This window comes from Neolamprologus brichardi, chromosome 7 (genome assembly GCF_056152115.1).
Source record: "Neolamprologus brichardi isolate AB-2024 chromosome 7, ASM5615211v1, whole genome shotgun sequence".
Classification (NCBI taxonomy): domain Eukaryota; kingdom Metazoa; phylum Chordata; class Actinopteri; order Cichliformes; family Cichlidae; genus Neolamprologus; species Neolamprologus brichardi.
The window spans coordinates 58,892,922-59,140,106 of NC_142110.1; the positions used below are offsets into that span (position 1 = coordinate 58,892,922).

General features: G+C 38.9%; 11 protein-coding genes and 1 pseudogene across 18 annotated transcripts; 10 read left to right on the forward strand and 2 right to left on the reverse strand.

Moving 5' to 3' along the window:
• Positions 1 to 784: 784 nt before the first annotated feature.
• Positions 785 to 7,914, forward strand: cenpa (histone H3-like centromeric protein A). Its single transcript, XM_087843962.1, has 5 exons — positions 785 to 887; positions 4,581 to 4,697; positions 4,899 to 5,020; positions 6,480 to 6,554; positions 7,463 to 7,914. Exons 2-5 carry the CDS (start codon positions 4,583 to 4,585, stop codon positions 7,589 to 7,591), a joined length of 441 nt encoding a protein of 146 aa, XP_087700088.1. The 5' UTR covers positions 785 to 887; positions 4,581 to 4,582; the 3' UTR covers positions 7,592 to 7,914.
• Positions 7,915 to 9,445: 1,531 nt separating this feature from the next.
• dcp2 (decapping mRNA 2) lies at positions 9,446 to 20,212 on the forward strand. Of its 2 annotated transcripts, none has more exons than XM_006797306.3 (11): positions 9,446 to 9,924; positions 10,711 to 10,862; positions 11,073 to 11,200; positions 13,934 to 14,032; positions 14,129 to 14,281; positions 15,665 to 15,777; positions 16,506 to 16,586; positions 17,963 to 18,062; positions 18,416 to 18,520; positions 18,793 to 18,844; positions 19,483 to 20,212. In XM_006797306.3, the coding sequence occupies exons 1-11, from the start codon at positions 9,857 to 9,859 to the stop codon at positions 19,605 to 19,607; spliced, it is 1,176 nt and encodes a 391-aa protein (XP_006797369.2). In that variant the 5' UTR covers positions 9,446 to 9,856; the 3' UTR covers positions 19,608 to 20,212. The 2 variants fall into 2 exon arrangements, with proteins under 2 accessions (XP_006797369.2, XP_006797370.2); XM_006797307.3 differs by having other exon boundaries at positions 18,416 to 18,505.
• Positions 20,213 to 23,001: 2,789 nt separating this feature from the next.
• On the forward strand, positions 23,002 to 65,215 carry ythdc2 (YTH domain containing 2). The gene is given in 32 exon segments (XM_087843963.1): positions 23,002 to 23,208; positions 24,994 to 25,159; positions 25,337 to 25,427; positions 26,896 to 27,092; positions 27,560 to 27,762; positions 28,226 to 28,392; positions 30,161 to 30,263; positions 30,983 to 31,139; positions 31,926 to 32,033; positions 32,119 to 32,249; positions 37,823 to 37,958; positions 39,122 to 39,248; positions 39,553 to 39,618; positions 42,371 to 42,546; positions 43,597 to 43,693; positions 44,080 to 44,167; positions 46,061 to 46,141; positions 46,223 to 46,305; positions 46,442 to 46,547; positions 47,980 to 48,099; positions 48,180 to 48,452; positions 48,784 to 48,910; positions 50,741 to 50,928; positions 52,043 to 52,232; positions 53,153 to 53,244; positions 54,731 to 54,850; positions 54,943 to 55,097; positions 57,275 to 57,443; positions 60,016 to 60,231; positions 60,353 to 60,538; positions 64,618 to 64,665; positions 64,667 to 65,215. Coding segments are annotated over 31 exon segments (4,185 nt in total). The 5' UTR covers positions 23,002 to 23,208; positions 24,994 to 24,999; the 3' UTR covers positions 64,691 to 65,215.
• Positions 65,216 to 66,731: 1,516 nt separating this feature from the next.
• On the forward strand, positions 66,732 to 76,818 carry hmgcs1 (3-hydroxy-3-methylglutaryl-CoA synthase 1 (soluble)). 2 transcript variants are annotated; one of them, XM_006797311.3, is made up of 10 exons: positions 66,732 to 66,872; positions 68,604 to 69,052; positions 69,887 to 70,012; positions 70,310 to 70,474; positions 71,241 to 71,409; positions 71,579 to 71,749; positions 72,478 to 72,584; positions 72,700 to 72,825; positions 73,350 to 73,507; positions 75,963 to 76,818. In XM_006797311.3, the coding sequence occupies exons 2-10, from the start codon at positions 68,605 to 68,607 to the stop codon at positions 76,038 to 76,040; spliced, it is 1,548 nt and encodes a 515-aa protein (XP_006797374.1). In that variant the 5' UTR covers positions 66,732 to 66,872; position 68,604; the 3' UTR covers positions 76,041 to 76,818. The 2 variants fall into 2 exon arrangements, with proteins under 2 accessions (XP_006797374.1, XP_006797375.1); XM_006797312.3 differs by lacking the exon at positions 66,732 to 66,872 and adding an exon at positions 67,309 to 67,465.
• A 2,929-nt stretch (positions 76,819 to 79,747) lies between these two features.
• On the forward strand, positions 79,748 to 140,402 carry tln1 (talin 1). Of its 2 annotated transcripts, none has more exons than XM_006797313.3 (57): positions 79,748 to 80,162; positions 96,575 to 96,638; positions 98,356 to 98,518; positions 98,870 to 98,967; positions 99,222 to 99,351; positions 99,514 to 99,666; positions 100,405 to 100,547; positions 101,881 to 102,008; positions 102,108 to 102,168; positions 102,352 to 102,456; positions 102,911 to 103,066; positions 105,982 to 106,083; positions 106,856 to 106,932; positions 107,202 to 107,382; positions 107,755 to 107,868; positions 107,975 to 108,083; positions 110,180 to 110,388; positions 110,477 to 110,575; positions 110,806 to 110,973; positions 111,127 to 111,421; positions 113,393 to 113,559; positions 113,667 to 113,795; positions 114,335 to 114,448; positions 115,325 to 115,438; positions 116,199 to 116,333; positions 116,696 to 116,824; positions 116,978 to 117,080; positions 118,437 to 118,645; positions 118,770 to 118,889; positions 119,302 to 119,499; positions 119,740 to 119,879; positions 119,983 to 120,076; positions 120,295 to 120,384; positions 121,006 to 121,128; positions 122,051 to 122,194; positions 122,293 to 122,454; positions 122,988 to 123,128; positions 123,264 to 123,445; positions 124,099 to 124,231; positions 124,728 to 124,829; positions 124,978 to 125,148; positions 125,274 to 125,522; positions 126,515 to 126,634; positions 126,727 to 126,873; positions 127,054 to 127,220; positions 127,590 to 127,773; positions 128,292 to 128,417; positions 130,229 to 130,345; positions 130,714 to 130,899; positions 131,162 to 131,269; positions 133,146 to 133,251; positions 133,656 to 133,780; positions 134,204 to 134,329; positions 134,486 to 134,548; positions 134,630 to 134,812; positions 138,130 to 138,255; positions 138,664 to 140,402. In XM_006797313.3, the coding sequence occupies exons 3-57, from the start codon at positions 98,389 to 98,391 to the stop codon at positions 138,796 to 138,798; spliced, it is 7,626 nt and encodes a 2,541-aa protein (XP_006797376.1). In that variant the 5' UTR covers positions 79,748 to 80,162; positions 96,575 to 96,638; positions 98,356 to 98,388; the 3' UTR covers positions 138,799 to 140,402. The 2 variants fall into 2 exon arrangements, with proteins under 2 accessions (XP_006797376.1, XP_006797377.1); XM_006797314.3 differs by having other exon boundaries at positions 96,579 to 96,638.
• Positions 140,403 to 141,300: 898 nt separating this feature from the next.
• tpm2 (tropomyosin 2 (beta)) lies at positions 141,301 to 164,845 on the forward strand. Of its 2 annotated transcripts, none has more exons than XM_006797316.3 (9): positions 141,301 to 141,565; positions 146,220 to 146,345; positions 148,898 to 149,031; positions 149,672 to 149,789; positions 150,936 to 151,006; positions 152,720 to 152,795; positions 153,415 to 153,477; positions 153,583 to 153,652; positions 164,246 to 164,845. In XM_006797316.3, the coding sequence occupies exons 1-9, from the start codon at positions 141,452 to 141,454 to the stop codon at positions 164,326 to 164,328; spliced, it is 855 nt and encodes a 284-aa protein (XP_006797379.1). In that variant the 5' UTR covers positions 141,301 to 141,451; the 3' UTR covers positions 164,329 to 164,845. The 2 variants fall into 2 exon arrangements, with proteins under 2 accessions (XP_006797379.1, XP_006797378.1); XM_006797315.2 differs by lacking the exon at positions 164,246 to 164,845 and adding an exon at positions 155,317 to 155,637 and having other exon boundaries at positions 141,302 to 141,565.
• A 2,942-nt stretch (positions 164,846 to 167,787) lies between these two features.
• On the reverse strand, positions 167,788 to 190,974 carry LOC102799143 (carnitine O-acetyltransferase-like). 3 transcript variants are annotated; one of them, XM_087843975.1, is made up of 15 exons: positions 190,803 to 190,974; positions 190,370 to 190,496; positions 186,101 to 186,397; positions 184,033 to 184,151; positions 183,820 to 183,873; positions 182,932 to 183,097; positions 181,599 to 181,773; positions 179,896 to 180,074; positions 178,029 to 178,129; positions 174,217 to 174,333; positions 172,392 to 172,514; positions 171,590 to 171,725; positions 171,151 to 171,213; positions 168,594 to 168,731; positions 167,788 to 168,227 (listed from the first exon to the last, which is right to left on the reverse strand). In XM_087843975.1, the coding sequence occupies exons 2-15, from the start codon at positions 190,397 to 190,399 to the stop codon at positions 168,036 to 168,038; spliced, it is 1,890 nt and encodes a 629-aa protein (XP_087700101.1). In that variant the 5' UTR covers positions 190,400 to 190,496; positions 190,803 to 190,974; the 3' UTR covers positions 167,788 to 168,035. The 3 variants fall into 3 exon arrangements, with proteins under 3 accessions (XP_087700101.1, XP_087700099.1, XP_087700100.1); XM_087843973.1 differs by having other exon boundaries at positions 174,217 to 174,336; XM_087843974.1 differs by lacking the exon at positions 190,803 to 190,974 and adding an exon at positions 190,640 to 190,714 and having other exon boundaries at positions 174,217 to 174,336.
• Positions 190,975 to 193,290: 2,316 nt separating this feature from the next.
• Positions 193,291 to 211,947, forward strand: LOC102791718 (carnitine O-acetyltransferase-like). The gene is made up of 14 exons (XM_006797317.3): positions 193,291 to 193,387; positions 193,556 to 193,852; positions 196,413 to 196,528; positions 197,680 to 197,733; positions 197,995 to 198,163; positions 199,117 to 199,291; positions 202,522 to 202,697; positions 203,125 to 203,225; positions 203,437 to 203,556; positions 208,777 to 208,899; positions 209,067 to 209,202; positions 210,775 to 210,837; positions 211,309 to 211,446; positions 211,607 to 211,947. Exons 1-14 carry the CDS (start codon positions 193,361 to 193,363, stop codon positions 211,829 to 211,831), a joined length of 1,920 nt encoding a protein of 639 aa, XP_006797380.2. The 5' UTR covers positions 193,291 to 193,360; the 3' UTR covers positions 211,832 to 211,947.
• Positions 209,288 to 210,581, reverse strand: LOC148102259 (E3 SUMO-protein ligase ZBED1-like; annotated as a pseudogene).
• Positions 211,948 to 216,385: 4,438 nt separating the features above from the next.
• derl2 (derlin 2) lies at positions 216,386 to 221,446 on the forward strand. Its single transcript, XM_006797318.2, has 7 exons — positions 216,386 to 216,531; positions 218,580 to 218,645; positions 219,085 to 219,158; positions 219,389 to 219,482; positions 219,667 to 219,862; positions 220,001 to 220,091; positions 220,895 to 221,446. The coding sequence occupies exons 1-7, from the start codon at positions 216,439 to 216,441 to the stop codon at positions 220,998 to 221,000; spliced, it is 720 nt and encodes a 239-aa protein (XP_006797381.1). The 5' UTR covers positions 216,386 to 216,438; the 3' UTR covers positions 221,001 to 221,446.
• A 1,218-nt stretch (positions 221,447 to 222,664) lies between these two features.
• On the forward strand, positions 222,665 to 234,578 carry LOC102792281 (SWI/SNF-related matrix-associated actin-dependent regulator of chromatin subfamily B member 1-like). The gene is made up of 9 exons (XM_006797319.3): positions 222,665 to 223,029; positions 224,839 to 224,950; positions 225,721 to 225,829; positions 226,051 to 226,188; positions 228,772 to 228,899; positions 228,981 to 229,147; positions 229,879 to 230,069; positions 230,165 to 230,296; positions 231,469 to 234,578. The coding sequence occupies exons 1-9, from the start codon at positions 222,940 to 222,942 to the stop codon at positions 231,506 to 231,508; spliced, it is 1,107 nt and encodes a 368-aa protein (XP_006797382.1). The 5' UTR covers positions 222,665 to 222,939; the 3' UTR covers positions 231,509 to 234,578.
• A 3,792-nt stretch (positions 234,579 to 238,370) lies between these two features.
• On the forward strand, positions 238,371 to 244,679 carry psmb7 (proteasome 20S subunit beta 7). Of its 2 annotated transcripts, XM_087843976.1 has the most exons (9): positions 238,371 to 238,489; positions 239,906 to 239,999; positions 240,501 to 240,598; positions 240,785 to 240,925; positions 241,070 to 241,185; positions 241,801 to 241,859; positions 242,557 to 242,708; positions 244,090 to 244,116; positions 244,412 to 244,679. In XM_087843976.1, exons 1-9 carry the CDS (start codon positions 238,428 to 238,430, stop codon positions 244,521 to 244,523), a joined length of 861 nt encoding a protein of 286 aa, XP_087700102.1. In that variant the 5' UTR covers positions 238,371 to 238,427; the 3' UTR covers positions 244,524 to 244,679. The 2 variants fall into 2 exon arrangements, with proteins under 2 accessions (XP_087700102.1, XP_087700103.1); XM_087843977.1 differs by lacking the exon at positions 244,090 to 244,116.
• The last annotated feature ends 2,506 nt before the right edge of the window (positions 244,680 to 247,185 follow it).

Below are 247,185 nucleotides of genomic sequence, written 5' to 3' on the forward strand. Positions count from 1 at the left end.
ATCACACAGATATTACTAAGCAGGTTGTGAGATGGCTTTTTTATGCATCACCACATGCAGTTTACAGGAAAACAAGTTTGTAGATCACTTGGCAACAAATGCTGTTTTATGAGAAAAGAATACAAATTGCCCAACAACACCCACTTTCAGATTACACTTCTGTAATGAATAATTTAGGTAAAGAAACTGAGCAGAATACTTGGAAAATTGGAATTTTCCAAGTATTGGAACAAAATCTAAATGCAGAAACTGTGTACATACTTTCGGATACTAAGAGCATAGTTCATAAAAGAAGAATATAGGTTTTCTTTAATTTTTGAGTATCAAAGAGTTAAGACAGGGCTTGTCCTGTATGGAAAACATCTGGTAGGCAAGTATAAGAGGGACAGCTCAAAACCAGTATGACGACTCAATCTTTACCACTGCAAGAATTTTATTTTATTTTATTTTTACCTTTATTTTAATAAAAAATATACATCTCTTTTACTGGTATTATGCACACCAGAAGAGTTTAGAGACTGATTAAAGACTTGTGAGCGGCTGGACAACAATTTCAAAACCTCGCTCATCTTGGATTAACTAGCCTAAAATGGCAATGATCAAAAATTACCGAATAGCTTTATAGTGGTAACATTTCAGTAAGTTTCAAACGGAACTTGGATATAAACAGTAGAGGCCAGCAGGCGTGTGTCGCAAGTTGTGAGCCATACGTGAAACGGAAAAAGACGAAGAAGAATCTGGCCCGCAAGCTGGATCAAAGCTGATTGGCTGAGCCAGCGGGGGGCGTTGTTTGAATTTCAGTCAGGAGTGTGTGGCGTTTGTAGCTTTTCGGGCAGTTATATCGGCTTCGAGTATTTCAAGTTGAGAAGTGGTGTTGAACCCAACAGGTACGTGTACTATTATGTTACTTTTCTAATGAAACATTTTCAAGGGTGAATGTGTTGTTGTTCACGTGTAATAGCTCCTAGAACATATCATTTAGATAAACAATCTGCAAAACAAGGACCTTCTGTTCCATTTGGCCGTACGAGTCGTGCATAAAACCTTTATTTTGTGGGGAAATAATAATAATAATAATAATAAAAACTAAACTAAACACGTTATTATTTTTAAGCTTCATGTGTGACCTTAGCAGACGTCTCTGTGGAAACCGTGTAATGTTGCTCTAAATATTGTACAAGGCATTCATACTTTTTCCTCGTGCAATTTCTTGTGGATAATTTGATGTCAGTTAGTCACACATTTGAAATTGTTAATCCTCACTACCTTTTTATTGCCATTTCCGAACGAGTTTTTGCTACAGGACCCAATGGTTCGATCGAATAGATCAAATATTTTATATCAGACGTTCCCAAAGTGTGGGGCCCGCCCCCTGGGGGGGCGCAGAGCCATTGCAGGGGGGGCGCGGCATGAAAAGGGAAAAAAAACAAAAAAAACCAACGCTTGGACACTGCTAGCACGGGGCGCCCACACAAACGCAAAGCAGGAGATGAAGCATAGCTGAATATGTTTCCAAACCAACTTCATTCTAAGCCAAAGACTAGAAAATATGGTGAAGCAAATCTTCCCTTTGGTTTCACCTGCACAAGTGCCGAGGTAGGTCGCCCTGCAGGATTGGTTTTCCCTTTGTCGGGAGCAGCGCTGGGCTGTTTAAATCACGGACAAACATTCTTGATTTGTAGTTCACAAACACTTGTTGTAATGACTAACTACTCCTGACATTTTGGAGATGCTAGCTCTTTATACAGTAAAGTTACAGTGGGATACAAATAATATCAGGCTGATCCTGCCACGATTTGTTCCCCCGGTTCAAATCACGGACAAACAGCATCCAACAGTTGTTTATGTTTTTGAACCCATTTTGCAGAGGGATTTTTTGAAAAATGTATTGATAGCAATGTTGAATATTATTACACAGGAAAAAAAACAACTACATGTAAAATAATTACACCGTGATGCCTCTGCCTTTGTAAATGGAGGGACAGTAACTGCATGTATATGTAAGCGTGTAAAACCTGCAGATAGTCAGATTAACAGTATTTCGTCTCTACCTGCCATTCTGCAATTCATCTCATGTAAACAATAACTTGGCGCACAGCGTGAGGTGAAAAAAGGCACATACCTTTGATGTTGTGTGAAGAACTCTGTATTCCTCGTCCACACATAAACGCAAAAAAGGAGTTTTAAAAAATCTCCATTCTCGGTGATTCGAAACGCCGTTTATGTGTGGACGAAACAGCTGCGTTTTCAAAAATACCCGTGTAGGTGCCGACGTAGCATAAAAGACTTTATTAGTTTATTTTCTTGCTACCTGCATATTACTTGTATTTGCTTAATTGTTTACTAAATGTTTGAGGTGTGAAATAAACCGCAATGGAGCAAAATATGGGTGTGTGTGGTTGGAGGATGTGTTCTTGCGCGCGCGCACGCGCGAGGGGGGGCGCGAACATTTTTCTTGTAAAACAAGGGGGGCCCAGCAAAAAAAGTTTGGGAACCACTGTTTTATATCAAGGTGGTCTTATCTCTAGCTTTCTCTATATTTTAATAATATTTGTTTGCTCATATTATAGCAACACTATGTATTAGCTATATAGCGTAGCTTGTATTTTAGCGACTGCAACTTGTCAATTTCCTTGTATACAGTAGTTTTAAAACGCTGTGATTCTTCGCAGGAATATGACATAGCATCCCAACATAGTTATATTAGGCTTTCTTTATAATGCCCGTGTCATAATTTTCTGCTTTTCTAAAATGTAATTTGAAACAGTTACTTGAATGAAGGTACCAGAGAAGACCTCAGAATTGCATGTTGTAGACTGTATAAGAAACAAAAAATTGTGTCAGATTAGAAAAGGGACACAGTGCAGAGCATGACAACAATGCCACTTAAAACTACAACTTTGTCCTCATTTTATGGTATTACAGCTTTTTCTCCAAAATGGATTATATCCATTTTTCAAAATTTTGTTTGTGATGCATTCTAGGGATATTCTTTGTGACTAATTTGTTAGGGTACTTTCACAGATGGGTTATTTAGTCCATTTAAATGGAACTCTGTTTTGTTTTCCCAATTGTTGCAGTTCATTTGTGCAAGTGTGAACACAGTAATCCCACAGAGACCCTTTGGAGAAGGTGGTCTCTGTACGTTTCCAAATGAACTCCTGGTTTGTTTATGGTGTGAAAGTGATTTGACCCCGATTCAAGCCAACTGCCAGGTGTGCAGTACATGTTTAAGCTATAAGATGTCCTTTAGCTATGTATGCTTTGGATTCCCAATGTAGGAAGGAACCACTGATGTGCAAAGGTCTGTATGGGCTAGCAACTAGCTGTGAAGTGAACATTACCAAGGCTTTTAATTTTGAGTACAAGATCCATAGAGGCAGGGGTCTGTCACACCAGGCAAGAACCCATGTTTAGGCTGTGTAAAGATACCCCTGAGACAATTCAGCACATAACAGCAGGGTGCGAGATGCTAGCAGGCACCCATATTATACAGGAACATCTTTTAACCTCAAGCCCCGAGGTTAAAATGACCACCCTAGGGTGGTCGAGAATGACCAAGCTAAGATCCTGTGGGATTTCCAGATACAGATGGACAAACTAGTGATGGCTAACCAACTGTACATAGCAGAGGAAGACAGCCATAGTGATAGATGTAGCTATACTGAATGACAGCAACATCAGGAAGAAGGAACTTGCTGGAGAGGTACCGAGGGCTGAGAGAAGAACTCGAGAAGATGTGGAGGATGAGGGTAACAGTGGTAATCTGAGCAGTGAACTCCAGGCTAGGCTAGGCAAATGGGTCCAGCAGATCCTAGGAACAATATAGTCCTAAGAACAGCAAAGATACTGCACAGAACCACTCATATATATATTTGCTGAACACCAAAGACAGATCTGAAGAAGTTAGCTTGGACTTTATTTTTTTCCATAAATTTTTCTAGTAGAATGTAGGAAGGAGTAAAAAATAAAGAAAAAACATTAAATGACTTTTGATTGTTGGTGTATTCTTGAGAAAGTAATTTTTGAAGATGGAGCTGAAGTAGTTAGTGTCTGGGAAAAAAAGGCTTCACACACTTGGATGAGATTGGCACATGTCCTGCTTTCCCTTCTCATTCAAGCAGTTATAAAATGACGTATTCCACTGGCATGAGTACCTTTGCAAACAAGAGCTGCTTCTCATGTGTCAAGGTAGCTTGATGTTTCTAATGATCTGTGATTTGAAGTAAGCCACACTTCCCCTTTTACTTTGAATACATTTGAGACAAAATCAATCTGCTGAGCATTTTCTTCTGTAATCTGATGATCTTTTCTAGACCTTTTAAGCTGTTTTATCAGAAGAGAGGGTGAATCTATACCTCCCTCTATACCTTTATTTACCTGGATAAATAAAGTTTCAATAAAATGAAAACAAAATAACTGCTTACCTTATCTAATAAAATAATAAGTACAGTTACTGACTGAAAAGGAAACTTGAAAGTTTGTTCCTTGTTTTTTTTTGTGCTTCTAGTAATGTCCCTAATCTGACATAGTTAAATTGTGACCTTGGTGTTATTCCCTTTGTAATTGTACATTTGTAGCAATGCGTCATAATATATCTGCCGGCCGTCGGAAGGGTAAAACCCCTCAACGGCGTCCCCAAGTGCCAGCCCAAAGCACCTCCAGTGTAACATCCCCAAGACGCAGTGGAGTTCCAGGTTAGAGTAACTTTTAATGTATTGTGTGTGCGTGTGTGCGTGTGTGCGTGTGTGCGTGTGTGTGTGTGTGTGTGTGTGTGTGCGAGCAAGACCGCTCCCCCCTCTCCACACACACTTTTCAGCACTTAAAATCAAAGGCTTATTTGACTATCAAAGATTTTACTTAATTGTCTTGCTAACAAACTGTATTTGTGCATTTAGGACTGCCTCCTGTTTCCCCCAAGAAGAGGAAATTTCGACCAGGAACCAGAGCTTTGATGGAGATCCGCAAGTACCAGAAAAGCACAGATCTCCTCCTTAGAAAGGCGCCCTTTGCCCGTTTGGTGAGTCTGACAACAGCAGACCAGACACAGATAAAGTCACTTTTTACCCACTGGGAGTCTTTATTTATTTTTTTATTTTTTAAACTGTATTTTCATTTACAGCATTTCTTTTTTTTTTTTTTTGTTTTTTTAGTTGAATCAATAGAAGTGTTCTTTTTTTCAATGCTTTTTAATTGTCGGAAGTACAAGAAAGAGAAACTACAGTAATTACAAATATGCTCATATATTCTGTCTCTTAACTCGGGTCTTAATGTTAATAACCATTATAGATATCTACTTGTCCGGTACAAAGTCTATGTCTCCATCCTCACGATGATAGCATGTAAATAATCTTTACTGTGTTCACAGAATTGAGGCTGGAACTGGCAGCAAAAAGAACCAAGATAAAAGGAGCTGATTCTGTTGTACAATTCAATGTCTATAATCTCTTTGAAGGACACGAGGGAATTTTAGTTTTGTCCTCTTTGGGGCTGATCTAGGACTAGGATTCGGGCATTTGGTGCCATCAGAGTCGACTCTCTCAATGACCTGCAGGCACAAAAAACAGTTATTAAATAAAACATAAATTAACTGCATAATACATACAGTCAAATGAAGGACTGTACATATGATGCAGGACTGCATAGAGTCCTGCGAAAAAACTGTGGAAGAAGTAATGGTGAACTTACTTTCCCTGTTAAGGCAATCCACATTACACCAGGGCCTGTGGTGCTGGCCAATACCATCCACATTTCACCAGGGCCAGTATTGCTGGCCTATGCACAAAGTAACAGCCAGGTGTTACTAATCAAATGCACTTGATTTAATGATCAGCAGGAAGTGTGACCGCCTCTATGAAAGCAGAGGTTTTGGGCTGCCCTGTAAGAATACTTTATCTGGGAGGCGCTTGCGTCAGCTGGCTTCTTTCGTCGTGGAGGATCAGCGGCTCTACTCTGAACCCCTCCCAAATTACTGAACTCTAAAGCCTGAAAACCCAGCCACATTTTGAAAAAAGATCATATTTGCCGCTTGTGTCTGCAATCTAATTTTTCACCTTTAAAGAGCTAGCAATAATAGTGTTAACACAAAGATCAGGCAGGAAACTTCTCTCACACCCAAGTTTTTGCTTTAGCTACTGCCAGAGCTGCACTCTGCTTGGGATGTCAGGACCTGTCAGCTGTCTCTGGAGTCCGGCAGGCAAACCAAGTCCGCACAGTGCTCCTTCTTCAGCTTGACAGCTGTAATCACCTCTGGTGGCCACCATCTCATTCAGGGGTTACTGCTACGGCAGATATGTGCCAACATTTCTGAGTTCATGTGGAGTTTTTTTTTTTTAAACAAATCAGTTACATACTCATATAGTTGGTGTTGAAAAAGCATCACTGTCTAGAGGGTTTTTTGTGTGTTTGCTGTGGGGGGGGGTCTATGTGACTGAATCCTCTGTTTCTTAAAAAGATGTTGGTTCTTCCTTTTGATTTAGGTTCATGAGGTGTGCGAAAGCTTTTCTAGAGAAAGGCTCCGATGGCAGGTTTATGCTCTTCTGGCCCTCCAAGAGGTAAGACGCCATCTCCATTAGCCTTTTGATGAATTGTGGACACTTGTAATGTTCACTTGTCTATTTGATACATTTACCTAGAATTACAAGTGTGATGGTGTGCAGTGGTTTGGTTTTTTTTGCCTTAAATAAGGCCATTTAGATCGCCATACTGCCATTAGGTGGGGATCAGGTGATAGCTTATGTACCCTTTTCACACAGGTGACTGTGACAGAAAAGTATTCACAGTGCTTCACTTGTTACAGTTTTATCATGTTTGAGCCTGATTCCAAAATGGATTGAATTCATTTTTTACCTCAAAATATTATACACAACACCTCCATAATGAAAAAGTGAACAATTTTTGCTTAGAATTCTTGCAAATTTATTAAAAATAAAAACCAAAACATGTACATAAGTATTCACAGCCTTTGCTCAATACTTTTGGCAAAAAGTTACATGTTATACTTTTGTTTGGTATAAGGTGTTTGTCCTGATATGCTGTGGTTGGTTGTCCAGTCTTTTTCAAACGTAACGTGCTAACTGTAACTGAGAATTTTAGGAGCTTTTTTAAGAGTCTGAAATGTAGCTCTTGGGGTTTTTTTATAGTTTCTCAAAGCATTACATAGTCTGACCTTGGGTTAAATTTCCTGGTAAGACTGCCTTGAATGTTTCCCATTTCTGAATAATATTTTTCACTGTACATTGATGGACTTGTTTTAGAAATGGCCTTACAACTCTTTTTATAAACCCACTTCTGAACAGCAACAATTGCAGTTCAGAACAATTGTCGCTGGTGTTGTTTGGCTTGCTTTTTGTTAACTAAATAATGTAATTATTTATTGTGTATATAGTGTAATTATTACATATTCCTATTAAGCCATAGTAAAGCTTGCCAATCAAACTTTTCTACATTCTTGTCCTCCCAGGCTGCAGAGGCTTTTCTCGTCTTGATATTTTCAGATGCCAACCTGTGTGCCATACACGCCAAGAGAGTCACTGTATTCCCTCGTGACATTCAGCTAGCCCGGAGGATCCGTGGGGTGGATAATATGTAATTCTTAATCATATAACAGAAATACATTTGTTTCATTTTTATTTAGTTTAAATTACAACTGTTATATTAAAGGTTTTCTAATTGTATGCTACAATGTGGAGAGTTGAGGTTTGGTTCCTTTTCACACGTTGACTTAAAACAAATGGCAACCAATGAAACCAGAAGCTTTTTCATTCCCCCCGCTTTTTTTGTAAACATTGGTGAGGGGTTTTACTTTGCAGAATATATTTAATGTGTTCGTGTGATCACTGTTCTTTTTGTAATATTTGATATGCTGTTAATGTGTATATATTGTTGCACGTTGTATTAAACTTATATTCTTTTTTTTCTACTGCATGTGCCTCATCTATTTGATTTGGACAAAATGTATTATTTTATTTTAACATACGATGGAAACAAAAACCCACGAGGTTTTCTCAGTTGTACTTTCACCTCTCAAAGCAATCTGGCTTGTCTTCTTTGATCTTGGATATAAGCAAGGATCACTTATTGAATATTTTCTCTTTTCATTTTCTGTTACCCCTAGAGTTATTGGACAGTCATTGGTCTAAAAGAAAGACACATGTTATAAAGTAATTATATAATTATTATTGAGGACTGTTCTAAACCGTGGTCTGTGATCCTGAATTATGTTGCTGTCATTCCCAAAGTGGTAGGCCACATAACATCACAGAGTGGGGTCAGTGGATGCTGACCCCAGTGTATTTTCAGCCTGTCTGAAGCAGGACAAGATCCTGGTGTTATGGTAAACAACCTCAGAGCTTAACAACTATCTACACAGTTGGCCTCCCATCATATGTGAAGAAGGTGCAGGGAAGACTAGTCTTGGTCTCTCTAAGACCATGAGTGAGAAAGCCAATTTAATCCAATCAGATATGAAATAAAATATCAATTTTTCAGGGTTGCTCCTCATGTCATTACCCCTCAGTCAGTGAGTGAGACGGTGCAAGTGCATCGCAAAAACTCAGGACTGACAACCGTAAATGAAGCAGCATCTGGCTGCAGTTTAAAGAAGAAGCAGATACTAACTAAGAGGACAAACCGAATCAGCCCATCCAAGCTGAGGCATTTGATTTTTCTGAATGCCAACCTGCATTAAGGACATACTGTTTGGCTACTGAGTTTGGTTCTGTTTCTGTTCTTTGTATTTGCAGTGTTTTAATTTTGTGTTGAATTAAAATGAAAAGTTTGATTAAAATATTAAACAGAAGTAACAATGCCTGCTTTTGTAACAGAACAAATACATAAAAGTTGGCAATTATAAGGCTTCTCATAAAAACACTAAATGCAAAAGGGTTTATCAAAACACAAAGCATTCATATTTGCCAATTAAAGGTAAAATATGAGGCTACAGATGTTTGTTTTTTGGGGGGTTTTTTAGAGCCATTTGGGACCCAAAAGAGCCAGCTCTTCTTTTGGAGTTGCGCCACAAGAACCCCATCACTAACTAACCCATGCTGCAGAATTTTGGAGTAAGTCGCTGAAACTTGTAAATGACAAAAAAGCCTGTAAAGTTGTTGTATTATTCAATAAGTTCAGTTTATGTTAAAAAGAGGCCTCCCTATCTGAGATGTTGATCATGATTTCCCTTTTTGTTAGCACTTTTTGTACCTATGCTCTCAAATTCTACATTGCCCTTTTTTGTCTTGTTTCTTTCTTTTGTTTTTTCTCTCTTTTTTTGGTGTTTCTTTTTCTCTTATTGTAATGCTCAACCGAATAGATGCATTAATAACGGTGCCTTATATGTTTATATTGTTGTTGACAAATAAAGTTCATTGAAAGAAAAAAAATGCTTCAGACTGAGCTCATCATGTGACCGAAAGGGAAGCCAAATGACGAACTTCCGGTTGTGAACTAACGTGGCGTTCATTTTATTTCAAGATGTTGTAATAATAAACTTCTAATTTGTACATGTCGTTCGTGTTGGCATCACGGGAGAGTCCGAGTTTCCTGTGAGAGTCAAATTTTTTATATAACATTCGAAATACCACAAATTAGGAAAGGTCCACTATTCTGTGTAAATAAACTCACATTCAGCGGGCATTGTTTTGGTGTATTATATTATATCTATCCTACATTTCTTGAACGCAACCTCAACATCATATTCCGGAGGAGCACGGCGAATTCGTAGTTAGTGAAAGCCGCTCGTTCCTAGTTTGTTTGAAGCTGGAGATTTATCGCGCTAGAAATAGAACGTAAACTAAAAACCATGGACTAGTGTGCAACTCTAATGGCTTTTGTACTTGGATGGTGAGAAGGAATCGGGATGTCGGGCACCAACATGGAAACAAAAAGAGTGGAGATACCCTCCAGCGTATTGGACGATCTCTGCAGGTAACTTGGTGTTTCCTGGGGACATCTAACACTGTTATTTACTTTAATTTAATTGTTATCACAAAAACCGATTCAGTGGTATCACGATGAACAGAAGTCCAAGATCAAGAGCAGTGGCGTCTATGGCGCATGGTATTATCTTTGTAGCTCTCCGTAGCTCAGTATGTGTACTGTGAACACAGTAAAGAGTGCACTGAATATTATTTATCTGTAGGATGACCACTACATCAAACCGAAATCCACCCTTTTAGAAGGAGCGTGGGCGAAGCACTGTATCACGAGTTAATCCAGTGGCTGGTAACATCAGTTTCAACCTATCGTCGTAGGGTAATGGATTCAAACAATAAAGGCTTGAATACAATAACTTTGACTTTGTGGTAATAATGTCATTTGCTCAATTACAATACCAATTGGCACGTCTCCCATAAGTTTTGATTTGCTACCTATATCTAAGGCACTACACCCTTTCCCGCTGTGAGTGGGAAAGCTTGAAAAGATGAACGAGTATTGACTAATATGTTATTACGGTAACTGAAAAACATCTGACGACTTGGATTCGTATCTCACACATCTATAGGACACTAGTAAATGAGCAGCAAAGCTGCTAAGTATATTTGGTTGATTATACAGCCGAATATGGATACATATGTCTTAAGATGGACTCCAGTCATATCACACATGAATGCCTAACTCCCTAAATATAACCAGATGCTCAACAAACAAAAACAGCATCTACATACAGTTTCTGGTCCTAATCCCATTTCTTTATTGTTTGTGCTTCCCCAGCCGGTTCATCCTGCACATCCCCAGTGAGGAAAGGGACAATGCTATCCGAGTTTGCTTCCAGATTGAGCTAGCCCACTGGTTCTACCTGGACTTCTGCATGCAAAACACTCCAGGAATTCCTCACTGCGGGATAAGAGACTTTGCCAAAGCTGATATCCTTACATGTTACAGAGATTTTAAATAACTTGTGATTTTAAAAAAAAAATCTGTTTTTTATAATGTGTATTACTTTTGAAGGCATTTTTTATAATGACAATAGGCAGTGTAGTTGTCCAGCACCTCTTCAGATGATCAAATGAGGTGTAGTTGCTGTTTATGTTATTTCATTTTAGCAGAGATAATTTTTCTTGACTGCTGCAAACTGTTCCATCACTGTCCATTTCTGTTGCCTCACGGAGAGGATGTGCAGAAAGTTCTTGAGCAGTGGAAGGAGTACAAAATGGGTGTACCCACTTATGGTGCAATCATTCTAGATGAATCCCTTGAAAATGTGAGTTGTTGTATACTCATGCACTGCAATGGCTGTGAATTCTTTTCCTCTGTTTTAGCCACCGTGTTAATTAGTGACAGTATTGTATTTGTATGTTGAGATCTGGTAGCACTTAGAGAAAACAACTCCTCAATATGGCAAAAAATCTCAGCAAGTGGTGTGGTAATTAGTGTGGAAGTGGAATATTGTTATTCTGTGGACCCTATCGTTTTGGTACTTGATTCTTAAGGAAATCTGGATAGTAGATTCTAGGATGGGTCTTAGTTTATTTGAAAACGTTTTCTAAACTTCCAGAATAACAAATGGTATTGACTGCAACAGATTCTTATAATTTAAATGGTAAATAATGTTCCTGGGTTTGTAGTGGGCAGAAAAATGTATTGAATATTTGGCAGGTGCTTTTTGTTTGAGGAATTAAAATCCTCTTTTTAGGTTAGCATGCATCACACAATGACTATGGATGCGTAGTAATGTGGTTTGGCTTCTACATCAAAATTGCTACAGGCCTGCTGTACTCGTGGGGGCTATGTTTTTCATACAAAACCTAGAAGCCATGCTATAACAATATGTAGTATAAAAATGTTGTTGCATTACTGTGTCTGCAGTAATGCAACGCACATGCAACACTGCTATGATGTCTGAGATGTTGCGATGAGGTAGGTTCATGGCTGGTAGTTGGATAGGACCAGTCCATTCTGGGAATCCTTGAGTGTCGGGACTTTCCGGCCTTCAGTTAGCCATTCTGTTTGTGTCTCATCCATTAGCAGCTGGTTCATTTATGCTGCCAGGCACTCGTGAAGCACAGTTAGCTTCTTAAGCCTGTAGGTGTGGATCATGTCTGCGCCTGGTGCTATCCAACTCTTCATGCTTGACTCTTTCTTGGATGTCTCCCACTGTGATATGGATAATGGACCCTGTTCAGGGATATGTATCAATTCATTTCAAAGCCTTTATTGTCACTGCATTTGAAAACACAATGACATTTCAATCACATCACCCGGTTGGCAACCAAACGCACCCAGATATGTGTCTCACATGTAAGCAGTGTGAACAAATAAATAAACAAAAAGTAGGAAAAAGATTAATTTAAATGTGGATTGTAATAAATACTAAAAACGAATATTTAAAAAATCTCCACTTTATTCATATTGAGAACAGATTTGACACAGTAAAGTAATTACACTGACTGTAGTTATTGCACTTGAACTGTTTTTGTGTAGTTGTTTTTGTTCAGGGTTATTGCCTGTGGGAATAAACTTTTGAGCCTACTGGTTCTCGTCTTCAGAGACCTGAAGTGCTTGCCTGAGGGCAACATTTGGAACAGGTTATGGCCTGGATGTGAAGAGCCAGTGACGATTTTTATGCCCCTGCTGATGTAGTGTTTAACTGCAATTTGCCGAAAGGATGAGAGGTGGCAGCCAGTGACTTTTTTTGTGTGCTGTGTTTATGATGTGCTGTAGTCTTTTTTTTGTCTGTGGATGAGGAGCTTGCATACCACACTGTGATGCAGTATGATAGCAGGCTCTCACCAGGAGCTCCGGCTGCAACCTGTTTCTCTTCAGGACTCTAGGGAAGTGCCAGCACTGCTGAACTTTCTTCACTGTGGCGGTGGTGTGAGCAGTCCAGGAGATGTTCTCTGCTAGGTGGGTTCCTAGGAGTCGGAAATCCTGGACCCTTTCTACAGTCTCCGTTGATGTATAAAGGGAGATGGTCTGCTTTGTACTCCCTGAAATCATTGATGACTGACTTCTTTTTCTTTGTGTTGAAGGTGAGGCTGTTCACAGAGCACCAGGTGGAAAGCCTTTGGATGAGTCCAACTATGTTGGTGTAATCTGTGAAATCTATTATGAAGTTAGTGGCGTGGATTGGTGTGAATCATGAGTGTATAGTGAGTATAGAACCGGGCTCAGGGCGCAGCCTGTGGGGAGCTGGTGATAGGTGTGAGTGTAACACACACAGATTAGTTGAGAGTGAAGGAGAGGTGGGGGCCGAGCTTTACTGTTTGTTGGCAATCTGGGGGGAATTTTTTTTAATCCAGATGCAGGTATGAAGGGGGAGATCAAAGGCAGACAGTTTGTTTATGAGTATGTCTGTGATTAGTATATTAAAGAGCATTCGCACATGGTTTCTCCATTTGATTTTGCCTGTGAGTGAACTGGTGTGGGTCGCAGGATAAGGCTTTGGCTGGCTTTTGGCTTTAATGTGTTTTAATACCAGCCTCTCAAAACACTTCATAGCAACAGTGCAACCTGTTTGTAGTCAGTCAGGCTGTCAGGGGTGGATTTTTTGGGCAGAGGGAGGATGATTGCAGACTTCAGGAAGGGTGGGATGTTGGCTTGTGCTAAGAATGTGTTGAAGATCTTTGTGTAGACTTCTGTAAGTTGGTCAGAACATGCCTTGAGTAGCCTACCCGGCACACCATCAAGGCCGGCAGCTTTCCTCTGGTTCACTGCACTAAGCACCTGTCTCACCTTGTGCTGTTATACAGCGAGGGGTTTCATGCTGTTGTCAGATGGAATCAGTGTGTTCCGACTGGGTCTTTTTTCCTCACACCTGGCAAAGAACTGATTTAGGTCTTCTGCCAGGGAGACACTGATATTTTGGGGAGAGGGGCTGCCTCTTTTGTAAATTATCAAGTGTATGAGGCCTGTGAACACTCGTGCATGTGTTTGGTGAATGAAAAGAATTCTATGTGCTTCAACTAACTGGTCTTTTGTTTTACTTCAATTTCAGGTACTGCTTGTTCAGGGCTACCTTGCAAAATCTGGTTGGGGCTTTCCAAAGGGGAAGGTTAATGAGGATGAAGCGCCAAATGACTGTGCAGTTCGTGAAGTAAGTCAGGCAGTTCTTATATCAATTTAAAGAAATAAAAGTCACATATCTTAAAATGGCTTTAGTTCTTATTTGATAATGATGGTTGCTTTCCAGGTGTTGGAGGAGACGGGTTTTGACATCAAGAACCGTATCTGCAAAGATGTTTACATAGAGCAGAAAATCACTGACCAACTAGTGCGGCTCTACATCATACCAGGAGTGTCCAAGGATACAAAATTCAACCCCAAAACTAGAAAAGAGATAAGGGTAAAAAACAACAACAGTTTTTCTACCTTTCGGTCCAGATTTATTAATGTCTTGAGCCTCTTTTGTCACTTTCTGGATGAAAATGAATTAAAATGCATTGAATAAAAAGGAGGGAACAGAGAAGCCCAGAGCTCTCTCCTTATCCACCTCCTCCAGCTCTTAGCTGACACCTTTTTAGGCCAGCTAAGAGGTGTAATCTCTCCAGTATGTCCTGGGTCTTTTTCTAGTAGGACACACTCAGAACACCTTAACAGGGATGTTCATATAAGGTGGTTTAGGGATCATAGTCCTGGCCTCAAACCACCTCAGCTAGTTCTTTTTGATGAGGACGAGTAGTGGCTCTACTTTGACTTCTTTCTGGATGACTGAATTCCTCACTTTATCAATAAAGGTGGGGAGAGGAATCGAGCACCCATTCTTCTAGAAAACTGGGTCCCAGTTGTCCAGTTCCTTGGAATTGCTAGTCTGCCTGCATATCGATTCTGCTTATCGTTTCTTGCACTTGCACTACAATCAGCAGATATCAGTTTGTGTGTCAGAGGAGGAAAATAAAGAGACATGTGGATATTTATTTTTATTACACAAAAGGACAAGATAAATGGTAAAGTGGAAAACTGCATCCAGGACAGAAACAACTGCATTATGCTGCTAACACAATTCTGGTTCTTTGCAAGCATCTGCCAAGACAGCATGCTAAAGCTAAGCTAGGTGTGAAGCGGCAGGAATGAGAATTAGCACCTCCATGTCTGAGGCATGGTTCTCAGCCAGAAAAATGGTAGTGTGCCATCTCCAGGTAAGTGACAAGTCACTGCCCCAAGTGGAGGAGTTTAAGTATCTTGGAGTCTTGTTCACGAGTGAGGGAAGAGGGGAGCAGGGAAATGGCAGAGAAAATTGGCCCGCATGTGCAGTTACAAATACACTGAAATGGTTTGTTGTGATGAAAATAGAGCTGAGCGAGAAATTGTCCATTTACCAGTTGATATATCTACAACCCTCACCTATGGTCACAAGCTGTGGATAGTGAACAAAAGAGGCTGTATTGTTTTTGTCCACTGCTCCTGCAAACACCCTTATCATGTCTGTCACACTATATGCACTAGTCTTAACAGATTGCAATGATCATGACTGTGTTTATTGAAAAATTGAAAAAAACTTACTCTCAATGGCTTAGACTATTGGCATTTGTGGCATTTTGCTAATTCACCCTACTGTCAACTCGCTTCAGCTGTAGTCAGTCATCTGTTAATGTTTGTGAAGATTATTCGGTGTTGCAGTGAAGCAGAAGTTTTCTGGTCCTTGATCTGTACTGTCTGTAGCTGACAGAAATGTTTACACTTTCACTTTGTTTTTGCTTTTTGTTTTGTTTTTTTGCTTTTCTTGTAGAACATTGAATGGTTTCCTATTGAGAAGCTTCCCTGTCACAGGAATGACATGACACCAAAGTCTAAACTTGGACTTGCCCCAAACAGGTTTTTCATGGCCATTCCATTTATAAGGTGTGTTTCTAGAAAACAACATCTAATCATTTTTATTGTCCATTGATAGTTTTCAGTTATAGCAAGGTATACGTTTGTTTTCTTTCTGGTAATAAGATGAGCAAATAAATATCACTCTTGTGTCTGTCTGAAATTCAGGTGAAATGTGTTGAGCCCAGCTTATCGTAAAGACTTTAAAAAAAAGGTTGCACTGACACTGGGCCGATTTTAGTACTTATACCATATAATACCTCTACTTCTACCAACACTTCCTAGAAGTTGCGTGCTAATGTGCTCTCTTTAGTCTCACCATGGAATTGTGAAGAGAAGAAATGTCAATTTCTTTGTCACACTAAGATGATCACCATTACTCTTTGTAATACAGTTATTATTGTAGCAAAGTAATTTCAAATATAAATATATGATGGACGAATAAAGTATTTCTCATCTCAGCTCATCTCCTTTAACACATCCATGGGTTTGGGTACTCCCCAGGTAAATCAGTATGGATGTCAGAGACGATCTGCTCTTCAGCGCCATCAGATCTGAAAATAGAACTAATGATCCTTACCCATATAAGTTAGCCTTCTTTTTGTAATTTGGTCCAGTTAATGCATATTGATCAACCAGTTGTGCATCCATGAAGTCTGTCAAACCTCTGAACTGTCTAAATAAAATTTTGCATCTTGTTTGTTTGTCATGTTTTTGATTTTATGTCTAATGGCAGATCTTCTGCTTTACTTGTGTAGACCACTGCGAGACTGGATTAGCCGGAGGAAAGGCGAGTCAACAGACAGTGATGAGGACTTTGCAAACATCAGCAACATTCGGTAAAAAAAACAATTCTGCAACAGAAATCCCACACGGTAGTCAGTTCAAGTCAATTGTATTTATATAAGGCCTAATCACAAAAACGTTTACCTTAAGGCACATTATTTTATAGGATAAAGACCCTGCAATATTAAGCAGGTTTTATAATTTTTAAATCTAGGAGTCTGGTAGGGTCTGCTTGGGTCCCTGTTATGTTAATTTTGTCATGCGATAGTGACAGCAAGGGTCAACTACTTGGTTTTTTGATTGCACAGACTCATCTGTAGAAAATTTACATCACAATCCCCCAGCTACAAACACGCCCAGGCAGTGGACTTCAAAGAAGTATGACAGGAATGACTACTCAGCTGTCAGATCTCCACCCCTCTGTGTTCATGCCTCAGTCCTAGCAGCAGGCTTTTCTAGTTTTACCATTTACCATTCAAAGCATGTAAGACTAAAAGGGATTTTGACCCATTTATGCAGAACATTATTCCGTTTCTTAAATAATGTTTGGGGTTTTTTGTCCCTAGGTAGCTTTGTCTACAGGTTCTTTGGTGTCCTTAAAAAATCTAGAGACATGCATCCACAAGCCCCCTTATGAAATTGAAAGTTTTCATCTAAAGTGCTTTTTTAACAGAGCAGGTTTATTCTTTATTCTTTGCTCTACTGTGCAATGATGTGCTTTAGCCTTGTGATGCTCAAACCTTGTGAAGTCAAGTAAAAACAACTGTTGATGCTCACAAAGAAGGACATGGATTTTGTAACAGGCTTTGTGTAGTCTTAGCCCCAAACAGACTCACAGACTATTTGGGCTCACAGTGCAGATTTCACTTTATTTACAATGCAACAGTTCACAGACCAGCCAGCTCTGACGTCCTTGAATCTCCAACTCTCTGGCGTGCAACTGGAATAGCCTTCCCTGGCACTGCCCCTGGAACCCACTGCACACCCCTTCCTGAGTCACAGAACAACCCCATAAAAGATGTGCAGAGTTATCACAGGACTTAGAGTAAAAAAAGCTGGAGTGAGAAACATCATCAAGAAATTCACGGAAAGCCACACAGTCAAAGTAGACAATCACTAGAACTCTGCATAGGTATGGACTGTGAGGTTGCATAATAACGATAATGTTGACACTCTTAGTTTTTGGAAATATTTGGGAATTTTTCTGTCTCTCTGAGATGGGCAGACTAAGCAATTTACCATCATGTGCACATAGAGCACTGAGAGTACTCCATGTGGGCTCTCAATGCTTTTAAAAGCATCGTTTTGTTTATGTATAAACATAAGCAAATCAAAACATGAAATGAAATTCAGTAAAATTACCACACTTTCATAGATTGCAGCAATTTCAAAAATCCAATTTCTTTTTGTTCTTCCTTCTGTCTCATAGGTCAAAATCTCGTCACCTCACAGGTAGCGATGCCTTTCCAGGAGAGAGCTGGACAAAACACAAGCAGCAGAAAACTTTGGGCCAGTTTGAACTGAACCAGGTTAGAAAAAGACTACAGTCAGTCACCATGTGATAACAGCAGGCAGATAATTAAAAATGAGGGAAAAAATCTATCAGAAGTGTAATGATTCATTCAGCCTATGTCCTGATAGAAAATGTATGTCTCAGCAAGTCCAAATGAGAAAGATAAACATGTATGAACAGGCATTTGTTATGTTCTAGTTGCATGTGGAGTACTCAATGTGATTCAGGTCCAGACTTTGCCAAGGCTTTATTAAATACTTCTGATTTAACTATATTATTAATTACTATATAGGTATAAGATGGAAGTAGAATCTGTCATTTGTTATTATAACCACAGTCATCTCATAAAATCTGTTCTTTACTCTGTAGAAACCAAATGTGAAAGGCAATGGGAAAAAATTTCAAGACTTGCCTTATATGAAGAAAGGCTCTTGTGACAATGGAGCCAGCAACCAGCAGGTGAAAACCATATTAGTAAGTGCCAAAACATTTTTGGTCCAGATAGCGGTTTTTAGTAACCAGAGAAGCCTCAGACATTATGCTGACATGTAAACCAGAAAAAGCCTCAAAATCATCAGTCAAAAACAGCACATGCACTTTCTGCTGGTGCAACTTAGCTAATATTAAGGGTTTCAGATGCTGTTTTTATTGAATATATAATATTAGTAAGCATTAAGCATTTAAATTTGGCATCATGTAAATAGTTAATGAATTACCAGCATCACACTCTTTAACCAATTCTACAGAAGGAAGATAAAAGACTTCAACCGCGAAGACTACAAGACAGTTTTGAAAGAGGTATGATTTTTCAGCACTCTGACATTCTATTTGCTCGAAAGCCTTTACATAGATCAAGGGTTTATTTCTACTCATTTGACCAAAGGAGCACTTAAAAAGACAAGATATTCCTTTCACTGCAATTTATCTAAGAGCCTTCTGGACAGTCAGCAATGGCAAATGCTCCTTGCTCCCTTCATATCACATGTTATTAACACTGTTAATAAAATGCATGTAATATATCATTATCTAATGGAGTAATGCTCACAATAGGAGTGTATGCAATAAATCTAACTGCTTATAAGTAAATTTCATCTGAATCTATTGAAATAATGGTGATGTGGTTCTCAAAGGCAAAGAGTAGTTATGTAGTCATCCCTTTGACCTGAATGGTTGACCATTCACTCTAATGCATCAAGTTACGTATGGAGCAATAATTTTATTTGGTGTGACAAATGAGTTTTAATTTCTGTGCTTTCCATTTTATGCATATAAAGATTAATTTAATTTAATTTAATTTAATTTAATTTAATTTAATTTAATTTAATTTAATTTAATTTAATTTAATTTAATTTAATTTAATTTAATTTAATTTATGATGACCACTGATAGCCTCCAATTGCCACATCACAGAGTTAAACAGGTTTTTCTTTTCACAGATGCAGCTCCAAGCAGCTCCTGCGGTCATCAAGAGAGTAGAGACTATGAGCCAATGCTGTCCTCTAAGGCTTTCCTACATTTCAGATTTGACAGAGACGCCATCATGAAGAGTTTCGATTACTGATATCGTTGATGCTGATCCGTGCCTCCTCTGTAATGTCAAACCTTGAACTCAAGAGACATTCTAAATTAAGGATATGAGTAAACAAGGGATATTAAGGATGTAACTAAACCATCTCCTTCTCATCTTGACTTGCTTTTTATGCGCATGTGTGTTGCCTTTCTCACTTCAGAGTAAGTTTTTGCTGAAAGAGGTAAAACATCGTAGAGGACTACACAGGTAAATCAGTAACTTTTTACAGGTAAATGATGTTTTGAAAACATTTACTTTGAACTTTTAAGTACATTTATGATGACAGTAAAAAGTGGGAAATTAATCCTTAGTGCATTTGGCCAGTGAATCATTTTTGAATTTGTCATGTTATATTTTGGTTTTAAGCTATAATATATTTAGATAATAGCTTCCTCCAGTCATTCAGTTAAGTAGCAAACATTTTCTGCACGGTGTCTTTTAACAGTGAAACTGGCTTAATGATATTACAGTGTTCTTCTTTTTTTTTCCTCTCAAGAAACTTTAGATTTTATGCAGAAATATAGAACTTTGTATAACATCTTTGAATAATGACTTGGGAAAGAAATAAAGTTGTCTTTTGATTGAATGTCATTAAATTCATGTTACTCTGTCACTGTATCACTCTATGACTGCCAATACTAAAATCACTATATAAAGCTGATGATTGCAGATCCAAGAAGTGAAAAGGTCTGCCATTATGAGAATGACCATGAAGCAAGATATCTCTTTTATTTTTGATTAGAGTTAGCTGAATCGAAGACGATTCAAATGAAAAACGTGGAGGACTGCACAAATATCTCCCAGTTTAAATACGAAATTATAAGTGAATTTCACATTCAGTTTAATTAGCATCATGGTAGTGCAGCACTTATACACAATAGTTTTAATTCTAATTTTGGTGTCATGTTTGCATTTTCACCATCAAATATGTACAAATGTACAAAGATGATTTTATCATATATCATTAAAGCTCAATCTGACTGATTTGCGATCTGCTTTAGACCTGTGTTTCTCAGTCTGTTTCAAACAGTCTTAATTATAGCCTTTTACCACATCTACCATGTTTTACCATGTTTCCTGTGATATTTCTTAACTGTAAAAGTTCTCAGTCATAGCAACACTATCTGACTGCTATGGTATTCTGTTGGCATGAAAACGGGAAAAGTTTGGGTTATTTACTTTGATGGAGGATGGCACCATCGAGCCACTAGATCAGAAAACAAAAGCAAGGGCAGTTTTATAGATTATAGTTTCACTGAGAGTAACTGTTTTCAAACCACATGTCAAGCAGTTCTCATTTTCCTTGGAGGGTTTATGCACTTGCAGATGATTTCATTGCATTTTAGAGTATTTTCTAGTAAAGTGAATCCCTGGGACTTACTTTTACCATTGACTGTAATTCATTTTGGGGTGTTTTGACTTTAAATGAGAATGTTAATTAAAACTTTTTTTCAGTCTCAGAATTTAACTTACTTAAAATAAAATCATACATCAAGAAATACTCTTCAATGTGGTCCAAAGGTCCACTGCCCTCTCTCCTAAATATCTCCATACCTCCTGTACCTCCCATGCTGTATGTCATCTGGGCCAACTGCCTTTTATCATTGTCTTCATAGCTGCTCCTTAAAAATTTTTCTGCATTTTCCAATTCGTCATCTGTCCTCCATCTGTCCTCGCTCTCTCATCTTTTCAACACTCTCTTCACTTAGCACACTTAGCACATTTCCATCTCTGTTCTAAACCACCTAACCTGCTACATCTCCTTTCTAGCTCAGTCTCTCTGCTCAGCCAATCAATACAAGTCATTTTTCTGTTCCTCAGTGTCCACCCTTACATGCAACTCAGTGAAAGCCTTGTACTTTACATCTGTCACCCCTCCTTTTGCCACGCATATAGCATCCCAGTAGTCCTTTCTACTGTATTAGGGGTTTTCCCTAAGTAGTACAGCTGTACTTCCCATCAATCTGAAAAATCTTGCCTACCACTACTACTATCTACTCCATTTAATCCTCCGGGTTTGATATGTGTGTGATCCACAAGTTTGGGTCCTCGACCCAGAGGCCTGGGGGTTTGAACAGTCTGTACAGTATCTTAGCTGCTCTTAAAACTACACTCTTCTGCACAGAGACCTCTAATGTTGTGCCTGCAATCTGCTGGAACCACTCTTCCAGATTTGGAGTTTTAACTTCTAATGCTGCTGTTACCACTCTTGAGTGGTAACAGCACTCACTTCCTACTTTTTCCAGGCTTGTTCTGTGTGGCTTTGAATTTGAATATTTCTGACAGCTCAAACCTTTACTGTGTGTGAATTGGAATATAACTTTTAACTTGATTTGAGTTGTGAAAAATGGCATCCCCAAAAATCCCAACTTCAACCCTATTAAAAATTTGACTTTAAAGCTGGGTCTGTGCTGGGGAAACCAACCAATTAAAATCAGTTCTGCCAAGAACCACCAGAGAAATCTTTTGATGTCTACCAAAAGCATCTGGTTGAGGTGCAACTACTGTACCTAAGAGACATTTAAATTAAAAAAAATCATGGGGGTGTTATATTTGAACCTGTGTATATACTTTTGACCCTGTGAGATGGCTCAGTCTGATGTGGTGGTTAGTAATACTGGGGAACCACAAGGAATGGTCCTATTGCCATTCTTGTTTACCTTGTACACCTCAGATTTCCATTACAACAGTTAAACATGACACTGCAGTAGTTGGGTGTATTAAGGGTGGACAAGAGTGAGAGTACAGGAAGCTGTTAAGGAACTTTGTTGAGTTCAAAGAAATCACCTCCTTCTGAGTGTCAGCAAGACAAAGGAGATGGTGGTTGACTTCAGGAGGAAATAGCTTGCTGCTGGCGTGGAGGGAAGGGGACAGCATCAGTGCCAGAGATGCCAGCAGGATCAACAAACTCATCTGCAACCCTGCATCATTGGTCAGAATTTGGAGGTGTTTGAGTCAGTGATGGACAGGAGGTCACTGAACAAACTGCTCTACATCATGGACATCACTCCCACTCAACTCCTTCTCCCTCAGACCGATTCGCTGCCATGAAGAACGCTTCAGGAAATCATTCTTGCCGTTCTCTATAAAGCTCTGTAGTAATTCTTCATTCTGTGACTGGTGAATACACATGTTAGACATAGGATTCTAAACATAATTTGTATTATACCTTCGTGCAGCTATGTTTCTTTGATTTATAGATTCATTAAGCAATTTGCACTTCTTTCATACATTTATCTATCTATAAAGCACGCAAGAGAAATAAGTTGAAGGTAACATCAGAAAAATTTCTTGGTGAAAAATGCACATCTATGTAACATATACATAACACCTATATTCTTGAAACAAACGGTTTACTTGAATTTTCAGCCTTCGGAGCCATGCTCCAGTCCAGTAGGCGGCGGTAATGCTAATAAACTCAAAAGAAGAAGAAGAAGACACAAAAACACGGGTTTAAATGGATCAGATTAGTGGTGGTCTAAGGTTTACATAAAAAGGAAACTCAGTTCAGCTTTGGCTTCTTGCGTATTCATGTGAATCATCCTACTATGTGAATTGTTGAGAGTACAGTCGAACGTCTTCACTAATCAAGGTACGATATAATTTCTAAATTCGTTTTCTGTCAGGTTTGGACCTACAGTCAGCTACATTTTATGGCGATATTCCTTTCCTCTTAGCTAAATTATTTCTGTTTGGCCACCAGAACAATGAAACACTTAAGCCACTTGTTAAGAGGGCTCTTTAAAGCAAACGTAGCTAACCGAAAGACTGCTTTGTCTAAAGTTGTAAGATGCTTCTCGCCGAGTACTGCACCTGTTTCGTAGTTATATAGCATGCAAGTAATGTAGTGGTAACCTTTATGCTAGAAGTTATTAAACGGCTTACACAAGTTGCACTCTTAACTTTTCAAAAATAAATCACAAGTAGATTAGTATTGATGTCCCAACTTCACAGTTTTTATGCTTTTTGGTGATGTTTTGGCAGCATGTCAACGTGTCCAAAGGTTTCAAGTCGCAGCTATGATATAAGTAGAAAGCAAGAGTAAAAGTCGTCTAAAATGTATTCCAACTTCTGGTCAAAATAGGTATAATCTTAGCCTACCAACACTGTGAGCCACAAGCACTACCCTATGTCGAGAACTGTAGTTCTGTAGTTCTCTCGGTTATAATTGAAAATGTTCAAACTCATTAGTTGTGGATGCTACCTTTACGGTTTTGTAATTGGCGGGAAAGAAAATTGTTCGAAAACGACATGTTCTATCTCCAAAGAAGAGTTTCTCGAAGCATTCTATGACTGTGAGTGGCTGAAACAGACCAAACCATAGGTAGGGCTGGCGCCACTCGGGAAACACAAGGGGTCATGTATCTGGTTAAAGTTTGAAGGTTCATCTACGCCAAAGTACAGATCAGGATGAATTATTTCCATAAGGTCCAATACAATCGTACTGCAGTTCCACTCACCACAAAAATCATCTGTTGGTTATATTGCCATTTGACTTTTTTCGGATACTGATACTCACAAAACTTAAGAAATCCAGCAGCATAACTGAACCGATGAAAAATGAATCGTGTCTTTATTTTGAACAAAATAATAGTATGATGGTGCATTATGTTGAGTAGGCACCTGACTTTGTAAAGCTGTGACGATCACCAGTTAACATGGGTGTGTTTCATAAATCAGTAACAGGTATTATACAGCTCACAGAGGGAGCAAGATGTGGCTGACCTGTGGACTCGTGGGAAACACGCGTGCTTGCGATTTATGTCACATAAATGCATATATATGAAACTTCGGACTCTATTGATTTTTATTTCATTCATTTTAGTCACGTTTTGTATTTGTTAGTAAATTAACAGCTAGCTTAATGCACTTAACACCTTATCTTTTCTGATATCTTTCCTTTTTGAAGCACCCAATAACAATACCACCTCACACAGCTAGATGGAAATACAATAAACAAATGAATCAGTAACATAGTGGTGAGTTGACATTGATTGATTTAAGTGGCTTAACAGACAGTAGAACATTTTGAATCACACATTTAAAAAAATTAACTACAATATTTGATTTTTAAAAATTCTTTCTAGCTAGAGCATCGCTAGTGCATTCAGACATTTATCTACCATTGAATTAGGTAAGATTGTCTGAAGTTTCTCGTTTACTTAGCTTCAGCTGTTGTCATGCCAGTGGTTGTGGGGATGCTGAACAGAGTCCCCACAACCCCACAGTCTCAGGGGAAAAAAAACATTCAGGAGATATGCAAGTCTATAGATTCTCTTTTTATGTTGGTTTTTTAAGAGGTTAACAACAAATAAACTGCAGGAAATGATGAATGCATGTATGTTTTCACAACACTTTTTCTGTTGTTTTCTTGCAGTGCAATATGTCAAAAATTGGTGCAGCTACACAAAAACCATCCATGAACCATAATGCACCACAACATGGTTCCAGTGCCAGCAACTTTAAAGAAATTCATATTGATGAAGAAGTCAAGATAGCAGTGACCTTGGCTTTTGAGAGGTTTCAGTACAGTGACCAGAAAGGTATAAGCTGTTTTTATTGGTCTATATAAGAAAATGAAAAACATTCCTTCTTATAGTATCTGATATCATTTTGCCAGTGTCATATTCATTACATCTCCCAGAATGAGCAGAAAGTAATTTTGGTTGTCACTCAATAATTTGCTACTATTTATTAGTTTTCTTTCCCTGACTAAACAGAGACAGAATTTCCTTCCTCCTTGACCAGTACAGAGAGGGCTTTCATTCATCGAATGGCCCAATCTCTGGGTTACATTTCTAAGAGCAAAGGGTAAGTTCTTCCTCCAGGATTGTTGCCCATCAGTATCTCAGTCATTACACCTTGTGCTAAATGTAAGTAATTAGCACTGAAAATGAGTTGAGTAATTTAAAAATGAATGTACCCTCTTTCTTAAAAGGGAGACAGAGCATTAATCTGCAGTAAAGTTGGTTTGTAGTTTTGATTTAAGTGATTTTATTGGTGACTTTGCAATTGCATATAATTTCTATAGCCATACCGTATTGCTGATCTGGACTTCCTTAATAAAAAGAAATATAATAATTAGGAATTGTTAGGGTGAATACATATATGCCAGTGGTCATTACAAATTGTGCCATTTGTGTTTTCTCCTGCAACTTTGCACTTGGCATCTCTGAGGTCAATTTACCTCAGAGATGCCAAAAGTTGTCAAAAGCCTTCTTTTCAGAAACACCTATGCATGCTTGAATAACTGCTCTGCTTCCTATTCAGCACTTACACAAGGATTAATTAAAGTTATCTAATTTAATTCCAGTTACAGGAGTACAGACATAGTCCATTGTAATTATATCAGTAAATAGCTTTTGATCACACCTTGTAGATTTTGCATTTGTAGAGACACTGAATTATAATCAATTTGCAAATTTGTGTTTAAGTATAATCACAATGTGATATGAACAGGGTTTGAATATTTAAAAAGAACATTTCATCAAAGATTTCAATTAATCCTTGAAACCTTTTTATGTGATTTACTGCGAGACTAGTAAAGTTGTATTGGTTAATTTTTAATAAATGTTAATTATTCTAGATTATTTTAGGAACTATAAAATTCTCTGAGGTGATTGAGACGCTAGCATTTAATGATTGTACATTTTATCTAAAATTAATTAAGCCACATTCATTAGAGGTAACTAAACAGGTATGTGCAACTAAGTTACACATATCACCACCATACCTCTCGTCAGACTTGTCAGATCTTACTGTCAGCTGATAAACTGGTGGGTAATTAAAAGAAGAAATTTAATTATATTGAATAACCAATTTGGATTCACAAAAAACAAAACTTGACAGCAGTGTAACAAGAAATACAAGACGTTTCTGTCTGTGAGTCCCCCTTAATACAAGGAACAGTGTCTTGTTTTTCACAGTCCTGCAATTCAGTTTTTGCAGCATGACCAGTTCCTGGCACACATTTATTAAATGATGCTTTTTATGTCATTTCTGTGCTTAACAGCTCTCTTTCCAGTTCCTTCAAAATCCTCTTTTATCACCCATGCCTCACTTTACTGCTACACGCAAAGGGAAGGTCATTAGTGAACCTAACAACAGGGGTTTCAAATACATCACTTCTTCACTGAAGACCAACCACACATCCCCACAAGCTAGACTGGGACTGAGGAGCTGTCAAGCCTAACTTACAATTACAGAAACCCCCAGAGCAATAGACCAAAACAAGTTTTAATAAGTATGGTAATGGAAGAACATTTTCCTTGTCTTTCAGAAAGGGACCAAATCGCTTTGTCACCATCAGGAAGAAGAATGAAACGGATAATCCTCAGCCAACCATACCCATGACACTCTCCCAGAATACCTTATATTTCATCCGCAGTCTGCTACAGAGGTTTCCCGTCAGCAAGAAGGAACGCATAGATATACAACCCAATGAAAAAAGTGGCATATCTGTGCCTGCAGAACCTGGTGACTGTCATTGTGTGTGCATAAAATACAGCTGTGTTTTACTGATGACTGCTAATATTCTCTATGAACTGGAGAGAAAACAACAAAAAAGGACCAAACTGATGTTAAAGCAAAATGTTGACTTTTAGCTTACTGGGCTGCACGGGGAGAACATTGGTAGATATACATTGGCTGTAACTTTATGTCTTAAAATATAAAGTTACAAAGTCACAGACAGAAATAAAGTCAACTTTGCTTATTATTCCAGTTTGGACATTTCAAAACTTGAAACGCAGGGGCTAACCCAAGCGTATTTTTTTTGATGTGGACCAAATCTCCCATATTGTGCTTCTGTAACAGTAATTGTAAAATAATAACAAACACACACACAAAGTGAAACAGAAATATCTTTTGACACCTTTCGTCTTTGGATATAGCTCAGTCAGCAGCTGCATTGTTCTTAGCCTGTCTTTGTTGTGTCCTTTCAGACAACAGTTATGACAAGAACAGAGCGAGCGGACGTTTAAACAATGGGATTCCTATGGTTCCTCGGAGGAGAAGTCCATCAGAGTTGGACAGTTTTCGATGCTCCCTGCCTGTACATGAACACCAGGAGGAGATCATCCAAATTATAAAAAAAAACAGGGTTGTGCTCGTGTTGGGAGAGACTGGCTCTGGAAAAACGACACAGGTGTGTCTGTGGACAAATAGATATTCCAACACTCGGTTCTGACATCTTAGTCATGTTTGCTTTCTACATTTTTTATTTATTAAAATGTTTATCCTAAGATACAAACTGAAAACGTAGACAACGCTCCAGTAGCCTCTGGCTGTAATTGCTCTTAGGATGTGGAGGTTACTTGGTAACCTTACCTCCGGTACCTCTGCTTATAACAAGTAAAATATTTAGATACTCAACCTGTACCTATATATTATGTTAATATTATAATATGTTAATAATATCAAAAGAATATCTTTTATAAAATGGGTTTCTTTTCAAAAGTATAGTTGATAAAATGTTTAATGCATGTTTTAAAAAAATAAAGTTATAATTAAATTATATATTATGTCTGGGGAAAAATAGATCTTAAAATTTACTGTGTTGGGGTTTTCCATTTTCAATGTGGTGATACATATTGATATATTTTATCCAGATCCCACAGTTCCTTCTGGATGACTGCAGCAAGAAAGGAGAGTCCTGCAGGATCTTCTGCACTCAGCCCAGACGCCTGGCTGCCATTGCTGTGGCTGATAGAGTGGCAGCTGAGAGGGGGGAAGGTGTGGGCCAGACTGTCGGCTATCACATCAGACTTGAGAGCAGGTAGATAAGACCAAAGCGAAAAATGACCAAATTATATTTAGGTTTCAGTTAAGAAAAGGACTTCTAACATGTTCACAGTACACATGCAACTGTAAATAATTTTTAAACTGATAAAATAATCAGAGTTAGAGAGTAAAAAAAATTCATATCCAAAAAAACCATTAGAGGCAAAACCGAAATATAAAAGCAGACCTGTCCCTTTGTAAATAATGTGCCGTGGATATAAAGCAACAGTATATAAATGGCCTGTATTTGTATAGTGCTTTTACTAGTCCCGCCTAGGGACCCCAAAGCGCTTTTACACGTCCAGTCATCCACCCATTCACACACACATTCACACACTGGTGGAGGCAGCTACAGTTGTAGCCACAGCTGCCCTGGGGCAGACTGACAGTATAGTTGAATTAAATTTTATTTATATAGAGCCAGTTCACAACAGCAGTCACCTCAAGGCACTTTATATTGTAAGGTAAAGATCCTACAATGTTAGAAAGAACATCCAACAATTAGATAATCCCATAGAAAAAAGCACTCTGTGACAGAACCAGGCTCAGGGAGGAGCAGCCATTTGCTGTGATGGTGAGGGGAATGGGAAGAGAGCAGAGAAAGACAGGAGAAAAGGCAAATGATAAGAGAAAGAGCCAGAGTATAATGCTAGTGATTAAATACAGTAGTGGTGTATAAACATACAGATAGTTTAAAAAAAAAAAAAAAAAAAAAAAAAAAAAAAAAAAAGATGAGCGAAGAAGAAACGCTCAGTGCATCATGGGAAGCCTTCCAGCAGCCTAACACTATGGCAGCCATAACTATAACCTTTATCAAAAGCTAGCTAAAGGCTCTGCCTTTCATTCTGCTTTTGAAAACCCTTGCATCAGGGTTGTCCTCCTCATCCCTGTGTTATTGTGGAACAGTGAGGCTTGGCTCTTGGAAAATTTGAGCATTGTGCTCATAGTGTTGAGACATCCTGTTGTGCCAGTTACGCACGTCTTCTGATATCTTCCCCTGTCATTGTAAATAAATGCACACTCCAGTTAGCTACTGTCATGCACAGACACAAAATAAGTCATGCTTACTGGTGTTAAAATTAGCTTAATTTACAGTAAATGGCCTGGCACCACACTGAAACACAAAAACCTTAGTAACTCAGGTTTGTTTGTTTCAGTGCGGAATAGACGAGATGAGCTTACTGAGAGATTTCTAACCTGTTGTAATCAGTTGACTAAACTAGCAAAAAAGAACATTTGACTGAACAGTCTAAAACTAAGAAACACTCAGATGTCACGTTAAATTTGAACTGTTTAATGGACAATGCCAACAATGTCAATGTTATGAACACAGCCCTACTCTAAACTGATTGACTGAACTCCTCATCCTGTCACTAGGGGATCCGCGATCTCATTCTTTTGCCTTTTAAAGATCTCAAATTAACAGTGTTTTTATTCCCAAATAAAACCAATCTGGCTTCAATGCAAGTCTAATAGCAAACATTTTCATCCTGACAATGCAGTCGCCTGCATTGAGGTCCTCTCAGCTTGTTTTACAAGTGTGAACTTTCAGCTGAAGCATTGACAGTACCCACATGTAAGTGATGTCAGAAGAATGACAGAGCCAATGAAAAACCTGAGCTTTTTAAATACAAAATTCATTTTAAAATGCATGCTTCGCACTTTTTGAGGAGTGATTTATGTTTAACTTGTCCTCCATGCTTACTGGAAGTTACATGTTTCTTAAAATGGAATTATAAATATGAATACTTTGCATTTCTCAGGGTATCTCCCAAGACATTGCTGACTTTTTGCACCAGTGGAGTACTCCTCAGAACACTGATGACTGGAGATGCAAGCCTGACAACTGTCACACACGTCATTGTGGTGGGTATCAGGATTATACAAGCAGACAGCATATAGTCTTAAAAAATTTTTCATCTACATTATATTGCCCAAAGTATTCACACATTATTCACTCATACAAATAATCGAGGTCAGCTTTTCCACTCACTTCCAGGGCCACTTGTGTAAATCAAGGTAACATCAAGCACCTAGGTACGCAGACTGCTTCTGCAAATGTGTGAAAGAATGGGTCTCTCTCAGGAGCTCAGTGATAATAGCATAATACCGTGATAGGAAGCCATCTATTAAACTGTTAGTGATATTAAAACAAAGTGAAAGCAATTAGGAGTTTAGGATGCCATGTAAAATCACAGAGCCGTGTACCTAGTGAGGTTCTATTGCAGTCCATAGCTACAGACCTCCAAATTTCACATAACCTTCAGATTAGCTCAAGAATAGGACGTAGAGAGGTTCATGGAATGGGTTTCCATGGCCAAGCAGCGGCATCCAAGTTGGTGCTGACAGTTACAGTCCAATTGATTTTGATTTTTGGCTATACTTGGTTATGTTTCTGGTATATAAAATAAATAGTAAATAAATGAAAACTGTCCTAGTGGAATGTAGTGTTTTTGCTGCCTTCTTTGCTTTTTCAAGAAGTTACCTCTTCTCACATAGTAGGCAAGATGTAGTACAACATGTCACAGAAAGCAACATTAAACCAATGGAGATTGTTAAAAGAAAATAAAACTGACTCTCAACAGGATGAGGTGCATGAGCGTGATGGTCTGACTGACTTCCTCCTCACGAAGATGCGGGATGTGCTTCAGAAGATTCCCACAATAAAACTGATCCTCTCTAGTGCAGCTCTGGATATAGACCTGTTCCGTCAATACTTTGGCTCCTGCCCAGTTATTCACCGTAAGTCTACAAACCTGTCTACAAAGTGTTAGTGAAATCACAATTAATACCAGCTGGTGATGCTTTAGCACTTTGCTTACTTTATTAGTTAGCTTTGTTTTTACTACAATGAGAGGAAATGCTTTACAATAAGAGTAAAATCTGGGATGATGGCGACAAGTAGAGGTTAAAAAAATAACCCTGTTAAAAAAAAAAATAAAAATCTTGTAATCATGAGATAAGTCATAATAATGATTTAAAGTCATAAGTATAGCAAGCTTGCTCATTATGACAGCTCCTTTCTTTTTTTTGTACTAGTGGAAACAAGGTTGCATAGTCTGAGTCACAGCTGAACAACTGAGATAATAGATTAAAGATCGCGGTTTAGAGCAAGGTCCTGAAACACTTACAAATAATGAAATGACCACTATTTTCACCAATGGAGCAACATTTATATATACTTGATATAGTATAAATATTTTCGTTATATAAACAAAGAAACATATAGGAAAAGCTTCAAGCTTCATCAATTTATTCATGTCGATGTTGAACATAAATCTGTACAGCAGCTACAGATCACATTAAGGCATTTATTTTTAATACAGATAAGATAAAGGGACATGCTTTCATGGATTCCCTTCAGGAACAGTTCATTTCCATATTGAAAAATAAGTTCATATGTTTGGGAAATAAAAAATGAGTGCGCTTCTCCAAGGTTTGTGGATTGTCTATATGTGTTGAAAAGTCATGTTTTCATTTTATTTGATATAACTTGAGTGGTTCAAAAATGTTCCTTTTTTCCCGTAGTCAAAGGAAGACACTTTGAGGTGAAGGAGTTCTTTCTAGAGGATATTCTGAGGCTGACAGGTTTCACCAGAAAGGACATGAGGAAATACAAGGAAGAGACAGAAAAAAGTATGACTGCGCACACACACATATATACAGCGTTTGTTTGGTCTTGTCTTAATCTCTTTTGTGTATCACACATTCTGGTTCTCAGAGGACAGAGAACAGAAATATTTAACAGAGTGGTGTCAAGCAGTACAGACCAGTTCTGTTGGGCAGAAACAGAGCACCCATGCCACAGGCTTCCTCCCTGACAGTGACTGTGGGACTAGCGGCTTTAAGCAGGTAAACCACCACCACCAAAATACACCATGTTCTCTGTTACACCTAGAATAATAAAAAAATATTATTTTTGTGTTTTCTGCAGAGAAAAGTTACATGTACAAACTAAGAAGAGGGATAGGACTGTTAGACAGGGGTGTCTAATGTTTTCAGATGTTTTCAATTACCCTTGCCAATGTTGGAGCCCTTTACTGACCATTTAGACTGATATCTGAAGTTGACTTTCGTTTTGATTTCTGCTTACTTCTTGAAGTTTTCTAACAGCATCTTAAACTATTGTAATTCTAGTGCATTAACAAAAGACACAGATGGACTGAAACCCAATGTTCGTTGTGTAGAAGTTTCATGCATTTCACTGATTCAACAGTTTTGAAAAGTGTTACAATAAATTTATAATAAGCATATATTCAAGAAAGATTGTATTAAATTAATATTGGCAGGTTGTAACATTAGATGTTGTTTTCAGTTAAATATAGGGTTTAGGTGTTTTGTAAATTATATTATGTTATGTTAAGCATGTATGTCCCATCATGCTTTAAACAAGCTATAGTTCAGCCTCTTCTTAAAAAACATAACCTGGACCCAACTTTTCTGTCCAATTACAGGCCAATCTCAAAGCTTCCTTTTCTCTCTAAAGTTTTGGAGAAAGTGGCCTACTTACAGTTGCAGGCCCACCTAGATTTTAACAAGATCTCTGAAAAATTTAAATCTGGTTTTAAATCACTACATATCACTGACACAGCACTTTTAAGGATTTTTAATGATATTCTTTTAACTCTGGACTCTGGCAGCCCTGCTGCCTTTTATTGTTGGACCTGTCAGCAGCTTTTGACACGGTCAACCATGACATCCTGTTATCACGACTAGAATTTCATACTGGCCTAAAACGATGACAACATCAAACAGTGGATGTCGTTAAATTTTCTAAAGATAAATGAAAATAAAACTGCAGTTGTCATTTTCGGCAACTTTGTCAATAATCACATCAATAGCACTCTGGGCCCCCTTTCCTCCTACTGTAAAACACATGTAAAAAACCTCTGTGTCTACCTGGGTGGTTCTTTTAAATTGAATACGCAGGTGAGTGCAGTAGTCCAGTCCTGCTTCTTTCAGTTAAGACAGCTAGCCAAGGTAAAGTCATACCTTCCGACTAACGTCTTTGAACGTGTCATTCACCTTTTCCTTACTTGTAGATTGGACTACTGCAATTCAATGTATTTTGGCCTCGACTAGGCCTCCATTCATCGTCTTCAGATGATCCAAAATGCAGCTACTCGCCTGCTAACTGTTACCAAACAGAGAGAGCATATAACCCCAGTTTTATCTTCTTTACACTGGCTTCCTGTCTCCTAGAGGATCCAATTTAAACTTTTACTTTTTGTTTTTAAGTCACTTAACACCCAAGCCCCTTCTTCCCTGTCTGAGCTCCTTTCTGTTTATGCTCCAGGAAAAACCATGAGGTCTAGCTCAAAATTAATGATGTCCATCCCATGGACTAATCTCAAATCTTGTGGCGATAGAGCCTTCTCTGTGGCAGGTCCCAGACTTTGGAATAGTCTAAATATTAGATATGCACAAACACTTGATCAATTTAAATCACTACTAAAGACACATTTTTATGCCCTGGCTTTTAACACACTATGACCCGAGCATTTTGGTCTCATTTTAGTAGTCTTAGTTATTGTTTTAATTCTCTTATTGTCCTATCATTGTTTTATATCATTATTATTGTTTTACATTGTTTCTTTTTAATAGCATTTTTTATTGTTAAGCACTTTGTGCAGCATGGTCTGTCTGGAAATGTGCTATATAAATAAATTTGACCTTGACCTTATATGGGTTGTTAGTATAGACCAGGGGTAGGCAACCTTTTTAATGATGAGTGCCATCTAAAATTTCCTCAAAAGTCAATGTGCCATATAATTGCATTAGCAATAAATTTAATAACGCTCTATATTAACAGTTACACACTGTATAGAACAACTTTATAGAATTATATTTGTTCGCAGATGTTGGCAGCTATCAGCGAATAGTTATCATCTATTTTGAAACCAAAAAAAAGACACTTTTTATCCATAACAAGCACTCCATAACAGCAAATGAACTGTACAACAGAAAATGCAAATGCTATTTATGGTCTTATTAACCCCGATTCTTTTGTCCTCGTGATAGAACAGAGAAAACCAACTCATAGTGTGTTAAAACATTTATATTTCTTTTTATTCAATCATCTTCCGGAAGAGAGAGAGACCCCTGCACAGCCCAAACTCCAGTTGCAGGATCTCTAACATTTTTAGCTCAACATGTGTCTTATATGGTGTTATTTCTGTACTTCAGACGTCACACACAGTTTCATTACAAGCAAAACTCTTTATTAATATGCCTGTGCACTAAAACTTCCTGTGCAGCTTGCAATAGCTTCCCCTTTCTAAGGTCTGTTGCCAGAGCAACCTGTCTGAACTTAGTTTCACTGTGTGTTGCTCATAGTTCTGCAAAAACCTGCAGCCAGCCTGTGACCTTGTCTCAAAGCTGGCCTTCTTTTATACATAAAACAATCTAATGAGCAGATACGCATTAAAAATATCTCTCTATTTCTTAACAGTCTCCTCACAACAATGATAAGAAAAATAAACTGGCCAATATGGCATGTTTGTTAATACAGAGATACAATACATGTTAATGTGATCTCTGATCTCCCACTCAGAGACACAGGTCTCCGAGTGTCCAGCGTTCAGAAGGCTACCTGAGGACACTCTTCATGTGAGAGAAAACTGCTCACACAGATATGTAGAGCCAAATGCTGTCAATAAGCCTCTGCAATGTTCTGAAGACAGTTAAACTTGTCAGGTAGTGATGTCCAGCAGGTGAAAATGCAAGCTCCATGAACACGCACAGCTGTGGATTCCAGCTGCGTCTGTAGTTGCGTCTGCAAACTTTGACCCCCATAGAGTCGAGCTTTTCAGTTCAATCAGCTGCATTTCGATGTCCTCTGTGTCCAGGCAGTTAATGCGAGACAAACCCAGCTGCTCATTAAACCTGGTTTGATTAGAAAAGAAAACATTGGTCCATACACCTGAAAGTCCCGAAAACACATAGTGAATTCTGTCTCGAGTCTACGGATGTATCCGAGTATTTACGTGGTGCTGATGCTCCTGAAGCATTTGAAGTGTTGGAATGTGGAAATTTCAACATTGCTTGAAAAAACTGCCAGCTAGCAACGTCCCTCTCACTGGTAGGCTAAGTTATTTTTAGCCAATAATAAGTTGAATCTGGTTGTTGGGGTTGTTAGCTAAGATACTGTCATTAAGAAGCAGCACAACTAATGTGTCTATGTGAGCTAATTTGCGATGTCCACCGCTGGCACAGGCATTTTTAATGCACCTTCTCAGATTAATTCACTGCGTGTCGTGCCCAGGGCTGGACTGGGACAAAAAAATCGGCCCGGGCATTTTGACTAGAGACCGGCCCACCAGGTATAGGAAAAACCATAAAGCCTTTGAATGAAAACAAACACTGTTGTGACAGTGATGTACACTGTCTTGATGGTATATGTATAATTTCTATACATTTTACATCAGATAAAAACTTTGGTCGTAAGATTCAGATAATTATTTAATAAAAGCTAGACATTTTAAAAGAGAATAAGAAAGAAAAGTATTTCTTTGTGCCCGCCTTTCCCTGTTAATGCCCTACCTGCCCCCTGGCAAAACTTTGCTAGACCCGCCCCTGCACAGTTACCAGCTGTCAGCTACTTAGAAAAGGATCCTGGTGTCATTTGTCTCTCAGAAACAGTTCATAACTTCCCTTCAACTCATTCATGTCGCCTAAAAGGTCAACCTGTTTCTCCATCACCTGTTCAGCTCTGATGATTCAGTGAGGACATCTCCTGGTTTCATCTTCATGTTTCCCTCTCACCACATATTCAAACCGACATCATGACCAGCAGCTTTTACAGCTGTGCCTCCAGCAAACATCAGCTGATACTAGAAATTAATATTAAATAAATTCTAACAACAGCTGATCAAGCTTAAGCATGCTGCTGTTGTTTAGAGCGACATCTGCTGGTTTTCTCTTTCTGGCGCAAAGTGGGAGATGAACAAACAAGAGAGACAGGACTTGCGACAGAAAAGCTGATCATTGATCAGTTTCATGATTGAAGTAGCAACAGGAGAGGGAGGGGGGAGAATGAGAGAAGAAGAGGCAGCTGTGCAGCAAACGCAAAATAACTCTAGTTTTGTGTCTTTTTCCATTCTAGCTGAAGTATGGGACAAACTGCGTTCCTTCTCAGCTCAACACGAAACGCGTAATATTTTCTCTGAATGAGGGACGATTCCATTTTTTACGGGACGGTTGGCAACTCTACTAACTAACCTTATGAATTAAAGTTCACTATCATCATAGCACCCACCCAGCTGTATAGAAACTCCGTCGTGCTAGCTAGTACGCAGTACAAGTTATTGTAACTGACTGTGAAAAGTCAGCACAATGAAAATAAATGATACCTAAACTTGGTTTATATCTGACCCAGATAGACTGCAGGTCATAACTTCTTACCTGGAAAAAAAATTAAAAATCATCGGCCCATAAAAACAAAAAATCACCATCGGCCATCGGGCACATGCCCGGTATGCCCGATGGCTAGTCTAGCTATGGTCGTGCCATTAGTTAATCCTTTGCATGCCAGCTGTGGCACGCTTGCCCAGGGTTGCCGACCCCTGGTATAGACACACATCAGAACAATATTATAGTTCTATATTCACATTGCTCGCGCATTGGTTTGCTACTATGAGAAAGTAGCTTTTAATTAATACTGACCGCCAAGAGTGCATTTTGACATTTGTAAAACTGTTAAATAAAATCCCATCATCTCATACTTTACGACTCTACCTAAAATGAGCTTATAAAGATGAATAATTACTGCTGTGGTGAGGATGATATTTTGAGTTGGAGCTGAGCAGATCAGAGTGAGGGAGTATGTGACCAAACCCATAGGGAAGTGGGTGGTTGCTGGCTGTTCTGAGGAGCAGTGCTGAACTGAGCTGAGAGTCCAGAGTGTGGAGAACTAATCCAAGCCAATAAAAATCCAGAGCAGGAGAGCCTAGGAGATGAAGCTGCAGAGCGGTGGCTGAATGAGAGGCTGCAGGTTTAGTGATTGGACGCAGATGTGACTTGGAAAAGCATGTGGAGAGACTTGACATTTGTACCAGTAAACAAGAGCACACAGGCTTGTGTTCCGTGGACTTTCTTTTAAAACGATATTAACATGTTTATTATCCTGAATGAATCCAATACGTGCCCGTTTCTTAGCAGAGCTGGAGCATGAGTTAATTCTATAGAGCAAGTTACAGTTTGGATGCCTTTATACTTATTTCCATAGCAATTTGAAGAATTATGAAGCATTTTATGGTTACATTTTGTCATATAGAAATCTTGACACCCTTGAACCAGATAATGGAAATGGGTGTAAACACAAAAACACAAACTTTGATTTTTGGCAACATATAAACAGACGTCTGTTTATATGTCAGCAAATTGTTTTATCCAGACAAGCTATGCTTTATATTGTTTTGTTACAGAATGAGAAGGACACTGAACAGATGGAACCATGGCTGAGGAGGGAGATGGACTCATGCATTTCTAGCATTTTCCTAAATGAGGACCAAGATTCTTTTATTCAGCTCTTCAATCTGATCCTCAGTGAAAGTGTTAATGGTATGAATCTGATGGGTTATCTTAAGTGTTGTTGTTAACAAAATAACATTTAACACTAACAGTGTTAAGTTGATGTAAAGCTGGAGATACTATCATAAATCTCTAAAATTAGAAATATCCTGTCTCAGAGTGACGCTGAAAAACTAGTCCATGCATTTATTACTTCCAGGCTGGACTACTGCAATTCATTATTATCAGGATGTCCAAAAAACTCACTGAAAAGCCTTCAGTTAATCCAAAATGCTGCAGCAAGAGTACTGACAGGGACTAGAAAGAGAGAGCATATTTCTCCTGTTTTGGCTTCCCTTCATTGGCTTCCTGTTAAATCCAGAATTGAATTCAAAATCCTGCTCCTCACATACAAGGTCTTAAATAATCAGGCCCCATCTTATCTTAATGACCTTGTAGTACCATATCACCCTATTAGAGCACTTCGCTCCCGCTCTGCAGGCCTACTTGTTGTTCCTAGAGTATTTAAAAGTAGAATGGGAGGGAGAGCCTTCAGTTTTCAGGCCCCTCTTCTGTGGAACCAGCTTCCAGTTTGGATTCGGGAGACAGACACTATCTCTACTTTTAAGATTAGGCTTCAAACTTTCCTTTTTGCTAAAGCATATAGTTAGGGCTGGACCAGGTGACCCTGAATCCTCCCTTAGTTATGCTGCAATAGATGTAGGCTGCCGGGGGATTCCCATGATGCATTGAGTTTTTCCTTTCCAGTCACCTTTCTCACTCACTATGTGTTAACAGACCTCTCTGTATTGAATCATGTCTGTTATTAATCTCTGTCTCTCTTCCACAGCATGTCTTTTATCCTGTCTTCCTTCTCTCACCCCAACCGGTCGCAGCAGATGGCCGCCCCTCCCTGAGCCTGGTTCTGCCGGAGGTTTCTTCCTGTTAAAAGGGAGTTTTTCCTTCCCACTGTCGCCAAAGTGCTTGCTCATAGGGGGTCATATGATTGTTGGGCTTTTCTCTTTATCTATGAAGCGCCTTGAGGCGACATTTGTTGTGATTTGGCGCTATATAAATAAAATTGAATTGAATTGAATTGAATTGAATTGAAATAAAACTACAAAAAAAATAATGATGAGAAATAGTTTTATTTACATTACATGATATTCCAGTTCAGTTTGATTTGGATTGATTCCCCAAATCTTTTTATGTAGTGGACTACATGCACAGTGAAACAGGGACCACACCACTGATGGCAGCAGCAGGTCGAGGATTTATTACACAGCTGGAGCAACTCCTCAGTCTGGGTGCTGACATTAACATCAAGGCATCCAATGGATGGTAAGAAAACACACAGTCACAATCCGGTTTATTAATTGAAAGTGACCATTCTGTGATTCACACCCCTGTTGTTTAGTTTTCTTTCATCATCCATAGAATTAGACAAGGCATATCTTATAATTTATTAAAGTATGTAGTAGTAGTTATTAAGTAATGTAATCTTTAACAGTAACTACAGTTTACTACAGTCTTCCTGTAAAAAAATAAATAAAGAAATCAAAATAAATAAAATAATCAAAAATGTAGTTGCATAAACTGCAAAATTTCATACACGTGACTCTGTTTTTTATTATTCTGTTTTCAGGACTGCCTTAGACTTTGCCGAGCACTTCCAGCAGACTGATACTGTGGATCTATTGAAATCATCCATGTGAGTGTTTTTTGAAATGCGCGTCCTTTGGAAAGTATTCAGACATGTACACATTTTAATGTCTTATAGTTGTAATTCTAAATGAGTTTTTCCCTTTTACATATGGCATCTGTTGGTCATAGCTATGTACAGTTATGGTCTAAAGTTTACATACACTTGTAAAGAACATAATATTATGGCTCTCTTGAGTTTCCCATTATTTAGAATAGAATAGAATAGAATAGAATTCAACTTTATTGTCATTGCACATGCACAGGTACAGGGCAACGAAATGCAGTTTGCATCCATCCCGAAGTGCTTTAGCAATGATACAATATGATGATTACAATATATATATTAGCAATAATATAGATATGTAAGTATATTACAGAAATGGGTCTATTATGGTATGTTATAATGTACACGGTATGAAGGTATGTTATGAATATTCTATAACTATAAGTATGTACAGGCTGTAGTGAGTACAGGCTATGAACAGGATATAAATATGAAATAAAAAAACTATACAGAAATCTGAGATATACAGTTATACTGAAATGTGAACTATACAAGTTATAAACAGTTGAAGGATTAAAAATTATCGTATGTACAGAATGATTATTTACACAGAACTATACAGTAGTGCAGTTAAGATAAGTGAGATATGTGGATAATTTCTACAGAGGCTATATAAAGTGCTGGTGGTTGTGAGTGGTGGTTCATTCCATGTTATTATTGTGTGTTTGAGGGTACAGTTGTCCATTGCGTGTGTGTGTGTGTGTGTGTAGGTGGTTGTGGGTGTGTGTATGTTCAGTCCATGAGTTTAACGTGGGTCAGATGTCAGGAGGCAGAGTTCAGGAGTCTGACAGCTGTGGGAAAGAAGCTGTTCCGGTACCTGGTGGTCTTAGTCCGGAGGCTCTTGTAGCGCCTCCCAGAAGGCAGGAGGGTGAAGAGTCCATGTGATGGGTGACTGGGGTCTTTGATGATTTTCCCAGCCCTTTTCAGACACCGCTTCCTGTAGATGTCCTTTATGGCAGGAAGTGGTGCTCCGGCGATGCGCTGGGCAGTTTTCACGACCCTCTGCAACGCCTTCCGGTCCGAGGCAGAGCAGTTCCCGTACCAGACAGTTATACAGTTGGTCAGGATGCTCTCGATGGTGCAGCGATAGAAGTTCACCAGGATGTCTGAGGACAGGTGGTTCTTCCTCAGAGTCCTCAAGAAGAAGAGGCGCTGGTGAGCCTTCTTGACCAGCTTGGAGCAGTTGGTCGTCCAGATGAGATCCTTGGAGATGTGGACTCCCAGGAACTTGAAGCTGCTCACACGCTCCACAGCCGTCCCCTTAATGTGGATGGGTGGATGTGGGTCAGCATTCCTCCTGTAGTCCACGATGAGCTCCTTGGTCTTCTCTGTGTTAAGCAGCAGGTTGTTTCTGTCACACCACTCAGCCAGACGATCCACCTCCTCCCTGTAGGCGCCCTCATCATTGTCACTGATGAGGCCAATCACCGTGGTGTCATCTGCAAACTTAATGATGGTGTTGGAACCATCAGCAGGTCTGCAGTCGTGGGTGAAGAGGGAGTAGAGGAAAGGGTGCAGTTCAGTTAAATTTGATGGCTTTCTGACATGGACTTGTTTCTTCAGCACTGTCCACATGTTTTCAATGGGGTTTAAGTCAGGACTTTGGGAAGGCCATTCTAAAACTCTTATTCTAGCTTGATTTAGCCATTCCTTTACCACTTTTGATGTGTGTTTGGGTCATTGTCCTGTTTATTTATTTCTAGTTTTTGGATCGGAATAAACAGATTTGACCAATCAAAGCACTGCATTTTGCAATAAGTGCACTCGTAACTCAAAACACACACTGGTACTGAATATATATAATTATATGGAAATAGTAAAATAATAGACACACAGATAGACACTACTCCAGGTAAATCTCTACCTCCTCAGATGTGGTCCCCACTCTGGCAACACAAACTCAAACTCCCCCATTGAAGTGTGGGAATTCCAAAAAGTTGATTCTGTTCATCTGGACGTAGCGTGATTCTTGATCAGTAATATGCAAATGGTCATGACAATTTGCGTATTAATGAAAGAAACTGACCTCACAGCCCATTTTTCATTAGTGGTGCCAGTGCGGGGGCTGTAGCTCAGGAGGTAGAGCAGGTCATCTACTGATTGTAAGGTTTGTGGTTCAATCCCTGGCTCCCCCTAGTCTGCAAGCGAAGTATCCTTGGGCAAGATATTAACCCCAAGTTCCTCTCCAATCCATCAGAGCATGAATGTGTCTGAAGTGCTAACTACAATTCACTACAATTCAAAGCATAGAAACAGTGCTTTGAGTACTCCAGGAGAGTAGAAAAGCATTATATAAGAATCAGTCCATTTACCATTTAGTGTCAGTCATTATGCAAATGTACTATTTATGAGGTTAGGGGAAACCTGCAGTCAGCTGAGACTGAGTAAGTCACTTGGATGGGTCACTTAATGTTTCTCCCACTGAAAACTTTATGTCCAGATGAACAGAATCAACATTTTGGGATTTTCTTACGTGGCTGATTGAGCATGCATCATGAAGTGTGGGAAGTGTCAGTTTCTGATTATAATTTTTTGAAATTTAATAAATACCAGATACATAAATTAAAAGCTTTTTAGTTGTTCAGATGTTAATTTTATTCATTGTAATTTATGTTTACAACACTTGAGTCTTGTGAAAAACTTTAAGGTTTATGAATTCTTTGTGAAGCAACTGAATATTTTTGTTACTGTGCAGTCCTTTGGGAGAGGTGAGCAACCTCAATGAGTCAGCTCTGGTGCAGTGTGACCCTGAGATGAGCTTAGAAGACCAAGAACTTCTCAGGCTGTACCATCATAGCTTTGACGATCAGTGGGTAGACCTGGAGCTCATCATGAATCTGCTGCACAACATCTGCTCCAATACCAGTGATGGTAAGTATCAGGACGATAAAGCCACCCCTTATATATTTACTTTGGGAGACAGACTCTATTTTGTCCTTTTAAAGGGGTTTTGAGCAATAATTCTCCAGACTTTCTGAAGGTCTTTTTTTCTGTGGACATTGTCTGCTTTTACATTGATTTTAAGTTCACTCATGGCACCTGATGATTTTCAAAGGAAGGTTTTTTTGTTTGTCAAGCCATTTAATACTGAACTGTGAACCATTTAATCATAAAAAGGCACATAACACATACTGCACATAACATAAAATTTGGCAAAGAACCAATTTTAAATTCTATCCTTGGGTGCTATGTTACTGGAAGCCATGATTTGTTTCCATTTCTTGATATGAGGAAAATGTCAAATGTAAGACACAAAAATAGCATTTTTTTGAATCAACAAAATTATTCCCAAAGCGCTATTAGCCAAAAATATGGCACATCTCTGCTTAGTGTGCAGGCTGTTCTTAAGGAAAACTAGAAGTGGCACTAAGTGGCAGGCCTAGCAAAACTGTCTGCAGCAGATGAATAGTATCTGAAAGAGATGTCCTTAAGAAATAGGAAAACATTTAGCAAAGACCTGACACAGGAGCTGAGAGATGCATCTGGCTCTTGAATTCATGTACTGTTCACTGACACCTCATCAAAAAGGGTCTTAATGAAAGGGTGGCTGCCAAGACGTCATCCTTAAGGAAGGAAAACTGGGAGAAAAGCCTGAGGTAACCAGCATATAGATGGAAACGTAAATGACAGCCACATGGACCTGAAGAGTACCCCTTGTACAAAGTAAACAAATTTTGGGTGCTAGCCAGTGCAATACTCTTAAGTCTGGTTACAACAGGCTCTGCTGTAACATGAAACAGCATAGAAAGCAATGGGAAATCTGGTAGCACATGAATATCAACATAAAATGCTGATTGGTGTGAACCTGTGATTTATAGCAGTGTCTTAATCTTTTCTAATTCACAATGCCCTTACTTATTTTAGTATATCTAACAGATATCACCACCTGTGCTAGAAAGTGAGCCTTTTTTTGGTCTTTAGGTGCCATCCTAATTTTTCTTCCTGGATATGATGAAATAGTGGAACTCAGGGACCGCATCCTCCATGATGATAAGAGATTCTCTGGCCAAAGTGAAAGGTAAAATGGTTTCTGTTGGGATACAGTTCAAAATGTCAATAAAAATACAATCCAATGATTCTGGTATTATGTTAAGCCCAAAGTTGAAATGAGTTTTTTTGTCTTTGTTTCATATAATAATATATTCGCTATACCAGTAAAACATTTCAGAAAAGTTGGGGCATGTATCAGGTCACGTTGGAGCACCTTTTTCTAAAAGTCTGTAAGCATTTGGGAATGTAACCACATGGTCAATTTAGTTGCTGATAGGAAATTATGTAATGTAATGTAATGTAAATATGTCCTTAATTTTCATTGCTTAGCTTGTTTCATTATTAAGTTGTGCTGAGAAGACAAAAGCTTGCAGCAAAGTGCATGCTTTCTGATAGAGGTGTGTTGTTTCTTAGGTACCATGTGTTTACTCTACATTCAGACATGCAGACTCAGGATCAGAAAAAAGCCTTAAAGACCTCTCCTCCTGGTGTCAGGAAGATAGTGAGTCACTGGTGTTTCAGATGATGTATAATGGTGTATTGTGTGTTTGTGTGTGCATGTGTATGCGTATCTTTGTGGGGACCAAAAATTGGAGGTTTGCTATACTTGTGGGGACCAGGATTTTGGTCCACACAGGTTTGAAGGCATTTTTGAGACTCAAAATTTGGTTTTAGTGACAGGGCTACAAGTGGGTTATGGTTAGGGGCTAGGAAAACATTATATCAGTTAGATGTCCCCACAAGATATGAATACTCAACGTATGTGTGTGAAATTTTTTTTTTTTTCCGCCTCTATTTATAAGCAATGGATTTGAAACAAAGCTATAAGATGTGAATGAGGTACAGACTTAATTTGGAGTTAATTCAAATGGTTTAGCAGAACTGAACTACCGTATTTTCCAGACTACAAAGCACACCTGAATATTAGCCGCACAAGCTAAAATCAGGGGAAAATCCTGTTTTGTACATACATTAGCCGCACCTGACTAAAAGCCGCAGGTGTTTCAATGTTGACTTATCATATGTAAGAGAATATGCACAAAGGGAATTGTCAGGAAAGAGATGGCTGTTTGGAGACACACCCCTTTTATTAATATTTTGAAAAACAAGTTATGGGTACATATTTGCATAACTTTTTAGGGTATATGTACAAGTACCGGTAATTACAAGTACAAAACATGTACTGATGCTTCTTAAATGAGTAACAAATGTAGTACATAACAATAACCTACAGCACACCAGAAAAATAGATTCGGACTACCTTTTAGGCTCAGGTGCAGTGACACGGCTTTAACAAGAAGAAAAGTCAGTCATTCACCACCATCTTTCTCTTCTTCCTGCGCACTAAAACCACCAAAGTCCTCTTCTCCAGTGTCAGAAACGAACAGGCTCAGGATGGCTTCATCATCCACTCTCAGCTTCTTTCCTTTGTTGTCACTTTCAAAACCAAAGAAATCCTCGTTGTCAGTGTCAGAGTTGAACACCCTCTGAAGGGCCGTGGCGGTGTCCTCCTCTCCATCATGCAGCAGTCCAGCCCTTCGAAATCTGTTGGTGATCGTGGATGTTTTCACACTTTTCCACGCTGTCAGAATCCACTGGTGGAGTTGGGCATAACTTGCTTTTCGCAAGTTTATCGCCGCTCATCATCCACGCCTCCCGCTGAACGCGTAGCACTACTTTGAATTTTGTTTTTCGCGCTACTTCGTATGGCACTACATTGCCTGGCGGATGGACATGTGACCAACATACCACTTTTGAACCCCGATACTGTGTGTCTGATCACATGCCCTTCTGCCAGGCAACGTAGTGCCGTACAACAGCGGAACAAACAAAACAAATCGTCTTACGATATCACAAAAATCATGGACAATCCATAGAAAAGCCGCACCTGACTAAAATCCGCATGGTTCAAAGCTTGTGCAAAAAGTAGCGGCTTATAGCCCAACAATTACGGTATTTAGGGATTATTACCATTACTGAGCCATTTTGTTGACTGTTTAATTGCATAGGCTGTATTCATACTAACTTTATACAGTGCAGTGTAGCCTTCAGATCTGAATGTTTGGATTAGAACTTTATTCCACAGTAGTACAAAACCCCCAAAACTAACATGAGACATGTTTGACCTATAATAATGAACAAGAAGAATAGGATACTTGAAACAACCAACCTGTGAAGTGTATATATAAAAAAAAACACCTCATTCTCCTACCCAGAAGAATGTATCCTAAAGGAAAATGGTATATCTGACATTAATTTAATTCAGTATTGTCTGCTTTCTTTTATGAAGTTTGCTCAGGAGTATTTTTTTTTTTCATTTAATATAACCCAAAATGATATTTGAAGGAAATGTGCTTATGAAACTAGATTGTAACTGGTCAGTTTTTCATTTCAGATTCTTTCTACTAACATAGCTGAGACGAGCATCACCATCAATGATGTTGTTTTCGTCATTGATTCTGGAAAGGTCAAAGAGGTACACTAACACTTCAGAAAGTTAGATTTAAATTATGACTATGAAGGTGTTAGTATTTAACTGAATCGTCGCCTGTTGCAGAAGTCTTTTGATGCTCTCAGCAATGTGTCCATGCTAAAGACTGTGTGGATCTCAAAAGCCAGTGCTCTGCAAAGGAAAGGAAGGTATTGTAGTGTTCATATTTTTATTATAAGTATCAAAAAAAAAAACTATGCTAAAACTTACATTGTTGGCTTATGGGTTTTTACTCTTACAACCAAATACTACTCCATTGCTGTTAAACAAATGACATGTCTACAGAGCTGGGCGCTGCAGGCCGGGGATTTGCTTCCATCTCTTTAGTCGACTCAGGTTCAACAATATGCTGGAATTCCAAGTTCCACAGCTCCTCCGGATGCCTCTACAGGTAGAAACATACTACATGTTCATGTTTCAAGTCTAAATCTATTCCTGCAGTTGTGCAGGAGTTGGTTGCTGTTCTGCACCTGCAGAATGATATGTAAAATATATATTCCTTTATCAAAGCCTATAGCTATGCTTACAACTTCTGGCTATAGTGCAAAAACATTACTATTAGTTTTATAGCGAACGTGCAGAGTCATAACACTTATGTTGAACTGATGGTTATCTACAGAACTGGTAAAAGTACAGACTTTCTGTATTTAAGTAGAGGTACAGATACTTGAGTTAAAAAATACTCTGTTAAAAGTTAAAGTACTGAAGAAACTTCTTTACTCAAGTAAAAGTAAGAAAAGTACAGGTTTTGAAATGTACTCAAAGTAAAAAAGCAAAAAGTAGCTCCTTGAGGGACAATTCTATTGTCCATTTTTGTACAGAGGTAACTGAACCTTGTGCTATATTAATATAATGATAAAATAATATTAGTACATAAGAATACAAATTTTATTTGAATCTAAATTCAAATTCTAAGGAATGTACTCAGCTTGAATCTCTTATGTAGGCCACAAGCAGTGAAAGATAATTCTCTATTTTCTCCACACCTGAGCAGTAAAATGAGTACATTCAGGGATTACAGTGGAATTCAACAGGTGGTGAAACTCTAAGATCTGTGTAGTGGCTCAGCATAGTGAAAGAATCTTTCAATAACTTTCAATAATTTCTAATGTGAGCTCCAGTTGGTTTTCTTAGTTTATGTGCTGTGATCAGCTGACTTGTTGCTCTTTGTGGATTTACACAACTGAATTCAACAAGATATCAGCAGATGTTTCACAGCTATCCTGGCTGATTTCCATCCCCTACACTGACACTGTACTATTTATACCATCTTTAAACTAGACAGGATACAGTTGGTTTGAAGTTGGAATTCGGTGAATGACTCTAAGCATCATCAGTTTAGATGCAAATTCATCTCTGCTACACTTGTGTAACCTAACATTAACCATGAGCACCACTGCCATTGTGCACCAGTTCAACACAGAGCTTTACTGTCAACTCATCACTGCAAACTAACCTATTTATCCTGAATTAAACTACCATTACTAAATGAAAATGCATCTGTATGTGATGTGTTTTTGACATACAAATTCAATATGTGATTAAAATGATGCCATTACACATAAACTTTAAATCTGCAGTTTATCAAGTGTCACTGAGCAAAAAATGCTAATGTGCAATAATAAAATATTTGCACTATTAAAACTTGTATCATGATGGCTACATGATATAAATTTGACTATGGCTTACTTAAAGAGCAGGATGCTTTATTTCACCTTTTAAAATGCATCCACATGTAACATAGATGTGTGTTACCTGTGTTACAGTACAGTAGGTTGTTTATCCCAATAATTATAAACACTAGATCATGTTGTGTGTGTAAGGAACTGTGTCTGCAGACCAAACTGCTGGCTCCCTCCTCCTGTCCAGTCGCTGAATTCTTGGCCAAGGCTCCCCAGCCACCTCCCACACATGCTGTCCGGAACGCTGTGCAAATGCTGAAGGTAATATTTGAAACAATCTGGCAATAAGCCTTTGTGTCCATATTGACTCTCACCACTCTTCTCTTTCTATTCACTTTTAGAAAATAGATGCTATGAACCAGTTTGAAGACCTGACTGATCTGGGCTACCACCTGGCTGATCTACCTGTGGAGCCCCATCTGGGGAAGATGGTGCTGTGTGCTGTTGTTCTTAAGTGTCTGGACCCCATTCTAACCATTGCCTGTACTCTGGCATATCGTGACCCTTTCATTCTTCCCACCCAAAGCTCACAGAAGAGAGCCGCTCTAAGCTGCAGAAAACGCTTCACTTCCAACACCTTTAGTGATCACATGGCCTTACTTAGAGCTTTCCAGGTAGGCAGAAACCCATCCAAAGAGTGTTTTAGGTTGAGTGCTTGATTTAACGATGTTGTAATGATGGGTTTTACGACGCTTGCGTTGATTTATTCCCATCTTCCTTTCAAAAGTAAATCTCACAATTTCTTAACGACACTAAGAAGACAACTTTTAACAGATATCTACCAAAAATGCATGATCAGTGATTTAAAAAATATTGACTCATTAATTGGGATGATCTATAAAATGTATTTTTATATATTTTGGAATACAAATTTGAGGTCAGTCCCTTGTGATTAAAAGTTATTGTTAAACATTTCTCTGACATCTTTGTCTTCTGTGGTGCCAGGCATGGCAAAAGGCTCGCAGTGAAGGTTGGGAGAGAGCCTTCTGTGAGAAGAACTTCCTGTCCCAGGCTACCATGGACATGATACTTGGCATGAGGACACAACTGCTAGGACAACTCCGTGCAATTGGTCAGTTCTACTTTTTTTCTGTGATATTCCATACATAACTCACTAAAGGTTAGATTCGCTGACCCCAAACCCTGCTGCTGGCATTATTGGATAAGTCTTAAATGGCCATTTTAAATTCTGCTTTTGCTTTTTGGGTTTTGAAATCATTTGTTATGTTATAAATATATTTTATTTAAACCTATTCTTCTTTGCTTAATTTTATCAAGTCTGATATCAAATTTCTTTAAATTCCTTTTTACCTTATATTGATTTTATTATGTTACATTCTGTTGAAGCATGTTTTAGCTCATTTGCATTTAACATGGTTACTTTTTATTGGAACAATAACATGATCACTGTGTGGTGATAGCTCACACCACTGATTGTAGTGCCAATGATTTGAGTCAGTCCTTCAGGTTGCTCTCTAGAAACTGGCTCTCAGTGTTTAGGGCAAAGCCCTAGGTATTTCCTGTCCCTGAGAGCATTGAGCAGGGAAATTCTCAATGTTTCTTTTATTTAATCCTCCTCAGTTTATCATGAAAATCAGATATTTAACGTAATTGGGTTGGACAGCATTGTGTAGATTGTAAAACAATTATCATTTAAAGTTGTATATCAGTTCACTTAATAGGGCCTCTAATTTACTTGCACGTTGTGTGCCCCCCCCTTTTTTTTTTCTCTCAATGTGTTTTTCTTGAGTTCAATTCCAACATCAGGCCGGGGTCTTTCTGTGTGGAGTTTGCATGTTCTCCCCGTGTTTGCGTGGGTTCCCTCCGGGTACTCCGGCTTCCTCCCACCGTCCAAAGACATGCAGCTTGTGGGGATATGTTAATTGGATAATCCAAATTGTCACTAGGTGTGAATGTGCGAATGAATGTGAGTGTGAATGGTTGTCTGTCCCTGTGTGTTGGCCCTGCGACAGACTGGCGACCTGTCCAGGGTGTACCCCGCCTCTCGCCCTATGACAGCTGGGATAGGCTCCAGCGCCCCCCGCGACCCTGAAAAGGATAAGCGGAAGCGAATGGATGGATGGATGGTGTTTTTCTGTACTGTCCTCTATTTGATATGCTACTAGAAGTGGCTAGAGTCTTACAATAGGAATTCTGGTGTGTCAGTGCCAGATTAATCAATGTAAAGTACCAGCATGTAAACACAAAGTCAATGAAAATGCTTGAATTTGACAGAATATCTGTGAACACTGTAATTTACATAAAGTATTAGATATATCTTATGACCGTTACAGGGATTATTACTACCCAACTCAAAAAATTAAAACAATGCTTTTTAAACAAGAGTATAGCATCAAGTCAGTTAAACTTATGGAAAATTGATCTGCTCAGTCAAGTAGCACAGGGGGTTAATGAGTGCATGCATACATGCAAGTTGGGGACATAGAAACTATTTGGTGCCAGTTTCGATGCTGTAGGTGTATTTCCTAAAAATCTTGGATAAATTCTAATGTTAGTGACCTCGACTAGGTCAGAGGTAAAGTTTTCTGAAAATGTTGTGAAACCAATAACTAAAGAAAAATTTGAAAAATCCAAGTGACCTAGGATTTTCAAATCAAATCTCGGATGAGTTTGAATCCTGGTGACCTTGACCTCAAGGTCAGAGGTCAGGTTTTTGGGAAATCGTGTAACTGCGATAACTTGAGTAAACGGTGGTGTAAAATTTTTAAATTGATACTATAGGTGTATTTACTAGGAAGCTGAGGGGTGGCAGCCGCCAGTGTTTTTAAACATTCCTGTGGTTTTTGGCCACGGTTAAAACTGAAATAGACCTTACTATGAAATTTGAATAACAAGGAAGGGTTAGGGATTAGTTAAGGTAAGCAGTCTGTTTGTCCCCCAGGTTTTGTGCGAGCCCGTGGGGGCTGTGACATCCGTGATGTGAATCTAAACTCGGAAAACTGGGCCATGGTGAAGGCAGCCTTGGTAGCTGGCATGTACCCAAATATGGTTAATTTCAACAAAGAGTCTTCCCTGAAGAAGCTTCACTTTCATCCCACATCTGTCCTAAGCCAGTTTCAGTTTAAGGAGGTAGGAGATGCACACGCGCACACACACAGTCTTATGCATGCATGCAGTTAGCTTTATGAGTATTTGGAGAATGACCTAGGTTTTGTCATTTTTCCTATGTATACCACTAAAGTGGGTTTTATATAGCAAAGCCAAAATGTTATTCAAGGTGTAAACTTTCAGCCTTAATTCAAGCAGTTTCACAAAAGTATTCTATTAATTGTGAAGTACTTATTCCCATTTTCTCGATTTCCTTTTGATTCTCTTATCGCTTCTTGTTGCCTCAACTTTGAGAGTCACAACCATCTCTAAGCAGCATATTAAAGACATTACATTCATGCATGTTGTTGCATGTTAGACATATGTCTCCTCTATTTTGTGATCAGTGTTGGGGTCATTACTCAACAAAGTAATTAGCAGACGTATTACATAAAACACTTTTCTTAAAAGTAATGCAGTACATCACTTAATTACACTCAGTGTGTACACTCAGTCAGATCATCTATAAACACTAGTGACCTGATGTTATTGGATGTCCTACATGCCCATGCTAAAACATTCCCTCCACTATGTTTGACAGATGTGATATTCGAAATATGAGCTGTTTCTTACTTTCTCTCCACTTTTCTAATTCTTCTCCTACAAGATAATTTCAAATCTGATGAAAGCCCAGTAGTTAATCTAAAAAGGGATTGCACTCGTTTGGACAGAAACCTCTTGAGGTTTCACCTAGAATATGCTGGAGCTGCTCTGCTATTTGTACAATTATTGCTCTTAATGCTCCTTTTACCTCTCTGATCACTTTGGATTGTATTTTGCACATTTGCTATAGATGTTCGATCAAGCCCTGTTACTTCTCAGTTTTCTAGCACTCATTTTTTTAATATTACTTAGTCTCAGCTTTGAGTGCGTGCAGTTGTTCCCTTCCACCTGGGGTACCTAGAACATGTTATTTATTCTCAGCTCATTGGATCCATGTGTCATTGCAGGTGCTTGGGTATCATCTAATTCTTCTTTTACCACACTTGGCTCATTTTTTCCATACTGTTTTCCCTCTTACATAACATTTAAAAATGTTTTAAATCAGTGCAAGGAAAGGGTTTTAGTCGTGTGAATGTGTGTTTCTCCTGTTTAGAAGACCCAAACCAGAATGGCCCAGGCCCTTCCCACAGATTGGATGATCTATGATGAGATGAGCCGAGGCCACAGGATGGTCACTGTCCGTTGTTGCACCCTTGTGACTTCTATCACTGTTGCCATATTTGGAGGTTGTGCCAGATTACACAGCTCTGCCCTCCATGAACCTGCTGTACAGAAAACTAATGGTAAGCAAGTCATAATACTACATGGCTCAGCTTGGTAATGTTAATACAAGTTTTGTGTACAATACATGCATAATATGAACAAAAATACTCTGGCCTCAGCACTTAGTTGCACCACTCTTTAACTTTATGTGGTCTGCCACTCTGTGGCTGAATTTCTGAATGCTTCCCACTTTGCAATAATACTTACAGTGCATTGTAGTATATCTAGGTACTTTATTTTATACCTTTGACAATGAGACTAAAAGCACCTGAATTCAAAGATTAAGATTGTCCACAACGTGCATGTGATTATTGTGTTGACATGCAACATGGGAAAAATATGGCAATGCCTGCTTGTTAGACCTCACTGTTTACTGACAACAATATATCTTAATTGTTGGCTAAACTAATCACTTAGAACAGAAACACAACAGAAAAGCTGACCAATAAACGCAACAACAAATAAACACAAGAAAGGAAATTATGAGTTATTCTTATATGAGCAGAGTCAAAAGCAAAGTATTTAAAGAAAAATTATTTTGAGTCAGGCCATAAAGTTACGGACAAGAAGACTTAAGAAGCCAATAAGCACACATAACTTTTAATGAAATTGATGATTCAAAAACAAACCAGCCCATAACGAACCAAAAAAAATTCCATACATCTTCAGAGACTATTACAAGGAACTATACTCTCAATCATTCATTTTAAGCGCTTTAGTTTCACTTTGAGATAGGTCATGGTTCAGGTTCTTGGGTTATTCTTTCACGACCTGACTCCTGAGTTGAATTTCCTAGAGACATGGTCTTCTTGACCATTGTTAATTTAAAAAAAAACAAAAAACCTAAAATGTAGACACATTCAATCTTTTAAATGCCAAATTTTATAAGCCCACACTGTGCAGAATCACAGAGTCAATGTCTTAATTTTTTTTCTTTTAGAAAATCCACTGGATGACATCAGTGACAGTGAGACAGAGGATCTATCCGAGATAAGGATAGATGACTGGCTCGTCTTTGAAATGGACAGAGAGGTGGGAACAAAGGGAACATTGCTTCCAATACCAACTTTTTACCTTTTGGAGTCCTTTGTTATTTTCCCTATATGAAAACATCTGGGCTGTTGTCTGCCAGTGATTAAAAATCCTCTTGTTTAATCTCATAAATCATAATAAGGAGGAGGATTTTAATTGCTTTGCATTTCTCAGTCACTTTGTAAATAATTGAATTCCAAAATCTACTCAAGTTAAACCCTTTGTGAAGATGGTTCTCAGTGTCCTGAGTCATTTAGTTCTTTTTGGCCAATTACACTTAATGACTAAATTAAAGTAATAGTCTAGAGAAGACCCTCATCATGCCTTGTTAGAGATATTACCTCCTTCCATCCTATTTGAGACTCCAACTAGCATTGGTCTATGGTTGCCATCTATGATTAACAGTTCTCTGAGGCAAGGCCGTGGTTTACACATTAAGTTGGTAAATGGTAAATGGACTGGTTCTTATATAGCGCTTTTCTACTCTTCTGAGCACTCAAAGCGCTTTACACAACTTGTGCATTCACCCATTCACACCCATTCGCACAAGCACATCTCTCTAAGTGCTTTCTAGATAACATTCACACACATTCATACTCCGATGGATGCATCGGAGAGCAATTTGGGGTTAGTATCTTGCCCAAGGATATTTGGCATGCAGACTAGGGGAAGCCAGGAATCGAACCACCAACCTTCCGATCAGTAGATGACCTGCTCTACCACCTGAGCTACAGCCACCCCACAAGTTGGCAAGCTAATAAATTATTCCCTCCAAGACACAAATCCCTTTGGAGATTGCATTAGGAAACCTATCTGGCGTAAAACTGCCAACTCTGCTTCTTTTTGTTCAGCTGCCAAGTCCAGTGTTTGAAATGGCGGTGTGGTGTTTTATTCCTCTCTGGGCCTTTACATGTAAAATCTATTTCTTATTCCTGTTTCTTTCATTTAATGAACAGTTCTAAGCTGTGACATGTGGTCTCCGTGGCTGTATTTGTTTACATGCATACAAAGACAGTTGCCAGACTATTTATCCCAGCTTCTTACTAAACATACTGCTGCTTGCAGTCTTTGATCAAAGGCTCAGAATGTAGTTTAGCAGACGGAGCATTTCAGTTGGTGGCACAAAGACTTTAGAACAGCCTTCCACTCTACCTACTTATAAATGACTCTGTGGGTTATTTTAACAAGCAGTTAAAAACTTTTTTGTTTAACCAGATTTTTTATTGATGAAACTGTTTTTAAATTACCAGCTAACTTTATTCTGTCTTAAATTATTTTTGTATTTCTGTTGTGGCACTTTATATTCTTATTTTATCCTGTTTTGTTCCCAAGCACTGACTGCTTGTCTATAAAAGAGCTTTATACATTTTATTTACTTTGTAATTATGTTTTCTATATTCTCTGGTGTTGTTTGAATTTTGTCATATTAATATTTTGGTATAAACTATTGCATACATTTCTGAATAAAGTTGTATCTTGTGGTCAGGCTGCAGGATTGCTGTCTGAACTGAGGCAGAAGTGGCAAAGCCTATTTATCAAGAGGATCCGTTGTCCTTCAAAGCCCTGGTCACAACAGGATGAGGCTGTCATTCAGACTCTGGTTTCTGTATGTCTATTCTTCTGCTTTCCATTTACGTTTCACTTATTTGGATACACTATATATATATATATACACCATTTTTAACTAACTTTCCTCAGGTGCTTGGAGCAGAGGAGCAGGCAGCAGGCCTGCAGCAGCCCACTGGCATTGGTCAGCGGCCTAGGCCCATGCCATTAGAAGAAGGAACAAGGACCTCTGTGAAAAACCCCAAAAATACTCCCCGACTTCCCACCACCTCCACCACCAATGAAAGGTTAGAGTTCAATAGCTTTTACACTGCAGTGTAATTAATGCTATTGTTGTTATTATTTTTATACTTTCTGACTGTCCTGTCAATCCGAAATCAATCAAAAGGACAAAAGAGTAGATATCGACAGTAGATATGTTATTATTTTGCCATCTCGATAACAGCTGATATATTAAGAAACTAAATATTTTATTCAAGAATTCAAGGGGAAATGTTTTTTACTTTCTAGTTAAAAAGGAATAAATCAAATGGTAAAAATTTCCACAATTTAGACTTTTTGAAAGCAGGATATTTTATTAAAGCGATTTGGCAGGAGCAAAGGAAAAACTGAATCAAATAATAATAAAAACAAAACACCTAAATGTTCCACATTCAACCACTAGATTACAGAGTGGATCAGCGGATGCTGAGGTGCATAGTATCTCAGCAGCCGCTTTTTATATACAAAGCTTATAGTGTTCCCAAGTACTCAGTGAGTCCCCTTCTGGGTGCATGGCATATGTCTGTACAATAGTTTATACTCCTTCAATACTTTTGCAAGCGTGTCTGCGATCCATGCAACCACTGCGTTGTTAAACTACTCCCCAGCAACCATGTGAAACTCACCAATCCCCTCTTTCTAATTGTACGTGTTTCAATTGTTACCAGTGAAATGATGCAGACTGTAAGAAATTTGAAATCATAGGCTACGTTCACACTGCAGGTCTTAATGCTCAATTCCAATTTTTTGATCAAATCCGATTTTTTTTTGTTTGCTTGTTCACACTACAAATAAATGTTGGAGTCAAATTGTTAAATGTTGTCATTGTGTTTCTTAAATTTGTAAGTCTTAGTTCAAACTGTAAGATCAAAGACATTCCTTTGTCTCTGACCACCTCCCCAGCTACTCAGGTGCTGAGGGAGGCTTTATTAGGCACATCCTATCTGAAAGATCTGTTTCTTGTGTGGTAAGCTTCCTGCTTTTATGACCCTTTTGGTGAGCAGGAGGTCACACAAACGCACCCCCATACTCACACTCACACACAAACACATTCTCATACACACACACATTCTCACACACACACACATTCTCTCACACACACACACACACACACACACATTCTTGCACATGCATACACATGCATACACATGCTTATATACGTGCACACACATACACACATAGTGCCTTGTCTTTTAGAACCATAGGGGGGTTTTACGAGGGGAGGTGCTTGTGTAAACTGTAACTGTCATGGAAATAAATAGCTGCTTGATGAACAAGTTGGGTTGGAGACAGGTGAGGAGCGTTGAGCTCCAAGAGTCTGGTTCCGACCAAGCCTTCCCTTGCTAGCAAGTAAAAGATGTTTGTCTTGTTTTTGTCATTAACAAGATAGCTCTACCCCTGTTGTATGTAACGAGAAGGTTCTAAACTAGCGTGGCCTGTGGAAGTGCAGACCCAACATAAAATGTGACCGCAAACGCGCTCTAGTGTGAACCCTCAAAGCGGCCCGCATGCGCAAAAGCACGTTGTGTCACACACAACGTGCTCTGTTTAGACCCAGTCCAAACAGTATTGTTTGACTGATGGCCCTTAATATAAAGCAAAATTGGGAAACGTAAAGTCCAAAACAAGTCTTTAAGTTATAAAGTTATTTTGTTATTTACATATGGCCTAATAATGATCCTTATTGCTGTTTTAGAGAGGAGCAGTGCTTCAAAGATAGTTGGAAATTTCTGTCAGAATCTGCAGATTATACAGTACAAATAAAATGTTCACGTTTCTCCAACGTTGTCTTCCCAACAGTTTCGCTAACATCTACACGGGATGGCCAGGAAGCTTTCACGATGTCTTCGAGCGCTTCTCCAGCGCTGATAATTGGCGTCCGTCTTGTGTCAGTGACATAAAAGACAGATTTAATGCGACATGACCATTCAAACAGCAGTCACTTTCTAAAACATTAGATATGTGTTGGATTTAGTACCACATACGAAAGTGACCCAGGTCGAATTTGAAAATGTCGGATTTGTGCTGTTCACACTGTCATACCATGATCGGATATGGGTCTCATAGGGTCAAAAAAAGTCGGATTTGATGCGCTTTCGCCTGCAGTGTAGCCAAATTATTCTTTTCGATACACCTTTTATGTTAGTCACAGTGAGTAACATAGTTGGTCATACTGTTCCACCATTTAATCATTTTCTTTTAGGTTTTGTCTAACAACAGCTTCAGACCTACATCAAATTCAAGCCCATGGCCAGGATGAGCCCTCCCTGTCCAGATATCAGTTCTCTGATCATCCGTCTTCCAGTATTTCTTCCTGCTCTGCGACTTTGGACTGTCAGTCAGATACCGTTGATCATTTCTCCTCAAAAAAGGTATTAACAGTCTGCCAAGCAGTGTTTATTTCTACACATCATGTTTTCCTAACACCTTTCAAACTCTACTGATGGATACCCAATGCATATCCTAGACCAGGGGTGTCAAACTCATTTTACATGGATCTTAAGCTGCCTAGACCAGTGAAACTTCCCTACTACTATTTAACTGTTCGTGATGAAGTGAAAAAATAGGTCAGCACAACTCTTTGGACTTAAATTGTAAGAAATAAATGTGTAAAATTACAGAAAAAGTTTTGTAATAAGTGTGTCAAGAACTGTAGTTCTAACACGCAAGCTGGACCCAGAAGCAAACACAATATGCGGCAGTGCACGCAAATTAACTTTATTTCTTAACTAACGGTGACCCGGAATAACCAAAGGGAACACGCTGTTTTAATGTTAGAACAGAAGAGACCGGGAGATAAACAATTTGGGGATGCCGTGATCAGGACCGTGGGAGGCTGCAACAGTAAGGGGAGAGAGTTACTGGAGAGCAGGGAGATAACAGCACACAACAGGGGTAGAACTATTTATCTTAGAATCAGGGCCGGACCGTGGGAACCGGAGGGAGGGGTGAGTGTCCGCGGGAGAGGATTCCAGGAAGACGGAGAGGATGATAGGCGGTTTTTCTAAACTCCAGGCGGGCAGGAGGACAGGCAGGTGAAGGCTTGAACACGGCGGACAATAACCTGAGCAAACAGTGACAGGATTAACACAGTTCATAGAAACCAGAAATTCCACATCAACCGTAGTTACCACTGAATGGTGACTGATGGACTGGCGTGGAGCAGCCGGCCGTGCGGGGTTAAATAGTCCTCCTCATGATCACCTGGAATGGGATGCAGGTGTGAAGACGACAGCCACAACCGAAGGCGTGGCCACCTGGGCATCCTCAGACACCGAGTCGCGGACCATGACAAAGTGAAAAACAGCTACTCTTCTGTTTTTCACAAAGTCACAGAGTATTTATTAGAGACATAGCTAAGCGTTTTGCAATTTGGCATAATTTGTGAAAACTGAAATTTCTTCGGTATTAAGTAGCAAAAATTAGGCTTTTTTGTTAGAAGTCATTTTTGGGCTAAAGAAAAAGTGGCTGACCAAAATTTATTGAACCAGCAGCAAAAAGAAGTTTTGTGTACAGTGCTGTCAGAGTGACGAAACCTGCAGAATCTGCGAGATTTCTGCTTTCAGCTCCTGACAGTATGTCCATATCTATTTGTGGAATCTATGTACCTTCTTGTTAATTATTTGCTGTTTTAGCTGTTTGGTGGTTGTTGAAATGACTCTTTGAGCATCTGGCGGTACATCTTGCTAAACCAGATGTTCTGCCCCTGTACCGGAGGTGTTGGGGTTCAATAGTTTAATTGTTTATTGCTTTATTACTTTGTGTAGTATGAATGGCCACAAGGGAGGTTTTTATCTGTTGGAAAACCTGGTAAACTTGTGAAAATACAGCTAAAAGTCCAACATTTCTGCTTGTGCTTCTTTGTAATGAGCAGCAGATCAAACAAGTTAAGAGGTATAAATGGCTTGAACCACATTTAAGCCTGTGAGACTCATTTAGACACTCACGACACCGAGCCATGGCTCTGTGTGACATGCACACATTTCTGTGCCTTATATGCCTTATATGCATCTGCTACTACTAGACAAAACACACAAGTTTTAAGGTACAAGTTTGAAACTTTTCATCCTCCACAATTCTACACTCAGCTTTCCAGTCTAATATCATTGAAATGCAGCCAGATGGTGTTTATTTACATTTTTGCTCCTTCCTTCACTTTTTTCCAACGCGCTTGATTAAAATCCGTGCTTTTTAAAATCAGTGCTTGTGTACTTTTTTATCTTGAATTCACAAACTGACAAGTTTTGGGTTTTTTTTGTTTTGTTATTTCTTTGCAGTCATTTCTGTTTGTCAGTCATGTTCTATTCTATTCTTCAGTTTTCCAAGATTTACATATTACTACAAGATACTCTGTAATAAACTGACAGAAACCTTTAAGGTTGGGTGATATGTAAAAATTTTCCAACCAACAATTGTCAGTCCAATAAGCATCAATAGACTTTTCCATGGGCTGATCAATGTAATCATGCATGGACTGATTTGCTCATTTAGAATCTGTATGTTTTGTTTGGAGGGAATATTTTACCTTCTTGTTTGTTTCAGTATTAATATAGCTACTTTTTGGATTATTTATGTATGTATGTATTTATTTTTTTTATTTGAGATGCATTTGAGACTCCTATGTTTTCGTTTTTCATCTTATTTAACATCTTAGACAATCTTAGTCCGGTTCTTTTGTGTTGCCAGTAACAAATATTTCAACTCAGTTCAGTATGTTAACAACTTTAAAATAATTTTTCAGTACAGTGCATCTGATATGATTTGGAAACACACACAGAGCACAAACAAAATGAACTAATGAGTCTCTAAGTGTCTGCTTCCTTTTGTTTTTTTTTAAACACAAACAGGTGAGCTTGGCGCACGTTACAGACATACTAACTAAATGATGGGTTATTGAGGTTGGATGGTAATGCTTGCTAATGTTTCTCTCTCCACTTTTTGCAGCAGGTTGTGAAGCCTGTGTGCACTCAGCTGGCCTGCCATCAGACATTAGTCCGATATTTTATTATGAAAAGCAGCAACATCAGGAACCTGGAAATTTCTCAGCAAAAAGGCATCTGGTCTACTACACCAAGTAATGAGACCAAACTCACCAAGGCCTTTTTGGAGAATAGCGCCGTCATCCTTATCTTCTCTGTTCAGGGCTCTGGACACTTCCAGGTGACACTCTGTATGCATGATCATGTGTGCCAGAGTCATGATGCTGACTGTGAAATTGCAACAGTAAAAAGAAAATCGGTTTTGAAAGACCAAACGTGTGTTTTTGTTTTCTTTTTCACAGGGCTATGCTCGCATGACGTCTGTCGTCAGTCAGGAGGAGAGCTGTCATGACTGGGGCCTCATGGAACTAGGAGGGGTTTTCAGTGTAGAATGGATACACAAAGAAAATATTCCCTTCCAGTGCACCCAGCATATCCTCAACCCATGGAATGACAACAAGAAGGTCCAGATTAGCAGGGATGGGCAGGTACATATACAGGGTGCATCACAGCATAGAAGCTCTTTCCCATATTGTTACTAGCAGTTAATGTGACTGCCAGCACGAATGGTAGTGGCATACTGCTCCAGCAGAATGCAGTGAACAGTTAATAAACGGATCATTTGCAAACACTAAATTAGAACTAAACACAAACTCCAAAAAGTTTTAATGTTGTCTAAAATGTGAATAAAATCAGATCTCATTAAACCATTTTTGTATCCACAAAAAACACAGAAAGCATACCGAATGCTTAAACTGAGCAAATATCGCCTTTAAAGATGAAAAAGGTGATGGTAGAAACACTTCTCAGAAATCTTGGGACACAGCCATGTTTCCTACTGTGTGCTATCCCCTCTTTTTACACCCATTAAAACTTGCTGACCTTTTGGGAGAGAACTCTTGTCCCCTTCTTGTCTAATAGAGGATCTTAGCTTTTCAGCAGTTGTGGTCCTTTCTATATACAGTTTTATGATGCACCAAATATTTTACGATGGTTAAAAGAGACGGTGGTGGTGTTTTTGTATCATATTTACATATAGCCTCCGGCTTCTTCTTTGTATCAGAGAACTTGAACTTGATTTGTGGATGGCATGGTGAAATGCATTTATAGACGGTGATTTGTGGTAGTGTTTCTGATCCCATGCAGTTATTTCCATGACAGAATCATGCCAGTTTTCAACACAGTGCCTAGAGATGGGAATCGAGAAGCCAGTAGTTCAGTTCAGTTGCACGTGTGCTACAATCAGCTGATTTCAGTTCATTGTGTCAGAAATAATGGCTCAGTCATGCCACACGGAGATCAACATTACTTTTATTTTTATGCTGCTAACATAACTTCAGCTATTTGCAAGCACCTGCATGGACAGCATGCTAAAACTAAGCTGTCCAAGAACTCTGAGTGACACTAAAGCTGAGTGAACTTCAGCAGGTAACAAACTAATTGAGCAGTCAGGCTGCAGCCTCAATTCAATTCAATTTTATTTATTTAGCGCTAAATCACAACAACAGTCGCCTCAAGGCGCTTTATATTGTACAGTAGATTGTACAATAATAGATACAGAGGAAAAACCCAACAATCATATGACCCCCTATGAACAAGCACTTTGGCGACAGGGGGAAGAAAAAACTACCTTTTAACAGGAAGAAACCTCCGGCAGAACCAGGCTTAAGGAGGGGCGGCCATCTGCTGCGACCAATTGGGGTGAGAGAAGGAAACGGGATAAAGACATTCTGTGGAAGAGAGAAAGAGATTAATAGCAGATATGATTCAATGCAGAGAGGTCTATTAACACATAGTGAGTGAGAAAGGTGACTGGAAAGGAAAAACCTCAATGCATCATGGGAATCCCCCGGCAGCCTACGTCTATAGCAGCATCGCAGCGTCTATAGTCCCCGGGATCGAACCGGCGACCTTCCGGTTACAGATGCACTTCCCAACCCCCTGAGCCACGGTCGCCCGCTTTAGCAAAAAGGAAAGTTTTAAGCCTAATCTCAAAAGTAGAGATAGTGTCTGTCTCCTGAATCCAAACTGGAAGCTGGTTCCACAGGAGAGGGGCCTGAAAACTGAAGGCTCTCCCTCCCATTCTACTTTTAAATACTCTAGGAACAACAAGTAAGCCTTTAGTGCAAGAGTGAAGTGCTCTAATAGGGTGATATGGTACTACAAGGTCATTAAGATAAGATGGGGCCTGATTATTTCTCTGTATCTATGAAGCGCCTTGAGGCGACATTTGTTGTGATTTGGCGCTATATAAATAAAATTGAATTGAATTGAATTGAATTATTTAAGACCTTGTATGTGAGGAGCAGGATTTTGAATTCAATTCTGGATTTAACAGGAAGCCAATGAAGGGAAGCCAAAACAGGAGAAATATGCTCCCTCTTTCTAGTCCTTGCTGCAGCATTTTGGATAAGCTGAAGGCTTTTCATGGAGTTTTTAGGACATCCTGATAATAATGAATTACAGTAGTCCAGTATGAAAGTAATAAATGCATGAACTAGTTTTTCAGCGTCACTCTGAGACAGGATTTTTCTAATTTTAGAGATGTTGCGCAAATGGAAGAACGCAGTCTTACATATTTGTTTAAATTCTCATAGACGCCCAACTGCTTTAAATTCTCATAGCAGCCCAACTGCTTTAAATTCTCTTAGCAGCCCAACTGCTTTTTCTTTACTCAGTACTGTCACTTTCAAACTTCATGAAGCTTCCACCAAAATCAAAACCGACTTTCACCAGTGATTTAGTGAGTAGACTTTAATTTTCAATGTCCAATTTGGCACACTTTGGAAATAATTCAACAGGTATGTGCCTCACCTTTTAAATAGGCCGGCCTTTGTCCACTCAGTTCGATCACCGGATCGTGTCTGCGCGTCTGACCGCCCTCTGGACCCCAGATTTCTCCGTCCAAACCTCCAAACTCACTCCCCCTCAATTCACAGGACGAGCCCCCAAAATGTTACAGGTTCAGATATTGAGGGTGAGCACAAAAACAATAATGGTCCAGAAGAGCTTCGGTCAAACAATGATTTTAATGAACACACGTGTGGGGAGATGAACACCGCACACAGACAGCATCGATCTCCAAATGGTGGAGCATTACTCAAACTCTTATAGCCACTGTTGACCCCCGCCTAGTCGTAAAAGCCTAAACATTCACATTTTCCTAACTCCTAACGAGCCTGACTTATGGCCTTTGCTCCCTATTTTGTCTGCCTTTAACAACGGCGGGAGTGAAGCTCCCGTGGAATGTGCTCTGTCTCCTCTACTATCAGAAAAAGCAAGGTCCTGACTCTCTGAAAACAGTGTTTCTTATAACTCAGCAGTATAATGCATCATAAAACAATATCATTCATTCACAATAAATCAGCAGTCCAATGTAATACAAATCAGTTTAACAAATGTAATCGTTATCAGGAGAATAATGCAAACTAAAACTACATAATAGCTTCACAATCCTTAATTAGGGGCATAACATGGCATAAGATAATATTATAATCTCACACTCTCCACAAAACAGCATGTCTTCTGCTGTCCCAGCGATAACAAACTGAAACCAGCAATAATGCACCATTCGTGACATCAGTGAATTACTTTTTATTCTTTCGAGAAGCTGATGCTGTATGTCTAAGGCCATGTCCATGATATGCTGGCTTACAGTGTCGTTTGAGAGTAGGATGGTCAGTACCTTTTTTGCAGCAGCCTCTCCGATCATTTCATGAAACATATGTACAGGGGCAGGCAAAATCAACTCTTCTGCCATAGTGAAAGACTTTTTACTCTGTGACACAAGTCTGGATACGAGGTAGCTAGATTTTAAAGCACATTTAGAGTTACCAGTCAGTGACACAACAGACAGTTCCTGCATCTGCTGTCCATTTTCTTTTCTCTTGAAATATTCCGCTGGTTTTCTTGCGAGTGTGGGATGTTTGGTTTCGAGATGCCCTTTTAATTTCAAAGGCTTTAGTGCTTCGTTGGATAGCATTAGTCCACACTCCACACATTGGGCTCCTGAACCCATACTTCAGGAAGTCAGGGTTGTACTTGCACAAATTTTTTGCGAGGGGGGGGGGGTTGTCACTTTTATCTTCAATTTTCCATTTTAAGAACTACTCCATATATTTTGCAGACGGCAGGCAGGGTGTCTTCTTCTGCTTGCTTATTGAGGCTGATTAAACAACTCCCACCAAGCTGGGAGAAGCTGTATTGTAACTGAGATTTTCATGGATAACAGTAGTCCCTGGTGTCTTCAATTAGTAACTAATGATGTCCCACAGCCCACAGGTGTAAAACAAAAAATGTTTTGCGCCCCTCAAGGCATGGCTCACCCATGGTTAAAAATCACTGGTGTAAGGTATATTCCTCAACCAGGCGACAATCAAAATACATTTTAATAACCTCACACAAAAGATTAAAATGTTCTGCTATACATATTGTTACAAACTGGGACTGAAAGCTGATCCTTTTTTTATTATTGTTATTATTAGATACATTTTTCATAAATATATAATAATTTGATTATGCATTTGATTTGTTTTGAACTTTTCTGCCATTTTTTTTTCTAATGTAGGAATTGGAGCCACAAGCTGGAAGCCAGCTGCTGTTGTTATGGGAGAATTAATTCTGGGAGTCAAGTTAAATGAGAGGTAGCAGCCAAAAACCTCTCTCCATACTCCACACTCATTAAGTTTTGTTTTTATATCTCCTCATACCTGTTGTTATATCTGCATAAATTAAATCTTTTACTTATTACATGCATTATTTCTGTTTTATCTTCAATGGTACACTGTTCTACTAGCTAAGGCTAGGAGCATGGAAAAAGGGCTGACTAATTGTAATTTTTTTTCCCTTGTTAATACACAAGTTCAGTTTTAGAATGTATTCAAAAGGGTACAGTGTTGTGTTAATGAACTGTTTGTTCAGAATAAAATATCTGAAGCTTTAAAAAACTTACTAAACAGGGTTTTAAAGTGTCTGACAAGAAAATGAATGAAAGAAAAATGCTTGTACTATGTTTGTAATATGTATGTACGTTACTGTTTTCATCATACATTTTATTGTGAAATTGTGATGTTCAGTTAGTTTGAATTACAGAGTTTTGACAGGGTCAAATGTTTACACTGTGTCCCATTTATAGCAAATAAACAGTGATTATTTCTTGTTGCCAACTTGCTGTAGTGCCTCATACTTGGTATCATCAGGTCTTTAACCCATCAGCAAAATCAGTACGTCCTCTTTTGTTAAAGGAATATATATGTACACACATGAAACCCACATTTTAAGCCTCAAAAGTGCCTTTGGGCTCCACAAGTACAGTGGCCTGCCAATTTTCAGTCCTCCCAAAGATGTCTAAATATGTGTACACACACACACACACACACACACGCGCACGCGCACACACACACACAGAGGTTTCTCCTGCCACATTTTGTGCTCTTCTTATCAATCTATTTTATACCTAATCTGTCCCATGATTTTTGCTGATGCATTTTTATTCATTGTGTAGCTCTTGATAGAGACTACATTTAATTGTTCCTCTCTACTAAGCAACACTTAGTGGTTACTGACTCATTAGTATTGACCTGTTATTTACCTTATAACCTATAATTTTGAAGTTTATTTTTTTTTCTAAATCTTTATGCTTTGGAATAATAATACAACCCAGATTCACAATTGAAGTGTAATGGTGTTCATTCTCGTCTTAAAGTGGTGGTAAAATAAAGTAAATAACAGTCACTCTGGTTATCATTTGGAAACCTGTAGTAACTAGTTGGCAAGCAGATTTAACATATAGCTATTAAGCACGTTATGCGTTAGCTGCAGTGTTAAAATGTTGCTTGGATTATTATTTCATCATATAATTATACACATCTCCATGTATATATGCATGTAAAACGCATATGACTTGTACAGACCACTAACTCTGGTCCATTCTGCAATTAGGGGGTTACTTTTATCTTTCATCTTTTGTTTATTTTCCTGTCATCATTAACCTCCTAGGATCTGGCATCCACATATGTGGACATCATATTTTGGGTTATTTAGACCAAAATACTCAATTTTGCTCTACAGGAGCCTTATATCTAATTACGAGGACATTATACTGCTACTCTTCTATCAAAATTTTAAACGAATATCCTCATATGTGGCTCTCCTTTTTCTTATATACAAAAATTAGGTAAAAAATAAAATAAAAAAATCTGGTAATTCTTTGTTTTTACATTCATCAGGTCCCAATCAGCCCAAATATCAAAGAGAAATTAAAAATGTATGCCGTGGAAGAGTTCGGGTCTTAGGAGGTCAAAATATATAAAGGTAGTCCAGAAGCCTATTAATTAGTGATTAATATAGTTTTAGCACAAGTAATGTGTATATAATGTTATTGTAATTCACATTGTTTTTGCAGTATAAAACACCTGGCAGCTATTGATACTCACCAGAAATTATATGACCGCTACAATTTTTCATAACCATGGTGCTCTGTACTACAAGTGCTACACACTACCGCGCCAGGAATTATTTGTGCAACCTGATTGGCTCTTTCTTTTCTCACCAGACATCATGCATGTCATACTATTGGACAGCAAATATGCGTGGTTGTGATTGGTATTCTCCGATTGGTTGGAAGCTTTCGGGGGTTCATAGCGCCGCATCGTGCCTGTGAGCTGTGATTGGACAGGAAGCCAGGTGCTGTAGTACTGAGGTTACGCTGCCTCGTCACTGTCTGATATAAATACACCTCTACTTGACTACTAGAGGTTGCTCAGCTGGATATAAGAAACGCCGAAGAGAATAACCTTCATCACTGAAGTTGACTACATACAGGTGAGACTCGCTACGAATGTCCTGCAGCTACACATGTTCAGTTATGAAGAAAACACAAGAGAAATTTATTGTGCGTTGCTGTTAATCTGATTTTCACATGAGAATAAAGAATCGTTATTATGTGAGCACACACACTCACACACACACACATATATATAAATAGATGTTTTAGTTAATCTAAGAATGTTAACACTGAATCAGACATGGCGAGTCAGACCCTTTAGTACAGGTTTATGACAGTGTGTGCATATATAAATATATACACCTCAGTTGGTCCGTCAGCTTTATTCTTCCGACTAGCAAACTGTCCGAAGAAACGCTTGTAGTCCGTACTGTGATCTATCAAAGTATGTGCCCTGCATAAGAATGTCACCCAACTAGTTACTTTTTAATTTTTTTAATTTAATTTTTTTAATGAAAACAACATATTTTCATACGCAAGTGTCCCGTTAACTCAGTGTGGTAGACTATCCTTTGGCTCCCAGGCATGCACTGCTTAAGTTCCAGGAAATCCAGTTGCCGTTGCCCTTTCACCCAATTTTGTTGCCCACTGTACTTATCTGGTCCCCGTCTAGTTCTATGTAGCCGTTTAGGTACGTATTCTGAATGGTATAAAAGCGCATATAGTTATGGGCAGCTCCAGAAATGTGTCCTCCACTTTAAGCTAAGCCAGATAGATTTGGTTCTGAAAATCTGCTGGGCCGACCTTTTGACTAGCTAATCTTACCGGTTTAATATGCATGTGGAGTGACAGTATATGTCAACATTTGATGATATTTATGTAAATGTCAAGGAAAGAAAGAAGGTCATAGAAATTTGCTGTTCTCTTAGCTAACGTGGTTGCTAGCAATGCCACCCGTAATCGCAGCAAGTCGGCTAACGTTATCTGTCAGATTATTAGTAAAGAGATCATCAGTAAAAAGTAAATAGACTAATATCAGTACACTGTTCTTTTCTAGTATTACTTTTTGTGCTTTCTAAATACTTTCTAATAAGTCTCAAACTAGTATACAGTTTGAGAGTTGGATTTTATCGTTTATGATTATTAGCCTGTAATGACTCGTGCTCTGCGACGTTGTTGTAATTAAATAAAATGTACCCCCATAATTATGCAGCTGTAAAGGTTTCGGTGCTGATGCTTGTGCATAAGTAATATTGTTATATTAGTTTATTTTGGCTATACATTTTCAACCCTTATACAACCAGTTTTATCGCTTTTCATCATCTACATTACGTGTAGTGTAGGGTATTTTAGTCTGAAGCCTGTTGAGGTAAATGTTGCTGTAATTTGGTGCTATATAAATAAAACTTATTTGAATGAGATATAACCAAGTACTTACCTGTCAATGGGGCTGGTCATATGCCAGTATTTTAAGGCTGAATGGTGATACTTAACATATGGGTTTTTCCATATTTTCTATAAAAACATTAAAATTGTGCCATTTACTAACCTACTGATTTAACTTGTGTTAGAGTGATTCAGATTTCACCATCAGAGAATGAATCCAAAACTGCATACTCACAGATGTAGATACTGGAGCTGCTGCATATAGCTACTTAACATATGATCAAATCCTTATTTTGTTTAACAAATTATCAGTATAAATTAACTCTAAATTTTTAAAACTGGTGTGCTTGGAAACTAAGAACATATCTGTTTTTATGTGTTATCTGTTTGTTATTAATATAATATTTAATATGAAACCCCTTCTTGTCCCCTAACTTGTTTAGGATGCCTGGCTCAGCCCCAGTTAGTTACCTGGGACCATGGCCTAAAGATGTGGGTATCATTGCCTTAGAACTGTACTTCCCATCCCAATATGTGGACCAGACTGAGTTGGAGGAGTTTGATGGTGTGCCCGCTGGTAAATACACCGTGGGCTTGGGCCAAGCTCGCATGGGCTTTTGTTCAGACCGTGAGGATATAAATTCTCTCTGCCTGACTGTGGTCCAGAGGTTGATGGAGAAGAATGCTCTATCCTACAACAGCATTGGTCGACTGGAAGTTGGTACTGAAACCATCATTGACAAGTCCAAGTCTGTCAAGACAGCCCTCATGCAGCTATTTGAGAACTCTGGCAATACAGATGTGGAAGGAATTGACACCACAAATGCTTGCTATGGTGGTACAGCTGCACTCTTCAACGCTGTCAACTGGGTGGAATCCAGCTCATGGGATGGTGAGTAAGCTTTTGTTAATGTTAAGCTGCTTTTGTTTATATCAAAAATTACCAGAAATATCTCATGTTTTCCAGTCAAAGCTGACCTGTCTAAACCCCAAAAGGTTAAATTTTACAATTAGATAAACCAAAGAAATCCACAAAATGTAAACATTTGAGATGCTGGAGCTCCAGAGTGGTTTCCATTTTTTGTTTAATAACTTAAGTAGTCTCCAAAGTGCATTGCACTGCTATAGTTATCATCCCAGTCCACTTAAGAAAAGTCTTTCAGTTAAGCAGAATTACTCAGCATTACCCAGCAAGTCATACAGCAATGTAATTTCATGAATGTTCACTTATTAGTTTTACAAGTTTTTCATATTTCACAAATCATTGTGTGTTAGTGAGCCAGCTCACTAACACACAATGTTTCCTCAGATGTGTCCGTTGTGCGATCATGTGACTGTTAGACAAAAGTGCTGAATGAACACTTTGGGTTCTCAACTTGAGAAGAAAAGTCTAGAATATAACACATGTAAGCCTTCTGAAAAGCCACAGTGGCTTTTTTAAAAAAAAATCTCTTCACCCGTGTTTAGTGACATGCTGTCTCAAACATATCTCTCTTGTAAATGAGACACTAAGTCTCAGCGGGATTACCTGTATAAATAAAGTTTAAATAAAGTTAAAACATTATATTATGCATGAAAACCTATGTAGATAGACTTGTATATGCAGTATGTGGGGTATGTGTGTGTCTTTTTGGTGTTGTCTGTGTTGAGTGTTCCTGAAGCAGCTTCTGTTTTTCTAAAAAGAATGCCTTAGTGATTTCCTGCTCCTTGTGTTTCCTCTCTGCAGGACGTTATGCTTTGGTGGTAGCAGGGGACATTGCTGTCTATGCCACAGGAAGCGCCCGGCCTACAGGGGGGGCTGGTGCTGTGGCCATCCTGATTGGGCCTAATGCTCCTCTGGCCTTTGAGCGAGGTCAGTTAATTGATAGCTTTGTTTCTTATGCTCAGTCTCTGAGACAGAGCTTTTGGGAAAGAAATTATACATTTTTGGAAAAAAGTTTATTTCTGCTCAGATGAGTTATGATATAAGCACTAGTAATGGCTACACCAGTAGGACTGTGTTAAATCTGTTAGTAGATAAAATGTATCCAGAAATGACCTCAGTCATGCAACGTTTTAAATGAGCATCGCACAAAATGTGTCTGAACATATGTCTTTTGACATTTGTGGTAAAATGAGGGAATGACTGAAGTTTGTTTTTAATATACAGGTCTACGGGGAACCCACATGCAGCATGCATATGACTTCTATAAGCCAGACATGGTGTCAGAGTATCCTGTTGTAGATGGCAAGCTGTCGATACAGTGCTACCTGAGTGCCTTGGACCGCTGCTACTCTGTGTACCGCAACAAAATCCATGCACAGTGGCAACGAGGTTGGTAGTATATAGAAAGAGACACACATGTCTGGTTTGCTAACCTCGTGAGGACATCTCATTGACATTATGCTTTCCCTAGCCGCTTACCCTAACCCTAACCATCAAAAATGAATGCCTAATCCTTACCCTAAACCTTAACCATAACGCAATTGTAACCTTGACACTAAAACCACATTTTGAGTCTTCAAACTCATGAGGACATGGATTTTGGTCCCCATCAGGGCTGTTGGTCCCAAAGAATAGTAAATTTCGTATTTTGGACCCCCCCAAATAGGAAAAACCAGTACACACACACGCATACACACACACCTTGGCCAGAAAAATTACTTCTTTGGTTTTCTCTCAAGGTCAGCGGTTTGGTATAAACTGCTCTGTGGTATGGGGTCTGTAAATTGGAGTAAGAGCCAAAAGCTCTTAGCTGCCCCTTTCTTTTTATTGAACAATGTGTTTTGATTTTGACCCAAAGTCACAAAGAATCTAAATCAAGCCCTAAAAACTAGCAGGAATTTATGCTGAGCTAGGAAGAAGTGCAACAAGATTTGAGTTGTATATGTATAATGTGTATATTGTAATGTGTAAAAAACATGTTCAAGAGAAGTGTTGGTTTGAGTGAAACTCTTATCTATCATTTCAAACTGTCATTTACACCTGTGCCGTATGTAGCCTAGTGTGGTAGTACTGCTTGAGCTACACACAAGATAACCATTCGACATTCAGTAAATAATTTTTTCACATGGTCTTTAATCATTATATTTTCTAACAGAGGGTTCAGATAAGAGCTTCAGCCTGGAGGACTTTGGCTTTTTAGTCTTCCACTCTCCTTATTGCAAGCTGGTACAGAAGTCATTGGCAAGACTGATGCTGAATGACTTTCTGAACCACCCCACCCCAAACACTGAGACCGGACCCTTCACAGGCCTCGAAGCCTTCAGGTACTCTCAAAGTAAAGCACCTGGCCAGATAGTTTGTTTTAAAGTCGTGAGCTCAAGTGTAATTGCTAGTTTTAGACATATTTAGACATTTTCATCATTTGTGCTTTTATACAAACACAAAGGGGGAAAAAGCACTTGTAGTAGTTTTCTTACTCATTGTGTGTTGCAGAGATGTACAGCCAGAGGATACCTACTTTGACCGGGATGTGGAGAAGGCATTCATGAAGGCCAGTACAGATATGTTTGAGAGGAAGACCAAGGCATCCCTGCTAATCTCCAACCAGAATGGAAACATGTACACCCCCTCTGTCTATGGCTGCCTGGCTTCACTTATTGCACAGTATGTCTCATTGTCTTTTCTTCCTTTTGCATTTATTTGTCCACTGATTAGTTTGAATCATGTGCTTAAGAAGGTTGAAGTCAAAGCCTGGATCAACCTATAATAAATAAATTAAAGGCAGCAACACATGGGTGCAATAGCTTAGCTGTCAGCTGGAGCAGATGAACATATGCTGCAAGTCTTAGAGTAATGTCCTGGGTTCAACTCCAGTCTGAGCTCTTTGCTGCATGTCTTTCCCCACCTTCCTGTCTGCTCTTCACTGCACTATCTAGTCAAGGCAAAAAAGACAAAATCCACTCAGACTTGAGGCATAATTCAAATTCTGTGGGCTGTGCTCAAAATTTTGTGTGTGTGTGTGTGTGTGTGTGTGTGTGTGTGTGTGTGTGTGTGTGTGTGTGTGCGCGCGCGCGCAATTTTCTTTTCTTTTTTTAAATCCATGTTATAGTCCACTTCTCAACTGCCTGAATAATAAAGGCTGAACAGATCACATAGAAGTCCTGAATCCATACTGATTCCACAACACTAACATCAAGAGTCTCTTTGGATCCTTGTCTTTGATTTGAAATGCTTGTCCTGCTAAGATTACTATTTATTTGGGACTAGTTTTACTCATCCAGTATGTATGTAAAAAAAAAAAAAAAAAAAAAAAAAAATATATATATATATATATATATATATATATATATATATATATTTATTTATTTATTTATTTGTTGCCTCTGTTGTAGACACACACCATCACAAATGGCAGGACAAAGGATTGGAGTTTTTTCCTATGGTTCAGGATTTGCTGCTACACTGTATTCTCTCAGAGTGACACAGGACCATACCCCTGGTAAGTCATATATTTTACAATTGACTTGTGTGACATAAGTAAAATTGCAAACTTTTCCCATTTAAAAACGGTAGAAAGAAACTGTAGTTCATTTCTGGTTGGCTGTCTGTGTCAGGATCTAGTCTGGACAAACTTGTATTGAGCCTAAGCGACCTGAAGACAAGACTGGACTTGAGGAAGAAAGTTTCGCCAGCTCTTTTCTCTGAGAATATGAAGCTGCGAGAAGACACACACCACTTGGGTATGACCTCGCTTTTGTTGCTTGGTTATTATTTATCCATATTTCTGACAGCAAGGACACTAAGAGCTGTCACAAATGCACAAAATAGCGTTCATGTAAGCACAAATAGAAAATGTTAATTGTGATGTTGTACAGTAATGACAAGTATGTGATTCTTGTTCTAATATAATTAAAGAGCTTCACAACGGCTTTTGCTGTGCCCTAATATAAAATGTTACTTGGTTATTTATATATTATTCTGCACAAAGAAACATGATTAACAAATCTTGATTGACTGATTTAAGTAAAAAAAAAAAATAGAAGATTCACACCCCAGGTAAATGTAAGACAGTGTACCCTGACTTTGCTTTCAAATTCACACATCTGAAGAGTACTTCAATGGAAAGTCTTTAACTTGTCAGAGTCTTGCCTCAGTAAAGTAGGCTGGTTTGGCTAAAACGCTCACTGAGTTATTCACACACACAACTAGACTGGTGTTTGGAATAATGGCTTGTTTACACTGATCACTTTTTTTTTCCATACAGCCAACTATGTCCCACAAGGCTCTGTTGAGGATCTGTTCCCAGGTACATGGTACTTGACGCGAGTGGATGACAAACACCGCAGGGAATATGCCCGCAGACCTCTGGATGATGACCTGCCAGCAGAATCAGAACTGGTTCGCTCAAGCAGTGCCACCGAGGTACAGGAGGAATAAATATTTGGGCAGTTTTCTATCTTTCATATAGACAAACTGAATTCTGTAACAGTATTTTTGTTTTAAATCTGTAAATGACTATATGAGCAGTTCCTTATAGAAACAAATGACATGGTGGGCATGTAAGAGTCCACATGCTTAGTAAGAGTATAAAACCTTTAATTGGTGAATCTAAATTGGCCATAGGTGTGAATGCAAGTACGACTGTCTGTCATCCCTGGCGATCCATCCAGGGTGTACCCAACCTCTTGCCCTATGGTAGCAGGAATAGGCTCCAGCCTCCCTACGACTCTGATAAGGATAAGTGGAAGAGAGTGGATGGATGAATGGATGAAATCACCCAGCTATTTTATATAATTTAGCTATATTTGGGGGCTGCAGGCTAAACAGAGAACCACCTCTTCCAGCTTATCTGGGGGAACACTGTAGCATTCCCAGGCCAGCCGGTGGATGTCATCTCTCCAACGTGTTCTGAGGCTGAGTCTAGCACTGGTCTTCCTCCTCGGTATGACAAGCCCAGCTGGTGTTGCAACACTTTATTCAGGAGGCGACCACCTCAACTGTCTTCTTTTGTAGCTGCTGTACTCTAAACCTTTCCTGAATGACTGAACTCCTCACCCTATTCTAAGGGAAAGCCCATCCACCTTGCAGAGACAGCTCGTTTCCACAGCTGGTATCAGCAATCTCATTCTTTTACATTTAGAAAAAGAACTAACAACTAGAAGAAGAAGAATAGTAAAGAATAAAGAGAAACAGGAACTCAATAGTGTGAATGCTTTACAAAACACACAATCTTGTCAACAAAAAGATCAGGTGAGACTAAGAGATTTATGGTGTTTGTCAACAACAATCTCAGAGCAGCAGCTCCACCTGGTGGTAGATAGCATTTAGAAGACAACAATTTACTGATATTTGGCATCAATTGAAAACAATTACATTAAACAACTAGTACATCTGGTACCGACTAGTGACAGTAGTGACGATTACTCCTGTAGTTGTCTAGTCATGCACATCCCTATACGCTATATTGCCAAAGGCATTTGCTTGTCTGCCTTCACATGCATATGAATTTAAATGACATCCCATTCTTAATCCATCTAGTTTAATGTAATGTCAGTCCACTATTTGTGGCAGGAACCTCCATTAGACACTTCCCTTTCCAGAATTGCATTCTTGAGGTCAGACACTGCTGTTGGGTGAGAAGGCCTGCTCATGGTCACCTCTTTAATTCATCCCAAAGGTGTTCTATAGGTTTGAGATTCTATAGGTTTCTTTGACACCAAATTCCCTCATCCATGTCTTTATGGACATGGCTTTGTACACTGGTGTGCAGTCATGTCAGAACAGGAAGAGGGGCTCCCCAAACTAGTCTCTAAATGTTGGGAGCATCAAATTGTCCAAAATGTCTTGGATGCTGAATCATTAAGAGTTCCTCTCATTAGAACTAAGGAGCTGAGCCCCTCCTGAAAAACAACCCCACACCATAATCCCCAATACACTAAAAGTTCTTTTGGCAACAGCCAAACCCAGACTTGTCGATTGAATTGCCAAACAGAGAGTCGTGATTTGTAACTGGAGAGAACATGTCTCAGCTGCTCTAACAAATGATCTGCTTTGCATTGCACTTGGTGGTGAAAGGGTTGGATGAGTTTTCATCCAGGAATATGCGTTCCATGAAGCTCTTTGCACATTGTCCTTGAGCTAATTTCCACAGGAAGTTTGGAGGTGTTGACTCTGCAGAATGTTGCAAACTCTGCACCTCAGCATCCTCAGATTTTTACACGGCGTACCGCTTGGTGGCTGTCATTCCTAATCACTTCCACTTTGTTTTAATACAACTAAGAGAGTACTGTGGAATGGGAAAGAAATTCCACTGGTGGCATTCTATCACACTACCACACTGGAATTCACTGAGCTCCTTAGAGCGACCCATCCTTTCCCAAATGCATGTAGAAGCAGTCTGCATGCCTAGGTGCTTTATACACTTGGAAGTGATTGGAACAGCTGAATTCAGTGATTTGGATGGGTGAGTGAGTACTTTTGGCAATATAGTTTACTTCTGAGCCATACTGCTTGTCATCTCAGATTTACACTGGTCAGATGGTTCTTTTTCACAGTGGAAATGCAAACAAGCAGTGGTCTGAAGGAACCATTTGGCTTCCTGAAAAGTGTTCCTGGGCACTTGGATGGATGACTGTTTATGTAAAACATAAATGTGGAGGCACCTGTGATTCAGAAGAGAAAGCTTATCAGCATTCTCTCTGCATGTCTTGGTGTACCTAGACAAGATACTGAAGCCCTTTTCCCCATCTACGAAAGAATCCCCCTGCACATGCAGCATTGCTTCTCCCACATAATCAGAGGGAACTAACTTGTCAAAATGCAATATATGGACAGTAATGAATTGTTTCATGATGTTGATTATCTTTTCTTCTTTCAGCACATCCCAAGTCCAGTAAAGAAGATGCCTCGTATGCCTGCAGCCACGGCTGGCTCTGAAAGAGCCGTCAGCAACTGAAAGTACTCTGCACTTACTCGGAGAATTATAAAGTTCCAGCAGTTTGGAAACTATGTGAGACAATAGAGATCAGATGAATAGCAACAGAAAGTGCTGTGCCGTGCAAAATTATGATTAAATCTCCATTAGTGGAGGACTACAAACAGCTGGAGTCCCCTTGTCTTCATGTGTTACTGCAGGACAGTAAACCTGAGCAGAGTCTGTTATCACAATATTTTATTTTAGTTATCCTTTATTTCAACTTTTATATTTTATGAACAGCTATATTTGGGAGAACCATAAACAGACATAGACATAGCATGATCGATTCTGACAGCTGCCAACCAGTGATGGTGTGACTTCAGGTTTTCCTCTAATGACAGAACAAAGAGTATGTGTCACCTGTTTTTATGATTTAAAATTGTACTGCTGTCACAGCATATGATGGAGGTGCTGACTTTACAATGTCACTTGGTCATCATAAACCAGAACAGTTCAACACAAGAGGCAAAATGATGCTATATAAAGAGGAGCTTTTTCCAGTAGGCAAATGGTGTGTTATCTTTAAACTTCTGATTCCAGGAGCCAAATATCTAAAACCCAATGTAAATCTGTAAAAAGGGAAAAAAAAAAAAGAGAAAAAAGAAAATATGCACTGTAGCATACTGTATACTTTATAACACATACCTGGTTTTATTTTGTTGAGACACCAATCAATTTATTGAGGGGTTATTGTAAGAAAATGTTTAATAGTGTTAAACATTTCACTGATAAATAAATCAAAAAATATCAAACTGTCTATGGCTTCTAATTTTCCATTTTTAAAAGAACTTTGTGTGAATTTGAGAAACTGGTCAGACAAGAAAAGACATGTTCTTGGACAGCGGGAACTTTAGCTGAAACTTCATATTTGCAGTCTAATTCATTAAACTGGGTAAGGTCATTGATTGCATTGTCATTCATTGTCATTTTCTAAACCTGTTCTGTTCACTTACAGAAGTAAATAGCAAGCAAGTCATTTATTGCCTCTACGTGTACAGAAACAGTTCACTTTATTACAGGAAACAAAAAGGGGAAAGTAGATGATTTAAAAATGTTGTCATGGAAACATTATAGCCAGTGCCTGCAAGGTTGTCTTCTTGTGATGTGGCCCTTTTTAAGAAATCTGAAATTTACATTCATCCAATCTAATCAGTGTTTCAGGGGGAAAAAAATATAGGTACCGTACAAACAGCTGCTAGAAATCCTTTGTAAACCCTCTTGAATTTGAGTAATTTATCCTATCGTTCTTGAAAGTGCAGTCTGATCTTCTAATTAAATTTAGTTGTTAAATTTACACAAATTTACATGTGTACTTTTAGGTTTCTGTTGCAAACAGTGCAAGCAGAAAGCAGCCAAACAATTTCATTTCAGTAACTTGTAGTTTGACAACCACGTAGAAGCAGGAACTTTCCTGTAGCTGCTTGTCATACTTAAACAAAACATGGAAGAATCTTTTATTATTCCTGTAGAATGAGGGTGACTACATACATACATTAGATTGGCATAAATTGAGTTGATAAATCTACCATCATCCTCATATTTGTCATCATTTGACTATGTATATATCAAAGTGCTTGAGAAATTGAACAAAGTGATATAAAAAAGGGGGTTTCCTCTTTTTCAATTGTTTGTTACACTTAAATGTTTCAGATCAAACACATTTAAATATTAGACAAAGATAACCCAAGGAAACAGAAAATACAGTTTCAACATGGCACCATCACACTACCCCCACCATATTTTACTGTTGGTATGATTTTTCGTTTTTGAAATGCTTTGGTAATGTAATGAACACACACCATTAAATTTCTCATAATTAGGTTAGTTATCAGAATTGGATTGTTGTGGGCAGCATAGTGGTGCTGTGGTTAGCACTGTTGCCTCACCTTAGGCCCATCCCTGTGTTTGCGTCAGTTCTCTCTGGGTGCTCCAGCTTCCTCCCACAGTCCAAAGGCTTGCAGTGATGGGTGTGAATGGTTCTCAGTCTCTGTTAGCCCTGTGATGTACAGGCAACCTGTCCAGGGTATACCCCACCTTTTGCCCTAGAAGAGGCTGGGATAGACTGATTAACTAAAAGACTAAAAACATCTTAAGTTAAGTTCAGATTAAAATGCAAACATACTGTTATCCTGTTCTAATAGGTGGAAACACCTAATGTTTTCCCACCTCGTATATACTTCACACTGCGGAAAACAATGTGTCTCCCTCTTTAATAGATTAAGGAATTTGTGATTATGATTTTGCAAGGATCACAACTAAACGGGATGTGGGATTTATTGTGCATCATTTCTGTGGCATTACATTTAGAATAGATACAACAATGCTGTTGGCTGTTAGAGGCTTTCAAGAATCTAGTTTTTGACTAGATTCTAAATTGCCAATATTTCCTAGATTTTTTTTTCAAATAATAAGGAGAATTATTATGTTTTAAATCCTCTAACTACTAACTGCAACACTGTAGTTAACAGAATCGTCAGCTAATTATTAAGCTGTTAAACTAACTCTACTCACCCATGATGTTGAGTGTGCATGGTAACAATGCTAATGTAATTGTTTTTACATGTGTAAATAGCTTTGAATTAACATAAAACATATGCAGAAATATACAAGATCTCAGGTTACTTAAAGCAGTAAAACTGCATTAAAATGATGGAAAATGTCTATGTTTTTACACAATGGTAATTTTCTGTTATTTCTGTAGATCTATCCAAAATAATTAAAAGAACACAAAATGTTTGTTTAGGTGGCAAAATAGATGACTAGTTTGTTTTAGTAAGTTGCTTATTTGACAGAAGAAATAGCCATCTATCCATTTTCCTTCACTGATTTTAAATAACATTTCACTAAACTTAATTCACCACTAGTACTTGCTTTGCAGAGTTGCATACTGAGTCATTTAGTATGTATACAGAATCTGTTTTTACAGTTCTCATCTTTTTTAATTAATATTAATTTGCAGAACATTTGTATTAAGCTTGAACATTAGACAGGTCTTGCAATAATCAAAGAAAACATACCTTGCCCTAAAAACAGCAAATTAATACTGAGTAACCATTGACACTGACTGAATAATATAACATAATATAATATTATAATACTATAATAACATAATAATAATAAAGAGACAAAAGAACTGTGTTTAATGTGTGATTAAGATTTATTTAAAGAAAAATAATCTTTGTTTTTTTTTATCTGAAAATTTATATTTATATCCTTGCAGATGGTGAGAAAGTAATCCCGGTAAGTCACAGGTTCAAGAGCTTTGTAAGACAAGGAATGACAAGTCAGAAAGCCACTTTAACAGAATTTTAAAAAATATATGTACCTCTCCACCTTTCTTCTTCTTTTGAATGTTAATTTGTTATTATTGTTTTTATTGCAGATAGTAGCTTTTTATAACTTTTTAAAAAATTATTAATCAAAGAGAACATTAAAAAGAGGGCTACAGAAGAGAAACACTGGATTTCAGTCCCGTCACTGTCAGTGATGACAGCCGGATGCGAGCAGTGTTCAGGCCAAAGAAAAAGTAAGATAAGTTGAAGTTTCGTGGAGCTGACACTTTTACCGTTATGTGGCCCCAGCGTTGCGTGCGCACACCAGCTTTATAATACGACGATGTTGACACTTTTGACACACCCACCGAACCATCCTGGGCAACTTCAAATGCAGCTGGCCAACGTTTGAAGGAAACATGTCTGTCTACCCGGAAACCCTAACAAAGCAGATCTGAACGTCTCCGCGGTCTCCTCCAGCACAGTCCGTACCATTAAGAGTCAAATTGAGTTGGTTTAGTGTTGAAAACAAGACAGAGTTTGGAAACAAAATAGAAGAGTATGAAAACACACTCAGTGTTATTTGCCTGCAGCAGAACAGTACCCGAACTCTACACCGCCCCTCTGTGCGTCGACGCGCTGAGCCAGGGTGGAGTTTTTCGCAAGCCGCTGCCGAGGGATAGGGAGAGGAACTGAGAAAAAGTCGTCTTCTGGCCTTTCCCCTGGTGGAAAACTTTATTTGTTGTCGGGAGTTAATTTAAGGATCGTTAAATCAGCTCTGTTTTCCGTGTTTGAGTGGCCGTCGACGAGAGTGGATTAACGCGCCCAGGTCAGACTGAATGTTTCTAACTTTGAAAAGTTTCTAGCTTTTTTCTTCGTTTTTTTAAAACGCGAAGTCCCTGACGTCACCACAGACTCGACATGGAAGCGAGACAGATTAGTAAACGTATGCAGATTTGGGCCTTCTAATGTAGAGAGCGCATAAACGGTAGTGTATATGATAACCCAGAAGTTAAATCACACAAATGGGAGACGAATCGAAAGTATCAAGCGCCAAAAGACAGACCACCTCTCTCTCTCACACACACATCTGAATTTTCTGTGCACCGTGTCGCTGTCCTCTCATGCTTCCCTACAATACGCGCATTTTGATGAGATGTATATAAGTTACCTTTATACTATGAAATAGTTTTAATGTCAAAGTTAAAAGGAGTTAACAGCTGTATTGTTCCCCTTTTGACCTACAGCATGCAAGTTCAGTTCATCACAGTCATTTTGTAGGCCGCTCATAAGTGTCCTGGGCGTGTTGTGCAGCTGTTAGAACAAGAAAAAATATCGCCTCTGGGTGTAAATTCTTACACCGCTGTGATGTGTTGTGCAACACAATGAAGGAATTTGGATGCAGATATGTCTACTAACCACCGAGCAATAAAGGAAAAAACAAAGGGTACTTTCTACAGGCTGAAGGACGGCCTGTAGAAACTAGCCTGGAAGAATTAAGAGCTGTACATTTTTAGGCAGGCTCACCTAAAATAAGTAAATAAATAAACTAAAAACCGAACAAAAGCATTTTTGTCTCTGTGGGTAATTGCTTATTACATTAATTGATTAAAAGAATGTTATAAAAATTAATAACTGCTTCATTTTGTATTTAAACTTGTATCTCATTAGATTTTTACATCTCTACATTTTGATATTCTATTATTCTATTTTTTATATCATGCTGCTGTAACACAATAATTTCCCAAATTTTGGGATAAATAAACGCTTATCATTCACTGAAAATTAATGTCTTCAGTAAACGCTTCACCTTCTTTTTTGAACTTGTAAAGATCAGCTTGTGTTCATTAAATAAGGAGTTTTGTTACATGTTAGGTTGCTTATTCAATGCTTACCTTTCAAAAAAGAAGTGCAAAGAAAAAAAATATAAATAACTATCTGACACCAGAACACATATAAGGGAACAGTTAATATATGCACAAGATGGCATGCTCTCAGTGCACTGCACATTTTCGACCACAACCACAGCAAAAATAAATAAGTAAAAAACTAACTATTTTAAGTGGAGGCGAGTGAGCAAGAGATAAAGATAGAGAATCATGAGGTCTTACAAAAATAAGAACAAAATGTAAACTGGAACTAAACAGAAATCCAATCATTCAGCTTATTGTGACTTGTTGTCTTTGCCTTCCTGAGTGTTGTGTTTGTTTTTAGTTGAACAGATTATTTGTTAGTTGATGTAGTCTTATATGTCTTGTGTGTGTGTGTGGATTTTTTTCATTAACCAGCTTCACATGTGTAGCTGAAGCTAACTTTTAACTGCCAAGCCACTATACACTGGTAAAACACTGTGATCTGGGCTGTAGAGAAATGAAGAAAGGCCTCCAGTATTCAAGGTTCAGGCCGTGCTGTGTAGTAATCTGAGCTAATCTACCAGCCATACAGAATTCAGGTAACAGAGTAAAATCCCATTTTGGTAGTTGTATCGTGGACTATTCTCACACCAGTTAAGGAAACCTGCTTCCATTCCAATGTGTTGCCGTGGTTGGAGTGTAGTGTTTTAACTCAGCCATATTTGGTCAAGACAACATGTGCAGCCACTAGTCCACAAGAAATCATTTGTTTTAGACATAAGCCAATTCCCATGGCTGTGTGAGATGCCTGGGGAGTTCAGTCACACCAATGAGGAGACTGGAAGAAAATACAGCTCTTACTTAATTTAAAAATCACACAAAACCTTAATGTTGTTGGGTTGTTTATGATTAAATGAAACATGTATAAAGAATAAAAAGAAACAGAGCTTATCTTGTGATGGCATCACACTAACTGTAATACTGGCTGGTATTATGCCAAATTGTCAATAATTTGATCCATCAGAAACATTAATCCATGTATGGAGAACAACCTCCAGGTGAATTCTAGGGTTTTACATATGAGAACATAATAAAAAAAATCATTTGGTGCTTACCAGGTGTAAATAAAACTTGAACACATGACATACAATGTCATTATTTATTTTGGGAAAAAAACTAAGCAAAAATAGGTGTGTAACAGAATGCTAATACATCATCAGTGATCTTAGAGAAACTGTTGCTCACCACCACTTTGGGAAGGGTTTTAAAACCATTTTTAGAAAGACTATTCCTATGTGGAAAACATTCAAGACAGCTACCAATCTTCCTAAGAGTCAGTGTCCTAGTAAATTCAACTCATGGGTAGAGTGTGCACTGTTTTGAGAAAATGCAAAAAACACAGGAGCTACATCTCAGTCTCTACAGGCCTCAGTATGTTAAAATAAGAAAGAAATTGAACATGTACGGCTTGTTTGGAAGGGCTGCCAAACGAAAACCTTTTCTCTCAAAAAGGAATCTGACAGCATGGCTTAGGTTTGCATCTCATGCAGCCACAAGACTTTTGGAACAATGTCATTCAGACAGACAAAACCAAAATTGAGATGTCTGTCCACAATGAACAGCACCACTTTGGAGAAAACCAAATACAAATACAATACTCATACCAACTGTTAAGCGTGGTAGAGAGGGGTGATGGTTTGAGCTTGTTTTCTAGCTACAACACCTGGCCACCTCACATTCATATTCAAAAAAGAAAAAAACACACGTGTTTTAAAATTAACTACTCATTGGTTTCCCTTTTAGAAATTACAATGTTTTAATGTTAGCCCTTCATCAGACTGGTGACTGATTTCTTAAACATTAAGAGGAGTGTGTGTGGTGTGTGTTCATGTGTAAGGACCTGGTCTACATAGGCTTGGTCCTCTGAAGGATGTGGCCCCTGAATTTGGACACAGCCTGTGTGTTTAAATGTGCAATGAGTGAGTATGTGGTTGCTGCAATTAAGAAAAGTGAGCGTATCCTCATTCTCAGAATTAGGGATATTCCTTGGAACTAATTTCTTAGTCAACTAAGCAAAAAAAAAAAAAAATAGTGCAACCTGCAAGTGTGATCTACCCACATCTCTCTACATGTCTTCAGGATCGCTGCAGTGGCATACACAGTCTGAATAGTTTATATGATGCCTTTAGTCGTAATAGTAAGAAGAGCTGTGTTAAGTTCTGAAAACATCTGTTCTGGTGAGACACATCTGTCATTACTAGTGTTGGATATTTGTTTAAAAATAGCATTATCCTGATAGAAGTAGATTGGGCTGATGCCATTTTGTCTACACTACTCAGTACAATTCCCATAGAACTGGGCTGTCCAACTACAGGCCTCAAGAGCCGGTGTCTTGCAGGTTTTACATGTGTCCTTTATCCAGCACCGCTGATTTAAATGGCTAAATTGCCTCCTCAACATGTCTTGAAGTTCTCCAGAGGCCTGTTAATGAACTAATCATTTGATTCAGGTTTGTTGACCCAAGGTGATATCTAAAACCTGCAGGAAACCGGCTCTTGAGGCTTGGAGTTGGACATCCCTGTCATAGAAGCTTATTTCTATGAATGTTGATCTGTCTTGGTCATTGTGGATGCTGGGCATTTTGATATCAAAGTAACCTAAAACTAAGTTTCAGGTGGGAGTTTCTAAAGTGTTTTTGGCATATTATTAGGAATGGATCACTTTTCATTGCAGTGATAGGGTTCTTGATTGATACAGGACATACAAGATGCTGTCCAAAACCACATTTTTGAGAATCCTTTCAGAGGGGTTAGTTTGCTTATAACTTTCTAGAACAAATCCCAATTTTGATGCTGAAGGCAAAAAAGGAAACTTTACCCTAGCCAGGAGATCAGATCAGATCATGACTAGGTGAGTTCAAATGAGCTGCCTAAATACAGGAAAGCCAGTTGGGACACCTCACTTACTCAAGAATGAGTAGCTGGCTATGACACAAGAGCATGGGAACCATTGATTGCCTTCTGAACAGACTTCCAGTGACAGATGTGGAAACAGGAGAGGTACAAGTCGAGTCAGTCTATCCACTTGCAGTGCTGGGCAGCTGAGTTTCCATGGGGCTTTGGAGCAGGGAAGCTTCAGTCATTTCAGCCACCCAGTGTTTTACCTTATCATCTTGGAAAGGCTAGAGCATTGAATGGTTAGGAGCATAAGACCACATAACCAGCCTAAAAAGACACTACTCTCTGTATAGTCTTTTTAAGATACCAATTAAGAGCTCTCTTCGATTCACCATGAAGACAGATTAGAGTAAATGATAAAATCATAAAATTCCCCAGCAAACAAAGTAGCATCTGGGTTCATACTGGCCAGATCGTAGTGTAAAAATCAGGAAGAGAACCCAATGCAGGATACACATGGGCAGAGTAAAATCCAGTTTGGGAGGGTGTAGGCAAAAGGCAAAGTCCATAGAGCTGTCCAAAAGGAAATGAGAAGTTCACAAGGGAAAATAACAAAATCATGAGGAATGCTGGGAAGCTTGACTAAGCAAGTTTACCAGATGACAAGTGGTTAGTGCAAAGCTGGAGCTGTATATACTAAGACCAGTGGCTAACTGAAAACAGACATGGTAGGGCAACAAAGCAAAGGCTGGAAGTATAACTAAGTTAGGTGTAAGACATACAGAAATTTCAAAATAAATCAGGAAGTAACCAGATATACAGTTGGTGAGATTAATCAGCATACAATCAAGGATGGAAAACTAATGCAGGAAGTAAAATTGACAACGATATATGATGTACACAGGAAAATAACAAACACATGCGGTTTACAAGTAAGGTGCAGTTGGTATTCACAAGTGGACAGATATTAGTTGAACTGGTGAATTGTTATTAACTTATAATATTTCTCCTATTCTTTATTTCATTTTTAAAGTTCTCTATAGTTTTAAGAGCCTTTGTTATATGTTTAAAATTGCTAACAGGCATAAGGCATAATTCTTACACCTGGCATTGTTCAGTGTGGGCCATGAAGTGCATCTTTAATCCGTTTGATCACAAACATTATCCCACACCGTCTAATCTGGAAGTTTTCACATTAAACTTTGCCAGCGTCATCAACACTGCTGCTGTTGTGTTATCAGTGTTTCTGTTTAAAACTGGGGGCTGTGGGCTTAATGTTGTCATACTTGTTATTTACACTTTTTATTCGCTGCTCCTAAATACGTTTGTATCTTCTGGTCAGTTTTTAGAAATATAACAAATGTGGGTGAAAAACTCAGGTATACATTGTTTAACACATCTGCACACTACAGAGCCGTGGATTAAATGAAGCATCAAAGCAAAGAATTTGTGTGGAGAATTTTTTGTAATTGACTTATTCGAGTTACTTAATTAATCGTTGCAGTTGTAATATAAACTTTAGGTAAATTCTTTAGGCAAAACTTTAAGAACTGCAGCAAATAAAACTTGTGTATAAAGTGGGTTTTATTGTCATTCTTCTATATGACAACTATACATTTTAACAAAATGTTGTTTCTCCAAGACCTTTATGCAACTCAAAATGATTTATGTGATTTTAAAATTCAAGTTCAATTCAATTTTATTCATATAACGCCATATAATGCTGAAGATGCTTTATATTGTAAGGTAGACTTTACAATAATACATACAGAGAAAAACCCAACAATCAGATGACCCCCTATGAGCAAAAACTTCCTTTTAACAGGAAGAAACCTCCAGCAGAACCAAGCTCAGGGAGGGGCGGCCATCGATTGGGGTAAGAGAAGGAAGACAGGATAGAAGACATGCTGTGGAAGAGACAGATTAATAACAAGTGCGATTTAATGCATAGAGGTGTATTAACACATAGTGAGTGAAAAAGGTGACTGAAAAGGAAAATGCATCATGGGTGTCCCCCAGCAGCCTATGTCTATTGCAGCATAACTAAGGGAGGATTCAGGGTCACCTGGTCCAGCCCTAACTATATGCTTTAGCGAAAAGGAAAGTTTGAAGCCTAATCTTAAAAGTAGAGATAGTGTCTGTCTCCCGAATCCAAACTGGAAGCTGGTTCCATAGAAGAGGGGCCTGAAAACCAAAGGCTCTCCCTCACATTCTACTTTTAAATACTCTAGGATCAACGAGTACGCCTGCAGTGCGAGAGTGAAGTGTTCTAATGGGGTGATATGGTACTACAAGGTCATAAAGATAAGATGGGGCCTGATTATTTAAGACCTTGTATGTGAGGAGCAGGATTTTGAACTCAATTCTGGATTTAACAGGAAGCCGATATAGGAGAAATATGCTCTCTCTTTCTAGTCCCTGTCAGTACTCTTGCTGCAGCATTTTGGATTAACTGAAGGCATTTCAGAGAGTTTTTAGGACATCCTGATGATAATGAATTACAGTGGTCCAGCCTAGAAATATGCATGAACTAATTTTTCAGCGTCACTCTGAGACAGGAAATTTCTAATTTTAGAGATATTGTGCAAATGGAAGAAAGCAGTCCTACATATTTGTTTAATATGTGCATTGAAGGACATATCCTGGTCAAAAATGACTCCAAGATTCCTCACAGTGTTACTGGAGCCCAAGGTAATGCCATCCAGAGTAAGAATCTGGTTAGATACCATATTTCTAAGATTTTCAGGGCCGAGTACAATAACCTCAGCTTTATCTGAATTAAGAAGCAGAAAATTAGCGGCCATCCAGGTCTTTATGTCTTGAAGACATTTCTGCAGTTTAACTAATTGCTGTGTGTTATCTGGCTCCATGGATAGATAGAGTTTTTTGCCCTCTGCATAGCAGTGAAAATGTATACTACAGTGGGGCAAAAAAGTATTTAGTCAGCCACCGATTGTGCAAGTTCCCCCACTTAAAATGATGACAGAGGTCAGTAATTTGCACCAGAGGTACACTTCAACTGTGAGAGACAGAATGTGAAAAAAAAATCCATGAATTCACATGGTAGGATTTGTAAAGAATTTATTTGTAAATCAGGGTGGAAAATAAGTATTTGGTCAATAACAAAAATACAACTCAATACTTTGTAACATAACCTTTGTTGGCAATAACAGAGGTCAAACGTTTACTATAGGTCTTTACCAGGTTTGCACACACAGTAGCTGGTATTTTGGCCCATTCCTCCATGCAGATCTTCTCAAGAGCAGTGATGTTTTGGGGCTGTCGCCGAGCAACACGGACTTTCAACTCCCGCCACAGATTTTCTATGGGGTTGAGGTCTGGAGACTGGCTAGGCCACTCCAGGACTTTCAAATGCTTCTTACAAAGCCACTCCTTTGTTGCCCGGGCGGTGTGTTTTGGATCATTGTCATGTTGGAAGACCCAGCCTCGTTTCATCTTCAAAGTTCTCACTGATGGAAGGAGGTTTTGGCTCAAAATCTCACGATACTTGGCCCCATTCATTCTGTCCTTAACACGGATCAGTCGTCCTGTCCCCTTGGCAGAAAAACAGCCCCATAGCATGATGTTTCCACCCCCATGCTTCACAGTAGGTATGGTGTTCTTGGGATGCAACTCAGTATTCTTCTTCCTCCAAACACGACGAGTTGAGTTTATACCAAAAAGTTCTACTTTGGTTTCATCTGACCACATGACATTCTCCCAATCCTCTGCTGTATCATCCATGTGCTCTCTGGCAAACTTCAGACGGGCCTGGACATGCACTGGCTTCAGCAGCGGAACACGTCTGGCACTGCGGGATTTGATTCCCTGCCGTTGTCGTGTGTTACTGATGGTGACCTTTGTTACTTTGGTCCCAGCTCTCTGCAGGTCATTCACCAGGTCCCCCCGTGTGGTTCTGGGATCTTTGCTCACCGTTCTCATGATCATTTTGACCCCACGGGATGAGATCTTGCGTGGAGCCCCAGATCGAGGGAGATTATCAGTGGTCTTGTATGTCTTCCATTTTCTGATGATTGCTCCCACAGTTGATTTTTTCACACCAAGCTGCTTGCCTATTGTAGATTCACTCTTCCCAGTCTGGTGCAGGTCTACAATTCTTTTCCTGGTGTCCTTCGAAAGCTCTTTGGTCTTGGCCATGGCGGAGTTTGGAGTCTGACTGGTTGAGGCTGTGGACAGGTGTCTTTTATACAGATGATGAGGTCAAACAGGTGCCATTCATACAGGTAACGAGTGGGGGACAGAAAAGCTTCTTACAGAAGACGTTACAGGTCTGTGAGAGCCAGGGATTTTCCTTGTTTGAGGTGACCAAATACTTATTTTCCACCCTGATTTACGAATAAATTCTTTACAAATCCTACCATGTGAATTCATGGATTTTTTTTTCACATTCTGTCTCTCACAGTTGAAGTGTACCTCTGGTGCAAATTACTGACCTCTGTCATCATTTTAAGTGGGGGAACTTGCACAATCGGTGGCTGACTAAATACTTTTTTGCCCCACTGTATGTCTTCTGATGATGCTGCCTAATAGGGCTGTTCGATATAACGATATATATCGGATGATGATATAAAAACGTCTATCGTTTCATTTTACGCTATCGTTTGTTTCGTGGTGTCGCAAAATAAACTGTTTAGGGCAATATTTTTTCATTATTTTGATGGTCACTGTAGTGGCTATATTAATTTCTTAAAGTTCTCACTTTCTCTTATATTTAATATAACCACACTACAGACAAACAAGCGCTTGTTTTTATGCTTTGTCGTTAGCAACAACAACGGTAAAACCACCGCATGTCCGCTTGTTTATTTTCCACATAAACCTTTCACAATAAAGCTCAAGATCCTGTTGAGACTTTTCAAAATAAACCGAATCACGTGAAAGATGCAGAGTATTTACGGATGAGAAGAAAAAAGAGCCGTCAGGTGCTAAAAAATAAACCTTAGACTCAAATGTTAGAACAGGCTTTTCCCGCAGCACGCTGTGTAATAAATACTCACAAAGAAAATGGCGGCCGTTACAACCTATGTCTAAAAATGTATAGTTTCATGCATCAGTTAAAACACTCGACTCCAGATAGGAGACGCCCAGCTGGAAACACTTCAAGCAAGTCGAGCTGCCTGAGATTCACAGAATTAACAGAAAATGTTACATTTTTGTGATTTATATCGTTATCGGACGGTAGATGTCTTAATATCGGGATATGAGATTTTGGTCATATCGCATAGCCCTACTGCCTAAGGAAAGCATGTATAATGTAAACAGAATTGGTCCTAGCACTGAACCCTGTGGAACTCCATAATTAACCTTAGTATGTGAAGAGGACTCTCCATTTACATGCACAAATTGGAGTCTATTAGATAGATATGATACAAACCACTGCAGCGCAGTACCTGTATTACATACATACAGTATGCTATAATTGTTCTAATAGGATATTAGGATATTATGGTCAAACAGTACTGAACGCTGCGCTGAGGTCTAGCAGGACAATAACACAGAGGGGAGTCCACTGTCAGAGGCCATAAGAAGATCATTTGTAACCTTCACTAAAGCTGTTTCTGTGCTGTGATGGGCTCTGAAACTCTTCAAAAATGCAAATATATAGTTGTGTTACACAATGGTTATATATGAAGGGCAATAAATATACCTGACAACATGTACAAAGAATTTAGAGAGTATTACATTTGGCTAATCTCCCATTTAAGATTATCTTCTCCTGCACCTCTTCATTGCTTTAATGTAGCTGCTATTTTTTAAATCATTCTTTGTGTTATTACTTATTTGTGTTGAACCTTTGCGCCTGGGCTATTGCTTATGCTTTTTCTTGTGCTTCTGCTTTTGTTGCTACTTCTGTTTTTTTCTGTTTCTTCTTCCTCTTCTGCTGCTACTGCCTCTGCAGAAAATTACTGGTACCACTTGCTGATTTACCAGTCGAGCAACCAAACTGGTCCATCATCAATCTTGTATTTTGAGGATTCAAGTGGTTTCCTGACAGTTTTTCTGGGTTTCCAAGGCCAATAATTTACAGTTTTGTCTGTAAGCTCCTGGACAGTAAACATTTTTTTTTAATTTTGCCTCTGCACACTGTCACAGTGGATTTTAAATCACACAAAATGTGATTAAGAGCAGACTTTAAGCTTTTAAGTACATTGTCAAACATCACCAAATACTGTTTCCTTCCTTGTGATGCTTTAGCAGGCTTTTACTGCAGCCACCTTCAGTTGCTGTTAGTTTCGAGGGTTTTCTACTTTCGGTTTTGGGTCATTTCGTGTCAAATAATTGTGAGGCCTGTGGTCAGCCAGCTCACATTTATATATCATATATCAAATGCTAAAAACTAGTTACCTGCTGCATAACATTGTCTCCATCATATCTGATATATGATATGGTGTTTTTCTAATCATGAACTATGCCTTCCCTTTTCCATACTTTTCTCTTGCAATCATTAAGGTTTATCTTGGTTTCATCTTTACAAAGATGGGGTTTTTTTGGACAGGCCCTTGTAGATGCTTCCTTTCAAAGTGTAATCTGCGTTGTTGTACACCATAGGTGTCAAACTCTGGCCCGCGGGCCAAATTTGGCCCGCAGCCTAATTACATTTGGCCCGCAAAGCCATACCAAATTACTATTAGAGCTGGCCTACTGGTATTATACAGCTAATATATATATTGTTTAGTATTAAGCTTTGCTTGTTCCATATTCAGTTTTTCAGCAAAACTTGTTTGAGTCCATAAGAAAAGATTCATTCTTATATCTGGAGGAAGATTTTTTTTTTCAATAAATATTAATGTTAGCCTTTGTTCCAGTTTTGAATTTTGGCCCACTGTGTATTTGAGTTTGACACCCCTGTTGTACACCATCTAAATTTGAATTCAAGAGGTTGCTCAGTGTTCCATGTTTTGTGGTTTTTAAGGCCGTTGGTGTCGCTTAGCTGCTCAGTACATTTCTTTTTAAGAATGTACCAATTTTCCCATACTAATCTTACTTTTTTGCTGTCTCTGATTGCTTTATTTTGGAGGTCTTTAAGCCTAAAGAATATTTCTTCACTTACATCGATATCTCTTTGGATTTCATTTATCAAATGCAAGTTCAACACTCAATTCAAAATTCAACAACCAATTTCAATTTTTTTTCTCTAATTTGGTCAAGATACTAACCCTAAATTGCTCTCCGATGCGTTCATTGGAGTATAAATGTGTATGAATGGTAGTTAGGAAGCACTAAGAAACTTAGAAGACAGTGCTTGTGTGAATGGGTGTGATCGGGTGAATGAGGCATGTTGTATAGAGCTCTTTGAGTACTCTGGGAGAGTTGAAAAGCGCTATATAAGAATGAATCTCTTTGTGAGAGTGTGATTGTCTCTGAAACATAAGACTGAAGTTATACTAAAGGCAAATGCTGCTATTTTAACTTTCCTTCACCCGTATAAATTTCCCTCAAACAAGTGAAATCTGATCTGTACAGTACAGACCAGAACAGAAATAATTAGCCTCATTTCCTTTTTCCCCCCTTTTATAAATTCCCTTATAGGTTTCCTGTTTACTCTAGGGTATTGTTTTGACAAAACCTTTTAGTGCACTGAATGGTCAGATTAAAAAAAAAAATGTATGAAATGCTTAAAAAAAAACAAGAGAATTGGAGATTTTTTCTAGTTGGGGAATGGTATAATTACTTTATATGAGCATGTGTAGACTATAGAGTCGAGAGGAAATGTAAGACTGGGAGATGAGATGCAAAAGTTCAAATGCGGTCGTTGTGGTTACATGTTTAAGATAGGCTGTAACAATGCCACTGGGTTATTTTCACAGTGTCACATCAGGGTAAACACAGCTTCAATTTACAATAGTACAGCAAATGTGCATTAGCAGAGTGAAAGTTGTTGTGAAAAACTACCAGTAAACTACCAGTAAAACAGTAAAACTTGTATCCAACTACAGTTGGATACAAGTGTACTAGTTACCTCAGCTCTGTAATAAGGACACTGTAATGACTTTGTTATTGTGTTATGTGCTCTGGAGCTAGAGCTGTGTCTACATTTCTTTGACTCAAGAACTCTTCTATTAGTATCAGAATGGTGCCAATGCCAATAGTGATGATCAAATGTGATATAAGCAGCAACCTTAAACTGAAAAAGTGTTTCTCATGATGTCCATCCATCCATCCATCCATCTTCATCCGCTTTATCCGAGGCCGGGTCACGGGGGCAGCAGCCTAAGCAAAGCATCATGATGTTTGTGTTGATAATAGTTAAGCAATTTCTGCTTCCTTTTTCTGTGGTACCAAGTGGCAAAAAATTACTTACTGAATTATAAAACAAAAATTCAAAACACGTTTTATTAAATTTAAGATTCTTATTAGAGCAGGTAACTACTCTAAAACAGGTTGTCTTGTTTTGAGCCTGATGAAGGTTCTGCAGTGACTTTAAGCTGGTTGCCCACATTGCAGCACAGCAGGCAGCAGAGACTGTTGAAGGCCACGATCACAGGAAGTTTAAAACTCTACCATCTGTATACGAAGCTACACTCCGTGGTTGCAAAGACTTGTATTGCACCACTGTGAACTCCTGGTAAACTATTCTTCACCATAAGTGGTTTTACTTTAGCAATAATATATGTCCACCCAGATGACCTCTTTCTTAATGTCCACAGATGTCCTGAGGTTACACAACCAAAACAAATTAAATCTGTTATTTCACTTTTTTCTTGTTCTTACATAGAAAAAGAGAAAAATGTTTTACTTGTATTACTATTATTGTTGTATTACTATACAACAATTGAGATCTTTCTGAAACTACTGGTCTAAAAGTAAGAAAAACCAAACACCAAATCTTTCTTTATTGAACTCTACAGTACAGTGGACTGTATTATAGTCCACTGTAAGTAAAGGTGTAAGCAAAAATACAATCATGTAAATCAGTAAGCAGTTGCTTTAATGTAACAATCATAGATATTACTCAATAAATAATTTGGATGTAACCCCCCAAAATTCCTATCTGGATCCTTTTGGAGACTGTTGAGGCAATTTGATTACAGTGAACTCAACATTAAGTTGAAAAAAAAAAAAACCCCCAAAACAGTTTAAAATGATCTGAGTATTGTGGCCAGGCAAAAGGAAGCAGCCTGCTGTAATGGCTAATGTGATGGCTGCGTGGCTAGTGAGTTAAATATATTTTTTAAAAATAATTATCTTCCTTTGGCGCTGGTTTAGCTCACTGTGATGAACAGGCGACCATATACACATGGCTTAGAATGGCCGGCCTGGCTTCGAGTCCAACCTGCAGCCCTTTGTTGCATGTATTTCCCTCTTTCTCTCCCTCTATAATAATAAATGACAAAGTTTTAGAATAATAATCTTTCAGAAAAATGTTGTTACTTCTGCTTCTCTCGGCAAACTCCTAAAGATGGGTGGTGACCATGGTGGCCATTTAGAAGTCGGCCATCTTGGATACAACTTTTGTTTTTTCAATAGTAAGAGGGCCATGTGACACATCAAACTTATTGGTAATCAGAGATGGGCAGTAACGCGTTACTTGTTTACTGCGGTGTTGCTATCAGTGTGTGAAGAGTGGGAGAAGAGGGTTGCATTGACAATCCAACACAATGGGCAGCACATTGAACACATTTTATAAGTGGTCAGAAACTTGTAAATAACTCATGCAAGAATAAAGTTACGTTGAAACCAAGCACACCATTGTTTTTCTTGTGACATTACCAATAAGTTTGATGTGTCACATGGCCCTCTTCCTATTGAAAAAACAAAAGTTGTATCCAAGATGGCCGACTTCTAAATGGCCACCATGGTCACCACACATATACTAATGTGCCACAAACACGACTTTAATATCACCAACCATTCCCATGTTATTACGGTGTATCCATATAAATGGCCCACCCTGTACATCGGGATATGCCAAACAAAAATCACATCTAGCGCACATAGGGCTGTAGAACAACAGGAAAACAGAAAAACAAAACAACTAGACCTAGTCCTTGTTTAGTCGTTTGAAAATTAATTTTAAACTTTGCACAATTTCTGATTGTCCCTCAACATAATATTTCCTTCATAACTGTGATATGTTTCATTGCAACTAAATTAGTACATTTTCATTTTTTTCAAACTTGCACACCACACAGTTTAAAAAAAAAAGAAGAGTAAGCTAGACATTTTTGGAAATGGCTGATACTGGCAGAAATGACTGTAGCCAGAACTATAGTGAGGATGTACACAACGTACTTATCAGCCCTGAAGACTAGTTAAGTGAAATGTTTCATTCTGGCCTGAAAAGATAAGTTTTTGAAATAATCCTCTCGTTGTTAGTGGACAGTTTTACAGACACGTTAAAAAAATTGGGTCAGGCCTGTAGTACCCTAGATAAAGACTGAGGTATAGAGTATCTGAATTCCATTGATAGCTTGGATACTTGGCTTTAGGATGACAGCTGGCCACTGTCACTTTGCAGAGGAAGTCTGGCTTTGACTAACAGGAAGTCAAGTTAGCCACACATTTTTTTCTTGTAAGAACCAAGTCATGTTTTCTGGAAAGAGGCATTAATTCTGTGTTATTGCAAAGATATATTTTAAGCACTATGAGGAGAAAGTACCTTCAACGGCTAACTAATTTTATACTTTAAAAGCCCAAACTTGGAATCCCTTTTGCAACAGCTGGACATTTTTTATATCTGTACCATTAAAGAATTGTGTTTTCATTTGTGATATTGTTTTACAGTGTTTTTAGAGTACACTAAGACCTTTACTGTGCTATTTCTCATTTTTAGCAACTGCAGTAATTACTGTTGTGACCTCGCACTTCCTCTTTCAGTCAGGGTGGAGTGGGAAGCATTTACAGTACAATTTCTGAAGTCTGTAGACTTGCAATGTTTTTAAACAAGATTATCTTTCAGATTTCGAGCTGGTGTTAAATAAACAGGAAGATTTGAATGTTGAAGTAGCTTTTGCTCGATAATGGTCTTTGAGCATTTAGAGCTTTAAAGTTTCTACATTGAATAATATTGAGGACTAACACTGACTAAACGTGAACATTGTAACTTTGAAACTTGAAGGACTAGGATGAGCTTTAGATTAGTAAGCTTTGTCAACAAACTGACCCAATACTCACTGCAGACTTCCAGCTAAGTCACTGCTGGGCATGTGTGGATGTTAGAGATGCCCATATATGGCATTGAATGTCTTTTAAAAACAGGAAATGACATGTAGACAGCTGATTAGGAACTCGAAAGAATGCTGTCATTCCACAGCAGAGGAAGAGGAGTGGGTTCATTTCTAGAGATGAACCCACTCACTTGACCGACAGCTGCACTCCTCCTCCAATGCATGCACGCGCGCACGCGCGCACACGCGCACACACACACACACACACCTAAAATAGCTATTAATAACATGTAAAAATCTTTTACATCAGAAGAAATTATTCATATCATACAATAACTGTCTGCAATGCAACACATCTCTCTAGCAAAGAGTAATCTGTTCTCTCATGCTAAGTTTACTTTAACCCTGCACTCATGCTCACATAAATACCACACCAATTTATTGCAGTGTCCACTACAACTTGCGCTGTTCTGCTGAGCCACTTTGATGTACTCTGATATTTGCTAGTCTGTTTCAGTGCATTTAGTACTGCTGATTATATTTAAAATTTAAATTCTGTTTTTGCTTGTTGATTTTCATATGATTATATTTCAAATATTTCTTTCTATATATTGTTTACATTTATGCTTGTTTTACTGTATTTATATTAATTTCAGATTAGTTTATACTTCAGCTGTATTTAACAATTTTTAACTGACGTAATGTAGGATGTCCCAACTCTTATTTTTCTTGCCTTGTCTTGTCCTGTCTTATTTTGCAAAGCACGCCACACCTTGCCACACTTCACCAAACAGAAACACACCAGTTATGTGGACCTTCTCACTAGTTACACGCTTAATTCTGACATTAATTTCACTAAAATGGATTAAACTAATGTTTTATTTTATAACATTTTTTTAAAAAGTGTCTGCAGTGTTATAAAAAAAACAAAGAAATCAATCTCTAATATACAAACACATTCCAATTCCCTTTGTGTATTCTTTCAGTTGAGCAACAGTTTCTGCTTTATTGTCAGATAAAATTCTTGAACTCTACTAGATTCCATTTGTGGGATTTATTGGAACATGTATGTGTGCAAACAGGGACTGAGCACTGTCTAAAGCTTGTGTACCGTATTCACAGTTGGCTTTTGGAATAGAACATTTAAATTACATGTCATATGTTGTGTCAAAAAGTGAGTTTATCTGCAGCTTTATATTTCAAATAGGACAACATTATTATGGTGTGGAATTGCAAGAGTACAAAATGCTGTGGAACTGTGTTTTGTAAGACGGTTATAATGTAAAAGCATATCATTATGTCATTGAAAATGTTGGATCAATAAAAAAAATCGTATATCTGTTTATATTTGATTTTCCTCAGCTAGGTAGAAGAAACACAGAGCTGATCATCTGAGTGGCTGTTACAAAAAATTGGTTCAAGTCAGGTAAGTATTTTATTCATCTTCTTCATGATCATGTCAAATAGTAAAATCATAATCAGGAGCCCTAACAATGAGAAGCATATTTACAAGTTAGCCTTTTTAAAACCATCCATCCATCTTCTTATAGCATGTTTTTCTGAAGTATAGTATGAAAACATTTTCTCCAACAAAACAAAACAGTCTTTTAACATATAGTGAGAAGTACTCACTGATATATGACAACGATATATGAATGCTCCAGACAGTGGCTCATCTCACTCAGCCTGTTGTCACACTGGTTTTTGTCAGAAAGCAGTTTGATTGTCATTTGATAGAGCAAGTAGACAGTAGGGATGGCACCGGTAGTAACCAGACCGAAAAGCAGCGCACATTTCGGTGTTTTTTTTTCCTGAGATGTCATACACTTTGGATTCTAGCCAATCATCTTACCTTTCCAAGGATAGTAGGCTTGCCCAGGTACGTACGTTCTTTTAGAGCCGAGCTACAGATTAAAAATGCCCAAGGCAAAGCGGTCAAAAGTCTGACTGTACTTCACAGCAAAAGATGCAAACTCAGCAGCCTGCAACAAGTGCTTCAAGGAGATACTGTGCAAAGGAGGTAACACCTCGAATCTGATGAAACACCTGGCGATGCATAGCATTTTTTAAAAGCTGAGAAATGCACCGTATTTGGTATCAGATAAAACCTAAGCGATACCCATCCCTAGTAGACAGTGGTTCCATCCCTGGGTTGTGTGAGAATAGATGAATATGACTTGTAGTAAAAAGCAGTGCTTGAGTACTCAGAGTTGTAGAGTATGTGTATAACCAGTACATTTGGCATTGGTTTGTTTGTTTTTATTTGTTTCTGCAGTAACCAGCGGTCATGTTGCTAGCTGTACTTTTTAGGTTGAATCCCCTTTATACTACACAGGGAGCAAGATGGTGAAAGAGTGTTATCAGGATGCGAGTCTGACAGTGTCACAGTGATAAGTAAAATGTCATTTCAAAAAAGCTGAAAAAGAAAATCCCCTACTCTTTATTTCCTTTACCTCTCATTGCTATACAACCTCAGGATCTTGCATGAAGAAATGACAAAGAATCTCTCACAATGACAAAGCCACAGAGAGTTGTTTTCCAAAAAAAAATACCTTTACTGGCATTTAAAGGGTTAAGAGACAAATTTTTTTTATTCAGGAACCGGAAAACTGGATTTTCAGTTAAAAACTTTTTTTTAAACTTGTTTACAGCCTTATATGTGACACATGTAAAAAAAAAGATCTAGAGGTGGTGTTTCTCACTTTAACCTCAGCTTAAGACATGGGGCTGAGAGATTAGTTTTCACTTCCTACTAATGTGAAGTTCTTTAGCAGAATGTCATGTAACGGAGTACCAAAATAAAATATATTTATGAATATAGCAGTTCTTGTCATAGCTATGTGCAATGAGAATACCTTTGATGTAGAGAACTTCCTGCTGTGTGCTACTTGTGAGAGGAGGCAGCTTTGACATTATTTAGAGTATACAGTTACAGCTGTTCTACACTTGCAGTTAAAACCTCCTTTTAACAGGAAATAAGGTGTGTGTGTGTTTATCAAAAAGTCTTTTTTTTTCAATAGACTTTATATGTCTTTCAGATTGAGTTGTACTATTGGTATTGTGACTGTGAATTAAATATGATATTTCACTGTAATGGTACAGTTGACATGTTACGACTAACTACTTTATGGATCCTCATGCAGGTGTGAGTTGGGTGGAGGTGCAGAGCAGCAATCATGGTGACCCTGTCATTAAAGATTAGTGTGGGGAATGTAGTGAAAACTATGCAGTTTGAGCCCTCCACCATGGTCTACGATGCCTGTCGCATCATCAGGGAGAGAGTCCCAGAGGCACAGCTTGGCCAGCGTAAGTTCTCTTTCTTTTTTTTACTTCTTACTTCATCAGAACTGATTGTTGGATTGTTGACATGGAGAAATTGTATGCTGCATATTGCACATAGACTGATCAGGCATGACATTGTAACCACCTGCCTAATATTGTGTCAGTCAACAGATTAGACTAGAATGGTCACATTTTGACTTTGGCAAGCTGATGTGAACCTGTTAAAACATGTTTGTTTGAAAGACTAATCCACTAATGTGATTTACATGAACAGGGGACTAGCATAAGTACTTCTAGTCTACTGTCTGGAGATCCACAGGTATGGCAAGAAATAGAAATCCAGCGACTTAATCAGCGTTTGTGTTTCTTCTACAGCAAATGACTACGGACTGTTTTTGTCTGATGAAGATCCAAAGAAAGGCATCTGGTTGGAGGCTGGAAAGGCTCTGGACTACTACATGTTAAGGAATGGGGTAAGGAAGTATATCACACATTCAGCTATGACTAACTGTTAAATTTATGAATTAGGATGCATTTGTGATGATTTGTGAGTACTAAATACACTTTCACCAAGGGACATCACTGGTTTCTTTGCTCTAAATTAGCTGAGTCAGGTTGTTTTTGTTTATTTTTGTGAGTATTGTGAGAAATAGCAGGATCTATTTTAAATCTATTTCAAAGTTTCCAACAAAATATCAGCAGCTGGTCTGTTGCCTCTGTCTGACAGGACACTCTGGAATACAAGAAGAAGCAGAGGCCACTGAAGATCCGCATGTTGGATGGGACAGTGAAGACTGTAATGGTGGATGACTCCAAGATTGTCAGTGACATGCTGATGACCATATGTGCTAGAATAGGTCAGCTATAAGCCACACACAGCTCACATTTCCAGAACAAGATGTTGTGTGTTGTTACAGGTTTATTGCTTTTTTCCCCACCTACCATGAAATTCTTGTGTATATATAATGCTGTGTAAAATGTAAAATAAATGTAGTAATTTCAATCTGTTTGTATGTCAGGTATTACAAACTATGATGAATATTCACTGGTGCGAGACATTGGTGAAGAGAAGAAGGAGGAAACCACAGGAACCCTGAAAAGAGACAAAACTCTTTTAAGAGACGACAAGAAAATGGAAAAGCTGAAGCAGAAACTCCACACAGATGATGAGTGTATGAGAAATACAAGCCTCCATTCTAATGCTCTATAACACACTTGCTTAACCAAAGTGTGTGTGCCGGGTCACCTTCCACATCTTCTCTAGCTCCTCTCTCAGCTTCTTGTGTTCCATTTTCCTGTTGTTGCTATTGCTTGGTATTACTACCTCTATCACTACAACCTTCTTCTCTGCTTGTCCACCACTACTATCTCTGGTTAGTTAGCCATCACTATCTTGTCCGTCGGGATCTGGAAGTCCCAAGGGATAAATATTTAATAATAAATAAATAAACTAATCTACCAAATCTTCACTGCCACATTCTTTAACTCTGTAACTCTGAAAGAATTTGGAAAGACTAGTCTTTTTTCTGTCTGGAAACACATTAGCCAATCCTTATGCTGAGCTTTATCCAAAAGAAAAAAAAACTTTAACCAATTTTTCTGAGTAAATTCAATGTCTGCTTTCCAAACTGGTATGTCTGCTTCTGAAACTCCTGTCCCATACGACGTTCATGGGAGAGGAGATTATAACAAAGTGTTCTGCTTAAATATTATGGTGTCATGAAACAGGAATGAGAAACATTTTTTCCAGAGAGTAAGCAATGTGCTTTATCTGAATCAAAATATGGTTACAGATTACAATGAAAATATGACTTTAAAAAAATTCACCTTGATGCTAAAACATTTTGACTGGCTAATATATTTCTAATATTGGTCTTTATGGCATCCCGTTTGGTTTGGGCTTTCCGTAGTGAACTGGTTGGACCATGGACGGACACTGAGGGAACAGGGCGTGGAGGAGACAGAGATGTTGCTGCTGCGAAGAAAATTCTTCTACTCAGACCAAAATGTGGATTCCAGAGATCCTGTCCAGCTCAACCTGCTTTATGTGCAGGTACAGAAAAACATTGACATTGACTTTCTTATTGACATTATTTATTATTATTATTATTATTATTATTATTATTATTATTATTATTATTATTATTATTATTATTATTATTATTATTATTATTATTATTATTATGGATAGACATTATGCAGTCTTGAGCCACCCCTCATTTCCTAATATTTTGTTCCAAGGAGCCAGATTTTCTTTTTCAGATCTTTAAAAAAAAATTCTTTGGCTATTGGCTGCCTTTGAACTCATTTTGTGTTGTTTGATGAGCCACTTAATATTTATCTATTAATCATTTAAGCATAAAAAAGGCACCTAATTCAAGGGATGAATCTATGTTGTGTCAACTTTGCAAAGAACCCATTTTAAATTGTTTTTAGGAACTTTGCTACTGGCAGCTCATCACAAAAACACAGAATTTACTCCTGTTATTTTAACTGAATCTATAAAAACCACCAAAGGTAACACAGTTTGACAGGAATAAAATAATAGACAAACAAGTAGATTCCCGAAGAGTTATTAGCTAAAAACTTGGCATATCTTGGCATGGTGTGCAGTGTCTTTAAAACATTGTGGATAAAACTGGACAAGTGGGGGACAAAAGAAGACGAGACAGGCTTAAAAACAATCTGCAGCAGATAGATAGTATCTGAAAGTCTTGTCTCTTTAAAAAAATTTCTTCTGCAAAGACCTGACACAGGACCTGAGAGATGCCCTTCAGTTGATCCATCTGCTGTTCTTGGAAGCCTCACCAGAAATGGTTTCTGTGGCTCAGCTGGCTGTCAAGAGGCCCTTCTATAGGAAGGGAAATTGGGAGGAAAGGCTACAGCATACCAAGTTACACAAGAACTGATGGAACTGACTCTTATGGAGTGATGAATCCAGGTTTTAAATTTGTGGTTCAAATGTGTCAGGATGTATGAAGGAGGTCAAGATACAGCTGTGTGTGTCTACAGGCATCTGTAAAATATGAAGGAGGATCTATCATTGTTTGGGGCTGTACTTCAGCCAGTGGTGTTGGGAATTTTGTAAAAAAAAAAATTAAAATTAAAAATGGACTTATGAACACAGAAAAGTACCATTTCAGATTTCAGGCTAAAGTTAATCATACCAAATATTGACTGTGAAGCTTGTTTCAATTGTATTTTTTCTTATATATCATATTTAAATATATTTTTGAACTGGCTCAATAAATTATTGCACCTATTTTAAATTTTCCTAGTGAAGAAAATGAAGAGTGGCTCAAATGTTATATGCTGTTTTACACTGTAAAGTTTTGCTCTAAAAAACTATAATGATTTTGTGTGTGTGTGTGTGTGTGTTGGGACAGGCTCGCGATGACATCCTGAATGGATCTCATCCAGTCTCCTTTGATAAGGCCTGTGAGTTTGCAGGCTATCAGTGTCAGATTCAATTTGGGGATCACAACGAATCCAAACACAAGTCTGGCTTTTTAGAGTAAGCACTGGTATTTTGGTTGTATTGTTGTTTTGTCTTCAAACTGTAATGACCTGCCTGTTAAATTTGTTTTTTTGATTTGACCTTTTTCCTCTTTAGTTTAAAAGAGTTCCTTCCCAAAGAATACATCAAGAACAAAGGGGAGAAGAAGATCTTCCAGGTAAGAAGTGGATTCTGTGGCAGTTTTGAACTAAATGTCAGTTCTGACTGTACTGTTCTGTTTATTATTTTTGATGTATAAAGATCAGGTCAAACACAAATTTTTATCAAGATGACTTATACTTGGAGGCTGGTACATAATACCACAGTGAGTTGTTCTAATCCTCTGACTGTGTTTTTGCAGGCACACAAAAACTGTCAAAACATGACAGAGATTGAGGCTAAAGTCAACTATGTGAAGCTGGCCAGGTCCCTGAAAACGTATGGTGTGTCATTCTTTCTGGTCAAGGTGAGAAGAACAATTGATTACCAAAGTGGAGGTTGCTTTTGATTTGAGACTTGAGACTCACTTTACAAATAATATTCATTTACATAATTAAATAATATTATTTACAATAATAAGATCAGCACAAAAGTAGAAACTTGCAATTTCTACCAACCAGTCCAGCATGTTGCATTAGTGGAAACTGTTCTCCAAACTAGCCAGTTTGCTACTACATTTCTGAAAAAGGGCTAGGGGAAGAGGAGGGTACGAATAAGAGTCAGAGAAGAAAAATTCACAAATAGGGCAAGATTCATCTGAAAATGTTTAAATACTTTATATGCTTTCTCTCCTTCTGCAGTGCTAGCTGGATGATGGCTGAGTTAATTTGTTGATTATGGATCTTCATGGATTGAGTCATTAATATTTGCCCAGTTTAATTTAGGTTTACTTCACAGTCATTTCATTTCCCTTCATGCAGGAGAAAATGAAGGGTAAGAACAAATTGGTGCCTCGACTTCTGGGTATAACCAAAGAGTGCGTGATGAGGGTTGATGAGAAGACCAAGGAGGTGATCCAGGAGTGGAACTTGACCAACATTAAACGTTGGGCTGCCTCACCAAAGAGCTTCACCCTGGTGAGTTCTTGAGACAAGATAAGAGCATTGTTGAGCCTGGAAATATCCTAACCAGATCTCTCTCTCTCTCTCTCTCTCTTTCTGATTTGAACACCTGAAATGACTTTTAACACATTCTCAAACTGCCTTTTTTCTCATTTTACTATTTCCACCAGGCCAGTGCAACACCTTAAGATTGTTTGGGTTTTTGTCACTGTGTAACATTTTTGTCACTGTCTAACATTTTTGTCACTGTGTAACATTTTTGTCACTGTGTAACATTGCATCTGACTTCTTCCCAAAACAGTTCTATTGCCTCTGTCCCCTCAGTCATAGTGAGTTAATATGAAGCATGCATTCATGGTGTTTGAATTGCTTCAGTTGCTGATTTTTATTTATTTTTTTGCAAATATTTTTATTGAAAAAAGAAAACAACACAGTACTTGCACTTACCAAAATACAATTAACCTTTCTTCATTTTCCTAAGTAAATATACTTATATATATAAAAAAACAACTAAACTAAAAAAAAATCTAAAACAAAGAACACCCCCCCCCCCCCCCCCCCCCCCAACACAACCATCAAACATATTACAGGAATATAACAGTAACAGAAGTACATTTAAACAGGCAATACCTCTAGACCAGCAAAATAAGAAATAAAGGGTTGCCACTTGTGGAAAAATTTGGCTGTGCAACCTCTCAACGTATATTTAATTTTTTCAAGTTTAAAAAAAAAATATGACATCTTTAAGCCACTGGAAAATAGTAGGATACTTAACAGACTTCCAATGCAACAATATTAGACGTCTCGCTAATAGGGATGTGAAAGCTAAGAAATCCTTTTCTGTAGAATCAAGTGTAAGTGAGCGATCAGGAATCCCGAATATAGCAATCAGGGGACAAGGATGAAGCGTTACCCCAAGAACAGTTGACATAATAGCAAAATACCCTGTCCAGAAACCTTCCAGCTCAGGACACAGAAAAAAACATGTGGCTAAGGTGAAAAGGAGAGCCATGGCATTTATTACATTTGTTTTCCACTTCTGGATACAATTCAGAAAGTCTAGACTTAGAGAAATGCACCCTGTCTGTGTATGACCTTAAATTGAATGTCCAAGATGAGCACAGGAGGTGGAAGACCATACCCTCGCTATAGCCTGTTCCCAAGACTCCTCATGTATTTGAATTCCTAGTTCCCCTTCCCATGTGCACTTAAGCTTAACATTTGAGTGGTTACTAAAAGACAGGATAGTATCATAGAGTTTCGAAATGGTTCCTGTGTGATGAGGAATAAATGATAGCGTAGTTTCCCACTGCTGTTCTGGAGGTAAAGAGGAGAAATTTGGGAAACACTTGGCAACAAATTTTTTCGAATTTGAAAATAGCGAAACAAATGGGTAATAGGGAGATTATAACGAGAAGACAAGTTGGGAAAACTATCGAAAACACCATCCACATATAAATGTTTGAACTGTTTTATACCCTTGTCACACCACACTGAGAATGTCGAGTCCAAGAGTGAAGGGGGAAACAAATGGTTGTCGTTTAGAGGACCCGAGGAAGATGGCATTGCAAAACCCGTCTAAACTGAAACCAGATCTTGAGTGTGTTAAGAACCACCCTATTATCAGTATACAGAGAGGGTTTTATGGGTAAAGAGGAATAGAACAAAGCTGGTATAGAGGAGCCCTTACATGATGATCGCTCCAATTTACACCACGAAGAGCCAGAAGACTTTAGCCAGTAGCAAAGTTTATGGATGTGAGCGTAGTAGTAGTAGTAAGCTAGAAAATTAGGTAATGCAAGTCCTCCACTAAATCTGCATCTCTGCAGTAAAGTTTTAGACACCCTAGGTGACTTCCCTCCCCAAATGAAATAACCAATAATCTTGTCCAGTGAAACAAAAAAATGCTTCGGCAAAAATAAGGGAATCGACTGAAATAAAAATAAAAATTTTGGTAAGATGTTCATTTTAACAACATTAATCTTACAGATTAACCCTCTCAAGGCAGCCGTTACTGATTTGCAACAGTTAAAAACTAACAACCTAATTACCTTACATACATATTTTATGATTTTTTTTTACTCAGAAGTACCACTGCAGGACTTGGTTGTGCATTAGCAACAAAAAGTTTAATTTGAGCCTGAGAGGGTTAAAGAAAGGGGGAGATTACCCTATCTTTGAATATCAGATGTAATCCTTGATATAAGGGGAGTCAAATTAGTTGATTTAAGGCCAGATAGAGAACGAGTCATATTAATCCCTAAGTATTTAAACCCAGATGGACCACTTGCTGATTTCTAATCCTCTCCTAAAACGTCAATTTCCAAATATTCGTTCCATGCATTTTTCTAGCAAAATACTTTAGTGAGACCTAGAGATGGAAGTCAATTACTGATATCACTTCTCTTTTCTCATGTGTGCGTTAAGAATCACCACCATCGCTAAGTAGGATATCAAAGACATATTACATTCATGAAAATGATTTGCATGCTGTGTGGTCAAATGTATGTGCATGTCAGAGGTATATCCCCACTTTGCTGTAATCAGTGTTGGGCTCATTACTCGAAAAAAGTACTTAGTAAACAGAACAATCTTCTTAAAAGTAATGCAGTACGTTGCATAATTACGTCCAGGGGAAAGTAATTCAAATTATGGAAGGCTCTCAAGCAAAAGCGCTTCTAGAAAATGTTCCATCAGTGGTATTAAAAGTTTTATTTTAAATTTGTATACAAATCATTTGCAGAAAAATTTCACCTTTGTTCAGATTGCACAAGTTCAGTTGAGCCTTCAATTGATTCTTTGGTAATTTCTCACTACATTCTCTGTTTTTCACCTAACCTAATGGAATAGTTCACCTATTCAAGAAGCTATTCATTTTCCAGTATAATCTGTAAGGTATTTTAACTTATGGTTGTTTGCTCTGCCTTTAGGACTTTGGAGATTACCAGGACGGTTACTATTCTGTGCAGACCACTGAGGGAGAGCAGATAGCTCAGCTTATTGCTGGTTACATCGACATCATCCTTAAAAAGGTCAGCAGCATTATACATTTCATTGACAACATGGATGCTTTGATGGGGGATGAAGAATTTATTTCCTAAAAAAAATGTCAAAAAATACTACACCACCATTTTGTCTAGTGAGATTTCTTTTGACTCTTTCCATGTCACTCTGTAAGTATTCAACGCAATAGAATTTCTTTACATACTACATATGTTACATATGTGCTGGTGTGTATTTATCATCATACCATAAGGTGATCTCAAGTTCTGTGCTGACGTTTCACAAAGAAGATATGAAACACGAAGTCCTGCGTCTTTTCAGGTGTTTTACAAGCCCAAGCTTGAAAGTGGCTGCTCTTACTGCAGAACAACACTGTTTATCTTCTCTGTGCTCTGTTAAAATGTATTATTTAGTTCTTTAAAATATGTGCCTTTTGCTTGACAACTGGATTACCACTCATGGCACTTTCACACAGGACTCTGGACCCAGTGTGCTCGTCAGTGAGTCTGGCATACTTTTGATCACAGTGTCGTTTTTCATATCATCATTGGCTTTTCCAGTCACACTGTTAATGCCTACTCATTTTGCTAGACACTATGGTAGTGTCAAGAAGAGCAGTGCTTCCTGACCAACTGTTCAAAGTTGCATAAAAGTGATAGAAAAACATCTTACTAGGCAGCTGTCTGTACTGAAACTCATGTTTTTAATATTTTCTTTATTTTGAAACAAAAGAAAATATAAATCCTTTAAAACTGAATTTGATATAATCCAGTGTGTCACCACATTTCTTTCTCTTGACAGAAAAAGAGCAAAGACCACTTTGGCTTGGAGGGAGATGAAGAGTCAACCATGCTAGAAGACTCTGTGTCACCCAAAAAGTAAGTGTATGAGTGTTACCACTGAATAGTTTTCTGTACTTGACACGTACAAGTTTCACTGAATGGTATTCCAACAATACTCCATCCATCCATGGAGTATTCAGCTTTCCTAAGTCGCCACCAGGTAGTTATTTGTTGACAGTGTAGCTCCTCTCTTCAGCTTAGCGTTCAAGAGTTGTGGCTGAAGAGACAACTACATTATTACAAACCGGATCATTGACCTGCACCTCAGGGCTTTCAAAACTAGGTTCTTTCTCATGCCACTCCAGGTCCACGTTGTTGCAGCAGCAGTTCAACAGGGTCGGCAAAGTGGAGACAGGCTCAGTGGCCCTGCCAGCCATCATGCGCTCAGGAGCTGGTGGACCAGAGAGCTTCCAGATGGGTTCCATGCCTCAAGCTAAGCAGCACATAACCAGTGGACAGATGCACAGAGGACATATGCCTCCACTGGTATGACAGAATGATAAGACATGAAACAGAAATTGGAAATGAAACTGTAACAGTAGGCTTTATTTTCTCTTTCCTTAAAACTTAAATATGGCAGGCTAACATCCTCATAAACCCATGTGAACGTGCAATGCCAGAATCCTTACTGAGCAGCCAATGTTGATCTGTAGCACTGAAGTGACGCTTTTATAAAAATTAGGAATTGCATATTTGTGAATTTGTTTTACAGAAATCCAAACAGCCAAGTACAGTTTAAAAAAATGCATTCATTATGTTTTTAGTTATAGGAGCAATTTCTGTTATCTTGTTGTTTCAAACACAGAATTATATTCACAATTTCTTTTAATTTAATACATTCGCTTTTTTTATCAACAGACTTCAGCACAGCAAGCCCTGACTGGAACCATTAACTCCAGTATGCATGCTGTCCAGGCTGCCCAAGCTTCACTGGATGATTTTGATACTCTGCCTCCATTAGGAACAGATGCAGTGAGATTTCACTTCATTTGCTTGGACTGATTTAAGTGCTGATTGTATTGATGATGTATAGTGAAGACTCCATTCTAAATGGATTGTTTTTTTGTTTTCTTTTAAGGCATCTCAAGCTTGGCGCAAAAACAAGATGGATGAGTCCAAACATGAAATCCATTCACAGGTGGATGCCATTACAGCAGGCACAGCCTCCATGGTCAACCTCACTGCGGGTAGGAATAGTGGAACATCTCTCTGTTCTTGTAATCATGCTTTTTTTTAAAAAAAAAAAAAAAAAAACTCTATGGAAACTGTATGTATGCTCCCGGTGCACGTTTTGTCTGCTGATATTAATCACAGAACTCTGGAAGTTATTGAGTAAATGCAGCATTGTTGACTTTAATGCACTATGCACCTCAACATTGAGTCTGTGACTTGGTTGCTAAATGTTTCCTCTTTGCAGTAACACCACTTACAATTGGTCATTAAATAGCTAGGAAGGAAGAATCAATTGTGTACTAATTGGAAGTTTGGTGGTTTGAATCCTGTTTGCTCCAGCCTCCATCTCACTTTAGCTGGAGTGGTCAAGATGTTGAACCTCGAGTTGCTCCCAATGCAGTTAGAGTGTGAATTAGAGTGTGAATGTGTGTCTGAATGGTAGCTAAAAAGCACAGATGTAGAAAAGAGTCCTTGTAAGAATGTGTGTGTGAATGGGTGAATGAGACATGCTGTATAAAGTGTTTTGAGTCCTAAAGTAAGGATAAAAGCACTATATAAGAACCAGTCCATTTACCATTTGTTGCAATGGTGTCATTCTATTACACTACCTATTACAGCAAGGTCTTTACAGTTTTCACAAATGCTTGTGAAGGGAGACTGCGTGGCTACATGTTTTGTTTTATACACCTGGAAAACACCTGAATTCAAAGATTAAGAGAACTGTTCAAATTTCTTTCCTCATACAATGTGTATTATCTGCACTGACACTGTGACTCTTAAAATACATTGAGGCATTTTATTCATAATTTCTTATCAAACTGAAAATACAACTATTAAACATTAAGTTTCCTGTTGGTCAGGTTCATTTGCAGTAATGATAATACGAATTTGGAATACTGGTTGTCCTTCAGCATCAGTTCTCTTAGTATAAATTTCACTGCTCACTTTGCAGTTTTTGAGTTTTAATGCTAACATGTTCCCTACTTTGCTATGCAAAGCATTCACTAGTTTTGCATTTGGATAGGGTCAGTGTCACTAAAGGTAGAATGAGGCTACCTGGGCCCTATGGTAGTTGTACAAGTAGTCCAACTCCTCCAGGATGGCATGTCAATGTGTTCCATTGCCAGAAGGTTTGCTGTGTCCCCCAGCACAGGCGTTTACTCCGAACTGGCCAAAGTTATAGAGGGTCCTTAACCCATTAGCAGGACCAGTATCTGCTCCTTTGTGTAAAGAGGAATAGGATGATCACTGCCAGTGCTACAAGATGACCCCCAAAAGGTCCACTGGTGTGAATGTCTTCTCACCAGAAACAGAACTCATGAGGGTGCCTGAGGGCCCAACGTCCTGTAGTAGGCCCTGTGTTCACTGCCCAGCATCGACGACCTGATTACCATTTTCCATAGAATACCAGAACTGGCAGGTGGACCACTGGGGTTGTGTGCCTCACCCTGAGCATGTGGAAAGATGTCTCAAGTCTCATGAGTCTCAAGAAGCTGTTACGAAAGTTATGCTTTCTGTAACATGGGCAACAGCACCATGACTGCCATTAAGAATCAGGATTAAATCCTCTGACCCCTTGTCAGACCCTATTGCCAATGCACCAGCAGGTGCATTGGCATGCAGGCAGTTCCTGGAGGATGGTCCCCACATTTGCCAGACCTAAACCTGTCAGAACATTTTTTGGGACATTATGTTTCTTTTTATCTATCTGACGTCGTAAGGTTTCACCTCAGACTGTCCAGGATCTCACTGATGTCTTGGTCTAGATCTGGGAGGAGATTCCCCAAGGACACCATCCATAGTCTTACTAGGACTATGACCCAACGTTGTCAGCCATGCATACAAGCGCATGGAGGCCATACAAATTACCTGGCTGCATTGTTTTTTTCACTTAGATTTTTTGGGTTTCTTTGAATTCCCCTGTAGTAGGATAATTTTCATTTACTTCAAATGATGTAGCATCCTTTCATCCCAGCAGATATCCAGTGTTATTTTTTTCCATTGATATCTGATCTGTTTTCTGAGTACTTTCTGAATTTGTTTCTTATGCAAATATAACAAGCGTCCTGTAGGAGATAAAGCACAAATCTCTGCCCGTGTCTGTCTTTAGGTGATCCAGCAGAGACAGATTACACAGCAGTAGGCTGTGCTGTTACTACAATCTCCTCCAACCTAACAGAGATGTCAAAGGGTGTTAAACTTCTGGCAGCACTTATGGAGGATGAAGGAGGAAATGGACAGCATCTGCTTGGTGCTGCCAAGAACCTGGCCTGTGCTGTCTCTGAAATGCTAAAGACTGCCCAACCTGCAAACACAGAGGTACACAGCCAAACTAAAAGGAAGACAGAGATACATTGTGTTTTTCTACTCTTTCTTGTTTGAGGTCAGTAATATCTTTTGGTTCCAGCCTCGTCAGAATCTGCTGCAGGCTGCTGGAAATGTGGGCCAAGCCAGCGGAGAGCTGCTTTCTCACATAGGCGAGGCAGACACTGATCAACAGTTCCAGGTGTGCTCATCATAACGTTTATTATTGTAGTGTTTTGCTGTTTTGGTAGTTCTTTGATTTTGCTGTGTAGCAATAGGAACTACTATTGTATATGCAAGACAAAGTATCACACATTATATACTATTCACATTCATTTGACAAGACTCTTTTTCCTGCCCTGATATCATAATATTTATTGACTTTATTTTCACCAATGATAAGGTATGCTAACTGCTGTTTGCTTTTGGCAGGACATGCTGATGCAATTGGCTAAAGCTGTGGCTAATGCTGCAGCAGCTCTGGTGCTCAAAGCAAAGAATGTGGCCCAGAAGACAGAAGACTCAGCCCAGCAGAACCGGGTCATCGCAGCAGCAACTCAATGCGCTTTGTCCACATCTCAGCTAGTGGCTTGCACAAGAGTGAGTAATCTATTGAAAACTCGACTTTAATACAGTGTTCACTGTCTGATAGGGACAACTGTTGACTGAAACTGAAATGTTCTTTTTGCATTTGAGCCAAGCCTAAGGTCTTTCTACTTTTCTGTCCCACCAATAATCCTATTCCTCTTCAAGGTGGTGGCTCCAACAATCAGCTCTCCAGTGTGCCAGGAGCAGCTAATTGAGGCGGGCAAGCTGGTGGCTAAGTCAGTAGAGGGCTGTGTTGAGGCATCACAGGGAGCGACCAATGATGATGGTCTCCTGAAACAGGTGGGCATGGCTGCCACAGGTGTCACACACGCTCTTAATGAGCTCCTTCAACACATCAAACAATATGCCAGTGGAGGCCATCCCATTGGACGTCATGGAGAAGCCACTGACCGCATTTTGGATGTCACTGAGAACATCTTTAGCTCTATGGGAGATGCTGGTAAGTGAAGGAAGCTAAAACTGTTTCCACAGGATGGCTTTGGATCCTTTTGTAATTTGAAATCTTTATAGGCTTTTTTTTATACCCATAAAATTACATTCTCTAAAATGTGTTGTGAACAATCTTGGTTTCCAGGAGCACCACTGGTTTACCCCAAATATGGAATAGCATAGTTGAAGAAAAGCTGACACACAGGGTATTCCATATATAATATCTATATATTAGAAAAGTCAGCATTTTTTTCACTGTTAAAAAATAAATAAAAAGATTTTGAAGATGTAATGGCAATGTAATATAGCAGTTTTCTGACCACTGAAAGCGCTTTAGACTACAAGTAACATTTTCACCATGCATTCATACAGTGCTTCATATTATACACTTCAAACTCATCATCTACCTTATGTGCATGGCAATTTTTGAATCACCAGTTAACCTAAAATGCATCTCCTTGGACTGTGGGAGAAGCTGGAGTACTCACAGGAAACTCATAGTGATTCAGTGGGCACATTTAAACTCACAGTGAGGCCCAGCCGGAGTTCTTCTTTCTGTCAGGTGACACTAACTGCTCCACCAGCATGTTACCTGATCATATCTACATTAGTCTAGTTAAAAAAAATATTCTCAGACTTCTTTTTAAGAGGCTAGTGCTAGAAAACAGTATGTAAAATCATGTAAAAGTAATTTCGTAATGGTAAGCTAAGTGATTAAAATCTGAGATGATCTTGAAAATGCATTATTACCTTATTATTATAAGTTTTACAGCTTGAAAATAACAAAAAAGGAAAAGAAGGTTTTACAAAAGTTTTACATATACTGTGATCCTTGCGTACTTCTATGTATGTTTCTGTTTGGAGGCTTATGACAAGGATATCTACTTCTGTGATATTCTTGGCCTGTCTTGCATCAGCTGCTCCTCTAACTATCTGAAATTTTTCAGTAATCTTTGGTTGATGTTTGTGACTGTTGATGCCTCAAAACCTTGAGCTTGTGCCTCTTGATGTTGTCTATAATCAGCAGCTTGCTTCCAGACTTTTCTGTTTTTAACCAGACTCCCATTGAGAAATCAGTGGGACCTATATATAGCAGGTGATATTAGCTATTTGCGATACACCACTATCTGGATTCATAACTGAAGATAAATCCATCCTTGAATTTTCTGGGGCTGGGTCTCCAGGACAGCAGCCTAAGCAGACAGCTTTGTCTGAGGGAACACCGAGGCCAGCCAAGAGATATAATCTATTACTATGTGCATATTAGTATTGTACAGCACTTTGGTCTACCACGTGTGTTTTTAAAGTGCTATATAAATAAATAAATGATGATGATGATGATAATCTCCCCAGCATGCCTCCTTCCGGTGGGACATGGCCAGAACTTCACTCGGGAGGCATCCTTGGGAAAAACACACTTGAATAATTTGTGTTTGCTATATAGTTTGTCCACCAGATGGCAGTCTATAACTTCTTTCCTAGGAACAAATATTTGAAGCACAGCAAACAACTAATCCACATTTTTTTGTGAAAATAAAATAGGATTATTTTCGAACTGCTTTATGGGATTATGTTAGTAAGCACTCATAAACAACTACACATAACTAATGTTAGGGAGATCCATTTATGTTTTGTGAAAATAAGCATCAGTCTTAAAAATCCTAAATCATTTCAGTTTTTTGACTATAATATTCTTCTTGTCTGTTATCGTTTAGTTTAACCTCCACTTTTCATGCTAATTATATTACATTACCTTTTCTACATTCTTAGAACCTTCTGTTTTGTGGGACATGGTTAAGGAGTTGATTATTTAGAAAGAGTTTTTATACTATGCTTGCTCAGAATTTTAAAATAATATTTTTTCTTTAGCTTTCTGCTAAGAATTTATATTCTTCTCACACAACTGTTGGAAGGACAAAATTTTCTTTATTGTTTTTTTAATCATCACATTTTTCTCCATCTTTCTTTTTTGCAACACTAGGTGAGATGGTCCGTCAGGCTCGTATCCTTGCTCAAGCCACGTCTGATCTGGTCAATGCTATCAAGATGGATGCAGAAGGAGAGTCTGACCTAGAGAACTCACGCAAGCTTCTTTCTGCTGCCAAGCTGCTGGCTGATGCCACAGCCAAGATGGTGGAGGCCGCTAAGGTCTGCCTTTGTCTTTTTCTTCTTTTTTTTAAAACTCTGTGGATAAGACTGTGTTATCATTTTGTTGATTTGTTAGTTTAATATATAATGTGAACATTTTATCCCAGGGTGCAGCAGCAAATCCCGACAGTGAGGAACAGCAGCAGAAATTACGAGAGGCGGCTGAAGGTCTCCGCATGGCCACCAACGCTGCGGCGCAGAATGCTATCAAGAAACGCCTAGTCAACAAACTGGAGGTAACACCCCCAACCGGTTTGGAAGATAGCCGCCTCTCCCTGAACTTGGTTGCGCTGGAGTTTTCTTCCTGTTAAAAGGGAAATTTTCCTTCCTACTGTCACCGTCATCTGATTGTTGGAGTTTTCTCTGTATTATTGGAGGGTCTTTACCTTGCAATATAATGCACCTTGAGACAACTGTTACTTTGATTTGGCACTATATAAATAGCATTGAATTGATTTACCACAAAAATGCTTTTAAAATGATGTCTGATGCTGATGCAGCTATTTCACACCCAACCACGATCGGTGGAACTCTGAATATTTCTTAAACACTTTAGTACAGTGTCTCTTTTGGGAATATAACTAAGTTTAACTTTGTGGCCTGTCTGACATGATGCTTAATTATAATACTGGCTTCAGTAACTTCCTGTTTTTAACTTCAAAAGTTTAACATTTGGATCTTATTATTAGTTCTGTCTGAGTCATTTCTCTGATTATTGCTAGTCTTGTGCTCTTTGCTGTTTTTTTTGACTTGTCGTGTTCCTTTCTTCTGGCAGAACGCAGCCAAACAAGCAGCAGCAGCAGCCACTCAGACCATTGCTGCTGCACAACATGCAGCCTCAACCAACAAGAACCAGGCCGCCCAGCAGCAGCTTGTTGTGGGCTGCAAGGTAAAAACTCAGTACTTGCTTTGGTTTATATAAACATATATGGAACTAAGCTTGCTATGTAGAATCAACAATCAGTGGTACAAACAGTAAATTTCATGGAGGTTTTGGGTCTTTTTTTAAAAAACATATATGGACAACCTAATATTGCCTTGTAGTGATTGACCCGACACACTGTATCACTTTGAGGAGTATCACTTGAGCTCACTGTCCCACTCCTCCCCTGCAGCTGAGCCACACCTCTGCCACACGCCTATTAATAAACTTGATATACTCAAAGAAATGATAAATAAAAATTACATTTTGTACTCTTTCTCATAATTAAAACAATGTAAAAAACAAAACAAAAACAGAGTATTCCCACTAAAAGTAAGTACATGCTTTTATCTATTATCTTTCTAATCTGTGAGAATCAGACGATCCACGCCAGGTATGATGACTAGAACCTTTTAAAGGAGGGACAGACTGGATGGTAAATGGTCTGATTCTTATATAGCGCTTTTCTACTCTCCCGGAGTACTCAAAGCGCTCTATACAACACGCCACATTCACCCAATCACACCCATTCTCACAAGCACTTTATCTATACGTAGTGCTTTTTCTAACTACATTCACGCTCCGATGGACGCATCGGAGAGCAAGAGTTAGTATCTTGCCCAAGGATACTTGGCATGCCGACTGGAGGAGCCTGGGATCGAACCTCCAACCTTCCGATCAGTAGGTGACCTGCTCTACCTCCTGAGCTACAGCCACCCTGGAGTGTACAGAGGTTTCTAAACCCTTCAAACTGAAGGATCTGAATGAGACTGTCCACCTTAGCAAAGTTATGCTTGTTGTGTTAAGATGTTTTTAAAAACTGTATTGTGTGTGTGTCTCCAGGCTGTCGCAGAGCAGATCCCTCAGCTGGTTCAGGGAGTCAGAGGCAGCCAGTCTCAGCCTGACAGCCCAAGTGCACAGCTGGCTCTCATTAGTGCCAGCCAGAACTTCCTGCAGGTGACTGTCACACCACCAACTTCACTGAGTGACAGCAGACTAACACAACAACAGAAGAGTATAGCTATGTAACTGTGTTACAGTCATAATAAACAGCCACAAACAGATTGTGGCCTCATTGTTTTGAGCAACAAATCTTAAAACACAGACAGAGTAACACTGTTGTCTGTCACTGGGTTAGAAATCTTTTCTGATGATTTTACTTCAACCTGGGAATTTTCTGTGTCACAACTGTGTCTTTTTTAGGTAGCTAAATCACTGATAACTTATGCCATGCATGTAACCTGGTTGCATCTTTCAGTTTAACCTTTTTTGTTATTTCTTGCCTCTTTGGAACTAAAGGAGACCACCCAAACACATGAGATATCATTGGAAAGTCAAGATGTTGTCTATTGAACACATTTAGTAGTAACTTAGTAGGGTAGCTCAAATAAGTCAAAAGATATAGACCAAAAACAAATTTCCATTATAGAGGACATAAATTAATAGGCTGGGTCTCAGTAGGTTAGGGGGAGATGAAAAAGAATAGTCAGAAATCTGAAAACAATATAGCTTGGCACTGTCTATATTTTCATTGAGTTTTTTTTTATTGTTTATATGTTTATTTACACCGTTATTAACTAGAGATAAGAATGAGGAGATGTAAACGCACCTCTAGCAAAAGTTTTAGGAAAAGCAAACACTTTATAGTCCATTTCTTTTTTAGAATGAATTGCTTTAAATCAAAACCAATTCAACATGTCTCTCTTCCCTCTACCAGCCTGGTGCTAAGATGGTTACAGCCTCCAAAGCTGCTGTTCCCACCATCAGTGACCAGGCTTCAGCTATGCAGCTCAGCCAGTGTGCTAAAAACCTGGCCAGTGCCTTGGCAGAGCTCCGCACTGCCTCACAAAAGGTAGTACTAATTATATATATTCATCAGTTTGATCCTGAGAAAGATTTCAGCGTTCATTGTACTGTGCTAGCTGGAGTCAGCAAAGTGAGTGAAAGAGCTAAGAAACACTCATGCATGTTTGAACTTTTGTGAAATGATATCATACAGGAATGATCTAATTCTCTAGATTTTTTTATACTGTTTTAGATTAAGAAATACATGAATTTCCAGATTTCTAACAGATGACCTATTTTTTGGTCAATGAATCAAGTGAAGCAATTATGGTGTAGACATTTTTTCTGATTTTTTTGACTGATATCTAATTCACGCAAGATATAACTATGTTTTATTTAACTAATCACAGATATTTTTGTGTATCTTAGGCTCAGGAAGCTTGTGGACCACTGGAAATAGACAATGCTCTGTCAACGGTGAGAGATTTGGAAAAGGAGATCCAAGAGGCCAAGGCATCAGCAGAAGAAGGCAAACTTAAACCACTACCAGGAGAGACGGTAAGGCACACTGAAATAGCTTTGGTTCACTGGACAACACCATGAACGAAGCATAAACATAAAAATTTTTAATAATAATAATTGGTGAGTTATTTTCAAAAGGTAGGAATGGTTGATAATGTTTCTTTCCATGTCTTTTGCTGTGTTGTTCAGCTTGAGAAATGCTCCCAGGATCTGGGTAACAGCACCAAGGCTGTGAGCTCAGCCATAGCCCAGCTGCTGAGTGAAGCCACCCAGGGAAATGAGAACTACACTGGTGAGTTTAACATAACCAGAATGATAGAAACATACCATAATGTCAGCTATTAAGTATATTTTTTGTTCAAGAGGAAAAATAGTATAATAAAGCTTTACTTGCAATGAGATGTGACAGGATGAAACGGCAATACGAGTCTGTCACTTTAAAAATGGGGTTGTTTCTGATCCCAGTCAAATGTTTATAGTAGGGCCTTTACCTTACAGCAGCGGTCCCCAATCCCGGTACCGGTCCGTGAGTCGTTTGGTACCAGGCCGTGAGAGTTGAGGCTCAGGTGTGAAATGTATAGATTTCAGGGTTTTTATCGGTTTTCAGCGTTATTTTGTTATCCTTTTTATATTTTCACGTGTGTTATGAATAAATCTTCTTTTCTTTCGGTACCAGTACTAGTTTTATTTTGTTGAATTTATCCGCGACACCTTAAAAGCCGGTCCGTGAAAATATTGTCGGGCATAAACCGGTCCGTGGCGCAAAAAAGGTTGGGGACCGCTGCCTTACAGTATAAAGCACATGTGGCATCTTTTGTTGTGATTTGGTGTTGAGTGATATACCATTCTTAGGGCATAGGCTTTAGTTTGGTGTCATCCCATGCTTTGCCGCTATAACAGCTTCAACTGTTCTGGGAAACCAAATCACAACAGCAGTCACCTCAAGCCACTTTATATTGTATGGTAGACCCTACAATAACACATACTATGAGCAAGCACTTTGGCAACAGTGGGAAGGAAAAACTCTCCTTTAAAAGGAAGAAACCTCCAACAGAGCCAGGCTCAGGGAGGGGCGGCCATCTGCTGCGACCGGTTTGGGTGAGAGAAGGAAGACAGGATAAAAGACATGCTGTGGAAGAGAGACAGAGATTAATAACAGATATGATTCAATACAGAGAGGTCTATTAACACATAGTGAGTGAGAAAGGTGACTGAAGAAGAAATAGTCAATGCATCGTGGGAATCTCCCAGCAGCCTACACCTGTTGCAGCATAACTAAAGGAGGATTCAGGCTCAACTAATCCAGCCCTAACTATATGCTTTAGCAAAAAGGAAAGTTTTAAGCCTAATCTTAAAAGTAGAGATAGTGTCTGTCTCCCGAATCCAAACTGGAAGCTGGTTCCACAGAAGAGGGGCCTGAAAACTGAAGGCTCTCCCTCCCATTCTACTTTTAAATACTCCAGGAACAACAAGTATGCCTGCAGTGCGAGAGCGAAGTGCTATAAGGATATTAAGATAAGATGGGGCCTGATTATTCAAGACTTGAATAATGTGAGGAGCAGGATTTTGAATTCAAAATAAGACTGTAAATTTTGTATTATGTCTTTCTACGCACCAAAGTTTCTCTCCTCTGTCCTGTTGGATCCAGGTATGGCAGCCAGAGATGTCGCTCAGGCTCTAAAGTCACTAGCTTCGGCTGCCAGAGGAGTTGCTGCTACCACAGATGACTCAGCAGCACGTAGTGCCATACTGGACTGTGCTGGGGATGTCATGGACAAGTCATCCAACCTTATTGAAGAGACCAAGAGGGCCATTGCTAAACCAGGAGATGCAGAGAGTCAGCAGAGATTGGCCCAGGTTAGAGCCAGACTGAGAGATTACAAATGCTTTTGTTTGGTACCTACAGTAGTTTATTTCTGAATGTTTATATGTCTTTCATATAATAATGACAATCATCATGTGCATGTGTTTCTGTGTGAAGGTGGCTAAGGCGGTTTCCCAGGCCTTGAACAGATGTGTGAATTGCCTTCCTGGCCAGAGGGATGTAGACAATGCCATCCGCACTGTGGGCGAAGCTAGCAAGTCTCTCCTGGCTGATTCTGTTAGTACAAAATTAACAGTTTTTAATAAATGTAGATTGTAGTTACTGATAAAAAGATCTCAGGTGAATAGTATTTCACCCTGAAGCTATTCTATTATTCAATCAAGTTCTATCACCTACTGTTTTTCATAATTTTCCTGATCTCTCTTTTTTCTCTTCTTTTTTTTTTTTTTTACCTGTGAAACACAGTTGCACAGCAAAACTAGTCTTTCTTCTCCAAAATTGTACATATCAGGAACCCTGGAAGACAGTCTTTGGAGACAAGTTAATTGTGGATGCTTGAGGATGAAAACATAATTTATGAGTCAGGCCTAGTTGCTTACAGTTATAACCAAAGTTATAACCAGTTGTAGCCAATATTCTTTTCAATATTGCTACTTGCAGTATTAGAATTTTTTTCTTCCCAACATAGTTCCCGTCTAGTGGAAAGAGCTTCCAGGAGGTTCAAGCTCATCTCAACGAGGTTGCAGCTGGTCTAAATCAATCAGCCAATGAAGTGGTCCAGTCATCCAGAGGAACTACCCAGGACCTGGCCAGGGCCACTAGCAAATTTGGACAGGAATTTAGCAACTTCCTAGAGGCTGGTGTTGACATGGCTGGAACATCTCAGGTCAGTTTGAATGAGTTACCACCAGGCAAACTGTGGTCCAATTTTTTAAACATGTATTTATGAGTTTTATATTGTCAAAAATGTACTGCCCTTTGTATCGTTGTGGTGTACCACACAAAGAGCAGACACAGGTTAATATTCCAAGAAGCTGGGTCATCATGACACATGATTTAGGTGAAAAAATATTAACTGCAAAAGCCGTAGAGTTTTAGTGTCTTCACACTTCTTCCTTTCCTCTAGTCTAAGGAGGACCAGACCCAGGTGGTGTCTAACCTGAAGACAATCTCAATGTCATCAAGCAAGCTGCTTTTAGCAGCTAAAGCTCTTTCCACTGATCCTAGCTCCCCCAACCTCAAGAACCAGCTGGCAGCAGCTGCCCGGTAAACCCCCCCCACAAAAAAATCCCCAGACCAAAATAAAAAAAATCAATTTTCTGCAGCTTTGGTTTTAACCACTTATCTGTCTTATCATTTGTCTTTGCAGGGCTGTTACAGACACTATTAACCAGCTCATCACCATGTGCACTCAGCAGGCTCCAGGTCAGAAGGAGTGTGATAATGCTCTCAGAGAGCTTGAGGTAACAGCCACCATCAAACAGTTTCTCTTTTTCATCTTTTCTTTAGCTTCCCATGTCCCAGATGCATCATAAAAATCTCTAAAAATATTTAATAATAATAATAAAGAAAACCATAAACAATCAATACATTTCAGTCATATAGAGGTTGTGTGACACTCAGCTGAGTTGTACAGTTTAACAGTGTGAGTTTGTCAGGAATGTATGCTGTTTGTGTGCAGTCAGTGAAGGGGATGCTGGAGAACCCGACAGAAGCAATCAGTGAGCTGTCATACTTTGACTGCATTGACAGTGTCATGGAGAACTCCAAGGTACTGTAGATTACACATCCTTAATGCCTTTCTTTTATGGTTTTAGTTCTATTTTTTTAGGATTTTCAACATTGGGAGTTCCTGTCTAATTTGGACATGGTAATTGACTGGAAACAGTCAATTACTGTTACGGGCTGTTTCTCCCACAGAAAAAAAGAGGACGTGATTCTATCAGATCACATATTCTTGGTCTTATTGCATCAGTTTAGACAATGTCATCAGAATCAGAATGCTTTATTAATCCCTAAGGAAATTATGTACATGTACATTATGCCTATGAAAGTGTCATGTTTTTTGTTTTGTTTTTTGCTGTGAGCTCCATCGGTTAGAGAGTAACTAAAAGCAAATTTCTTGGTAATGATATAAGATGAAATAAACAACATAATGAGCCAAAGCAAACATGTGATACAAGTTTTAATTTCTTCTTGTTTTTCGACACCTTAAACTATTTAAGTATTTAAGCAATTTGTTTCGTCGGCAACAAAGTACAAAGCTTTGATGTAGACTATAATGTTATGGTTCAGTCAGTGCTTTGTCAGTGCTTTTGCTTTACTCAATATCATCATTAAATGTGTGATGCTCCACTCTTTGATTTCTGATTCTCTTGTTATTTGTCAATAGGTCCTCGGTGAGTCCATGGCTGGTATTTCTCATAATGCCAAAAACTCCAACCTGCCAGAGTTTGGTGACTCAGTCAGTACTGGCTCCAGAGCTCTTTGTGGTCTCACTGAAGCAGCTGCACAGGTAAAATCCATACTGTAGATTACTGTATTATTGCCTTAAGACAGCAGCTCAGAGGCAAGTAAAGTATGCTGGTAACATGTCTATTTTGGCTTGCTACACACTAGAAGTATTTACATACTGCTGACTGCGGTCGTGAGGTCTCAGAATCTGCTCTTTGAGCAAAAGAATGACAAGACCACGGAACCGAAGGTTAATAACATCATGGAGAAACTCGCGGTTCTCCAACGGTAGATTGAGAGACCAGTGTCGGAGTGTTAAAGAACAGCTTGAAATTCTCATGAGTTGTTGCAAAAGAAAAATTACCATCATAATCCGGCTACCCCTTCGGCGCCACCTATGGGCTCAAGGCTGGAGCCGAACAAAAACTCCCTGATAACGACTGTGTTGAGTCTGTTCCTTCCCATTCCCTACAAGGCCACCTGGGTTGGCTGGAAGACTGTTTACTTAGCCTGGCAGGGCGAAGGACACTGTCTCAGCTGAACTATGGACACGCACACACATACATATACTGATAGTGACGCATCACCCTCCCTACCCTGGATCCAACGCCACCTCCAACACTTACCTCCCCTCTGATGTGGACATCGGGTCAGATGGAGGCGCAGTCGAAGATTGCAGCGGTCCCAGATCAGATGTACACACCGGAACACTTTCCCATGTTGCTCGTCTGTGTTTATTGTGCTATGGTGTGTTGATTTCTGTGCATTCCTGTATTATCCTTCTGTGTTACACATTTTGATGTTTTTTTTTTTCGCTACCTAGCCTGACCTGTCTCCCCAATGTGATGTTTGTGTATTGTATGTACGGTCGGCAAGGTCTGTCATTTCGGTTGTGGGCAAAAGACCTGCAACTGACAAATAAAGGCTATCTCATCTCATCATCATCTCATACAATGAACTTATAGGTGATTTTATGTCTCTAGGCTGCCTATTTACTGGGTGTATCAGACCCCAACAGCACAGCAGGTCAGAAGGGCCTGGTAGACCCTGCTCAGTTTGCACGAGCTAATCAGTCTATTCAGATGGCCTGTCAGAACCTGGTGGACCCAGCTTGTACTCAATCCCAGGTAAATGCTTGCCTCACTGCAAGTAATTGTCAGTTTTATCGGATTTCTTTGACTGATTATTGAGTCTGAATGTGATGACCATTACTCTCCCCATGCAGGTGCTCTCCGCAGCAACCATAGTGGCCAAGCACACCTCTGCGCTCTGTAATGCCTGCAGATTGGCCTCCTCTAAAACTCCTAACCCTATTGCCAAGAGGCAGTTTGTCCAGTCAGCCAAAGAAGTGGCCAACACCACTGCCAACTTGGTCAAATCCATAAAGGTTTGTAATAAAAGCCATTTCAAACACACATCAGTGTCATTCATACACACACACCCACAGCTTGAGTAAAAAGGTTAATTATGATGTAGTGACAAGTATTAATTTACAAACTGAACTACAGTTAATTATATTTAACTATCATTTAAGAATAGGATTTTCAAAAAATGTAAGAAAAGTAATAAAAACATGTAAGAAATGTCTTTACTTTTAGTTCTTGTCAAACTTGTCAGACATATTAGGGTTGTCGAACATATGTTAACTGAGACATGTCTTCTGGCCTTTAATCCAGTATATATCTGAAAGTGTGTAAAAATGGAACAGTCAAATTCACGTTTTCTATAATAAAAGAAAACTAATAAAACTCATAAAAAAGGATTAAACAAGAGCTCATTAGCTCACTTTTGACAGCTGTATTATTTAAACCTCTTCTTCCTTGCTACATTACACCTCTCTGGGAGGTAAACAGCTAGTGTTCTAGAACTAAATAGTGGTGAAAAATCCTTATGGAAGTCATGTCTGTGTCCCCTGCATAGGCTTTGGATGGAGCCTTTAACCAGGCGAACAGAGAAAAGTGTAAAGCTGCCACTGGCCCTCTAATAGAAGCTGTGGACAACCTGACTGCTTTTGCCTCCAATCCTGAATTCGCCAGCATTCCTGCTCAGATCAGCCCTGAGGTATTTCCAAGAGCTGCCATTACAGCATTGCTACGACACTAATGTGCCCTGTCATATCATTACAAGTTACAGAATCTAACATCAGGAGATTTTCATATTCTCAGATAGATCCTTATTTGTTATTCTTTGGTTCAGGGTCTTGCAGCTATGGAGCCCATTGTGGCAGCAGCTAAGACAATGCTGGAAAGCTCCACTGGCCTGATCCAGACTGCCCGTTCTTTGGCTGTCAACCCCAAAGACCCGCCCAAGTGGTCCGTGCTTGCTGGACACTCCAGAACTGTGTCTGACTCCATCAAGAAACTCATCACCAACATGAGGTAGACTCTGCTCTGCACACTGGCCTCTTCCACTACTACTACTGTCTGGGCTCCCTCTCAACCATCACACCTAGAAAACAGTGTAACAGTATATTATGTAAATGACCATGCATAATATAAATAATGCATAGATTTACACAATATTTTGTGTTATTTTGTAATGATCACAAAATTATTATTGGCCATTAAGTCTTGCATCATTTTTATGAGTAATGTGTTATTTAACCCAAACTTTGGAACAGTTTTGTATCAGACTTTTGAATGACATATATAACATATAAGGGGGGTTGTTTAGTTTATTATAATTATTATAATAATAACTGTATAGCACTTAACACAGAGTTAAAAAGTGCTTCACAGTTCAAATAAAAGCCACACAAACATACAGACACATAATCAGCTACACCGGCAGGCATTCACTCCAACATAGACACATACAGTCAAATAGTTGCAAACTATGGCCAAAAATGAAAGGGAAAAGATGAAGGGAACACTGACCTGGAATGAAAATTAAAATAATCTAAAAAGAAAACGAAAAAAAAAGCAGTCAAAATGTAAAAAACTATAAAAGTAAGAATTGGTTCTCTGCTTAGATTTAGTCAAGCAGGTTATAAGAGTGTGTAGTAATTACACCCTTCATCTCATGTGTGCAGAGAAAAAGCTCCTGGCCAGAGAGAATGTGATGATGCTATTGAAGCACTAAATGGCTGCATCCGTGAAGTTGATCAGGCCTCTCTGGCAGCCATAAGCCAGCACCTAACACCACGAGAGGACATCTCAATGGAGGTAAACATGCACACTCCACTATTAGTTTTTCACTGACTCTGTATGAATGCAGCAAGAAAATTGAATTGCTGTATCCTATACAAAATAAAAGCATTACACTCGATTGTTTGTTGTTTATTCTACGTTGAATATATATGTGTGTGTCTATATGTATCTAATTTCACCTACTAAACCCCTGAAAAATCATGGTATGGATGTTACAGCCCCCACAGAATATTTCTTCGTGCCAATCCCCTGAACAGCCTGTGCATTGGTCCATGCTAGTTAGAATGACCATTTTACAACAAGGAAAGTGAAAAGTTATTGTGAGGAAACACAAAAGTGTTTTGAGGGACAAACGGTTCAGGAAGCCACTGTGATGTAATGTAGTTCAGCATGCATTGTTCCTTGACCTGATGTGTAATAAGTCTGTTGGTAGACATAGTAAATGAAGCTGAATTTGGGGCTAATTTAAAGTATCTGAGTTTGACTGACAGTTAATATGTGTATGTTTTAGACTCTCCATGAGCAGATGGCTGCCTCAGTCCATGAGATTAGTAACTTGATTGATCCCGTGGCTGTAGCTGCTCGATCTGAGGCCTCCCAGTTGGGACACAAGGTAAACCTTAAGACAGCAACTTTTTACAGGCAACACAATTTGGATGATGTGATGGTCCAGCTACAGGCTGAAGTCTGGCATGTTCCTTTTATTTTGGAATCAGTTTTGTACTTAAATAAAATTATTTGTTGCCCACACATTTCAACAGGTCTCTCAGATGGCCAGTTACTTTGAGCCCCTGATCATGGGAGCCATTGGCACAGCATCCAAGATTCTCAATAGTCAACAACAGATGGCTGTTTTAGACCAAACCAAAACCCTGACTGAGTCGGCCCTGCAGATGCTCTACACTGCTAAGGAGGCTGGAGGCAATCCCAAGGTAATGAAAGTTGAAATATAATGTCTTCTGGATATGTGTACTTGATTGTACTCTATGTGATTAAGTACCACTGAACACACTGAGCATTTTTGCACTGCTCACACCAATGTGCTTCCTTTATCTAGGCAGCCCACATGCACGAGGCCTTGGAGGAGTCCGTGCAGATGATGAAAGAAGCAGTAGATGACTTGGGTGCCACACTGTCTGAAGCAGCCAGTGCAGCTGGTGCAGTAGGTGGTATGGTGGACTCCATCAATGATTCCATCAATAAAATGGAAGATACACCAGTGCAAGAACCTGAAGGCACCTTTGTGGACTACCAGACTACCATGGTTAAGACAGCCAAGGCCATCGCTGTGACTGTGCAAGAGATGGTAAAATATTATGATAATAATGCATGGGGGATAGTTTTTGGTTTGTTGTTAGTCATTAATTTTTCCATTTAAAAGTTGAGTTCAGTTAGAAATTCTAAATGAATAAAGCATGCTCCCTCTTAGTGAGGATTGAGCATGGAAAAGTACCATATTAGGAGACAGCTGTGGGATTTCGTGTTATTGCCACTAAACAGTTATGAATGGAATAAAACAAATCACACCACAAAGGCTGTCATATGCAAAAACAGCAAGAGTATCGATTGAACATTACTATTACTGCATCCTTTCAGTGGTTCAGGCTCTAAAATCTGGTAATTAGTATTTTGGCGGAACCTAAGCTGGGTACTCCTCCAGTTTTTACTCCTCAGCTGTAAAAGACTGATGGGGTATTGTCATCACACCACCGGGTAGGTGGGTGAGCAGCGTGGACACGCTGTAAATGCAAAAAACTAGAGAACAAGGTGATGTAGGAGTTTCAAAATGATAACACAGGTGGCTCTACTAAAAAATCCTGACACAAGTCAGGAAAACTAAATGGAACCAACAAAACTGGAACGCATAGGCTGTAAACAGAGGTCAGGCACACAGGTAACAAAGACACAGTACCACCCTAGGCGTAGGGTAGATTTACATGCAAGCCTTGGGACAACCTCACATTTCACCAATAGAATCAGACTTCTACCAGATAGATGTATGTTATTGAAAAATGTATCTTTTTTCTGCAACCGTAATATTATTTCTGTTACTTATCATTCTTTTCTTGCACTTTAATAGCATTCATTGTGATAAGGATATTATGAAGACAAAAACGCATACAAAGCCATGTGCAAACACACATAATTTCCACAAAAGCCTCTTGATTTCTTTATTATTGACACACTCATTAAATGATCGTATGAAACTCATATTAGTAAATTTGCATCAATACTTAATTCATGTTGACACATGTGTGGAACAAACTCGGTAACTAGCATCCTCTTATTTGTCTTCAGGTGACCAAGTCTAACACCAACCCAGATGACCTTGGAGGATTAGCTAACGAGCTGACCAATGAGTTTGGAAATCTTGCGAACGAAGCCAAATATGCAGCCGTTACTGCAGAGAATCATGAAGTAAATCAAACTAATGTGTCTAATGTGTGGAGTGTCTATACTTGGAAAGTGTCCTTTCCACAGTTTTCATGTTGTCATGTCTTTGTTTCCAGATTGGTTCTCATATTAAGAAGCAGGTGGGTGAGTTGGGTTTCACCTGCACAAGTCTGGTGACAAAAGCTGGAGCTCTTCAGTGCAGCCCTAATGACACCTTTACTAAGAAAGAGCTGATTGAAAGCGCACGGAAAGTCTCTGAGAAGGTCAGAACACAAGCTAACACATAACTTGTCTTTTGAATTCTTTTTTGGTCAGTTTGTCTTTATTAGATCAGCAGTGAAAAAAATTAGACATTTTCTCCTACTCTGAGCCTTCATGTGGTTTTTATTCTTAGTTTACCTTTCCATTTATAAAACTTATAAGACTTATTAATTTTCTTGCAGGTCTCCCATGTGTTAGCATCTCTGCAGGCAGGTAACCGTGGCACCCAGGCCTGCATCACTGCTGCCAGTGCAGTGTCTGGAATTATTGCAGACCTTGACACCACCATTATGTTTGCAACTGCTGGAACTTTGAACCGTGAAAATGCAGAAACCTTTGCTGACCACAGGTACTAATTAGAGACCCTCTGTAGGCTATATTACAGATGATTTGTTGATTTGACAAGTTGATTTGCAGTCTAGTGTCATGATATGATCAGGCTTTGTGAACATCAGCAATGCATTTTAAACATGCAAACATCTTATTCTGGCTTCAGAAACCAGCAAATTACCTTAGCCTTATTTTGAGAAAGTAAAAACTACACCTGGAGTAAGTAAGTAGTAGTGGAAGGAACTAGGGCCCTGTTCAAGGAATCATGTTTAGTGAAAATTCTCAATTTGTAAACCCCGGAATGATGGTTTCTGTACCAGAAAGAAAGATAAGGTCATTTTTGAGTCGAAGTCATATAATGTTCATCTTTGCTATGCTGTTTTTACAGGGAATGCATCCTAAAGACAGCCAAGGCTCTGGTGGAGGACACCAAGTTGCTGGTGGCTGGTGCTGGGGCCAGTCAGGAAAGGCTGGCCCAGGCGGCCCAGTCCTCAGTGTCCACCATTACCAAACTGGCAGATGTGGTAAAACTGGGGGCAGCCAGCTTGGGTTCCGAAGACCCAGAGACCCAGGTATGGATGCATTTTTGTCTGCTTCTATACTGGCAAATATGTATGTTTGCTTCTTATGAAAAGGTACAGTTCTTAGCAAATATATTAGACCACCTGCCATAAAAACAAGAAAAGTATTTTAGAAATCTGTCAAAAACTTGCTTAAAACTAAGGATTGTATTGTTATTCATTAGGAAAATAGTAAAGTGAATTTTTTTATGGCCAAATTTGAGCCAGCGTACTGACTTCTCTGAGAAGTCAGAAGTTAATCAAACATTTAACAACTAAAACTAATTTTGCTGTTTAGGAATACAAATAAATAGCTGTAATTTGGCTTCTTAATGAGAAAAAGGAATGTTTTTAAAGAGCTTGTGCATCCTAGTAGATGAACCATTATGGAAACAAAAATAATTATTGTAATTACCAATACTGTTAATTTAAGGCAGCTAGGGCATAAACCTTACATTGGGTGGTGATCAAATAATTTGTTAAGCACTGTATCAGATAACAATTTAAGCTCTGTGCCCTGCTGAGTACAGGTGGTGTTGATCAATGCAGTGAAAGATGTGGCCAAAGCCCTAGGAAACCTCATCAGCGCCACAAAGGCAGCTGCAGGCAAGCCTCACGATGACCCCAGCATGCTGCAGCTTAAAAATTCTGCTAAGGTAAGATACAAAACTAGCAATCAGTTCAAGTCAGTTTTATTTGCTGACACTTTACAACAGATAGATAGACACCTTGACTTTTACGTGGTTGTAATTTTTAACATTTGAACAATTTTTTAACAGCTTGAACATTTCATTTAGATGGTAAATGGCCTGCATTTGTATAGCGCTTTTCTAGTCCTTAAGGAACCCAAAGCGCTTTACACTGCATTCAGTCATTCATCCATTCACACACTGGCGATGGCAAGCTACATTGTAGCGCACTGACAGAGGCGAGGCTGCCGGACACAGGCGCCACCGCCTGACCACCACCAGCAAATATGGGCTTGCCCAAGGATATTTGGCATGCAGCCAGGAGGCAGCCTGGGATCGAACCACCGACCTTCTGATTAGTGATGATTAGCTCTGCCACCTGAGCTACAGCCACCCAAAGTGTACTTTATTGATCCCCGTCGGGAAATTCCTCTCTGCATTTAACCCATTCACTCAGTGAAGCAGTGGGCAGCCATTGGGCGCCCGGGGAGTAGTGTGTAGGGATGGTACCTTACTCAGGGGTACCTCAGAGTAGCTGTTCAGGAGAATCGAACCCCCGACCTTCCGATCATGGCCACCACTCTACCTACTGAGCTAACCCTGCCCTAATTAGCTGACCTATTTAGCTACCTCCTATACTTTACAAGAAGTAGTTACAAGGGCTTGACACCATTTGAAAAAATAAGGCAACTTGAAATTGCCTTATAATGTGCAGGTCTGTGGTATAAAGGCTACATGGCTACATTAAATCTGCTAAAAGTATACAAAAAATAGCTGATTCTGAAAGGATCTGGTGGGAAGCACTTAGCGATTTTACACTGAATGACCAAAAGTTTTTACAAATGTGCAGTTCTATCTGTGCTTTGACAGATTTGTAATGTTTTATTTTTCAGGAAATTATATTTATCATTGTCCACACATGAAATTATGGTGTAAAGCTACTGTTTCCCACATATTTATTGGCAAGCAAGTCATTGATTTTTTTTTTTACAATGTGAGAAAATATTCAAATGAACTAGAGTAATAGATGTTATATCTGAGTTTATGCTTCTAAGGACTTCAAAACATTCAGGATCTAAATACATGTCCAGATGCTGATATTGAACAGGTAGTGAAACACACATATACATTTTGTTTTGGTTTAAGTTTTATAAAAGCACACAAAAAAATAAAATTAATTCTAGATCCTGAAAAAACATGAACAAACTTTTAAAAACAATTTTATGTGTACATGCAGTTTTATTCTAATCTAATTGCATGGAACCAAGATTGGAAAATCGAAGTATTAAGAGAGGATTTGTAATTATGTTGCAGTGTAATTCTTACCAGTACAATGAATACACGCTTAAGATTAACACATAAATCTGTTCAGTTGTTAGGATTATTTAAAAAGAGCCTTCACCAAATCCAGAGCACTTTGTACTTGGTCTGTATCCAGAAAAAAAACAGCCCTTCATGACCTTTTTAAATGTCAAAAACCTAAAAGCAACATCTTCTGGATGAAAAAACCCAAAATGCTGTCCACTACAATAGAAAACAGACAGCATATGAAGAGAAGGAGAGACAAAAATATTTTCTAATATGTAACAAATATAATATATAAAATACTTTTTATTATATAGTGTATATATATTTAAATATTTCTGTTAAGTGCTACATATTTTAAAAATCAAATTAAAATATGCTAGTGACATCTAGTTTCAAAATAATGTATCAAATATTTAAGATATTTTCATCACTCTAATGTATTACCACATAATTTGACCTGACTCCTCTAGGTGATGGTGACCAATGTAACATCGCTCCTGAAGACTGTGAAGGCTGTGGAGGATGAAGCCACCAAGGGGACGAGAGCTTTGGAGGCCACTATTGAACACATCAAACAGGAATTGGCTGTGAGTGTGGGATAAATGTTTCTTTACAGTTTAAGCCAGTTGGAAATACCCTGCAAAGGATTCAGTTAAAACACAGGAGATTCCTCCACAGGGGCCATGGCCATTTCCTAACCCCTGTTTCACAAGCCAGTGAAAAGCTTTTAGAATAAGAACCCTCATCTGCATAATATTAATATCTCCCAGTTCAAAACTTTTCAGGCAACTGCCATCTCAAAGATTTCTTATGGCAGCAAGAAGAAAGTTTTGACTAAAGGCCTTGGTGTTACATAAAATAGCTTTTGGGACCACGTGTCCTGTACCTGTCATGAGGTAAGTAAATTAATGCACAAGGAAAACTCACTAACATTCAACCTGGTTTTATCACATAGGTCTTCAACAGTGCTGATCCTCCAGCAAAGACCACCACACCAGAAGAGTTCATCCGCATGACTAAAGGAATCACAATGGCAACAGCAAAGGCAGTGGCTGCTGGGAACTCTTGTCGTCAGGAAGACATCATTGCCACAGCTAACCTTAGCAGAAGGGCCATTGCTGAGATGCTGCACTCCTGCAAGGTACGACAGACCATGAACTACTAAATAGTGTTTGTTCATGGGCTGCCAAACAAAGTTCAATGTGCAGTAATTAATGAGGTCTCAGAGAATAGTTTGGTAGGTATTTTTGTCATAATGACAAAAAATATATACATACAACTTAGACACTATAATATTGGCATTTCCAATATTCAAATTACATGGGACTACTTATAATCACATTATAATCACACTTTCTGCCCTTGCTATCACTGACTGACTTTTCTTACTGTTTGCCTTGCAGCAAGCTGCCTACCACCCAGAGGTCAGCAAAGACGTGCAAATGAGAGCTCTGCGCTATGGCAAAGAATGTGCTTCTGGATATCTGGGATTGCTGGAGCATGTATTGGTGGTAAGATGATATGGAGAGCAGTGAATAACAGGAATTTTAAGCCTCTGTCATGACAGCATTTACACCACAATCACTAGTACCCTCAGCAAGGAGAAATGCATAACAAGCACCTTTTTCAGAAATTCATTCTGAAAGAATATAAAATTACAGTAAAAAACAAAAAATAGCAACGTCTAGACTAAAGATGAAATAACTAGTAGATCAGTGTTCCAACATCCAGAAGAAGCAACTGCTATCACAACTAGAGATTGATGAGGTACAAAACAAATTCTACAGCGAGAGGGAGCCAAGACATCAGGTCAGGGGGGAGATTTCATCATTCCAACCCTCCAATCTCGGAGAGAGTGCTAATGGATGAGGCACGAGAATGGCTAACTAACTAAATGAAGAGGTTTTATCATAAATTCAATGGGGATGAGGTGAACAGCACTAGAGACCAACTTCATGCCAATAACACAAGTATGGTATTTACTGAGGAGTTGCTCTGTCCCCACTGCTGTTCTGCATACGCCTAAACCCCCTGAATGAGATCATTCATGGGACTGGCTATGGATACCAACTACAGAATGGCGCAATCATGACTCATCTCTTCTACATGGATGACATGAAGCTGTATGCCAAAGTGAATGAGACATCGACTTACTGCTAGGATTTACAGCAATGACATTGGAATGTCATTCGGACTGGACAAGTGCAATTGGATGGTAACAAAGAGAAGGAATGTAGTCAGAACTAAGCGGATTGCACTACCAGAAGGAGACTTTTCAGACATTGAGGACAGCTGTACCTCAGGAGAGAAATCTTCTAATCGGAAGGTTCGTGCTTTGCTCCTCGGCTGCTGCAGTCTGCATGCCAAATATCCTTTGGCAAGACACTCTCTGGTGAATCCATGAATCCATCAAAGTAAATATGCGTGTGAATTTTGGATAGAAAGCATTTTCTCAGGAAAAAAAGAGAAAAACATACTTATATAAATGGATGTGAATGGGTAAATGAGGCAAGTTGTATAAAGCAATTTGAGTGCTCAGGTACAGTAGAAAAGAGCTATATAAAAACTAGTCCACAGCTTCAAATAGAACCTGGGTATCCCACAGGCAAATGGGAACCATGAAGAGGCCACTAGGAAAGCTGCAATCATCAAATACCTGCAAAGAGCAAGGCAAGCCCTGAGGAGTCAGCTGAAAAGGAAGAACAAAATCTGAGCAATCGACACCTATGCCGTGCTGGTTGTCAGATATCCTGCTGGAATTATAATATGCCCAAAGGAGTAGATAGAAGCCACTGACATCAAGACAAAACCCTCCATGCGTATAGGGTTTATCCCAAGTCCTGCAACCTGACACTGTACGCTAAGGGGAAGGAAGGAGGCTCATGACTTGAGTGTCAGAACCACTATCTAGGATGGCACAACATAGATCCCTGAGTATATCGGGAAGTTAGTCTAGTCTTGCTACACAACACAGTATAACTGGAAAAATGTAAACATACAGAAATAAAGTCACATCTTGAATTTGAATAAAGAGCACAGAATTGTAATTTTACACATTTTTTTGTTTTAATTTTATGCATGTTTTCATCTATCCGCACTGCTCTTATTGCCCCTGTACTTGATGTTCATCCAGATTTGTAGTTGAACTTTACTAAAAGGTGATATGATACAGGCTCATTACTGCCTTACTAGATAGTATCTGTAAAGCTTAGATATTTGACTCAAAGGAGAGTGACGTATGGTGCAATGTAATGTCATCTACTTTGATTATCTTAGCATTAGTTTAGTACAGGCTGGGATTTGATTAATTCAAGTACATGCAGTATAGGAACAACAGGTGAATGAAGCAAAGTAATAAAGTTTGTGACTTTCTTCCTTTATACACAGATCATCATGAAGCCATCTCATGATCTGAAGCAGCAGTTGGCCAGCTACTCCAAGCATGTGGCAGGCTCCGTCACTGAGCTTATCCAGGCTGCTGAGGCCATGAAAGGTATCTAAATCTTTGATCTTTAACAACTTTGCCTGAAGTTAAAGGATTAATATATAGCACTGTTTTTTTTCTACTGTTCTGTAAAGCGCTATACAAATCCAAGTTTTTAGTTGTCATTATTATTATTATTATTATCATCATCATTATTATTAGACACTAGATGGTATAAGATCAGGTAGTTTTGATTCAGTCACTGTCTGTGTCAATAGGGAGTGTCAAATAGGAAACCTGTGTGGCATCCTATAGCCTCAATTTGCTACATGCCACCTAGTAGGTAAACACTGCTACTAACTAGGTAAACCCCTTATTGCCCATAGGATTCTAGGTTGGGGTTGATGGAAGAGTTTAAAATGTGTTTTTGAGCACAGAGTGACAGTACTCTTTTTTTCCCCCGTGTCTTTTAGGCACAGAGTGGGTGGACCCTGAGGATCCCACTGTCATTGCAGAGAATGAACTGCTGGGAGCAGCAGCCGCTATTGAAGCTGCTGCCAAGAAACTGGAGCAGCTGAGGCCGAGGACTAAGCCCAAGGTCAGAGGGTTTTTTACAGAGCACAAGTATTCACACTGATCCTGTTAACCTCAACACCAGGTCACAGTCATTTTGTGTCTCACATCTCTTATGTGCTGACAACTACTCACAACACAGATAATGGCAGCACCACAAAGCTTATTCTTGACGCTCTTAATACTTTTCATACTTATTAATTTATTCTTCAAACCAATATTTCCTGTAGACAAGCCCTATTCATTTTTTGTCTGAATATTTTTGTCTCAGCCTCTTCTTATTTATTCTTGCTGTCTTACTATTTATATTTAATTCCTGCACAGCTGGCATGGGGAATCCATAGTTTCAGTGTGCATGTACAATGACAATAAAGAGCTAGTCTGTTCTATTCTACAGTTAATCATAGTGCAGCATTTTTCTTTACTAGTGGTTTGTTCTCTCAAACAGGAGGCCGATGAGAGCTTGAACTTTGAGGAGCAGATTCTGGAGGCAGCCAAGTCTATTGCAGCTGCCACCAGTGCTCTGGTAAAAGCTGCTTCAGCAGCACAGAGGGAGCTGGTGGCTCAAGGGAAGGTATGTGAGAACCAACAAAAGAACTGATATGTGCATTTAAACATAAGCGAAATCCCACAAATAAAGCTAATAATCATTTCTATCAAGGAGTTTAGTAACATTCATTCATAAATGTCATTATGATGTCCGTCAAAAATAATTATCCTGGATTTTCAGGTGGGGGCAATCCCAGCTAATGCCGTAGATGATGGACAGTGGTCTCAGGGGCTTATTTCAGCTGTAAGTCTCCTGTTATAATTTCGTAATTTTTTTTAAAGGTATTCCTAAAACATCTAACCACTGAGAACTTTGACTCCATAGGCTCGAATGGTCGCTGCAGCAACCAACAACCTGTGTGAGGCAGCAAACTCTGCAGTACAGGGACATGCCAGTGAGGAGAAGCTCATCTCATCAGCAAAGCAGGTGGCAGCCTCCACTGCTCAGCTGCTGGTAGCCTGCAAGGTCAAGGCTGACCAGGACTCACAGACCATGAAGAGGCTCCAGGTCAGCACTGCATGTTAATTTTTCTCAAGGCGCAAAAACACAGGAGAGCTACTATTACTTCTGTTACTGTGCCACTTTAAAAGGCCTTATTTGGCTAGATGATGAGGTCAAAGTCACAACTGTCAAGAAGAGACAGAGTGTGTGTAGCCAGCCCGATAAATGAACATAAACAACAGGACAAGGAAAGATCAGTTTCACATTTTGTTTGTTCTGCATGAAAAAAAAAACATTATTTATAACACACTTAACACAACTGGAGAGGTAAACATGACGTCATGGGTTATTATGGACAGTAACTTAGGAAGCGGGAACCCAGACAAAAGTGGTGCACAATGGTGAAAAGATGTTTCAATCATGGCAGTTCCTTAAAGCTGTGCAGCCTTTGAACCATGTGTGAAATGACCCATTTAGCCAGACCCCTAACAGATGCATTACAAAGCTAAGTGACTGTCATATTAAAATAGATGTAGCTGTGGTAGCATTTTAAGATCAATTTTAAGATAAATAGCTATGTAGTCATCTACATATTTACAAGGATATCACTGAACTGTTTGTATTGAGTTTGTTTTAGCTTGAGCCATTTTCTCAAGACTGAAAAGCAAAGAGTTAGGTCCAAAATTAGATCTGACATGGGCAAATTCACGGTGAGATGTGTGCTCGTCATCTCTACTTATGATTCCAACACTACAGTTCTACTGAAGGGACAATAACATTAGTCATTCTGCAACAGCTGAGGCTTTTAGAGAGCACACAGTATATTATAGTGTATTAATAGGCTGGAATTTCAAAGTTTAGGGTTACAGGTGAGCTGCATGATTTGTACAGCTGCTAACAAGGATTAGCATGCTCTATATTTGGCACAAGTAAGAATGCCCTTTGCATATTGCTTTCTTTCAGTATTTATTAAATGCTGCTCAGAGATGTATTTCTTTCTGTGACATCATTGGGTATATAATTTCAGAATGGGCAAAGCTCCTGCAGAGTCGGTGTTTAAGGCTCAGAAATTGGTTATATAATGATAGTAAAGCATTTTCACAGGTTTGGTATAACAAATTTACCCTTGTGTAAAATTAGTGACTCTTTAAAAAGATGTAAAACCTTTTTCTTCATGTTCAAACTCTGCTCAAAAGGGTTGTTATGACCTTTTAGGTGTAACTGATGCTCGGCAGTTGCAAGACATAACAGAAAGTACAAGTATTTCCTGTCACTTCATCCACCCAAAAATACTATCTTTGAGTGTAGCTGTGAGCACATCGGCCTGCCAGCCCAACTCATATTCTCTGATCCAATCAGCAGTGGCTTATCTCCTCCTCTTTTGGACCTGCAGCTGCCACCACAGTAATTCTCATACATTTATGTCTACAAGAGCTCTGGAAACAATCTACCCAGTCCACACATAGCACTAAGAACTGGAAATATTAGCCTTGATCTATGATTACACTAGAACCATTTGCTCTTAGCTATATTCTGTATTAATGGTTTCTCTATTAAATGTTTGAATATTTCTGGAAAGAAGGATTTTTGAACTCTTTTTTTATTGCAGCCAGTAGTTTGGGGATAACATAGTTAATATTTTATGTTATACCACCTACAAAAATCTAATATTTCATATTAATTAATTTATAAGAAGAATCCTCGCAATCATATGCCACAATAACATTTTCTGTTAGCAAACGAATAAAAAGTCACACAGCATAATGTCCATTGATGCTGTCTGCAATGTTGCCTTCTTGTAGTTCAGTCTTCTCAGTTTTGACTGCTTTACCTCTGGCATCACATAGCACTTCTCCTGTCCGAATGACATTCCGATGTCATTGCTGTAGATCCTAGCAGTATGGATTAGTGAGTCCATGTAGAGGTGTCTAATGATTCTGTAATTTGAAAGCAAGTTCCCACTTGACCACCTCAGAATTAGATGAACAAAAATGAGCTGTGTTAATACTAAAAATGTATTTTTAGTTTCAGGTACTATAGTTACTAGGCTTAAATGTTGTGCTTTTTAACTTACCTTTGTTTTTCTGTCATTTGGACATCAGCACAATGCAAACTGCACATCAAGCACTTGGAACTGCCTAATGTAGCCATGTTTTTACACTTGCAAATATAGCTTATGGCTGTAACGTTGAGAGACGTTGTTCTCTTGGCTTGTGTTGTTGTTGTGGTGCCACTCAGGCTGTTAAAGTTGCGAACATTTCACCACAGCACTCGTTTCCATTGTCCATTTGCACTACATCACCTGCAGAGGAGGCATACAATAATTGCTCAATTGACCATGATTGCTCAATTGGTCATGATAATTTGCATATTAATGATCAAGGAACTGGCCTCACAATCCATTGTTCATTAACTGGGCTAGTTTCATTTATTGTGCAAAGGTACTGTTTATAAGGTTGGGGAAACCTGCAGTTAGCTGAGACTGAAGAAGTCACTTGGATGATACCGAAACATTTCTCCCACTGAAAACGTTACGTCCAGATGAACAGAATCTTTTTTTCTTTTTTTTGGTTTTCTTACTATGCTCATGCTCCCCATTTGGGAGGATGTAATTTCAAAAGGTGGGCTCTGTGTGAAGGTACTGAAAGTGCATCAGTGCAGTGGAAATTGTAACTGCATGCCTCCAACCAAACTCATTAGCCAAGGCCACAGGCCACGTACCTTAAAGATTTCGAGATTTATCTTCATGTCTTTAGGGCTAAGGTTTGGGAGTGACATGTGTTGCACCTCATTCTTCTCCTTAAGGTAACAGAATTCATAGACATAATATTTTGTTTTATGCATTGTGCCTACATGATGATATATGATATTTAGACAATCAGGGAGGGAAAAGGGCTCCAAGAGAAATTTTCTGTCTGTGTGGAAGTGGATGTTCCTGGATTCAAACAGATTTACTGTGTTGTTATTTAATTATTTTTTCTCGTCTCAGCCCACTGGCTGATTCAGCCCACTGAGCCTCAAAAGGAGAAACCTTGTCTTCATTGAGCCAAGTTGCCCAATAAGAATTGTTTGGCTTTGACTGATGTTTGGGACTGATCCTTGTTGCTTTTTATAGCTTTCCTCCTGTGTCAAGAACAAAACAACTGTTATGGTTTTCTGTCAGAGCCCAGTTGGACTCATTACTGCCTTTCCAGGAGTTGCTGTTTAGTAGAGAAAGGTTGATGACTCTGTTCTACATGCACCTCAAAGACTCAAATCATAGACCATTGGTTAGACATACTGAGTGTCTTTTATACATTTCTTTTGTAATGTTTTCCATCTTTACTCAAGTTTAAAGCCTTTAAGTTGTGATTTGACTTGAAATCGTGTGTGTGTTTCTGCAGGCTGCTGGAAATGCTGTGAAAAGAGCCTCTGATAATCTGGTGAAAGCAGCACAAAAAGCAGCATTTGAAGAACAAGATGCCCAGGCTGTGGTGGTCAAGAGTAAGATGGTGGGAGGTATTGCTCAGGTAAGTTAGAGATCCAAAGCACATGTTCTACATGTAACTTTGCCTTCAGTCTCATTGTGTGTTGTAAACTCATTTGTGTTACATTTCTATAATCGTGATAAAGCACTGTCTCATGTGTATGTGTGACTGTGAAGTGTAACAACTGGGTAGCTCAGCAGAATAGGACTGAATTAGAAAAAGGGAAACTGGAAGTACTGACCCAGGATGGGCATGTGGCTCAGCTGTACGCACCGCTGTTTTATAGGAAGAAAGGTCAAGTTCATATCTTTTGTATGGGTTAGGACTTAAGTGTGCAGAGGTCTGGATTGGGATCTGTTCATCTGACTTAAGTTCAGTTTCATGTGTGTGATTGTGAAACAAGCGTTTCTTAAGTGTGGTGACATGCTGACCAATTGTGTTGTGTTGTAGATCATTGCCGCTCAGGAGGAGATGCTACGGAAAGAAAGGGAATTGGAGGAAGCCAGGAAGAAGTTGGCCATGATCAGACAGCAGCAGTACAAATTCCTCCCGTCAGAACTGCGGGAAGATGGCCAGGAACAGTGAGAAAATAAGTGTGCGTCTGTAGCAGCATGCAGTGTCGTCAGCAGAAGTCATCTTTGGAATGATAAGGACCTGTTCTCAGCTCATTTTTAAGTGAAGAAAACGATAACATATAACTATAACTGTAACATTAAACAATCTGACTTCAATTCCACAGCAAACTGTTTCACATTTAGTTTCAAAAGTTAACAATGACGTTCGTAACGCTGATTAAGGTATCTGTACTTTTGATTATATGGTTACACGCCTATCAGTATATTTTTCTCTATTTTGAATTCTTTTTTTTCATCTTTGTGTGTACATGCTGTGTAAAATGGCAGTCACGCCATTAAATTATGGCGTGACTGCCATTATGACGTGCCAATGGCCTTAATTGTCCTAGATATAGATATCTTATATAGGCAAGCAGAATTAATGCTTCCATGACAATTATGCAGAATCTATGCAAATTTTATATACTGTGTGTGCGTGCGTGTGTGTGCTGGTATGCGTGTGTGTGTGTTTACAGACAAAGTGCCTTGATGTATAGGAGTTCATTGTGAAAAAGAGATCTGTGGTTGTATGACAGTAATGATATTCAATATGTTAATTGACGTACTGGTTAAACTTAATATATAAAATTACACATTTTAAATCTAAATTGGGATAAAATAATTATACAGTGGAAAAAATCATAGTGTTTTTTTTTACGACCTTCAGAATATGTTAAAAGGATATCCTCCAGTACATTGCTATGTTTTTCTGTGTGGGTTTTTGGATTTAACCATCTACAGTATTTAGCCAGAAATCAGACTAGAGGACTCATTTGTGTTCAAATTATGAAGCCATATATTTAATTTTTAAATATTTGAGATTGTTGCAAAGAGTCCAGCACTGTCAGGATTTCTTTAAACAAATAAAGTGTTTTAAATTTATACCTTTATGTATTATGTACCAGGGACATGGGATCAGCTGTAAGTTTATATTTGTATCCTAAGTTTTTAGTACTTTCTATGTAACATGACTTTTGCTTGATGAGGATCTAGTAGAGAAAATTATGAATTTATTTTTGCAATTACACAGTGAAATAGAGTGTATTTGCAACAGGAATATTTGACATTAAATTGACTGTATTTGGATTCTTAGTGGTTATTGACTTGCTCCTATGATATGTTATTTGTGGGATTTTTCTAAAGAATTCCTATAACTGAAAAGGAAATGATCTGAGGTATATATTGGCATTTTATATGGATGAACACAAAAATAGATTATAAGATAATGATTAAAAGCTGCCCTTACGTTGGCCTTTTTTTCTTTTGCATATTATTTGCATATTATTTTTAGGATAGCTAGAGCAGTATGCAGTATAACATACAAAGGCTTTTTAAAATTTTGTGCACATTTTGACTAATTATAATGCTCATTCACATTAGTACCGATGATGGACACTGTAACTGTGATTTATATTCAATAAAGACAGTGTTTAAAGAGATGCTGACATCTGTTGTTTAACAGTTTGTTTGTCCCAACATAGATATCATGTCCCTAAAAGGTGAAAACTCAATGTTACACAGTGGAGAATCTATAACACAGCTTGCATTATTTTCAATAAATATATTTAAACAAAATGTGTTTGGAACTATATTGTCTATTTATTCTTTCCCCTCACCCTCAACCAGTCAGAGACTGCTTATGCTAGATCTGCTTTTCCTGTTAAAACTTCTTCCCTTCATCCTCCCTACCATTGCCCAGTGCTTGTTTAAAGGGCTTCTTTACATTACAATACAAAACACCTTTAGACAATTGTTGTGAACTGAAACTACAAAGTAAATAAAGCTGAACTAAATGGATATTAGCCACGTGTCTCACTAGTTACCTTATTGCCTCTAAATAGCAGTAGTGATTGTATAGCTCACAAACCTGTATCTTGTAGGGACTAACACATTGTTAAATCGTCTCACTTTAACTGAAATCATCACACCCCACTGCACTACAAAGCCCTTGTGGGGACTTTCTCAACTCTGATTTGAAAGTAGGACCTCCTCATTTATACAGATAAGTAGAAATAGAGACTCAATAAAAATAAATGCTTTGGTTTAGCTACCAGTTTTCCCAGATTGTAGGTATGTTATTACGGTCTTACACTATAACTGTGTCCTTCTGTTTACGCGGTATAGACTTTCTCTCTTTGTGTTTTAACTTTAATTTTTGGATTTTTAGGTTTTCAGTATGTACATCTTCACATATGACCCATTCACTTGATGGTTTTTTGTTTGTTTGTTTGTTTTTAATTCATCGCCTTTAATATTTTAATTAGTAATTTTCGGATTGGTACTACTTTTTTCATCTCGAAACGTTTTAGATCAGTGATTTGCTCTGTTACCTTTGCTGATGTCCCAGTGGGGGATAGTCTTGATTTATTCTCACATACTGAACACACACGTCAGACAGCCTGCACAACTTTCAGTGCCTAAACATGGTCAACGATTCGTACGGATCCAAAGTGGGAGAAAAAGAGGAGTGCGTGGGCTGGTACTGCTGTCATTCCATCCTCTCTTGCTCTCTTGAACAGCTTCACAGAGACCCTCCTGTTCTCCTGTCACGGACCGTTGCCTGTGTCTGTCCCGAAAGCTGGGTGCAGTTCTCTTTCTGTTTAGCTCACAGACACTGAAGAAACATGGAGGCCATCAAGAAGAAAATGCAGATGCTGAAGCTGGATAAGGAGAACGCTATAGACCGGGCAGAACAGGCTGAAATAGACAAAAAAGGAGCAGAGGACAAATGCAAACAGGTAAAGGAAGGACCTACGCTGCACCTCGCAGGCAACTCGTTGAACACTTTTAAACGTTTCAACGTAAACATAATGAAGGAAAAGTTATGAAATAGATACCTTAAAATACACACAGAACCATATAAAAATAACTTAGAAGAAGTGCTGAAAAGCAAAACCCGACTAAGTTTTAAATGGGCGAAAGGTCTGACGTGAAATGCACCTTAAGAGATTCAATGCGTTCTATACCAGTTGATGTTGATATCGTCCTGTTATCATTTACCCGCACCGCACATACATAACTCAATATGTAAAATGTACTGTAGCTTTTGGCTGCTAAAGTTGATTTTCCTTATCACTGTTTGATGTATACTGCTGACACTTCTCATTCAGGATATTCTTTGCTTGTGGCTTTATGTTTTGGCATTTAACGTCAATGTTTGGCACTGTCCATAAAAAAACGAGTCTAAGACACTTTTTGCTCTTTTATTTCACTTTTTTCTATTTAGTTGTGCTCCCCTTTGTTTTCTTTTACTTTTTTGAGCGATTTTGTTTTCCAGTATTGTATTTATTTTATTGAGCTCTTGTATTTCAATTTGATATAGGTTCTGTTTAATGTTTCGGCTGCTGTGACACAATAATTTTCCAAATGTAGAGATAGTTAAAGTATATCCTGTATTATCTTTATTTTCACTTGAAACTTGATATTTACATAGATATACTTTATGTTTATTTAAAATCGGGGAAAAGTGCACAAATATTATAACCAAAATGCATTTTAAGTTTCCAAAGTGAGAGTATTTCTTATATGCTAAAATTATTCCGTGATGGATAATTTTAAAGGGTGTCTGCTTATATCGGATATCACTGACAAAAGCTGCTTGTTCTGTAATTTAACCTGATCATATACAGTTCAGCTCAGTCAGTGACAAGATCAATCTCTCAGGTTTGAAAAGACGATTATATAATATGATATACAGTTAAATGTATTTATATATAACTACAAAACTAAACATGACAAGTAACTACAACTAAAAGAGCAAATACAAAATGTCTCTCTTTTTTTGTTCAAAAAATTATAGTGAAATACGTGTTTCAGACTTTTTTTTTATTTTTAATTTGATGATTAAGGTTTAGGAAAATCAGAAATCCAGCATCAAATTATTAGAGTATTATTTTAAATCAATACAGAAACATCCAGCTTCTGAAATGTATGTTCATTTACACTTTATTCCTGGTTGGGACTTCTTCACAACAAGTTACTGTATGAGTGCAGTACATAGAGGCAATCAGCTTGGATAGATTTGATGGTGGCCTTTAGCTTGTCTGTGTTTTTAGCTTTTGTGTTACTCATCTCTTCCTGTTGACAATACCCCACAAATTGTTTATGAGGTTCAGGTCAGGTTAGTTGGCAGCTATTTCAGTACTATAATAACATGGACAGCAAACCATTTTGTAGGAGTTTTGGCATTGTGGACATGTGCTAATAAGGAAATCAGTATTTTCATAATGCTTGCCAACAGATAGAAGCACAAGGTTTTCTAAAATCTCCTGGTGGACTTCTGAGTTGACTCTGGACTACAATAAAGTGGACCAATCATTAACGCAACTTTGCACTAGACTTTAAGACCTTGGGTTCTGTGCCTCTCTACTCTCAATGCAACATTTATTTGCATCTGAAAAAGAGAACTTTGGACCATTAAGCAAAAGTCCATTTTTTCCCCTCTTTATCCCAAGTTAAACGCTTCTGATGCTCTCCCAAGTTCTTGAATCAACTTTTCTTGAAAATCTTCTTGAGATTGAAGTCATACCTCTTGCTCATGACTTTTTCCTACCACACTTTTCCATTCCTGACAACTTTCCATTGATATCTTTGAGACTGTTGTGGTGAAATGAACTGAATGAAATAGTTATTTTTTCTTGAGAAGGGCACATCAGATTATGGCATAAGTTAGCACAGTGTATCAGAAGTGTTTGCAGTAGTAATATTTAAGGCATAGCTTTAACACCAAAGTGGAATTTAACTGTCAAGCTTCAGTGACAGAGCATTGAGGCCCATCAGTGTCCATTCTATTTCTTTCTTCTTCTTTTTTTTGTAGATTCAATTAAAGCAAGGAGAACAGATGATGTTTTTCTGATAGCCTACTAGTAGCAAAGTTCCTAAAGATATACATGTAAACTGATTCTTTGATAAGTTGTCTGTTATGTGTAGACAGAACACTTAGTCATAAGTGGCTTAAAAACAACAACAACAAAGAAAAGTCACTGAAAATGGTAATTTACAAGGACTGAACTGAAAGTGACTGAAATGCACCAAAAGCAGTCTGGCTTTCTGGAAATCAACAGCTGCAACGTTGAAGCGATATACACATCAACAATTATGATTATGAATTATGCTATCAGCCAGATTTAGATCTGACCCATCTATGTCAAAATTATGTCTAAACAACAAATATATCAATTGATTTTCATCTTAAAATTTGAAAACTGACTTATGTACTTGCAACCTGCTATAATTTCATAAGAATCAGAACACTGTTCATTTTAAATGTCTGAAAAGGAATGTTTGTTGGATAACATGATTATGTTCTCTATGTACATTGTACAAAACATTTTTAGACTACAGAATGTTTAAAACCAAAATAATATACCACACCAGTATTTAAGCACCACCACCAATATTTAAGATCCCATTCTGTGGTCCCAGTTAAGATCAACTGACACAAGATGTGAGTGGGCGTTAAGGCACCTGGGAAGGGAAAAAATGGATTATAGATGACAGACAGTGGGTGTCACAAGCCACCACCTCTGTTCAAGGATGGTCGTTCACAGTGGACATAGATTGTTGGTGTATTGAAAACCAAACCCCAACAATCAGACAATCCCTCATTACCAAACAATTGAGAGTGGGAAGGAAAAACTCCTTTTAAACAGAAAGAAATCTCCAGCAGAACCAAACTCAGGTTCTGCCATCTTCCATGAGTTTTTGGGGGATGAAAGGAAGGAGAAGAGAAAAATAACTATGGGAGGCAAAGAAGTACTTATTGCATAACTAAAGAACTTTAGAATTCACTATCACCTAATTCATCCCTAACTATATGCTTTATCAAAAAGGAAACTCTCAAGTAATCTTAAAAGTACAGAGTTGGTTCCACAGGAGAGGGGCCTGATACCTGAATGCTCTGCTTCCTATTTCCCTTTCAGAAATTCTAGGATTCACGAGTAAGCCAGTAGCTCACAAAAAATCAGTTTACTCAGTCTACATGTGATTCCACTATTTTCTATTCAAAATTGACTGCTTTTTCTAACTCTTGAACACATGAGAAAATATTCATATTTTATTGTTTTGAGAAACATCCGACAACGCAGTGAAATTCCTGTATGGCTTATAGTCTCTCTGGTGTAGTTCTATTGTGTATTTTCTCAAGATCACATAGCAATATGTTAACATTCAACTATGCACCAGCTACCATAGAAATTATTCCCAGGGGATACCAGCTTGCTATCACCATCAGCTCTACCTAGAACCAATGAACATTTCCATTTATATTTCTACATCTAAGTAACTCACCTTTGAATTGTCACACTTTTTAAGAGTCTGTCAAGGCTGTTGTCTTGGTTACCACTATGACAGGAACTATAGGACTGCCAAATGCTATATGTGAGTATCAGGCCTTAGATGGCTGTGAGAGGCTGTCAGAAGAGATATTTAAAGCACATTTGTACTAGGAACACCGTTGTCAGGCCACATCACTGTCATTTGCAACTGGCTTTTTATAGTCTTGAAAGCTTCTGTTGAAAAGGGAATCTGGTTGTTAGATTCAGATTTACCGTTGGGGCTTAAGAAAAAAGTGTTTTCTTCTCTGAAGAATATGCACACAGATTTTACACCAATCCTCTAACTAGATCATTAGTAGAATGTTACAAATGACACTAGACTTGCGTTGGATTTGATAGGCATCTGGGGTTGGTGGTTACTGTCACTGTTTGTATGCTGTTACTGCACACAGCAACTTGGTAAAACTATATTTGAGACACTGGATAACAAAGAATGTTATAAGTGAACACAGTGTTCCCTTTTGGGAGCATGGATATGCTCAAAGATCCATGTCTGTTACGTTATTATCAGAATTTTATAATAACACAACATCATCAGGAGGTTATAAAGCAACATTTCTCACATATGCCAGTTAGATTTTGAGTATTTGGAATTTTACTGAATACAGCTTATGTTATAATTTGTTGCATAATAATGAACTTAGGCCTAATCAAGTACATTTATTTGCAGAGTTGTTGCTGCCTCTACATTCTCACTGCAGGTCAAAAGAACTACATTTTCAACATTGTCAGAATATTTTAAGGTCATAATACAAATCTATTAATGCTGGGGTTAAAAACATTAAGCTAAAATAAATAGTGAGATATTTTTTTGTAATTTTTTGATAGGCGCTTAATCATTTCAAAAATAATAAAAATAATATTGTGCCTCTCCAGCAAGGTTTCTTTTCATTTGTCACATTATTGTAAACTGAATGTTTTTTGGCAAATCGATTATGAGCAATTAAATAAAATAAAAATTCTGTTTTTTTGTTTTGTTTTGTTTTTTTCAATTTTCCCCAATGCTTCTAACTTAAAATTATTTCGTGTTTTGTGTCTTGGTATATTTCGGCTTTAGCTTGAAGAGGAGTTGCTTGCCCTGCAAAAGAAGCTGAAAGGAGTAGAAGACGAGCTCGACAAATACTCGGAATCGCTGAAGGATGCCCAGGAGAAGCTGGAGCAAGCTGAAAAAAAGGCAGCAGATGTAAGTGAGCATAAATGACAGCATTACTAGAGGGCGACATTGTTGAGATCACATTAGCTTACTGTGTCTGGTCACAGTGATGGTTGTTACCTTATGTGTACTGTCATTCTTAAATGTTCTGTCACTATTCAACCCAGTCACTTCAGGTGTTTAGCACTGGGTTGTAACTGAAATTAAGGTCATGTAGGTCATCACCAATGCTATAAAACTAGTAGCAAGTCTTAGCTTCTACTATGTCTGAAATATGCACAAGCTACTTTTACAGTAAGTCGAACTTTACACTCCATCAACTTATACATATCCAAAAATCATCACCAATTCATGTGATGTAAAAGCTATTTGTACTGAATCCTCCAAATCACTATCATCATTTGCAGTGAACTCATTTTCAGCTACTTGAGAAAAATGATTATTAGCACATTGAGGACAATTCCAACTAATCTATCAAGTCTTAACGGTTTATTAGGCAAGATTTTATTTTGGGCAGCATGGTGGTGCAGTGGTTAATACTATGGTTAACTATTTGGAGCTTACCGGTGTAACAATCTTCAATATCTGTACAGGTACTTGAATTACTACTATATTTAATGAGTATATATTTAACTTTCTATTCCTACAACTATAATATTTTTGTTGGATGTTGGATGTTTGACTTATGGAACAGGATTAGTAGTGAAACTGGGGCCACAATGCCTTTTATGAGAGTCACAGTCATTTTTGTGGTCTAGTTTTCTTTAAAAGTTCTGAGTCAAAATGAGCAATGCAGGAAAGAGACCACATGCATTGGTCCTAAAAGGAGTGGAACTTTGTCTTGTCTGCAGAGTCACTGTGAGGTTTCCAAAGATGGAAAAGCATCGGAGCAATGCATTCATTTGTTTATGCTTCCTCTGCTTGTAACTGATGTTCACTCTAACATAAATACCTTTGCCTTGGGACATCAAGTTCTATTCTCAAACACATTTATGTTGTGCATGTAGTAATGCACTGTACTATATGTACTTTGAAAATAATTTGAAATAAATAATTTGAAAAGTTCGACTTTTTACCATCATTAGTGCCTTTAAAAATTGTCCTTCTTATTGACACTGTAGCCAATTTCTTACTTACATTATCTGGAGCTGTGCAAAAAAAATATGAGCAGTCATATTCCATGTTGTATTGCTGTACTGTTAGTATTAAAGGGTGAAAAATGAACCTAATCGAGTATACTGTTATATAAAAATATGCATTATTATAATCTATAATCTATCTAAAATCTTACTTTATTACCTATGAAGGAATATTAGAAAAATTATCTGTCCAAATAACTTGCGTCATTGCTCAGCTGTGTTCCATTTACCTCTGAGGATGAGGCTAGTGAACTCTGAGAAGCCTGGAAAAACAGGATTTATTTTGTTCCTGCAAGGTAGATGGTTCAGTAGCTAAACAAAACTGCTTATTTATTTATTTATTTATTTATTTTAAAACCACTATGGAGCACATTCATTGGTAGAGCCTGTTCAACTCTCTATTTATAGAACATGTATATATTACCATTTTTACAGTGTTGCTAATGTTTATTTGCAAAACCTCCATCTTCAATTCTTAACTCGAAGATGGAAGCCCGAGTTGGAAATCCGAGTTAAGCGGGCGTTCCATTTGAAAAGAGTGACTTCCGACTTCACCTGGAACGCCAACTTTTATTTTGAAACAGTAACCAGAAAACTCTTGCATTGATTCCGACTTACAGTTGCCAAGGCAACGCCGTGACGCCTGCGAAAAGCTCGAAGTTGAATATTCGCAGCATGGCGACTTTGACGTCCATAGACTCTGTCAGACGGAAAATACAGACACTGCAGCAAGCGACGCATGAGGCCGAAGAACAAGCAGAGCTGCTGCGGGAAGAAGCTGACATGGAGAGGCAGGCCAGGGAAAGGGTAATACTCAGAAACACCGTCTTAAGACCGCTACACCGGAAACTGCAGTGGTCAATGAACGGCTGTTTCCCCTTTGTTTGTAAAAGACGAAATATAACTATTAAAAATAACTGACAAATAAAAGAATTAAAACAATTCAATGGCATTATATTCTAAAATAAAACATTAAATGCAAGTCTTGCCACTCGGTAGCCATCTTGAAACTCTTTCGGGGACTTAAAAAAAAGCTTTAAAACATCGTTGACTTTATATGCTTCTACCACCGTCTTTGCTCATTTAATGTCATTAAAAAACTCCTGCATTTTTTTTGGTTAAATATCTCATCCTTGTTTCTTTTAATAGTAACCCAATTAGAAAAAACAAACAAACAAACTGTAAGGAACATATCTTAGGACTCCACTTAGCAATCAAAAACAACTTTTTTTTTCTTTTACCCTCAAGATAATAGGCGTGTGGATTCAGTCTGGATGTGTAGTTACTGAATAGGTTATTCAATTGTTAATTAATAATTAAATAAGCTCCAAAATCCCTATAAAATGCATGCTCTGCATGCAAACTAATGACTACTTGGAACCAGGAGAGAAGAACAGGCGGGGAAAAAAGACAAAAAATAATTGTGTGTGTGTGTCCCCGCAGGCTGAGGCAGAAGTGGCATCCTTAAACAGACGTATCCAGTTGGTTGAGGAGGAGTTGGATAGAGCTCAGGAGAGACTGGCTACTGCTTTGCAGAAGCTGGAGGAGGCTGAGAAAGCTGCAGATGAGAGTGAGAGGTGATGCGCTTTATGTCCATCCATCTAAAATGTGAACTCTCTGTCTGTAGAGTTAAGTTGTTTGCTATTCTTTATGCTCCTCTTTATGAATGCTAGTGTGTTATTGAAGGTACAGTTGTTTTTGTTAAACTATTACTGTTACTACTGTTAAGCGTGGGACATGGCAAATACATCCAGCCTTTTTTATAAGGAACTCCTTCACTTTAATTTGAGTTTTCAGCTATCCAATCCTGTACTATACAACCCAGTATTGTATTTACTATGACTTTTTGAACCATGATTCAGCTCTGTCATAGTCTTTCATGACTTTAGAGTAGTTACTGTACATCTGACAGCTAGCCTGAGAATAGTGAGTATAAGATTCAGAGTCAGATAACTTTATCTATTCCCATGGGGACAATTGAGAGCATGGAGAGTGGCATATTTAATACAGAGACAAAAAAATTCACAGACACACACAATATGTATCTCTCTCTCTCTTTCTCTCTCACTTTCTCTCTCTCTCTCTCTCTCTCTCTCTCTCTCTCTCTCTCTCTCTCTCTATATATATATATATATATATATATATATACACATATATATATATATAAATTCCACTACTGTATACACTGCTTATTCCGTCACATTTCCTGTTATTCAGGGGAATGAAAGTCATAGAAAACAGAGCAACAAAAGATGAAGAGAAAATGGAGATCCAGGAGATGCAGCTGAAGGAAGCCAAACACATCGCTGAGGAGGCTGACCGCAAATATGAAGAGGTGTTGTATTGCTGTTTTTTTCATGGTTATTGCATGATGTCCCGATTGGAGAAAAAACAACAACAACTAATACTCTACACAAATTCTAAGTAGGTTCTCAGTGTATAGTGAGGTTACCTTAAAAAAGAAAAATGAATATACGGCAAAAAGTGGACAAAAAGTTTGGACATAGTGTTTTCAGTGGAAGAAAGGTTTTGTCACTCATCCAAGTGACTCCTTCAGTCTCAGCTGACTGCAGGTTCCCCCTAACCTCATAAATATACATTTGCATAATGACCATTGACATTAATGTCATTGATTGACACTTCACCCATTGCCTACTGGTGGTGGTCAGAGGGCCTGGTGGCGCCAGTGTTCGACAGCCTCGCCTCTGTCAGTGCGCCCCAGGGTGGCTGTGGCTACAATGTAGCTTGCCATCACCAGTGTGTGAATGCGTGTGTGAATGGGTGGATGACTGGATGTGTAAAGCGCTTTGGGGTCCTTAGGGACTACTAAAGCGCTATACAAATACAGGCCATTTAGCATTGATTGGAGGCAATTGGATGGCAATTTGCATATTAATGATCAAGGAACTGACCTAACAGCCCACTGTTTATTCAGTGGTGCTATTTTCAGTAATCTTGCAAAGCTAAGGTTGGGGAAACCTGCAGTTAGCTGAGACTGAAGAAGTCACTTGGATGAGTGACGAAACATTTCTTCCACTGAAATGCAACGTCCAGATGAACAGAGTCAACTTTTTAGGAATTCCTTACCTGGATGATTGAGCATGCATGAAGATAAAATCATTATAGATTTCCAAGTTCAAATTCAGTGATCCAGTGTTTTACACAACTTGCCTTGTTCACCCATTCATACAAGCACATCTTTCTATGTAAGTGCTTTCTATCTAACATGCACACACATTCTTAAATTATTGAGTACGCCAAAGGATATTTGGCATGCAGACTGGAGGGATTGAACCACCAACCTTCCAATTAGCAGATGACCTGCTCTGCCATGTGAGCTACAGCTACCCCAAAGGCTTACTGACATTATATTAAACCCTATGTATTAAGAATGGGATGTTGGTTAGTATGCATTTGAAGGAAGATGAGCAAATACTTTTTTATGTTATTTGGGATGACTTAAGTGTGTGAATATCTGCAGGTTGCACGCAAACTGGTGATCCTGGAGGGTGAATTGGAGCGCTCAGAGGAGCGTGCTGAAGTAGCTGAGGCGTAAGTCAATACCTGCACTCCAAAAACACTAGCAAGTGTCACTTACATACATACATGTTGTCATGGTAGAGATCATGTGACTCCTACCGTCACAAAATAATCTTGCTCATTTGTTGTTTTAAAAAATATAATTCATACCCGTATGTCTAGATTAAATAGTAGTGGGATCTCTAAGTGTTGCATGGATGTAATGTCACAAGAATTCTCTTAACAACTGCGACTAATGATCACTGCTGTTTAATCTACTTATTCTATTTTTATCTCTGCTTTGTGTGACATAAAATACAAAAATTGCAAAGCCACAATTTGCAATTATTTGTGAAGATTTAACTTATTTTGGAATTTTAGCTCTATAAGTGATCTAAATTACAAATATTATTGTAATTGTTTAATTTTCTTGTGATGCACAACTTGAATGCTTACTTAACAATTTCATCACAAATGCAAAGTGTTATTGTGTGCTGTCATCAAGTAGGACATAAAACTAATGACACAGAGACATGAGGTTGTACTATGAAGCAAACGTAATGGCTGCAGGCTTATTAAGCTGGCTCTTTTTTTAACCTGGCTACATCATCATGGCAGCTTATGCTGTATACTTAAACCTCATCCAGAGGAGGTCATAGTCAGAGCTTTAAATTAATATCAGTGTAAGCACCCTGTTTTCTTAGAATAATTCAGATTTTTAACTGTGGGATTATGTAATGTACACAAACCTGTTAGATTGGGATTTTAGAGCCGTAGAGCCAGCTAATGCAAAGATAGTCCTGCCTACATAGTATACCTCTCTGGCTGTGTGTTGTTCTTTCTTTCTGTGTTTTTGTGAATGAATGCATGTTTGCACAACCACTGTCTCTTTGGCAACCACTGATCCTCCTCACCCCCAAACATTTTGGACTAACTCGTGCAGGAGAATGAGGGAGCTGGAGGAGGAGCTCAAACTAATGGACCAAAATTTCAAGTCCATGATGTGCTCAGAAGAAGAGGTACTTACTGTATGAACACCACTGAGGTCTAATTGTGACCTGCTGTCTTGTGCTCCTTTGACCTGCAGCCTCTTTACTTTTCCATCTATGTTTTCTACATTTCCCTCTTATACTGCACTTAAGTACTGCTGATATTCTACTTTTTTTCTTTAAAAATAATAAGACCAGCAAGAATCCATCCATCCATCTATACAGTGGTGCTTAAAGTATTTTTTTTATATTTCAGAATAAAAATAAACACAATTATATAAATAACACTGAAATTGTGTTCCCTCACATCAGTGTATTGTTTGTCATCTATTAATATTTCTTTAAGGAAATTAGTCAACATACATACATTTACTTTATTGAATTAAAATATTTGTTAGTAGAGACAGTAGCCTCATGGCCTTGTCATTCATTGGATAATAAAGACAAAGCACCGAGAGACGGATGAAGACATTATAGGGACTTTATATACCTTGCATCCATGCTTGCGACCAATTTAGATTTACCAGTTAAGCTAACGTGCATGTCTTTGAGCTGTGGAAGGAATACCTGGAAGAAACTGATCAAAGACCATGCACGCTCCCTCCAAAAACAGATTCTAACCAAGAGCCTGGCGGTTTTTGTTATAAGTCATGTAGTCTTTTATTAGTCAATGTCTGAGTTTAGTCTCTTCTGCTATTCTACCTTTCAAGTCACTACTTTCTCTTCTTTTGCTTTTCATCTTTCTTAAATTGGTCAGTAAATCAGGTGACCTTGAAGAAGAGCTGAAAAATGTCACCAACAACTTGAAGTCACTGGAAGCACAGGCTGAAAAGGTACAGTAGGAGCTGAGGGGTATTTAGCCTGAAGAGTGGCCAGTCAGATTGTATATATATGAAATATAACCCGTAAAAATACTGTAAAATACCTGTAAAAATATAACCTGTAAAAAAGTGGGACCAGTCACTCGGCCTCACCTCAAACAAATCTAAAGACATCAACAGAAACCCTATATCCATTCAACAAAACGCATTTATAATTTGCTATGAGGATACAGACACATAAACAGTCCATAAATAAATGAAACTTTGTTTCAAGTTCAGCGGCATACAGCAAAATTGACTTAAATGACATGATGGAAATTGTCATGATGATAATTATTTGATTTGTGTCCATTTCCATTTTTAGTTTTAAATTTAAGGTTAAACTGAATAGGTTTCCACGTTTCCAGCATCTTTTTGATTGAAACACATCACTGAAAATTAGAATCAGCTATAATTTTATCCACATGGTTAAAAGTTAGAGATAACGCCTGGGAAAACAGATGGAAAATACTTACATAAAGTACTCAAACTGCTGTTAAGATTTTTTTTAAAGGCCAACTGCACTCATGAAATGGAAATGTTGTTTAAACACACTTTGTGAACGTTTGTATGTTATTTGTTTATATTTCAGTACTCTCAAAAGGAGGACAAATATGAAGAAGAAATAAAAGTTCTTACTGACAAACTGAAGGAGGTAAAGTTTTTCCAGTCTAGTTTTTTTATTATTATTTTTGTTGTATACTTAGACTAATTATGATGTATGGAGTAAGCTGATGCTTTGCTGTGGTTTGGATTCCAGGCTGAGACCCGTGCAGAGTTTGCTGAGAGGTCTGTGGCCAAGCTGGAGAAGACCATTGATGATTTAGAAGGTAGTCCACACACACCTCTTATCTCTGCCAGTACTTCCACTAACATGTCTGCTCAGTGTCCCTCAGTGAACAATAAAGTCACACACAGTTTCACTTATGGGGTGTTGTAACTGAACTGGCACTTTGTTGGACAGCTGTGCTCTGCAGTTACAATTTCCTGAATAAAGCCAATGATAAGTGGAAGGACCAAATTCCTCTAATCCAGTTATGGTGTCTTTGCTTAATTTTAATTGCTTAATTTTGAAACCTGGAAAATGCCTGGTACTTAGAGTTAATGCACTTGGCCGTCATTCTGCATGTTCATTTATATTTATAGTAATGCTGCAACTATGAGAAATGCCACTAAGACAAAAAGCAAGAATATTTTTTATTTTATGACACCTTAATAGAAATGGACTTCATATATAGTTCTTTCCTAGTTTTAGGGACTAAAAGCCCTATTTAGGCAAACATATACAATACTTTATTCTAGAAACAATACATTTTATTTCTCAGAATTCTGAGTTTAATCTGAATTTTGGAGATGTCCCCACTGATTTTTCTCTTTTCAGTGGCCCTACTCCTCTTCTGTAGGTTTAATAATCTTTCTTTCCCTTAATAATTTAAATCATCATTTAAAAGCTGAATATTTTATCTTTAGATGATGAGATAGCGTTTATTTGTTAGTTGCAGTTGCCCACAACCGAGATGACAGACCTTGCGGACTGTACATACAATAAACAAACATCACATTGGGGAGACAGGTCAGGCTAGGTAGCAAAAGGAAAAACAGTGAAATGTGTAACGCAAAAGGGTAATCCAGGAGAAAAAGAATGCACAGATATCATCACACCCAGGTATTTACCCAGGTTGACTTTGTTTCTTGCATATTTCACACACTTATATGTTTCAGACCAAAAAAACAAATACTTTTTCATAGCACAATATGCCACAATGAAGGTAGTTTGCTAGCAAAATGACTAGTTGTAAAACTTGATGTTGCTGCTATAATAATTAATTAATAAATTTTTTTTCTTTTGGGCATTTTTGCCTTTATGCCATTCATGGTGGTATGCACCCACACCTAAACATTCAGATATCGGTTTGACTGTTTCCTAAGATTTCTCTTACCCTAATACTGATAGAAAAACATATCCACACATCTTTGTGGATCTAGAAACAGATAACAGTGCGTTTGTCAATATTTGTCTTTGTACATAAACACAACATTGAAAACATTGTTGTTAAATGATGTAGACTTTTAACATGGTGTTTTGTGGTTGTAGTTCTGATATGTGAATTCATTAATTATTTTCATAACAGTTGTTGAATGAAAATAGTTTGATCTTGGTTTGAAGTGCTTACATTGATACTTATCCTGGTGTCTGTGGTATCAAGGCTAAATTGTACCAACCAATAATTCCAGTTATTTGTTCAATTTGTATCTTTTCCTTACTAATCAAAGTCAGGGATGTTGGCATTTGCTTGACTAAGCTCAGGTTTGGCTGGCTGTTGTCTTGATGAGCTAAAGTAACAAGCTGATGTGATGGCATTAACACTTGTGAATCGGTATGAAGATTTACAGTTTAAACTATTTTCTTTTCTTTTTCCTGTCTTCCTACTTCTATCCGATCTCTGTCTCTCTGTGTGATTAATTGTTTCCGTGTCTCAATGCCCTCCTTTAGATGAAGTATATGCTCAGAAGCTGAAGGGCAAGGCTCTCAGTGAGGAGCTGGACCTGGCCCTCAACGATATGACTACACTGTAGAAGTTGTCTTACTTCTTCGCTGCCCCTCTTTCCTGTCTGAACTCTACTGCCTGTTTGCTGTTCTTTTTCTCCACTCCACAGTGCTACTGTGTGGTAAAAGAGTAAGCTATTTCACAGGACTGGTCTTTTTTAAAGAAGAAGGTTGAGCTACTATGTTGCTGTCCTCTCTTTAGCAAAATGTTAGTTAAGCAATTCTGTTTTGTCTTTCCCCTGTAATAAAGCTGTCTTCACTTCACAACTTTCTCTCAGTTTTCCTTGTCACTCTCGTAATTCGTCAGTTTGTCAGTTCGTAATTGTGTGTGTATTTTACCCAGTCATGGGATGGCCACATCAGTGAATTCCTAGTGCCTCTCCCAAGCACTAAATGGGGATGGTTCCATCAGGAAGGGCATACATCATAAAACCTTGGCCAAATCAAATATGTGGATCATCAGTCCTCATTAACACTGACTGCTTCCTCTGCACTTGGCCAACAGTTTGCTGGTGGAATTTGTAAATGCTAAATGTAATGTGATTGATAGTACTTTTCTACTCTCCCGGAGCATTCGAAGTGCTTTATACAACACGCCACATTCACCCAAGCACTTTTTTCTGTTTTCTATGCTTTCAATTGCTTTCTATGAATGGGGCATTTCTATCAATGGATGCATCGGTATCTTGCCCAAGAATATTTGGCATGCAGGCTGGGAGAGCCAGAGTTCAAACCACCAACCTTCAGATCAGCAGATGACCTGCTTTACCGCCAGAGCTACAGCCACCCCTGTAATGAGAAGAAGAAGAGAGGGGGAAAGCATGTTAGGAAGCAGTGTGAAAGAAAGAAAGGCAGGAGTATGTGAGCTGGCTGATATGATGGAGAAAAGGAAGTTATGATGTGACAGGATGTGTAAAGAACCTGTTCACAGTTGTCCAATTCGTCTGCCTGCCTGCCGTATCAGTCCTGCTTATTGTTTCTTGCACTCTTGCTATGATCAACTGATTTCAGTTTGTGTGTCAGGGGAAAAGCTGGCCAAGAAACCAGAGTGACATTGAAGTTGAGTAAATGCTGAACCCAGAGTAACATGAAAGTAATGAGTAGTATATCATGTCTTTCTCCTGGGTGTAATTAAGTAAGGTACTGCATTACTTTTAAGAAAAGTGTTTTTTAGCAATACTGATCACAACAGGGGAAATACCTCCAACATGCACAAATATTTGATCACGCAGCATATAATTAATTTGTATGGATGTAATGTCTTTGATATGCTGCTTAGAGATGGTGGTGACTCTCAAAGTGGAGCCAATGAGCCGAGAGGATCTCAAAACTGGATTATAGATGGCAGACAGTTGGTGTTGTAAGCCACCACCTCTGTTCAAAGATTGCCATTCACAGTGGACAAAGATGGCTTCTTTCACTCCTCTTTCAAACAATCTGTCTTCTCAGTCCAAGGTGGCTCTTCTATATTGTGCCTGTCCAATGTAGAGGTCTGAGCATTTCTCGCTGCACTGTACAGCATACAGGGTTTAATCAGAGAAACTCAGGAGAGTCTTCTCCAAGCATGACATCCCAGTGTACTTCAGACCCAGGCATACACTCCGACAAAAACTGGTTCATCCCAAAGACAAAACTCCCAAACCGGCTACATAGGGAATGTTCCATTTGTGTTTCTGATTCTCCCTAGTTGGTGTCTGACATTCTTTTCTGTGCATCTTTGCTGATTTGATGAAAGCCCAATTAGGATAACCACATGTGTTTTAAGAGCTTTCTTTATATGTGTGTGTTCTTCTTTTTCCCTTCTGGCTTAGAATGTTTTCTGCCAGGTGTTGTAGGGTATTGATTACTCCATGTGACATCGATAATGGAATTGGAATTAGAGCAGGGTGATATGACCAAAAATATTTATCACGATATACATTTGAAAATTTGCGATAACAATATAACTGACGATATAATTGACACTAGACAAAATACTTTACAAGTCCACAACTTTATTAGTGGAAAAAAAACCATCAATGTATTTTCACTTAAACAAGCAGCTGTTTTTTATGTGGATTAAAGCTATATAAAAATTTAACAGTGCAAATGCAAATTCCTTGCTGACAGTTTAACCAAAAGACATTTCCAGTGGAAATTGGCTGACATATCCTCAGCATAACCATGTATAATATCCACAAAACTTAAAAAGAGGTTACACACACACACACACACACACACAGTAATATTATGTTGAAGCACAGTACGTATCATTCCGCGAGCCTCCTGCCTACGATAGCCGTAATGCTCCGACAATCTATCAAGCGGTGCAAGTTTGTAGCTTAGTAAAGTCCTACTAAAACATTTGACAGATTTTCAAGCGCCGTGTACCACATAAAATCGTTTCCAGGTCAGTAAACACAACCAGAATTCATACATAAGGCAAACGGGATTATAAGGGGCACTGTCGATTTTCAGAAAAATCAAAGGATTGATTTTAAGTGTGCCGCATTTTCCAAAAAACACGGTAATAACGACGGCCCACTAGCATGCTCTACCAAAAATAGTAGGGATGCAACGATACCAATTTTTTCAAACCGATACGATAACGATACTTGGATCTGAGTACTTGCCGATACAGAGTACAAAAACCGATACTTCTACCACACACACACACACACACACAAATGCAATGAATTGGAAGACAGGTTTTTATTTATTCTCTGCTGATAATAAATAATAGCTTAATAAAAATGACCACAAAAAAAATTTCAAGTGAAAAATAAGCACTTCTGTTAAATTATTGCAGAGTCTCCACATTGTAATTTAACAAAGTATCACTGAACTATTGGGCACTGTCTCGAGCTTTCTGAATAATAAATAAACACTTCTGTTTGGAATAAAATAAATACAAATTAGGTTTGAGAATAAAATAAACTTTTAAATTATTGCAGAGTGTCCAATTTCTTATCGCGGCTCGAGTATGCCGAGAAGACGGTTCAATCCTATGTTTTCCATGACCGGCATTGGCTGGTCATCCAGAGCAATAAAATGAGTCAGAACCTCTGTTATTTTAACTGCCCGTGGATTTTCTCTTGACATTTTTCATCGCTTTTCCAAAACCTGAGTTAAAGTTGGCTGTTCCGGTTCACACTGCTGACATTTTGTTTAGCCTAGCTACAGCATCCTCCAGTTTCTCTTTTTTTATCTGGAGCCGCCAGTCTCACTCGTCTAACCCTGTGCCTGTTTAGCGCGGGATGTCCCCCTAGTGGCCAATCTAAAAATCTACAACAAAAATGACAATCCACCCTCTGATTAATGACATAAGTTAGTATCGGTTCATGGTATCGGTTAACTTTTACGAGTTAACCGATACCACATTTTACAGTATCGGCCCCGATACCAGTATCGGTATTGATGCATCCCTAAAAAATAGTGCTTTGTTGTGTATCTGACGGACGAAAGCTAAACCAGTTCCACACCACTGAAGTTGCAGCATTTTTACAAACCAATTCTGGTTCATCCATTTCATTCAACGATCCGCTTTTGCCTTTCTCATTCTCCGTCGCAGCCATGCTTTTTCCGCCATGTGCCGGCATCAATCAGTATTGGATTACAGTGGTCTTTGAGCTTTAAGGTGGCATGGCATTAAAAGCGGGTGTGATTCTGTTGTGGAAATCACTGAATGCACTAAGAAATACTTCCAGAAATCACTGCCTGTGAACACAGTTCACTGTACCATCAGATGTATGTTAAAACTCTACCATGCAAAGAAACTTCATCATCTTCTGTGCACCAAAGGTCATTTAAAATGGACTGAGGTAAAGTGGAAAAGTGTTCTATAGTCAGACATATCAAATTTGTGAATTCTTTTTTGGAAAACATGGACGCTGTGTCCTCTGGACTAAAGAAAAGGGACCATCTGACTTGTTATCATGGCTCATTTCAAACATACATTTCTGATTGTATCAGGGTATTATTGTTGTCTATGGAACTGGCAGCGGTACATCTGAAAATGCACCATCACTGTTGTATCTATCGTACAATATTGTATACAGCATAAATACAGAGTTTAGCCCAGCATGTGGTTCCATCCAAACAATGTCGTTTTTAGGGACGGCCTTGCATAGAGAATGCTAAACCAGTGCAATACTACATCTATTACAAAAGCATGGCTTTGTAGTCGAAAAGTCTGGGTGCTGAACTGGCCTACCTTCACTCCAGAAACTTCATCAATAATTATAATGAGTTTTTCCTTCCCACTGTTGCCAAGTGCTTGCTCATAGGAGGTCATATGATTGTTGGGGTTTTGTGTATGATTGTGGGGTCTTTAACAGCATATAGAGATTGTTGTTGTGATTTGGCACTAAAATAAACTGAATTAAATTAAATTAAATGCTTTTTTAAGCCAGAAAGGAAAGCTGAAAATCGAGACTGTGTAAGTTAATAAAGCTTTGGTAATGATCAAGAATATTGCATCCATCCATCTTCCACTTATCTGGGGACGGTTCACGGGGGCTCCCTCTCCCCAGCAACCACCTCCAGCTTGTCTGGGGGAACACCAAGGAGTTCCTAGGCCAGCCGAGAGGTATAATCTCTCCAGTGTGTCCTGGGGCTGCCCCAGGGCCTCCTCCCGGTGGGACATGCCCAGAACACCTCACCCAGGAGGCATCCTTATCAGATGCCCGAACCACCTCAACTGGCTCCTTTCAATGTGGAGGAGCAGCAGCTTTACTCTGAGCCTCTCCCGGATGGCTGAACTCCTCACCCTATCCCTAAGTGAGATGCCAGCCACCGTTCGGAGGAAGCCCATTTCTGCCACTTGTATCCGCAATCTCGTTCTATCGGTCAACATCCACAGCTTGTGACCATAGATGAGGGTAGTGACATATATTGACTGGTAAATCAAGAGATTCGCTTTTACACTCAGCTCTCTCTTCACCATGACGGACTGATACAGTTTCTGCATCACTGCAGCCGCAGCACCAATCTGTCTGTTGATCTCCCACTCCCTACCCCACTTGGGGCAGGAACTACTCCCTGTCCCGGAGTGGGCACTCCACCCTTTTTCAGCTGAGGAAGGTAGTGATCCTGAAATATCAATGCTTCTAATACCAATACAGTGGAACCCCAACTTACGAATACCCCGTTTCACGAAAAATTCAAGTTACGAAGGCACTGAACGGCAATATTTTTGTCCGTGTTACGGCAAAATGCCAGAGTAACGAAATCCGCTGGCTCTGATTGGCTGAGCCTACAATGCCCACAGTGCCTTCCGAATCATGTGACAACCCCTTGGCTTCCATACTTAAGCTTCGCTGTTCCACTTGAACAACGTATTGTTGTTGTAGTTAGCGATTAGCCTATAGCCTATCGTTCAGCATCGCCTCAGTCAAAACGCGCGATGGGTGCTTTGACATACAAAAATTTTCCACTTACGAAAGACCCTCGGGAACGGATTAATTTCATAAGTCGGGGTTCCACTGTACTTCCATTTCATGTTGCAGGATCAATTCCCATTAGGCCAGGCCCGGGAGGGTGAGGGTGAAGGGTGGGTGAATGGGGCCCTGGTAACCCTATCCCAGGCAGGGCGAACTGTTCCCTTGATCCTTCAGTCATAGGAGTCTTCTGAATTGCTCTTTGTCTGGTTCCTCACCCAGGGACCAGACAAAGAGCCATGAGAGTCCCTACCAGGGGGTAAAAGCCCCCAGACAACATACAGTGGCTTGCAAAAGTATTTGGCCCCCTTGAACTTTTCCACATTTTGTCACATTACAGCCACAAACATGAATCAATTTTATTGGAATTCCATGTGAAAGACCAATACAAAGTAGTGCACACGTGAGAAGTGTAACGAAAATCATACATGATTCCAAACATTTTTTAAAAAATAAATAACTGCAAAGTGGGGTGTGCGTTAGGGCTGGGCAATATGACCCAAAATTCATATCTCGATATTTTTTAGCTGGATGATGATATAAGATATATATCTCGATAATTTTTTTAAAGCCATAAAGTAAGAACAAAAAGAGAGTTCTTAGTTGAAGCTGTTTCCCAGATGTCACACAGGCACTTTTATTAACATACAGCATAGATGTACATGAAAAAATTACTCAAAAATAAATTATGAGCTTTTATTAATTAATAATGCTCCATAAATAAACTAAAACAATGTTGTTTTTGTGCATAACAAAAAGCTCACAATTGTGCATTCAAAAAGTAAAGTAAAAGACGCTGAGCATAATAACAAAGAGACAGATTTCACAGCTGCTCTATTCCCAAGTTCTACTGTGTGACTGACAGCCTGGAGTTTGAAATCCGCTTCGTAACCATGACTCTGAACAGGTGCCATTTATGGTCCTTATACACATACAGTACGGTAATATTACGTTGAAGCACACTACGTATTACTCCGCGAGGCTCCTCGGTAGCCGTAATGCTCCGATAAGCCATCAAGCGGTGCAGCTCCGTAGCTTACCAAAGTCGTACTCAAACATTATTTTGACAGATTGCTGAGCGCCGTGTACTACATCGGTTCGCGGTCATCAAGCACAACCAGAATTCATACATAAGGCGCGCTGTCAACTTTTGAGAAAATGAAAGGATTTTAGGCTGTGCAGCCCCTCTGGGCTGCATGGCGTTAGCGCGGTTAGCTCGTTAGCTTGGTTAGCTCGTTAACACGTTGATGCGCAGTAACTCGTTAATGGAGATTTGCCGTGTCCATCTTGTCGCTGCCTGCAGGTGAAGCGATGGGGGAGGAGGGGGAGTTGTGTTCAGTGAAGGAGAGAGGCGAGGCAGAGTAACGTTGCGTAGAGACAAAAGTGGACGAAAGAGAGGCAAACTTGCAGCTCCACAAGTATAATTATAACGTAACATAGACTATATTGATATAAAGGATATTATCACATCTTATATCTCGTATAAAAATGTATCGATATTTTTAAAAAACTCGATATATTGCCCAGCCCTAGTGTGCGTAATTATTCAGCCCCCTGAGTCAATACTTTGTAGAACCACCTTTTGCTGCAATTACAGCTGCCAGTCTTTTAGGGTATGTCTCTACCAGCTTTGCACATCTAGAGACTGAAATCCTTGCCCATTTTTCTTTGCAAAACAGCTCCAGCTCAGTCAGATTAGATGGACAGCATTTGTGAACAGCAGTTTTCAGATCTTGCCACAGATTCTCGATTGGATTTAGATCTGGACTTTGACTGGGCCATTCTAACACATGGATATGTTTTGTTTTAAACCATTCCATTGTTGCCCTGGCTTTATGTTTAGGGTCGTTGTCCTGCTGGAAGGTGAACCTCCACCCCAGTCTCAAGTCTTTTGCAGACTCCAAGAGGTTTTCTTCCAAGATTGTCCTGTATTTGGCTCCATCTATCTTCCCATCAACTCTGACCAGCTTCTCTGTCCCTGATGAAGAGAAGCACCCCCAGAGCATGATGCTGCCACCACCATATTTGACAGTGGGGATGGTGTGTTCAGAGTGATGTGCAGTGTTAGTTTTCCGCCACACATAGCGTTTTGCATTTTGGCCAAAAAAGTTCCATTTTGGTCTCATTTGACCAGAGCACTTTCTTCCACATGTTTGCTGTGTCCCCCACATGGCTTGTGGCAAACTGCAAATGGGACTTCTTATGGTTTTCTGTTAACAATGGCTTTCTTCTTGCCACTCTTCCATAAAGGCCAACTTTGTGCAGTGCATGACCAATAGTTGTCCTATGGACAGATTCCCCCACCTGAGCTGTAGATCTCTGCAGCTCGTCCAGAGTCACCATGGGCCTCTTGGCTGCATTTCTCTCAGCGCTCTCCTTGTTCGGCCTGTGAGTTTAGGTGGACGTCCTTGTCTTGGTAGGTTTACAGTTGTGCCATACTCCTTCCATTTCTGAATGATCGCTTGAACAGTGCTCTGTGGGATGTTCAAGGCTTGGGAAATCTTTTTGTAGCCTAAGCCTGCTTTAAATTTCTCAATAACTTTATCCCTGATCTGTCTGGTGTGTTCTTTGGACTTCATGGTGTTGTTGCTCCCAATATTCTCTTAGACAACCTTTGAGGCCATCACAGAGCAGCTGTATTTGTACTGACATTACATTACACACAGGTGCACTCTATTTAGTCATTAGCACTCATCAGGCAATGTCTATGGGCAACTGACTGCACTCAGACCAAAGGGGGCTGAATAATTACGCACACCCCACTTTGCAGTTATTTATTTGTAAAAAAATGTTTGGAATCATGTATGATTTTTGTTCCACTTCTCAAGTGTACACCACTTTGTATTGGTCTTTCATGTGGAATTCTAATAAAATTGATTCATGTTTGTGGCTGTAATGTGACAAAATGTGGGAAAGTTCAGGGGGGCCGAATACTTTTGCAAGCCACTGTAGTCCCTGGGATCCCTGGGACACACAAACCCCTCCACCATGGTAGAGAATTGCAGAGGGGAAGAATATTGAAGTCAGTCAAAAAGGAGACAAAATTACATACAAAGTAATTCTAGCCGTCTTTTTCATTAAATTAGTGTGTTATTTCAATGTGTGTAGGACTACTTTAGTCCTATTTTTGCATGTACTGAGTTGCTTCTAAGAATCTATATTTCATATTGAACAATCTGTATTTCATACCATAGTCTACTGTATATAACCTGTAGGCTGTACAACAGGCTTTATTTTACTATAGTAGGCTTTAAATTAAAACAAGTTATGTGTTTATTTATCAGGAGCATTTCATTTCATTTGATCCTTGAACGCCTGTTTGACTCAACTATTCTATTGTAAAACTCAAAGACTATGCATAACAACTTTGCATTTGAGAGCAATTCAATTTTTTAGATATTCATCATAGACAGAACATTAATTTGGAAGGTAACTTGTGTCTTTGTTTCCAACTCTAGAGAAACTGGCCCACGCCAAAGAAGAAAATCTGGACATGCACCAGGTATTGGACCAAACCCTTTTGGAACTCAACAATCTATAGTGACCTTTACAGATATCGGTAAACGACAGCCTGAATGAAAGCAGGAGGAAAAACCAGATTCATTTTTTATAAAACTCCCAGGCTGCAACTCTAAAATAAATAAAGGAAATATGAGGGTTGCTATTCACATAATCTAAAAGCAGGAGCAAGAAAAACGCCTTTTGCAGTGAATGTGAAACTTCAAAATATCTTGGATATTGTCAAAACTTCAATCATTATTAAACTGAAATTAAACATCAATCATGGAAACAGCTATATTAAAAAACAGACATTTATGTATCACAAGACATACAGTATGTGCATTGTCATCGTTATTAAAGGATAGTAAGATTAAAATTGTTTTAAAAAAGAAACCCAGCTATGTGATAAAAGAAGGTTTTAAGTATTATTACTTTTATTTCTTGCCATGGATGACATTTTAGGTTTCACCTCTTCATTTTGCCTTTGTTACTTTTCATGCTTTGTTCTTTATATGGAGATATGAATACTGATCCCTCAATAAAAGCCAATATATAGACATGTTGGTTTTGTAATTGTAATATTTTATTTTATAGGTCTGGAAATGTCATGGTAATACACACACAAACATGAGTTTTTGCTGCTGTTGTCATAACCACCACACCTTCAGTCAGACATGGAGTTAACTTGAGTTTGGAATACAGCATGGGTCTGAAATAGCAGGATAGTTAGTAAAAAAAAAAAAAAAGTAAATTCTGCACTAAATATCCTTCTAACATTAAGACTTGATTTAGGCTTCTGCAGGAAATCTAAATCCTAACTTACATAGTACTGGAAAACCCTTTACCCCCCTACACCATAACCAACTGAAGGCTCAGAATTAAAATACCAAAATACAAAACCTTGAATTACAGAGACAAAACAAAAAATCTCTAGAGAGCTGATCGGCCTGGTGATATCCTCTGAGTTGTGGAAAAGGTAAAAGTGTGGGGACCTTCCACATGCCATCAGTTCTTCTGTGTTGACAGACAAATTGCATATTTTATCATAGAAAATGTCCTGGACAGTTTTTTCAAATATTCTGTGTAAAATCATACATTTCAGTTTGTTTTTTTTAATTAGGTACTTAGTTGGACACATTGTACTTGCTATTAAGCCTTGACATTATGGTCATATATCTGAGCCTTAAAACAGAATGGATGGAGACCTTTTCGCTTCACAATAATTAAATATCTTTTTAGCCACCTGTGCTTCTTTTTTAACACAAAAATAGGCGTCAAATTGACTTCAAAAACAGAATTGCCTGGACAAGTTAGAGAAAATCTAAAATGAATGAATTCAAACACTTGGCATCAAATGTATACAGGTTCAAATATATAACTCACTTAAATCTTTTACAAACTTGTACAAACTTCTCATTAGTGATTACAATTGACTACAACTGATCATTTCTTTTTACCAAGTAACTTGACCAACGTTGGTCAAGTTACTTGGAAAATAGTAATTAGTTACTAATTACTGATTACTCCTCCAAGAAAGTAATCCTGTTACTCTTACTGATTCCATACTTAGTTATTTTTAAAAACATGGTACACAACCTGAATACGTTATAAAGCAATAGACCTTTCAGCCCAATTCTATTTTTTCTGCATAATCCATCATATAAAATTAAATCAAATGAAAAAGTATTTTTAAAATGTGTTTTATTAGTTTTAATCTTTTATCTTTATGCACATTGCATCAAACAAAAATTAAATTATATGCAACAGATTATTCTAACATTTAAATCTATTTTCTGCATATTCCAGCATATAAAAATAATTTTTTGTGTTTACACTTACTCTTTCGGATAAATGCAAGTAAAACACAGCAAAAATTAAATAGAATCAAAGATTCAACAGTACCAAGTCCTGTTGCTCTTAAATCTATTTTCACCTATTTAGCTGGAGTGGGGCCGGTGGAGGTTTGCCTGGTGCCAGTGCGGTACTCAGATTTGAAGTTTAATTTATTGCTGTAGAAACATGTTTTTGCCTAAGGCAAGCAGTAAAATGTAAAAAGTATAGGTCCAAGTATGGAACCCTGTGAAACTCCATTATTGATTTTTGCATTTCAGCAGAACTCCCCATTTACATGCATAAATGTGAACCTGTAAAATACAAATGATCCAAACCACTGCAGTGCAGTTCCTTCAATACTGTATAAAATATTATGGACCGTAGTATCAAATGCTCCACTTAGGTCTAGCAGGACAAGCACTCCGTCAGAGGCCATAAACAGATCATTCCTGACCTTCTTAAATTCTAAAGTTCTTTTTCCACACTATTACAGTATTTCAAGCATTTTTTAAATTTTATTTTTTATTATTTTTCATTTAATGACACATCTGTGGGATTATTGCAAATATTTTTAGATAAATCTTTATTTGCAAAGAAATACAATGCTAGTTACGATTAAAGGAATACTTGGCTCACAGCTCAGACTTAGCCTGGTTAAAATGCTGAAAAGCCTGGGGTTCTCCCCATTTTCTTCATCAGTGACAAACAGTAAGATGTACTAGCTTTAAAGAGGGCTTTCATACTTTCTGATCAAATTATTATTCCAGGCCAAATAAAGATCTTCTAAATGAGTGTGCCATTTACTGTCCAGGTTCCTTTCTGTTCTAGAGAAACCACAGTATCCAGGTTTGTACATGGTGAGGATGTTAAGGCTATTAACAAGATGATTTACCTCTGCGGGAGTAAAGTTTAGGTAGGTGATTTGCATTGTGTTGGCACTGAAGATGGTGGAGGAATCTTTCTTAAACTTAAAATGCTTTCAGAAAGACAGCTAATTTCCAGTGATGTGCAGCCCATTATTATAATATGAATGTCAGATTTGTCACCCATTGCTATTCCGCAGAAGGTGGAGGCCAACAAGATTTTTCCCCTCATCTTCAACTGTTTTCCTCCACTACTTTGCTATATTTGGATCCTACTGAGGTTGCACAGGTAGTCCAATTCCACAAGGATGGTAAATCAGCATTCACCATTGCCAGCAGGGTTTGCAGGGTCTCCTAGCACTTCTGGAGAAGATTCCAGGAGACAGGCAGTTAACTCTAGGAGAGCTGGGCAGGGCCTTAGGTCCTTAACCGATCAGCAGGATCAGTATCTGCTTCTACGTGCAAGGAGGAATGGAATGAACAATCCACCCCACCACCCTGGTCATTTTAAAAGTAGCTTCCAAGCCAACCACCCAAAACAAACACGTGTTGGCTCTCCTGTTTTAAACCCTTGCTTCTTAAATGTGGTTGTTTGAATCAGCAGCAACCTTCTTGGTTTACTTTTAAACTTTAGCATCTCTCTGTGGTAATCCTAATAACATTTTATTTAGGCATGCAGTTTATTTATTTTTTTTATTTTGTTTTAAATGTAGACCAAAAGCTCTGACCAGTAGACTAGTGTGCTAATGAAAGGGAGAATGTTTTTAAATAAAAATGCAAAGGGTGTTCAGCAAATGTCCATTTTTAAAAAAGTGTTTTATTCTTTCAGTTGTCTGCAAAAGTGCAAATGACTACCGCCTTCATTTTTGCTTTTGGAATGGTCCATACACAGTGGGTCCCAAACTTGGCAACAAGTGCTAACAACAAGTCTGGATAAACACAGAATTGTGGAATGAAACTATATTTTAATACAATTACAACAGCAAAGCCTCTTAGTCACATTCTCATTCAACAAAAGTGAAAAGCCACCACTTTATTGACGTCTTTGTTTTCACAGTATGGTCCTCATGTCCAGCAGTGCATCCTCCACAGCTTTTTTCAGCTCTTCTGAATTATTTTCTGTGTTTGTTTTGAAGGCTGACACCACAAAAGTCATGTCATCCTTCATAAGAGTATAGCATATATCATACATTTTATGTTGATAAGGACAAGCACATGGAAGACAACCAGATTTGGACGGCACCTTGTGAAGTAGAACAAAGTTTGACATAGTGGTTAATTATTGTGTTAAACCATATAGTTGTTTGATATGCACTTCTGTGAGAATGATTGAAACCTCATTAGCAACACAGCTAATACCATGTCATATAGCCTAAGGGTGTCCTTGATCTTAATAGATGTGTTGTGTTCATCATAACTATCAGTTGAGGCTGAAAACAAAAATAATATTTAAACAAAAGAATATAAATGAGTCCCTTCCTCATCAGTTTGGAAAGATACCAATTGGAGAAACATTAACTATTTTTGCAGCAGACAGAAGTTTGATTATGTCTCTAGTATTATAATACTATTAAGACTTTGTCAGCTCAATTTCAGCTGTGCTCCTCACCTGACTTGTAGCAAGTCGATAGTCAAAAACTTTATCAAAGGAGGCGTCTGTGAAGATGTCCGGCATGGGAATATTTTTCTCAGTTGCTTGGTGCTGTAGACCCAGGAAGTGCCCAAAGACTATCTGTCCACTAATTTCCTGTTACAAAGAAGACAACTCACAATGTTTGCACAGGACTAAACATGACCTGTAGAGTGCTTACACAGCATTTTTCAGACAGTCTCAGCACAACAGCAACAAAAAAAGTGTGATTCTTTTATCCATGTTTGCATGGGGTTTTTTTGTACCCCATAGTTTTATATCCTATGGTCATCTTCTTAAGCCTAGATTATACTAACATGGACATGTAGAGCTAAGTAGTCATTCCTGATATACCTCTTTGAAGTCCATTGCCTAGGCCCAAGTGCAGGTGGCACATTTCGATGAAAAGCTTCATTTTGAAGAAAAAGGTCATCTGGTCTCAGATTCAAGTAGATGCGAGCAGACTTACAGATACACAAGGGATAACGTAGGCTTTCTGTAATTATACAGTCTCCATTTATTTAGGTTACCCATCCTTTGTTTTTACCACGGCTGTATAGAGAAGACTTCAATCTAGTCATAATTCTAGATTGTTAGGTAAATACAATCTCTGATAAACTACAGAAAAACTAAGCCAAAACAAAGAAGCAGTGTGGGGATTTTTAAGGTGTTGTATTTTTTAAAATGACAGTTTTCTGCTCTTGGAGCATTCAGCGCTAAAGAGAAAGGCCATCAAATAATTTTAGAAGAGCAGTTGTTGCTGCCTATCAGTATGACAGTATGTCCTCTCTTCCCCCATCTTTGCTGTTCTTTCCTGCATTTATTACCTTGTTGGCATCAGTGTGGAGTAGAGTTCAGTACCTTTACAGGAGTCTTAAACTTTACACTTCTATTCATTGCCAATTGACCCTGTGCACGAGAAAATGCTAACTTCCTTGTTTGAGACCGGATGTGGGGTTGTACATTTCCAGTAGCTTTACTTTGCGGTCAATCGCTACTGCGAAGATATACTCCAAAATCATGTCCAAAACTCGAAAACGGAAAGATCGCGTTAAGTTACAAAGAGCAGAAGGTGGGAACACTCACCACCGTCATGTCATAAAAAATCTAATGATCAATTTTGACGTTTAAAGAGTTTATATCGATCAGTTGTTTACATCACTCAACACAAGCAGAACTGCATCACTGCAGCAGAAGACACATCGTCCACATTCAGAAGCACATCTCTGTATAGTGACTGGTCTTATGATTTAAACAGGCAAATGTTCAGCATTCAAACTACAGGTGAAGAATAGTCAAACCAGATGTTTCCCCCATTATGTTGATATCAGCTAGTCAAATACACACCTACACAGCATGTTAACAAACCGTGAAAAAAGCCACACAAAAAATGAATGATTGCTGGTAAGGGTTTCTATACATTAGTATTTACGAAGGGTATGTTGTGACTTACCTTCAAAATTACAGCGGTCCCTCACTAATAACGCGGTTCACCTTTCACCTCGCTGTTTCGCAGATTTTTTAGTGCAAGTTTGCATGCTTATTTTTTTTACGTCACATTGTGTCCTGCGTCCTGATCGCTGCAGACGATCTCCTCCGTGACGTCTCTCCTGTACAGTACAGAATCACTGCATCGATCGCTAGCAGTATGACTCTGAAGTGCAGTGCTGTATGTCCATGATGTCCACAAAACGTTTTGCACCGTCAAAAAATAAAATTGGCTACTTGATTTCACCTATCACTGGTTATTTTTAGAACATAACACCCGCGATAAACGAGGGACAGCTGAGAAATATAACATTTGAATCCATTTTCTCTTTTGCTCTGAGGCGTGGGGAAAAAATATCGACAAGTCGATGAACATCATTTACAGATATATTGGGTAAATGCCCAAGACATCTATAGAAATGTAAATCTCCGCTTGATTCATTCATTTGCTTATCTTGTTTTGGACTGTAAACCAGGCACGAATAGGACACCGGAAACAAAGCTCCCCACAGGAGTTTCCGCACCGGAAGCAGCATATGCTAACGTATACATAGTCAATTGATGTCATATTAATGTGAGTGTCACATGTCCCCATAATTTACATTTATAGCATATTTGAGGTTTTCCAGAAATATCAGGCAGCCTTTTTTGTACCATGTCTGCAACAATCATCTGTTTCAGTGTCTGTCGCTTTAAATCAACCTGGCTGCTGCACTGCCCCTTTCAGGAAAGGATCTGAGTGATGGGAACAGCCAATAGGAACAGCGCAGCTCATTCTGTAGTCTACACAGCTGCTCATACAGACTAACAGTGTGACTTCCACCACTCTCAACAATGATGTTATTTTTAAATACAGCTGAAAGATATGTAAATACAGAGCTTGTTAGTGGTGTTGTGTTTACCCAGCCTGGATTTAGAGGTGCAAAGTTTGCAAGCTGATTTTTACTGTAGTGTGGTGTCTGTTAATGTTAACATTTTGTTGTCCCATTTAACAGGAACAGACTGCCACTAAACTGAAGCACTGAGCAGTTTTGTCATTAAAACTCACCATGCTAGTGTTCCAGTTGTGCACTTCTATAGCTTTCCTCAAAAGATCCACTTTCTCTGTGTTCTGTACAACAAGATTACAAGTTACAATTCATCACTTGTAACAAGGTAGTGTTTATGACAGAACTTTGTAATTTAAAGCATTACGTAGCAGCAACATGCAAATAAGTGAAACTGTCAGCTTACTTCAAATACTGAAGTGACACCAAAGAAAAGTAGGCAACAGAACAGAGTGTTCTGCAGGTAAAAAATCCCATTCAGATTCTTCATGGGGATTGATTTGATTAGTCATAATGCAATCATCCACACCAGATGTATTGTGAACTCTGACATCATTTTCTGTGGCACTGAGTTTTATATTCAGTGTCAAAGAAAAATAACTCTACCCACAATCCTAGAGTGAAATACCTGCACACACACCCTCCCCAACCTCCCCATACCTTCTTGTTTGGGTCATTAAAAGCCATGACAAAGGCAACTGAGGCACTTGAAGTTGAGGGGATTTCACCTACACGTCCCTGCCTGAACAGTCGCATTGAGGCAGCTTCATAAGATGCACAGTGCTGCCGGTGCACCCTGCCAAGAGATTGGAGAAAAATATTTTAAACAACCTTTGTTCCAAAATGAAACCCCAATTCCAAAAATGTTGGGATACTATGTAAAAACAAAATATAAGAGAAGTCAATGATGTGCAAGTCAAAGCTATGTTCTAGTCACACTAGAATATTTTTTATTCTTTATCTTTACAATGCATGGTTAATAAACAGACAAGTTTAAAACTTCAACATTTTGTTGGTGCAGCCCAAACCTTCTCTAAATTGAGAGTTGCAACCATCATCAGTCTCATACAAATGACTTCATTACAGCTTAACAGTTGTAATGAAAATCTTGTGTCAGGCCCTTCAGAAGGGTCAGCTGGCAACAATCTATATGCCTAAACTTTATAGCCTGCTTAGTAATTAGATTAACAAAGAAATACATGTGCTTTTGATAAGGATCAACATTTTATGTTAATGTTAAATAAGCTTTACTCTCAATTAGGTCTATGCAGGAAAAAAAATTGTTAAATCTGTGACTACAGCATTTTGTGTTTTCAAAGAATGAAGTGTGAACCCAGGTTGTTACGGTTAATGAGTTTAGGATTGTCTGTTCCATCTTACCTTGGTAAAGGTAAGATGGAACAGACTTGGTAAAGAAAAAGTCAGCCTACAGAAACATCTCCATAAGGTTTAAATTACTCACCTGTAGTAGGCCAGCTGTATAGCCATCTGTATGAAAGCATCAGGGCTCATCTTGTTTGCTTTTAGAAAGTTTTTCCCATAGCGGTTGAATGAGAGAATACTGAAATCCAGGTCTTGGACGATTCTGTTGTGAAGAGGATAGGATAACAGATGTGTTTGTGTATTGCATGCTCCTGTTATAAGTATTGCTATTAAAATATGTATATATGCCTTGTTAAGTATGGAGAATGGAGGTAATGAACTATGGAGTTTTGCACTGCAATTTCTCTCTTCAAAATCAGGTCACTGGGAGAGGTGGCACCAATGAAGGGAGGCAGGACAACACACAATGTATAAAACAGTAACTAATGATCAAATGCAGACTGAAAAGTGTCTTCCTTACTCACGTCAGTGCATCATGGGAAGCCCCAGCAACCTACACCTATTTCAGTGTAACTAAAAGATTCAGGGTCACCTGATATAGCCCTACCTGTATGCTTTATCAAACAGGAAAGCTTTAAGCCTAATCTTAATCTTAAAAGTAAAGATGGTTTCTGTCTCCCGAATACAAACTGGAAGCTGGTTCCACAGAAAGGGGGCATGAGAGCTGAAGGCTCTGCCTCACATTCTACTTTTAAATATCCTAGAAAACGAGTAAGTCTGCACTCTGAGAGTAGCAAGTGCTAATGGGGTGATACAGTACCATAAGGTCATTAAGATAAGATGGAGCCTGAATATTCAAGACGTATGTGCAGAGCAGGATTTTAACTTGGATACTGGATTTAACAGAGAGCTAAAGATAAGCTAATATGCCGGGTTTTTTTTATGTCACTGCCTAAGGACAGCATGTATAATGTGAAACAGAAGCGGTCCCAGAACAGATTTCTCTGGAACACCATAAATTAACCTTAGTGTGTAAGGAAGACTCCACATTTACATGGACATCAGATATGGTTCTAACCACTGCAGTGCATCATCTTTAATTCCTACGGCATGCTCAACTCTGTAATAAAATATTACAGTAATATCGAATGCTGCACGGAGGTCTAGCAGAACAGGAAACCTGGGGTTATTTTCTTCCTCCTCAGAGGCTTCATGACATTATGGCCCACACAGGGTTTTCCATTTCAATGAGCCTCTGTCTATAGCTGGGGGCTCATTTATAAACCTTTTAGTTTTAAAGTTGTGCTCCATTGATGGTTACTTTGAAGCAAAATTTAGTCTGTTTAGTCCATTTAAAATCAAACTCATTTGTGCCTGTGTGAACATTTGATCACACTCTGGTGTGGATCAAAACAACCGCACTGAGAGGAGGTGGCCTCTGTACGGTTCCAAATGAACTCCAGAGCGGTACTTATGGTATGAGCGTGATCCGACCAATCTAAACTAACTATAAAAGGTGTACATTTCAAGTTTGAGCTAAAAACTTCCCATAGCAACATACAATTTGCATTCTCATTGTAGCAAAGTACTATGGATGTGCAAAGGTCTGCAGGGGCTTACAACTAGCTGTGAAATGAATGGAAATTCTCTGTTCCCCAATAGTCCAGGATTACAGCACCTTCTTCTGATGTTTACTTTTGTTGCTTCTGCCCCAGACACATCTGGCCAATGAGCAGACTGAACATGACGCATTTTGCTGCGCTTGAAGTATACTTTGATTATTCTCTGTATGAAAACAACCCAAACCACAAGAGTTTACAAACTCATTTACTGATTTGAACTAAATGAACTATAGGTGTGAAAACACCCTTAGTCATGTTTATTTGGGTTTTTCCTCTGGGGATGGATTTTTGTTTTCAGTGGGGCTATGCAACTAAAACTTGAGCAGTAGCTTTTGTACTCACTTATCAATGCTTTGTTTGGCCTCCTCAATTGCTTTTTTGATGTCAGCTGTGATGTTGAAGTGTAGTTTCTGAGGTGTGGGCAAAGGCACTGTGGGAGACTCTATGATCTCTAGTTTCCTGCTGTTTCCAAAAAGGAGAAAAAAAAATACAAATGACAAACAGGGAATGCTACTGAGGGGCAGAAAAAAGCCAGCATGGGTAAAATAATCTCTTATGTCAATGGACATTTCTATCAAGAGACTTTTTGCAAGTGTGTTGAAAGCTTAAGGAAAAAAAAAAAAAGGTATGAAGTCACAGATGGGCTTTTCACCCACAGGAAGCATTCGAGTGTGTTTTGGGTGGCAGTCAGAGGCACAGGCCCTGGCAGGCTCTTTAAGTTGGCTATTGGCACATTGAATGTCACCTCTCTGGTGGGAAAGCTGGAGTTAGTGCTGTCTCTAGATTGGGCAACTCCAGATTGAAACCACAGTAACTGAACTTTTACTTTCATAGCGCTTTGTTACCCTGAGCACTCAAAGCCTCAAGCATCTCCAAAGACACTTTTTTATAATGTCAAGAATGCCAGCATTGAAAGAGATCCCATCCCCAAGAACACTTTTTTTAAACCCTTTGTTAAACATTAAAGATAAAAACCTGAGTATTAATCCACATTAGTATAAATAGCTCTAACAGGTTACACCACCATTTTTAAAGTAACAGATCCCTAGGGCTTAATGTCTAGGCTACAAAACTAAACCCAGTCATAGTCCAAGAGCAGTGATCTAGAGGGGAGCTGCCAGAACAGGAGTGGGTGGTAGAAGAGCTTCCGGAAAGTGGCATTCAAAACTGGGCAAGCCTTCTTGGATTGAGGTTCTGGTTCCACAAATTGACAACGCCTAAGCTTTTTGTCTAAAATTTGTGCACACAATCAAATTCCAATAGTTGTACATGGAGTTACATATCTTCCCCAAGGATAATTTGACATGCAGACTGAAGTAGCTGGTGAATCCATCCTTTGGCATGGGTTTCATAGATTGTTGCTTCCCTGCACTTCTGGGCCAGAAAACAAGTCCTGACTGTTGTCTGTCCTTATGTGCCAAAAGACAGTTCAGAGTAGCCAGCATTGTCGAAGTTGTTGGGTGGGGTGCTAGAGAGTACACCACCAAGCAACTTTGTCCTATGGGGAGACTTCAATAATCATGTGGGCAATGACAGCAAGACCTGGAGGGGTGTGATTAGAGGAATGGCCTGCCTGATCTGAATCTGACCACACTCAGATTAAGATCAGTCTGTCCATAACATGTTCAAACATAAGGGTCTTCATGAGAAAATGTGGCACCAAGACATCGCAGGGTGATGAAAAGTGGCGGATTGGACAGATGCTGGCAGACGTGTAAAAATAACTCAATTGTTTGGTAGTGGCTATGGTGGAGCTTTCACAGATTCAGTAAAATTAGCAAGTGATGGAGGCCAGCAGGTGGATGGGGGAAAGGGGAGGCGGAGGTGGAGAGACCCAAGGCGGCCGCCGGTCCGACTGTCAGGTGAAATGAGCTTCAGGTAAGAAGTTATGACCTGCAGTCTATCTGGGTCAGATATAAACCAAGTTTAGGTGGAGTTTATTTTCGTTCTGCTATCTTTTTACAGTCAGTTACAATAACTGGTACTGTGTACTAGCTAGCATGATGGACTTTCTATACAGTTGGGTGGGTGCTATGATGTTACTGGTGAACTTTATTTTATTCATATGGTTAGTTAGTAGAGTTGCCTACCGTCCAGTAAAAAACTGAATCCTCTGGTATTCAGAGTTAATATTACGCGTTTCGTATTGAGCTGAAAATAAACGCGATTTGTCCCGTACTTCAGCTACAATTTAAAAAAAAAAAAAAAAAAAAAAGGGACAAAAAGCTGGAGTTATTCTGCATCTTTACGCTGTCAGCTGCCTCTTCTTCTCTCATTCCCCCCCCCCCCCACCTCCTGCTGCTACTTCAATCACGAATCTGATCAATGATCAGCTGATCGGCGTTTCTGCCGCAAGTCCCGTCTCTCTTGCTTGTTTATCTCCCGCTTTGCGCCAGAAAGAGGAAACTAGCGGAGGTCGCGTTAAACAGCAGAAGCACCTTTAAACTTGATCAGCTGTTGTTAGAATTTATTTATTTTTAATTTCTAGTATCAGCCGATGTTTGTGGAGCCACAGCTGTAAAAAGTGCTGGTCATGATATCGTTTGGTTATCTGGTGAGAGGGAAACATGAAGATGAAACCAGGAGATGTCCTTACTGAATCATCAGAGCTGAACAGGTGATGGAGAAACAGGTTTACCTTTTAGGTGAGATGAATGGGTTGAGGGAAAGCTATGAACTGTTTCTGAGAGACAAATAACACCAGGATCCTTTTCTATGTAGCTGACAGCTGGTAACTGTGCAGGGGCGGGTCTAGCAAAGTTTTGCCATGGGGCCAGGTAGGGCATTAACAGGGAAAGGGGGGCACAAAGAAATACTTTTCTTTCTTATTCTCATTTAAAATTTCTAGCTTTTAACAAATAATTATCCGAATCTTACAACCAAAGTTTTCATCTGATGTCAAATTTATAGAAATCCATTATTGTACATAGTAAGTTTTTTTTCAGGGTCCCAACATAATTTCTTCAGAAGAAAGTACTGTACATGATGCCAGTATTTTCCCACATTTTCTAGATACTGTACTAGTACTTTGTGTAAAATGCCATCAAAAAGTCAGTTAAGTTTTATTCTTTCTCACCTGTCTTTCTGTCTCCTTTCACTTTTAAAAGGTTGCCATGTTAGAAAAAAAAATTTTGCCCTGCCATGCTGTTTATTGATGTGGTAAATAAATAGTTTATGAAAATATCACTAAATCTGTCATTTATTATTTTTAATATTCAGTAATGGTCATGTCTTACCTCTAGTCTTCTCTGTCTTAATTTCAGGTTTCCACCATATGTTGTAGATAGTTCAGGAAGTTAACTCAACCAAGCAGTCTTTGGGTTTCGGCTAAGTACTGTTTAGAATACCAGAATAGGGAGGATGGTGTAGGTTTAAGTTTATTAGATTGATACATATGTACCAACAAGACAGTGTACATCACTGTCACAACGACGTTTGTTTTCATTCAAAGGCTTTATGGTTTTTCCTATAATACCTGGTGGGCCGGTCTCTAGTCAAAATACCCGGGCTGATTTTTTGTCCCAGTCCAGCCCTGTCTGTGGCTGTATGGTCTGGACACTCGGGCTGAGCGGTCAACTAAGCATCACCTTGTGGTGAGTTGATGAGGTGGTGGGGAGGATGCTGAACAGGGTTGGCATGCCTAAATGTGTAAAGGTCCACTGGGATGATCTGGGAGAAGCCCCCCTGGTCCAGGAGATCTTTAATTTCTACCTCCAGTAGAACTCATCTCAATATCCTGTTCAGGAGTGAGCTGTTCATGGGACTTTTGCCGGCTCTGTAATGATGTGGATGTTGTACCACTACATTGTGGTGAAGTTAGCTGAGGGTAAAAGGGAAGCTGTTGATTTAGTTGGTCAAGCTATGTCCCCATGCTCACTTATGGTCAATGAATTGGCGGAAAGAATGAGTTTGCCTTTACAAGCAGTGGAAATGAGCTTTCACTGAAAGTTCTCTCCTTAGGCTGTTGCCTCCATGTCCAAGCCCCAAGCACAAGGATCAGTCTATCCTTGTGTCTTATAAATTTAATGGAAAAGAAATACACTTTTCTGTGTTAGGGGAAGAATAATGTATTTTTAGAAGTCAAGTAGACTTTTGTTAACAGACCAAACAACAAAACTAAACTATAGAACACTGCATTTTAAATGTATACTTACATGGATGCTGAAACATAATCAGTCAAGGCCATACCAATTGTACCATCTGCACAACTATGCGAGACATTGTTACCAAGTCCCCCATCTTCTCCAATAATGAACTGAAACAAAGAAGGCAAAACAGCCATTAGCATTACGTTTCAAGCTGGATTAGTCTATATCTTTCAGTAATTAAGACATTGTGCTTCAGTTTTAGTTTTGCTCCGTAGATCTTTAGACTGTCTGCAAATTGTGACGCAAGAATATATTTTAATTCAATACATTATATAAGGCCAAATCATAGCAGTTGCCCCAAGTTGCTTTATATTTTAATGTAAAGAACCTACAATAATACAGAGAAAAGACTAACAATCACATGTTCCAATTGGGTCATATGGTACTGTAAAGTCTTAGTAAGATGGAGTGTTTATTCAGGACCTTGTATGTTGTGAAAGTATTTTAAATTAGATTGTGGATTTAACAGGGAGCCAATGAAGAGAAGTCAGTATAGGAGAAATCTGCTCAAAGAAGAAGAACTAATAATTACAGTAGTTCCACCTAGAAGTAATAAATGCAGGAATTAGTTTTTCTGCATTACTATGAGACAGGATATTTCTCATTTTATGCTTATGCAAATGGAAGAAAATCAGTTCTACATATTCGTTTAACATGCACACCAAAGGACATATCCTGGTTTACAAGGTCTCCAAGATTCCTCACAGTATTACTGGAGTCAAGGTAAGAACTTTGAGTGTAATAGAGTTAAATACCATATTGCTAAGATTTTTTGGGACAGAGTACAATAACCTTGGTTTAATCTGGACCAGGAAGGAAATTAGAGGTCATCAAGGCCTTTAAGACATTCCTGCACTTTAATTGTTGTGTGTCATCTGTATAGTAGTGAAAATGTATGCTATGCCTTGTAATGAAACTACCCAAGAGAAGCCTGTAGAATGTAAACAGAACTGGTCCTAGCACAGAACCTTGTGGAACTCAGATCCCTCGGTCTTGCTGTCTCAGATCGACATAGTGGTCGGGAGATTCCGAGTCAACAGTATCCATGACACACAACGTAACGTTCAGGTCATGCGCAAAAACATCAGCTCTAAGAGCCGTGCTTTGTAGTGAATCAGAAGAGTCGACTCCCACTGAACGAGTACCAGCTCCTCACTTAATTTCCTTTCGCTGCTCAGCTCTCACACAGTGGCTCAGCTATGCTTCAATCCCTCCATATTGTGGCCAATCACATGCGAGCATATAGGATAATATCATTATGTGAAAAACAGAGAGGGTGAGAGACGCGACAGTCAAGTGGAGCGTGTGTCTGTCCTCTCAATAAGTGAGTGAGACAGTAGACAGCGGTGAGGAGGGCTGTGAGAGTGCATCGCAAAAACACATAAATATGCCTGACACCCGTAAACGAAGCAGCATCTGGCTGTAGTTCAAAGACTTTCGTCTCGGCCTTGGTCTCGTCTCAACTTTGTCTTGGTCTCGATACCCTCCGGTCTTGGTGTTGTCTTGGTTTAGGCGGTCTTGACTACAAGTCTATTAGATACCTATTGCATGCTCTAGTCACTGTAATAATACATCATTGTCCACAGTACTGAATGCGGCACTTAGGACAATTACAACAACAAACCAACTAACCGTTCAACCTAGTTGCACCTAAAGTTTTAAAGTTAAAATTTATGATTTGTTAGAATATTCTTTGTACTCACTTCTGTGATTTTGTATCCAATTATATATGCATTTTTAAAATACTTTATAAGTGATGCTAGAATTTTTTTATTTTATTTGTATTTTTTTTTTTTTTTTTTTTTTTTAAAACACCTTAAAGAGCAAACCATTTTTTACACAAATGAAGTTTGTCTACTATGATTCAAATCACCTGTACTGATTTATCAAACCAGCGGTTGGCACTGTTCCACTGGCTGCCTCCTCCATGCACTACCTGGAGGACATTACCTCTGGAGTACATGTCATCAGGCACTTGAGGCATGGCTTTATCCAGACATACTACACAGATGCTCCTCTGGATAGCTGACAGCGCTTCTTTGTTGGGCTTATCTGGACACAAATGCAACAAACAAAGCATACATGATACCCATTCATATTCAGTCTTTATTCAGACAAATACTTATACCTACTTACACGTTTAGAAGTTAATACATAACTTGTATATTACCATTGATAATAATAATAATAATAATTCATTGTTGACCAAATGTTGCAGTATATGATAGTCAATAGAAACTGAATTAGCCAGAGCTTTATTATGTTGTCCATATAGGGAAACGCCATTTTAATACAAGGGTCCTCTCAAATGCACTGTCATCTTGTCTCTGTCCCCCTGTCCCAGCACTTCTGATTTTCAGGGGATTCTTGGTGTCTGTCACCCAGATTATCACCTCCATTTCCCCTGTGATAATGCTAATTTTACTTTTATTCACTAGTATTTAATACCAAGACAACTGAGTGACCAAAAGAATTACAACCATATGGAATAAACTTTTGATCCCTTTTCCTCTAAAACAGTCGTTTTGATTACAAAGACCAGACCGCAAGGACCACTCGCATCTTCAAACGGACTTTGGGTGTGTCAAGATGGTGATAAAACTACGATAAAATAAATAAAAGATTGAGTCAGTTGATTGTATGGGGTCACTTATATGCCATTTGTTTGCATTAACCATCAGATCTTAAGCAGTCTGTGTGACAAGATAGTGTTACAATGCCAGTTTAATAAATGCATGCATCACTTTGGGGTTTTTTTTTGCAGTGTGTGAAACTCTATTTGCTGGGGAGGATGAGGTTGATTTTCCTGCCTCTGTCCAATTTTCCCCACGTCTGCCAAATTACTTTTTAGTGTTCAAAGTAGGTTAAAAACATCCCCTCTACTCTTTGCATTACACCTTGAAATCAATTGTAACAATACAAAAACAGTTGGTGGAATAAATGATCTCAAATGTCTAAGGAGGAAAGCATAAGAGTGGGAATACTGTGCATATGACTAACACAACATACTGTTTAGTAGTAGCTCAGTCCCATTACCAGCTGCATTTTGGCCAATTTATATAAACATTCCTATGCTCCGTTAAGTCCAGTTCTGCTCTGTTTCAATAAATTCCTAGTATTATTACAGAACGGCAATGTGTGAGGTTTGGCTGTAAACACTCAGAAAAACAGGACAGAGTTTACTGAGCTCAGTTTAGTGTAATCCACTGGTGCCCATTATACCCTTATTATGAAAACATCACCCTTCGTCAAATTAATGAACACTCATAGTGGCAACTCTTATTCCACATGCTCTTTTCTACCTTATTTTTTAATGAAAAAAAATAAAATAAAGCTATGCTATGAGATGAACAGGGTTTTTCCAGAGATTCAATAAAGCAGTTTGGTTTTCACTGACTACTTAATATAACTTTCTTACATGGAGAAATTCCAATTTTACCTGGCCTCTTATGATCAAGTATTACGTCGTTTAGTTTTAACATCAGTTTAGCGCTTGCATTACAGTGTTTCCCAGTTAATCCCCCTTACATATACATTAGCTTCTTTACAACTGTACAAAAGCATAATTGTGCTCACTTTGGATCAATCTGTCATAGCATTTGCTCCAGGAGTCACGATTTAAGGAGGTGAGGATGCCAACAGGCTCTGTGCTGGTCTCCAGCGAAGAGCTGCATATTCTCTCCAGCTGAACACAAAGCTGGTGCACAGTCAAAGGAGTCCCATCACTATTGTAGACGTCCACCATAAAGAACTGAAGCAAGGACACACACAAAAGCAAGGCTCCTTATTGGAAGGGAGTGTATGAGAGAGTGAACTTGCCCACCATAAGAGAATAAACTGGTTGTAAAACATTCCTTCAGAAATTTGGATGTGCATCATCTGACATAGATCCATTTAGCACAGAGTTTAATTTTTATTTACACTTATTACCAGTGTGAGCAAAGAAACCTTTTGCCATGATCACCATCCCATGCAGTCTGGGGCTTTTGCTTTGCAGCATTTTGATCTGCAGCATCAGTGCCAGAGATGCCAGCAGGATCAAACTGATCCTCAAGGCTGGAAGCATCATTGGTCAGAAATGAGGTACAGACAAACTGCTCTACATCATGGACATTACTCCCACTCAAGTCCACACTTCTGAGGCAGCAGAGCTCCTTCACCCTCTGATGGATTCAGCCTCGCTGCCATAAAGGATTCTTCAGGAATTTTTTCCTATCGATTTCTGTAAAGCTGTATAATAACGCCTCATTCTGTGACAGGTGAACACACATGTCAGGCATAAGATCCCAAACACTTTGTTTATACCTGCATGCAGCTGTTTTTCTTAGATTTATAGTGTACATATATTTATTAAAGCAATTTGAACTTCTCATCTACATGATGTCAGTCTAATGTTTTTGTTTTTAACCCAACTTTATTTGTAATTTTGTGCTTTATTACTGTTGTAAATACAAAAAAAAAAAAAAAAAAAATTCTCCACTTGTTCATAGTATAATGCTCTTACCAGGAGCCTGTGGCAGTTTTTGTGCGAATGTGAACACTGGTGCACACTGTGGATTGATGTTCCTACCGCACACCCAGAATTGACTCCCCCCATAAAATGATTTATAATATAAATGAATTGGCAGAGTTCCTGAAAATCCTTGTCTCTAGTGCCTGTGATATACATATTACCGTTTATGTTGAGGGCTGAATCTCAACAATATTGGAGAAGTATGATTTGTGGATTGTGGAAGATGCAATTGCAGTTAGCACAGTGAAAACTGTGCATTCTACACCTTTTAAACTGCTTGATAATTTGATCTTCAACTTCACTTTTTCTACTAAGATGCATTATAACACCATTCTTTGTAAACTGATGAATACAGTTCCAGAATGTCAGACAAGTGTGTGATGATGTGCTCCTCACCTGACTGTTATATGCCAATGTAATGTATCTGGAAGGGTAAGAAGTCTTGCCATGGAACACAACAGAGTCCGTCTCCAGGCCCGGAATACGGCATGATGATAGCAATTGGGAATACTGGTTCATACACAGGGGTTTTCTTCCCAGGTAATCAACTGGTACTGTCTCACTGTTAAACATGATACCTGTGTCAACAATTTCTTACTGTTCATGTCTGAAGCTATGGCACTTTGATTAAAGTTAAACCTCAGCCACATAAGAAACAAGGACTTATTTTTATGTGTGGGAATAATACTAAACAGTGAAAATCAGTATCAGCCTTATAAGGGAAATGCCAACAATTTTATACTGCAATGACCTGAAACTTCCAGGGTATGATCACATGATGTGTTTATGGTATACCTGGAACTCACAATTACCCATTTCCCTCCCGACAGACTTAGATATATATCCACAACCCTCAAAGCCATTTCAAATAACAAGTGCAAGTACAAGTACATTAGCATGGTGTATGTGTTTTGTTTTGTTTGCAAGTTTGCTTTCCACAGCTTTTGATATTTCACACCAACTTTGAGAAAACAAATTAAAATGTGATCAGGAATTAATAGCAAGGTAGCTAAGCTAAGAAAAAAAGAAGAAGTTTTGACCATGTAATGTGCATTTCCCCACACAAGGAAAACAATGGACATTTCAAATGTTATCAGTCCTGGTTGGAGGTTGGAAACCCAAATGACTATACTGTAGTGATACAGTAAACCCAGATCCCGTTAGCACCATTCTCTTGACAGTAGGTAATCACAGAATATAGAATTTTAAATAATAACTCTCTATACCTGCCACTTTGTAAGCTTTTACATTTTTTTTTTTTTAACTTGAGCTGATAATACTCACTTGTCAATCATAGTCTTGAAGTCCAAAATAGCTCTTATCACTTTGGCAGCACACCTAGGCAGAGAACATGATTATTTAGTTAAACATTTGCATGGCATTGACATAATACAACGTCCATAATATAGCAATCAGAAACGGCCAAGATTCAGACCTTCAGAATCTATTGTCCCCTCCACCCCCCTTCACAATGCAGTATACAGTTATATAGTTCACCTTATTTGTCCCTGCTTATCCCTGAAGTCCATTCGGGGACAGCAAGCACTGATATTTGAATAAGCCACCACAGGCAGACGGTTGTCAAGATAGTCAGTCTGCACCATATAGTCTGTTAACTAAGCACAGATAAGTGCAAGAATGTATTACAGTCCATCCAGAAAATTCAGGATTGTGTTTGTGCAACAATAAGTTAAATGTAGTTGATAACATCTGCACTTTTATTGAGAACTTGGTAGTACTCAACTAGTGTATCTGTTGATCTATTTATGCTGCAATTTATGAAGATCTATATCACTGACATCAAGTCATAATTTAAAAAAAAAAAAAAAAAAAAAAGGTTCTATAGTGAGTATTGTGAATTTTGAGCATACAACTTGAGGTACTTAAATGTATATAGCCAGGTTGACTAACAGACAGGAGACAGAGTGACTGTTATGTGAAAGCTGTGTGCAGGCAGGAAAAGGACCCAAAGTGCAGACAGTCAGAGACAAAGTGTGAACTTAAATACAGCTTTAATGTCAGTGTGCCCCAGGGCAGCTGTGGCTGTCACCAGTGTGTGAATGGGTGGATGACTGAATGTGTAAAGTGCTTTGAGGTCCTTAGGGACTATTAAAGCGCTATACAAATACAGGCCATTTACCATTTAATGCTGAACTCCAAAAAGTAACAAAACTGAGACGCCAAGGTAAACCTAAGCAGAGAGAACACACACCTAGATAAGGATAGATCACGACACAGACACAGAAACACAGGGCTTAAATACACAGAGGGAGAAATCAGGGAATGAATAACAGGAGGGAAACACAGCTGGGGCAAATCAGGCCTAACGAAACAAGGGAAGCAAAACCAGATACATTAACATAAGACATGGACCTTCAAAATAAAACAGGAAACAGACTGAACTTATAGACACAGACTCACAAGTAGGCACTGTAACAGAGATGTGGGAACAGGGCAGACACAGACACTGACTGGACACAGAATAGAGGGAGCATGGAAACCCACACCTGAGAACTACATAATCAAACATCAAGAAGAACTGGGGAAAAATTAGAAATGCAAAACCTAAACCTTCACAAAAACAAACTAAGATAAGAACACCAATAAAAAAGTACAAAACTGAAACCACTGGGTCAACGACCCAGGTACCATAACAGTCACAGTGGTCCACTGTGTAACAAATGGGACAGAATTTAAAGGCATATAAATGTAAATAACTTTAGTGCGTTTAATTTCAAAAATATGGGGGGAAAAATGTTTGCTGGGAATTCAGTGGAACACAGTCTTTCTGAAGGATAAAGCCATCCAGAGTGAGTATCTAATTAGACACCATTTTTTCTTTAGCTTTTAGGCTTGGCCTAAGAAATAGAATTTAGAAATAGAAAAGCTTTTTTATTTGTGCTATCTGGCTTCATGGATCAATATAGCTGGGCACCATCTGCATAGCAATAAAAATATGTTGCGTTTTCCAATATTACCAAATTGAAACATCTATAACATTAAGTATTAGTTTCACTACAAAGCCCTGTAGAACTTCTAAGTATGTGAGTGCAAGGAGGACTCCTAATTTATGAACAAATTTGAATTTATCATATAAATACATTTAAATCAGTGCATTACATTTCTTTTAATACCAATGAAGGCTTCTGCTCTCTCTAGTAAAATGCTATGGTCAGCGTTCTTTAATGTTGCACTCAGGTCTAGTAAGACAAACACAAAGACGAGTTCATTGTGAGAACCAATGAAAACATAGTTTATCACTCCTCTGCAATCTTGATAAGAACTGAGAATTATTAAATGAAAAAGGTTAGGAATTTGTGTACATTTAGCTAAGATAGGACCAGGTAAGGGCTTTTTCAGTAAGAGTTTAATTTTACCAGCTTGAAAGCTTGTTAACAATGATCAAATTTAAAAAAAAAAAAAAAAACAAGTCAAGTTTTGGAGACTTGGATAAATTAATTAAGTCACTACTTAAAGCTAAAGGAATACGAGGCTCAGAGCTCCCTGTGAGCTTTCATAACAATCGCACCTATAAGCTCCCCTTCAGTGCTGCTGTTAGGCTTACCCAGTTGTCAGTATTGAGAGCCTTCTTTTCTAGGCCTTTCTGCAGTTTTTCTCCAACGCCTCCTGGTTTCAGGAATTCTTGAACCAGCTGTTTTGTTCTCTTCAGCTCATCCACCTCCACAAAGGGCTCCAGGAGTATGAGGTAGCGCTCACAGGTATGCTGAAGTGTGGGCACTGGCTGAGTTGGCAGGGCGTGTTGGTAGGTCAGGCATCTGCCATTAACCCAAGTCCTTGATACAGGCTTCATCAAATGGCAGGAACTGACTAAGGCACAGGGTTTCACCATGCCCATCTTTACCTGATAATTACAAGAACTACTGAGGTGAAGAACAATATGAGTAATAAGAGAACAGTCTGGCTGGTCAACAGCCAGTGAAACAATATATGGATTGAAATAAAACTAAGACTTAAAAAAAAAAAGAAAAGAAAAAAAAAAGGACAGTAAAAGCATTATGCTAGCATTAAGTGAGAGTGCTGAGAAAGAAAGAAAAACTTTATGTCAGGGTCCTGGGTCTGAGCGACCCAGGATCCCTGAGCAGTTATGGACTAACATAATATATATTTTGTATTGCTGTCCCTCGTTCTCCCTGCTTGTATGTGTGTGTATGTGTTTCTGCGGGCGCCTTCAGGCCTGGTGGGTGTGGTCCTGCTGGCGGACTGGCCACACCCGAAGCCACACACCTGCTGCTGATCAGGCCTCGTCGGGGGAGCTACTTAAGAGAGTCTTGGAGCCAGGCACGTGCAGAGGGGGGGGGGGGGGGGGGGGGGGGGCTAGAGGGGCTTGAGCACCCGCCCCTTTCCTGATGGGTGCCCAAAGTGCCCTTTTGTTGAGGCAACTTTTTTAAAATTCTTTTTTTTTTTTTTTTTAATGTGTGTGTGCGTGCGGAGTCCTGTCTGTGCCCCTCAACAATAATATTTAAATATTAATCACAGTTTTGCTAAATAAAAGGATCTGGCTTGCATCAGTCACATGATCACATTTAACCAATGATCGCCCTTGACGGCAGAACGCGCTAGTTACGAGCTCACAAAGAGCACGCGCATTTTTTGCGAGCTGTAGGAGAAACACAAGTTAACTCAGAGACACAGACTGATGCGACAAAACCAGTAAGTAGGTGTACAGCGTACACTGTAGTGTATAGCACACAGGAGTATTAGCTTATTATGTACACGTTGGTAAGCTGTCTTGTTGCAACTGACGAACTGAAACGAGCGTGCTGTGTTTGCAACAGCGCGACAAACATTACCTGTCCTTTTATTAACTGCACAAGTAGTGCTGGTCATAGCTGCTGGCTACTGTGTAAGGCTGTCATGGGTCTGTAGCTCTGTCACCGTTTTAGGGAACATATTTAGTTTTAAAGTAAGTTTCCGGGCTTTTCCTGCCTTTCTGGGGAGATTATATTTCACTAAAAAACGATCTAATATGCATGTCCACATAATTATGCATTATTATAATTATAATATATTAAAAAACACACACTGTATTTTAAAGAACATACATTAAGAAGCAGATTATATTAGACTTATATTTTAAATAAGACAAAATTTGGATTTTACAGCAGTAAAATTATTGTATCTCTACAGGTTAAAAATGTCATAAGCTTTGCTCCTGCACAGAGTGGATAGTGAAACAAATGGAATCATCATAAATACATTATTTCATGTTTATTACTTCCCCCTCCTCATTGCTTTATTATTGCAGCTCTAGTAATAAATAATAATGTAAGGATTCTGGATCAGCACAGTGATGCCCATAGTATTCTGAAGGTCTAAAATGTCACTGTGTGTGCGTGCATATGTGTGTTTTATTTAGATGGATTTAAAAAAAATATTACTCATGATATAACATTGTACAGACATGCCTGGTAAGGACATGAGGAGGAAACAGTAGGAGCTGTGTGAGGCTACTAAAGGCAGTGCTATAACATTTTTCTGTCATCATTTTATTATAGATTAAGTGCAAGAGTTGTTAGGTGTGGATAATTAGATTATAGTTTATTGCAATAGCAAGTTGTGCCTTGTTCTCAGATAGACAGCAAGTGGAGAGTGATATATGAAATGATGGAAGGAAGAAGAGAAGCAAAGAGTGATTCACAGGCAGAGCCTACATTATTTCTCACAGTTTTTTGTTGCCTTATGGTTCCAAGCGCTGTCACCAATCTTTGCATTTTGTTATTATCTCATGACACTTGTTTAATCAGCTACCATCTCTCCTATGGACTTTTTAATGTCTACAGTCTCAGATCAACACAGCCCTGCCCTTCCCATATTAGATTCTTGATGAATGTGTGTTGTTGTTATTCAGCCTGGTTCGATGTGCCCCTTTTTAACTTTGAGCACCCGCCCCTTTAAACCTCTCTGCACGGCCCTGCTTGGAGCTCCCACTGACGTGGGATCATTTCGTGAGACTTCCTGTCAGTTCGCCAGCTGGTCTGTTTGTGTGAGCCTACCTGTGTAGTTGAGGGTACTAACGGCTGCCTCTGTTTTTCCCAGGAGGATTGCTGGAACTAGAGGGCAGCAGACACAGAGTGCACTGGCACGAGGGAACGGACACACGAGCACAAACACTGGGAGAAGACACGGAGTGGAAGTCGGGAGCACGCGGGGATGTATTATTGTGTGTACAGTTTTCATTGTAAATAAACGCACTGCTTGTACATAGAGCACCGCGCCTGGGTCCTCCTTCCCCACACCCCCCATGGTTTTCCAGCCAAACCGTGACACTTTAACACTTTAAAGTTTTGTACTTTTCTGCATAAATGATCTAAAACATCTAACTTCCTTAATCTCCAAAGAGTAGATAAAGTATGATGAAACACATGATTGATTATTCATTTGCTGAGGTACTGATACAATATTCATATCCAATGGGGAAAAGAGACAAGACTTTAATTTAATTTGATTAGTCATTAATTTGAAGAAGAAATGATGAGTATAAATGTGTGCGAATGTTGGATACAAAGCACTTTGGTGTATATTTTAATTTAGGGGGGAAAAAAAAGCACTGTTGGAATGGGTGCAAATGGGTGATGTTGTATAAAGCACTTTGAGTGCTGAAGTAGAACAGAAAAGTGCTATATAAGAATCAGTCCATTTACCATTTATAGCGATAAGGTTCTGGGTTTAAATCCAACATCTAGCTAGGGCAGGGGTCGGCAACCTGCGGCTCCAGAGCCGCATGCGGCTCTTTAGTCCTTATACTGCGGCTCCGCGTGGTTTGGAAAAATAAATTAGTATTTAGCTGAAGTGTATTTTATTTGTGTTTAGTTCTTTTTTTTTAACTTGTAGTTCTAAATTGGAAGATTATTGTGATATTGAAATATAAAAATAAAATTATATTCTATTATTTTTTCATCGTTCAAAATAAGCGTCACACTCGCGGAAGCCGGTGTACCCGCCGAAACGCCGTGCATTTATCGAGACTTTCAACCCCAGGTAGGCCAATTAATTTTACACCCAAATGGCTCTTTGGGTGTAAAAGGTTGCAGACCCCTGAGCTAGGGGCTTTCTGTGTGGAGTTAGCATGTTCTCCTCATGTCTGCATGGGATTTCTTTGGGTACTGTGGCTTCCTCCCACATCCCAAAGACATGCAGTTGGTAAGGTTAGGTTAACTGGAGATTCTAAATTGGTCATAGGTTGGAATGGCTGTCAGTTTGTGACAGACTGGTGGCCTGTACCCATTTATTACTTATGCAGAAAAGTACAGCTGGGATTGTCTCCAGCTTTTGCGTACTTCAAATGAGCACTTTTATTATGATTTTAAATCTAATTATTCATCTGTAACCTGAGAGAGACAAAACATATGTGACAAAGTGAAAATGATTCTGGTACAAATCAGACAGTTTACTGATGGACCTCTGATATTAGTCACCCATATAGTAACAGACTCAAGAGTGGATCTGCCCTTTTTATTTAATAATAATAATAAAAACTCTTTGCTAAGGTTTATGACCATTCGTTATGTTTGTTGATCTAATATCAGCCTTTACTGATTGATGATGGCTTCCTCACAGCCAACGTTTCACATTTAACTAACCTTTCATTTTGGGTATTTCAGTATATTTTTGGAAGATGAGACATTTTAAATAAGGAATACAGATCCAGATGTGATGAGCTGGGAAATGATCGAGCCAAATTGGATCAGGGACTGAACCGATCTGGCTTTATGATCTAAAATGCGATCAGTTATGGATCCGTTCTGCCGTCCAAGTGTAACATCCAAAAAGTTAGATTATTACCAAGTATAGTAAATGAAAGGATATTTCTTACCACAGTTCTGGTGCAGAATCTCAGTATCATATTTCCACAGAATGACGCTGGATTCACCAGCGTAAATTAAGACGATGAGGTGTTCGCAAACGAAGAACTTTACTCCCAACACTCACGAATGCTTTACCTAAATAAACAGGACAAATACGGAGTTTGTATGGCAATGTTACTGAGATACATAAACCAATGCTATATTCAGATTTAGCATGCCCCATCTGGTAGTAGACAAGCTTCAAAATTCTTCAATTCTTGAAGAGACTGTTCCCTTACTTGCGTGCATCTGAGAATCTATCAGTTTGTTACCGACATGGGTGGGGATGATGTCATATTGTACTGCCCCATGGGTGAAACAGCAAGTGTTTAAACAGAAGAACAGGTACAGACACAGCCAAAATTATATTAATATATATATATGTATATATTTTAAACTTACTTTAAGACGCCTTGCAGTACAAGCCAAGGGAGAAGAGCAGGGACTTAAATAGTCAGAGTTAAACAGATCCTAGAACTAATGGCTCTTCTTAGCGATGTTCCACCAATAGGAATTTTCCACTTGTGGGGTTTACACCAATAGCAAACTTCCACGAGCTGGTTAAGTTAACTCAGTAAGGTAACCCACATGAAATGGATGGTTTTAGCAGCATCTGGCCTTTCTAAGAGGGGCGTTTCATGGATCATGTGACTTTTATTCCACACTAAATGATCCCTATGAATGACACCTATTCTCGTCACAGACATTATGACATGATGATAAAATTGTATAGGATCTATAAAGAACATAAAAAAGATAACTGGAAAATGCAACACTGTTGCCAAAAGGGCACAGTCAATAATGCAGAAAATCATTAATCTGGTTATTTAGCGAAAATAGCATTAAAATCAACATTTTCATTTAAGTTAATGATTTTATCTCTCAGTGTGCTCTCGGTGTTGCTGTTTATTTAAATTGGATCCATTTGCAGTGGATTAAAACTTACTCCCCTACAGCCTAATAAAGGAGACATGGAAATCACTTTGGTTGTCAACAGATCAAAGTGAATCAATAATTTTATTCTTTAAAAAGGAATTCTTGGTGTGTGTTCTGTGATGGTATGCCTTGCTTATATAAACTGTAATTCCCAGCAGAGAATCTCTAATATGTTTGAAACATTACCAATGCTGATCAGGGAAACGACCAGTTCAGATGCTACTAAAAATCTTCAGATCCTTCTAGTCTCCCTGCAGAGGTCTGAGAGATTTTCCTGAAATGGTGATGCTGTTTTCTGGAGAATTGATTGGTCAGTATGCAGATTTCTTTCTGCTGATTAATCTACAGGCTAGGTTCCACTGACAATTAGTTTTCCAGAAAATAGTGTCGCCATTCCTAGAAAATTTCTCAGAGCAGGTTAGGTTCGTAGAATAATTTACCATGGGGATTTATGCTGATTTACCCAAGCTGCAACTTTTACTGAAGCTTTCTTTCCCTGCATGTTCCACATATAAAAACAACTATAAAAGATTATTAGAAGCAAATGGATTATTCAGGGTTAACAATGACTCGACTCTTTTGTACTGTTAAAGAGGAAGGGATGAGGGAGCGGGTCACTTGAGGCAGGCCCTGCAGGCAGGTAAATATAGACACAGCTCATCTGATGTTTATTGAAGATCTAAAAGATAAGCTTTTGAGGGAAAGAAAAAACACTTTGCAGAACTGTAAGGCCAAAATCCCTGAACAGGGTTACTTCTGTTATGTGAGATGCACTTGTGTCTTTATTGTCACGCATCCTGCCCAGACAAGTCTTATGCCAATTGAAAGTGATGGTAAGACTAGAAACAGTAAAACTAGTATTGCCATCAGACTTTTTCATGTTTTAGCACCAAAGTTATAATAATTGGGGAACTCAAACTACTTTTTACATGCTTGGTTTGCCAGACTTGCAGAAAACCTGCAAGAGATTACAAGTGACACACTGTATGTACCCGACAATATCCTAATTTGACAAAAACTTTAACATGAACTTGCATTTTTTGCTTTGAGCTGATTTTTCACTGCCTGTTTTCTAAATGCAAATAAGGATAGCTCATCCAATCAACATGATTTATAGAAAATTCAAATAAAAGCTATTTAGTGCTTAAACTCAGATGAACCAATATGGCAGAATGGAGACCCGGGAATGACACAAATTAGGATAGGATCCTCCACATTCTAGATGCTGGCATTGGTGAAAATGAAGATGGAGGATGGGTGTAGCTTACCAATTAAGCTCCGATTACCAATGTAGTGTAACTGAATTCAGATAATGTAAAGATAACCTGGATACGCTGAACTTGCTTTATTGAATAGGGCTCTGAGTGTCTACTCCACCTTAATTGCTTCCATCAGAGTTCTCACCTGTGTCTCAGAAAACCATAACTAAACCCAAGCTGTGACAGCCGAAGATTTACTCGGGTAACAATAAACAGTAGATGGAAGCAATATACCATTGATGCATCTAGTCAATCTAGATGCATCAAGAAGTAGAAGAAGATAGATTGTTCTGTTTGGTTGGTCTTTATATTTCAATCAACTTCACCATTACCTTCATCTTTTGCTAAACCAGGAAGAGCTGTAGCTGCTGACAGGTAACTCCAAAGGCAAAAAAAGGCAAAACTATTAGCAAACTGTGCAAATTTAAATATAAACACACAACAGAATAATTTACCAATTTATTGGTGACTGTAAGTTAAAAGTGGTAACGATGTTATTTTAATACTATCAAAAATATGTTAATTATTATTAACTATTAAACTGTTCTATTTGCTTTATTAACTGCTGCAGAGAAAAAGAAAGGCTTTCATGTCCCTTTTTATCTGGTTTACTTAGGTTAATTGTCTTGTTGGGGGAGGGGAGCATTTATCATTTCCTTTAACCAGAGGATTTTCTTTTTCAAATATTTTCTCAACAGCACTGTGACCTGACAGTTAAACGGGTTTAACAATTAACTCCAACTGTGGAAGTTTACTGAAAGAAAAATGTTGAGAATTCTGAACAGAATTATAGTAAGTAACATGCTCTCAGTTAACTTAGCCTTTTGTTAATGTAATAGTGTAAATCATTTCCCTGGCTCTTAACAATATGTTTTTTTTATTGCATCATTATTAATGATCTTATTTTTATTTGTCTCACAGAATTTAATGTAGTAACTAAAACATTTTTGCATCTGTCAGGTGAATGTTGGAATGATGAATTCCTATGGCTTGGTGAAATCCTGTCGGCTGGTAAATTCTGCATCGGACTCTCTGATGGGTGGCAGGTATCTGAACCATCAGAAAGGACTGCCTCGTCTGCCTGTGCCCCCTCTGCGGGAGACCTGTGAACGCTATCTGAGCTGTCTGGAGCCCATTGTAACAGAGGATGAGCTGAAGCACGCAAAACGGCTGATGAAGGAGTTCCTCAAAGAAGGAGGTGATGGAGAGAAACTGCAGAGAAGCCTGGAGAGGAAAGCGTGCACTACTGACAACTGGGTGAGTGCAAAACATGGATTAAATGTCCTTAACTGTCCATGTTAGTGGTCGGACAGGAGAGCTGATAGGTGCAGTTCAGGAGGGACTGTGGTGAGAAATCATAATGGTTTTTGTCCTGATGTGTCTCCATTCACAGCTTTTTCAGAAACATTATTGTCAGTGGCTTATTGTTGGGTTGTTTTTGGGTTGTTTTATTATAATTTGCTCCCATTTACATTTTTGATTGATATATCTTAAGTAAAGTAATTTAAATGATATGGTGAACTCCCAGGTCCGACACAATCTCCACCCATCCCCACTGATGTAAAGTGGTTTAATGTCCATTTTCTTTTTCTTGAAATCCACAGCAATCTCCTTAAATGTGTTCAGGAGCAGGTTGCTTTCTCTGCACCACGCTGTCACCTGCTCCACTTCGTCCCTATAGGAGTCTCATCTCCCCGAGAGATGAGCCCCACCACAGTGGTGTCGTATGCAAATCTGACGATGGTGTTACTGTGTTGAGTGAGGGCACAGTCATATATGTATAGCGTGAAGAGCAGGGAGCTCAACACACAGCCCTAGGGAGAACCAGTGCTGATGCTGATGGCCGAGGAGCTGTGGAGCTGCGGTTTGTCAGAAAGTCCTTAATCCAAAGACAGGCGGAATATGGCAGTCCTGGGGTTATCAGCTTGGTCACCAATCTGTGAGGGTGGATGGTGTTAAAGGCAGAGCTGAAGTCAATAAAGAGGTGTGTGTAGCTCCCCTGGTGCTCCAAGTGGGACAGGGTAGCATGGAGGGCAGCAGCAACAGTGTAGACCTGTTAGCCCTGTAAACTAAAATAATATGTAAACTAAAATAATATTCAGAAAGTTAAAAGAACACTTAATCCCATATTAGGATATTGATGAATGAAATATTCAAGTTGAAAATATTCACTGACTAGCTGTGGTCAGAAGTTTACATACATCAATCATGGGCATGAATGCCTTGCTAATTTGGGGTCTTTAATGATTCCTTTAAACCAGGGGTAGGCAACTCCAGGCCTCAAGTGCCTGTGTCCTGCAGGTTTTAGACATCACCCTGGATCAACACACTTGAATCAAATGATTAGTTCATTACCAGGCCTCTGGGGAACTTCAAGACATGTTGAGGAGGTGATTCAGCAATTTTAATTAGCTGTGTTGGATTAAGGACACATCTAAAACCTGCAGGACGCCATCAATTGAGGCCTGGAGTTGCCTGCCCCTGTTTTAAATCGTCCATTTTCCAGGGGAAAAACTGTACCGGATACATCTTAAATGAATTTTTTTTTAAAAAACGTAAGAATTGGGTACAGAAGTTTGAATTTATTTAGGATTTCTGTAATCTACACAGGTTAAAATTATACATGCATACATATACTCAAATATTTTAGGATGGAGAATAGTCGATATGCACATATTGGGAAAGTCTCTTGAAGCCATTTATAAACAACTGTCAGGGTTTCTGGGTCGTTGACCCAGTATTTTCAGTTCACCGTTTACCTACTGCCTGTTCCACTTCCTGTTTTATTGTGTTAGCCTTAGTCTGTGTGCATTATGTTCAGTCCTCTTCCCATTTATCATTAGTTCATTATGTTCAGCTGTTCACTCACCTGTCTCCAATCGTTGTCATTGTTAATCATGTATTTAAGCCCTCTTCCCTTCAGCCTTTGTCGTGTCATTAATGTTATGTTGTCATTTCCGCCTTCGTTCAGTCAGCCAGCCATTCAGTCTTTCAGTCTTTCAGTCTTTCAGTCGTTCAGTCGTTCAGTCGTTCAGTCGTTCAGTCGTTCAGTCGTTCAGTCGTTCAGTCGTTCAGTCGTCCAGCCAGCCATTTCCTACCTCTGTTCTGTTTGTTCACTCCATCGATAATAAATCACCAGGCTTCACCTACCTGCAAGTCCTGCGTTTGGGTTCCTTCTTCCTCGCCTCCACTCAGCAACCCCTGACAACAACTGGTGATTCAAGATCATCAGTTCTTCCAGGGTCTTCCAAAGTAGTGACACATCCAAGTAACTTGTATTTAAGTACAGTCCAGAATAGGAGGCAGAACCCAAGCATGAAGTTTGGGTTGGAGCTGGTGATCCTGAATCCTTTCTTAGGAAACAATAGGTCTAGGCTGCCATAATTCATTGTGTGTTTCTCCTTTAGTCGCCTTTTTCAATCACGTGTTTATATAGTTCTCTGCATTTAATTATTTGTTATTATTAATCTCTGGCTCTCTTCCACATCATGTCTTTTTCCTGTCTATCTCCCCTCACTCCAACCAGTTGCAGCAGATAGTCAGCCCTCCCTGAGCCTGGTTCTGCTGGAGTTTTCTTCCTGTTAAAAGGGAGTTTTTCCTTCCCATTGTTGCCAAGACATTTGCTCATAGGGGGTCATATGATTGTTGGGGTGTTTGTTTTCTTTGTATTATTGTAATTCTTTTACAATATAAAACACCTTGAGCCATTTGTTGTTGGGATCTGGCACTATATAAATAAAATTGAATTGAACTACTATAACAATAAAAGTAATCAAAGAATTTTCAGACAGACTGTTTATGCGTTTTCTTTTTGCAGCTTGCAGATTATGGGATACAGATTAATTATTTGGACTCGAGGGAATCTTTGCTGATTTCTAACGGTGGATTTGTTCTTCCCAAAATGGACTTCACTGATAAACAGGGACAAATAAGGTAAGCACATGTGCACACACATAAAACAAATGGCATGGAAGGACTTGAACTCTGTTTTAGTTAGCTGAGCATCTGACTTTATGGACATCAGAAAAGGAAAATATACTACCATGCATTGGTAATTTTGTACATTAGAAAATACAAAGATGTGTGCTGGCCCACTGTCTTATCCAACTTGCTCAGCATGGACCTGCACTTGGACCCTACTTACTGTCTACTGCGGGATCTTTTAATGTAAACACAGACCCAGCAAGTTTTTTATTTATTTATTTATTTTTTTAATTTTAAATCTTCCAAAAGATTAAACTAAGAAGTCAAGAAAACAAATGTAAACATGTGGCAATATCCCATCCAATAGGCTAGCAGTGAGTTAACTAGCTTAGGGGAAATATTCTGTGTTTTTAATTTATATGTGGAGATGAGAAAAGTCCTTCAATGATGATCAGCTTGATGACATTCAGCTGGTTTTAGGGGTTATCATGGTAGAAGGTGGTTCTCTTCTAACTGGCCAGTTACAGTTACAGACCAGTACAACTAATACTCCAAAACTGCTTGCCATCACCTTCGTTCATTTGGGAAATCTTACTCAAATGAAGCATACCTGCCAACTACTTTGCATATTCTATTTCAAGATGAACTACACCTTAAGAATTTACAACCTATTGGTACATTAATTCCAGCTTCAAAAATCCTAGCATGCTTCACCGTCAGAGCCTGTTCACACTCACTGAGTCCAACCATGTCACTACCCCTCAGTTTTCCATCAAGTTCTTGTGTAATCCAGGATTTCTTCTGATCACTTCAGATCACTTCTCATTCATTCTGCATTAGTGCTGGTACATCAGTCACTCACCCCGACCACCAGATCAAGATTGTGGGTCGAACTTTAATTTTAGTGTCCCAGCTTTTTCTGAATTTGGTTTTGTGTATAATTTCAATAATTCATGCAGGATCAACTGGTCTGTGTGAAAATAGCTGAACATATTTTGTCCATGGGCAGTTACAGATAAATTGTACGGTATAAATTATAAGGATCTTTGGTTTTAGGAGTTTGACCCACATCAGGTATCTTGGCCACTTTGCTTTTAGTGAGTCATATTGCATTGAAAACGCTTATGTTGTATTGTTTTATAACTGTTTTTTCTGAACAGGTGTGCTGCCAAAGTGATAAGAGCTGTTCTGGACTTCAAGACAATGATTGAGGAGTGAGTACCATCAGATCACTTAAAACTTCTTACAATCACAAACATGGCAAAGATGGTGTAGTGGACCATGGACACAATGTGAAACACTGAAAGATGCCTGGCTAGGGATCAGGGCTGTATTCCAGGAAGCATGTTTGACAAATGCTGGGTTTACTTTATAATAATGTAAAATAGTCAGTGAACTCTATGAACCAGAATATTTGAATAGAGGTTTTAAAGTTGTTGGTTGTCTTGTCTTGACACACCCTCTTAATTTTGCAGTGAGACACTACCAGTACCACTACAATATATGCGAGGAGAGCCCCTCTGTATGATGCAATACTTCCAGGCACTGTCATCCTGCCGTGTCCCTGGACAGAAGACTGACTCATTGGTGTTCCATGCCAAGAACTCCAACCCCAGACACATTACTGTGGCACAAAACTCTCAGGTGAGGTGTCAAACATACACCTTTATTGAGGTGTTTGAGTTCAGGGCCCCATTATTTATCAAACTTGAATTCTACAAGTCCAGGTAAAAAGCACCGGCTCAAGCACCAGCTTATTATTAAAAACAAGGCACTATATACATTATATCAAGGAGTACTTACTAAAAAAACTTTTTCTAATAACTCTTGAAAAGTTATCACAGCACATACAGAAAAACAAATCAAACAAGGTTTCTCCCTACATTTACTTTCATTTCATTGGCATCCTTGAAAGAGGATTTAAGGGACAAAGGTTACTCTTTCGAGGATGCCAATCTTCACATTTTGGACAGAGAAGACAGATGGTTTGAAAGAGGAGTGAAAGAAGCCATTTATGTCCACTGTGAATGACCATCTTACGGCACCAACTGTCTGCCATCTATAATCCAGTGTTGAGATTCCTTCCCAGACTCCTTAACGCGCACTCACATCCCGGGCCATTTGAACTCAGGAAATCACATTATAGGGTGGGGCTAGGTTTCACAATGAGCTCACCCAAAACCATGCCTGATTGTGACCTACACCGGTTTTTACACCTGGGCTCGTGTGATTAAGTAGAGGATCATTAGGGGGTCCTTTTGTCCCTCTTGGGGTGGACACTCCCACGGGGCTTAAATCTGGGACTCTCCAAAATTTGACCCTTGAACTGAAGAAGTTTCTCGGATGAGAGGTGAAACAACATCAAGCAATTTAGAGAAGTCCAGACGCTCTTCTTTCTAAGCTTCTTAGACCTCTAAGGCTTAATTTAAGGTGCTACTAAAATTGTCATACATTTCACGGGAATACTCATGTTTAATTTATTTGGAATAAGTTTTGATCTTCCAGTTCCTTTAACAATGGGCAGTAATGCCTGAATTACAAGTGGTCTCTTTCTTAGTGTTGAACTGTCATTTCAGCATTGTTGTCTCTCTTTTCAGTTCTTTACAGTGGAGGTCTACCACAGTGATGGCACTCCGATCACTGCTGATCAGCTTTGTGTTCAGCTGGAGCGGATCTGTAATTCGTCACTAGAGACCAACACAGAGCATGTTGGTATTCTCACGACCCTGCGCCGGGATGCCTGGTACAAATACTATAACAAACTGGTCCAGGGTGAGCACAATTATACTCCATAGACATGTAAAGAGGCTTACAAAAATTGTGTGTAATATTAAGTAAAAACAAGGATTCTAAGGGCAAAGGTTCATTGTTAAGGGACACAGTAGATTATAATTAGTCATATGCAAAGTGTTATGGTCACCTGTGTAACCCCACCTACCATTGGGACACAAATGTTAATACAAGAGCAATAAATTTAGGTCAGAATAATAAGTAATATCATAATCTAACCACCGCCTATTTCCAGTTTGAATTCACTTTAGATGTATTCATTTATTTATTTAAAAATGTGTAAATGTACACACTTTAAGCAATTTCAAGCTCAACCTGTGAAACGCTGTCATTTGTTATTTTACTGTAGAGCGTGTGCAAGAGGGTCTAAATATTGCAGTGTGTGCAGTGTATTACATGGAGGAGATGCAAGGGGATGGCCAGGGGCAGGAATGATTTTCTGAGTCGTTCAGTGGTGCTTTTTAGTAATCTTGGTCTCTCACTGAACAGCCAGCATTATCCTTAATTCAATTCAATTCAATTCAATTTTATTTATATAGCGCCAAATCACAACAAATGTCGCCTCAAGGCGCTTCATAGATACAGAGAAAAGCCCAACAATCATATGACCCCCTATGAGCAAGCACTTTGGCGACAGTGGGAAGGAAAAACTCCCTTTTAACAGGAAGAAACCTCCGGCAGAACCAGGCTCAGGGAGGGGCGGCCATCTGCTGCGACCGGTTGGGGTGAGAGAAGGAAGACAGGATAAAAGACATGCTGTGGAAGAGAGACAGAGATTAATAACAGATACGATTCAATACAGAGAGGTCTATTAACACATAGTGAGTGAGAAAGGTGACTGGAAAGGAAAAACTCAATGCATCATGGGAATCCCCCGGCAGCCTACGTCTATTGCAGCATAACTAAGGGAGGATTCAGGGTCACCTGGTCCAGCCCTAACTATATGCTTTAGCAAAAAGGAAAGTTTTAAGCCTAATCTTAAAAGTAGAGATAGTGTCTGTCTCCCGAATCCAAACTGGAAGCTGGTTCCACAGAAGAGGGGCCTGAAAACTGAAGGCTCTCCCTCCCATTCTACTTTTAAATACTCTAGGAACAACAAGTAGGCCTGCAGAGCGGGAGCGAAGTGCTCTAATAGGGTAATATGGTACTACAAGGTCATTAAGATAAGATGGGGCCTGATTATTTAAGACCTTGTATGTGAGGAGCAGGATTTTGAATTCAATTCTGGATTTAACAGGAAGCCAATGAAGGGAAGCCAAAACAGGAGAAATATGCTCTCTCTTTCTAGTCCCTGTCAGGACTCTTGCTGCAGCATTTTGGATTAACTGAAGGCTTTTCAGTGAGTTTTTTGGACATCCTGATAATAATGAATTGCAGTAGTCCAGCCTGGAAGTAATAAATGCATGAACTAGTTTTTCAGCATCACTCTGAGACAGGATATTTCTAATTTTAGAGATGTTGCGCAAATGGAAGAACGCAGTCTTACATATTTGTTTAATATGTGCGTTGAAGGACATATCCTGGTCAAAAATGACTCCAAGGTTCCTCACAGTGTTACTGGAGGCCAAGGTAATGCCATCCAGAGTAAGAATCTGGTTAGATACCATATTTCTAAGCTTTTCAATCTATCTTAGACAACATCCACCTCTTAGACACCACCCTAAGGGAGTCCAGCTCCATCCCAGCAACATTACTGGCCTTGCGGAACAGTTTGAGTCTGTTGGCATCTGCAACCCTCTACCGGCTGCCCCAGCATGCAACAGCATAGACGATCACCCAGAAGGGTTGGCCTCATGGTATTGAATGCACTGGAAACATCAAAAAACATGACCCCACCATGCTTCCCGGCTCATCGAAATGGGCGTAGACACAATTGAGCTGGTAGATGATGGCGTCCTCAGCACTGAGGTGGGGCTGGTAAGCAAACTGAAGGGGATCCTGATTTGGCCAGACTAGAGGTCGGAGCTGGTCAAGGATGAGTCTTCCCAGGGTCTTCATGATGTGGGATTTTCTCCTGTAATTGTCCTCAGCCTCTCTGATCTGGCCCTTCAATAATGCCTGAACCACTCTGAAGCCCTCTTCTTGTCCTTCAGGAGTGCTTTGATGTCCTTAGTTACCCACAGCTTGTTATTTGGGTAACAATGGACAGTCTGAGTTGGGACAGTGGAGTTGGTGCAGAAGGTTATGTAGTCGGTGATAGGATCAGTAAGTCCATTGATGCCCTCACTCTAAGAACCTTCCAGTTTGTCAATTCAAAACAACCCTGTTGTTCCGCTAAGGCCTCCTCCGACCACCTCCTAATACTTGTAGTGGTCACAGGCTCCCTCCCCACAATAAGCACACAGCAGGGTGTGAGGTGAATCAGGTTATGATCTGACTTACCGAGTGGGGGGAGGGAGAATGAACTGTATGCGTCCTTGACATTACTATGCAGTGATTCTAAAAGTCTCCCCATGCTGGTGCAACAGACCACATATTGTGTGAAAGTTGGCAGTGTAGTGTCCAAGGCGACATGGTTGAAATCACCCAAGATGGAAGTGAAAGCACTCGTGTGTAACCAGGCTATAGCAGAGTGGATAATGTCACATGCAGCTGTGGGGTTAGTCGAGGGGGGAACGTAAACAGCCACCAAGCTCACATGGGAACATTTCCTGGGCAAATAATACAGCCCTAGTTCAACAGTGCACAGTTTGATGACAGGTGCCATGCCAACGGCATCAGGGCGATCAGCTGATCTCTGGAGTAAACAACCTGTGTGGTGTGTAGCGGCTCCTCCGCGCTGCCATTCCTCAAAAAAAGTAACTATTCCGTGGTAATAAACAGAACAAAAACTCTATCGATCCAAATGTTTTAAAAAGAGAGATATTAAAAAAGGAGGAACACTCTTAAGTACTAAGGTCAAAGAAATAAGTAAGAAAAAAGCTAAAGTAAAAAGAAAAAGCAAGAGCAACTGGAACAGGCTGCATGCTGTTTGATGCATGTGCACATGCATTCACATGCAATTAATACTCCCATGGATGAATCGGAAAACAACTTGGAGTTATATGTTTGGCATGCAGAATGGATCGAACGGCTAACCTTCAGATTAGAATATTACATTTTAGATTTTCTAGAATATTAAACAATTGTGTAAGGATTTCATGTAATTAGATCTGTTAAATTTATCTTAACAGCATATTTGCTTTGTGTGTCTTTGTGCTTAATTTGTTCAGATCCCTCCAACAAAAAATCAATTTCAGCCATTGAAAGGAGCATCTGTGTGCTGTGTTTGGACAAAGCCATGCCTCGGACATATGAGAAGTATAGCAGGTTTGAACCAGTGCAGGTTTTGCATGGAGGCGGCACCCAGTGGAACAGTGCTAACCGCTGGTTTGACAAATCGCTGCAGGTGAGAGAAGGAAAACCGAACCACTGATGTATCATTCAGGCAAGCTCTATTTTACCTTGCATAGAGATCAGATTAAAGTTGTTAATAATAGTTAATAATAGAGTAGTTCTACTAATGCAAAAGAAAACAGAGAGAAACAGTCTGTCTCAATGTGAGAATAGTAAGAAGGGTTACTATGTTTAAATGCCAATGACCTTCTAGGTGCCTTTACCTTAGTAGTTGTTGTTGTTGTTATTATTATTATTATTATTATCATTGTAGTAGTGTTATTTTTACATTTTAAACCAGCACTTTAAAAGCCTATATTGATGGCCCAATTTACTAAAAAACTTCCCTATCATAGAAGCTCAGTAACAGAACCGCACATGAAGAAACAGTCTCAAAGTTGAAAGTAATGTAGTACTTAATTTGTGTGTCTTTCTTTCAGTTTATTGTTGGTGAAGATGGGACATATGGGTTTACCTTGTTGCATGCCATTATCGATGGCACACCATGTATGGCTCTATCAGATTATATCACATCTTCCATGTAAGTTTACATCCTCTAAAAAAAACCACACTTCAGGAGCATGTCACGTTTTCTTTATAAATTTTAATTTCTGTTGTTTTTGCAAATGTAATTATGTCATCTTAAACATCATTAAGCAATTTTCTAGCACACCTAACAGTGACTGTCACTTCGTCTGTCACTAGATTTGATGTTCTGTTCTACTTTTTTTTTTTTTAATGTGTGGAGACAGGAAGAAACCACAGATGATGGAGTCTCCTGTGGCACTTTTGCCAATGCCTCAGAAACTACACTTTAACATCACCCCAGACATGAAAACAGCCATTGAGGAGGCTAAACAGAGCGTTGACAAGTAAGCGCACATGCCTGCTTAAGCTCTGTTAGATACATGAATGGGCTTTTATGTAACTTAAGAGACTCAAGAAAATTACAACCCTTTACCAGGTACGAAAATAAAAGTTTATTTTGACCAAATCTATATTCTATCGATACCACCATTATTAAAAGTCCTATTTCATGCAAGTCTGTCTCAGAAACACTAGGTTTGTAGTTTTGCACTACAGTTAAAGGGTTGGACAACTAAAACATCTTAATTTAAAACTCTGTAGTAATGTTTAAGTTTAGCTTTAACTGGGTGTGAACTCTCCTTTGTCAGTAACCATACAAGCTCGCATAAGAACAGCAGATATCATAGCAGAGGGAAGCAGCATGAAGGTGAGGTGTTGAGGGCATGTACCTAGGAGTCCATTTACTGTGGGAGAGTGGAAATCAGAAACTGTGAACTGATTCTCTTGGACGTGGCGTTAAGAAATGCCAGAGTTTGAAATTATTCTACAGTACTACATAACACTCTTCCTGTTGTCCATACTGACAGTCACAGTTCATATGTATTTGGACAATGATTAAAGTTCAGACTTTCAGCTTCAATTCAAGGGATTTAACAACTATTTCATTGCAGTTTAGGAAATACATCTATTGCTGTACATAGTCCATATTCAGAGACGTCAAGCTGTAATTGGACGTCTCTTTGTTTGTTTTTTCTTCCCCCCTATATACAGTATACTTAGATGAAAATCATTTGACTGGCTGAAGTCCCGAATCCATGCACATCACCAAAGGCTGCATTTGTTTGTTTTTCCCTTTGATGTACTGAATATCTTTCTGCATTCAATTTTCTTTTCAGGAACTAAAAAGTATGTCTTTGTGGACTGTGATCAAATGACTGATTTGAGTATTGGAAAATATTCAGCCAAATCCTTCAAAAACGGACTCAACACCACTTCGGTGCAAATAGAAAATAATCACAAGCATATTGCAAAAGGAGAGTTTCTCAGGGCAGAGTTTTGCATGGTACACTTAACAAATCATCAATTCAATTCAATTCAATTCAATTTTCAATTCAATTCAATTTTATTTATATAGCGCCAAATCACAACAAATGTCGCCTCAAGGCGCTTCATAGATACAGAGAAAAGCCCAACAATCATATGACCCCCTATGAGCAAGCACTTTGGCGACAGTGGGAAGGAAAAACTCCCTTTTAACAGGAAGAAACCTCCGGCAGAACCAGGCTCAGGGAGGGGCGGGGCCATCTGCTGCGACCGGTTGGGGTGAGAGAAGGAAGACAGGATAAAAGACATGCTGTGGAAGAGAGACAGAGATTAATAACAGATATGATTCAATACAGAGAGGTCTATTAACACATAGTGAGTGAGAAAGGTGACTGGAAAGGAAAAACTCAATGCATCATGGGAATCCCCCGGCAGCCTACATCTATTGCAGCATAACTAAGGGAGGATTCAGGGTCACCTGGTCCAGCCCTAACTATATGCTTTAGCAAAAAGGAAAGTTTTAAGCCTAATCTTAAAAGTAGAGATAGTGTCTGTCTCCCGAATCCAAACTGGAAGCTGGTTCCACAGAAGAGGGGCCTGAAAACTGAAGGCTCTCCCTCCCATTCTACTTTTAAATACTCTAGGAACAACAAGTAGGCCTGCAGAGTGGGAGCGAAGTGCTCTAATAGGGTAATATGGTACTACAAGGTCATTAAGATAAGATGGGGCCTGATTATTTAAGACCTTGTATGTGAGGAGCAGGATTTTGAATTCAATTCTGGATTTACAGGAAGCCAATGAAGGGAAGCCAAAACAGGAGAAATATGCTCTCTCTTTCTAGTCCCTGTCAGGACTCTTGCTGCAGCATTTTGGATTAACTGAAGGCTTTTCAGTGAGTTTTTTGGACATCCTGATAATAATGAATTGCAGTAGTCCAGCCTGGAAGTAATAAATGCATGAACTAGTTTTTCAGCATCACTCTGAGACAGGATATTTCTAATTTTAGAGATGTTGCGCAAATGGAAGAACGCAGTCTTACATATTTGTTTAATATGTGCGTTGAAGGACATATCCTGGTCAAAAATGACTCCAAGGTTCCTCACAGTGTTACTGGAGGCCAAGGTAATGCCATCCAGAGTAAGAATCTGGTTAGATACCATATTTCTAAGCTTTTCAGCGCCGAGTACAATGACCTCAGTTTTATCTGAGTTAAGAAGCAGAAAGTTTGTGGCCATCCAAGTCTTTATGTCTTTAAGACATTCCTGCAGTTTAACTAATTGGTGTGTGTTATCTGGCTTTATGGACAGATAGAGCTGGGTGTCATCTGCATAGCAGTGAAAATGTATGCTATTTCTTCTAATGATGCTGCCTAGGGGAAGCATGTATAATGTAAACAGAATTGGTCCTAGCACTGAACCCTGTGGAACTCCATAATTAACCTCAGTGTGTGAAGAGGACTCTCCATTTACATGCACAAATTGGAGTCTATTAGATAGATATGATACAAACCACTGCAGTGCAATACCTGTAATACCTACAGCATGTTCTAATCGCTCTAATAGGATATTATGGTCAACAGTATCGAATGCTGCACTAAGCTCTAGCAGGACAAGCACAGAGATGAGTCCACGGTCAGAGGCCATAAGAAGATCATTTGTAACCTTCACTAAAGCTGTTTCTGTGCTGTGATGAACTCTGAAACCTGACTGACACTCTTCAAATAAACCATTCCTCTGCAGATGATCTGTTAGCTGTTTGACAACTACTCTTTCAAGGATTTTTGATATGAAAGGAAGGTTGGAGATTGGCCTATAATTAGCTAAGACTGCTGGGTCTAGAGATGGCTTTTTGAGTAAAGGTTTAACTGCAGCCACCTTGAAGGCCTGTGGTACATAGCCGATTATTAGAGATAGGTTGATCATATATAAGATCGAAGAATTAATCAATGGCAGGACTTCTTTGAGCAGTTTTGTAGGAATGGGGTCTAAAAGACACGTTGATGGTTTGGAGGAAGTAATTATTGAAGTTAACTCAGAAAGATCGATTGGAGAAAAAGAGTCTAACTTAACATCAATGGAACTAAGAGTAGCTGTAGATAATATTACATCTGTGGGATGATTATTGGTAATTTTTTCTCTAATGATAAAAATTTTATTTGTGAAGAAGTTCATGAAGTCATCACTAGTTAACGTTAAAGGGATGGTTGGCTCAAAAGAGCTCTGACTTTTTGTCAGCCTGGCTACAGTGCTGAAGAGAAACCTGGGGTTGTTCTTATTTTCTTCAATCAGTGATGAGTAGTAAGCTGTTCTGGCTTTGCGGAGGGCTTTCTTATAAAGCAACAAACTATTTCTCCAGGCTAAATGATGATCCTCTAAATTTGTGACACGCCATTTCCTCTCCAGATTACGAGTCATCTGCTTTAGGGTGCGTGTTTGAGAATTATACCACGGGGTCAGGTACTTCTGATTAGAGACCTTAGTTTTCACTGGAGCTACAGTATCCAGAGTCGTACGTAGTGAGGAGGTGAAATTATTAACAAGATAATCGACCTCTGTTGATAACATCCTGTTATTTCTGTCAGGAGTCAAATCAATAAATAGTAATGCTGGTCAATCAAAAATGTAGCTGGTCACTTAAAGCAATTTATTCAACTCCTACAACACAGTGGAGTTGTAGATGGAAGAATGGGGTGTACATCACCTACAATCAACAGTTGGGGGTTCCCAAACAGTTATCCCTTCCAAAACCAACATAAAGCTTCTGAAATGGCCCTCCCAATACCCCAACCCATTATCAGATTAAATCTTTTGTGGATTATGATTAAAAGCTGGGTCCGAGCCAAGAAACTAACCAGTTTTAAAGTAATTCTGCCAAGTAGTGGTCAAATATCCAGGCAGAATTATGCCAGAAACTTGTTGATGGCTACCAAGATATCTGTGGAGGTGTAACCTGCTAAGGGACATTCTGTGTGGATTAGAGGTATGCTTGTTTTTGTGTTTTCACAAGAATTGCATTATCAAGATGTCACAGTGGCAAAAGTGACCAGAAGGTTTCACTGTGGGGATGGTGGTCAGATTGTTTTCCATTACAATTATTTTGATCCTTTTAGTACAGGGTTGTCAAACATAAGGGTTGAGGGCCTCCAATCCGGTCCAGTGGATGGCTTTTTTAGTTTTTGGACTTTTAAGAACATTTTCATAGGTTTAAAAACCAAGCCATTGATATTACATGAAACTAATTAAGTAATAAATAAACATTATGGCAAAAGGATGATTTTTTGTGTGTGTCTGCTATAGAAATTAAATTTTTTGGTTTTATCTTCGTCTTCGTCTTCTTCGTCTTCTTCGTCTTCTTCGTCTTCTTCTTCAAAAACTTGAACATATTATTAAAATTGCATTTTCTCTTATATTAGGATGTCTTGAGGATTAAATGCATAGTTAAGTTGCATTTTTTAAAAAACTGTCAAACTATTAAGAACAAAGTGTGCTGTATGTGGCATGTGATGTAAAATGAGTTTGACATTCCTGTTTCTGGTTCACAAAGCCTTGTTTTTGCCGGTAACTAGTAAAAAGAATCCAAAATTCTAGTAACAAGCGGTAAGAACACAAGGAAGAGCGATAGACGTAGTGAGAAGTAAGAGGAGAACTTAAATATAAACAAGTGTCATGAGAGCCAGCTGAACACAACTGGGACAGTCAAACAAGAGAAGCAAAACAGGAAGTGGGTTACAATAACTGGAACGAGGAAACTCAGACAAAAATACATTTGGCACAGAAAAAGGAGAACTGAGAGAAATGCCATGAAAACTAATAAACTCTAATGTAAAAAGTACAAAATAAGCAATTAATAAATTAATTTTGAGTAATAAGCAGAATATTTTAAAGTGCAAAAACTGAATAACCTGGGTGTAAGGCACAGGACCATGATAGCAGCAACCTACCTGAATCATTAGGTAGGCTCATTTTTAAAGCATGCCTATAGTGGGGAGCATTATTTGCAAAAGTCTTATTAAATCAGACTTTAGAAATGTATCAGGAAAACAGATTAAATGAGCTCCAGAGTTATTTTCTCAGAAATTAAATTAATCAGATTGTTTCTGCAGACAGTGGATTATATACAGAAAACATGGAAGTTTAGGGTACAGCTCCAAAGAAAGAGGGAACAGCCACATGGATCTGAAATGAAGAACACTAGCATAACTGTGTGACTGTTACACATGTCTTCTATCTCCACCATCACAGGCATGCCCAAGACCTGGACCTCAGGGTTTTGGTATTCAATCACTTTGGAAAACAAATTCCAAAAGCACATCGAATAAGCCCAGATGCTTTTATACAGATGGCAATACAGCTGGCCTACTATAGGTGAGATACTAAAGGACTAAAAGCATGATTTTTTTTTTTTTTTTAAAGAAAGGAAAAGTCTTGTTTCCATTAACAATGGTGATTTATGTAGTTTTAACATAGCTCTCAGGTGATGATTTCAACATTTCATATGCTGAGTTGACCACTTTTTTTTCTTATCTTGGCAGGATCCACCAGCAGTGCTGTGCATCATATGAAGCAGCCTCCATGCGTTTGTTCAAGAAAGGACGGTTAGGTGTAATCCTTTCAACCTCCAGTGCCTCAGCTGCCTTTGTCAAGTCTTTTGATGATCCCAAAAAGCAGGTCAAATAGGAAGAATTCGAATCAATGTCAATATGCAACCGTGCAATACGGTGTTACATCTAATGTGTCAATTCTGCTAATTCTGCTAATGTGTCAATGATTCTGAATCTGAGCCCATCTCTAAAAGACTAATTTTCTTAGGTGGCCCATCTTCACAAGTCTGTCAAGGTGGGGACTGATCATTCAGCATTCTTCCAACTGTGGTCCACACCCTCTCTCTGTCACTCTTGGAGAGGCCTTTCAAGTCCTTGAAACGAGCATCCAAAGCTGTTGCAATCTTGATTCATTCATCGTTGATATTGTTTTCTTAAGGGGAGGTTAGGTCTGCTTGGAATGCTGTTTTAAACCTAGCGACATATCATCATCATCATTATCATCATCATCAGAGATGATGCAAGTGGAAGAAGGCAGGCAGTACCACTGAGAAGGAAACGTAGGATTCCCCACCGGGAATCTCAGTTACATACCTGTAGTGAAAACACACAGAAGGAAAGATGGAAGAAGAACAAAATGGTTCTTCTTCCATCTTTCAAATCAAGAAATTGATTTTGTTTAATCAATTTTATTTCAGCCTAAATTTGATATAGATTGCTGACTTCCAGGGCTACAGAAGAGACTCCACCTTCTGCCGTTTGTCCCATTCTTTTGGCATCAGCCTGACAAGTTTGTGGCTCTGTTGGTCTAAGGTCGCTTTAATTGCTGCTTGGTTGCGGTTTAGACGCTTGACCATTTCTAGTGTTGAATTCCAGCGTGTTGGCACGTCCTGGATCAATGGCTCCTTCCCCTGCCCCAGGGTTGTTTGCTGTGTTTCCAGCTCTGAGGCGTCGCTGGACTATGTTTGAAGCGGCCAACATTTTTTCCAGCACTTAACACACCAAGACCCACAGTGATGCATCTCTGTAAGATGTGAGCCACACAAGGCATGTGCTCAAATGGCAAATGTTTAGCTGCAGGTGTCATGTTACGTGCACACTTAGTTTCTACAGTTGTGAATTTTTTTTTTCTTTCTCCAATTTCCCACTCATGCGCCTCTGTTAAATGTTCAATACATGTGGTATTTAAATGTCCAGTAACACCAAGATAGTTAACGTTACTCACAGAAGTCCAGTAGTCACATGTCAGGGTGACATGCTTGGCTACAGCTAAATCCTCATGCTTTTTTTTCCCTTTTCAGTTTCGCAGAGCCCATGCGTTTTTGACATTATTGTGCTTCTTCTTGGAGCCTTGTTCAATTAATCTTGCAAAACCTTTGTAAAGCCTGTGTCCTCGACAATATTAATAGGTCTGCAGTTTGTTGCAATCCACTTGGGAATTGTGTCAGTCAGTTTGTCCAAGGTATACTTACTGAGGCCCTGACGTTCTTTGAGAGTGGTTTGTCACAAGCCGGGTGAAGTGTTTACCAAAGTGCTAGCAGCATCTCCGACTAACGTATGCTTCGAGTTAATGCGATATTTTAAACCTCAAGCTGTTTTCTACTTAAATCCTGTGGTTTTGTTTTGTCACTGCTTTGGGTGTCTAACACAACGTATTTGGTTACAAGTATGGCTTATAACCTTGTCTTGTTTTTTCCAGAACTCAGAGAAACGTAATTTATTGGAAAATGCTATAAAAGTGCATATGTGGAACACCAACATGGTGAGTATAATTTCCATAACCGTTCAGTACATTAGTGTGACTACAATTTATAAACTGTAAAGATGTTTGTGTTGTTTTTGTTCCCTTTGTTTTTCTAAGTCAAAACTGACAGAGTCAAGTTTTTGAGAAACAGTTGAATCACTTAAAATACAACTGTAATGGTATAAAATGTCAAACACAGCTGGTCCTTAGATAGTATTTGAAGTGAGGAGAGGATGACCTAAAGCACAAGGTTTGAGTTGTTCCTGGAAGTAGACAGACATTGTTCATGTTGTCTGTGTGTATTGGGTATAACGGTTTTGCTGTGCAGTCAAATCTATTTAAAGTAATTCATCTTAGCAAGAATAACATTTGGTTTTGCTAAACCTCATCCTTTAACAGAAATTTGTGCCCCGTGAATAATAATACTACAGCAATACTAAATCTGGTGATTATTGTTACAAATAAATTGACTCGTCTCCATCATGACAGGAAATTCATGGCCGGACAACATTTGGACACTTCTTAGCCCTGAAAGTTCAAGCTATTGAGAACAATATCCCCATGCCAGACATCTACACAGATACCTCCCTTAATAAAGCCTTTACCTTTCTACTTTCTACAAGTCAGGTGAGGGCTGGGCCTGAAAATGTTTCATACTATAAGCCTACTGCAGTTCAAAAAGAGATTCGTTTTTTTTATCCAATACCTTTTTATATGCTCTAAAATTGATTATGACAAACAATCACCAGTAACTAACGATTACATTCTCACATCTGTTATTCACAAGGTGGCGTGCAAGGCTGCCTGTCTGGGTTCTGCTGTTCCAGAAAAACTAAACTCATATGATTTTTGCTACAGTGTTACAAGTGACAATTTCACCTTTGTAGTGTCAGCCTGGAAAAGCTGCAAAGAAAATAATGTGGTACGACTGATACAAACCCTAGAAGATACACTGGTAGACATGAAGATGCTGCTGGAGGAAACTAATCTAGAGCCAGATGGCTCTACCTAGATCTAGGTAAAGAAAGCTATTTGATAGCAAAATTCAAAGCAATTGGTTGATTAATACGAGTCATTCAACTTTATTTTTCAACTATTTTATTTTTGTTTGTTTTAAAATAAAACATGTCATAAAAAGCTCTTATGTTATAGATCGTTAACTCATGATTCTTGTACATTTCAAATAAATTGCTTAATGACTGGACTATTTTAATTGACTGTGTTAATTTTTGACTATGATTTGAAACTAGTTCAGATTAAACATGCTAAGGAAATGCACCTTATTAAACAGTAAGTAAAATTAAAGAAGATTATTATTATTATTATTTTGCTTATCTGGATTATACACTGCTAGATCTAGATCTGGACCAGGGTATCGCTGAGCTCCATGACAGTCTGAGGTGCAACCTGATGGCGTCGGATCGACACAAGTCTCCTCTGGGCCCAGAGGAGTTCTATTAGATTTAGGTTCAGGCAAGCATGGGAGCCAGTCAGTGCTATCAATTCCTTCACCCTCCAGGAACTGCCTGCATATTCTTGCAACGAGACTGGTTATTGTAGTGCACCAGTGTAGGGTCTAACAGGGACTCCAAGGATTTCTTCCTGATACCTACTGAGAGTCAGGGTGCCATTGCCTAGCGTGTAGATGTCTGTGCATCAGTGTTACAGGCAGCAAAACTTTCTTGATTACTTCTCCAGACCCTTTCACATCTGTCACATGTACAGAGATTGAACCTATTCTCATTTATGAAAAGCACAGGGTGTTAGCGGTGGAGCTGCCAATTCTCATGTCATTTTCTCATGGCAAATTCCAATCTGGCTCCATAGTGTTGAGAAGTGACACGGGGCTCAAGCCACCCTTTGAAGTCTGTTTGTGATTGTTTGGTTCGAGACAGTCACACCAGTTGCCTGATGGTGGTCATTTTGAAAGACACAAAAAAGATACTGGTCTTGCAGTTGAGTTGAGGACCTTTTATAGCCCTGTCCAGCTCTCTTGAAGTCTCAAGAGTGCTGGACAGAAAAACTTCAAACCTTCTGGCAATGGCATGTATTGATATGATTTTACAATCGTAGAGCGTTATGTCCTTCCACATCAGTGGTTTGTGCTATGGCTTAATAAATAAATTCCTAATTCTGAAACAGTTTGTGTGTCCAAATGGAATTAGTTCCTCACTACCATTCATACACATGCATACTCCGATGAACGCATCTGAGAGCAATTTGGGGTTAGTATCTTGCCCAAGGATACTTGGCATGCAGACTAAAGGAGCCAGGGATTGAACCGAACCACTAAGAATTTTTCAACATCAGTCGGTCACAGTGACTGTTCGATCTGTTGGTGGTACGTGTCTGTCCTTCCATGCTGGCTCCTGTTTTTGCTCCTCTTCTTTCTCGGGGTTCTAGTTCCTGAGGTATTCACTAGTGTTTTGAAGGAAGGCTCAAGAGGTTGGAGATTGTTACCATCATGGGCTCATATGGTCAGGATGAGAATGAACAGTCAGCAATCACTTGCAGGTTTCTCGTTTTATTGAACATTCAGTATTAAAAGGAAAGACACACATAGACTGCTAACTCTGAAAGGAAATGAAGTGTGATTTAAGTCATTCAGTAACTCAAAATAATACATGAACTCAAGAGACTCAAACAGAAACTCACCTCAGCTGCCGCCCCATGTGGGAGTTAAAGAGTGAGCTGTAGGTGAGTGCAGTCCTTATATAACGGGTGACAGATGAGTGCAATTAAGTGCAAGCACCACACCCAACCGAAGGTGAGGAAAAGAAACAAGGTGCATCTGGTGAAGTGAGTGTGCTGAAAGGTGAGCCTACAACAACTAGGCATGTGATTAGTTGTGGCCATCCTCCTGAAGTGTTCATTGACTAATCAATGGCTTCCTTCCTTCCGCTTACCATATATTCCCAGGGTGCTGGACTTTGGTTGAAACCCTCCATGGAGCTTTCTTGTGTTGATGTCAGTGGCTCCTTTGGCCAGCTTATTATTCCAGCAGAGCATCTGTTGATTGGCAGAGTGTAGCTGTTGCCCAGATCTTGTCCTTCCCATTCAGCTGACTCCTCAGAACTTGCCTTATTTGATTGTTGTGGTTTTCCTAGCAGCTACTTCATGGTTCCCATTTGTGTGGGTACAGGTACAGGTAGCTATCCTCAATGCCTGCAATGCGGCTTTCTGGTAGTTCACTCCCCTCAGTTCTGATTAACTTCTCTCTCTTTTTTACCATATAAACACACTTTTCCAGTCCGAATAACATTCCAATGCTGTTGCAGTAGAGCCAAGTGGCATGGATTGGTGAATGGATGTCTTGTTTACTCCTGGCGTATAACTTGATGCCAACCATGTAGAGGAAGCGGCTGACATTTGCTCCAGTCCGTAGCCAGTCTTATTAATGAGCTGGCTGAGAGGACTCAGGCCTATGCTGAACAGAAGTGGGAACAGAGCATTTCCTTGGTAAATCCCACACTTGATGGTGACTTGTCCATCTGGCTTGAAGTTGGCTGTTTACCATATCCTCATTGCATTCCTGATGAAGGCTCTTATTTAGTTCACTGAGTCAAAGGCCTTCTTGTAGTAAATCCAGGCAGTGCACAGGTTGGTCCGCCTGGTCTTACCATCCATGAGTAGTTGTACCAGTAGCTGGGATTTTGCCCCACTGGTGTTGCTGCTAATTCCTTTCTGGGCCTTGCTCATGTATTGAACATGAACTTTTCGTCATGGCCGCTGTGATGCCTGGCAGGAGCTTCCATTTGGTGCTGAGGCCAGTTATTGGTCAGTAGTTGGATGGAAGTGGCCCCTTCTGAGACTCAGGACTGTTCAGCGTTCAGTTAGTCAGTCTGAATATATATCACATCCATTATCTATTATCCCTATCCATTAGAAGCTGGTTCACTAGTTCTATTTGACACTGGAGTGCAGTTAGTTTCTTTAGGCAGTAACTGTGAATCATGGTGCCATTTAGCTCTTTATGCTTGAGTCTTCCACTCTGATGATTTCTGGAGCTTGTTGATGGAGGTTGCTAGCCACTAAGCATTGTTTTTATGTGTTGCCTCTTTCTCCCATGTGCTCTTCGAGAATTGCTTAGTCTCTAGCCTTGGCAGGGCTGTTCTCATAGTATCCCCCTGCCACTGAGAGTACATCTTGGATGGCTCAGTTGAGTAGAGCTGGTTTATTCCTCTGGCTTCTCTCTGGTATATCTCTTTAGGCCGTTAGGCAAGGCTGTGAGTCTTTGCTTGGCAGGTGAGGATGATGACATCTTCCTGCTTATCTGACATCCTGGCTCTCCCTTGTCATAGCATTTGTGTTGGACCTCATCAATCTCTAGTTGTAATAGCAGTTGCTTCTTCCAGATGTTGTTATAGCAGCTGGATATATAGGCAAGCATAAAGTTTGTCAAATTTGCACAAAGGCCACATTGTAATGGTCAGACGACTGGACTGGAGCACCTCCGAAACTGCAGCTCTTGTGGGATGTTCCTGGTCTGCAGTGTTCATTTTCTATCAAAAGTGGTCCAAGGAAGGAACAGTGGTGAACCCACAGTAGTTTTATGGCAAGCATAGTATGACATCCATGTGGGGAGTCGAGGCTCAGGCTGGCCTGTATAATCGGATACAACAAATTAGTTAACTATAGCTCAAACTGCTGAAAAGTTAATATAGGTTCTGATAGAAAAGTGTCAGAATACACAGTCCATCACAGTTTGTCACTTATGGGGCAGCATGGCTTCAGACCAGTGCCAATAACGGATGTGTGAGCATCAGAACTAATCCACAGAGCAATGGAAGAAGCTGGCCTGGTCTGATGAATCACATTTTCTTTTACATCACATGAATGTCCTGGTACACGTGCTTACCTGGGGAAGATTTCATTCATCAAGATATGTGTTTTAACTCCTCTTTTTGAGCAGTGTATTTTCCAGTCATTCAGTGTTTTGTTCTAGAACTTTAAGTGCTTTCTATTACACACACACACACACACACACACACTTTAAAAATACATTTTGCACATACAAAAAATTTACGAGGTTAAAATTTGAACGCTTTCTTTTGAAGAGACCACCTGCTTTCTTTTCAAAGGCTGGATCTTGACACAGCCAGTGTAAAGAGGGAATACCCCATGAATGTTGGCAACACGCTTCTCCACACGCCTCTGATAATATGCTGATTCTTGGCTAAAATAATTTCGACAGGACTTGTGTTCTAAAAGGTAATATACCCTCATACATCTTTAAGATATTTCAATAAAAGGAATAGAGCAACCTAAAGTGTATAACAATCTCCAGGTAATATCCTATTTCGTCTTAGAATATTACGTGTATTTTGAAGTCTACGTCTTTTTTCTTTTTTTTTTAACGTTATCATGTCAAACATGTCAAAACAAAATAAATAAAAACTGTACTACATTAGTTCTTCTTGAAATATGGAAACTACAAAAACCATCAGTCTTACGATCCACATCTGTATATTCAATAAAAACATCGGCGAAAGACCATAGATTGAATAAAAGTGTAGAATCTGGAACATTTGCCATTTGTCCCACGTGCTTGAATGCAGCACCGTTGGCTTTGTGGGATGACGTGTCAAGAAAGTGCCGGAAGCTTTCAGTCGGTCTAAAATGGCTTACCAGACGCTGCAACAGGAATACCTACAGATTCCTGTTGTTACCAGGGCATACACAACCGCCTGTGTACTCACAACTGCTGCGGTGGTAAGACTCATTCAGGTGTTCTCAGGGTTAGACAGGGAATCATAAACTCGCATTGCTTACCGCGGTCATCGTAAGGTGGTTACTTCGGTGCTAGCTCGGTGCTTGGGAACCTGTTAGAAGGGTACGTGCCTGAACTGAACCTAGTTGGATCTCTTGTTTAAGTGATATGAAGCTATAAGCGGAGCGGGTTACTTGTACGGCCTCTCTCTGACCTGTCAAACGGCTGTTGAAACGATCGATAATTTCCTTAGCGCGCCTCACAAGCTACAGTTGTTGTTTATTTATCCTGTAGGGTTAAGAGCTACCTGGTGCTAGCGGCTCACGTCACTCTCATCATCATGGATAAACATTATTAGAATTTTACAGTCCAGTTTTAGGGGATGCATGTTATATATGCTCTTTCTTTCAAGCTGTCTTAGATGTAAAATGTGGGGACTGTCGCACTGCATTAGACAAATTTGTTTTTCTGCATGTGTGTGCAGCAGTGGGAAAAGGTGATACAGAACTGGCCGATGATGTTTCAGTTGGTCACAGTGGAGCCATTTTAAAGCCCATGTAGGTAGGTTGATAAGGTGTTGGGTGCAAATCATTCCTTCCCAGGAGAGGCCAGCCTACCAACCAAAATTACTCCAAACCTGCGTCGACCACTAATTCTGCTAATATGAGTGGGCCAGATTTCACCCAGATACATCTTTAAAAACCTCATAGCCGGTTATCGCAAAGGCTGGTTTGCCGTTATTGTTGCTGGGGGTGGCATTAGCAGTTAGGGTCAGAGGGCAGTTACTTTTCCACACAGGGTCAGGTATGTTTGGATAGCTTTTTCACTTAATGAATAAAATCACTAGTTAAAAAACTGAAATTTGTATTTGCTTGGGTTCTCTTTATGTAATGTTAAAATTTGCTTGATCTGAAAAAAATGTGTGACAGTACAAAAAAGAGGGAAAGAAAGAATTCATTAAGGGGGGCTAAAAGTTTTTCACAGAACTGCATGAAGCTGACCGTGAAATTTTGGTATTTTGGAGCTTCTTATTGGGTTTTTTTAAACAGTAGTCAGTATTTTTGAATTATTGTAATTATTAGCATAAAATGGCTTATTTTGCAGTTACTGTTATAATGTGCACAGTCGTGTCATTTTCAGTTTCTGATGCAATAACAAGAAATATGCAAAATAGCTGCCTAAACCCCATGTGAGTTGGCTGATAAGGCATTCTGAGTGTACTTTTTACAGTACAGTCACAGTTCTGAAAGTAAATGCACTTCTTATTGATTATTGGATGTTGGTATTTTCAGAGTCGGCAATATCAGCTGAATGAATTTACCAGTGTCACGGGCTAATATTGATCTGTGTTTTCTAGATTTGCTTTGTTTTTAATGTTTAAAAATAGTGTGATGATGAAGAGCTGAAGGACCTTAAGTGGATTTAACTGTTTGTGAAGATATATCTCTGGTACAAAGGAGAAAATAAATAACTAAAAGGCAACAAGAAATCCAGAGTAAAACAGTAGGGTTTCTCCAGCATTCACTGCTTTGATCTCAAACAGAAAGGGGAATTACAGGGGTAGATAATGGCTCAGTGTCAGTATTTGCCCAAAGTTTTACATGTCTTGATTCCTTGTTCATTACTATCAAGACATGTAAAACTTTGGGCAAATACTGACACTGAGCCATTCAGTGTCAGTATTTGCCCAATGTTTTACATGTCTTGATTCCTTGTTCATTACTAATACTTATAAATTAAAGTATTGTGATGTTGGTGCTTTTAGCTCCAGGTAACATTAAAGTGTAGAAAAGAAAGCGGAGCAGGACTCCGACTTGTCTGACTGCAGTTGTCTTGATGAATCAAGCTTAGACTTATACTGTGTAAGCAGCTGTCTTATGCAGCTGATTTTCCAGAAAATGCCAGGTCAGATTTGTCTAAACCAGAGCATTATTTCTGTTTGTGTACACAGTGGACTAAGCTTGGTTTTAATAAAGATACACTGGATCTTTTTGTGCTATTGTCATTGTTGTTACATATAACTTATTCTTTACTTTGCTTTCTTTTTCAGCAACTAGAGATCATCACACCATTTCAGCTCTACTTCAACCCAGATTTAATTCTAAGAAATTATCAGGTGAGTTATCTGACCCTCAGATTAAGACCATACCAAAATGAAAACCCGCTGTTTAAGCAGCCAGTCAGAAGATTGAAAATATATGGGTAAGCAGTAAAACTGAGGGACCTCAACAATGGGCAGTATAAGACAAATAATGATTATTTTGAACTGTGACTCGATCAAAGCTACTCTAGACTAATACTAAAAATAAGGAACCGGAAAGTAACAGATCTGGTTCCATTTAACGAAAAATGTAAAACTGCTGGTGCAAAATATAAACTACAGTAAAATAATTACATAATTAAATAAAAATCAAGATTTCAACATTTCTATGTGAATGTGAACTTGTTGAGCTAAGGATTAAACAAAGCCTGCACTGACATTATTTTAAACTGGACAAATGGATGTAGTAGTTTTACTGTTATCTGCAGCTGAATATTGTTTCTTTCACTTCTAGGTATGGCGACTAATAACCAACTTCCTGTTTTTTGGTCCGGTTGGTTTCAATTTCCTGTTCAATATGATTTTTCTGTATCCTTCTCAGTTCCACAGCTCTTTACACACAAAGTCGCTATGCATGCTTTACTTTCTGTTTCACTGGGAACGCCAGGTGTGGTTTTAGAGATGATATGTTAAAAAGTTATGTAAAAATAGAGTTCTTGTAAAAAAATAAATAAATAAAAAAAATTAAAGCACAAATTGGGATGATGGTGATGATGTGTACATTTTTCTCGCAGCTTTCCTTAACCATGTACTTGCAGGTACAGATACTGTCGAATGCTGGAGGAGGGCTCTTTCAGGGGACGCACGGCTGACTTTGTCTTCATGTTTCTCTTTGGTGGACTTCTGATGACTGTATCCTCTTAGATCGTTCAGAGAACAACTTTATATACGACATATATACATACATACACTCCTTATGTGGTAAGCAACTTTTCGATCTCTCTGCTGCCGTTGATTGATTAATAGTCTGTTAATGTTGGGCAGACACAAACAGTCAGCAGTAATGTTCAGCCATTTGTCCTCAATGAAGTCTCAGATATTTGGCACTTTTGTGAGTCTGGTGTTCCTGGGCCAGGCCTTCACCATCATGCTGGTATACGTGTGGAGTCGACGGAACCCGAATGTTCGCATGAACTTCTTTGGCCTGCTCAACTTTCAGGCACCCTTCCTGCCCTGGGTGCTAATGGGATTCTCGCTTCTGCTGGGCAACTCTATCATCGTGGATCTTTTAGGTGCTTATAATTGACCCATGCTGTCAGTGTTCGCTACTTTGGTGGTATGCTAAGATTTGCAGGTACCTGCTGTGTTTAGTGGTGTACAGCAAGGTTTTGATGGGTTAGAATAAAACTGATTTGTATTTTTCTCTTGAGGTATTGCTGTTGGTCATGTGTACTTCTTCCTGGAGGATGTTTTCCCAAATCAACCAGGTGGTGGAAGGTGGCTCAAGACCCCATCAATTATGTGAGTCACAGAATAATTCTAATATTTGTGGTGTGAGAGAAGTTTTAAGTAGCAGATGGGAATTTCTCTAAACAGACATGTGGCTGCAGTCACCACCATGTGCAGCTGGTCTTTACACACACAGAGGTGTCTGTCATGATTTAACTACTTTTCTAAGATCCAGTTATTGTTCTTTCCTTTGATTTTTCTCTCTTTCCTGAGGCCAGCTGAGGTAGGAGAACAGTGGAAAAAGCATGTCATGCCCTTAGAATCAATAACGAGCTACAAAACACACTTCAAGCACAAATTAATTTGGTTGGCTGAAATCCAGTTTTTGTTTCACGAAATGCTTTTGTCATTTAAACATTATGTTGACATATGCTCAAGCTATATTCTTCATTAACAGAAATAAAACTTGGAATTCACAAAGTACTAAACAGTGTCTTTGAAGACTAACTGAAATTGCGCAAGTTGCAAAACGCAGATAAGAGCAGGCCATTTTATTTTCTATCAAAAATAATGGATTCTTAAAAAATGACATCATCAAAAGGGGCTATGGTAGAAATTCATAATAAATTCATGGGAGGTTCCTATGTGGCTCTTGAAATCAAGGCAAACCCTGAAAAGTCAAGAGGCCTACATATGTAGACAGCAGTCCGTTTCCATATTTTGTTCTGGATAAAGCTGCTGTGTATCTTCAGTTTGATTGACATATTTTTTTATGTTGGACAATCTAACAAAAATCCGTTCTTAGCTGCATCACTAGCACTACTTCTGTGTTTGTAGGAATGACTCCTTCTCCTTTTGCCGTGTTTCTCCCACAGAAAGATGCTCTTTGACACTCCAGAAGAAGATGCCAACTATAACCCCCTGCCAGAGGACCGCCCGGGCGGGTTTGCGTGGGGGGAAGGACAGCGCCTTGGTGGTTAAATACACCCTCTATTTCATCCCTGATCATCAGGTCACCTTCAGGGACCTTCTCTCAGAGAGTTGAAGACATGGTCTTTGTTTTTGACGTGTTTGTTTAGTTGTGGATGAGGAATGCCAAACAGCCACAAGTGGTTTGGAGATAACGGTGTGTTGTCTGTGTATATGGGCTTTAATCATCTTCACAAACTCTTCTTGATGCCAGATCGTCGCTCTAAGACTATTTGATAGAATACAAGCTTCCGATGGAACTGTGGATGGTGAACCTGAGGGCCTCAGGTGATGTTTGTCTTTGTCGCCGGGGAAAAATAAATGAATAAATTATGGCATACAATTATATGAAAGAGGAAAATGACAGCAGTGGAATATTATTGAAATGAATTTATTTACAAAGAGTGCATTTTTTTTATTTCACTTTTTTAAAGAATAAATGTCTGTTGCAAACAATAGTTTGGTTTCATCTCTTTGAAATGTTTTAGTTTTCGCTTGAAACCAAAGATGTTCTTACTAATTCTGAGTGTAAAAATGCAACATGTCAGTTGAAAGACTCTTGTAACTTGTCTTATTGTTAGAGACGGAGATGTAAGGATTTTCACTGTTTTTGATTTCATAGCCCATGAGGTGTGGCGCAAAGTGAGAATAATGGGTTAGCAAGCTATCTTGAGCCTAAAGGCAGACATTTCAATGTCATGTTAGATTTGCTGAATCTGTTATAAGTGTAAAGTGGTTGGTAATGGCATGTCAATGCTAGCCATTTGAAAACGCCTCCAGGCATTTATGCAGTCAGTTATTATTAAGCAATATCTTTTTACAAGAACACTTAGTTTTTCTTGCCTTATTGGTAGCAAAACAAAATTTAGACTTTTTGAAAATTCAAATGGCAGATAGTTGTTTTTTTTTTTTTTTTTAAATGTTCCAGAAAGACAAATATGTAAATTTTGTTCCTTGTACGCACTTCTGGAATATTGGTGTTTTCTGCACTATTGTCATATTTAATTTGATTGAGATAGCTTTAAACATATCTGTAATACACAATCCATTTTTATAGTAGACTTACTGGAGTAGAAAGAATCTTTCATGTGCCTAAAAAATGGATTTATGAATACTTGGGCTAATCTCGGTTATTTGGCACTCTCTGTGTGTGTATTTTGATCCAATATCTAGAAGACCTATGTGCCGTTTGCATTAGATCAGCAGTCCCCAACCCCCAAGCTGGTACCGGTCCATGAGTTGTTTGGTACCGGACCGTGAGAGTTGAGGCTCGGGTGTGAAATTTATGGTTTTCAAGGTTTTATCAGTTTTTAGCATTTTTTTTTTTAATCATTAACTCGGTTTCCCTGGGTATTTTCCCGTGTGTTATGAATAAATCTTTTTTTGGTACCGGTACTGGTTTTATTTTGTTGTATTTATCCGCGACACCTTAAAGGCCGGTCCGTGAAAATATTATCGGACATAAACCGGTCCGTGGCGCAAAAAAGGTTGGGGACCGCTGCATTAGTTTCATAAGGAATTGTGAGAACTCTACAATAATATGGACATCGCAGATAACCTCTGCAGCTGGCGGAGTTAAATCTAATTTTTAATGTAGAACAGTAGGGGCGGTAATGAGCACTGGAAATTGTTCATCCACTTTGAACGAGGACAGAAAGAGAGTAGCATCCCATGAAGCGTTTAGACTTTTCGGGAAAAATTCTTCCAAATTTGAATGTCCTCATTTAATCCATCTAAATAGGGACTGGTACAGAAATTTCTGTAGTTTTCAATTTTTTGTGGATAATCTTTATGTCGTTTTATACTTGGTGAGCAGACATGCTCCTAATTGGTTTAAGTAAGCAAAACCTATTTGAAGGGACGATATCGGATTTCCCATTTTCAACTCAGACTGCGAACGCACCTCAAGAAAGGCTACTCAAATAATTAGCAGTATAGTGACTGCGTAAAGATGCAATTAGCTCTCAGTAAAACGTTTGGCCAGAAGCCGGTAAAATTTCAGCTCGAACAAGATGGAGACTTTTATATGGTGGGGTCGGAGGTATGTGGCGGTCTGTACACAAACTTCCGGGGCCTAAATCTCTTATGCTTGCTGCAGTTATCCTTTCTGCTGGCTAGATGATGCTAGCATGCTAACGAGCGCCACTGATGCCTCAATAAACAAAGAAGCATGTGAAACGAAGAGCGGGGTGTAGTCAGTCAAACAAGCTGCTACCAAAGCTCTAATTGTGCCGTTCAAAACCAGTAAAAACTAACCTCAGCTTCTGTCGTTTTGTTGTAACTTGGTATTCCCCACTCGTTAACTTGGGTTACTGCAGTTACTTTATTTTAACATAACCCATTTCAACTAAGCTTGAGCCGTCTGCCATTATTATTCTGAACGTTTTGATGTCACTTTTGCACTGCTTGAGTCGACAAACACAGCCCACTTGGTAAAAAAGGTGAATAAAAACGTATAGTTGTCCACTGCACTGTGCGGGCTAGCACTGTTTGGAGGACCTTAAAGGTATTTTTTGCAATCACCCTTTGCAGAGTTCAGCTAAATTTTTCACTACAGCAGCATTTTGGAGGCACCAATCTTAGGATCTTAAAATTTGATTGACAGTTAGCTCAAAACATGGCATCAATACTGAGCTGTGGCACCTTCGAATGTCACATCCTACCTCAGCTGTTTGGAGGTTATGCCATGAGCTGCTATAGCTTCTAGTCCTGGTGTTGTCTTGTTAGGAGTTTCTTCTTGGTAAATTACTGTATGCATGTGCGGGCTAAAGGGTCTGATACTCTCATGTCCACATTTTTGCTTACAAGAAGAGAAGCGGGATTTATTTTCACACCTGGTTGAAAAAAGTGTGTGTGTGTGTTTTGTTTTTCGTTTTTAAAGCAGAAGACTAGTTTGGAAATAAGACAGATCAAGATAAAATAAGACAGAGTTTTGGATGGTATTTCAAAGCCAGGACTGTGCCATGCTTACAACTGGTGCAGCTCCTTTTGTTTCTACAAACAGTGATTGAAATGTTTGATAGCTTTCAAATTAGTTGGCATGACAATGAAAAGCAGTCCTAATGTTTATTAACATTTGCAAGGTGGTTTGGAAACATTTGTTTTTCTTAATGAATGATTTGCATCTTTAGTGTGCTAATAGTTAAGACAATATCCATTTTCTTCAGATTATCCAGTTTGTTTGGGCTAAAGTCTATCCCCAACTGATTTAGTTCTGTTTCACATATTTAACAAGGAACTGGAAACATTCCTGAGAGATTTGGGTCCACAGTGTCTTCATAGCGTCACACTGATTGATTGATATCTTGTGACTACCTTTTGAGCAGTGCAAAAGTGACATCAAAACGGTCTTAATAATAATGACAGATGGCTCAAGCTGCGTCACTTAAGCATGTTACACAAATCAGAAAGATATATTTTTCCAGTCTTACTTTATTTTAACATAACCCATTTCAACTAACTGCAGTAACCCAAGTTAATGAGTAGGGAATACGAAGTTACAGCAAAACTGCAGACGCTAAGGTTAGTTTTTACTGGTTTTGAACGGCACAATTAGAGCTTTGGTAGCAGCTTGTTTGACTGACTACACCCCGCTCTTCGTTTCACATGCTTCTTTGTTTATTGAGGCATCAGTGGCGCTCGTTAGCATGCTAGCATCATCTAGCCAGCAGCTCTGGATCTGCATTTAAGAACATGGAAGAACAATTACAGCTAAATCACTATAAACAAAAAATGAAATGGTTCTTTTGATAGAACTGCAGTTATGACAGGTGCTGTTATCTGTTTCTTTGGTTCTTTGTTTTTAACATTTGTTTCACTGTGGAAAAACACATGCACTTTGCTGTTCAAGGTTGGAAACTATCTGCGGATGTTCAGAGGCTCCCTTTATAAAAGATATCCATCTTTATGGAGGAGGCTGGCCTCTGTGGAGGAGAGAAAGAAAATTGTAGCATCATCACATGGTGAGTGGCTTTTTGTATGTGTGCAGGGTAAGGGGTTACTGTGGATATTAACATGATTTGGACTACTCCCAGGGTTGTATAGAATTTCCTATCCACAAAATCTTCTGCAGACATGAAGGCAGTTTGAGAAAACCCCAGACACTACCACAACAAAAAAATACTCAAGTCCTACTTTCAATCAGTTACTCAAAATGATATGGAGAAATGTAAGCAGTACACTTAGCTGTGCAGAAATAAAAAGTACATTTACCTTCAAAATGGACTTAAGTCCGTTAGATGGCAAAAACTGCAAACATTTCAAGTATTTAAACAATATTATGCCTGAGTTTATTACTGGACTATCAATAACATCATGTATCTTGAGACTTTACCTTTACAGATTGATGTGACTGTCAGTGTTGTTACAGATAACTAAAAGTAAACTTAAAAAAATCCAAAAACATTTCCTGTAACTGAAATAAAATAAATCCTTTTAATATAGTGTACTTACAAAAAATTAAAAAACGGTAAGAACAAAAAGTATATAATATTGCTTGTGTACTTTAATATTTTTTTAATTAAAGTGCAATAGTAAAAACTTTTTCCTTTTTAAAGTAAAATTTATAGGAAATGTCTTTAATTTTGGTGTTGAGCTGAACTTCTTGCTGCAAACAAATATTACCCCCCCCCCCCCCCCCCCAAAAAAAAAAAAAAGAAGAAAAAAAAAAAAGAAAAGCTAAAGCTACTGTAAAACATGTGTCTTTGTTCTCTGGACAATTGTTCATTTACAGCCACCAGTGTTACTCTGCTGAAGGCTTCAGAGTGTGAAGAGATCTTTGATGGAAATGATGAGAAATACAAAGCAGTGTCTATCAACACAGAGCCCCCTGCTTACCTCAGGTAATCTGCTGATGAATGCAGACCCAAGTTATATGATGACATCAACTCATGACTCACTCAGTTTTGTTGGTTGCATAGATGAATGGAGTTTTTTGTTTTGTTTTTTTACATTTTAGCAAAGCTTCAAGAGAGCTTTGATAAGTCTGTAATTCTAAGTGATGAAATCCCTTATTGCTGATCATGGTTGAGACAGAAGATGTTTGTTTATTCTTCTTGTAAAGGGAGCAAAAGGCAAAGAGAAGTAGTCAGTGGGTTCCCACACTGCCCAACAGCTCTCACCATCTGGATGCTGTGCCTTGCTCCACCACCATCAACCGGAACCGGATGGGCCGTGACAAGAAGAGGACCTTCCCTCTTTGGTATGGAGGCTGTTTGTTCCCATTCTCATGTGTTTTGTGGACTTATTACTACTGTATGTATTCTGCTTGTTCATGTCAGAGTTAAGGTTAGCAATGACACACCATCATGTAATATAATTCAACAACACAATCCTGGGCCTTTAAAGACTGATGCGTTCATTTTTTTTTCTTTTGTCAGCAACTACAACTCACCAATGACCATTAAAATGATCATATTTCATAGCTTATCTAGTAGAATTTATCCGACTACATTGTTTTTGAACTTCTCAGCATAGTCTGTAGTACATACAGAAATCAGGCATAATAATATGATCACTGACATGTGAAGTGAATAACACCCTTCGTCATGGCACCTGTTAGTGGGTGGGAGCGAGTGAACGATTTGTCCTTAAAATGGGCAAGTGTCTTTCAACAAGTTTGATGGCTTGGCTGGCCAAATTGTGATGGCTAGAAGACTAGGCGAGAGCATCTACATAACTGCAGCTCTTGTGGGGTGTTCCCAGTCTGCAGTGGTCTGTGTCTAAGGAAGGACCAGTGATGAACCAGTGACAGAGTCATTAAAGCTCCTTGATGCATATGGAGAGAGAAAGCTGGACCATGTGGTTCAGTCCAACAGACAGTTTTATTAACAACAGTAAATCAAATATCTGAAAAATTTTAATGCTGGTTATGATAGAAAGGTACACAGTGTCCCACACTTGTTGTATATGGGGCTGCATAGCATTCAGATCAGCCAGGATGCCCATGTCAACTACCAAGAGCACCAATAATGGGTGTGTGAGCATCAGAACTTGATCACAGAGCAATGGAAGAAGGTGGCCTGGTCTGATAAACTACATGTTTTTTTTTTTTTTACATTACACTAGATGAGTGTGCATCTTACCTGGGAAACACCTAGCACCAGGATGCACTACGGGAAGAAGGTGAGCCCATGGAGGCAATATGATGCTTTGGACAATGATCTGCTTTGAAATCTTGAGTCCTGCCATCAATGTGGATGTTACTTTCACATGTACCACCTACCTAAGCATTGTTGCAGACCATGTAGATCCTGTCACGGAAATGGTATTTGCTGATGGCTGTGGCCTCTTTCAGCCGAGTAATGTCCTCTGCCACAAAGCAAAGATGCACAGCAATCAGCATATGTGGGATATGCTGGACAAACAAGTCTGATCCACGCAGGCCCCAGACAGCGTACAGAACTGAATAAATCTCTTGCTAACATCTTGGTGCCAAATACCAGAGCACATCTTCAAGGGTCTAGTGGAGTTGATGCCTTGAGCAGTCAGGGCTGTTTGGCAGCTAACCTGGGGCCAACACAAAAGATTCCTGCCAATTTAAGTGACAAGTGAAATTAATATAATATTAAAAATTAAAATTAATATTTGGATCAATCACCATCTGACAGTAAATGTTTTGTGTTGTTCTACTTATTCTATTGGCCAGCTGTTACATCTGTTTCAGGTCTTTCTGGATTTGCTTGTAGTAAAGCCACTCTTGATGAATCCTGCTCACATTTATTTAGAGAACAGCTACCTCAGCTTTCAAGATCCCACACAGTCTCCATCAGTTGTTTACTTTTTATATCAACAACATTGATTGTCTTTACTCACTTGTTCATTTGGATAGTCTTTTTTTTTGTACATAGTCTAGTAGTTTTCCTTCAGTAATTTCACTTTTATTCAGTAATTTGCTCAGCTCTTGGTAGAAAGCATTGGTCACACTAGGGTGGCTGTGGCTCAGGCAGTTGATTAGGTCATCTGCCAGTTGGAAGGTTGTTGATTCAATTCTTGGCTGCTCTAGTATGGATGCCAAAGTATCATTTGGCAAGTATCCTTGCTCCCAGTGTCCTCATCAGAATGTGAATGTTACAAAGTCATGTTACCATGTTACCAACAATACAGAACAAAACAGGCAACCTGGCTTAAGAATACAAGTAAATAAATAGAAAATCCATATACTTTGATTATGAGATAGAGTTAGCAATAGTCATATGTAAAGTAGCATTGACATGCTTATATTATACCAGGGCCCGTGAGAAAATAGCAGCAATATCCAAACCGGCGTACAGCATAAATAGGTCCCATATTTTATGAAACCTATGGTCCCTACTATGTAACTTGCATGTTAGGAAGTCTTACAACGCATATTCCAGTACCTTTTGCTGCCATTGAGTCTTAGATGGGCCCGTGCCCGTGATCCAGTTCAAAAGGACACATTTCCTTGCACAGAATGTTAGCAGCCTGTAAAGCTGCTTTCCAAACTTCCCTTTGATTTTTGTCATTTGCCGCTCCGAGTAGCATGCGCAATGGATTGCATTCAGTGTCAGTAGAGAAGATCTTATCCAGTCCACATTTTATAACGAACCAAAATTGTTGTATTTTCCTGCAGGACCATAGACAATGCGTGAGGTTGCCCACCTCTATTTTACATTTAGAGCACAGCGGAGAAAGGTCTGAATTGTATCTATGACCTTGAGAAAGTGATATGTGAGCTCTGTGTAGAATTTTAATTTGGATTAGTGTTGACAATTTTGAGTGAAACAAGAATAATGCAACATCAGATTGTATGCATCTCGCCTAGTTTTGATGACCACGACCCTGCAGTAATCCATGAGAATGCAGCCCAGATAGAGGCACTGGTCCCTGTTCGTCTAGACATGGAGATAGATGGGCAGAAACTACGGGATACCTTCACATGGAATATGAATGGTACTTATACACGTCTACTACTTTGAAAATATCTGCAGCATCTGGTGCTATTTTGTGTTTAATTACCTGCTTTTTCCTTAGAGAAACTTATGACCCCAGAGATGTTTGCTGAGATTTTGTGTGATGACCTCGACTTGAATCCTCTGGCTTTTGTCCCAGCCATCGCATCAGCTATTCGTCAGCAGATTGAGTCTTACCCCACTGACAGCCTCTTAGAAGACCAGGCGGACCAGAGAGTCATCATCAAGGTAGGTGCTGCACCAAAGTAACAATTTTAACAGGAAGTCAAGAAATGACATGTCTAGCAAGAAAATGTTAAATTATTTTAGACAAATTTATCAGCCATGATCAATGATGTATATCTTAACCTGATTTGATTTAATTCAATTTTATTTATACAGCACCAAATCATAGCAGTTACATCAAGGCACTTTACTATGTAAGGCAAAGACCCCATAATAATGCAGTATGCATGCCAAAGCAATCAAATGACCCCCCCTTTGGCCAAGCACAACAGTGGGGTCTGTAAAGACCAGTTGGGGGTGATGACAGGACAAAAATTACACTGAAAGGATTAATAGTAACTAAAAAGCACATTGAAGGACATATCCTGATCAAAATGACTCTAAGATTTCTTACAGTGTTACTGGAGGTCAAGATAATGCCATCGTACACAAGCATCTATTTAGATACCATATTTCGAAGATTTTTAAGGCTGAGTACAATTATCTCAGTTTTATCTGAATTTAGAAGCAGGAAATTAGAGGTTATCCAGGTCTTTGTCTTGAAGATATTCCTGCAGTTAAGCTATTTGTTGTGTCTCATCTGGCTTCATGGATAGATAGACATGTGTATCATCTGCATAGCAATGAAAATGCCGGCCTAAGGGAAGCATGTATAATGTAAACAAATCTTGGCAGTGTTGAACAGAAATACGTCTATAATAGGTTGGTATATGAAAATTTCATATGTCCCACAGCTGAACATCCATGTAGGGAACATCTCTCTGGTGGACCAGTTTGAGTGGGACATGTCAGAGAGGGAGAACTCTCCAGAGTCATTTGCATTGAAGCTGTGCTCTGAGCTGGGTCTCGGCGGGGAGTTTGTCACCACTATTGCCTACAGCATCCGTGGTCAGCTCAGCTGGCACCAGAGGACCTATGCTTTCAGGTAAGTCACTGTAATAAGCCTTTAAGAATGACTGTGTGAATCTTGGTGTGTTATGGTGCACTCATTTGTTACTCTCATACTTGGAATGTCTCCAGTGAGAACCCACTACCCACAGTAGAGATTGCCATTCGCAACACAGGTGATGCAGACCAGTGGTGCCCCCTGTTGGAGACCCTGACAGATGCTGAAATGGAGAAGAAGATCAGAGACCAAGACAGAAACACAAGGTGACACAGTTAGATGCATTTAATATAGTTATTATCTGCTCCATTGACTTTTATCAGACTGACAGTCATATGGTGCCACTAAATAGGTTAGTAATTTAAAAAAAAAGATTCCATAAATGGGCAGAGTCACAAATTCAAAGTGTACATGTTGTACATGTTAATTAATCTACGCTTCAGAACATGGTTGATGAACTCATGATGAAATGTAATATCGAGGCTTTATTTTCAGAGCAGCTGAGCAGAACTGGTTCAACTCTGAGTGTTAATAGTGCAATATCAAAATCAGCTTAACAATGTTTCCCTGCAGAGACGTTCTAAAAATCTCTGATCTTCAACAACAGTGCATCTCACCCGTCTTACGCTCTTCATAAAAGCTTCATTATTCCTCTTATTCCATCATTGAAGTAATGGAAGGCTCTAGCCACCATTTTCAGTATTCCACACCTTGGGCAGCCTTGGCTGGATGCATTGTTTTTGACTTGTCTGTCCATCCTTACATATTAATTTAAATAGTAAATTTTTTTTTTCTCATGAAATAATCTATAATCAGTAGTGTAGAGTCATTTACACAGTAGTGTTTTGAAACCTCTTTTTCAGAAGCCATAATTCTTGCATCATCTATTGCAAAGACATGATATGGATGATATAGTCATTGTGAATTTTAATTTCCTTGCAATGGGAGTGGTTTTAACTGTTAATATGCCAGGTCTCTCTTGGAAATGAGATTTTTAATCTCAATGAGATTTTTTTACCTGGATAAATAAAGGACTAATAAAAAAAATAAAAATATTTACATAGTTTGGGCCAGTATATAAAATGAACTCCTTATAAGTTCCTATATGCTGCTTTTCTACTCTGAGCACTTAATGCAACATGCATCAGTCATTCATGCATACAAGCATACACTGACGTGCTTTCTATCTAACATTCACACTCTTGCAGTATCTTGCAGACTGGAGGAGCCAGGCATTGAACCTTCTAATTTACTGATTGTTTAATGGTGTCATCTCAATAATTAAGATCAGTGTGTATGTATTGTGGCACTAGAACTTATGCATGTCTTTTTTTAGTTTGACCAAATCATACTTTGTACTGGGTTATCAGGCTTGTAAAATCTCTGATCATTCCTACAGTTTTTAAAAGATTCTTCTTCAAATAAACTGTTTTTGTAGGCGTATGAGACGACTGGCCAACACCGCCCCCTCTTGGTAGAAGGCAATGTGAAGCTGGTCAGGAGGCTCCTGTTACTCGTTAAAACAACTAAGGACATAAGTCATCCTTAAAGCATCAACGTAGCATCTGGAACACAGACGTATATATGGTCAGTTCTGCGGCAGCCTGTGATTAAGGACACTGCATTCCTCAGCACACATGGACTACCACTACCAATATGTTTCACTCTGCTCATGGCAGCAGCATACTGCTAAGTATCAAATGTTTACTCTAGAGGAACTGAATCAGATGTCTGAGACACACACACACACACACACACACACACACACACACAGTGATGCTCACATTAGGTCAATGCACATGGTATTGAGTTTATTTATGTGAATGGTTACTGAAATGACAACCTGATCTGAACAGCTTTATGTACTTGGACAAGTGGAACATCTTCATGTTTCTAACAGGGAACTAATATCATCTACAGCAGCAGTTGTCTTACTTAGATATTAGTATTACACTGTGTTTTTTCCCTTTTTAATAAGGCATGTCACCATTTCTGTCACATGGCCTACATTTGGATTTCTGAGACTTGATGTACTATGGAGATGGAAAGATCAGTCAGTCCATTAGTCCTTCGCAGAAGAATGTTATCTGTTTTTTGAATAGATCCCAAGAGAAAAATAGCCAAGAGAGGATGGTTTTTATGGTTTCAGACTTTTCAAAAGAAACTGTTTACTGAATCATATTAATATGAGTCAAGTGAGATTTTGCCTGTTTCAACCTGGCTAAAAAATCGGAATGTCTGTCTTTGAGGTGTTTCCTCCTTTAATTTGAAAGCATTCTACCATTCACCTTAATTTTCAATATCTATATTGCTATAAGACAACCAAGCCATGTTTGGGTTGTTTTTTTGTTGTTGTTTGTTTGTTTTCATTTTATTTTTTTTACTTATGGATGTTCAGACCCAATTCTTTGTCATAATGCACCTTTGTATGTATCTGTGCATCAGAGGAATTGCCAAACATTTAAATAGAGAGCAGTAAGCAGCCATGACTTTTTAGGGCTTTTGGGGAAGTTTGAAAGGATCTGCTGGATTTCTGCATTAACATTTTGTACTCACAGGCTTTTTATGGTCCCACAAGTGTGTTCAGAAGTGGAACATGGAAAACCTGTAAGTGTGAAGTCTGGATAGTAGAAGGACCCAAAGAGCTGACAGGTTGGTGAAGGTCAACAACAATTTATTTTTGAAAAGGAAAAAAATTGAAGTACTTAAAGGGTAAAGCGTCCCTGCCTCAGATCTGTAAAGTCCTTACAGTGAATGAGAGTTGAATTGATTTTAGCATGTAGACTGTGTTCTGATTGTAGTTTTGTGCACTAGTGGCCATCTGCATGCTGAAACCTAGATGGTTCATACTGTTCCCTGTGCATGAGGGACACTGCAGCCTCCTTTTTCAGCTAGCATGGAGGAGTGAAAACAAGTTGAAAATATTTATTTTCTATCATAAAGTGATGATTTTCAACTTGAATATACTCTGAAGAATTATGTTAACATGTACTGTTGCTTCTTTCTTTTATTTGTTTAGTTACTGTCGCTTTATAGTAATTTTTTGCTTTTTATTTTGCTTTTCCTATGAAAAATTAAAAAAAATGCCTGTTGGGAACCTACTGCTTTAACCTGTTTGTCTTTAAGTCACATTTTTAACCATTTCATGAACTGAAATATAGTAGTACCATTTGTTTGTCTTTTTGTTTTATAAACAAAGTGAGATATTTCAAGCTTTTGTTTGAAGTTCGATCTCAAACCTTCAAAAAGCAGTATTTAACTCATTTAGAAGAATCAACAATATGTGAAATATAAGAAATAAATTTAAGCTGAACTGATCTGAATTAAACTCAGTTACAGTAATAAACTGTAGAGTGTATTTTGTGAAAGTTCTCCGGAACAGTGATCTGCAGCAGTGGGTCCCTCAATCTATCCTGACTCTGGACACTTGAAGTTCTCACACATGGAAAGTGAATGTATGATAAGCTGCAGGATTCAAACACAAGTGTAACTTATAAATACATGTTCATGCTTTTATGAAACAATGAGAGAGAAGGGAAAAGAGCAGGACAGACAGAAAGGTGACAGTCTCAGGTGTATAGACTATAACAAAACGGTAACAGAAGGAGTATTTTCTGTTTGTGTTATTAGCAGTACTAAATAAGATCCCAGCTGGTACAGTGACCACATGTTTGACTTCTATGAATAAAGCACCTTTCTTTCAGCTTAACAAGTGAACCATCAGCTCGTTAAAACAAACGTTAAAGTCCGTTTGGCTTGACACCACGGAACAGCCAGCGCAGTAATCGAGCTAAAATTAACAGTGCTATGAATCCTGGTTGTACCGTGCATATTCGGGACTGAAATCCAGGCAGCATTCACAACCTGTCTACATTTCAGCTTGTTCTGTTTGTGCATATAACACTGACTTTAATTGTCGAAAAACTCGTCACATTCTCTGTAAGATTAAAGTTAACCATTGAACGCCGTATATTTTAAAGGGTTTAAAACCAAGTAGAACCTGAACCGCGTTAAGTACTAACACCACTAAATTTTGCCGACATGTGGCCAACAGTATTGTTTTAATGTTCTTCGTTATTAAAACATTTGTATCGCTGCATAAATAACAGATCATATCACATGTCCACATCAATGTTCCCTCTATTTTTTCATGTGTATGAGCGAACATACAAACTCCCTGAGCGGTCTCTTGTGAGCAACAGCAGACGTGTGCACTGTGGTCATGCCAGCATTGAATCCATCCAAGTTACATGGTTTATTAAAATAATCAAATTACAGCATTTACATTTATGTCGGACTACTTTTAATTAACTGCTTTAGCCCACTTACAATGAAAATTTAAAAAGAATCTTGTTCATGACCTATGTAGTATGTTAACACTATTGCTAACTTGAACTCCAATTTTGAAAACAAAACTTTCTTTCTTTCTTTTTTTTTTTTTATATAATAAAGCTCTGACTTGTATTATGAGTAGGAGTCTGTGGTCTGGGAGAGAGTCCTGTAACTCTCTGTCTGCAAAATACAGTATTAATGACCAATGTTGGGCAATTAATTATATAGTTACTTCTTCAAAAAGGTAACTGAGTTATGCAAACAAAGTTTTTTGCAGCTGTTTACCTCAAATGCAGCCAATGCGTTTTTTTAAATAAACATTTCAAACTATTTACAGAACAATCAGCTGTTCTGCGTCAAATTTGATGCCACACAAATCATTTGTGCCACTCCAAAAATAATTTCTGTCCACTATGAGATAAAGGAGAACAACAGCCTGATACCTGCAGGCCGGACAACAGGAGATGTATCACTGCTGTAACACCTGTAATATTCAGTAGTCGCCTCATTGTTCTGACACACACAACAAAACTATTGACTACACTACACACTAACTACACAATATTTGCGCTAAACGTGGCAAGTCTCTCACATCTCAAAACACCACCTTACTCATAAAACTTCCCCCCTTCCTAAACAGCTAAATGCCATGTTGCCATATCATTTTTTGATTGGTCGCCATGGTACATTTTTCAAGGCTGGGGTGGGGTGGGGTGGGGGGTTGGTTTGGTTTTTGCTCACAGGTGGAGAGCGCTTTTGAGGCTTTCCTTATAAAACGCTGTTTTTTACCGTTTCTTCCCACAATAAATATAAACAACAGTAGTATTCAGGAAGAAAACCAAACATTGCATATATTTTTATCATAACTCTGGTTTTACGTGGCCAATCAACACAATTTAAAAACTGGTATAAAGTCCACACTTTTCCCGTCAATTGTTCCGTCTGTCCTGCTCACATCTCCAGTGGTTGTAAACGTTGTCATTAATGTGGCTTCACTCAACATCAGCCACGCAGCTTTGCTAGCTAAAACACCGGCACATAAGGACACTGTCATAGCCTGTCAACGACGTTATATAGCAGCGTATATACAAATGTGAATCGCATTATTGGCTGGACTATGGGATGAGGTGGCATCGTTCTAATCCCATACGGGAGCAGCCAGTCACTTACTTACTAACACTGCAAAACAGAATTGGTAAAGTATTAATTTTAATTTCAATTCAGGTTAGATTTTTTTTTGTGCGCAACACAGATTTTCTGTGCGCAGAGACCGTGCCAGCAGTGCGCTATTGCGCAAGCGCGCAGTTTAGAGGGAACATTGGGACTCCACATGTCTACACAAACCTAGGCTGTGTTCAGTACTATTATAAAACTGGGACATCTGATTTTTGCATTCTTGGGGGGTGGGTGGATGGGTTTTGTTTAGTTTTGTTTCAAATATAGCAGATGTTTGTTTGTCTAAATAAACACAACAGCTCGTCACCTATCTACTAGAAAACACTAACAGCTAACTAATCTCTGTTTATTTTGAATATGATCCAGATAATGTGGACTAACACTTTGATGTTAATCTTAGCATTCTCTGATAATAGCAGGTAAACATTAATACCTACAGTACACACACACATATATATGGAGTAACATCTACTGGAGCAGACAAAGCTGGTTTTATCAGAGGAAGCATGTCCGCTGTCCGTGAGAGCAGTGGGAAAATTTGAAAATAAAAATAAAGTTGGCAAAAGGCCTGTTTATGGGTCAGCTTCAGGTTCCGGATACTTTATTTATACTGACAAGTAGATTTGTTTTATAGTCATGAGTCATCTATCCTCACATGCGCAGATCAGATACACACAGCAAATGCATAGTATACACAGTGCAACATACTGAAAAACAATGACTGTAATAACTCCGGCTCCATATCTAGTTTTGCATATGATAAAGTTGTTTACTAAAATAAGCTAACATTAACACTTCAAGCCTAGCTACAATTAACACTGAATGTAAATTCTAGAACTGAATATATTGCAATCAATAAAAAATGGTTCAGCCCGTAGCGTGGAATGACTTTATTTCTTGTTGTCAGTCACAACTGACGCCTGTGATTATGCCAGAGCTCACGTTTGTTTTAGATTTCAACACAGGCAGTTGATTGTAAGTCTGGAAATTGAAGGAAGGTAAATGTTATTAACCCTCTAGGGTCGTCAGACACGCTGGTGTCTCTAAATCACATAACTGATTCAAGCTGACATAGCAACAAGATGCGGAGACACATCAACTTGTGTTGAAAGTTCAGACTTCATACTATATACTTGTTTTTACATTTTGTTTATGGGCCACTAAAACCAGGGTTTTAATTTAAAAAAAAAAAATACACAATGCTTTTTTCTCAATACTATTGTCACTTTTAGTGCAGGAAGAAATGGTACAAACAGCATTTTCTAAGGACAACGCAAAAATAAACCAGAAAAAAGTGCCACCCCTTTCCTATTGGTGGAAAAATGTACTGTCAAATGCAAAACTGGGGTGTCACTATAGATGGCAAGAGATTATTTTAAGGTGGAACCCCATGCCACCCCTGTAGATCTGCCCCTAGTTGTGTTGTTATTTGTAGGTAGTGTGACATGTGGTTATTTATTTTGCTGTCAAAATAATGAGAGTACTAGTGAATGTCACGATTGCTGCTAAAATGCCAATCTGGCACTTCAAGCCTAGCTACAATCTGGCATTTTAGCAGCAATGCTAATCTGCAGATTGCTGTGTAAACGCTGTCTCCAGGTGTAAAACAGGAGTGATACACCTCCTGTTGTTAGACATAAAGGTTTCAGGCCAGGCCACTTGTGGCAAACAAACTATTTTTTGGAATGGCACAAATTTGTTTGTGCCAAATAAATTGTTCTGTTTTAGTAGTTGAGTAGTTTTAAATGTTTGTACAAAAAACGGCATAGGCATTGTTCGCATTTTTAGGTAAATAGTTGTATATATCTACAAAGTTTGTGCATAAGTTTTTTTTAAATCTACAATTTATATTTGCATTTCAAGTTATAAAAATCATTCACTGAACATTTTTGTGTTTTTTTACAGAAAAAAAAAGGTTTTCCCTGCTCGGATTTAGATCAGCTGTGTTAATACAGTATGCCAATGAAAAATAAGTGTATATTCAGACATGTGAGTTTGTGCTGAAAATATTGATAATAACAAGACAAGACAATAGTTTTAAAGGTGAAATATAAAGGTAAAATCAAAAGTAGTCAAAAATGACCAGTTATACCTTGGAGCCCAGAGGGTTAACCCAATAAATTATGGAAAATTCGGTTTATATTTTTGGCGGAGCATTTGTTCATGACAGTAAATGGCCTGTATTTGTATGGCGCTTTACTAGTTCCAAAGTGCTTTTACACAACCCATTCACACACACATTCACACACTGGTGATGGTAAGCTACATAGTGCATATTTCTGGCATGTAAATAATAACGTAATAATAATGTAAGCATGTAATAATCTGATTCTCCAAAAAGTTGAATCTGTTCATCTGGACGTAGCATTTTGTGGGAGAAACGTTTCGTCACTCATCCAAGTGACTTCTTCAGTCTCAGCTGACTGTATGTACTGTTTATACAGTGCTGACCGCAGGTTTCCCCAATCTTATAAATAGTACATAATGTACTGCTTATAAGATTGGGGAAACCTGCAGTCAGCTGAGACTGAAGAAGTCACTTGGATGAGTGACGAAACGTTTCTCCCACAAAACGCTACGTCCAGATGAACAGAATCAACTTTTTGGAGATTTACTTTCCTGGATGATTGAGAATGCATCAAGATGTAATAATCTGATTATTTCTAATAAAAGAAGAATGTGAAACTTAAGTTTGACTTTTTGCTTTTAGGACTTGAGTTAATTTGAGCAGTGGTACGTTTTTGGTTTTTTGCCACTCAAGTGGGGGCATTCAAAACGCCACTCGGTGCCGATGTTTGGCTCTTCTGGCTTGCCATACCGCAATATGGTCCCCATAACATATAGAGCAACTTCCTTTACTTCCCGGAAATACAGCATTCATTCACTAAGATGGCGACACTGACAGCAGTCCGGCCAGCTTTCGGGGGTTTCAGTTTCGACAACTGTAAAAGGTGAGCGTTTTTCCGCGAATGGAAATTAGATCAGAGGAAGTACATCATTGAGTTTAATAGATGCCACTGTTTAAATGTGGACGCCGCTTAGGTTTGTCGCCTTTTCGTTTGGCTTTCCCAGTGATGCTAACTCGGCTTCCACACAGTGACTCAGGCTTTTTCCCCATGTTAGTATTAACGATTCACATGCCGCTCATGTTTAAAACCACGACAGGCTTTGCTGTTCATAATGGTTTTTGCGTGTGTTTTTATATATGTTGCAGTGAAGTCATTTCGTTAAAAAAAAAAAAAAGAGTCTGAACTTCGTTAGGTAAAATAAAACAGGTCCTGGCAGTTTTCATTTAGGAACACGAACCCCCTGCTTAGCCTAGCCAATCAGGGGATTATGGTTAGCTAGTTGTGAAAAAAACATGAACTCACATCCAAATGAAAAACGAGACGTCTGAAATAGTATAAAGATTAACTGAAACCATATTGCAAAATTGGCTAAATTAAATATGAAGTGTGCATAGTTTTAAGTGTCTGTCCGCTCTTGTTGGGTCGTAACATATAAAGAGCTGAAGTGGAACTGAGTATTAAAACATGTTCACACTCTCTCCTTTTCATTCTTTTCTTCTTCTTTTTTTTTTTTTTTTTTTATCTTTGACGTTTTTTTCGGGGTTTTCTTATTCACGATCAACTCCGCGATCACTATGCTCTATTCCGGCACACTTGTCAACCAGTCAACATTCGACAGTCCCTTCCTTCCTTCACGTCAGGATCTTGTACACTATAAACAAATTAAAACGCAACTGAATTTAAAATAAACATTCAAAATGAGCTAAAGAAAAAATATTTAAAACGATAAAAACACGAAGCGAACCCCCAATTCAGTTATTGACATGAAAAGTGGACTGAAACAAGTTATAACATGGTTATGTTATAATATAATAGTTACATAATATACCCATATATTATAACGTGTTATGATATAATTTGTTGTGTTATAATATGAATATGAAAACATTTTGCCTAACTGACATAAAATAGAAATGCAAAACTAACTGAACTAATATTCTAAAACCTATGTGCTCTTTAAACGTTCCCCTGATAAAGGCGACTCATTAAAGAAAATGTATTAAAACTAGCCATCTTGCTCTGGAAATTCAAAAACATGTAAGACAAAAAACAAAACTGAGCTCTGTTATTGTCATTGTGGGTGCTATTCTAAACCAAAGCTTTTTTATGTTTGTATTATTTGTTTAATGTCAATGTAAGTAAAGAATATTTTGAACTTTTGACTGTGATGCAAGGCTGCTTCAGTAGAAAGTAAAAAATGTTCAATAGATGACACATGAACACAATTGTGTTTGTGTAACTGTGCAGTCGTGTTAGGTTGTGTCTGATTTACAGCACCAGTAATATTTTTCTTCTCAGAAATGCAGTTTTGGAAGTTGAAGCTATCAAAGTGGGTTGCAGCGTCCCTGCTGCTCGAAAAACAGGAACCACAATCTGCGGTGTTGTCTTTAAGGTGAGCTACCAAAACCAGGCTGCTGCACATTGGTCAGTTAGGAGCGAGTGTGTTGTAAATGGCCTGTATTTGTATAGCGCTTTATTTAGTCCACGGACCCCAAAGTGCTTTACACTACATTCAGTCATTCACCCATTCACACACACATTCACACACTGGTGATGGCAAGCTACACTGTAGCCACAGCTGCCCTGGAGCGCACTGACAGGGTTATTGTTGAGCGCATATAAACATAGGGTACTTTTTTTTTTTTTTAAAGTTTGCTTTCAATAGATTTAAAAAAAGTATTACAATAATGAAAAACTGTTGACTGTTAAAGAATTAAACAGTTAATCAGAATTTAGTCTTCTGCAGAAGTAGTATACTTGTACTATAAGATACTTGGGTTCAGAAACAAAGTATTAAATTATTATTTACCTTTGCTGAATAGCACTAAAGCCAGCAGTGTTTCAGAGTGGCTCTTTAGAGTTTGAATGTTGTGTTGTGTTTTTTTTCGTGAAGGATGGAGTTGTCCTTGGAGCTGACACACGAGCCACTGAGGGAATGATAGTGGCAGACAAGAACTGCTCCAAGATCCACTACATATCCCCAAACATTTAGTAAGTAACAGATTTTTGAGCTTTGTGATTTTTTTTTTCTTTTAAATCTAGATTTTATACTTATATGTACACACAAAGCTTTGAGAAAATATCCCTATTTATTTATTTTTTTAAATTAATGTGATTGATTGAAGTGAGGGTTTCTATGAATCTCATTGATTCTGGTGCAACTGCATTATTGTCCAGCTGCTGTGGGGCAGGAACAGCTGCAGACACAGAGATGACCACTCAGCTTATCTCCTCCAACCTGGAGTTGCACTCCCTCTCCACAGGCAGGCTGCCACGTGTTGCCACCGCCAACCGCATGCTCAAACAGATGCTGTTCAGGTATACGCTTCCTTCTCTGTAACTCAGTATTATCATGTAATAGTTGTCCTAAAGAAAGTGAGGAACAAATTACATTGCATATTTCCGCTCTTGTTAAAAGTTTATATAAAAAAAAGAAAATGGTATATGTGATTGTGTTTGTAGGTACCAGGGTTACATTGGTGCTGCCCTGGTCCTGGGTGGAGTAGACTGCAATGGCCCTCATCTTTACAGCATCTACCCTCACGGCTCCACTGACAAGTTGCCCTATGTTACTATGGGTCAGTGCCACACACTGCTATATGCCTCTCATGTATAAGCTCCAGCTTTACGTCTCGTTGGATTTGTGTAAAACCAACAGTGGCAACATGAACCAAACATCAAACGTTGATATTTTTAGTTTGATAGTCTTAAATGTATATATCCTGGTATTTTCCTGTAAAATGTCACAAATGTTTCTACTAAAATAGACGGACCAACATAAATTGCAAAAAATAAATGAAATAAAAATGATAATTCACAAATTTAAATTTCTGTCAGGAGGTGTTGCAGTCTGGGTAAAACGGTTTCACATTTCTTTCTGTTACCCAGCTTATTCACCTTTTCACTGGGAAAGTTGTTTTCACTCATTTAGGAATAATTTGGTGTATTTGAAGTAGGATTATATGAGGGTCTGATCCTACACATTTAAAAGAATGAATATAGGTCTGTGACCTGGTTCGTGCAGACAGAATTGATTCTTAGTCATGATTAATGGTGTTTAATGTAGTTTAATGAGTCGTGTCAGGTGACTGGAGATGAGTTATAGTGGTAATGTGTTCTGTTTGTCATGTTTTCTGACTCGGTTAATTATGGCAGTTGTCACCTTAGTAATGTACATTTTTTTTTCCCTACAGGTTCCGGGTCCCTAGCTGCCATGGCAGTGTTTGAGGACCGTTACAAGCCTGACATGGAGGTGATTCTGCCACTTATGTATTTTATTCAGTTTAATTAATTCTATTTATATATCACTAGTTCACAACAGGACTCACCTCAAGGTACTTGATATTGTAAACTAAAGATCCTACAGTATTAGAGAGAAAACCTCAACATTAAGACTATGAGGTGCACTTGGTGACAGTGGGAACAAAGAACTCCCTTTTTAATGTGAAGAAACCACCAGAAGAGTCATGCTTGGGAAGGTTCCAGCAGCCATCAGTCACTGAAAGGGAAGAGGGTGAAAAAAGTGCAAAGACAAGGACAAAACAGAAACTAACATGCAGTAATGACATTTAAATGCAAGTGCGTTAGCAGCCTAAGCTTAATCTTAAAAGTAGAGATTATGTCCCAAACTGGGAGCAGGTTCCAAAGAAGAGGAGTGTAATACCTGAAGGATTTGCCATGTATTCTATTTTAAAGAAATGAAACCACGTGTGACATTAAACCACATGTGACATTAAAAAAATAACAGTGGAGGAAGATTTTGTTAATCACTTTCAAATGGAAACACAATACTGAACTCTTTCCCAATGTTTTACAGACCATTATACTAAAATAAAGGTTAAGACATGGTCAGACAAGTAGTTCACATAGACACAACATGCTACCTGCAGATAAAAAAAAAAAAAATGTGATGATGTAATTAATTTTTTTTTAAAAATTTGATTCCAAAGGAGGACGCAGCCAAGCAGGTTGTGCGTGATGCCATTGCTGCAGGCATCTTTAATGATTTGGGCTCTGGCAGCAACATCGACCTGTGTGTCATCACCAAGAACAAAGTGAACTACATCAGACCACATGATGAGGCCAACAAGAAAGGTGTCAGGTAAGAACGATAATGCTTCAGAAACGATAGTTTAGCTTTTGAATTAGCATCTGCATTTCATCCCTTCCTGAGATTGTTACCATGATGACGTGAGTTGGATAATCCAGAGCTGATGGAAATGTTTTTCTGGGAGTTTTCAGTCCCAGAAACAGATGAGTTAATTCTGAATTCTGGTTTTTAAATATAACTACAGATTCTGTCTCCCCAACTCCTGCTCAGCCTGAAGGAAGTGACACAAAGTTTATTTTCCTCATACTAAGGGGGTAAGCTGTGACCCTAAAAGCAGCCTTACAAGTATCTAAATGAACAACTTTCACACAACTTTCTTCTGCTAAACGTACTCCTTAACAGGCCACTACAAATTTTTACCCCTCGGCTGTAAAAGACTGATGGGGTGTTGTCCTCACCCCGCCCGGCAGGTGGGTGGCGTGGACACTTAAGTTTGTGAATGTGATAACGTAGGCGCTTCAAATTGATTATGTGCATCTGCCAAAAGTCTCGGATGAGTTTGAATCTGTGACCTTGATCTCAAGGTCAGAGTAAGTTTTCTGAAAATCTTCTCAACGTGATAACTTAAGAACACAGTGATGTAGTATTTCCAAATTGATACCATAGGTGTCTCTACTAAGAGGCTGAGGAGTCGAGCTGGTGGTTGCCAGTGTTCTTCCTACATTGCATTGGCATCAGTTTTTTAATCACCTCTTGGCTGGTTTTGAGTTTGCAATAAAAAAGCCAGTCTTTCTGTAAAGAGCCATGTCTGTTCTTGCACCCAGACATTACATAGAGGGGATCCATTATGAGGCAGCTGTCAAGTTCTGGTCACTGTTTAAACCCAGGACTCTTTTTGTTTTGTTTTTTGTCACCTTATTGGAGTTATTAATCATTAGTCCTGCATGTGTGATTGCTGCCATCTGCATTTTAATTGTCATAGACTGATGGTATTTGGAAAGGCTCCATCCCTTTGAAATGAACGAACAATGAATTATTGTTTTATTTTATACCCTGTGCTTAACTGTGATTACGTGGCAAACTCGAGGCATGTTGTTTCTTGTGTTGGGGAACTAAAACGTCTCATATTTGGGGGGTTTTCAGTTCAAAGTTGAGGTTGTTGTCACACAATTCGCGTTGAGCACTCAAATGCAGCCAGTTGTAAGAGCAGATGCTGCTGCTTCATGTCTGACCAACACAAGTCAAATGGATTGTAAAGAACAGTGAAAGTTCTGTTCCTTTAATAAATTCTCATTTGGGACTGTGAGTCACTATGAGACCTGAGAATTCAAGATATTTAGCTGCTGCACTTGTACACTTGTGTTAAATTGGACATGTGGACAAGCAGCATTTGATAATCAGACGCTGAATTGTTGTCTTGTTCTGCTTGAAGAGTCACTGAGCTTGAAGCCTTACAGCTGTGAGTATACAGAGTGCATTTTTTGTAGTCCAAGCCTAACAGTCTGTCACCTTTACCTGAGTGGACTACTAACCACATTTCTGATTTGGGTCCACTGGGCCTGCTTAGTGTGACTTCGCCTAACTAATGTGCATGGCAGTGTGCTTTAGATGAAGTGGCATGTTGTGCTAATAAAAACGAAACGTGTATTAAATGAGCGCCAGCACAGACTTGTTACATGGAAGAGATAAGCTCTGGGGTTTTTGTTTTTGTTTTTTTTTAATTGGAAATCTTTATTCCATGTATCTCTTTGTAGAACCGGCGACTACAAGTACAAACAGGGAACTACGGGTGTCCTGACCAAGGCTGTAACTCCAATTGACCTGGAGCTGCTGGAGGAGTCTGTACAGACCATGGACACCTCCTAAAATAGAATGTTGTGACTCACTACCCTGAGAAAGCTTAAAACACGTTGCATGTTTTTCCCATTTTTGAAATAAAATATTTTTCCCTGGTTTTGTTCCTGGCTGTGCCTAAATTTGAACTAGAAATAAAATGGTCTCAAAAAATTCAGTCATATCAAAGCTGCTTACTGTCTTAAATGTTTAATTCTAAAAGATTTTAACTTTAAAATTATTTTTGTTAAAGTTGAGGTTTCTAGTTTTGGAAAAAGAGAAAAACATTGCATTCTCATCATTTTAAAATATATGTGCTACTGGACTAAGTAAAAATCCAGACTACAAGTTTCAAGGTGAAGACCACATAACAAAGAACTGGACTGCTGACTACAAGACCTGGAGTTTGTACTGTACCCAAACTTTACCCAGAATTACCTGATTGTGTGAGTTTGCCAAAATATTACAGCACACATGGGAACGCTGGTCTACAGTTCAGGCAGTAGTTGAATTCAGGGATAATAGATGTCACACCTATGGGAGAACCTGATGCAGAGGGAGGAAAACAACAGGATGCTGGTGAACAGTGTGAGGAAGAGAGAAGGTGGTCCTTTTTGAAGGAGGGGACCAAGAGATTAAATAAGTTAATGACAGATTGGCCCAATATGACTGCCAAAGAGGATGTAACCACAGATCTCAGGTAAGGAGGGCACATGGTCGTTGAGGCCCTGGTCTATGCCGATTCCTCCACATCAGGAGATTTCAATTGGAGTTCAGCAGCCCTGAGGAAATGAGAGGATGAGTGACTAAGATTGGTCATATGGTTCACCAGTGATACTCAGAAGCCAGAGGGATAATTATGACACACAGGATGAAATAGACTATGAAGAATTACCTGCATCTACATCAGATCTACGAACTGAACCACTGGAGCATCTGGATCTCACCTTGTATACAGACTGATGTTGTTACAGGGGAGAGAAAGGGAACGGAAAAGGGAAAAATTACACAGCCAGCCTCAGATCAGTTGCCAGAGATTGTGGCTCTCACCAAAGCACTACAACTCTCAGAAGGGAAAAGAGTGAAGAACAATTGGAAGAAAAGATACAAGCTGTACTGATGCCCAGAGAAATAGCAGTGATGAACACTCCCTACTGTGTATTTACTAGATGGAAGTATTACTACAGGCTGTTACTTATCCTATTATTTCCTTTGTAAGCAGGGGTTTAGTTATTTTTCCACACACTGCTTCTTTATTTTTGATTAGTTTTGTCAGAAAAAAAAGACCCCTTGTAATATTTTGTGTGTTAAGATTATATGATATGAGAGTGTATTTAAATCATTTTAAAAACTAGTAAGGGCCAGCACAGTGAGAAAGTAGCACTATTGCCAGGTCTTGGGTTCAAATCCACCATCTCCTTGGGACCTTTATGTATTGCATATTCTCCCCATCTGAGTGGCTTTTCTCTTGGTTCTCCAGCTTCCTCCCACAGCCCAAAGGCATGCAGTTTGTGGGGCCAGGTTAATTGAAGCCTCTAAATTGGTCGTAGTAAGGAATGGTTGTCTGTCTCTCTGTGTTAGTCCTGCGACGAGGAAGTATCCCACCTTTTGCTCTACGGCATCTAGGATTGGCTCTAGGCATTCAACAATAAGTTGATCAGTATCTATCAAAAGTGGTCAGAGAAAGGAACAGTGGTGAACTAGTTCAGGGTCATGGTTGGCTAGGGCTCACTGAGGCACATTGGAAATGTAAGCTGCCCCATGTGGTCTGATCCAACAGAAGAGTTATTGTAGCTCAAATCACTTAAAATTTAATGTCAGGTCTGATAGAAATGTGTAAAAATACACAGTGCATCATAGTTTGTTGGCTGCATAACCACAGACCCATGCCGGCCCGTCCACCGCCAACAATGGGCATGCGAGCAACAGAACTTCGAGCAGGGAGCAACAAAAACACGTAATCTTGTCTGATCAGCCACACTTTCTCTTCCCCGTGTGTGCCACCTACCTAATCATTGCTGCAAAGCATCTACATGCTTTCATGGAAATGGTGTTCCCTGACAGCTGTGGCTTCCTTCAGCAAGATAACGCGCCCTGGCATAAAGCAAATGCAAAAACGGTGCAGGATTGGTTTGAGAACAACTTTGAGGACTGAGGTGTTGACCTCCAAATTCTCCAGATCTCAATCCAAATGAGGATCTGTGGGATGTGCTAGGCAAAATAAGTTAAATTCATGAAGCCCTCACCTCACAACGTACAGGACGTAAAGGATCTCTTGCAAACATCCTGGTGCCAGACATCACATCGTATCTTAAGGACTGTTTCATCAAGTCAAATCAAAAGTAGGCATACTACATGTATGCCTACTGGAGTCAAAGACACCAAACTAGAAAACAAGCTTTTATCATTACTGTAATGCAGGTATGTTCCTGTGACAATTGTGGATTTTCCTATATTCATTTAGGTTCAGCTCAATTCAATTTATATAACGCCAAATCTCAACAACAGTTGCCTCAAGTAACTTTCTGAAGTAAGGCTAAAAACCCTACAATAATATAAAAATATTTCAAGAAATTAATTTAATTTTCAGACAAAAAGTCTCAAAGATCAGACAGAAACTGGGTAAACTCTGGGTCTAAACGATAATAAACTACAAAACTTGTGTGTGTACTTGTTAGGGCGCTGAAGGGTAAAG

Excerpts from the sequence above, each read along its gene's own strand:
- cenpa (XM_087843962.1), top strand. The coding sequence starts at position 4,583 with ATGCGTCATAATATATCTGCCGGCCGTCGGAAGGGTAAAACCCCTCAA. Across the intron at positions 4,698-4,898 it reads AAGACGCAGTGGAGTTCCAG|GACTGCCTCCTGTTTCCCCC; the intron begins GTTAGAGTAACT and ends TTGTGCATTTAG. Across the intron at positions 5,021-6,479 it reads AGGCGCCCTTTGCCCGTTTG|GTTCATGAGGTGTGCGAAAG; the intron begins GTGAGTCTGACA and ends CTTTTGATTTAG.
- dcp2 (XM_006797306.3), top strand. The coding sequence starts at position 9,857 with ATGTCGGGCACCAACATGGAAACAAAAAGAGTGGAGATACCCTCCAGC. Across the intron at positions 11,201-13,933 it reads TAGATGAATCCCTTGAAAAT|GTACTGCTTGTTCAGGGCTA; the intron begins GTGAGTTGTTGT and ends CTTCAATTTCAG. Across the intron at positions 14,282-15,664 it reads AAACTAGAAAAGAGATAAGG|AACATTGAATGGTTTCCTAT; the intron begins GTAAAAAACAAC and ends CTTTTCTTGTAG.
- hmgcs1 (XM_006797311.3), top strand. The coding sequence starts at position 68,605 with ATGCCTGGCTCAGCCCCAGTTAGTTACCTGGGACCATGGCCTAAAGAT. Across the intron at positions 71,410-71,578 it reads ACAGGCCTCGAAGCCTTCAG|AGATGTACAGCCAGAGGATA; the intron begins GTACTCTCAAAG and ends TGTGTGTTGCAG. Across the intron at positions 72,585-72,699 it reads GACACAGGACCATACCCCTG|GATCTAGTCTGGACAAACTT; the intron begins GTAAGTCATATA and ends TGTCTGTGTCAG.
- tln1 (XM_006797313.3), top strand. The coding sequence starts at position 98,389 with ATGGTGACCCTGTCATTAAAGATTAGTGTGGGGAATGTAGTGAAAACT. Across the intron at positions 107,869-107,974 it reads CTCCATTAGGAACAGATGCA|GCATCTCAAGCTTGGCGCAA; the intron begins GTGAGATTTCAC and ends TTTTCTTTTAAG. Across the intron at positions 127,221-127,589 it reads GAAACCTTTGCTGACCACAG|GGAATGCATCCTAAAGACAG; the intron begins GTACTAATTAGA and ends CTGTTTTTACAG.
- tpm2 (XM_006797316.3), top strand. The coding sequence starts at position 141,452 with ATGGAGGCCATCAAGAAGAAAATGCAGATGCTGAAGCTGGATAAGGAG. Across the intron at positions 146,346-148,897 it reads CTGAAAAAAAGGCAGCAGAT|GCTGAGGCAGAAGTGGCATC; the intron begins GTAAGTGAGCAT and ends GTGTCCCCGCAG. Across the intron at positions 152,796-153,414 it reads TGGAAGCACAGGCTGAAAAG|TACTCTCAAAAGGAGGACAA; the intron begins GTACAGTAGGAG and ends TTTATATTTCAG.
- LOC102799143 (XM_087843973.1), bottom strand. The coding sequence starts at position 190,399 with ATGATACTGAGATTCTGCACCAGAACTGTG. Across the intron at positions 186,398-190,369 it reads GATTCTGCACCAGAACTGTG|GTAAAGATGGGCATGGTGAA; the intron begins GTAAGAAATATC and ends TGTAATTATCAG. Across the intron at positions 171,726-172,391 it reads ATACAGCTGGCCTACTACAG|GGTGCACCGGCAGCACTGTG; the intron begins GTGAGTAATTTA and ends ATCTCTTGGCAG.
- LOC102791718 (XM_006797317.3), top strand. The coding sequence starts at position 193,361 with ATGTTGAGAATTCTGAACAGAATTATA. Across the intron at positions 196,529-197,679 it reads GATAAACAGGGACAAATAAG|GTGTGCTGCCAAAGTGATAA; the intron begins GTAAGCACATGT and ends TTTTCTGAACAG. Across the intron at positions 203,557-208,776 it reads GCTAAACAGAGCGTTGACAA|GCATGCCCAAGACCTGGACC; the intron begins GTAAGCGCACAT and ends CCACCATCACAG.
- derl2 (XM_006797318.2), top strand. The coding sequence starts at position 216,439 with ATGGCTTACCAGACGCTGCAACAGGAATACCTACAGATTCCTGTTGTT. Across the intron at positions 219,159-219,388 it reads CTGTTCAATATGATTTTTCT|GTACAGATACTGTCGAATGC; the intron begins GTATCCTTCTCA and ends ATGTACTTGCAG. Across the intron at positions 219,863-220,000 it reads TATCATCGTGGATCTTTTAG|GTATTGCTGTTGGTCATGTG; the intron begins GTGCTTATAATT and ends TTTTCTCTTGAG.
- LOC102792281 (XM_006797319.3), top strand. The coding sequence starts at position 222,940 with ATGCAATTAGCTCTCAGTAAAACGTTTGGCCAGAAGCCGGTAAAATTT. Across the intron at positions 223,030-224,838 it reads TTTATATGGTGGGGTCGGAG|GTTGGAAACTATCTGCGGAT; the intron begins GTATGTGGCGGT and ends TTGCTGTTCAAG. Across the intron at positions 230,070-230,164 it reads CAGAGGACCTATGCTTTCAG|TGAGAACCCACTACCCACAG; the intron begins GTAAGTCACTGT and ends GAATGTCTCCAG.
- psmb7 (XM_087843976.1), top strand. The coding sequence starts at position 238,428 with ATGGCGACACTGACAGCAGTCCGGCCAGCTTTCGGGGGTTTCAGTTTC. Across the intron at positions 241,186-241,800 it reads GTTGCCCTATGTTACTATGG|GTTCCGGGTCCCTAGCTGCC; the intron begins GTCAGTGCCACA and ends TTTTCCCTACAG. Across the intron at positions 241,860-242,556 it reads GTTACAAGCCTGACATGGAG|GAGGACGCAGCCAAGCAGGT; the intron begins GTGATTCTGCCA and ends TTGATTCCAAAG.